The sequence below is a fragment of the Echeneis naucrates genome, chromosome 21 (genome assembly GCF_900963305.1).
Source record: "Echeneis naucrates chromosome 21, fEcheNa1.1, whole genome shotgun sequence".
NCBI lineage: Eukaryota > Metazoa > Chordata > Actinopteri > Carangiformes > Echeneidae > Echeneis > Echeneis naucrates.
This window is the reverse complement of record NC_042531.1, coordinates 1192690-1478059: the sequence shown is the minus strand read 5'-3', so window position 1 is coordinate 1478059 and position 285370 is coordinate 1192690. Positions and strand designations below refer to the sequence as shown.

At 45.6% G+C, this 285370-nt stretch overlaps 12 protein-coding genes across 22 annotated transcripts in view; 4 read left to right on the top strand and 8 right to left on the bottom strand.

The window, feature by feature from the left end:
- Nucleotides 1-33724, bottom strand: part of kcnh3 (potassium voltage-gated channel, subfamily H (eag-related), member 3) — a 64171-nt gene extending 30447 nt beyond the window's left edge. Inside the window, exon 1 of the mRNA XM_029530110.1 lies at nucleotides 33476-33724. Coding sequence (XP_029385970.1) covers nucleotides 33476-33551 — 76 coding nt within the window. The 5' untranslated portion in view covers nucleotides 33552-33724. The remainder of the gene's footprint in view (nucleotides 1-33475) is intronic.
- A 3337-nt stretch (nucleotides 33725-37061) lies between these two features.
- On the top strand, nucleotides 37062-43880 carry idh1 (isocitrate dehydrogenase (NADP(+)) 1). Its single transcript, XM_029530142.1, has 9 exons — nucleotides 37062-37214; nucleotides 37973-38102; nucleotides 40378-40669; nucleotides 41307-41409; nucleotides 41791-41968; nucleotides 42064-42215; nucleotides 42298-42438; nucleotides 42598-42760; nucleotides 43267-43880. Exons 2-9 carry the CDS (start codon nucleotides 37981-37983, stop codon nucleotides 43358-43360), a joined length of 1245 nt encoding a protein of 414 aa, XP_029386002.1. The 5' UTR covers nucleotides 37062-37214; nucleotides 37973-37980; the 3' UTR covers nucleotides 43361-43880.
- Nucleotides 43881-44334: 454 nt separating this feature from the next.
- Nucleotides 44335-55159, top strand: epsti1 (epithelial stromal interaction 1). 2 transcript variants are annotated; one of them, XM_029530472.1, is made up of 10 exons: nucleotides 44335-44531; nucleotides 45131-45189; nucleotides 45287-45370; nucleotides 45454-45527; nucleotides 45677-45760; nucleotides 47536-47609; nucleotides 49081-49165; nucleotides 52145-52206; nucleotides 52550-52746; nucleotides 54175-55159. In XM_029530472.1, the coding sequence occupies exons 1-10, from the start codon at nucleotides 44413-44415 to the stop codon at nucleotides 54312-54314; spliced, it is 978 nt and encodes a 325-aa protein (XP_029386332.1). In that variant the 5' UTR covers nucleotides 44335-44412; the 3' UTR covers nucleotides 54315-55159. The 2 variants fall into 2 exon arrangements, with proteins under 2 accessions (XP_029386332.1, XP_029386331.1); XM_029530471.1 differs by having other exon boundaries at nucleotides 44335-44534.
- Nucleotides 55160-79590: 24431 nt separating this feature from the next.
- tnfsf11 (TNF superfamily member 11) lies at nucleotides 79591-87047 on the bottom strand. 2 transcript variants are annotated; one of them, XM_029531023.1, is made up of 4 exons: nucleotides 86610-87047; nucleotides 85590-85625; nucleotides 82563-82689; nucleotides 79591-81902 (listed from the first exon to the last, which is right to left on the bottom strand). In XM_029531023.1, the coding sequence occupies exons 1-4, from the start codon at nucleotides 86808-86810 to the stop codon at nucleotides 81469-81471; spliced, it is 798 nt and encodes a 265-aa protein (XP_029386883.1). In that variant the 5' UTR covers nucleotides 86811-87047; the 3' UTR covers nucleotides 79591-81468. The 2 variants fall into 2 exon arrangements, with proteins under 2 accessions (XP_029386883.1, XP_029386882.1); XM_029531022.1 differs by having other exon boundaries at nucleotides 79591-81905; nucleotides 86610-87044.
- A 2841-nt stretch (nucleotides 87048-89888) lies between these two features.
- On the bottom strand, nucleotides 89889-90923 carry LOC115035198 (uncharacterized). Its single transcript, XM_029492917.1, has 3 exons — nucleotides 90740-90923; nucleotides 90431-90589; nucleotides 89889-90345 (listed from the first exon to the last, which is right to left on the bottom strand). The coding sequence occupies exons 1-3, from the start codon at nucleotides 90762-90764 to the stop codon at nucleotides 89918-89920; spliced, it is 612 nt and encodes a 203-aa protein (XP_029348777.1). The 5' UTR covers nucleotides 90765-90923; the 3' UTR covers nucleotides 89889-89917.
- A 7713-nt stretch (nucleotides 90924-98636) lies between these two features.
- Nucleotides 98637-116341, bottom strand: akap11 (A kinase (PRKA) anchor protein 11). Of its 3 annotated transcripts, none has more exons than XM_029530549.1 (12): nucleotides 116233-116341; nucleotides 113231-113328; nucleotides 112762-112872; nucleotides 112627-112680; nucleotides 112002-112139; nucleotides 111031-111295; nucleotides 106275-110646; nucleotides 106037-106177; nucleotides 104019-104105; nucleotides 102111-102157; nucleotides 101448-101647; nucleotides 98637-101319 (listed from the first exon to the last, which is right to left on the bottom strand). In XM_029530549.1, the coding sequence occupies exons 1-12, from the start codon at nucleotides 116333-116335 to the stop codon at nucleotides 101149-101151; spliced, it is 5787 nt and encodes a 1928-aa protein (XP_029386409.1). In that variant the 5' UTR covers nucleotides 116336-116341; the 3' UTR covers nucleotides 98637-101148. The 3 variants fall into 3 exon arrangements, with proteins under 3 accessions (XP_029386409.1, XP_029386410.1, XP_029386411.1); XM_029530550.1 differs by having other exon boundaries at nucleotides 104019-104102; XM_029530551.1 differs by lacking the exon at nucleotides 104019-104105.
- Nucleotides 116342-118337: 1996 nt separating this feature from the next.
- On the bottom strand, nucleotides 118338-157734 carry dgkh (diacylglycerol kinase, eta). Of its 3 annotated transcripts, XM_029530173.1 has the most exons (30): nucleotides 157447-157734; nucleotides 156288-156452; nucleotides 147530-147640; nucleotides 144534-144614; nucleotides 138371-138475; nucleotides 137056-137188; nucleotides 134468-134574; nucleotides 133633-133758; nucleotides 133040-133142; nucleotides 131553-131715; nucleotides 131178-131286; nucleotides 130837-131058; nucleotides 130582-130673; nucleotides 129962-130061; nucleotides 129529-129877; nucleotides 129304-129435; nucleotides 128009-128143; nucleotides 127755-127872; nucleotides 127562-127672; nucleotides 127343-127439; nucleotides 127139-127246; nucleotides 126028-126141; nucleotides 125802-125936; nucleotides 125561-125721; nucleotides 125373-125478; nucleotides 124973-125065; nucleotides 124718-124837; nucleotides 123941-124046; nucleotides 122827-122957; nucleotides 118338-121110 (listed from the first exon to the last, which is right to left on the bottom strand). In XM_029530173.1, the coding sequence occupies exons 1-30, from the start codon at nucleotides 157492-157494 to the stop codon at nucleotides 121024-121026; spliced, it is 3768 nt and encodes a 1255-aa protein (XP_029386033.1). In that variant the 5' UTR covers nucleotides 157495-157734; the 3' UTR covers nucleotides 118338-121023. The 3 variants fall into 3 exon arrangements, with proteins under 3 accessions (XP_029386033.1, XP_029386035.1, XP_029386034.1); XM_029530175.1 differs by lacking the exon at nucleotides 122827-122957 and having other exon boundaries at nucleotides 123941-124068; XM_029530174.1 differs by lacking the exon at nucleotides 122827-122957.
- A 778-nt stretch (nucleotides 157735-158512) lies between these two features.
- vwa8 (von Willebrand factor A domain containing 8) lies at nucleotides 158513-204637 on the top strand. Of its 2 annotated transcripts, none has more exons than XM_029530235.1 (45): nucleotides 158513-158779; nucleotides 159698-159778; nucleotides 160056-160186; nucleotides 160482-160592; nucleotides 165816-165983; nucleotides 166119-166283; nucleotides 167112-167161; nucleotides 167478-167586; nucleotides 167699-167803; nucleotides 167880-168008; nucleotides 168526-168660; nucleotides 168742-168819; nucleotides 170900-171060; nucleotides 171136-171249; nucleotides 172611-172794; nucleotides 173406-173483; nucleotides 173569-173684; nucleotides 173780-173880; nucleotides 174380-174486; nucleotides 175864-175935; nucleotides 176496-176572; nucleotides 178455-178530; nucleotides 179243-179378; nucleotides 179887-180006; nucleotides 180326-180531; nucleotides 182597-182748; nucleotides 184523-184631; nucleotides 185101-185239; nucleotides 186010-186197; nucleotides 188384-188503; nucleotides 188844-188911; nucleotides 188990-189115; nucleotides 189196-189305; nucleotides 189710-189861; nucleotides 190170-190374; nucleotides 190471-190552; nucleotides 190929-191133; nucleotides 194799-194907; nucleotides 195003-195159; nucleotides 198472-198580; nucleotides 200350-200475; nucleotides 201041-201199; nucleotides 201912-202010; nucleotides 202118-202356; nucleotides 203044-204637. In XM_029530235.1, the coding sequence occupies exons 1-45, from the start codon at nucleotides 158641-158643 to the stop codon at nucleotides 203150-203152; spliced, it is 5712 nt and encodes a 1903-aa protein (XP_029386095.1). In that variant the 5' UTR covers nucleotides 158513-158640; the 3' UTR covers nucleotides 203153-204637. The 2 variants fall into 2 exon arrangements, with proteins under 2 accessions (XP_029386095.1, XP_029386094.1); XM_029530234.1 differs by having other exon boundaries at nucleotides 185101-185284; nucleotides 186016-186197; nucleotides 188847-188911.
- A 9010-nt stretch (nucleotides 204638-213647) lies between these two features.
- Nucleotides 213648-217862, bottom strand: rgcc (regulator of cell cycle). Of its 2 annotated transcripts, XM_029530392.1 has the most exons (5): nucleotides 217739-217862; nucleotides 217473-217646; nucleotides 215328-215435; nucleotides 215174-215236; nucleotides 213648-214331 (listed from the first exon to the last, which is right to left on the bottom strand). In XM_029530392.1, exons 1-5 carry the CDS (start codon nucleotides 217767-217769, stop codon nucleotides 214324-214326), a joined length of 384 nt encoding a protein of 127 aa, XP_029386252.1. In that variant the 5' UTR covers nucleotides 217770-217862; the 3' UTR covers nucleotides 213648-214323. The 2 variants fall into 2 exon arrangements, with proteins under 2 accessions (XP_029386252.1, XP_029386251.1); XM_029530391.1 differs by lacking the exon at nucleotides 213648-214331 and having other exon boundaries at nucleotides 215163-215236.
- Nucleotides 217863-219514: 1652 nt separating this feature from the next.
- On the bottom strand, nucleotides 219515-230008 carry f5 (coagulation factor V). The gene is made up of 25 exons (XM_029530278.1): nucleotides 229762-230008; nucleotides 229422-229504; nucleotides 228642-228764; nucleotides 228101-228313; nucleotides 227854-228015; nucleotides 227529-227750; nucleotides 227288-227453; nucleotides 226911-227091; nucleotides 226275-226371; nucleotides 225982-226187; nucleotides 225445-225592; nucleotides 225147-225359; nucleotides 223086-224991; nucleotides 222837-223005; nucleotides 222443-222679; nucleotides 221990-222200; nucleotides 221613-221792; nucleotides 221418-221534; nucleotides 221258-221329; nucleotides 221093-221178; nucleotides 220858-221013; nucleotides 220629-220773; nucleotides 220381-220532; nucleotides 220131-220313; nucleotides 219515-220062 (listed from the first exon to the last, which is right to left on the bottom strand). The coding sequence occupies exons 1-25, from the start codon at nucleotides 229920-229922 to the stop codon at nucleotides 219916-219918; spliced, it is 5736 nt and encodes a 1911-aa protein (XP_029386138.1). The 5' UTR covers nucleotides 229923-230008; the 3' UTR covers nucleotides 219515-219915.
- A 1740-nt stretch (nucleotides 230009-231748) lies between these two features.
- On the top strand, nucleotides 231749-237300 carry slc35a5 (solute carrier family 35 member A5). 2 transcript variants are annotated; one of them, XM_029530359.1, is made up of 10 exons: nucleotides 231749-231941; nucleotides 233361-233540; nucleotides 233669-233767; nucleotides 233862-233995; nucleotides 234116-234183; nucleotides 234624-234812; nucleotides 235082-235282; nucleotides 235368-235495; nucleotides 235762-236030; nucleotides 236633-237300. In XM_029530359.1, exons 2-10 carry the CDS (start codon nucleotides 233414-233416, stop codon nucleotides 236696-236698), a joined length of 1281 nt encoding a protein of 426 aa, XP_029386219.1. In that variant the 5' UTR covers nucleotides 231749-231941; nucleotides 233361-233413; the 3' UTR covers nucleotides 236699-237300. The 2 variants fall into 2 exon arrangements, with proteins under 2 accessions (XP_029386219.1, XP_029386218.1); XM_029530358.1 differs by having other exon boundaries at nucleotides 231751-231941; nucleotides 233358-233540.
- A 259-nt stretch (nucleotides 237301-237559) lies between these two features.
- Nucleotides 237560-251156, bottom strand: ccdc80 (coiled-coil domain containing 80). Of its 2 annotated transcripts, none has more exons than XM_029530356.1 (10): nucleotides 249785-251156; nucleotides 249510-249707; nucleotides 247557-248035; nucleotides 246787-247131; nucleotides 245773-245929; nucleotides 244135-244271; nucleotides 242986-243137; nucleotides 241872-241975; nucleotides 239692-239775; nucleotides 237560-238754 (listed from the first exon to the last, which is right to left on the bottom strand). In XM_029530356.1, exons 1-10 carry the CDS (start codon nucleotides 250392-250394, stop codon nucleotides 238432-238434), a joined length of 2589 nt encoding a protein of 862 aa, XP_029386216.1. In that variant the 5' UTR covers nucleotides 250395-251156; the 3' UTR covers nucleotides 237560-238431. The 2 variants fall into 2 exon arrangements, with proteins under 2 accessions (XP_029386216.1, XP_029386217.1); XM_029530357.1 differs by having other exon boundaries at nucleotides 247557-248032.
- Between the last annotated feature and the right edge of the window lie 34214 nt (nucleotides 251157-285370).

Below are 285370 nucleotides of genomic sequence, written 5' to 3'. Positions count from 1 at the left end.
TGAAGGGACCCTGGTGGAAAGTGTCGGGGGGTGTTTGTGTGGGTGTGCACGTACTTCTGCACCCTCTGATGCTAATCCTGCACACTTCGCACGTCGACGCAGATTAAGGAGACATGACGAGCGCCTTGGCTGTTTTTAAAGAATCGCACAGCAAACACGAGGCGGGGTTAATAGCAGGTGTTGGCATTTTAAACTGCAGGTAATGTAACTGTAACAGGAAGAGAGAGGAGCCGTGCATTCTGGGAGAAATATGAGACATGAAGTGATGGATGAAGAGGAGGTGGTGACAAAACAGTAAAGTGAAGCTGATGGCAGGAGATAAAACAGACGAGGCCACTGAAAGTAATTATTAATAATAATAATTTAAGTGTGTCTCATTACATCTGATCCCTGAGCAGAAGGTCGAGACTGAATAACAACAAAACTCAGTTTCCCTCAACAGTCATTCATGTCCATTTGTTGGGACATATTGCTGATTGTAGTTTTCACCAGAGCTTGTTGACAGGAAATGATGAGAAGGAAAGTGAAAAAATGAAAGTGAATATAAAGATAAATACAGAATATTTGATGGTGCCATTTAGAATGACAGGAAATGATGATGAGGGTTTGATTGACAGTCTGCAATAAAAACACGGCAATTTATTTTTACAGCTGTTATAAAAATAACACAAATTGCAGGAAATTGTTGACTGTGTGTCTGAGGTTAAATCACATGACAGCAACAGCAGCACGACCTGCCACCTGAGTGACGATTTCCAAAATAAAGCTATAAAAATGACCAAAATAAATCTGAATGAGTCTGCCTTTTTCAAACCGACTCCAAATAATATGGATGTCAGGGATGCTTTACCAGGCGTCTTGGCCAACATTGTTCCACTGGCATCTTTTCATCTGACTGATAGATGATCTCAGTGGGAGAAAAAAATCCAACTGCAGCACGCAATCCTCGTCCGTAGTCACAAAGGTTTACATCCGTACTTATATCATTCCATCACAAGAACCGCTGACATCCGCTGAGCCTCCTTTCCGTTTGAACAACAAGTCAACGAGATAATAAAGTAAATATCCACTTGTGTTCTGATGCTTCACATTTTCCAGCAACTCAGAGGTGGGCTTTTATTGTGAAAGTGTAACTTTTAAACCCGAAGCAGGGCCACTACAGTGCAGACCAGTGGACCTCCTCGCTGTGTGTTAGAGTCTTTAGTCCCCCTCTGACTGAACTTCAGGTGTTCAAAAAGAGAGAGAGAGAGTGATTTCATCAGATAAGATCAGGTGGTGAACGATAAATTACTCCATCATTTGCTCTGCTGCAGCTTCACCCAGCCGTGTGATTGAGGGGTCGACAGATCAACGCTCTGCATCTGTGTGTGTGTTACTGTGTGTAGCTGGGAGGAGCCGACACCAAAATGAACTCTTTGACCTCCAGCTGAACTCTTCCTAAGGCTCATGGTTGATCTGTGTGCGTGTGAGAGTCATGAATCATGTGCACACACGGCACGTTAAAGCTCTGAGGCCTCCAGGGAGTTAGTCCTCAGAGCTTTAGCACACTGAATCATATTCACCTTTAATTGGCACTTTCTAATTTAAAAATCATCATTTGATGTGGACTCGTCCATGCTGTGGACCGGGATGAGAAACAGCTAGCAGGCTGAAGCTCTCCGGTTTGCTCCCGTCCTCTTCAGTTTTGTCATCATTTCCTAATTATCTGGTGTTTTGCTCTAAATTACACGCGTATTTCCATTAGAGGCAACAGCACTTAAGTGCTCGTTATAAGGGAAGTGGATAAGTGGAGTTTTAATTGCTGCAGTCGTTAGATTTATATATTTATACATAAACAGGAGATCACGTAGCTCACAAAACGACATCATCATCCATGAAAACTTGCCACAGTTGACCGATTCTATTACAGGAAAGAATTCAGCTCAAAGCGTTTCATCTGATAATGGACAATCAGGTCTTAATGATTTGATTGGGGCCACGACTGATACTGATAACTATATCAATGTAAACCTAGATCTGTTTTATAATCAAGAAACAAATGGGATCTACCTTCAGACCAGATGGACCTTTAACAGCCGCCTTTAGACCGTCTAAAGAAATGTGATAAGAAGTAGGATCTTCATAACTAAACCAGTTAAACCAATTTCCTTCATAATGAGCACCAAAGCCTTCTGGGAAGGATCCCAGCACAATAGAGGAAATTAGAAGGAAACCTTCCAAGAAATGAGCTGAATCTGAGAATTCATTTTGTGTAAAGCTGCACACGACCTCGTGGATACGAGTCTGCATGAACACAGTATTCATAAAGTCCACAGAGAGACACATGCATGAGAAGACGGTCCGCTGAGGCCAGAGGCCGTCACAGGAGCTGAAATAGAATCCTGAATATGCTGCTGTCGGAGCCCAGCGTGTGTGTGTGACCGGCTGCAGAAAGTTATTATTCTGTTCATTTAACAGAACATGACACAAAGCTGAGAGTCGCTTCAGCCATAATCGTCCAATCAGCGTGGACCTTCAGGGCGTCTCATCAGCAGCCTCTTTGTGTGCAGAACTAAAACTCACACTGAGGCGACAACACGGGCCCCCAAAAAGTTCAGAAAACAGCACAACCAAACACACAAACTTCTAGGGAGAAAGTGATGAAAAAGGCTGAAGGAAGAGCACAAAAAGCTGAAATGACTTTTTCTCCTTTGTGTTCAGCAGCCCTAAATCTGTGTGCTGTGACGTTGTTTGTGTGGAGCCCTCAGTCTCCAGCCGATGAAACGCTGTTATATTCTGTTCAGTTAATCTGAAAACCGGCTCTTTTAGTTGTTTTTTGCGTTTATGTTCAGTTAAAAGCTGGAAAACGTGAAATATGTTTTCTCCACCAGAGAACTAACTATGAAATAAATGTACAGCCCAACAACGCCGAGCCTGAATATTACCTACACTGTATTATTTTTAGGCTTCGTGAGGAGAAATGGAGCTCTGGGAATGATTGTGGGAATTCTCCGGCTCCGGCTGACAGCTCGGCCACTTGATGTGGCGTTTAATGTTCTGAGGTTCATCTGAGCGTCCGGCATGAGAACACACAAACCAACGGCACTGATGAGAAACACATCAGTTTTGTCAACGCATCGTCAACCCACGTGAGAGTTCCCCGCGGTACACACACAGTGTGTGTGTGTGTGTGTGCGCTCTCTCTGTCAGCAGCTCAGTGTCCCAAAGACACCAGGCAATGTTGCCAGGCGACAGGTACCAATTGTGTTGCGTTTCCGTGGAGACAGTAGGGAGGGTGGGGCTCTGATGAGAAGAACATAGCGTTTTGTAACTCCCACACACACACACACACACACACACACACAGAGAACTACATTACGGTGTTTGAAGTCGTGGAGCCGACTGGTGGCCAATATCTTCTGATATTGTACAGGCTGCCCACGTGAGTGCTCACTGCTGGTATAAGGTGGGGAGGGACACAAACAGACACACAAACACACACACACACACACAGCAAGGATGACTTTAATCTGTAATACATTCTGTGCGTTCACAACTTTTCAGTGGAGACAAACAAGTTTCAAAACAAACTGAGATGCTTCAATCGACCCTCCAGTGAACTCAGCAGAGAGCTGTAACGGGCCGCGTCCCCTTTAAGAGGTAACCTGGATCAATAACTTTACAGAGTGGTTTAGTCCCCGAGGAGCTGGAGGAGACCAAATGCAGAGCTAGACATTACATTTGCGTCATGCAACTCCTGAATAAAACATTTCAGCGCTGTAAAAACATGAAGCGGAGTTGCCATGGTGATGATGTAGGACTAAAAACGTCAACGATTAAAACTGACATCAAAATTGATTTTCACCCATTCATTGACTAATTTAAACTGAAACTACACGGACGTGCGCCTTTAATTTGATTCCTGGAGCTGTCGTGCTGTTTGTGTTATTATTTTGTGGATATTTTGGCACCTCGTTAGCTGCAGAGGAGGAGCCTGAAGTCACTTTGAGCTTTTTCTTCTGGGGTTTATTGCAGCAATAAAATCTGCCTTTTCATCAGTAAACATGGTGACGTAAAAATGGGATCATTTCAAACAAGTTCCATGAACACACTGCAGGAGTCACCATTGATCTTGTTTTTCCAGACGACGGACTAAAGGCCACAGATACAGCAACATGTTAGTGATCACACACAGTCTGCTTTGTGTTCCAGTCCCTCCTTCCTTTTCCACGGCTGAACACAAAATTCAGCCTCACAAAGCTCCTCTCCCGTCTCAGCTCAGGTCCCGGTCCAGGTCTGACCCTCATTAGGAACCTTCACGGGCAGACTTACACAAAAGGTGCAGCCAGGTCAGCGCAGTCTCTTCTGGTCATGCATGAATTTAAACTTCCCGTCAGCGGCTGCATGTTAATGTGGAACAGATCTGAAGTCCGCCTCTACGTTGAAATGTCACTGGATGTCATGCCGCGAAATTAAAACTAAATCCGCCGCGAATGATGCAGGCGCAAAGCTTTTCAGTTCCAACCACAACAGAATGAGAAGGTGGATCATCTTAGTCTCCTTCAAATACAGAAAAACACAGAAAGCAGTTTTCACAATGTTGAAAAAGTCCTGAGCTGGTTTCACCTGAACTGGATTTCTAATCAAAGACCACATGGAGGTCTACCTTCAACCTTTAGACCGGTCTTTAGTACGGTCCTTGAAAATTCAACAGGTTTTATGATGCACAATAAAGTTAACAAATAAAATCATTTGTGATCGCTCTGGTCAGCAGTGACAGTTCAGCTTTACTCAAAGATCCGTACGACACCTCTGTAACCGCCGCCCACCTTCTCGCTGTGGCGATGAAGCCGCCATGAGCGACAATTAGCAGAAGGAGATACATTAGAAAATGCTGCTAATGACTTCAGTCTGGCACTGACGTCCTGCAGCAAAGAGAGATTCTGGTTTCCAAGTTCACCTCCAGACCTGCAGCAGCTGATTAAAGTGACTGTCTCCCTAACAGACACACACACACAGACACACACACACACAGACACACACAGACACACACAGAGACACACACAGAGACACACACAGACACACACACAGAGACACACACACACACACACACACACACACACACACACACACACACACACACACACACACACACACACACACACACAGTCTTGCCAAAATTTTTAATCATGAATCTTGGAATAGAACAAAAAATTGAGCTCTCTTCCCTCAGATGGCCAAGACACTGCCTGTTAGTGACTGGGTGTTTGCTGTGTGTGTGTGTGTGTGTGTGTGTCTACACAAACACATGCTCGCTCAGATACAGGGCAGTTGGGGTGTGATAAGAACACTTCTCCCTCCACGTGTCTCGGCTTTGACCCAGCCGCAGCATTAATGGATCATTAGGAAATAGTTGAGCTGTAAAGGAAGTTGATCATTAACCCTCGGCCGCCAACGCCAGCACTACCAACGCCACCGCCGCCACCATCATCGCCACCTGAATACATTTTGCCATTGCCATAGTAACCTGACTACGGAGCCTGAGTGGTGGCAAAGGTGAAACACAGAATATTACGTCAGTTCATTCAAATGTGGTTAGAGCTAAACTTTTCTGAGAGCCACTTCTGTCACACACACACACACACACACACACACACCCTAATCTCCTTTAAACGCACAGTAACACACACACATCATCATCCAGTTCATAAATCATAATCACTTCACACACACCGCCCGACTGCCATAAAAGCAGCAGCAACACCAACAACACGTTGAACTGATTTTACAAAGCAGGATGAAACAATCGACTGAAGAATCAGCTGATCTCCATCCTGAGCAGAGAATAAATAAAAATAAATAAATAAAAATGTAATAATCACATCGTTCATTCACTGAAATATAACTGCAAAGAAAAGATAAATAAAATCAGACGTCTGAGTTTATTCCATAATCTGAAATCTGTCATTTATACTTTCAACTTGAGACAAATGTCGAATATGTTACAGATCAAACAAAAAGTCGATTACTGTAAAAAAACAAATCAACGCGCGTTATAAACAATTCAAAAATGGATCTTCTGTGTTCGTACGGAGCCGCTGCTCAGTGCAGCAGACAAAGGTTCAACTTAACTCACCTCTTCATACACCTGACTGAGAGAGAGGAGACTAATGTGCTAAATATACTGATGGAGGCAGAAACACACACAGCTGAACAAAAAACTAAGCAATCAGACAGCCTGTCTGGAATGTATCTCTCTTATTTCTGCCTTTCGTAACATCACCGTGAGCCTTTTTGGGCGTTGAAAGGAGCTTTGTGCTCAGGAACCAGTCAGGCTGCTCTGACATCACCGCTACAGGACTGAAATTTAGCCGAGGCTGTGATGTATAAACGCTGCAAGTTCAAAAAGTTCTAGTTACATGACTGCTGGTTGTGTGTTTCAGCTTGGCTGAAGGAAATTTCAGACGTACGATTCTCAGACACTCTGTGCCAACCTTGAACTTTTATTTTTTATTTTTTGTGCCCTGGTGACTGTAGGGAGGTGTGCGTTAAAGATGGAGAACTATAAAGCCTTCAGCTTTGATGGTGCACGTTCAAAGAAAGGTCGCACAATGACAGAGGAAGAAAAAAACCTCTGACCTTTGTGTCAGCGTGTGTGTGGATGGTTGTGATCCACTGAGGCTGAGATACGCTGTGTTCGAGGAACACTTTATGTCTCATCCTGAGTGGAGACGTATGAATACATACACATTTATATCGTGATGCGGACAGGTCAGGAACAAAATGACCGGCTGGAACCGAGATGGCGTTGGATGGAGGGGGGAGGGGACATGCCTGTCTTTGGACTGCACAGCAAAGAGGACAGAAAGACGGAAAGCTTCCTGCTGTGAGGACGCAGAACACCTCGGTCCAGTCCACTGGGGCTCTGTTAAGGTTAGAACTCCTCTTCTGAGCTGTCCGACGTCGGCATAGTTTCATTAGAGAAACACAAAGCCCAACGACCAAGAGCTAAAGTGCTGCTGTCACTGAAATCAAACACACAACTGCCTGACATCTTTTGTTGTGTTGTTGTTGGAGCACACGCAGAACTCTCAGAGAAGTCCCAGACCCCCTCCAGTGGACGTGAGCTCCCCAGAATGATTTTCTCGACCCGCCGCTGTGATCACCGTCACGCCCTCCAGACTCTACTTCCTTCTCCATGATGTTCTCCTCATCTACCTTTACTGACCTCAGAATAATTTCTGTTTAATATAAGACAGCTCTGATAGACAGTCTCACTTTTTTAACTCAAGCTGGAAGCTCTTTCATCATCCCCCTCCAGACTCAGCATGTATCTGCCCACAGAAAGGTCCAGCCCCGAAAGGTAAACGCACTGTATTCATACATTTTAATCACACTGTACACCCAAACAGGGTGTTTTAACAATGACCTCCCACTGGAGGTGGAGACCAAAAGCAGAGCTGAAAGAGACAGGCCTTATCTTCACGTAGACATGAGCGCACCACAGGAATTATAATAAAGTACGACAGAGATGTAGATAAAGCTCTGTGATTGAAACACCTCAGTGAAGATGACTGTGGCGAGGCGTCCGCAGGTAAAGAGGTAGTTTTGAATTTTTATCTTTATTCAGACTGTGGACAGCGAATCATGCAGACTTAGTATTTCATTTCCTTGTCTGCATATTTTGCTCCTGCACTGTAGCTGCTGAATGAAACTGGTACCTGACTGAAATTTCCCCACAGACCTAAAGCATGAGTGGGAAAGAAAAAAAAAAATCTCAGTTCAGTCATCCAGGAAACAGGAAGTCAGCAAGAGACAGAAGAATATAACAGTAAAATATTCACTTTGGACAGAATGTACTGTGCTGTTCCACGTTACAGAGGTTTACAGCTTTAGTCCATCTACTTCATTTTGATATTCTGCTCATCTACAATGAGATAAAATGATTAAACGTCTCCCCAAACATGTCGTTTTAAATGCACTAAAAGCAATTTGGGTGGCTCCAGAGTCTCACTCAGACGACATCCACATTTGAACAGCTACGTAATTCAAAAATAGTTTTCTGCACAACTGATGCAGCCGAAGTGCTCCTGCTTGTTGTGGATGTGGATGTGGGGGTCAAAAGGGAGAGGAAAATACGTTCACTGCACCAAGTCTGCACATCCCCTAACTCCAGCTTACCGTTCCTAACAAGAGGAATGAAACCATAAAGGCCAGAAAGGATATGAGCTGCACTGGGCAGAGGAGGGAGACGGAGGAAGGGACGGTTTTAGGCTTTCATGCTGCTGTGAACGGATCAGCATGATCCCTGCACGACGGCTAATTCAATTACAGAGCAAGAGAGGAGGCAGAGTCGGAGGAACGAGACTTCTGAGAAGAAAGAGACGACAGGAACGAAAGTAGCGGAGGAATGACGGCGGGGGAAGGTGGAGGAAGTGGAACAAAACAAGATTAGGGAGGAAAAGTGCAAAAGGGGGAAGAATCAAAAAACAGGAAGTTTTTGAATGAAACAGAAACACTCCATCTCTCTCTCTGTTTCTACAATCACACAAACAGTCCATAATTGTGTTGTAACTGCTAAAAATGGACATACTGAGCGTTAATGCTTGTTGGATTTGGACGGAGGTCTTTAATTTGTGATGTGCAGGAAGAAAAACATCAACATCCTGTTTGTATCTTCGGTGTTAGGAGACGGGACTTGACCACACAGGAGCTGCCGCACGACGACGCATCATCCAGTGGCAGAAAGCCTCCGTGCCGCACCAGGTGATAAAACACCAGGCAGCTCATTATGGAAATCACCCCACTCATCATTCCTAGAGGATTCATCATGGCGGCGGGTGGCGGGAGGCCAGGCACGGCTGACAGACCGCCGTTACTGCACCGGCTGCTCTGAAACATCTCCCACATCGCTTTTTAATTCATCCTCTCTCACTCACACTTCAATAACCGTCACGCAAAGCTCCATCTATCCCCACGTGGCGACTGGACACTGAGCCCTTTGTGTTCATCTCCAATCCCGATGGAGCTTTTTTTTTTTTTCCTCCTCGGATTGGACTGAAGTTGAGCCCGAATACATGAACAGCAGTCCGATCGAAGTTACAGTAATATTAGATAATAAGACAACAAGGGTTCTCTGTGAACACACGCTTGTTCACTAAAATGATCACTGATTGGGTTCTTTGTGATATTGATGCTGTGGTAGTCTGTGTTTTTGTTGTACCAACACAACAAAAACACAAAGAATCGGCAAAGCTGGCTCTTAAAAGGAGAAGCACAGACAGCTCGGCCCATCTGTCACTCCAGCTGATATATTGATATTATTATTACTGAGACGTCCTGTTGAGATTGAAGTCCGGAGACGACCAGTTTTACGTCCCGCATTTTAACTACAGGAAGAGATTTTTGGAAATTTTAAGAACAAAAGAAAATCGTCTCAGTGGAGTTTTCCATCTCGTCTCTGGCTTCTCTTTGGTGACAATAACAATAGTACAAATTAAACACCTCCTTCTTACACAAAACAGTGTAAAAGCATTCACTCTGTGTTGTATCAGCGCCAGACACCATATTTACTGAATATAATGAGAGTGAGGAAGGTGTTAAGCGGGGAAGCAGCTGAAGATTGCACTTGCACTGCTGTGGTCACAGTTGCTGGATAAGAAGTGCAGAAGTGTGTTGGATGGAAGTGGCCGTTCGACATTTCTGCTCCGGGGAGTTCAGTCTCTTCTGTAAAGGTCCTCTGTCTCCTGAAGGGACCCCAAATAATCAATATATCAACATCTGGCAGCTGCACAGAGATTCAATCAAAGACTGCAGCATGGAGGATACTAAATGTAGTTCATCATTTATTTTTACTTTTCTTTAACACAAAGTAACCAGAAAATTACAATCCAATAACGAGATGGAAGCAAATTAAATGAAACCAAACCGACAGTTTCAGTTAGGACGGGATATTCAGGACCAGAGACGTCCAGCGTCCACGAAGACCAGACGGAGCTACAGTCTCGTTCTCCAGCACAGACCATCGACAGTCTATAAACCTGGAACCTTCATGCTGTCCGAAGACAGCCAGAGATCAGAAAGACTCACCTCCGTCTGCGTCCGACCACGAACAAGCTTTTCTACAAATGAAACTGAATATTTTTACCGAATCTCTAGAAAATTCCAACCACCTGGCAAATGGACTTTTCCCCCTACGACCATCAGGGAGACGCTGTGGACAGCTGAGGGCCAACACGGACAGGATGAGGCCCTCCACATAACAAACACACACACACCTTCGGACAATGTCGCCTCCCCCTTACTGACTCACTCCACATACACATATATATTTACTTAGAAGTAAACCTTTTTTTTCTTGCGCTTAATCTTTTATAAATTGTTATGTTATGTTTTTGTATGCGATCAGAGGGACACATGGTACAAATGAATTTCACGATGACCACTTGTAATTATGTGACAAATAAAGTGAACTTGAACTTGAAAATGCTCCAAAGGAAAAGTGAATTATCGAGCTGAGCAGAAGAACCAGGACTCCAGTCTTATTAAAGGGGCATCCACCCGACTTTCATGCTTCAGTAACGTCTCAGTGTGTCAGTGTTTCTGTGAGAGTTTTGTTTTGCTTATAATGAGCACAGACTCAAAGTGTGACAGTCCAGGCAGGAGGTCCAGGGAGTGAGAACAGATTCATCTGAGAAAAGGACTGCGTGCTCTATCAAAACCAAAACATCCTCCCTGATGCTTTAACCACATCAGTTTCACTATCACTTTCACTAGCAGCATTTGCAAATTGCAGCACCTTCAGAGTAATTGGTGAGGCGGATGCAGAGACCTGAAGAACAAAAGCGGCGGTCATGGAGATGAATGATTATGAGCAGTCCTGGAACGTACCAGCATAAATGAAGGCTGCTAATTGGAATTTGACAAAAGAGTCAGTACAAGGTACGGCTTTCCAAGAGAGAGGGACAGAGAAAGGAAGAGACAGCAGGAGGGGAGACTGAGGAAAGAGAGGAAGATGGAATGATGGAGGAGAATCGTAACCAGGCCAACTGGGGAGAATCCAGATGGACGACGGAGGATAAATGTCGAGAAGGAAGGAGAGTAAAAAGAGCAGTCATTTATTTGACAAACAATCGGACGCAGGTAGACGCATGAAGCTCAGCAGAGCAGAAGTTGAGCAGTTGTGGCTCATCGGTGCCAAAATGAATTCCCAGGAGGCCGCAGTGCAGAAGCCCGGTTCATTATGAGAACAGGTTGGCTGACGAGAGTCAAACACGACCTGATGAAGTCCACGAGGACTGAAAACGCCTCAGTCAGAGGACAAAAGATTTCCTGTCCAGTTTGACTTCAGAGAGAGAGAGAAAAACAAAATCACTCCAAGACTTTGAGTCACAAATCAACATTTATTTTGAATTATTTGACACAAATATGAACAAAACGTCAAGAACAGCAGACCATTTAAAGGTTCTGTAGCACAGAAAGCAGATCCTGGAAAGTGAAGGACGGCTCATTGTGCTGTCACATCACCTCCTGGTTACACAAGTCAATGACCCACCCTGCTGACAGACGCACACAGTCCAACACAACGAGTCCAGATGCTGCTTGTCCTTTTGTGCGACTGCAGCTGTGCAGGAAAAACTAGAACAATAGATTTTAGTTCTCTTCCATCACAGCAGCTGTGACGGCCGGTTTTAGGACTCAGTTTCTGAATTCAGACTGCGACTCTGTGGGAGACTTTCACTGGATTGATACAGAACTTCGGTCCTTTAATGTCCAGCTGGAACTCATGAAGGAGAATTACATTTCTGCCATCACTGAATCACACTGGCACCCTCCTGCCTTTGTTCAGTTTGAGCTGTTTCATGGATGATTGTTGAAACCTGACATTTACATACATTATGTTACCATCCGGTTCGGCGTCCCTGCGACTCCTAACGTTCTCTTTGGCTGTGATTGCAGGAGAGGGGTGCTGATTAAACTCCAGGTTTTTGAGTCCTTAGTTTAAATGACAGACTTGAGCTAAATGGCAAATCCAGTGTAAATGGAGTAAATAATAGGAACTCCCGGGGAAACTGCAGCTCTTAAAAGTTTCCCAGAGATGGTTGGAACTGTCAGTTTGAAAGCAAAAACTGAACAGAAGAAGGAATCTCGGCTCTGCTGTCGGCTCGATATGCACGAGGCCTCGATTGACCCCAATTGAGAAGGTCTCACTCGCAATCATCCAAATCTCTGAAATCTTATTCGACGGCTCCGCCGTGACCAAGAGCCAGTGAAATCGGAAGAAAATGAAGCATTTTCTCCGTCACACCTCCAAAGAAAGGAAATCCGGCACACTGCTCCAGGTCAGCATCGCAGCTCCTGTTTATTTATTCAACATTTCAGTCTCTGAACAGATGCTGAGGAGAAACACAAAAAAACTGACCATCAAACTCAGCTTCAGCAGACTGAACAGCTTCTTCGTGGCTCAGCAGAGACCCTCTGCAGCCAGCTAGTAAACAAGCCAAGTTCAAGTCTTATATTTTGATACATTATTAGGCGCTTTTTGTTGGGATGCTCGGCCAATGGAGCCTGGCTTTAAATTTCAGTTTGGCGTGTGCTGCACAGGAAGCCAGCAGCGCCTCCTCTGAAAACTTTACTTTATTGCTGCACTTTTTGCTGAAAGGAGCAGGAAACTAGTTATTTGTTCATACTAAAGTGAGAAACTAAGTGTGCAGCTGATCGTCCAATCTTCCAGGTAACAGTGGTGTTTTTAAACTAAACAGGACTAAAGGAGACAGTCTGTTAGAGGTTCAGCCATTAATTGCCTCATTAAGCTGAATGAAGGAAGCAGCTTTTCTCTCTTCATCTTCAGAAACACAAGCACGTCGTTGTGTCTGAGGAGCAGCTGGTTTCTCTCTAAAAGACGACATCGATTACAACTCAGATGCTGTGAAGAAGACCTTTGAACGCAGCTACAGCTCCTTCACGCCACCTACTTAAAATCCATTAAAAGGTTTCGAGCAAAGATTTTGCAGCCTTAATTGTGGATTATGAAAAACCTGAACATGCACATTCAAGTATCAATATCAAGCAAACATAGAACTCAAATTCTCTCACACTCCGGAAATAAAAGAGATTCAGACAGGAAAATGACAAAAGAACATACATCTGCCGTCCCTCTGTGTCCTTCCGTGACTTCCTGGCTATGACAAAAACCAAATCAATGAGTGACCCCCCACGCAGAAGCATCTGGATGCACACAACCAAATACAGTGAGTCCAAATGCTGCTTGTCCTTGTGTGCCATAGATCAATAGTCATTTCTTTTAGCACCTACATTTCTGTGTTATCCACAGCTCCCAGAATGCCCCAGGAGGAAATCAAACGTACTGTTGCGTGGACAGACCCTCCATTTGTCCCAGTGACAGAAGTTCAACAGGGAGCTCCGATCGCCTCGGTTTAAAGTCGGGGCTGCTGAAAACACGGCGGCTAAAACGGTATTGATGTAAGAAACCATTACCCGTGTAACATGCTCCAGGCAGGAGGAAGTGAACAAAGACACTTCTGCTGCTGCGTCAGCAACACCAAGCCGAGCGGAAAAGGCAGCGCTGCTTTACAATCCTGTCGGCTGAAAAAGGTGAAAACTGCATCAACCTGAGGATGTAACACTCCTGAACCGAAGGACCTGTGACCGCTGTAAGGCTGACCTCCTTTATTTTTTTATACATGACATCCAGGGTCTGTTTATTTCTTTAACTCATCATTTCCAGCTTGTGGTTTTTAATTCTTGGCTTGCTGTTTTGGCCTAATTCCCGTTTCAGTTTTTTCCTGAACAATAAAATCTGAACTGAGACAAAGAAGCTTTCCATCTGTCTCCATATTCTGAGACAAGCAGCTCCTAAAATCAGACGTGAAATCGATTCAGATGACTGAATGAATGCCGGCAGTGCGACATGTGCCAACTTGAATTCTCTTCAAAATGCCACGAAGTGAGTCTCAGTGGAAGCAAAAGCATCGATCAATAGTTACTGTACAGCTGCGACTCCGGAGGGGGGGCTGGATAGGAGCCTTCAACAAAACCCCAAAAAAACACAGAGGAGCAGGAACGTTTGGAAAAGAAGCTCGATGAGTTCACTGAAAAGAGGTTTTACTTGTAAAAATTGTAAAACTAAAGGAATATTTCTTCATTTCATGCTGAAGGTTTGGTGATCTTTTTTAGGAGAGCTAAACCTGCCCGGTGTAAAGAGGAAAGGAACTCCCATCATCCTTCGCTCAAATCCGTCACAACCCCGACTGAAACCTCTGTTACATTTACAAATCTGTCCCTTAAGCACTTTCAAAATCTTGTAGTAAACGCATAAAAATGCTTTCCTTGTTTCGGCTCCACTGACTTGTTGCTGTGGAAACCCGTCTCTTTCTTTTCAGGGTGAAGATCGTCATGTCAAAAGGTGTCAAACACTCCAACAGCAATTCAGCTGCCACAGAGGAACACAGGAAAAAAGGCCAGGAGGCAGAATGAGTGCAGCTGTGGGAGTTAGACAGAATAAACCTGGGGGGGGCGGTGACGGGGAGTGACAGGGATAAAAAGGAAGACGAGAAACAGCTGAAAGGATTCACAGGTACGACCTCTGCAGAGGAGGGATGCTGGATATTTTCAAACAGCGGCTGTGAACAGAGAATAATCCTTCTCATACGAGACACCGTACACACACACTCAGTTGGCTTCATATCAATGGCCAATATCAATATCGATTCATAAAAATTGTGGAATCCATCTTTTGACGGCTTCGTGCTGTTTATATTCTCCTGAGTATATCTGAAGCTGAACTCTCTCATCTCACACAGATCTGGTCACGTCTGAGAGGAGATGAAAAGGTCTGAGGGCAGATGTGCTGCTACATGACAGATTTAAAACATCGGATCCATATCCAGGCTGAGCATGAAGCGGCCGACAGAGGAAGAACAGTGTGGGTAACGTGGATGTGACAGTTTCAGTTAGCACCAAAGAACCCAAATTTTAACGATCTGTTACCGATCTCAACCTGCTCTTCCTCCTGAGAGTCCGGCCTCAGAAAACCTCTCCCTCCTTCCTGAAGAAGAAGCGTTTCTGAAGCCCAACCGTGAAAGAGGCTCAGTTTCAGCCGACACATCAGTCAAAACGCTTCAAAGCAATCTGTGCCCTCGTCTCCGTCCTCCTCCAATCCCCGAGGAAGTGTCGAGGGTAATATTTCAGATTACCGGAGCGTGACCCACCGCCAGGAGCTTTTTCTACATTCAATTATAGCCAGTCAATAAATTGATCGATCCAAAAGGTTACGAGAAACTGATTTATCAACCTGGAATCTACATAAATATGTATTTTTCATTTTGGCATTCATTTAAATAAATATGTGCCCTTTACCATTTGTGGAATCTTTCTTTGCAGCGCATTTCTGAACAAAGTCCTAAAAATCTTCACAGAAAAATAAAACCAGATAAAAGAGAGGGAGATAAGAGAAAACAATAAAATAAATGCAAAATCTGACAACAAGCACGGAAAGAAGAAAGCCAAAAATAAAGTTGTGTGTTCATACATGAACAGATCAGACAGATCGAGTGCAGATCACACAAACTGTACGACGTCTTCCTGTTGACAGTTATTTTTATTTGGTTTTAATAAAACCTGTTTGACTCTGTAGCTGTGTAATAATAGTGCAGCACAGAAAACATGTGCCATTTATCTTATGAGTGATTAGTTTAAAATGCTAATTTCATTAATTTCACTAATACCAATACATCATGATTAGAATTAGTTTTTAATTACTTTTTGCTGTTTGGATTGTTTCAGCAAAAATGTCAGCGGCGTCTTGGGAGGAGCGCTCAGCTCTTGACAAACTTACATCAGGTTGTCTCCACATCGATCCATACAAACCCTGCAAATGCACACAAAGACACACACCGACTGTTTGATCGTGCTCTCACACCATCCACCCACAACAATCTGTAACATCAGAGCGGGGCAGAGAGAAGGCGGACGAACAGGTAGAATCAACACCAAACACAGCCGGCTCACGTCAGTCTAAACCAACGCGCACCATTTCTCATTGTGAAAGTTGTTTACACTGGCTACACCCATGTGTGTGTTTGCTTTACGCCGGTCAGAGCAACAAACAACAAGCATCTCCAGCAGGGAGGCTGTATCTGATCAGGGACTGAGGGAAAAACGACGATAAACGTTTGGTTGTTGTTTGTCGGTATCTATGAACAGTTACTGGACAATTAATTTAATGAAGGAGATTACAGGACTTTGACTGATGGTGCTGCAGAAATGGATTAGTGTGAACCAGCAGAGTCCTAATTGGAACTGCAACACGATGATTAATCCACCGAGCCCACAACAGAAATCCAGAGGGATTCACTGGAAGACCAGCAGGTCTTCTCCAGACCAGCTGGGCTGGACACTTTTCATATCTCATCCACGTTCAGCATCACGCGTCGTCTTCCCACTTCTTTCCTCTTCACCGGGGCACTTATTCTTCTAAAAGCATCCTTATCTCTGAGACCCTGGTTACCGTGGCGACAGAGGACAGCAGTCATAATTGGCGTTAAGCAGAACATTAGCTGACCGCTCCATTAGGTCATTATGACCTGAACTGTTACAGCATGACTGCGAGCGTAGGAGATGAAAATGGACACACGTGGGAGAGAAATTCCTTCACAGTGTCCGTCCACAAAGAGGCCGAGGCCTTCAAGTTGATGCAGTCTGACTTAAAAAATAAGAAGCAAAACTGTGCGTTCAATTTCAGTTTCATTTCCAGGTCAGAGGATGGAGGACAGCAGTTGGTGATGTGTCATAATTTTACACACACCCACTAAAACAGACCTCATGTTTCTGTTTTTGATAAATTTAAATCACACACCTTTAGCACTACTTTGTTTATCTTAGCTTAACATAGCTTAACTTAGTTCAACAGCAGAAAAACACAACTTAACTTAAACCTTCACGTGGCCCTGACCTCAAAAACCGAGTGAAGAAGAGCGGAGATTAGCCAGCTTTGACTTAAAGACGCAGTGACACCCCGGACCGATGCCGGTCACATGATGTCGTCGGGCATCATGTGACCGTTTTCATTTGTTTTTCTGTGATTTTAGAATCGGTGCAACAGCTGAGATGGACGAGTGTCTCCTTCATGTTTACCGGTGTTCCCTCACAGACCTGAGGACCGTGTGTGACAGGAGGAGGGGCAGCACAAACAATACTGTCTCCATGACAGCAAACCACCACAGGGATGAATTATCCGGGACACAACTGACACACACACCACACGTGAAACGGAACGTGGAGCTCCGGAGCTTGATTAGAGGATAAAGTGTTTGAGAATCAGAATTTTGGGAATCAGTTGTAGTTTGAAGCAGATGAATTTGCTTTTCTGTGTCCTACAAATCTGAACTTCAAACTTGAATTAATCTAAATTTCAAATAGACCCCCGCCAAAAAAAATAAAGAAAGAAAGAAAAATAAAAGAAATCAACAAAAAACACCAATTTCACCTCAGGCAGGTGGAAGTAAATATTTATTGTGTTAGTGAGAATTGTAAATGTTTCAGCTGTGTAGTTTGGAGGTTCGAACCCCGGGCCTGGGACCTGCATGTTCTCCTGGGTGCTCTGAAAACACACACAGGATGATTAGTGATTCAATCGCTCAGAAGTGTGAAAGTGAGAGTGAATTATTGTTTGTTTCTCGCCGACTCTGGACTGATGAATGCTTCATACAGTTAAAAGCAGCTTCTGGGTCTGTGAAGTGAAGCCAAAGCTTAAGTCTTAAACCTGCAGAAGGTTTCAATTCAACATGACGCTCACTTTTAGACCTTCTTCTCTAAACAACAACAAGAAGATGACAAAAAGACAAACCACAAACTGAAGTCTTCAAAATGGCCGCTCACAAACTAACAGGTGACGTCATGTTGGGAGTCCATTAACTATCTGATACATCAGCTCCCAAAAGCTCAAAAGCTCCCTGACAATTAGATTCATGTGTGAATTTAAAATGTGTTTAAAGAGGTGGAAGGCCACACGAGCTCACACACACACACACACACACAGCATGATTCATGAGTGTCCCTGCTGTGTTCGTCCCCTGATGGTGGCGTCAAGCAGCACCACAGTTAAATGATGACTACACGTCTCCAAACAGCGGAGCGACGGGGGCCGAGGAGGGATAATAACGCAGGGAGGTGCTGTAAGTGCAGAGGAGAGGAAATCTGCACAACGGTGGGAAGAAGAAAAGAGAAGGTGGCGGGGAGCGTTACATTCCCATCATGTGTGGGCGGCGTGCGGCGGGTACGTCACAATTTTCACTTTGGATCAGCTTCAAAGCGTCGACTATCTCGGCTCATACATGAGCGCGGTCCTCCTGTTGCTCCGAGGTGAACACATCATATTTACAGAATTCATTCTGTACGTACTGTTCTACTGCTGCAGGCCGACAGCTGTTTAAAGAAACTGAGAAAACATCAGCAGCACATACTGACACACACACTGATGCGTTCTCCAAAGTCATGTTATGATTACAGATTCTCTCTTAGTGACGACACCGAACACAACTGTTGTTTGTTGGATGTTTCGAGGAAATGTCAGCTGTTCCCATTCGGACAGACGCGGTGGAGATAAAATGGCGGTCAGGTGGCCCTTTGTTTTCTTATCTTCAGCCCACGTCACATGCATGTTCTGCTCTGATAAATTTGGACTCAGTAGGTGAATGTGTGCGAGTGTGGTTTTGTGCGTTGTGTGTGTGTGTGTCAGAGAAAATACCGAACAGAGGTCACCTTTAAAATCTCCATTTCAGTCATCTATGATTCTATGATTTCTTCATCCATCCTCTTCGTCCCGCTGGAGCCTCCAGCTTCAATAATGCCACAGTCACCATTGACACCAGGCCTGGCCTCTCCATGAGGAGTTAACTAAAAATATCAGGCCCAACAATTCATTTGGGTAAACAATCCGTCCACATAAAGCTTCAGCAGAGGCTGCAGCTGCTGTAGGCATCACGGCCGACAGGTTAGAGGTCACCTGGTTTCAGCAGCTGGTCGCACAGCTCATGACTTCCCTGGTTAACTGGTTTTATTGGTGATTACAGTCCATTCAAAATGACCACTTTTTATCCAAGGACAACGATCATTTAATCTCAGCTTTACAAATATTTAAAAGTGTGGCTTCCTCTATCACTGCAGCTGCAGAGCTGCCATTTTAAATGAGAATATAGAGTTTGTTTCTTCATATTTCAGGTTTTTTACGCTACAAATGAAACATGAAGACTTCAGGCGCACAGTTTGGCTCAGATCTGTTTGTGTTTGTATTAATGCAGCCAAAGCTCAGACTTTTCAGCACATTAATCTTTGCACAGAGCAGCGACACTGGACACCAATTAATTACTGCAAAACAAACGCACAATGACCCAGTGAGGTCAATCAGACCAATCCAGACGTAACAAATCTCATTTGCAATGAAGTTAAGTGAAAGTTAAAACACGGCATGGATCGGTTCCAGACCTGGGCGGTGTCTTCATGGCCAAAAACACTGGCTGCAACCGACAGCACAAAAAACTCCTGACTGACCTCAAACGCATCACAAAACCATGTAAATATTAATCACCAACAATGAAACTAATTTTAAACTACCTCAGCCACATTTTTGTTGTGATGACAGTGAAATTATCACCACATGATAACAGAGCTTCAGTCATTCAGTCCGATGATTCCTGGAAGCTGTCTGAAGGGTTTTAATAATCTCCTCTTGCCCCGCTTTGTCCCCATCAGTGAATCCATTATGACACAATGCAGTTAAAAAAAAAACCATCAATGATGACTGAAGTCAAAATCCCAAATCTCATTGTGTGGCGGCTAAATGAAGCTCCTGACAGGACAAATCTGCCGCCTCCATTCTGCCGTCCTGGAGGTGAAAATGAGCAGTGACTTCCATCTCTCGCAGGTTTTACAGCATGAAATACAAGTTGCATTCACCTCTGCAGCCCGGCCTTCTCACCATTATCCTCCATTCTCTGCCTCACAATGTCTGCCCACTTCTATCTCTTTTGACTTACATCTGCTGTACGCTGAGCCAGCAGCGCTTCAGACCCGTTCTTGGCTCCTATTTTTTACACATTAAGCAGATAAAAGCTGCAGTTCTCCTCTCGGCCACAGAAGCTGAAACCTTGTTTAGAGGAGCGGAGTCACCAGGAGGACCGGCCTGCCATGCTCCTCCTCATCAGACACCAAATGTTCCCACACCTGACGATTTCTCAGCAGAATGAAAGAAAAGCAGCAGAACAGTCCGGATGAAGCTTTCATCATCCTGCCGGAGAGGAAAAGAAAATTATTGTGGATTGTTTGAACTTCTTTGAGCCAATTGTGGACGGCGTTGATGAAGCAGCGGGATGGTTTAAAAAAAAAACAACAAAAAAAACAAACTGCAAAGACAACCAACCTGAGCTTCTTAAACCTTTGACCATATTAATCACTGACATTTCGGCTGTATGGACCTTCATTGGGGAAAAAGAAGCTCTGAAGAGTCTCCGCCACTGCAGAGAAATCAATGTCTGTCATGTCTGTCTGTCTCCTTCGTGCACGTGTTTTTGTGTGCCGCCATGTGTTAAACGGCCTGTATTGTCGTATTGACCCAGCGGATCATTAGCTGTCCATACGGCCTATTCATTACTCTCACCATTGATCTAGAAAATTCCTTTAACCAGCAGAAGCTTCCAGCTCTGAGTGGGAGAAGGTAGCAGCCAACAGCTTTCCAATGATGCTCTGCTCAAAGCTCAGCGTGTGTGTCTGTGTGCGTCTGTGTGCGTCTGTGTGTGTCGTTACTTAAGAGGGTGTGGTGTAATTGTGGGGTAAAAACTGTTGAGAGGAGAGAGGAGGCGACACCGTGTTCATCGATCCGCTGCTACTTTTCAATAAATCTGGAGTGCACACAAAAACACACACACATATAAACACAACCACACAGCAGCTGTGAACCAATCCTCAGTTTTTTTTGTCAACTGTCCAGACCTCATCGTTATGTTTTGTTGCTAGGCGACATCTAGCGGCCGTAGTGATGGTGGGTAACGTAGCTTATAGACTCCATATCAGAAGGAGGTCAAACCGCAACGGACGGATGTGACACCGGTCAGCTGTGTTCGATTCCCATGACAACAAAGATCATCTAATGCTGGGGAAGGACTTACTTTAACCGGAGTCTTTTCCTAAACCTAACACAGTTGTGACTGTTATTATGGTAACCATGGTGACCAGAGTCGCCAAGGTGCCTGTGATAATTACTGTCACCATGACAACCATGCACAACGGCTGTGGGACAAACAAAAGCATCATGGGGAAACGTTTGGTGTTTGATTTTAAAACTCATCCAGGTTAGTTCTCAGCTGATGAATCGACTGAAGTCACCATACGAACAGCCGCCGTTACTACGGCTGAGACAGGCAGGCGGACAGATTAGCAGATGGACGAGGAGAGACGGGGACAGACAGACATAAACAGACACACAGACTCTGATTTGAATGTTGTTCCTCCACAGTGCGTGTCTGTGTGTTTGTGTAATCGGAGATGATGTATCTGAAGGCTGCTGAAACGAGCTTGGACTCTCCAACAACACAAAGTGCTGCAGATGTTGAAGGTTCAGACTTCTGTGACTAAATAAAAACCTTCTGACTGTAATCGGGCTTCCTCCTGTGTGCGATCACTTATCTGATCAACCTGTGGCCTTGTTGCTTTCCTTGTTGACTCCTCCCTTTCAGAGCCGAGGATCAGATGAAGTGCTGCTGCTGGCTCTGTCTGAAGGTGAGCGGGGTGTTTGTAGCTTCTAATGCAGTGTCACCTTTTCCTTTTTGGGCGTGAGGACCGGACTGTGACGAACTGATTCCCTTTCAGGAGGAAGTGTGGAAGCCAGCAGTCGCTGCACTGAATGGTTTTCATTATTAACATTTGTAGTTCTTTTGAAGTGAAGCAGTGAGGTCGGCTGCTTTTAACGTGCATGACAGTAAACTTTCTCCTTCTATCTGCGGCTCATTTACTCATCCTTTTACCGGGACTGAACTGAGGGTCTGCTGTCACCGGGGGGGGGGTCAGGGAACAGCCACAGTATGACAGAAATGGTAGAAATTCTTATCTGATGATCTGTTTTATTTGTGAGCTTCAGTTCTGTTTTCAGTTCTGAGGCTTGCAGAGTTTCTACAGTCAGCAGGACAAAGATATTTGTAAGCAATGTGCGTGTAGTTATTCAAAGATCCAGCCATGACTCTTCCTCCCTGCAGGTTTCTAGAACACTGAAGTTTCCTCCCCAGACCGTTAGAGTCTGGCTCCAACAGTGAGTCAGTCCACAAAGACTCCAGTTAAAAAGAACAGTCTGGTATAAAAACTGTTTCTGTTACTGTATGTGGCTGAGTCAGTACATAGCTCAACAATTTCTATTATATGAAGGACTAAAGATGAGTATACTGCTGCCTGATGCCAACCAGAAGACAAACAGTGGAGACACGAGACGAGTCGAATGACGATGATTCTCACACACACACACACACACACACACACACACAGTCCATCACACGAGGCAGAAAGTGACCTTGGTCTCCTCAAACACTGACCCACTTCACTGGCCTTTCGATGTTTGCACATATTAAACACATGATGGATGACCACGTCTGCTTCACGGTGCAGGACGAGGACGTCCATCACAAGTCGAAGGAGTGAACACCCACAGAGGAGGGGGGGGGGCATTTCAGAGACGTACAGGAACCAGAAGAGGAACAAAGGGAGGAGTGTTGTGGCAAACAGAAGGAGCGAGCCAGCGACACTTAATATTAATGAATGCAAATGAAAACAGTGAACGACAGTCCAGGCCTGACAGAATGCTACCTGCTGCCTCCTCCTCCATTTACTGCTGCTAAATATTTCACGTTCCCATCCAGACCTATCCGTCAACTCTGTGCACACTGGTTTGTCTGGGCCATCTGTCTGCTCTGCAAAGACTGAGCAAAGTCTGCTTCACCCATTTCTCCTTGGAATCCCAGTTTCTGCCTGAACAAATGACATCGCTGTTTCCTGTTTGGTCTCGTTCCTTCTCCAAACTACGACTATACGAGCAATGCCGATAATGTTCCTCCACATACTGGCTCTGAAATAGATGAAATCAATGCGTGAATTGGCTGCCACGGTGCAGAACTACACAATTTATTATTCCATAACACAACCTGTCGACAATCAGCCAAGATGTCTGGAATCAAAACAAAACTTCGGCTTCAGACGAGTCCATTCTTCACCTTTAGCGAGTTTAATTAGAAAGTTTTGAGAGAGACCAAATCTTTTGGGGCGTGGCTGCGACTGCTCTGTTGTGACATCACAAAGTCGCAGAAGTCTGGTTTTAGGGCTCAGTCTCCGATGAACAGCAGATACATTTGAGAAGAGAAGCTAATTTTTCGCCTCGATGCACGAACACAATGCAGAATCATTCACATTCACAAAACGAAGAGCTGAATCTGTCCTTAATGCACACTGATGCACATGCATACACACAAACACACACCTGAAGGCAGCTGCAACCTTGTGTAGCCTTCTTATGCATTATACACGTATAATGCACAACGTTTAAGAGCAGCATCTCCTCCGAGTCGATGGAAACGCCAGCCAAATGATTTTTTTTATATATTTATTCATCAAATAAAAACATGCTGCTCAAAACAAACCAAATTTAGTGAGCTCTCTAAGTGTAGCCTTCACACTAGAGTCTCAACACACAAGGTCAGCGAACACACACACACACAGACAATCTGATGTCTGTGCTTCGAATTGTTGATGAGTTTGGAGGCGCAGCAGCGAACATGTTGTTACAAACACGCATCATGGAGAAACACTGCTGATAAAAGTCTAAAACATCCAGGAGGACATTTAGACATTTACAGCACGGTGGATATGATTTATTCCCACACAGATTAAAGGTTCAAACTAAACTAAACAAAAAACGAATCAGCCAATCAAAAGAGAGGCTCAGATCATAAAAACATACCTGACAAAAAAAAAATACAATAATGTGATTTTACATTGAACAAACAGAAAATGAAATAATGCTAAAAAGACAAAAATACAATACTGAGACTATCCTATGAAGCAAAAACTCGTATTTGGACTGGGCTGTGCTGACATGTGAAATGACATGGTGGTGCACATGGTGTCTAAAGCGACGCGGCCTTCACATGACCCGGTGAACAAAAGAAACCACGACACCAACAGGGTGTTGAGGCCTGTTGGAGGGAGATAAGCAGCAAGACGCTCGGTGAATAATCTCACGCTCAGATCTGAGATGGAGGCAGAAAAATTCACACGATGATTCAGGAAAAGAAAATACTCACACGAAGAGACAAAGAGGAGACTGTGGGCAGAGATGGAGGTTTTACAGTTTAGGAGCTCAAACGGCTGCTGAGCCAACAGGTTGTAAATCAGATCATACAGCTTTTCAAATCTCCTCCTGAACTGCAAACATCACTTTGTTGTGCAGTTATGAAGACATGTGCAGAGTTAAATGTCAGTCCCTCTGTCTCCCGCAGAGCCTTCAAAGCTCAGTTGAACTGAATTTGGTGCTGAAAGTGAACAATGGGACAATTTAAACACTTTACACAAACCACCTTCAGTGTTTGACTAACAATGAAACGCCATCAAACAGACGCTGGAGGCCGAGGGTCAGTCAACAGTCTGCCTCATCCTTCGGACACACTGCCATTACTGCATAATCTTATGACTCTGTCTACATTAAGAAAGGCGGTAATAATGCAAACAGCTCAGGGCCACAAAGGCAATGGGTGAAAATCACCACACACACAGACACAGGTGGCCTCACACATACAGCCAATTAGCTTGACAGCAGAGAGCCGCGGATTTGAGAGCTCGAGTCAGTGACTATTGTTTGTTGCTGTGAGGAGCTGGCAGGTCGGAGTAGGATAATGAAGGTGAAGCCTCAGTCTGCAGCAGAATCTGTGTGTGAATGCATTTCGTCCTCCTTTCGGGCTCCTACATGTCAAAGCTGAGGGATTAAATACATTGGACCAGTAAAGTCTGCGTGCATTCACTTTTAGCTGCCAATTAAAGTTTCAATCTTCAACATTTCCACATTAGTGAGTTCAGGAGCTCCTTTGGAGTCAAAACACGACTGTGTTTTTACTGCTCAGAATCAGCTGCTCTGTTTCTGTTGGACCTCTGTGGAGAATCCAGCTCCAGGTGAAATCCTCCAAAGCAATCAGACCGGAAGACACAGACTACTACAAATCCCATGATTCCATGCTCTTTCACTACATCACCCATCGTTTTGGTCAATCAGTCAAGCAAATCTTTGTTCATGCTGAAATCTCATAGCAACACGTTGAACTGCGTTCGCTGCAAAACCACTAACAGCTCAGAGAGACTGAAAGTAGAAGATAACTGAATGTTTGATCTGGCCTTCGGGCTGTAAAGCCGCTCCGTCTTGTCCAGTAACCGGTGTGTCCAGTGTTTTATTCACAGTCCACTCCCAGAAACACGAAAAACAGCGTTGTCTTTGTTTATTGGAATATTGCTTAGTCACTGGCCTTTTGATAGAGAGACAGAGAGAAAGAGTCCTGCTGCCGTCTACAAAGTCAATATTTGCTCCAATAACACAAAAGCAGGAAGCGATGACAAACTAGTGAGGAGTGGCCGAGCTAATGATGCCATATAATGGTCATCTACCAATCCAAAGACAAACAAGTGGATACGAAGACACGTTCAAACACAAGCAGAGACAGTCGGACTGGAAGCTGGAGGTTTCAGCTCCACCGTCCTCGGCGAGCAGGTTGGCGGTGGAGCGGCGGCCCCCGAGCGCTCGCTGCCAAATCCTGTTTGGATCACTTTGACTGAAGAGACTCCAGCCGCCCCGTGCCACCTTCGCCTCTTCATACAGCCATATGTCACATTTCCTCCCCAAACAACGTCACGGTGACTTCAACAGGTCCTCAGTTAGCCAGGATGAGAGAGGAGGCAGAAGAAGACAATCAGAGGACGCTGAAGGTTTGACTGCTTCAACAGTGAACTCCTCTCACTTGATGGCCTGTTCTGACCATCATGGCACCATGTTGCAGTCGACACTGTGGCGTCGCACAAACTGCACCTTTATTTTCAGGGACCGTGAAATTCCATTGATAGACTCAAGATTTAGATTTAACCAGCTGGTAAAGAAATATTTTGATGAATACTGCAGGTTTGAAATGAGACATCGGTTCATCAGTGGCGGACACTCCGGCCGTCCTTACAGGACAATGGCGTCCTCTCTTTCTAAATTCAAAGGCCTCCGGGACTTTGTGTCCTTGTGCCTCTATTCTGCCCATATTTGCATCTCTGACAGAAGAAAATCCTTTGGCTATAGAAGAGCTGCACATCTATATGTAGACTTCATTTGCCTTCTGGACTGTTTTTTTTTTTTTTTTTTATCTTAAACCAATGGGGACAGGAAGCCCCCGGGGAAATCACGCTCCATCTGCTGAGCATCCCACGTCAGTCCTGTATGTCTCCGATGGCTGTAACCGTCAGCATCAACTCCAGCAGGAGGCGGAGAAACAATCACATCGAGGATCCGCTTCCCTGTTTCCAGAGGTAGAAGTGTCGGTCGGAGCCAGCTACATGAGCTGCAGGCCTCAACAGGATAAAAACGCCCTCTGATCTGCGGTGGCTGGTGGCACGGTGACTCACCGAATCATCGAATTCAAAGCAACCGAGTGCATCTACTCCTCTGACTCAGAGGCTGAATGATCACAATATGGATGTGAACCAGCTTAATGCATACCTGACCCACGGAGCCTTAAAGATGTCAGGTCGGATAAAGAGAGTGCAGAGAGGTCAACGCTTCAGACATCTGGATGTAGAAACAAAACTCAAAATAGAAGCAGGAATCTCACATTTATCTGCGCAAACAAACTTTTCATTTAAAACTCCTCCCTGATTTATCAGCTCAGTAAATGAGCTGATACGTTGAAATACAACATGATGTTCATTAGAGGAGAGGGCTTAGGGGGCGGGGCTACGGTGTGACTGACAGACTGCACCACCCAGCAGAACAACATTCAGTCTTTCTTCTCTGCTGTCTGGTCAGTTGGTGGTTTGGTGGGACTTTGTTAGAAATTAGCAGTCATAAAGTGCCTGAGCTTAATCTGAGAAAACAATATAAGCATCTGCAGCTGGCCTGACGACGTTCAGCTGTCTTTGAGTGACCACAGACAGTAAACCAACAGTTTTAATCATGGACTTATTCGTTTCATTTGTCTTTAAGGCAGGAACACTCAGGAACTAATACACATAATTGAGCCGCCGCTGAAATTGGTAATATGAGAAAAATGAAAAAGTTTTAGGAGAATCTAAGAGCCGCTCTATGGTGGTGAGTCGGCGGTTTAATAAGCAGGAGCACGGATTCGGCTGCTTCCTATTTGAACATATTATTTCAGAGCTGCTAATGTACCTGCTGTCGCTGCGGCTTCGCCACTTTCATTTACAGCGATTAGAGCCGCAGGCTCGGCCTTCTCATCTTTTTCTTACGCACATGCTGCCTGCCGTCTATTCCTCCTCTGTCAGCTTCTGCCATCTCTCTGATGAAGTAAATTAAATTAAATCTATCTGTTGACCATCAGGGGAGCAACTCCATTGGTTCTAAAAACATTGCGTTGAAGTGTACAGGGAAACGTCCCTCCTCCTCCTCCTGATGAGTTTATGGTCTCAGCCTCTAGTTTACAGTCTTCAGTAGAAAATGATAGCAATGGATGACATCACAGCAGGCTGACGCTTGACCTACACTATTTAAATCACCTTTGCAACCAACATAACCCATAATCCATAAGCCTCCTGCAGCGTCACAGGCAGGTGGGAGGTGAAAACAACTACGCTGATTATTTTAGAGACAGCCGCTGTTAATAATAAATGAGTGTTTGGGTAGCCATTGATTGAAACAGGCCCACTGAGTGCAGAAATGCTGCCTACAGTGTGTGTGTTGATAGAGTCGATGTGTCTGTTAGCACTACGGGCCCTTTAGGCCTTCTGATTACGGCGCCTCGAGGTTTTCAGTGCCAGAACGGTTCAAATGATCCATTCATTAAAGACCTAATTCAGCGAGAGAGCAGAGTTCCCTCATCATTGTTTATCAACTTCATAATGTGGCTGCAGGCACAGTGCAGGCGTAAATCAGACGCTGCTAAATTCAGAAGTAATGAAGTGAGCGCTCAGCGAAGCCGAGCTCTTGATTATAAATGAGCTAAACAGAGAGTCTAATTGAAGGTTTCATTAATTCTCCTCTTCAGTTACAGTCTGTGCATCTAATAGAGCAGAATTCTTGGAGAGCTTTATCAAACAGGCTGCAGGTCTGAAGTGGCCTCCTGCAGGTGAGACTGTGTCAGAGGTCGCTCAGCGTCAGCTTCCATCTCTCCACTGAAGGTGACCCGGCTCCAGCTGAGAAGTTAGAGCAGCCAGAGTCAGCCTCCTATTTGATAATCCATCCGCCAAACATCTCCTCTTAAATATTCACTGTCATCACTAACATTACATTTACTCACGTTTTCAGCTTCAACTTCCAGCTTCCATCCCCAGACAAAAAAAAAGACAATCTGGGATTTTTATATAAACAAAGACGTGTCTGAATTTCAGATTTTTCGGTGTATCCATGAAGAGCTGTATTTCTATTTATTTTTTGCTTTGTTTGATGCGCCATCTAAAGTTTAATATGAATAAAAGTTAAGGCTCAGATCCTCTCTTCTGATTGGCTGACTGATCTGACCTACACGATTGTTTTTGGATCAGATGTATCTTCTGATGGATATCTGAACCTTAACCGCTCAAAAGAAAAAAAAAAAAAAGGGTAAATTTCCTTTTTTCTTGACTCGTCTCGCCTTCATGCTGCATTTAGATCACCACCCTCTCATTACTTTGAACAATTATCCGCCCATCCCAATTTATTCCTCTCTTCCTTTTCCCCATCAACCTTTCCTCCAACACGAGGCTGAGCTGCAACACAAACGCACAACATTAGGTAACTGCATTAGCTGTAGTAATTCACTTCTCATGAATGCTGATGTCATCTGGTTAAACGGAAGATCTAATCATTTTAATCATCTATCAGGAATAAAACACGTTTTATGCTTTTTCTCATTTTTTCCAGTTCCACGTTGTGACTGCTCACCCGACAGGAAATATGAGAGTCAGTATCTCTGCCAATGGACATACATTTACATAAGTGACAACATGTGGTCACTCTTTCCACATGATGACTGAGATGAAGCTGCCGCTAAGAGATTTATCAGCATGTTCATCACATTATGAAGCTTTGGGCAGACCTTCAATAATCTTTTCCCGCCCCTTTCTACCTCTGTTACTGTCGCGATTTCACGTCTTTCTCTTTTCTTCGCTTCATCACTTCCCACGACGCCGCCCAAGCTCCCTGCTGACCAATGATGGCTCTGAGCCAATCAGGTCTCAGCCTCCACATGAACCACCTCGTCCCCACAGGTGGATCCAGGTGTCCGAGCTGAACCACCCGCTAAACGCTCCCTATTGATCTCTGTTGGTGTAACTATTGACTGTGAGACTCCCATCAATTATTTAGGAGCAGCTCATAAATGAGTCAGAGCAGTTTCTGTTCATGTTGAGTCGATGTTTGTCTTGTTTTTCCAAACAGATTCAACCTTTTTTTTTTTTTTTCCAATAAAATATGGTTTTGGTTTCAGAACAAGGAGGCAGAAGAAGAACATCTTGATGACTTCAGCAGATATCCACCTTAAAATTAAACCTGCAGATCTCGAGTAGGTTCATGTTTTGAGGATGTTGCCATAGTGACATTAGCATTGTGTTTAAATCGCTGGCGTTCTTCTTCTGTGGTGTAAAACATAAAGGCCATAGCGCACTGATCCCATAAAGAGACGGAGCCATTATTAAGCTTATCATTATATCTGTTCCAGCAGCCAGCAGCAGCTTTAAACACAAAGCGCCACGAGGGAAACACACACCTGAGACATGACAACGCTCCGCTGCTAATCTGTGCTGTCAAACATACACAGGGGCAGACACACACAGATACACAAACACAGGGCCCGGGGAAGTGAAGACTGTCCTCGTCCCTGCAGCTCTGTGCACTCATTTTCTCATTTACCCATACGCACAAACACACACACAAAATGATGTGAATAACGAGAAGAGAGGGTGGGAGCCAGCTAATGACGGAGCGGAGGAAACGGCACAGAGGGATGAAGGGAGGAGAACAGAGGGATGTTGTGTAATTTGACAGTTATTGCAGCTGTTAGAGAAACTGTCATACAACTTATTTCTCTGTGACAAAGTGAGCAACACGTGTGAACTGACTGAAAGACGACGCGTACAAACCATCTCAGTTATTGATTTGCCACAGATCCATTGACTGCTGTTCAAGGTTTCTTCAATAATTCTCTGAGGTTTGTGCTCTAGCGGCTGAATTCATTGAAAGATGATGAGCTGTGATTCTTTTTTGAAAACAGAAAGGCTGTCGATGGAGCGTCTGCCTTGGCCAGGCCAGATAATCCTCCACACGTCTGTACGACACTCTCCACAAACTATGTTCTCGACATCGTCAGTGATGCTCTACAACGAGAGTCAACTTGTTCAAAAAGGCACCTTCACTTTTTGAAACCAGTAGAAAGGTGGACCTGACCTGCTCTGTCCTCTACCCTGATTGAATGGTGCAGTCTGTCAGTCACATGGTAGCCCCGCCCCCTAATCCATAAGAACATGGACTGTTTTCCACCAAATGGAGCATCGTTTAAAAAAATGGAGACCATGAAAACGTTTACTGAGCTGATAAATCAGTGAGGAGGAAGGGCATTTTCCCATAGAGTTCAACACAATCTGACTTCTTTCAACAACTTGACGGCCAGAACACAGACTGAAGGTGTAAAGCTCTTCAGCTTTGGCTCCATCTCACAGACCCAGAGTCCAGGTCCAGGATCACTGACGGGTCTGACAGACTCAGTGTGACGGAACGGACTTTTGCAACAAGAATAAAATGGGAGCATGCAGGTTTGCCCCCCCCCCCATGACTACACAGTTAAACCTCAGCGTCCTTTAACAGGCTGGTGGCAGCTTATGCCGACAGCCGGTCCACGTGAGGAGCAGGACTCAGGCCTTCTAACCTGATTAGGACCGAGCCAAGACCCACTCAATTAATAGGACCGATTGACTGGTGCAGTCCCACACAGCTGCTGCCTTTTGTAGGAGCACTGATTGAACGATACACGAGGTTTACGATGAGCCTTCAGACGACTTCAGTCTGCTGCTTTCATGATCTCACTCAGTCCACAGCTTCCTCTTCACTGCTATTTGTACATATATTAAAAAAATGTTATTTCTTCATAGTGATTTTTAATGAGCACTCAGCACGACACTACTGATTACAAAATGAAAAGGAATAAACACAAATTCACAGGGTGCTTAGTCATTTGACAAATGTCCGTGCATGTGTGTGTGTCTGTGTTCATGTTCTTCTTCTGAGGCTGCTCTGGGAGGTGTTGGCAATGTCTTCATAATGAGAAGGCTCTATAAATAATAACCTTCCTCCAACTGTATGATTCAGAAGCTGCGATGTCTGACTGCAGTGTGATGCAGCAGGTCCATGCTAAGGTGTGTGTGTGTGTGTGTGTGTGCGTGAGACACACCTGCAGTTACCTGAGCTCAACCAGCTAACCTGTGCTGACGCATCTCGTCCACACATACAATAAAAGGAGTCCAGCTGTGAGTCCAGCTGTGGTCCTGGATCAGAGCTGATCCTCCTTTCTGATTGGCTGATTGTTTCCTGAGCGCTCCAATAAATACATGGCAGGTAAACAAAGAAACCAGATGCTGTAAAGTCTGGATGATGGTCCAAGTCCAAGGCTCAGTTTGTGGACTGAGACCTTTGATGCCTTCACTGTATTAATACAGAACCTACAGCTGGTTTAGAATCAGACCCTGTGGAGGTCTACCTGTAGACCGGATGGACTTTAAACAGCACACAAAACAACCCTTTTCCTGATCAAACAACAAAAATTAAATAAATCTAATAAGATGCTTCATTAAGATGTTTCACTCCAGCTTCTCCTGCTCTTAGACCTTCTGAGACATCTTAAAGTGTGATGGCTGAAACAAAGGAGGAGCAGCCGATCACTTCTGTTGTTGCCTTTGGATTCACAGAGGAACAAAAGCCTTTTCACAGAAACTCACACATGTATCAGGACACAAAACGTCACACAACTGTCCTCCAAGTGTCTGACCGAATGAGCAAATAATGTCACATCTAAAAGAAACACGGAGCAGCCCTGTGATCCGTTTATATTTAGACGCCCACCTCCTCCTCCTCCTCCCACCGAGGTGGGGGGGGGGGGTATACTCTCCATCCCATCCTTCACACACTCTGGCCGTCCCCACCCCCACAGCCACTCATCTCACCCCCCGACAGGCAGAAAGGCCACAATGAGTTCTTGACATCCAAGCGGGTTAATTACAATGACTGCACATGTGCTGTTGAAGACTTGTAATTATCAGCACCTCTGTTTCAGCCCCCCCCTGCCCAGAGATTCACATGGTGTGAGGGGGGGGTGGCTATCTGCAGGACGACAGAGAGAGTGCTACTTGATTTAGTGCACGTTTCCTCTGAATAATGCAGAATAACAGCGTAACAGCAGAGCAGATAAAGAGCTAAACTGAACACTCACTTTGCCTTTCAAAGTAAGAGCATCCTCTGATGGAGGGAGAGGGAAGGAAAGGAAAGGAAAGGAAAGGAAATGAGAGGGAAGGAAAGGAGAGGAAAGAAAGGAAAGAAAGGAAATGAGAGGGAAGGAAAGGAGAGGAAAGGAAAGGAAATGAGAGGGAAGGAAAGGAGAGGAAAGGAAAGGAAATGAGAGGGAAGGAAAGGAGAGGAAAGAAAGGAAAGGAAAGGAAATGAGAGGGAAGGAAAGGAGAGGAAAGAAAGGAAAGGAGAGGAAAGGAAGGAAAAGATGCCGTCACACTTTAGGGGCTCTTTTGGGGGGGGGGTTGGGAGACTCCCACCTCCCTGGACTGTCAGCACAGAAAGAGAGACAAACAACCGGAACACCAGATCAGCCCCCCCAGCATGACACCAAACACACATGGGCTGCTCAGTGCATCCTCTCTCCATCCAACAGCCAGTTTTTACTCTGAGCTGAATAAAAACTGGATCTGTATCCGAGCAGGAAGCAGGCTGCTCCCTTTAAACTTTAAACTTTCAAACTTACTGAGAAACAATTAGAAATAAATGTATGAACATTTACACACAGCTCAGACACGAATTTAAATTCCAGTTTTCCCATTCAGATGGGACGTTGGCTCCATTTGAGGCTCTTTGTGTTTGGACCTAAATCAGCTTTGTGTGTTTGTGTTTTCTGATAAGAGCAGAACAGTGAACGGATTCAATATGGAAATAACTTTATGGATGTGGTCATTAAAGGAGGGACCCCCCCAGGGACCCCCCCCGCTCGGTACTCACGGGTGCCATCGAAGCGGGTGGCGATGGTGTCCAGGAAGGTGTTCTGGGGGGCCAGCAGCCCTCTCATCACCGGCATCCTGCTCCGGGTCGACTGGCTCCTCCTGCCGCGGCGGCCCGCGGCGGATCCGGACTCCTGCTCGGACCCGAAACTAGGCAGGAAGCGGGAGGTGCCCGGTGCGCATCCCAGCCCCTGGAGGAGCGCACCGATCCGAGAGACGCGCGGTGGCTCCACCTTGGCACCGCGGGGGTTCTGACCATAATCACCTGTGCACCTTCCAACGGGAGGAGGGGGCCGGGGGGGAGGGGAGGAGGAGGAGGGTGGGGGTGGGGGCGGGGGGCAAAGATGAAACCCGAGGTGTGTGTGTTGGCAAAGAGCAAGAGCGCAGCAGGAGGGAGAGAGCGAGAGAGAGAGAGAGAGAGAGAGAGAGAGAGAGAGAGAGATGGGGATGGAGAGGCGGCAAGTTTTGGTGCTGACGGCGCACTGAGTCTTATAGCGGGAAGCTCCTCCTCATCCTCTCTCTCTCTCCCCTTCTCTCTCTCTCTCTCTCTCTCTCGCTCCCCTCCTCTTTATCCTGTCTCTCTCTCCCCCTCTCCCTTCCTCCTCTCTCTCTCTCCTCCTTCTCTCTCTCTCTCTCTCTCTCCTCCCCTTCCCCTCCTTCTCCTCTTCATCCTCCTCTCTCACCTCCTCCTCCTCCTCTTCCTCTCTCACCTCCACCTCCCCCTCCTCTCTCTCCTCCTCCTCCTTCTCTCTCACCTCCCCCTCCTCCTCCTCTCTCGCTCTCCTCCCTCTCTCTCTCTCTCTCTCTCTCTCTCTCTCTCCTCCCCTTCCCCTTCTTCTCCTCTTCATCCTCCTCTCTCACTTCCACCTCCACCTCCTCCTCCCCTTCCCCTCCTTCTTCTCTTCATCCTCCTCTCTCTCCTCCTCCTCCTCCTCTCTCACCTCCGCCTCCCCCTCCTCCCTCTCTCCTCCTCCTCCTCCCCCTCCTTCTTCTCTTCATCCTCCTCTCTCTCCTCCTCCTCTCTCACCTCCGCCTCCACCCTCCTCCCTCTCTCCTCTTCCTCCTCCCCCTCCTCCCCCTCCTCCTCTCTCTCTCCTCCTCCTCCTCCTCCTCCTCCTCCTCCTCCTCCTCCCCCTCCTCCTCCTCCTCCTCTCTCTCTCTCCTCCTCCCCCTCCTCCTCCCTCTCTCACCTCCTCCTCCCCTTCCCCTCCTTCTTCTCTTCATCCTCCTCTCTCTCCTCCTCCTCATCCTCTCTTACCTCCACCTCCACCTCCTCCCTCTCTCTCCTCCTCCTCCTCCTCTCTCTCTCTCCTCCTCCTCTCTCTCTCTCCTCCTCTCTCTCTCCTCCTCCTCCTCCTCTCTCTCTCTCCTCCTCCTCTCTCTCTCTCTCCGTGGTTTTCTTTCCACAGCAGATGTTCCAGGAGCCGTGGAGCTGGTGGTGTTCCGGTGGTGATCCGGATCGTGCTGTGTGAACACAAAGTCATCTTCAGCAGCTGGTAGTTGTTAAATTGCAGCTTTAACTCAAACTGTCTGTAAGTCACACTCATTAATTCTGTTAAAATGCTCAATATTAAATGTAATGAACGGCCTGAGGAGTTTTAAGTTTAGAACAATTGAGCCCTTGAATCCAGGCTGGACCGGAGCAGCTCAGTCTTTTCACAGGGACAGTCCGCCATCTTCTGGTTCTACAGGGTTACTTTCCATCTTCCACATCTATCACTTAAATGTTTCTGCTAATGTGTGTTTATTTTTTTTATCTTAAATTATAGAAATATGAAGAAAAAAAAATTAACTACAACAGCAGGTTCATCACAACTGGACAACAAAACAAAAACTCTTGTTTCTTGTTTCTGGACGTCATCAATCCTCAAAAAACTGGTGAATCTGGAAAACCTGAAGAAAAGCTGTTTTTATTCATTGAACTTTTCTTGTGATCAAAAAAAGTTGCATTATTTTATTCAGTAACGTATCAGTTTAAAGCAGTTGAAACTTAGACTTTTAGTTTAATTTGGGATATTTCAATATTTTGTTTGCAATTCAAAAAAAGCTTGATAGCATCAGCTGCTTATTCAGTAAGCAAAAAATCATCAAAATCACAACGTAGACCATGTTGTTGAAGAATAAATATAATAAACATGAGCATAAACGCCACCATCTCCCCCGGAGGAATGTTTAACTCACCATCAGATAACCCAGACATGTTGCTCAATACTCTCATTGTAAACCATGTGCTGGATTTAATAGCCACCCTGAATACAGAAGAGCGGAAGATGTTCTGTGATCCTGCACGTCTACGATTTGGAGGTCAGTGTTCTTTTTCCATCGAGGCAAATCTGAAACTTTACTGCAGTTCACTAAGTGAAAGGCTTTACAGGCCTTTAATTCTGCTTAAGACCTCTTTTGAAGTGGGTGCTCACATAGTTCATTTTCTTAATGGACACTCAGAGGAGCCCAGGTCAGCTAGTTGGCTGTTATTCCAGTAAAACGGCTCTGCATGGTCGACGGATAATGAGGCTGCACTACACTGATGGGAACTTGGAGATGAAATGGCACATATAGAGCGAGCAGGACATACAGGACAAGTTCCATTTCTCACTATCCCACAATATAAAATGAAACTTATTTAAAAAAATTATGTGGAAATAAAATGGACTAAAAACAGGAATGAATAATCTAAATAAATTGGGAATTGCTTTAATATCCATATCAATGATTATGCTTTGATTGTGTTAAAAAAAAAAAACTGGAAGACTTTAAATTGCCTGTTGTGACATTACAACGGGATTTTTGACATGCCATTTCAACGACAGATTAAAACAAAACACCTTCTGTATCATCGACAATAGTGGCTTCATAACGGGTTACACACAAGAGTCTTTGTTCACATCAGAGTATGATGCAGGTCTCAAAGGCAGGCGGCTCAACTCTCAGCAGAAAACACAACAAAACTGGCAAATCTCAGCACAAATTACACCCACATCAAGTGTTTCAGCCGTATGTCTGTGTGTGTCTGTGTGTGACACTGCTCTTGTATGACTTGTGCTCTGTTGTGTAATGTTGTTGCAGCAGGTTTCTGTTAATTTAGTCTGTTGAAATACAACAAGGATGAGCCGTGTTGTGTTCAGGGTCTGCAGGACCTTTGACCTGAGCACTGGACTCACCTGTGTTGGAGTTAACACCACAGGAGGCCAGTCTAAGGTCAATGCTGCCAGCTGTATTTGGATCAGCCAAAGGTGAGATCTTCTCCTTCTTGCTCGGTGACTTTTTCTGTGTCCATACTGGGGGGGGGGGGGTAATAAATCCACACAAATATCAGAGTTTTCAATGAATAAAATGAAGAAAACAAAGGGGGCGTTAACAGGAACGTTTTAATGCTTTGATTGACAGCTGGCTGTCTGTCTTTTAAAAGCACAAACTCCATTTTTCCCGCGGCGGCTGCTGAAACACTTCCGGACAACGGGGCGTTTTTGTAGGCGACACCCATCCTAGCCACGCCCCATCACGCAATTTGGGCGCCTCCTATTGGCTTTCCGGGGGTGTCCTCTGTCCTCTGATTGGCCGCTGTGTCGCGGAGCGGCCCCTGGAGGTGGACGCCGGCCGGGTCGCCTCCAGTCCGGCCGTCCTCCTCCGACAGTCCCGGCTCGGCCAACCCGTCTGTCGGTGCTCCTCCTCGGTCATCTCCTTCGTCCTGCTGTCGCTGTTTTTTGTTTGTTTTCATCGTGGACGGTTGAATTTAACAGGTAGGACTCTAAACTTGTGTCGTGACTGCGGCGGTGACGTACCCGGAAGTGTTAGCTTAATAGCTCCCAGCTGTCATCGAGCTAATCCTGAAATTAAAGCTCCCGTTTTTTTTTGTTTTTTTTTGTTTTTTTTAAATGTCATTGTTTTTGTTGTTGGTCTCCTTTTTACGGCTGTTCTGACGTCATCCGATCCGTCACAGCCGCTTCCTGTTTTCACGGTCCAAACCTGGATCCAGGTGGACCTCCAGCTGTCACAGCTGTCATCAAATTTAATGTCACTTGATGAATGCATTAAAAAAGAGGGGGCTGGTTGTGTAGCTGACGTGGTGGAGGAGTGTGTATTTAATGCTGAGTCACTGGTCTGGCTGCTCCCAGTCTACTTTAGAATGAATGGATTCATGCAGTTTGTTTTTAACTCTGTGGTTTCAGAGTTAAAGCTGCAGCTGATGATTATTCCGCCTGACATCTTCTCAATCGTTCAGCTGTTTTATTCACAGTGGAACATTATTAGAGCCGGCAGTCACATGTTGTGTTATCGCAGTACAGGGCTTCCACATCTGGACTGATTCTGGCTGCTCTCCTCTGGTCCCAGAAAAAGCCAGATTCATTTGCTTGTCAATTTATACTGATAGTCTCTCATTTGAATCTCTGATGGGGAGAAAGGTTACAGGTCATTGTTCTCATTTTTACCATTTACTCGTTATGTGTCTCTGATTTATTCCTGTCATTGCTTGGCCTCTGTGTGTTTTTACCATCAGGCTCTAAGATGTCTCAGAAGATCAAGGCCGGTTCTGTGGTGGAGATGCAGGGAGACGAGATGACTCGGGTCATCTGGGAGCTCATTAAGGAGAAGCTCATCTTCCCCTACCTGGAGCTCGACCTGCACAGGTGAGGAGCTCCGAGCTCTCGCGGTGTGAAGCTTTTTGAAGAGTGCAGACTTTCAGACACCGGCTGTTTGTGTAGTATGTAGTATAGTTTCATGCAGCCAGTTGGGTGTCGGGACAGTGAGAGCCTCTGTGGTCCTGGGATTTCTGGTTTGACCTGTTTCCACTGGATTGCCCTAAACAGAGAAGACACTGATGAGACAGTGTGATAGTGAAACGGCTGATGTTGGATGAGTTTAATTATTATAGGTCTCTGACAGACAGGCTCCTCTAAGGGTGGCGTCATCTGTGTAGGTGGTGCAACTAAGGACTCATATTATCGTCCATAATTTTTTTGTTTAGATAAAGCATCCATTTCAGTTTGTCCAACAGTTTAAAAGACATTAATTTTATAAAGATACAAAAAAGTTTGAGTCATCAGCTGATTTTTTTTTTTTAGCTTTAGTTTGGATCTGTCCGACATCCCCAAAGTGTGTAAATAGTCAAAGCACCTTGTAATGACTCATTTTCAGCAACACCGACGTTGGAATCAGTTAACAGGAAAATGTTTTGACCAAAGATATTCAGTTTATTATGACATGAAGCAGACAGAGAAAAAACACCAGAGAAGCTGGAATCAGAAGATTTTCCAGTTTACTTAAAGAATGATCAATTGTCAGACTATTGTTACTTTTCTGTAATTGATTATGATTATGGATTTAAAATCACTCATAATTGACTGATTGTTGTTGTTTTGTTTGCTTTTTTAGAGAATAATTATCTAATAAACATGGAACCTTTACAGACTCAAAGGAGACTCATCTCTCGAACTTTGTTCGTGGTTGTCTTTCATTTTCACGAACCCTGCTTCAGATCTGTGATGTGTCCTGTCCTAAATTATAAATCACACCTTTCCTCTGAAGTCTGGCGAGAAGCACACTTCAAAACATCGATATTTTGTGTGCTTTCGTCATCATTTCATGCATCCTATCGTTAAAGTTAATTATTTATTTTGCAACAGGTCTCTGAGGAGCATGTTTGATGACATATGGTGTAATAATCCGTCTGTGGAAGCAACAGTTTCTCAGTTAAGGGGAGTTGGGGTCACAGATCAGGCCACTTGGAAATCAAAGTCATTCAGGTGCTCCAGTTTAAACTTGAAAACACTTGGAGGTTATTTGCAGCTTAAAGAGTAATAAGACGTGTGTGTTTATTTTTTAAAAAATGAATGAAAATATTGAATGTGTGATACAAGATGATCTCAGTCAACCAGAGAAGAAAAATTAAAGGTTTGGTCACAGCTCCATTGTCTGTGTTTGTGCACCTCGTTGTTGATCAGTTGTCGAGCATCTCATCGTTGTGGCCCAACGTTGTTCTTTGTCGAAGTGGGAGGTTATGTGGAAACTGGGTGAAAGGTCGTGGCTGCCTTGAAACAGAGCCAACGGATTCATGATGAAGCTGCTTTAAGCCTTCGCTGGCAGGCAGCCCATTGTTACACAACTCCTTCCTTGTTTCCTTTGTGTTGCTTATCCAGAGTGTTCAAAGTTTCAGTGCTCCGAATAAAGTGGGGAAGAGGTTAATGGGTACTCTTTAGGCGAAAACAGTTTCAGGGCTCGGTGGGAATTAATTAATCCTAGATGTGGGGGGGTTCTTCCCCACACTGTCTGAGGACTTGTTGTTGGTGTCCTTTGACGGATGGATTATGGTTCACATCACGGCCCTTTACCTTCCTGCTGCAGGCCAATTTAGAAAATGTGTCGTTAGTTTGTCTTTTGGAGCTGCTGAGCTGATGAACACTGAAGTGCAAATAATCAGATCTCCCCCTGAAACAGAGAGCAGTTGTTTATGGTGCCTCGTTCCTCCGCTGTCCAGATTTCAAATGTTTGTTGTTGTTGCTCACTTTCTTCCACATTTATCTCTGTCCTGTCCTACACACCACACAAACACACACAGCTGTGCATGTCAAGGTTTTATTGATTATTTAATATTTTCATATTAAAATTAGGACACTTTTTAACCTTTAACAGTATTTTACCAGTTTAAATTTAATTATTAACCCTGGTTTGGTACAGAAGGTCATGGGAGGCCAAGACCACTTTTTTCTGTATAAATTACAGTTAGTTTTTTTTTTTCTTTTTTTTGCCACAATAATTTAAAATCATTTTTTAAGTTTATTTAAACATGTATATAATAAAAAGAAACTTCTGACATGATACCACCAATAAATCCTACATATCCTATATAATATATACTATCTTTGGTCCAACTCATCCAAACTCTCCTTCCTCTCTCTTGGAAAGCTATGACCTCGGCATGGAGAACAGAGACGCCACGGACGACCGGGTGACGGTTGAGGCGGCGGAGGCGGTGCGTCGCTACAACGTAGGCATCAAGTGCGCTACCATCACGCCAGATGAGAAGAGAGTGGAAGAGTTCAAGCTGAAGCAGATGTGGCGCTCGCCCAATGGGACCATCCGGAACATCCTGGGAGGCACAGTGTTCAGAGAGGCCATCATCTGTAAGAACATCCCCCGCCTGGTGCCCGGCTGGGTCAAACCCATCATCATCGGCAGGCACGCCCATGGAGACCAGGTATTATACAGCCTAGATCTGATTTATATTTAATATATATTACCTTTAAACTATCCGGTGCAGCACATTAGTAATAGCATCGTGTGAGAAGTGCTGAAACCTTCTAATGGATGTGTCACTGTATAAACACTGAAACTAGAAAACAGGACCTACAGTTTAATTACCCTTCAAACTGTCTGTTCTGAGTGTCAGCCTGACATGAGGTGGAACATAAAGTGGAGGCGGCTAAATGGACCAACTCCAACAGTAGAGAAATGATGAGAACTCCCTCATTATGTGGAGACTTCAGCAGGCTGAGAGGTGTCATTTCAACAAACGTCTCTGTCAGCAAAGACTGTGTCAATAATTATGTTCCCGCGGCCGTACTTTGGACGAGTTGGAGCAATGTGAATCACAGAGAAATCCAGGTGAAGTGTGAGGAGGCTGGTAGTTACATAACACCCCGGTGAGAGTCGGTGCTGAGGGCAGTATAGACCCTGCAGAGGTGGCTCGGGGTTAGTAACTCTTCTCGCCATTGTCATTTGAACTGTGGCCCAACAGCGTTTTGCAGGACGGGGGCCGTGTCAAAACAGCTGACTTGTATTAACTGGTATTGACTGGTATTAACCCTTTGTCTCCATGTTTGTGCTCCCTGCAGTACAAAGCCACTGACTTCGTGGTGCCCGGGCCCGGCAAGGTGGAGATGACCTACACGCCCGCCAGCGGAGAGCCTGTTAAATTTGTTGTTCATGAGTTTGAGGGTAAGAACCGGGTCTGGGTTCACAGAGGACCAATAATGAGGAAAAGACAAAAGTAATTAAAATAAGTGAAGCACGGGACGTCACGGTGGTGCAGCGGTTTACACTGTGAACTCTCAGAAAGAAGGATCTTATTAGGATGTTAGGATTAGGAAAATACACCAATACATCTCCACCCAGTGTCAGACTGGACAGGAGGGACAAGCAGTTAAAATAATTTTTCAAGAAACATATGAATGTACAGAAGGAGATGGATATAATATTTCATGGAGTCAAATTTAGGTTTGGACTCGCACAATAAAAAGTTGAGTAATAACAACCAGAAAAACAAAAACAGGATGGGCATGTTCTTTATGACACTAATGTGTGTGTGTGTCTGTCCAGGCACAGGGGGCGTGGCCTTGGGGATGTACAACACAGATAAGTCCATCAGGGACTTTGCTCACAGCTCATTCCAGATGGCTCTGTCTAAAGCCTGGCCTCTCTACCTCAGCACCAAGAACACCATCCTGAAGAAGTACGACGGCCGCTTCAAAGACATCTTCCAGGAGATCTACGAGAAGTGAGGACCAACGCCCGCCATCACACAACACGCACACTGTGCCAAATGTAGATCACAACTTGACAAGTTGTTGTCCGCCATCTTGTGTGTCCCAGGGAGTACCGTGCTCAGTTTGAGGCCAAAGGCATCTGGTATGAGCACCGTCTGATCGACGACATGGTGGCTCAGGCCATGAAGTCTGACGGTGGCTTCATTTGGGCCTGCAAGAACTACGATGGAGACGTCCAGTCTGACTCTGTAGCACAAGGTTGGCCGCATTCAGAGCTCAGGTCCTTTACAAGCTGTAGATTTCCTGATGTCAAAGGTGACTTTTGAGTCTCTTCAATCAGGCTACGGCTCCCTGGGTATGATGACCAGTGTGCTGATCTGCCCTGATGGACGCACCGTGGAGTCGGAGGCCGCCCACGGCACAGTGACCCGCCACTACAGACAACACCAGCAGGGCAAAGAGACGTCCACCAACCCCATCGGTAGGAGAGCAGTCCGTATAGCTAAGCAATCTTCTCTGCAATCAACTCAGTGCAGCTTCTTTAAAACCTCAAAAGTTCTTTTGTTTACCACATCATGTTTGACATTAATAAATGTGAGTGCACTGAAGCAGGTCCTTACTCTGCTTGTATTGGCTGCAGCCTCCATCTTTGCGTGGACGAGGGGCCTGCTGCACCGGGCGAAGCTGGACAACAACACAGAGCTGCGAGTCTTCTCTGAGGCGCTGGAGGCCGTCTGCATCGAGACCATCGAGGCCGGTTTCATGACCAAGGACTTGGCCATCTGCATCAAAGGACTGCCAAAGTTAGTCTCCTCACTTCTTCTTTGTGTGTCCCTTTCCTGCAGCAAAAGAAGTTTTTCAGATCTGATGACACACATGCTTTAATGAACCAAAACCCAAAGAGAACTTCAAACTTGAAGAGAGAATGAATGTTATTTATCCGCGAATGGCTGAGTGTGCTCATGTTTCCGTGCTTTTATCCTCTGTGATACAGAGCAGACACCAGGTTTGTTCTGGAATGGATGGAATAGATCTGTGTTGGTGAAAAGACCAAACAGCTTCAGTTCTACTGATCCAGCTGCGGCTCAACATCAGCGTTAGCAGCAGTAAAAATATTAACAGATAAAAGACGCACTGCAGTTCAGTCCACAGATTCAACATTTGAATGTCAATCTCTAATGAATTATAATCATAAAAAAAACAAAAAAAAAAAGGACGTTCAGCCCAATGTCTTATTAAAATTACCCAGAATTCCCTGTTTTCTCTCAGGTCTTCTTCTTGTCCTTAAGTCTCCTCTCTCTGTCCACAGTGTGACTCGTGCCGACTACCTGAACACCTTTGAGTTCCTGGACAAGCTGGCAGAGAACCTGAAGCTCAAGCTGACCAAACAGCCCAAGCTGTGACCTCACACCTCACACAGACACACAAACATACACACACAATCAAAACACAGGCCTCAGACTCACAAACACACACACACGTCAACACCGGAGCCCCGTCGCCTGTTGTTGCACCACCAAGCCTGTGACAGTGACAACGCAAACAAACACACGTCCAGGAGCGTCACTGCAGCAGCAGCCTGGTGGCCTGGTGACCTTTGACCCTCGATGCCCTCAGCCCCTGAAGTCAGCATGATGTGTTGTCAGAATTTGATGGGGGACAGATTTGTTCCGAGGAAGAGACTCCAGACTCTCACTGCCTTATTCCTTTTGTCTCTGTAACGTTTTGATACCTCAGACAGAATCATGTTGCAGACAGACTTCACACTGAATGGTTTCAGTTCAAAACCTTCTTGTTGGCTTTTTAAACTCTCTAAAGAAGCATTCTGTAAAGAAGTGTATATTTCAACCTCGTCCTCGTCAGACTGTAGCAGATTTTCATTCTTCATTCTTCCTGTGATGACTCATAATAAATGAGTTTTTGAAGAAATGTGGGTGTCGTTCTTTCAGCAGAGCTGTTGTCCAGTTAGGACTCATCCCATAATAACATCCACGACATGAACATTTTGTTTTATCACAAAATCAGGTTTCTGATTTACTGGTGATTCCCATCAAATGTAATATTCTTCATAATATTGAACATATACACAAATCAGCCATAACATTATAACTTCTTACCTGGTTACCATGGATACCGGTCAGTGGCATCGATCAGGCAGCAGGTGAATCTTTAGTTTGACTGTGACGGAGACGAGCCAGATGTTCTCCAGCTCTGCAGCTCTGAGGCGCCGACCAGAAGTGGTCCAAGGAAGGAAGCCTACTGGTCCACGGGGTCAGGGGTCAAGGGTCACTGACGGACCTGTGCCATGGGAGAAGGTGGTCCGGACTGATGGATCAGTCCAGCAGGTGGTGCTGCTGGATTAGAAGACCCCTCTGTGATGGAGCAGGACTGACAGATCGCTCGGCGTCGTCGCTCCAGCAGCTCCATTCAGTAACGAGGAGGACCTGGATCGGTCATGGATCCGTATCAGCACCCCAGAGACCAGTTGAGCCCCAGGAGAAACACAAAAACCGGGTCTGGAGAGGATCCTAATGATCCAGACGATAACACCCCGGCCCCGGACCGACAGCCCCGGTAGTGAGTATAAAACTGTTTTATCCGAGTCCCCGTGAATCGGACTCCACGTTCATTGTGTTTAAATTGTTGGTATTGTTGTTGTTGTTTGTCTCCATGCTGTATGTTGTGTTTTCTGCATAAACTCAGTTTCCTTTCACTTTCGTTTCATGGAATCAGAGAGAGAAACGATGCCTTCACTGTTTCCAGGAAATCCCAACTCCAATGGTCTCAAACACAAATTACCTTAAAAACGTTTAACAGTTAGATTTAGTCTATTTAGGTTTTGTTCACCAAAATTTAAAAAGACATTTGTAAAATGAATAGTATACTTAGCTACTTATAAACATAATTGCATTATATAATTTATTTTAGATGAATGCATTTTCTTTATTTTTTTATTAATTCTTTTACTGATTTACTGAATTTATTTATTCTGCAGCCCAAAGTAGATAAAGAGCTGGTTTTTACAAACTTCAGGAGGAGTTGATAAACTTCTTGTTTCACTTCAGTCTGCCTCAGTCCAAATACACTGAAAAATCTGAAGCTATTAGATCTTCAAACTAAAGTCTTTCTGCTCTCGTGATGCACTGATGACTCTGTCTTTGTTTTTGTCTCAGCTCAAGCGGATTCACCGTGATCCCGCCAAATGAATCTCGGAGGAACGAGATGCAAACGGGTAGGCCGAAGCTGCTCATCGTTTATCCTCATAGGTGTTTAAAATTTGTTTAATTTCCAAGAGGAAGAGGAAAGATTTGTGTTGTCGTGGTTTGCAGTGGCTCAGAGAGGAGAGGAGAAGCTTCAGAGGTGGAAGGAAACTCACAGAGTTTCCTCCGTTCACCACGATCCAGAGAGGCTCGGTAACACACAGTTCCTCACAGATCCTCAACCATCAGTCTTTATTGCTCTGACTTCACTGTCCTGATGTCATCTGCTGTTGAAGGTGGCAGCGGAACGTTAGCTGAAGCCAGGCAGAGGCAGTACAGAGACTCGCGTTGCTCCAAATTGCAGAAGAAGGTACGCCAACATTTGGTCGAATCTGAGTGGATTTGAATATATTGAATGATATAATAATATATTGAACTGCTTCCTTCTGTCTGCTGTGCTCTTCACATTATAGCAGGAGTTTGCACTTGAATTTACTTGATGTGAATTGTTGTTTGAAGCTGAAACAGGAGGAGCTGGACCGCAGGAGGAGAGAGGATGAGGAGGCCGAGCTGCAGAGGATGAAGGCCAAGCAGAGGCAGAAGGTGAGAGCGAGATTAAAACAACAGGAACATGTACTTTGGCCTTTTTACGTATTTAGTTAAACATAAAAAAATTCCACGATATCACTCGTCACCCTTCACGTTTCCACTTTAATTATCTTTGAAAACATCTCAGGAAAGTCACGTTTCTCCTGGAGAGCGGTTATTTTACGATGAAGTGATAATTGGCTGGTTTGGCGCCTCTTCTCATCTGCTTCTATTTCAGTCAGCACATTGATTTCCTGTGTATGCCAGAGCGCTGTCTGAGAAAACCCAGAGTCCAAAGTCAGGAATGTACTGCGCTCGGCCACGGCCGGAGAGTGTAGGCGGCAAAGAGCAACAGCAATCATAGAAGTAAAAGCAGGAGAGTTTTCCAGGAAAGAGTTGAGCCAGCTGCTCAGCGCATCCACATGTGTGTCGGCTGCAGTGCATTATGGGCCGCAAGGTCCGCCATAGAACAGCAAAGAGCTTTAAACCTTGTGTTACTGACCATCACTCCTGAAGCCAGATTGTATTGAAGTCTATGGGAAAAATGTCCTCCCTTCTCCCTCATCTTTTAGCTCAGTAAATCAGAACCGGTGCTCAATAAGGAGTTGTTGTTTTTAAAGGGTAGAGCATTGATTTTCTGTCCGGGGGGGACAGTTCCAGTTTCCACAGACAACCTGTGACTTAATACTGTCAGAAAGGTTTAAATTCAATCATGCATTTCTAACTGAGGCCGTGGTTGGACAGGATGTTAGAGATACCTGTTCATTAGGACACTTTTCACTAAAACACCTTCGCTGTCTGAGAGCTCAATGCTAAAAGATCATTCATTTAATTAAGATTTGAGCATTACAGGCATCATAGAACTTCGGGGCAGCTCGGATCGTGTTGTGCGTTATGTTGCATTGAACAGGTGTACCTAATGGACTAATGAAGGTGGCTGTGTGCAGATACACAGCCATCACCGACTTCAGTAACGAACAGTCCCGTGTTTGGCCTCTAGATGTCAGTGGAATCCACCTGAGCTGCAGAATCTTCCCTCAAACACCCAAAAACATGAGAGCAGCAGCAGCTACCTGACCGCTCCTCCTGGTCGGGCCTGCAGTCTAACGGCCGTCATGGCCTGCTGCAGTAGATGTGATGGGGTGACTGAGGCTGGAGACCAGCGCGGTACTCCACAGGCCTTTTCCTGTTGTGCCATGACCTCTGCAAAGCCAGAGGAATGTCCTGGTAATCCAGAAAACAAACAGATGTATGTGAAACATGCCTCTTTGTGATCCAACCAGCAGCCCTTCCTGACCCACTTTGGTCAGCTGGAGGATTATGAGATGCTCCTGAACTCAGCCACCTTCATCCTGTCAGCAGACACTGTAGGACCTCTAACCTGCAGCTTCAAAACACAAACATGTGAATGATAAAAATATTATTTTACAAACTGAGGAACTGTTTCCTTATCTGGGCTCTCTGAGTCCGTCCTCATGGCTCCATGTTCAAAATAACATCTTCATACTGTCACGTGCTTTGACTTGTACGTTCTGCATTATCTTCTGCATCAGCAGGTGCATGTGACATCAACATGCATCAAAATACTGATAACTATTCCACCCATATCCTTAATCCTTCGTCAGGGGGCGCCCTAAAAGCGTATCAGGCCTACATTTTATTTTATCCATCCTGAGCTGCAACTTCATGACTCGCAGTTATCTGTGAAGATAAATATCGCTCGTGCATGTTGCTGAAATGAAGCTGGCCTTGTGCACTGTAGTGTGACTGCCAACTGTAATGTTTTGCAGACTGAACGCCTGGAGGAGAAAGAGCGCCGGGAGCAGCAGAGGAGGGAGGAGCAGTTCATGCAGGATCAGCCCAGGTCAGCCCTGGATCAGGTTCACTCCGATCTCATCACTGTCACTGTGTCGTATTGTGTTGTTGGGTTTTTTGTTGGGTTTTTTTTTTGTGCCGCGTTGTGTTCTTTCTTGTTCTGCAATAGATCTCAGTTCTAGATGTAGCATCAGATGACACAATCTCCAAACTTTTACAAAGGCAGCGCCCAAAGTCTGAGCCTCTGCTGACCTGTAATTCACTGGAGTTTTATCAAGATTTCATGTTGGCAGGAAAATGATAAACAGGGTGTTAGTTATAAATGTGAGCTTCACCTCTAGGTTACCTATTCAGCAGCTGTAGTGTCTGTTTTGGATTTTTTTTTTTTGTCAGCGTTTTTAGGAAAAAATTATTCCTTGGAAAGACATTATAGGGAGGTTGTATATTTCTATTAAGTCAGACAATTTGTAAGACACTAAATAAGCAAGATGGAGACATGAAGAGAAAATCGTGTTGACAATTCCCTGACAATGAATACCACTGTCAGCATGATCACAACAGCAAAGCTGACAGGAAGGAATCACTGCAGTCTTTACGCATGTTGATCCTCTTAACCCAAAGTGATCCGATGAGCTTCATGAAAAGTCCAGACAGGAATAATCCAAAGTCATTACAGTGCATCATGAAAGGCGAGCGTACAGAGGAAGCTTTACAGAAGTTCACCCGCCAGTTGTGGAGATATTTTAGTCTGGGCTGACGTTGCCAACTTTGCCTTAAAACACGGTGGTCAAAATCAATGCAACATGAGCCATGATCGAAAAACCTCAGGGGCTTAACAATGAAGTCAACAAGGAAGTGCAGTTCCTGTACACACCACTGGAGTCAGCCCAGAGCAGAAAAAAAGCTGATTTCCTCCTTCATGAGGTGAGACCATGTAAAATGAAGGCGTTGCCTCTTAAAATGAAAGGTGGGTGAGCGCCTGTTTCCTAAAGATCAACACACGTGACGCACCTCTTTATCTATTCTAGGATTAGTCAGTATAAAGGGGGCGGAGTCAGATGTTGCCAAGATGGCAGCAGTGGAGAAGCTCACAGGTTGTGGCCAAGAGTATTCCCACATTTAGTGTTAATCTGGGTTCAGGTGCAAAACTTTGGATTCCAAACTTCCCATAATGAATTCTGCACTGGACACTTCTCATGTTCTGTCTGAATATTATGCATGGCTGACTCTGAGGCAGATTGTTTGTTAAGTTGCATGTCTGGCCTCCTGTCAAGATCAACACACGAAGGAGACAGCAGACCAGATTGTGAACCTGAAGAAACAATGAAGACATTTAGATGTGGGACAATAGAAGTGGAGCGGGACAACACAGCACATCAGATACTTGTGAACAGGGGGAAACAAAACTTGGTCAACCTCGCAGGGCTGTCAGCGTCCCAGATCTGCAGAGTGTCTGTGGAGGAAACAAAGACTTCCCCATCGATTCTGTGTGTTTTTATGTTGTTTCAATATTTCTGCAGGGTCATGGAGACTTTTCTGCAGAGATTTGAGAGGAGCGCGCCGGGTCCACTGGCATCCAGCAGTGCCACACACACGTCATCCAGGGTGAGCCAGCAACCGCACGCCTCAGTGTGTGTGTGTGTGTGTGTGTGTGTGTTCGTATTTGCTGTCACATGTTTTGTTTGTACACACTGTGTGCACATGCAGACGCACACGCAGGGTTCAGCACTGAGTCTCCTGTCTGTGGCTGTGGGGTCGGAGACTGAAGCTCTGCGGTAATTCTCACTGATACATCTGCCTTTGTGAGCTGTTTTTTCAGTAAATACTCTGGGTGTGTGGAGTTCTCATCATCTCCCCGTTCAGCTGGGTGGGTTTGAGGGGTCCGATCCCCCCCCCGGTCAGAACCAGGGCACACAGCAGTGACAGAGAAAGGGAAGTCCAAACCCACAGAGGAGTAGGCCTCTGCCTTTTCCTCCGTCTTGCCTCTTTCTGTCGTCTGTCTGTCCACTCCTTCTCACTCTCCTTTGTTTTCCCTGCTTCCTTTTCTCTCTCCTCAGCCTCTCTTCCTCTGTCTGTTTGCCTTTCCTGGGAGGGATTGAGTGGAAGGCTAGCAGAGTTCAAGGGACTTCCCAGAGTTCACCCTGAGACAACATGACATGACTGTGAGGAGAGAGAGAGAACAGTGGAATAACCTGTACAAGTAAAAGTACCTGGAGGAAACCCAGCTCCTCATCAAGCAGCCCCATGCCCTTAGTGTAAATACTTTTCTTTTTTTGGGGGGGTGAGGGGGGTAATTGTTGCCATTAATTTCCAAATCAATACGTATTAAATGGAAAGAGATCAGAGCTCATGTCAGTGCAGAAAACGTTTATTGGAGAGCGCTGACAGCTCCTGTCGGCAAGTCAGAGCTGTCGGTGACGGCGTCTCCCCTCCTCCACCCAGCACGTCGGTGACGTTACAGCAGAGCGGGGAAGCGGCTACGTATTCCTCTGTTGTGTTGTGTTTTGTGTTACTGTGTGTGGTGACTGACAGCGCTGGTAAAAGTGCTCACACAGCTCTCTCGGTGGACAGAGGAAATGTTTTCTTTCGGGGCTTTTCTCATTGTCCTGCAGTTCTTCTCTTTCTCTCACAAAGACTTGATGCAAATCTCTCAGCAGGCAAGACAGTGGTGGAGAGAGAGGGGGAGAGAGACCTTGGGTCAGGCTGTGGTGCAGGGAGAGAGAGAAGGCAGGCGGTTACAGTAATAAAGAAGTCTCTGTTTTATGGCGGGACACACAGGAACACAGACGGGCTAAACGGACGTCAGAGGTCGGAGGTCAGCTGATGAGCCAGGGTGACAGACAGAACAAAGATTCACCCCTTATGTTTTCCCGCCTTCTCATTTAACTTTGTCTCGCCTCCTCACCACTTACGTCTTGTCCTCGGTCACCTTTTGCCTCCCTCTGTCTTCCTTCCTTCCTTCCTCTCCTCGTTCCTTGCCTTCTCCTGACGTTCTCTCTCTTCTTCTTTCATGATTTCATGACCTCTCATTGTGTCACCTCTCCTTTACACTCCTCTTTTCCTTTTCTTTCTCCTCTCCCCTCCAGTCATTTCCTTTTTTCATCTTCCCTCTCCTCCCCTCTCTCCTCAAGCGTCCTCCCATCTCCTTTCCTCGTCTATCTCCCTTCCCGTTCTTCCTCTCCTATCTCTTCTCCTCTCTCCTCTCCCAGACTGCAGCTCTCACAGATGGACGTCACAGATCAGCAGATAAAAGCTTGCGGCTGCGAAGCAGCAAAAGTCAGACGTCTTGATGTGGTTCTGACCGGGACCCTGGGATCTGTTGTTCTTTCAGCAGTGGCTCCATAAGACAGATTGATCTCTCCTTCATATCCTCTATTTGTGGGCGTGTGTGTGCGGTGTGTTTACATGTGCGATGTGTGTGCGAGTGGGAGATTTTGTGCAGAGCTTTGATGGGAGCAGAGAGCTGTACAGATGGGCTGTGTTCCTTCTTCCACCGGTGCCATTCTAAATAACCACCTCCCTGACCCATTGGCTCTCCTGGGGCAGGAAAACACTGAGGGTGGAGGCTGATGGAGGGGGAAGGTGCATGCAGATATAGTTCTTCTAAGAGCAGAATAAGTCTGTTTAGTTCTCAGCTGCAGGCTGATCGCCGATGTTAAACCTTGTAAAACTGTTTTCTGTCTGCCAATATTAAAACTCTTAGACAGCAAGACCAATAAATCACAGAGCGAGTAGCGAGTCGCTTTTTTTCAGCAGCTCACACCCTGAGGCTCCTTGAGCACGTTCTATCGCTTCTCTGCGTTCATACTTGAGTGCAAGTGACAAATCATATTGTTGTAGCAGCTCCAAATACCACACACCAAGCGAGGCAGTCATCGTGACATTGCAGATAGGCATTAAATCTTTTGTTTTCATAGGAAAGATTTGCAAAGCTGATTTTTAGAGGACCTGGTTTCATACAGCTCATGAGAAACACAAAGTGAGTGGAAAACTTTGGAAAGCTTCGGACCAAATGATGAACTGATTTCCAAACACACATCTGAGCTGTGTTGTGTGTGCAGCCAGTGAAAAGAAACACAACTGAGGTGTGACAATCTTCTGACACTTCTCAGGCTTAATGCCAACACAATCAGCAGACACTGTTAGAGAGCCACAGCGATTTCCTTTTAAAGCAACCAACAGTTGTGTCACCACAGTGAAGACAATACAGACAACATGCTCTGCAGAGGCACAAAAACATTCAAGCAGTATCCACATACAATATCCACATGATCATTTGCACAACGTAAAACTAATGTCAATATAGACATACCGTTGGGAAATAAGTAACTTTCAGTGACGTCATGTGTGAATATCAAACAGATTTATTGCAAACTATAGTTCTAGTAGCGTCTTTATCAGAGTGCAGCGGGGCAGTTGTGTATTTATTACAGCCTCTGATAACTTTTACAGTTAATACCGATAACATACTATTTTTTGGCTCTCTTTTGGTTCCCAAGGTAGAATTACAATGTGAGCTTTGTATTGTTCTTTTGTGCATTATGTGACCAAGCTTTTGTTTGATTAATCTTTTGTTTTTGTCAGATTGAGGTGGCGGAGATTAAGCAGGAGAGAAGTGAGAGGGACGTGGAGCTGGATCGAAGGAGGTATATACATTTAAATATATGTCGTTTTTTATCCTGTTCTCAATCCAACTTTGCACCATAAATGTAGTTTTATTTAAAAACAAACAAAAAAAACTGCACAGGAAAAATAGTTCTCAATGAGAAGTATTCCATTCTGCTTTCTCCTTCCTTTGGAATAAAACCACAAGAGCTGGGCTGCAGAACGTTAAGCAGTTTACTGACCTCACTATTGTTTAGTGGGTATAGAAGTTTAAAAAACTGTCAAACATCCTGCTGCCATTTGGATCCTGTAAGTCCAACATGTTATATAGAACATCAGCAGCTTTTATGTGAACCATTTCTCTGATTCATTATATTTGGACAGGGTGAACTCAGCCTTCCTGGACAAACTGGAGGGTCGAGGCAGGGGGGGCCAGAAGGAGACGAGGAATGAAGGAGGCGTTCAGGAGCCAGAGCGTTCCCATCCAGCTTTTGAGGATTCACAGCACCAGCCGTCAGCCACAGCAACACACCTGAAACCAGATCCAGAACAGGGCTTCTCCAGCTGGAGGGAGGAAGTCGGTGAGCTGAGAATGGACGCGTGAATATTCCTCTGTCTGCTGTTTCTCACTCCCTTTTTTAGTCTGGCTCAATGCTGGTTAACCGAACCTAAAATCAGACATGTGACAGGAGTTGCCCACCTCGTCGTCTCTCAGAGGACTGTGATTGTCTGTTTAGTCTGAGTTAAATCAAAGACTCTACATGCTTCAGAAATGCCAACAGGAAGTTATGCGTGGTACGCCGTGATACTGTCGCTTTGAGCGTTTAAATCCTGCTGATACATGTAGTTTGTTGGAAGTATGCGTGTGAGTAAGAAAGTATTTTGCCTTCTTGGGAACAAACTATCACCAGGTACGAAGTGAGCTTTAAGTCAAGTGTGAGTTTGCAGACTGGAAGTAGATAATAAAAGACACTTACATACACACGCACGCACACACGCCGTGTGTGTCAGTCTAAGCAGTAAATTCACTAGAGGTGATGAACCCAGGCTCCTCTGGCAGACTCTCGGCCTGCAGCCAGGCACATGGGCCAAGAAGAACAGTCACACCCGATCATAATCGGCTGGCATCGACAGCGAGTGTGTGACAGGCTACCGCCAAATTAAAACCTGCATCCATTCAGCTTCTGATCACAGGGCGAGGGCCGGGGTCTGCAGACAGACCTACGGATGTCTGTGGAGGCCGCAGCTAACCTGCACATAACAATTCATTTCATGATAAAACGTTCTCTTTTCTTCTGTTGATTGGTCGATTTATTTATTTCTTTGATTTTTTTTATCAAAAAACATTGAAAAAAACAAAGTAATTTAGATTTTTTAGAGCTCACAGTGAGATCATTCAATGTCGTTTTAAGACAAAAAGACATAATTGAGTCTCTCCAACCACACTCAGGTGAGCACCTCACATCTGGAAGAAAAGAGCTCCACTCTGACGGAGAAGATGAGATATGAGCCCAGTCTGAGTATCGGTCAGTGAGCCATCCTCTCGCTTTGGTCCGGCCTCTCTGAGGCTTTTCATTCTTGACTAACTGCCCATCTGAACAGCAGGCAGAGCAGCCGGTTTCAAAAGTTGAAGGCTAAAGCTGAAATACCAGAGAACGTTTCAGACTTTGGGTTCTGGTGCTGATGTGGGCACATTTCTGCTTGTCAGAATCCTTCAACATCCTCAATCCATGTTTTTCTAAACGTTGTTAACGCCTCAGTCCGTCTTGTTGTCTCGTCACCTCCTGTCTGTTGTTTGGGCCTGCATTTTTGATTTCGTGCCCCCAGAACTGGACCCACTCACGGGTCTGATCCCGGAACCTTGTGGGGGGAAGCAGGCCTGAGAGTCAGACGGTTTTCAGCTCCTCACCAGAAAACAAAAGGCTCTGCCTGCTCCAGGAGGTGGTAAGACCTGCATGAGAAGAAGCTGCTGAGCTCTGAGGAGTTCTTGTTTCCTGTATGTTTTTCAGAGCCTGACTATGACTGGTCCTTGATGAAACTGATGAACAACTTCCCAGACTACAGCAAAGTCTTCCTGGAGGACATCCTGGACCAGTGCAACGGCGACTACGAGCAGGCCTACACACTCCTCATCTGCCTACTCAGCTGAATTTCACAGCGCTGTGTTGGGCCAAATAAAATGATCAGCGTTGAGATGATGAAGAATAGTTATAAATCAGATGCATACTTTGGTGGAGGATGAAAGCAGCTTCTTTGCATGTATACGTATGCAGCAGGATGTGCTCTTAATTTGGTTTTGATTATGTTATTAATCGTCGAGTGTTTGGAGTCCGGTACTGCCTGCGTGCAGCAGTGACTCATTTTGGGGTTTTGCCCTGACGTTGAATTGAATTGATGCTTGTTTTCTTGCCAGTCAAGTTGAAGGTCATAGTCTTCAGATCATTTGTGGGGATCATTATTCAATCAGTGTGTGCAGATGGAAGAAGGCTCATCCCAAATACATGATGCTTTTTGTTTGTTTCAAAGTCAAAGTCATGCAACGCTTCTATAGCTGGATTCTTTGGCACGTCATCAGATGCAAAATCCAAATAGGATTTTCTGTGGAGAGGCCTTTTATGAAGGTCTCAGTAGCTTCAGAGGATTTAAATAGAGGCACCTTTTTGTTTTAAGTTTGGGTGTTGCAGCCGTAGAGACTGGGCGAGGTTTCCAGGTGGGCAGAGGGCACGGGACTGCAGCTGGAGCTGGAAACGGCAGCTTCATCATGTCAGAGAGCTGGACGGCCGCGCCAACAAAGAACAAAGGGTGGTTCTGTCAACACGGGGGACTAAAAGAAATCCCCCTCCGTCAGGAGCATTTCACTGCTGATGTCTTCACCATGGAGCTCAGAAAGGAACTGTAAATACTAAAAAAGGTAGAGTGATCTGGGTGGTTTCCTGAAGAGAACTGTCATGAGGTACTGACAGGAAAATGTTCATTTCTTTTAATAAACCACTCCATTTAAACCAAAACTGGAAATGTAATTCTTCATATTAAATAGTTTATTTTTTTCTGTAGATGAGTTTCCCATCATTTTTTTGTTCAGCTGGTCTGCTGTGCTCATTCGCTGGTAAATAATAGTGAAGTAGTAAAATAGTATAAATTGAATATTCGTGTGGTGTGCCACAATCCCTGTGCTCCCTATGATTAGCACCACATTACAGAAATCACATTTCTATGAAACTCCAGGAAAATTATTAGAAAAAGACTGACCTGTAAAGAGAAGCATCTTTTCTTCATTATTGTTCAATAGAAAAACAATGATCCAGCATTCATGGTAATAGGAATAATGTAATATATATATGTGGAAACTGCTTTTTCATTTTTCCCCGGCAGACACAGATATCAGGATTTGACAGTTCTGCCATGTCTGTGTGTTCAGCCGGAGCTGAGCTGAAAGCTGATGTGTTAATCAGGGAGTAATGAAGGAATTGCTGATCACACTGCTGAACTTTGGAGACCCCTCCGCTGCCAGTGTTTATGCTAAGCTAATCAGCTCCTGGCTCTGACTGCAGGCAGAGATATGAGAGATATAAATCTTCAACCGTCAGGGAGGACATATATTTCACATTTCAGGAAACAAATCAGATTTTTTTTTTTTTTTTTGCTTTAATTACAATACCATGTTCAAATAAAGAACTTAATTCAACATAACATCAAATTATGACATTACATTCTGTCACTGCTATGTGGTATAACCTCACAAGCTCCGACTTAATGTGATAATGAAATGTTATTATAATGTGCAGCATTTTCAGAGGGACAGATTTATCTGTGTCTGAGTCAAAATTAAAATTGGGAGCAAGTTAGAGTTGGGTTGAGACTGGGCATGGAGCGATGAAGTTGGGTCATAATAGGCAGTCAGTTGGATGTCGAAGTTTGTGAGTTGTGTGCAAAATGTGTGTGTCACTCGCCGGTGAAGAGGGAAAAACCTCCAAATGAACTGGCTGCGTTTCTGTGTGTGACTGTACAGCGAGCACTCTGATAGGTGGGAAGGCGCCGCCGCCTAATCAATACAGTTGATGAGACTCCTGCGTAGGAAGGTATCACATGATGAGGACTTCATCATGTGATACATCAGCTCTAAGAGCCAGTGAGGCTCCAAGAAGCAGGTTTACATGAATGAAAACATGAGAGCTCCTTGAATATGTTACAAGGACCAATGTCGACAGACTTGTTTTACTTTGTGAAGAATACCACATGACTCAGTCAAAATGAGTGCTGGAAAAAGCCCCAGATCTCTGAGTGTGAGCTGCAGGCGGGATGTGCAGGCTTGATACTGAACACGGAGTTTAGAAGAACATTGGACAGCTTCATCTGTTGCAGTGAACTGGTGTGTGTGTGTGTGTTTAATATCATCCTCTTCACAAAAACAACAGTATTAGTCATTTTCTCAGACAGCTGAAAACAACTATGGCTACAATCAGTGCCAAGGCAGAAGGTAGCGTGACTTTTATATGAGGGAGGGGACGAGAATGGATGAATGGTCAACATTATCCATGACCACACGCACCACGTTAAAAAAACGCACATTTCACAAACATCACGAGAGCAACGCCGTCACACAGCAGATGGTAATTAGGGGGAAAATTTCACGCAGCTGTTCGGACCTCAGGCTTTCTCAAACCGTGTGATAACTGGCAAATGTTTCCTACGTCTTTTCACAAGAGAGCCAAAGTTCATGTTAGCAGGTAAGACTGCCAACCAGAGAGGGCTACCTCACCTCCTTTCTGATTTCATGAAGCTAATACGAAAATATATAAGACCTTACTGTACATCCTGTCGTTCACTCGTCCACTTACAGAGACCATCAAACTGCCTTCGCGTTCATCCCTCCGTTTCCATGTTTTTGCTTAATCAAAGTGTTTGTTCTGCCTGGTTTCCTGAGTTAGTCAGCGCTGCGGACGGAGGGAAAAATCCCAAAAAAAAATAAAATCTCGTTCAAAGGTCAGATATTTAACAGCAGACTTCTTTGTCAAACTTACTGGTTGTACCGACGCTCTCGTCATGACCAGTTCCCGGTATGAGCGCTGATCAGCTCACAGAGTTTGGGCCGTTGATCCATTTAGAAAAACAGGTGACGGAGAAGTCAGATCTCCTGCTGTCATTTTCACAAGAGGAAAAAAAACATTCCTGACCAGATGTTTTTTTCATGCAGTGTTGATATTCACATCTGGCAGAGGAGAGCATCAAGGTGTCCATAAGCATCGTGCTATTTGTAATAGAAGACTTGCAAAGCTGTTTTTTTTTACATCCATGTGTGTATGAATGGCAGAAACAGGCACTGTGACCACCTGCACACCTTTTTCATTCTCACCAACTGATGCTCTGATCATGAGATAAAAAACTACCAGGCTCTTGTGCAACCCGTTATGTTTTTGTCTGTGTGGCTACAGAAGGACATCCAACCCTGCAATTAAAGCAATTCTAATTACCTTTTTCAAAATAACAATGTATGACAACGGTATCAAAAGGTTTGAGGGATTGTTTGAACCTGAGAACTGATCTGCCGCTCCCACTGAGCTCGACTTCACCGTGTCAGTTCACCCTCTGCACGTTCAGATCATCGCAGCAGAGAGACTTCTGGAAACACAACCGTCCGCTACCTGCTCAGCAGCAAGCAACAGTCAGAATCAATGCTGTCTCTTAGAAATAACGCTCATAAAATGCTAAACTGGTTTCCCCCATTATTATGTTGTGGCAACTAAACAAACAAACAAGGCTTTAATGGTTGATTGGCTCTACCATCTAAGCTGCAGCTGTCCTTAATTGTAGCGCTCTGACCAGGTTCCTGCAGCTTGAATAAAAATGACTGCGTCTCCTTCAATCAGTCAAACTTTCCTTCAACCATGAGAGCGATCTTTAAACTTGGGAGTTTAAGTCAACCCGTACCTCACCACCACAGGCCTGGCAGAAAAAAAAGCTCATGAGTCATTTTGGAAGGCCCTCACAGATGACCTACTATAGCCTGTAGGTATGAGTGTACGTTTCTGCTCCCTCCATGGGAGAGAACGGGGTTAGCACACAGAATCAGGAGGCCGAGGGATCAGGAGAGGGAAAAGCAGGGGCGGTTTGGTCCAGCTGGAGGGAAGGAAGACGAGGGCAGGTGCAGGAGAAGCCACATTTTTTCCCAGAGCTTCAAAGGAGGGAGTTTTCTGCCCACATAACACCCAACCTGCATAAAACAAACATGTTTGACACACATGTTCTGCACTGACACGCTGGGGTAAACACAGCAAACACCCACATGACTACCAGAAGAGCGAGGGATACTGATCCTTTCCTGTCTGGTCACCAGCGCTGGTCTTCTGTTACTCTTGAACAGAGATGAGTCACACCGTACAGGAAAGCCATGCTGACTTTCCGTTTCCTTCTGATATCAACTAGGTGTGTGCCGCATGTGTGTGTGTGTGATAAATGGACTCCAGTGAGATCAAATGAAAGTGGAATTTATTTTTATTTGAATAAAGTCAAAGGCTTGAACTCGCATTTGTTACCCACATACATTAGCGCCAGGTCACCCAGCTGTGAAAACCATCGCAGCGCGGCAAAGCGCGAAAACAAACATTTAGTCTGTTTGATGGATGATTATGGGAAAATGAGCACAGGCAGGTTAGAGCCCCCCCCCCCCCCGATACAAAATGATGCAACGTTAATTTTGTACAGTGGTTTTGTGTTGTGTTGTGTCTTTGTGGTCGTTTGGTGTGTGTTTCCAGTGCTGTCCATTTCTGACAGCCTTATCTCTTCTACAGTCTCCTCGTGGATGTTGCATCATCATGCGTCTTTTGTATAAATCTGTGATTGTCTTAAGTCACTTTTTGTCCATTTTGTCTGTTTCTGTGCATGTTTTCTGTCCCTATAGAGCTTGTGTGTCTCTGTTTGGTCATTTAGCTTGTCTTTATGACTATCGTGTGTCCTTTAACTGAGCCCTGTGACTCTACGAGCTGAGGCAGTGGTCCACGGACCCCTGATGTCTCTGTAATCCACCCATGACTTCATGCATTGCTCTCCAACTGCAGCAGCAGGTTTTATTTCTTAGCTCTTTTGTACCCTTTATTCAAACACTTGTCACCGTTTACGTCACAGGACCACCCAGTGCCTTTTTTCCTGAGGATGAGCTGTCCCCTTGAGGACAGCCATTACCTCAGCATATGGCAGAGCTGCACACACTGACATACACATGTGTGGATGCAGAGCCCTACAAACAGTTTTGAGTTAGGGGATTCCCGAGGGTGGTTCGTAGTCAGAATGAGGTCACCTCATACTGTTGTGTTACATACACACACCCCAAAACTTATGGGTAAAAAATACAATAAAATATATCCACTCCAGATACACCCCAACAGTCACACAGCCACGAAGCTCTGGAGAATATTAAATATCGGTTTGAAAAGCATAAAGCATCCTGATATGTCGGAAATCACCTCCATTTGTTTTTATAGCTCTGGAGATTGCTTACTTGAAAAGCAAATCCCCTTCAACTTACAATGTGAGCTCATGTGTGACCGATATAAAAGTTTAAAGTCACATGACCAGAGAAATGCCCTGTGTGAACTGCAGCAAAGCTGTCATGGCAATGGAGGGCAAATTAGGCAGGAATCTCAAACAAGAAGTAAGTAAGAAGTAGAAGAAGACATAAATAAACACAGTGGGCCATTATAATAACTTTAATTTACTTCGTTTTACATATATTTGCCGTTAAGATGAATAAATGAAGCAGTCTGTATGAACAATAGTATCTTCAGCTGTCTCACCCCAGAGGAGGCTCTTTGTTCAATCTGCTGTCAAATCTGGCCGTGCAGATACATTTCTAAGTGCTGAGAATTTCTTCACTTCTGCTCCGACATGACAAGCGTGATTATAATTTATTTTTGGTCCCCACAGAAAAAAGAAAAGCAAGCAGCCATGCTTCTTCCCAATATAAAAGACTTCCTAGAAATCTTGTAGCTCCACTGGTTAATCCACAGACCTCACTGGGCAGCCTGCACTGGGACGATTTCTCCAGGAGAGTTCCAATGAAAACTGTTCAGAGAAGTCTGTGTACTATCCAGAGCGACCGAGGCATTCCTGCTCGAAATAGAAGTTTGTCAATTGTAATTTTTCATCACTTTGAACACCACAAGCACAATTCCAGTCACCTTCCATTGTGTCAGCAGGGGGTGGTGACAGAAATCTGAAAGACAGTTATTTCAAAACTTCAGCACGCGAAACCAAAACTATCTGCACTGCTAGCGAGAAAAATGTTTTTCCGTGATTTGAGTGTCCTGACCTTTTCAATTATTTCTAACATGTGAAGACTGCAGTTGCAACTGGCTGACTTTGGCCTGACACGTGTACAACATACAGGCTATTTCCGCAAACCAGGAGAAAATTCATACACTGTGTCGCCTGGGTGCGTTTCTTTCAACGCTCCTCTTAGACTTCACATATGATGTCTGCACCAAACTGTCATAAAACATTTCCTGCTGTGAGAAGTAAGATGTATATTTTAGAACACCAGACCTGAGAAAAAATTGCCACTCCTGGAACCCAATCATGTAATCACCTAAAAACGCTCCAACACACATTCTGGATGCCACACTAACTTTTATCCGCGCGCACACACACACACACACATCAACCATAAGCACTCACAAACAATGTCAAACCATAACTGAGTCACTTTGCTTCCTGAGGGGAAAATTGTCTCCACAAGGAGAGCAGAGAAGGCGCTGCTTGCCTGTTGGGTGAGAGCGCAGACAGCAGCACATGTCGTGAGCGTTCCCACACACTGATCTGCTGGCACAAATTCACACACTTCCTACTCATTAAAAAAGAAATCCAGAAATCGTCTGCGGACGGAACATAACCTGGAAAACATTCAAAAGCACGGCTGATGAGACACTTAAAAGGACATATGTTGGCTGTAAACACACATGTAGCAGACGAAGAGGTCATATTTGGAGTCAGCACAGACACTGTACGAGCAATCGTTCTGCGAAGGTATGCAGAGTGTTTGGCTCCTGATCCTGAATAGTTTCCTGTGTGGTCCACACTTTGCCTCTTGTGTTACACAGGCCTCGTTTCATCCAGCATCTATTACACAGACAAAGCCGGGGTCAGACAAGCAGACATTACTCCATAATGATGATTTATGAGCTAATTCATAACTCTGTGACATCCTAGAAAATGCCAAGCAGTAAGATAATATACACTTGTCTGTTTTCGCTGAATCTCTTTTGGCTTTTCGATGTAGCTCTCACACTCTCTCCATGTCACAGTTTTACAGCTTGACTGCATTTCACCCACGCTACAAATCCACAGGAAATAAAAATGTGACCAAAGGAAATAAAACAGGGATGTCTGCTCTGGCTGTAATGTAATCAAAGCCAGAGGCACATCAGTCAAATTTAGCCAAATACCCGCAAACAGTAGATGATGGCGAACCGTTCATCAAGAATAACAATCGGCCTGTCAGTGAGTTCTGTTTCTTTCCCCATCAGCGATGACCCGACCTCGGAGTGATCTGTACATCCTTCCACCTCTAATGAACATGAGTCACTGTGTTTATGATGGTCGACTCCAGTCTAATCTTTTGTGTTACGACAGGTCACAAGTTCAGTCGCTTAAAAAGATGCAGATACAGAGGTGAGGCTGAGGTGAAAGGCATCTGGGTTCAGAGCAAACAACAGCACGACACAGACACACACACACACACACACACACACACAGAAACATGTTGCGACAAAGCTTCAAACACACACACACACAGGTTGAAATGTTCTGATATTGGAGTAACACGTGTTCTGGTAATTTATCCCTCATGCAAAAAGCCAAAATAGCAGTTTCCAGCTTAGCAACTGTCAACAGCACGACCAAAGGCAATGTCATCATTGGATTGGTTCTAAGTTTCCTCCGCCCACAGGATGGTCTGCCCGGTGCCCCGTTTCCATTTTATTGCTTATACTTGGGCACAAACAAACACACATGAAGTGGGATGAAAATGACTGGAACCACTAATTATTTCAGGGCCACTGTGTCCAATCCCACTCGTCTTTACACTGACAGAACAGAACAAAAAAAAAGACAGAAAGAAAGAGGGAGAGTTGTTTGTTTCAGATTCATATCCTTAGCCCAGACCCCCAGACCCAAACACATTCACTTCAGTGTTTCCACAGTCATATCATCAGACGGGGGCTGATCTGAGGCCATGGAAAGGAGGAGTTAGCCCGTGGATGTGGACCTACACTGCAGTGTGGCTGGTTAGCGCAGCGTACAGTATGTGGTCCAGTGGGAGTTGACTGGGAGTATAATTAGAGGCTTGTTTCAAGTGGAACAGACCTTACAGTAACAAGACTGTGACGGTGACAGATTGATGGCGTGTAATGGGAGGTTAGGACAACACTGGAGGTCCTCCTCATGAATGGATGGCCATTTTACCTACTGTGCTGTGAAGCCGGTGATGCACACGAGCTGTCCCTGAGTCTGGGAAAGATCTCCGGGAAAATCCCACGGGGCTGCAAATGTGCACATGAAGCATACAGCTGGTTGTCGCAAAGACCCATTGTATATTTACTGAGATAACAATGCTCAACATTTGTCAGTAGAAATGATGTAATACGAGTTAAATGTGAGTACAAAATGTAGCTAAAAAGCTCAATTAAAACAAGGCAAACGATGAATACCTTTCCCATCATCTCCCGTGTTGAAACACGACACATTTCTCCCTGTAACAGTGGTGTGGCACAGCAGAGACGTTCCACACAGAGCTGCACATTAAGGAGGATTAATGGACGCGCAAAAACAACTGTGGGAAAACAATTTGCCCAGTTTCTGTGGTAAAACAGAAATGATTCAGAAAGATTTAGAACTGCGCTAACACTCTTGTACAGAAGCCTGATAACATTTCCAAACAATCCGTAGCTGCTCACGTTGAAATCAAAATGATTTGTGAGCGACTGCAGGGAGTCCAGAAAAGGCTTAATTCAGGAACAAGGGAAAGAATAACACAAACAACTTACAGTACAATGAACCCAAAAACACGGGTCAGCTCCTTTCCTTAAAAACATTCCCTGAAACAAACTCAGTGACTTAATATAGCCATTCCCTTCGGACCCTGCCCTGACCCAAGCTTGACCATGTCCTGACCAAGCCTGTGGTCGCTCGCTGTCTCACTAGGATCCTCACTGATGACTCTGAACTCTCAGTGGCGCTCTGGCTCAGAGGACCCGCTTCATCAAGTCAGGGGATTGCAGGACAAAGCTCGCACACATACACACACGGGCACAGTCTGCATGCATGTACAGAAACACCCAAATGCAGAAATACACACACATTTGCACACTATAATGCTTTCTCAGCATACTCTAGCAGGCTACATTTGCGCAAGAGCCAATTCAAAGCAATTATGGTCTTCCTACCAAAACAGGTCTCCTAAGACTTTGTCCGTCCAACTGCTCTGCACAAAGAGCTTTATTCCACTGGACCCATCTCATACAATAAATCATGGACGTTACACTATAATTGTGATGTATATTTTCTTGTGGTCATATCTTACCATAGTAGATTGGATACATTATGCAAATACTTTCTGTCAGGAATGTTGATGAGCATTGAGATTGTGTTCACTGTCCGCGCTCCCCAGTGTCTTTGTTGTGTTTACGGTGTGGTTGTCGTCTTTGTAAAGCAGATATTTTAGGGTAACAGACAGTTGTCTCGCTGTTTGTGTAGGGGGGGGACACTCGTGCAGACTCTTGAGCGTATGGCTACGGAATATTTTCCATTATCTTTCAAACAAACCCTTCCCTCAGGATTTGTTTTTGGTTTTCGAGCACGTTGCCCCAGATATCCCGCCAGTTTAAGACGACTGTTCTGTGTCAGGATGGTCTTCAAATATTTACCAGAGAAATTTTTATAAGACAGCCTAGAACGTTCTCTTCCAAAAGGAACATTATGTAATCTGTGTTGTTGAACGTTACGGCCGTCATGATCTACCAAGCAGATTCATTCACTTTGTGGGAACATGTTCTGTTTGCTTACACACGGGGCATCTCTTCTACAGTTGTAAATGCTCATCGAGTGAGTATAGTTACATTTTCCACAAACATTTCTGTGTAACGAAAACACAGGGAAAGCCCTTTGCAGGTCCCTCTGTGCATTGCTTGTGCAGTATTTGTGATTTCTATCTCAGTCTGACTCAGTGACACCTTAGCTAGGGTTCTTTTCACTCTGCAAAAAATGCAATATAACACTTTATTTCAAAAGCAAAGAGGATTTCTATCTCAATGAAAAGTGATTTGATGCATTTGGCCAGGTTTATTTTTTAACACTTTACACCGATGATTCAGTGTCCTTATGGAAATAAAGGCAACATGAAGAGGAGAGAACAGTAAAGATGATGTTTGACTTTAACAACATGGCTCCTCCTGAAAGGGAGCCAGTTAGGGTTGGGAGGAAATGTCAATCAGGCACATTCAAGCAAAGAGAGTTGCTTAAAAAAGGGTGCTCTGAGGGAAAAGCAAAAATAGACAGAGGACATGCTGCTACAGGTTCTGCGATCCACCTTGGAGTAAGCACTGGACTGTGTACAACGTACATTATAGTTCTGTCACGTTTTAATTAAAAGTCTATGTGGGTGATGAATCAGAGATATTGACGTTCTGTTTAGGCCACACCTCGGAAAAGTAAAGCTGCAGAATGTGCAGTCGATGCTTGGGGGTGTTTTTCTACCATTTCCCCAAATATCGCTCGTCTGTCTTGCACATGTATGTGAATATAGAACAACAGGCAGAGAAATGGGAAAAAAATGTGACACCATCAGCTGAGATTAATGGCCAGTGTTGTTCTCAGAAATGAGATCTATACCACAACCACACTGCCAAACCCTGTAACATACACACACACACAAATACACAGACGCAGACAAATGACGAGTGTATGAGCGAGTGTTTCCTGGATTTATGCTCCTCTGTAACAGAGTCTTACCAGAAGCGTGTCTATCCAAGATCCACCAAATCTGTCTGAGGTCTGAGACGTAACACCTAGGTCGCCTCCGCCATCATTCCAGCAGTGAAAACCTCGTCCTCCCCCGGCTGTCTGCAGTCCCACCAAAAGTCAGACATGAGCAGAGATGGGTGGACAGCCTAAACTAATGCTATGTAATTGTCCCAATTACTGGAAAGACAAATCAAATCGCAAAGACTTAGCGCGTTCTGAAATGCCAGATATGTGGGTACCAGTCTGCTGCCCGTTGACATGTTTAGTTGTGACGACCAAGACTGTGACAACCACTTGCGCAAGGCTCGTTAGGGCCTGAGTTGAGAAATAGAATTTGACTCTTCCAGTTGATTTGCCTTTGGGGTTTTTGGGGTCTTTATCCAGTTGCCTGAATGGAGGCAGTTGATGAGGACAGGAAAAATGTTTGGAGAACAGATTAGTGCAAAACAGATTTCAAAACCGCTTTTTTTTTTTCAGCTAATTGTTGATTTTATCTTAATGGTGAAGCAACCCATGAATGATAAGATAAAATAAATAGGATAAGGCAGGCTGTCAAAAGATTAACTTGTCAAGTTTCTTCTGCTTTTTTCTTTTGGTGTGACCATTTTCACTTTGTCTTCAGCATTTTCAAGTGTGACTTTTGACAAGTTTAAAACTGCAGATACAAACTTGTAACCCTCTGAAAGTGCAGCAGCAGTGTTGACAGAGAGATTCAGTCTCTTGGTTTTGAAATGTTTTGTGGTTGCATTGCATTCTGGTCTGCTGAGGCAACTGTCAGTAAGAGATTTGCTTCTTAAAATGAATTCCTCCCTGTGTGAATATTATTGCTTTTGCATAATGGTGGCAGTGGACACCAAAACCACATCTACAATTTTCCTATTGTTCTCTGCAAATAATTTCCTACTTTCTCTCCCTTAGATGCATCTCAAAATGACATCACTTTTTATGCTAAGCCAATAATCCAAATAGGAAAAAGGCAAATGCGACAAAATTTCACGACAGAGATCAAAAAAATCTGATGAGAAGTAAATGCAAGTTTTGATCAAGTCTGAAAAATGCAGGTTTTTCTTTTAAGGATTTTTTTTTTTTTTTTTTTACATGCATCTTGGCCAAAAATCAAGATAGTTCGCTCTGTTGCAGAACAATCTGTCAGCTGTGGTTAAATTCTGTGACATTTTTAGGTCAGACTCAGATTCACAGTAATTTCATGCATCTGGAAATGCACAGTAGCTCTTCTCTCACTTTCATTCAGTGTCAAAGCCACATCTTGACACAGGAAGCACAAGAGGAAAAGCTAGGACACTACTGAGTTATCCGTGGGTGGTTTATGACCTTTCTGAGCTGCAGATGTGAGGTTTCACTTTCACACATTGTTTATCTCTGACACAGATTTTTATCACTGCATTCTAAACTGCAGAGAAACTACACACCAACGACAATTTTCTGGGTTAAGATGTCAAGCTCCTGGAGCCTGGATTGCATGCAACTTTTCTTTTTCAGTAACAAGAGCAATGAAGTCACCTTAAAGGTCAGTTACGTCTGAACCTGCATTCCAGCTCAAGTGGTGCTGTCGTAACACAGAGTCCTCACGGTGGTTTCTTTGATTGAATTCAGCCTTTTCACTTTGCGGTGAGTAACAAAACTAATGTACCCTGCTGTGGGAAATGTCAAGCCCGCAAACGATGTTCAATAAACATCAGGTCGGTCTGGAAGGGCGTCTGGTCAGTGTCAAAGGCCCAAGCTGACAGCAGTGACACACACCATGACCGGCATGTGTGAACTTTTGCCCTGCTGGCAGTATTAATCTACATGTTGTTTAACCTAATTGAGATGGAGATAAATCTGTCAGTTGCCTGCCTGTGGTCAGCGAGGCGAGGTGGGACTGTAAATGTCACTGCAGACTGCCAGCTGAGGATTCCTTTAAATTCACAGTTAGGAGGATTAGCATTTGTGTGGCACAGGGGTGTGTGTGTGTGTGTGTATTGGCTGGAGGGAATACAGTGACTATGAAACCCAAAGAGCCCAACCCACTCCCACAGTGGAAAGAATGATGCGCTGTTCTGTAAATGACACTATTGACCAAACAGATGCTTGCCTGAGGTGAGACACTGGACATCGTGTGTGTGTGTGTGTCCACGTGTGACAGCAAGAGAATGCATGTGTGAATCACCTCACGTGCAAAAATGCTATTTAAATTCTTCAGCTGTGTGTGTGTTCATGAATTAGTGCAGATAACACTGGACACCACCAGCGTGGCCTCTGTTCGAGTGTTTGGTCTCCAAACCCTCCATCGTCTGTTGTGGTTCCAGTGTGTGTGACTCCAGTGAGGGGGCCGGGCCCCTTGTTATACTATCTCAAGGTGCTTTCTAATCAAATCCACCGCAGAGGAAGTTGTTTATGGTGCGTAGGTGTGTGTCCATGTGAGCAGCCGGTAGGTCTCTATCGTGAGACTGCAGGTGCGGATGCATGCCATTGTTTTGGTTTATGAGCGTGTAAGTGAGTGAGTAAGTATAAGTTGTGTGAGAGTGCCTGAGCGAGTGTTTTGCGTGAGAGTGCATCGCCCTTCATGTGGTCAACGGATCTTGCCGCAGTTAGCATAATTGTGTTTACAGTAAAGCTACTGCCTACTTCAGATTGGCTGAGGAACAAACACTTACTGGATCAGAATCAAACCTGAGGCCAAGTGCTGAAGTGTGGGATTTAAATACAGTGTTCTTCAGTTATCAGGAAAACACAAAAGAATACTTCAGCATTTATCCATTTTATGTTGTCAAGGGCAAATTGCTTTTGAGAAACTCTGCCCTGACAAGTCGTGCTTTTTAGGTCTTCCATTTTAGTCCAAGTAATCAGCTGAATGTGTTTAAAAAGAGTTTGATCGTGATGCAAACCACTTTTGAGTCTTTTCCTGATAAAAAAAAAATAAAATTCTGAGAAAACATGGGGCCAGGACATACAGAACACAAATTGGTCGACTGTACAAGGCCAAGTTCTGTGGTGCGTCTCGACAAAGCTCCAGACTGCCGTGTAAAAACACACTACTCCCTCTGTGTTTAACAGATCTTGATGGTCCTCCAGCCATCTGTTTATCTTGGACTATGACGGTTTATGTTCCTACCAGTTCAGGGTTAGTTGAGAGATTGCCCATTCAAATACCTGACCTAGCAGGACTCTCAGTGGTTCTATGGCACATAAATAACATTCATCTCATTTGTATTTAAGCGGCCATTTTTATGCAGATGGCACAATCCTATACAACCACACCTCCATCCTACCCATCTGAGAACGGACCTCATCCTCCAAAGGTTGGAGGTCATGGCAGCTGAGTGAGCAGTGAGAGCAGTGATCCAAGAACAAGCAGAGATGGTTGAGAGTGACAACAATTCAACGAATTATCTCAGCGTCCTTTTCAGTAGCGCACGTCTAGAAAAGCTCAACATGTCGTGCTCGAGTGATGAACACTTTGATTCAGAACTTCTAGTTATCTATTTAATAACAAAAGAAGTTTAATAGGTGACGCAGGAGATATCACTTCAGTCCAGAAGTAAGTGGCTGGTTCACATGAACTAATAATTAAAAACTGTAAACACACCGTTTTTTCTAAGTGGTCTGTTAAAGCAAAACAAGATTCTCAACATGATTGAAAATCACATGCCAGAAAGCGACTGACTAACAAATATTTCCCTTCACTTTTAAGTGTAATTTAAAACTTACAAAATAAGTCCTGCATTTTGAGATTGATTTACTGCTAAACAGCCTTCGTAAACCTCTTTCAGACGCAGGGGACTTATTGCATCAGCCCTGAAGAACAACCTAAAACACTTCCACACGTCACCTCTCAGATGATTTGACTGCACTTTTATAGAAAGTACTTTTAATTACAAACACGCCATTGGAGCTGGAATATTTTATCTTTTCCCCCCTTATTCAGAATAACATTTTGAGTAAGTGGTGCACATATTGAATAAGTGGTGATAAAAACTCTTATGCAGTCTCAAACCAGTTCTGAGGAACTGCAACAAATAAAACACCCCCCCAGACCTGAAACTCTTCATTCCAATCTAGTCATACATAATCCTCTATATAATTAAAAGATATTTTCCAGTTGAAAATTCTCTGCCATCTCTTCCCAGCTCAACCACAAAGAACGTATTCTTCGTGCTTGTATCCTTTTCTATCCGTCTTCTATCTATAAAGTCCCTACAGGTTCTATTCTTCGTCACTGTAACCGCGGCTCATTCTTGCGAGGTCTTAATGGCATCTATTCAATTTTGACTGCCCAAAATCTAAACACACCCTCCTTCAGTTTCACGTGACCAACCTGGCCTCAGAGCTGCCGTCCACTCCTGTCTCTCTGAAGCAGGTTTTTCTCTCACCGAATCCACAGAATAGATATTGTGTGATATGAAATGATCGTTAATATTCCCCGTTTGGTGAAATGTTCAGAACATAAGCTTCACAGCAGAAGGTGTTGAGCCTGAACAATCCAGGAATCCAAGAAAATCTGAAGGTTCTAATGACGAATGCAACAGTGATTGAGATTGATCGATACCTCAAACCACATTCCCCGCTGAGATGAAATTTTCCTGAAAACTGCCATAATTTTTGTTGATTTTGTAACTTTAGGAATGCCCTCGGGGCAGGTCCAGGGAAACCGATACCTGTTTGTTAGATTATGGTCTTAATAGTGTGCCAGCAGTCAACATTGCACATACAGACATCACAAAGAAAGGACATGGAATCTATGAATATTATGTGTTTTCCCACGTCCTCGTCTGTGTTTGAATGTTACTTGAGTCGCTGCTCTGACAGTGAGTTCATCACCCCGGCACTGTAATTCCAAACAGCTGTTTGTGTTGTGTGTTTAAATGGGTCTATGCATGTATGTGATCCTATGTGTGTCTCTCCCAGACCAATGGTAAACCCAGATCACCACACCACACAGACCGACGGTTGTTGATTCCTGTATTCCTCTCTCTAATCTGCTGCCGCTGCCGTGGTTTACAGCAGACAAACTGACGGATGGCTGCAGGGAAACAGCTCTGCATGACATATTTGTTTCCAATCAGTGCGAGGATCAACTAAGAATAAATAAGGTCCTCCTTCTCAGGTGATACAGCTCATCTTTCTGTGGACCATAAATGTGGTCTTGCTGCTGCTTAATCCAGGAATAAGCACAGTGTTTGAGTTTGATCCTGTCCCAAGGTTGACTGGATTCTGGTAAAAGGGATGTTTGGCAGACACAGACATGTCAATAACCCTGTGGGAGGAGGTTTTTACTAGCTCTCTGTGTGCATCCTGTTGTATAAATTTGTGTGTGAGTGTGTCTTTGTGCACATAGTTGTGTTTCCTTCTTTGAACATATTGCCTTTTTGTACAAATGTCATGGAGAGCTATTTATTTCTCGGTAGAGTTTCACAAACACTTAAGTCATTGACAGGGATCTTAAGAGCAGAGTGGAGAAACCAGTGATGACACGCAGTCTGGGAAGAGAAACAAAGCAAGAGCCAGCAAGAGAGACGGGAGCATGAAAAGGTGAATAAGGAATGATGAGGGTGGTATTGTGACGTGTTCAGGAGATCATATCATGCCACGCTGATCAAAGCGACAAACCACAAATGTCTCCTTTATGGCATTAGGCAATTCTTAACCGCTACACCTAATCATCTGCAAACAACTGCAGCCATGATTGTAAATCTCATAAATGACATTTGAGACGCCGAAGGAAATCAGATAATTGTGATCTAAAGGAAAGACGAAGGAAAATGTGCAGTAATGAAAGTGACTGACTGCATTCTGTCAATTTCAAGAGGCCAATGGATGAACGATAGCTTTGCTTATAGAGGGCAGTTTTGTTTGATTGTTTCTGACAAACTGGAATGATCTGCCGTGGGTTGTGAGCCTGGTTTGTGAAAATGGATGACAGCCGCTCTTCAACAGGATGTTTTCACAGGAAGTGAAAGGGGTCGTCCGGGCTAATGAGGTTTACTTAGTCCAAATCGTTGGGGAAGCTCTTTCATCATCTATTCCTTGTCTTTGCCTTTTTTCTTATAAACTAAGAACTGTTAAAATAAACAAGTAGCCTATAGGAGTGTGTTTTTATGTCCATCTTTTTGCCATCCGTGAACATGACAACTTTCTGCCTCAGACTTTCAGATTTTTCTCAGTAGAGCCATCAAGTGTGTTGTAATTTACGTAACCTGAGTGTAGGCTATTGACCTGGGTACTGACAAGTCTGAAAAACAAAACAATAACACTACAAAGCTCTGAGTGGAAGACCGAGTTTCACTATGTAATCCGTTGCTTTCTTATATTTTCTGCAGAAGAAAGAAAGACCTCCTTGCATTTGTTTTAAACATTATTTTTGTGGCCTTTTAAAAGAGGCCACAAACCCACAATGTTGTATTTACAAGCAGCACAGGAGTTGACCTTTAAGAGGGTCTTGGTCGGGCATTGCTTTGTTTTTCCATGTATCTGTAGGAGACGAAAGGACTGAGAAGTAACAGACGTGAGCAGACTTTCCCACTGTGATTTTAGAGCTACAGATTCAACAGTGACACATGTAGTACATGTCTTTTTCATTTGGTTCCTCAGCTCTTTGATAACATGCCATCCCCTAAATGTTATCATCATGTGAAATAATGTGACATCATCACGGTCCTTTTGTATGTGAGGGGAAGATGCACCACAGTTTAAAAATAAAAAAATCAAAAAAGGCAGCCATCTTAACTTACCACAGAAGTAAATGAATACCATCTGCATCTAATCTGGTGGTTTTAGTTTACAAAGTGCCTGAGTGTGTTTCCAGGAACAAGACCTGAAGTAACAACACAGCACCGTGTGTGTTTCCTGCCTGTCTCAGCAGTCCAGCTCCCTCTTTAACTTAGACTTCAGGCTTATGTGATCAGGCTAACTATAAAATCTCTGGCCAGTCTCTCTTTGAGATTCACACGGTCGTTTTAGTTAGTAGTAACTGACTTGTTGGTACAGCCAGTGAAAAATTCGATTCGCCCTCAGAGAGGCTTTAATTCATCTGCATGGTCATTCAGGAGGAAGCACCTTGTGTTGGCAGGTGCTTCCATGTTTGTATCAGTGACGGTGGAAAAAATGATTCTGTCGAATGTGACTCACTTCAACAGCAGCACAAAGTAGGCCCTATGACAGTGACAATGAGACCGAATCAAAATGAAAAACTGCACACACAAACTGAATTAAACAGAATTTTACGACAGGACTGATGGATCTGATGGCCTTGTTCGAAGTACCTTTATAATAACAACCTGTGCATGCGTGACATGCATGAATTGTCATAGTACCTGGTTATTTTCAACAACAAAGGCATTACATAAAAATTGTACATGTACTCAATGAACTGGCTTCATCTTCATTTGTTGCCCAATGGCTCATCAGCCATGCTCCTGTTCCAACTTTTTCTTTATAAACCTGATCAACCTGTTATGTTCCCTGCGCCTTGAAGAAAATCTAATTATATGCCAAACGTTTCAACTCACTCAGGCAGTTAAGTGTTTACTTTGCAAGTCTTTTACCCATATTTCCATTCTCTCTTATTTACATAGATGTTCTGGTCTTTTTTCCCACCATCACACTTTGTTTCTGTTGTCTCTGTTAAGAAGGCGCCGACAAGGTGCCAAACATATCTCTGACTGACTGTTCCCTCTCAATGTCCACACTGTAACACAAGATTTCATCTTCTGATGAATCAACACATCCCAAAAGAAAACCTGTGGGAGATGTTTTAGTGACAGATAAAAAGTGCTGTGGATGGATGTGGATGGCAGGCAGAGAGAAAATGGCTGAGCTGGGTTAAAATGTTCTCGCTGGTTATGAGAAGGCTGGCTGAAGAGAAAACTGCTGCTCTAATCACAATGCGCATTCTGACACCAAGATGAAGATAACAATCTGATACAATGAACTGCAACTAATCTTGGCCTAGTTTAGCAAAGAGTCACACAGATGAGCAACTACAACACTGATTTGTGTTTGAATGTAAAGGGGAAATTTGATCATTTCAGCTATGCAAAGTAAAACCTCTTCCTTGTGGTTACCGATAAATAGACAGTCACTTTTTTTGCTCGTCATTGCAGACTGAGACAGTAAATGAGCCTCCTCTTCATCATTTGGCTGCTCATTCTTTTAAACACAGTCTGAAAGAGGGCATGAAGTGTGCAACTACTGAAATCTACATTATGACCAACAATTATATTGTCTCTATAATTTTTTACACAACGCAAAGGCTGTCAGGATTAGAATATTTATAATCTCTACCAACAGCCAGTTGGGGGAAAGCCATGACTGTTTCACCACAACCAGATGGGCAATCAAACAATCAGCAAAGCATGAAAATAAGACCAAACAACCAACAAATCAAAAAAACTGACCGACAGACCCATAAGGAGGTCAGCAGGAACAGAAAATTGTGATCATACATCTCAGTATTGAAGTGTTGTGGCACCTTGGAACCAAAAACTGAAGTTTCAAACAATCTATGGATTTATTACAGCTGTTAAATTAATAAGGAAAATCGAACAAGGGAAAAAGAAGGTGGCTTAAAGATGCAAGAAGCCATCAAAGTAAGGACTTATTTCAAATAGTCGGCTGTCTTTGCCATTAGAAAGCTAATGTAATGTTTATATTAATGCCACTGACAGCTTACTTCAAGATTTATTATCTACCAGTATCATAGCAGTTTTAAATGTGACCTGGTGATGAGACAGTAAATTCATCTCACAGTGACAGTTAGTGTCACCTTCCCAGAGCACAATGGGACATTCTCACCATCCAACCGCTCCAAACATTCGTCATTTCCAATGGCACTAAGCAAAGAAAATATCTAACATTCATAATCATAGCTGGAAACTGATCAGACGAGGAACAACAAGGCAACAAGTCACTGCAGCACAGTTTCACCAATGAAAAGTCAAAACAATAGTACACGTCTACACCATTGATGCAGCGCTTGTGATACTGTGGAGACAAACACGTCACCTAATAATCCATCAACACTTCAGCAATAACAATGGCTTACATGCCACACATGGACTAAGTATTATTCTTATTATGTTTGTACTAAGTTGTTAATTTACAGAAGTTGCATGTAAAAAGCACGTAAAACATCCTGTAAGAAGTTCAACAGCATTAGTTGGAATACATCAGAAACCCACAAAAGGCTCTTTTTCTGCACGACTGACTTCAATTAGCAATTTTTTTTTTCTAGTCAGTTACGTTAAGTCAACTTGTTAGTACCACCATCTCAGTAAGAGGTGACCAAATATCTTTTGAGAGATAGTCAAGAAAAGCAGAACATTACAGAATTATGTAAAAGACATGAACAATGACACAAAAACAACCTCGACACTGTTTCAAAAATCGTAAATATTGATGGACTTACTTTAGTAATTGTTACAACAATCTATAGAACTTACTGTCTCTTATATTTTGATGCTAAGAAAATATTAAACAACAGCAGCCAACAACAACTGACACAGGCTTCCTGACCTTAAGACAAGACAACCAACAGCTAAGAACTAGTCATTGAACAAATCATCGGGTCAACAAGTCAGCCAACCAAAAAACCAAACAGCCAATCCATCCCCTAAACATGGGATGGAAAAAATACGTGGGGAAGGGAGAGAGGGATAAAATCAGGACCATATGAATGACATTCCAGCGAGTCTCAGTTCTGGGTGTGTTGCTTGTTGTTGCTGGTGGTTTGGGAAGTCTGGGAGCCTCTGCTGATTTAGGTCTCATATGTTGACATTGTCCTGGCTCAACCCCTTTGTCTGAGTCATCCCTTGTCGTCACTGCATCACAGATGAGACTAACCGACTGACTGTGAGGCTACATTGAAAAATTGAAGATAAACATAATTCATTTTAAGATTATTCAAAGAACGGCTATATCCCATTCTTAGTGTGTTAATACTACTGAAGGCTTTGAATTGATCAGGTGGAGAGGTCTGAGCTGCAGGTGTCCTTGAGAGGATTAGTGCGTTAGCCTGGGATACTTATCAGTCGGTTCAGGTGTCACCACATCTTAGTTGAAGCCACCTGATCCATCTGAGACGTTTCATCCAGGGATTACACTGAGGATTGCTGCTGAATCACTCAAGTGGGAATTCCCTCTGTACGTGCATGTGTGTTTCATTGTGTATTTGTGTTTGCATGCTTAAATATACTTAAATGTGGTTGCATGGATGCATGCATCTGTGTGTCTGTCAAAGTCCATACTGTCTGTGTTGATGAGCCACATTCAGCCCAAGTATTTCCTGTTTTTAACTGTATTAAAGTTCCCCTTTCCTTTGGGTCAGATTTTTCTGAATTAAGAAAAGAAAACGCTGCGATAGATGAAACTGTATAATACCTGTAAAGGAGAAGTAATGAGGGATTACAGACTTTGAATGTGTGTGGCAGTTTGTGGGGGACAAAAATGGACAGAATTTCTAGGAATATGAAAGATTTGCATTTGCAGAAATAAACTGTACATTAGATATAGTCTGTCATTTATAGTCATTTATGCCACATTGCGGTTGTTGTTTATGGTCAGTTTGCGTGTCTTGGTGATTGTTTTTCTCCACAATGGTAACAGTCACTTCATACAGTTCTGATATTTACAAGCCAACGACTCTGACTGTGGTAGGGCAGGCATCTCCGGCGCCCCCTCTTTGAATAGTTAGAGGAGAAAATGGAAAATGTTGCTCATTAAACAGAAATAAACAGAACACTGACTAAAACCCATCCTCCTGCCTTTTTGTTCGTCACTAATTCTCATATGAACACACACATCTGAGCATCGAGACCTCGTCGGATAAAATACTGATATTTCCATGAAACACAACACAGTACACGCCGTCATGGATGGAGTCCCATCTCTGTTTTTCACGTGCATTCTTCTTACATTATTCCTGTTAATCCATCATGGACTGCGATGCACTCTCTTTTCATGTTATAATACAACAACCTGCAACAGATTGACACTAACAATCAGCAGGAAAGAAAAATTTTGATATACAATTAGCTTAAGTTACACAGAATTAACATGTTTTAGTACAGCAGGTTTTTCTAACTGTGTGCAGTGGTCAAAACATTAAACAAGTAAATAATACAAGTCTATCCATTCATCTTTTCACACATCTTTAAGGCCGAGTCTCCTTCATCAAGATCCATGTGATTCATTTTTAGTGTGAATGTTACTCAGATATTCCTGAAAAGGGAGCTCATATTCAAACATGTTGCTTCTGCTTCAGAACTGATGGCCAGCTGTTGGCTCAGAGCTTCAGAGCCTCGGCTGACTATCGTGCCAACAGCAGAGTAACTACTGGGTATTTCTTAACATCATGATGAATTTGTTTATGACAAGCAGTGTAATCATACGCCTTTTTTATGCTTAGGGTCAATAAAATTGTACCGGCTAATGATGGCTCTTATGGAGACACTTCCTGTGAGCCACAAACAGACAGAAGGCTCCGATACAAATATTCACAACTGGAAGATGCCCAGCGTGACCACAATCCGAACTGCTGGCCTCTACGGCAGCTGGAGGTTTGGTTCCTTGCTCAGGGGCACCTCAGCTGTGGTAACATGCCTGTTCCAGTCCACAAAGAGCCCAACAAAAATGTAAGCACTCTACAGGGCATTGGTGGAGTGGTTGGAAATAGCCTGCGCATAATCACAAACAGGAAAACACAACTTCACCCAGCCGTTATCAACCAGGAGCCTGTGTGAATGGGTGGAAGTGATTTTTATAGAGTTTGTCAAAGGCCAGCGTCGTACCTGCTCGGTGTCTCTGTGACTCTGTGACGTCAGCTTTCGGTTCGTGAAGGTGGGACAGACGCCATCTTGGTGGTGGCTGACCCCGCCTGCTCCGGTCGGTGTACGTTAGCATCGTTAGCCTCTATAGCAAATCCATGTCGAGGCTAATGAGCTAGCTAACAAGCTAAGCTAAACTAAACGCATTAGCGATAAAATAGTTATCCCCAGGATTTCAGTTACCAAAAAAAAATTCAAAAATGAAAAATCAGGAGCACAGACATCTCGTTCTTTCAGATTAACGGTGAATACATCTGATAGTGACAGTAACATCAATCTATATATTTTTTTGCTCATAAAATAAACAAACTTTTATTTTGAGAGCTGTTTGTTTATGGCAGATTCTCATAATAATAACGGTATTAAAAAAGAAATTTGAAATTAGAATTGGAAATGGTCAAATCTAAATTTAAAAGCAATGTTGAGGCCAGGTCAAAGGGCACAAGTCTTCCCAGACCTTCACATTTCTTGGTCCAAACCTTTAAAATAACTAAGTTTCCTTCATTTTCCTTCACTTCAAATTAAATAGGAAACAACACAGCATAAAATCAAAAGTGGACAATAGTAAGCAAAAACAGCTACACACTAACGAGCAGTTGGTGTCGCGGTGTTGTAGATAATTCTGTTTGTGTACATCGATTTCATTTGTGTTTGAGAAAAAAAAAATAGAGATTTGAGTTTAACTGTCGTCATGTTTTTGAGATTATCCATCAGCCTTTCAGATGAGTTATTGATTTACTAATAGGTGTCCTGACAACCCACACACACACAGTTGATGCTGACAGCTCTTACAGAAGATGACAGGGCCTGGTTACGGTAATAACCCTCCTGCTATCTGCAGGATAGCCTGTAAATCTGTCTGTTATTGTTTTAATAACACTAACGTTAGCATTAGCCAAGAGGTAACAACGTCAGACATCAAACGGCAGAAAGGTATGAGCTATATTGGGGTGAAGACAAAGGGCGAGGGCCCAGCTTGTGAAAATAGCTGGTTGTGCTGACTCAGAGGAATTGTGCCTGTATGTGTGTCTGTTGGTGTGTGTGGGCACAAATTCACACAGATAGTGGAACTATGTAAGTGGATTTAAAATAGTGTGAGCAACCTGACTGCACATAACAAAGCCCTGCAGCTGCTCGGCTAAAACTCACTTCCTTGTTTCCCCCAAACCACAGTCTTGTAAAGCTAAGCACCCACAGTAAGCTTAATGCCATGAACATTTATACTGATGCCCGCGGCTCTTCTTATTGGGGGTGGGGCGCACACTGATGTGTTTTCCAACACATGACTTTTGTTTTTGTGAATCAACAGCTCCACCTCTTCGCTGAGCCACAGGGAGAGGACTCTGAAATAACGTCTGATGGAGACGCAGCATCATGAAACCGTGAAAGACGTGAATTAAGTCCCACGTACACTTTCCACTGGAGCTCGTCTGCAACGGGCCGTCATGGAATCTCTAAAGCCCTGTAGTCAGGAGAGAAAACGTGAAGTCAGCAGTCCATGTTATACCCTGTAGTGTGAGTTAAAACCGTACCTGCGCTTTTCATTGCCATTGTGTTTTTACATATGTGAGTAATAAAATAAACCCGTATGCCCTCAATTTCTGCCAAATGGGCCCAGTTTATGAAGCAAGTGAAACCTCTTTGTCCCTGTGTGTGTATGTGTGTGCCTGTTGAGGGTGGGCGTCCAAGCTCTCCATAATGTTTACTGACACAACACATTTTAATGGTTTCTGTGCAGTGCCAAGAATTGAGAAACCGAGTCACTTCAAAACGGTGCCACACTATATTGTTTACACTCACGGTTTCGGCTGTTTAAATCTGAACCAGAGAGGCCCTATGGACGCCGCAGCTCAACTGCACTGTTGTTGCAACACTATGTGCAAGAAATGTTGAAAAGAAACGTCTCCGCAAACATAATTTTAAGCACAGTTTACAAATTGATACTTAAATATTACACCTTCACAGTCAGGGGTGCACGCTCCAGTGAGCATGCCAACGAAAACCATGTTAAAACCTGAAAACTAATCAGCTCCTTACACACCTCAGCCAAGATCAGATTTGGTTTCACACTCAGTAACATTTCAACAATGAGCTGGAAGGCGTGTGAGGTCCCGGCGTACGGTGAAAACGAGTGAAGCTGGTGAACGCCTGAGTGGAGACAAAGGAGGACTTGTTTGGCACACGAGTCCGGCATTAAGAGCGTTTATCTTTCCCTCTCTCATCATTACTCCTCATGTGTGTCTTTTTCCTGATTCTGCAGGTCGTCCTGAGCAGCTCCAAACGTCTGCTGTGAGTTAGCGGGCGGTTTCTCTAAGCGACCTATCTCTATAACGAGCTGGTGGGGCCGCTGAGCTCCAACCGGGATAAAAGAACAGCGTGACTTCACTTTTTCTGGCCGCAGGGGTGTCAGAAGTTCCAAAGATTGTGGAGATTATCGAATTTCACGTCACAATAATATTACAGCTGGGGTGGCCCGTTTCATCGGGTTAGTGCGAAGGGACTGTGATCCAGCTGAGTTTGATTGTCCTCGCCACAGACAGACAGCGCCAGTCTGGACTGGATCATGTGAATACACATAAAACACCGTTACAAAAGTACTTTTTTTTTTTATTAAATCATAGACAAACATAAATAAAAAGAACACTGAATTAAATCATATGAAGGTTTTTACAGATATGCTACAATCTCGAAGAAAACAATGGTCACACTTCACCGGGACAGTCAGCCTACAGAGAGATTACAGAGTATTAATGAGATTTCAACGGATTGTTGGTCGAGCTGATTCTGACTGTTAAATACTTCAATAATTGTTTGGTTAAACATTTGTACACAAGGACGGGGATGAAATAAAAAGGAAAAAGAAAATCGGTTGTAATGCTCCTGACCATTGAAGGGAAGTTTCTGTTCTACTGGAGCGGCGAAGCATGAAGACGTGATGAGGGTGGAAGAAGGCGCTTCCAACCTCCTATTGGAATAAGACTGTGAAGATCACAGTATACGATTCACATCATTTTGATCCTCCAACTGTTCAGTGACCTTTTGTGCATCTGTACGTTGTTGTTGTTGAACATTGGTGAAATGTTACCAATACTCAGTGAACTCGCTGGAGGCGGACAATCCAAACAAAGTGTAACCAAAACAATATATCCATATTGCTTTTGGCTAGGCAAGTGCACACAGAATTGTCAAAAAAAAAAAAAAAAAAAAAAGAAAAGAGATACATAAATATGGAATTTAAAATGAAGCCCCTGTGTTTTAATAAGGAAAAAAAAGCGTGTCTACTGTTTCCTCTAAGTGCTGCATAATGAATGTCATACAGACATAAAATATAAATGATTTTTTACAGCCGAAAGGTCACTGTAACAATGACCTGTCTCGGTTTATTCTATTGCTAATAAATAAATATTTAGTGCATATTCCCATTTACCTCAGTGAAGAGCCAAATGAAAAAACAGAATTTAAGTTAAAAGATGAACCAAACTCAATTTGGTTCCTCTAGTTAAAGAAGACAAAGAGTCTATTCGTATCATTCGTGGTCAGACAGTCCAGCTATCTGCAATCGCTTGTTGATCGTCATAAACATAACAGCTTTCCTCCTTAGTTTGAAGTGACATTGTCGCATGGCTGCCTTCAACGAAGCAGGCCGCTCGTTAGGTTTCATCAGAGACAAGAAACTGAAGAAGAAATGAGTTTCTGGAGCAAACACACACACACGGCCCTGATCTCTCTCTCTTTTTCTTTTTTCTTCAAAGAGAATTTTGTTTCAATGGCGCCTTGGAGCTTTTGGGATCCGTCATAAATCACCCTCTAACTGGTTATTTCAGATGATGCTGTTGAGTTACTTACTGTGCGGATGCCTCATTGCCTGCCGTGTTCACACTTACAAAAACCTTTCAGGAAAACATTTGTGCATTCACTGCTACGGGTCAGATACAGGCCGGGAAGTCTTGTTATTTTTATCCGGTGATAATCTGCTAAGTACAAGCAGATGCTCCATCAGCTACAGTGCTCTATTTGGACACAACTCCCCCCCCAAACAATAAACATTGATCCTTTCTCGCTGCACTTCTTGCCAACAAACTTACTTCCTCAGTTGCTCCCTGGTGGTTTGTTTAATTAGTGCACAAACACATGTTGGAACCTCAGCTGAAATGTATTGAAATTGCTCAATACAGCCAGAGTTTAGAAAAAAGAAAAAGTCCAGTGCTGTTTTGGATGCAGTTGAGTGCTGTGTGTCTCGCTTTTATAGGGGGAGTGAGTTTTTAAAAGGTGACCACCTTTATCATTTTTCTCATGAAGGACTCCGAGGCTAATTCATGAAGAGCAATGTAAAAAAAACAAAACATTAACACATGTACATTATAAAAAAAAAACAGACTCTTTTGGCAGACCAACATTGTAAATCACTAACAGTGGTTCTTTGGCATATCAAATGTTCAGTAGCATGTCCGCTCCCCACGTGTCTCGCTCTCAGTTACCCAACTTTATGGCCCCGAAGTACGTCCCTTCTCCCTCCAGGTCCAGCATCCAAGCATTGGACACGTTGACAAACAAGGCGTCTCCCTCATCCAGCCGGACTCCCCGGCCCTGCTGGGCGCAGTACATGTTATAGCTGGTGTCGTTCCAGCGCATGGTGCTGCCCGTCTTCATCAGTATCACGGCCTTGCTGTTCCACTTGATGCTCTCGTGGAAGACGTACTGGATGAGCTGGGTGTTGCTGATGTCCACCGACGGGATCTCGGGCTGACTGCTGTCCTCCGGTATGCGGTAGTAGCGGAAGCAGGTCTTGGCGTACACATAGTAGAAGCCCGACTCCAGCACCATCAGTTTGCCCTTCTGGTAGCCCATTCTGTGGTGGTATCCGTGCTTCTCCTCCCAGTCGATGGTGATGGCCTGTGGCACGTCTTCTGTACGGATACAGGAGACATGCAGTCAGTTCAGGCAATCATCATTTCTATTTGTTTCTGATGAAACAAGCCAACGGCAGCACCAACTTTTCTGTTGTCCTACATTATAACCCCACCCTCACCCAACGTCAGCTGAATCCATCAGCAGCCCAGATAAAGGACAGCTGGATGGACTGACTAAATCAGGCTGCAGATGCGGTAAGTATGTAATTAAAATGTGTAAACGTAAAAATATAAGCAGGACTCGGTCCTCTTCCTGACAAACAGCATTTAGCAGCTGAAGAACCAAAAAGTTCAGTGACCTCGCTCTAACAACATGAGCACTCGTAAAAACAGCTGATAAGCCTTCACTATTCTCACTCATCAATTGTCCCTTCACTCCCTTTTGTCTGAACAAAGGATGAAATCAAAATAAGATCAAAGTTCAAAGACTAATTTATGACCATGAAAAGAAACGGAGATAAGTGATCTCTTGCTCTGCTCCACACCTTCACACAAACAAGGCTCCACTCTGAACTGGCACTGATCTCGACCAAAATCCAAAACAGATCGGCTCCAGATCTGCATCCTAACCTGAGGTTTGGTCGGTCATGCAACAGCTTCTTCAGAACTAATATGTTAACACAGCAGCTCTGCAGGGATAATAACTGGACTCACTCTTGGAATACTCCTGCGGCCTTCTGATTGGTAGATGAGCTGATGGCAGACTCTCTTTGGGAGTTTTGCAGCGTCTGTTTTTCCGCGTGTCTCTCAGTGCGTTCAGCACCGGCTCCGTCTGCACCTCCTGCAGAAAACATGAGAATCTCATTTATTTAGCAAACACAGAGTTTATCTTCCTCTTTGTGTGTGTGTGTGTGTGTGTTCTGCCCGATTTGAAATGTTTATTTATTCTAAACTCATCTTCTGGCTGCAGTGAGGGAGACTGAAAATCGGTGGGGAGGGGGAGAGCCTCAGGCCGGATTCGAACACAGTTCACTGTGGTAAGGGCCGAGCCGCCGGGGCGCCCCCTTGTTGAAACTTACACCAGCCTCAGTAAACCCGCGCTGCCTCCATATTGCACACACTGTTCAGCTCTCGTTGAGAAACTGTCATCTTGTCTGAAGTTGACCGCAGGCCGACGAGCGTGTGGCGTCGGCTCAGTCCATTACAGTCGCGGTTGTAGTCGGGGCCCCGGCTGCGACAGCGTGGCCTCCTACCGAGTCTAACTTCTCAACTTGATTAAGACTGAACTGCTTGTGGACTGGGAAGAATAATATGTGGCCCAAATTCAGCTTTTGAGTGCTGAGGGTGATGAAGATGATGCTGCCTTCCACAGCCTGAGCTGGGATTGTCGTCCTCAAACAATACAGAGCGCACACACTCAAGGAAAACATGGTTTCCAAGTAAACAGTTACCGCTGCGGAGCTGCCAACTCGCTCACACATCTGGCACAGATGCACTATCATCGCACATCTGTTATTTATGCATCTGTCCATTTCATGGCTGCGCCTGTTATTTATCCGTTTCATCTTTTTCTTTAGTATTCTCACCAATGAGTCTTGAAAAAGGTTTTTGTTTTTGTTTGGATCTAGTGGCAACGAAATTTCATCCCATTTTGTACCTGTCTGGTTTAAATAGGGAGTGACGATAAAGAAATCTTGAAACGAACATCTTCACGGCTGAAGTTAGTTGTATGAAACATTTCACTGAGTTTCAGCACGCTGACAGTGTTTGCAGCAGGTTTTTGTTGTACCCTGAAGCTGCTTTAACGTTCCCACCTTCACTCTGAGCCAAAGGCTCCGAAAACAAAAACATTTGTGTGGAAATGGAAAACGTTTTTAAACACACAAGGAGTACACACATTGCTACACAATCCAAATAAACTGCATTAACGTGGTTGTGCAAAACAGCACCTGTTCTGTGCTAATATTACTGTCAAGTATTTATTCACAGCCTGAGTCCAGACAATTTTGCACGACTTTCAAACTAAGATTAGCACCGTCTGTCCTCCGAAAACAATCTGCTGCGCAAACATGTTTACAGCGCAGTGTCTTGGAATGAGACAGGGGTAAACAACGTCCTGCCAAGGCTACAGAAGTAATTGTGAGCGTGCTCCCAATTGGCCCCACAATGTGGGATCTATCTTGATTTGTGGTGAGACCACGTCATCCCACTTTCACCAAGGAGAACAGATTATTTAAACAAAGTAGCAGCAGCTTGGCAGCTTCCTGATCTACGCCGTGATCTGGAAATAAAGCGCGGCGCGGCGACAGAGGCTCTGCACCAGCTGACATGCTTGGTCCTGCAGCACCGCAGTGAGTGCATGCAGGCCTCAGAGATCCTGATTGATGTGTGTGGTGTGCAGTTAAAGGGCTGAACTATTATGTTGATGTGAGGTTTCTGAGATGCTACCTCCCACCCACAGCTCGGCCACCAAAGTGCATTGTCTCCTTGTATTTCATGCTGCATCACGGATCTCTGCAGACTCTGTGTCTGATTCATGGTCCTGTGTTCCCACCACTCCCTGCGATCGGGCCGACCACAGCCCCGGGCCGGTGCTGAGCCGGGCTTGCACATCCTGTCTCACACATCAAAGAGCTGACAGCCGTCCACTGAGGCCCCCTCCACCGTTCTCAGGCCCGACCCAAACACTACACAGTGTGGGCCAAGTGGACCTGTCACCCTGACACCTCATAAAGCTCCCAGCACGTCTCCCCCCGGGCTCCATGGGAAACAGAGGAGGACCGACAGCACAATGAGCCGCTCAGTCCAAACAGGCTGGGTGGTTTGTGTAAGTACTCCACCGGGGATGCCAAGGGCAAACACAAATACACGATTTCAAAGGAAATTAAAGCATTATGGGAAACTAAACACTAGTTAAGGAAGGCGGGCCTTTTATCCCGTGTTATTTTACTTCCTGGATACATTCTGGAGATTTGCAGCAAAAAAAATAAAATAAATAAATAAATAAATAAAAAAAAAAGGCAGCGACTTCCAAAGAAAGGTTTAAAAAAAATTATCTAGACAATTAAGAATAGCTCTTCTACAACTCCCTCATGCCACTGCAGATCATATCTGTTTCCAGAGTGACTCATTAATGGCTGATGCAGGAAACTAGTTTGACCATTTTTAATCAAATTTGTGGTGGAAAACGCCGCAAGACAAGCGAATAGATGTTCTATGGAAGGGGAGGCAGGTGTTAGTCCTGCTGTGGTCGACCTCTGGGTGACCACCTGGGGTTGTGGCATTCACTGAAAACACACCCATGAGAAAGTGGCAGCTTCTCTCAGTGATCTCATTTATTTAGAGACACAGGAGGAAATACCTGAGTCTGCAGGTCTCTCTCATTTTCTGAGGTCTGTGTCAGACGCCACGAAGGCTGCTGATGTTGCAATAACATTAATCAGTCCTGTTAATGAATCAAAGCGCCGTACGGTCATGTGGTCTGATTGTAAATCAGGTCCAGGTTCTATACTAATCCAGTTAAAGTCTCAGCGGTCTCAGCCTGGATTCAGACACTGAGCCATAAAACCAGCCGTCAGGACTTCTGGGACTTTGTGATGTCACAACAAAACAGAGCAGAACAGAGAAGATGTAAAACTAAACTTCCTCGTCATTTAAATATGGCCCCTTTAATGTTTTACAAATACACCTTTGCAGCAGTTCATTGTGTGACATTTTGTGTTGTTGGAAGGTCAAACTCACCTCGATGGGCCGCTGAGGAGCTGCGGACAGATCTACCTGGGGACAGAAACAAAAGGAGGCCATGGTTAGAGAGGCCTGCGTCAAAAAAGCAACACAAACAGTGTTACATCATCTGAAACAAACACTATCTGCTCTGCAGGTGTGGGTGGGAGGAAAATTTCACAAAACTTACAGGAAGAAAGGCAACAACTAAGTTTGGATGTTTATATATATGTGTGTGTGTGTGTGTGTGTGTCGGTCTGTGTGGGAGTGGGAGGTTGAGTTATTTTCCACACGTCACTCTGCACGCCACAGGCTCTGCAGGAGAAAGTGATTTGGAGGCTGAGGTTGATACATGAAGGAGGAATTGGCCCAGAGCTTCTCACACATGTGCAGTTTGATGCACAAAGACACACAACAATAACAACAATAATAATAAAAAACCAACAACAACAACAACCCACAAACACACGAGGTGTTTTTAAACCTGCTCTGCTCAGGCAGCTTACAGGTGTGAGGCTCATCCTCACCTCCACCCCACAGCCATCCATCAGATCAGACCATCCTCTCCCTCCCTCATTCCTCTGGATCACGGCCAGCTCACATCTACCAACCATCCACCCTGTGTGTGTTTACCACAAAGAAATCTAGCCAGGTCTCCAGGTGAACGTTCAGCATCTTCTCACAATCCACAAACAGCAGCAGCAGCAGCAGCAGCAGCTCATCCAGACTTTGCTGACAGCAGCACAGCTTCAGCTCAGAGCGCCACAGCTCGAGTGAAAACCGTATTTTACAAACACGACGTCAAACAGAGAGTCTGTGGAACGTTTCAGCGGACCTGGCTGAGATGCTGCTTGTTTTTTTGGGTTTTTTTAAATCGGGATGGCGGAGGAGAAGCGTTTAAAGCTGCAGTTTAAGGCTGCAGCGGAGCCTCACGGAGACTTTGTGACGCCGGAAAAAGTCGCTGCCTTGCAGAGCGCGCAGTGAAACGTTTACGCACGGCGCCGAAGCTCGACGCGCGCGCACACACACGGAGCCTACCTCTTGCAGGTAACCTGTCAGGTGTAATAAGATGGCCACGCTGGACGCCACCTGAAGCAATCCCATAACAGCCAGGGTCCCGAACAGGAGCGGCCGGTACGTGGGCTCCGAGCTCTGCACCGGGTGGAAGCGGTGCTGTCCGGCCTCCATGTGGGCGGTGTTCCGCAGGTAGCCTCGGTACTCGTTGTGGGTAGCTGCCATGATGCGCTCCGTGTGAGTGTGTGCTGCTGCTGCTCAGCCCCCGGGCCAGGTCCAGACTCTACGCAAGTTAGAAAGGAGGAAGGAGGCGGCCTCGGTCCCTATAATCGGCGGTGGGTGGGCTGAACGCGGCGGCTTCTCCGCCGCAGCCAATCAGAGGGGCCGCTCCGGCGCGCAGCTCAGACAGACAGGAGGACTCGGAGCGGACCGGCAGCCGGATCGACCTGAGGTGAGACAGGTAAAGCGGGCTCTTTATGGCGACTCACACACACACGGACACGTAATCCACCCCCTCTGCGCGTCCACACCGCGCGTGACACCGGGGCCGCGGCGCGCGCAGCGAGATGCAGCAGGAGAAACACACACACACACACACACACACACACACACACACACACACACACACACGACTTTAACCCTTTAGTCATCAGATGACACTCCTACAAGCACCAAATGACTTCATACTGAGAAAAACATAGACCAAGAAGAGAAATCTGGAAATACACGAACAAATCATCAATTATCAGAATCATTAGAATTCAATCAACTAAATTCTCAAAACTAACACAAAAGGGAAGAAAGTTTCCTCTGAGGTTTCTCTTGAAATCAATAAAATACTAAATAAATAAATGCATTCAGTTACAGAAATAATTCATTTTACCAACGAAGACATTTTTAATATCGTGGCTTTTGAGAAACACGCCACAGTACGACTCATTTCACTTGTTTATACACTTTGATTAAGCTTTAGTCACCTCAGACAGAATTCTCATGAAATTCGGGAGATCGGGAGAAGAACTGGGAGCCTTGAGGTTGTTTTGACACAGAACTTTCCAACAACCAACATGAATGATTCGACTCGGTCACTGATGCAATCATAAATTTCTCAGTAACTGGAATTAAGAAATGCTGGGATTTTTGGCAGATTTTGAATTTAAGCCTGAAGATGCATTCAAGGACCCTCTTATATCCTCACAGGCCCATTTGCTGCCATTTTCATGTGATGAAAATTTCGTGCTTCACAATTAAACTGCAACTTGTTTCACAACTAAAAGACAAAATGGCACCTTTAAAAAGAACATGAGTTTGACAGGTCGGATAACTTCCTCTCTGGTGCATGTCCATTAAAGATGGAGCCTGAAATGGAGAAAACTGCCTGCCTGCCTGCCAACACCTCCACAGCTCACTCATTTGATCATCCTTCGTTTAAATCCTCACAAAACTGAGACATACAAAAAGGACAAGTTGTGACAGGTGGGCAAAAGAGCAGAGACTGTAAAGTCTCCGCGGCATTTATATTCATCTAAACAGATTCAGGAGCGAACGTCCATCTGGACTGTGGCCTTTCTTCATCTTCTCAGCAGCAGCTGCCACCAGGAGGGGCCCATGAGTCCGCAGTCCGGAGTCCTAACAAACAGACTTTAGTTATATTTACAATAACAATGTGATCACAGTCAGTTGTGCGACAGATGTAAAGTCTGTACAGAGCCGTGCTAGCTGTATATCTTTAATGCTAAGCGAAGCTAAGCTAAGTATCTGCAGGCTTCAGAAAACAGTTCCTTAATTCGGCTCCTTAAATCTTTATTTCCACTTTTAAAAGCTGCAGTTTTTCTGCGCTGTCTTTTTGATTGAAGTGTTTACATCTTCCTCAGGTGAACATGAGATGACAACATAAGCCACCACTTCCAGTTTTGCAACATGAAACCACTTGTTCAGTCCCAGTGACCGTCGATCTGATATTTCAGGTTATGCTCTCATGGACTGAATCACGATTCAGCAGGAAGTGAAGGCACTCCCTACCAGAAAAAAAAAAAAAAAAAAAAAAATCCAAGACGGGTATTCCCTTAAAATCAATGACGTTTAATTTTTCTGTTTACAAAAAATAACTGTAGAACTCAGACGGCACATTTCTCTTCCTCAGAGGGCAGATACAGAAAACCTGCGAAGACAAAAACAACAAATCTGAAAACACATCGTCGCTTTAATGCACGTTACACCTTTTAGTTGCATCATAACAACCAAAATTACATGAAGAGTTCATCAAAGTGAAGATGTCAGTTTTTAAATTAAACTCAAACTAAACAATATCCTTTTTTCCCATTCATCATTATTTTGCTCTCACCTTCTTTGGAGAGGCTGATTCTTTTATTGCTCAGAGAAATGGGTTGATCAGCGCTCCATTCTCGTGTCCGCACACACAGACGGGAAACAGGAAAGGAAGCTGCTTCATTAGCCAAGTAGAGGCTGCAGATGACAGAAATGCCTAGCTAGCCTTAAACCTGCAACCTCTAGGGGGCGAAAGAAAAGCCAAATTGTATTGAAGTCTATGGGAAAATGCCCCTCCTTCTCCCTGTTTTATTAGCTCAGTTAACATTTTCCTGATGAGTTTATGGTGAAAAGGTCAGATAGTTGCAGTTGAACATGAGGCTGATAAGAGCAGCGGTGGATCTGATGAACTAAAACAGAGCTCATTGTTGTTGTTGTGTTGTGTTTTGTTGTGTCAGCTTTAGGTGACACAGAGAACAGTCTAAGTTTTACCTGTTGAGTCACCAGGACCTAAAATCTGTCACAGCCTCAAAAAAACAAACAAACAAACAAACAAACGAGACGATACTATTAATTCTCATCTCCTATTATTATAATCTGCTTACTTCTACATTCTCTAAAAAAAGTGCACAACAAGGTTTTGTCGTGTGGCGCAGCTGGACCACCTCATTAAGGCCGAGCGTCCACAGACGGTCCGGCGGTCTCACATCGCGGCTCTCGCAGCATCTAAACATGGCAGCGGCTCCTGTTGGCCCGGAGAGTGACCTCCCTGAGCTCTCCTGTTTTCCCACTGCCAGCAGAACAACAGCGTAGTATTTGAAAACCCAGCAGAAAACGGAGCTCTTTTAGGAAGGGGAGTTATTTTAGGCAGGAGCAGTGACAATGGGAGGGAGGGGTGGCTGTAGTAGGTTGGGTGAGTTTGCGAAATCCAAGCGAATTTCTGGGTGCCAGAGCAGTTCATGGGAGAAAGCTGGCTTTTTATATGTGCCCCTCGTCCCCCCACACCCCCTCCTCCCCCCAGCCCTTAAAACCTCATGGCGCTACAATCATTTAATACTCCATCATTATGGGCTGTCTAACTTCATAAAACCACACACATGATTTCGGTTATGTTGTAGTACGACCACATTCCCCTTCTTACTATTGCGCCCGTTTTTACAACGTTTGCACGGAGCCGCCTCTGTTGATGTTTTGCCTCTGAAACTGAAGCACAAAGACGGGAGTCTGAAGTTCCTCTTGACGCTGCTGCAGAGCGAACATGGCGACGGCGCAGACCTTATCTGTCCCCGGAGACCTTTTGAACTCCCGTCACGGCTCCGGCGCCCCCCCTGCTCTTGGCTGGCCGTGGCCTGATCTTGGCACGGGCCTTGGATGTGGTACCGTGAAGTGCTCTTCTCACAGCCGGGGGTCGTTAATGCACCGTGAGAACATGTGTTTAGCTGTGGCTTCCTCGTGCCCTCAGCAATTTCCGCCAGCAGCCGGGAGCTCGGAGCTGCAGCGGAGAAGAGCAGAGGAAAAATCTGGGCGGTGTTCAGCTTACCGTCCGTTTGTTTGGGTGGTATTGCATTTTTATTCACATCGGGCTGATCTGGGAGCGTCCATGTACGTGCACCGATATCTGCGTGTGGGGGAGAAGGAGTTTTGGACGCGCTCCATGCCCCTGTGTTTTGCTGTGCGCAGCCTGCCAGAGAGTGGAACCTGATGCTCCTTCAGATGATGACAGGCAGCCAAAAGCCCTGCAGCCGAAGACAGAGAGGAAGAAGAAGGAGAAAAAAGAGATGAAAGCATGAATGAGAGAGGAAGAGAAGGAGAGAGAGACAGAGGAGGGAACACAAAAGTGCCTATATAGCTGCATGCAATGATAAAACTTGAGACTGGGTGTTTACCTTTGCCACTGGCCAACTCTGGCATTGTTCTGAGCGTCTGATTATCTCCGGTTTTTAGGAGAATTCCGAGTTAACCATGCCCTCGCAGTCACCCCGACATTAAACTCAGCAACCTCACGCTAATCCACGAACCCTGACGTCTGTGAGGTATGGGGGTCAGGGGTGAAGGGTCGGGGTTCACAGACAGACTGTGGAGTCACAGTGAGGCAGGTCCGGTCGGTCTGGTTCTGCCCGTGGCTATTTCAGCTTCAAAGCGACCAGCAGGATTCCACTGGATTCAGCCTGTTTTCAAACCAGAACAGAATGAATTAGAAGCCAAATATGAGGAAATGGTCGAGCTGTTGCCTGGCACAAATATTTAATGGCACGGATCCCGGGCACAGCTGGGGTATTAGTGTTTGATTGACCCAGTGCTTTGAAACGATAACATTCTTCCTCCAGAATCCTTGTGCATGAGAAGGAGACGGACGGCAGAACAAACCAGATTTTTCCACTGTTTATTATTGGTCTCTTTTATCTGCTTTTAAGACTCACGGCATGAAGAGCAGAGAATTGTCTTTCTCCCCAAACTCCCACATCCTCTGTGGTACGAAGGTCACTCCAAGTCTGCTGTAAAGCGCACACGTGCGCACACACAAAGGCACAGGCACGTGCACGCTCCTGCCTTCCTAACGGCCTGCTGCTTCGCTCAAAGCTTCTTTCACTGCCGCCTCCATAGCAACCCCAATGTTTACACCCCCACTCCCTTCCACTTCCTCCACCCCTCCAGTCACATCACACCGGCCTGCGGTTTTATCAAAACTACACATTTAAAAAGAAAATTGGAGTGATGATCAGCCCAAACAGGGGTATTCCAGACCATTAGGCAGATCCTGTTTCAGCTGATGTGTGTGTGGGTTGGACAGTGTGGGAGCGTCGGGGTGAACACGGCCGGCGAGCAAAGCTCCTTCTGGACTGTGTGGAGGGAAACAGTGAAATGACAACTGACACCGCCAGAGCTGCCTGCTCTTATTTTCCTTTTTAAGTAATTATCTGACTGTTTTGGTATTAATGCTGCTCCTTGGATTTCCTCTGGAGCGGCAGCACGTGGGAACAAAGCAGTGGGGGCAGGAAGAGGAAGAGGAAGAGGATGTCCTATGGGCAGTAGACCACTTTCCTGATCACAGTGTCAAAGGAAACATGAATGAATGATCTGATGGGGGTATTTCATTTTCAGGATCATCTTTAAAGTTAATTAAATCCAAAGCAAAAAATGGCTCGGAAAGAAAAAAAAGTTGGCTCATAAAGATCAAGAGAGACTTTGACCTCTTTCGCTGTGTCTGCCCAAATAAAGCAGAAATCCAATAAGATAAACAAAAGTAAGCTGCTGCAGCCAAAACCTCTGTGAGGTTGCATGCTAACATTTAGTTTGCTCTGTTTGCTCTATTTGCTCTTATTTATTAGTTTATTAGTTAGGACTCAATCCCAGACCGCTGAGATCAGGACTCAGGATCAGGCCTCAGTGGGACGAGTTATAAACACACCGAGCTGAATTTAATGTCATTGTCATCACACATATTAGATCATAAACTCCTTTTCCATCCTGTCGATGGAATGATTCAAAAGGTTCAGTTCCAGTTCATCCGGAGGGAAACTTGATTATTGAATGATGCGTTTGTGCAAAATTTGGGGCCAACAGTTTTGGAGGGAGCTATTTAACAGAACACAGGAAGGGTCAGAGGTCCACTAATGAGATTAAGGTTCATCCTCCGGGAACCAAGACATCTTTACCAAACTTCAACATCCACCCATCTCATAGTTTTTGAGCTATTTCAGTCTGGACGGTCGTTGGCCTCGTGTCGCTGGCACAGCTAAAAATATGCAGCTGAAGACTCACACAACCGCTCAGCTGCATAGAAAAACATGCCTGAGTGTGTGCTGTGCTGTACACACCCATGTGGGCACACACAGCTGCAAAACACAACAACTACGCACTTTTACTAAATTAGTGGGAGCCGAGTGTTGTTGTTGAACGCACCAGTCGTTCCCACACTTGGAGGCCAACGCGCTCTCCAAAAGGTGAAACAATCGATCTGTCAGCGCTTCACGCCCGGTGCGTCCTCTCCCCCTCTGCTGCTTCCTCTTCACTCCCTGTCTTCCTCTCGTCTCTCCATCTTACATTACGTGTCGAACTGTTCTGCTTCCAAACAACAGCGGGAATGCTGACTGCAGCAATCCCACGTTGTATTTGTGTCAGATATGCCAGCCTGGGAAGGGCTTCATTAGACTTTTTAATGACGTCTTGGGCGACCTCCTGTTTCTTATTCTCCTCCAAACCACATCTCTCCTGCTGAGCGTTCATTCATACAATAAAAAAAAAATCAGTTGGCGATGACGGCCGTTATGAACGATGAGGAGGAGGATGATGAGCGCTGGGACTAAGGAAAAGGAAAAAACACCAGGTCAGGACCGACCATGACATCAGCACGAGACGTCACTCATTCAGGGTCACCCAGACTTGACCTCTGCTTCCTCTCTGCGGCCGCATCAGGACAGCTTGGCCTGCAGCCTGGATTATCATCTTCAAGGTGGGCGGGTGTGGAAGAAGCACCCTGAGGTCACACTGATGTTTCCTCATTAATATGCCGTCTATCAAACACGAACTTACTCAACCACCTGAGTCAACACATCAGTGGGTGTGAGCAGAGACACAACAGCAGATGAAGAAACCCATCTTGAATTAAAGCAAAGAAGCCTGCGCCTGGTGTTTTCTCTTCCTCCGGGGTGGGAATGATGAGCGCCCGCTGAGGGACGCTTGTTGTTTTTGTGAGTCAGACCTGCTCACTACTCGTGTTCACAGATAATACCTAATACTATTTACCACATTTCCAGGTCCACACCGAGCCGCGACTGCTGTTTTCAATCACCAGAGAGTCAAAACAGAGCGTGTCAGCTTGGGAAACACCAGCTGCCCCTCTTGACTCTGACATTTCCTCTCCACCCAAGGTCCGCTCTTCCTGCTCTCTTCCAATCACTTTCAGATAAACACTCATAATTTCAGAGTGACTCAGCTGTTCCCTCTCACATAAACTCTTATCTGCCCCCCCGTTTCATCACTCTCTCCGTCGCTTCGCTCCCACGCCGATCCATTTCACCGTGCCAGGGTCAGATGAGTTGCCCTGGGAGCTGAGACGTCGGACTTATTGTCCCTGCCTCTTGCTTGGTTTTCACAAGCGCTCCAAGTTACAGCATCGCTCTGTGGTCTCTCCTGGAAACAGGCAGACAATAGCAAGGAAATGTCACGGGGATTACTGCGCTCACGGTTACACCATGATACACGGGCACTGTGTGGGATCGTCTCATCAGCTCCGGCCTCCAACAAGACGTCCGCTCAACTTCTGTTATCTCAACGTCAGCAGAAACATCGCAGAAAGATATTAAATCTGTTTTTATATCCAACAGGGAGTTCTTCACTTGGGAAAGATAATAGAGAGTCGATCTAATGTAAAAAAAAAAGGAAATTACAGTCTGATTCAAAAGTATATAGAAGTCTAAACAGACAGTAACCCGGTTAAAGGTTAAAATAGATTCTGGAGCCACGTCCTCCATTAGAAAACCGTTGTGTCGATTCATTGTGCGCCCAGAGGATTGTGTGTCAGCTAAGCTGACATTGCTATTGCTACCAACAAAGGCCGTAAAATGTCAAGCTTTTGTGCAGAAAGTGATGTGATGGCGAGGTTGCCCGGCGACACGGGCGGGTACAGCCGGTGATGCATAATCAAAAAATCCCACGTTGGTGTTCACGGTCTGTGACTGCGCTGAAAGGCCACACCTTCATGGCTTCCCATGAATTAAGCTATTTATACAGATGGCTAACAATAATGATGCACAAGAAAAGGTTAGCCTAAGGGGGAAATCAAAGGTTAAGTCAGTTAATTAAAGCTAATGTAGTTAGTGAAATGTAAAAACTGAGTGAAATAAACGTCTGAAACTGTTTAAATCATTATTGTGAATGAACAGCTCGGGCTAATGGGGAATTATTGATCAGCTAAAATCAATAAGACAGTTTAACTAGTTTAAACTAACCATCCAAACAGTCAGATAAATAGTTAGTTAAAGGTCTTTTATGAACATGTTCAGCTAAAAGTAACTGATAAACTGCTAATGCTAATTGATAAATGTAGGCAGCTGTTTTAAAAAAAATGTTGGGGAGTAAATAACTACAAGCTACAAGCAAGAAGACTATTGAATGAGACTAAAAGGAAACAGGTGAAGGAGCGCTAGCAAAACAAGTATGATGGACGGCCAAACGCAAAACAATAAATGGTTAATAAATAACAAAAATAATAATCAGGCTAAAGGCTAGTGCCTCAACGGCTGATGTATTCTTTCTCTTTTGGCAGGAAGAAGAAAGTGATTGAAATTATTGAATTACTTTTTTCTATGATTGGTGTGAAATAAAATGCACTTTAATATAAAATGAACACATTTGGGAATGTTTAATGGGCAGTGTTTGCAATTCACATGATATAAAGGTTGGAGAGCGTCATCGTCGTAACTGGATGAAGCAACAATTAGCTCATGAAGAAGCAGAAACAAAGACTTGAACAATGGCAATATGTTTTAAATCCTCCCGGGGTGCAGGTGGTGGGCTTGCGTAATGTAAAATGACTCAAGTATTCCCCTCTTTCATAAATCTAAAAGAGGGAGAAAAAAGGAAAACTTTGGTTTTTCAATTTGTGAAAATATTTTAACGATTGGATTTTCTCGACTCCGTAAACGTTTCGAGAATTACAGTTGGACTGCGAGCATTTTTGGACTGCAGGACTGAAACCTCCGCCTATAAACAAAAAAAAAATAAATAAAGAAAGAAAAATTAATTTCTGAATTAACTTTTATGTCAGAAACTGTGTAAGTGCCTCGGCGCTCTGCATGCTACAGTACAGTCGGTCATCCAGCATGACCTCAGACCACCTCCATGATTCAGCCCATTAAGTGCTCACCTATTAGTTCATGGTGATGAAAGGAGCGAGCAGAAGCATCAGGAAGAGACGAACACAAAGGAAAAGAAAACAAAGGAGAGGTTCTTCGGGCCCAAGTAAACAAAAGCCGCGTAGGGATGATGTAGCTGGTTTTCCCCTTCCAGCACAAAGACCAGTACAGTATATCATGGATTCCATGAGCCTGACTCAAACAGCCCCCCCCCGCCTCATCCAGTGGACTCTCCCAACAACCCGGCCGTTTGTTGCTGTTGGGAGGGAAGTGATGTCAGCGGATCACAGAACGACACAGCGGGGTGGGGGGCGCAGGAGGGGGAGGGGGACCCAGCCTATCTGATGTCAGAGGCTGTATGTGTGGCAGACATCAGCCCACAGCAGAGGGGTGGTATGCTATTGGGCTCCTGTCTGTCTCACTGTACTGCTGACTGCTGATTTTCTGCACAATAACTGCTATGCATTGCCTGTTGTACTCACTAAAATGTGTGTGTGTGTGTGTGTGTGTGTGTGCTCCTTCTGCCGGAGCAGTCTGAGGAAAGCATGTAAACCGGTGTTGTGTCTGAGTGACGTTCCTGCGGCTGAGTGTCCTGCTGGACCGGACTTCATCCTGGAGACTCACTCTGCTGACGTCCTCCAGATGATGGTTAGTGTGTGTCACTTAACCACTTGACCAGGGCAGCGCTTTCTCACAATATCCAGGACGTTGGGTGATAACACACTGGTGGTGTATCTGCTGCTGCCGTCGGCAAGAAGAGGAGTCAGTAACATTTTAAATGTGATAATCACCGTCATGGTGAGGCGGTGGGATGTTTGCTTGGATGCAGGAATCTGAATTAAATCAGTGTTTTATTTTCCCTCCACAGTAAATAGATGAATTGGTTTATTTTAAAGTTGTCATTTCGCAATTTTTTCTTTTACATCCATATTGTTGAAAGCTCCGGAACAAGTAAGGGAGCCTGGAGCTGGAAACAGCGACTGGATTTCTAAGTGGACTCTGAGTCTGTCATTCTATCTCCTGACCTGACTATATTGAAGTCTATGGGAAAATGTCCCTCCTCCCTGATGAGTTTATGGTCTCAGTTTGAAACACAACATGATGTTCGTTTTTTAAATGATGCTCCATTTAGAGGGAGAGGGGAGGGGTTAGGAGGCGGGGCTACTGTGTGACTGACAGACTGGACCATCCAATCAGGACAGAGAACAAAGCAGGTCAGATCCAACTCCTCCGGTCAAAGACAAGATGACTGATGGCCTTGGCAGCATTTCATGTAACTTTTGCACCAACATGGTAAAGGAGAAAAATTGTGCAGCACGGGCAGCCATATTGATCACCATCAATAATCTAATCACAGTTGCCACCCCTTTTATTTTGAAAGCTTCTGCTTGATTCAGTAAACATTTAAAGTGCTCAAGCGGAAATGTTTATGGTTTGGACCACAACAGTCACTAACGGGACTTTCCCCATTTATTTTTACTTCCTCTTCTCTGATCCTTCAAAGTAACGCCCAGTGTGAATTTAAGACATAAATTGTCTCGCAAGATGAAGATATTAATGCTAAAGAAATGTAGCTTAATTTAAGGTGTATTGCAGAACAGGATCTTCTCAGGCCTGTGTGGTCAAAACTCTGAGGTGGCCTGAAGTTCTAGGAATCTCCCTGACTCAGTGTTGGATCAACATTTGTCATGTTGCTGTAGAAGAGGAAGCAGGAAATCCCAATCTTGCAAATTTAAGTAATTTATATGTTGAAACCTCCAAACGCACACAGACAGACACACAAACACACCTTTCGCATTACGCTGAATGGACGCTTCCTCAGGTCAGGTGAGGTCAGATCTGGTCCAGACCAATGGCTGCTCGGGAAACCTCGGCAGGTTCTCAGCTGCTCTGAAGATCAGAGATGTGCGAGTCAGACACATTCCTCACCTCCTGTATCACTACACAGCCTGCAATTACACATTCCCAGCACCCCCCCTCCTCCCATATCAGACAGACACCTCCATTCATCCGGGGAGCTGCCTGCCAACAGGTACCAGCCGTTGTCACCATGGTTCCCTAATTATATCTGTGTGTCTGCGTGGGATTGGCTTAATCACACAGCAACAATGGCTGTTTTGTGCAGCTATCCAAACATGATCAAGGAGCTGCTGCGCTGCTACTGAGACCAGCTTTAGTGGATACACATCCCCTCTGTTTCCTTTGGCACCTGCAGCACAGGTAACAGCAGGCGGGGGGGCCTCCTCGGCTCATGAGCCAAGCCTCTGTTACTCACTTACTGTTAGCACAAGTCGGAGATCGCCGTCATCTCAGATTTACAGGCATCAGAAGTATTTAAGAGACAAATCCTCCGGGGACCTCACTGACAGTAAGACTGACTCTGATGTGGTCTAGTTCCTGGTCCTCGGGCTCATTCCTGATAAAGTGATTCTTCTTTTTTTTTTTTTTGGATGAATTAACTCTTAGTCACCACCTCTGTCAGAGAGAACTGCATTAAAGTCACATAACAATCAGCACAGTATAATTCATTAAAATAAATAGTTTCTACAGAATTTAGAGAAACACAAGAAACTTGTGCGACAAAAAAATGGACCAGACTCAGTGAACACTGATATTATAATCAAGGTGTAACTGTTCATACTGAAGCTTTCATTTGTTAAATAAAATATTGAAGCTCATTTCAGCATTACGATTACTGAGAGGTTCTACCTAATTTATCGAGCAGTTCAATATGAAGAAGGTTCAGAATAATAAGAACTACTAATGTTTTATTTCACCAATTAGAAACATGCTGAAATGAATTATGTCTAAAATCTATTCAGAAAATTTCTGTTTATCTTCACATATGTTCATTCTTGAGGAAGCTCACTTCATTTCTGTTTGTGAAATGATGAAACCAAACATCTGCAAAGGAGACAAGAAGAAATAAGAGCACATGAAAAAGCTTTATTATCACACCGAGCGTCAACATAAACAAATTTAGAGTTTCTGACTTCAAGCTGAGAATGTGTAAACTATCCAGCAATGCCACGAGGGAGAACATGAAGTGAATTCACTGTTATATAACTTACATAATATATTAAATATCTTCATTTGGCAGGATTTTACAAGGAAGCAGGAGAAATACAGAAATGAGTGAGTGAGTGGAGAGAACAAACATCATTCGCTCTTCTTTGTTGTGTCAGCGAGAGGCCGGACACAACACTGAGAACAACGGCAGCGAAAAACAAGATTTACAGTATCTACGTTGAAGAGCAGGAACAGTCAGCTGTTACAAACACAACGGTATAGATGGTGTGCTCAGGAATGTAACATGGAATCAGAAATAAAACTGTTGGGGAGGGAGGCTGCAGGAAAAAACCTGGGAAAATCCTACATGAACGGTTAAACATTCACAGAGATGCTCTCTCGCTCTCTCTCTCTCTCTTCATGACTCTTAATACATTGCTTTATTGTAAACTCACTTCTCAGGTAAATACTTTACTAAGTTTCCTTTCATTCTATTATATCAATAGATATAACTTGGATATCACTTCATTTTTTTTAAATAGTGAATTTTGTGATTAATTCATCTTTGCATGTAAACAAATCAAACAGGACAAAAACCTTAAAGATTAAATGACCATTTGGCAGCAGAGAGACAAAGCAGGAACAGACGAGGCGTCTGCAGGAGCCCAACGAGCTTCGATACATCAAGAAGAAGAAGGGGGGGGGGGGGTGAGCTTTGAAAGTCAATGATGGTTCAGCCATGCAGGGGGGGGGAGTGTAATGGTTGTGAGGCGGTGGCTCGTTTACAGTGTACAGCTCAAGGGAAAAAAAAAAAGTCCTGATAGGAATCTGAGGAACTGCAGCTCCTCCTGAGGTCCCTCAAACAAACACAAAACAAAAGAACCAAACACAATATGCATCCCAATAATCTTTCTTTTAGGGAGGGGGGGGGGCTCTGAAGGCTGGAGAGGTCTGGAAATGCCCAGTCTCATCTTTCCTGGGCCCAAAAGTGCATCTCAGCAAATAGCTGGTAGTGCTGTGCGTGTGAGTAACAAGTGTGTGTTGTGTTGTTCAGAGTCCTTCAGAGGTGACTGTGGAGCGGGGGCGACACGACCACTCAGCTGTGGACATGCTTTTCATTTGTGGTTTTTGGAAGTGCACACCGGATCACCATCTGCGTCACTGGATCTTCCCTCCTCTGGAGCATCACACATCTCCTCCTGACTGGGGGGTATGTCATCAGCAGCTACATTTGGCAACAGGAAGCCACAATGATGACTTCTTTCACAGCTTTGAGCAGCAGATCAGCTTTGATTAGGTTCTCTACATTCAAAAAAACAGAATAGATTTTTTTTTTTTCTTTTTTTTAAATACTGGCTCAGTAAATTTAAGTTTTACTAAGTTCGACAACCACAAAGGTAGTTAAAGATAAAACAGGAATAAAGATAAATCAAGTGCTTTATCTGCTGCTGTTTAAATGGCCTTCATAAAGAACATTGTGCAAATTTAAACTGAGTCTAATCAATCGGTATTGGTGCTTATGGGTCCAACATGCTTAGAACTTCTGTTAAAAAACTAAGTTTTATTTGCTGCTGCTGCACCAAAAAGAAAACTGAGATAAAAATAATATCTTTTAACATTTTAATACTTGTGACTTTGAAAAATGTTGTAAATAGTTAAATTGAAGTATTTTTTCTGACAGGTCTTGGTTATACTGGACTTCAGACCTGGTCCAGCTCGGGTCCAACCTGCAGTTGGCTGGACACGAGAAACAGTGATATACTGAAGAGGAAACTGTCAGATCATGATGAGTGTATCTTGGATTCCTTCTGATAATACATGGGTGTGGTAGTGCTGCAGGGTGTGTGTTTGTGTGTGTGAGACCAAAAGTGGTCTCATAGCATGTGAAAACAGCACCATGGAGGTGAGCTGTGGGTGTGTTGACATCATCGGGCCCGGCAGCGATGGGGATTCCCTAAAACACAAAACACATTTTCTTCCTCTCAACTCACTGCAGCTCTGTCTGTCTGGAACACACATGGGGGGGAAGGGGGAAAGGGGGAGGGCTCTCTCTCTGCAGTCTTTTCGTTCCATATTTCCAGTATGGCGGCGGGGGCAGCAGCAGCAAGGTGCGAGGGCTTCAAATCAAAGTGTGGGGGGGAAGGAGGGAAGGAGGGAAGGACGGCTCACGAATTCAACACGTGATAAATGCAGTTCGATTAATCGTGAAACTGCAACGACAAAACGACAGAATACTGACTGCGTCACAGCATGCAATGTGCAGCACGCTGCTCACATTCATGAGTTAATTGGATCAGCTGTTTCGTATGGCGCCCTCTAGGGGCCGTGGGAGATCGCAAAGCCCTGTTTGGAAAGGAGGGAAGGAGAGGAGAGGAGAGAAGTGAGGAATGGAGGAAAGTAGGAGAGGAGGAAAGGAAGGGTCCGAGGCCCTAGGTGTTCTCCAGGAGCCACTGGAAGAGGGGGACATGGTGCAGGTCCTCCTCTCTGGGCTGGGCCTGGCTGGGCGGGGCTTGGCTCTCCTCGCAGTAGCGCAGCAGAGTGTGCATCAGCTCGCCCACCCTCCACTTCCTGTCCCGGAGCCTCTGGACCACAGCTGGGAGCTGAGGAGACAAACAGTGATCGATGACCTGAGAGGAGCAGAGATGAAGCTTCCCGTCACCACGACAACCTAAATACTGAGTCTGCTGTTTCTATGGAAACCAGGACAGGAAGAACAGACGTCAGTCACCTGCTGCAGCTCCCTGTCCGGGCTCAGCTGGACCTGGGGGACGTCGGCCATGGAGGCAGCCGCCCACTGCAGCAGGCTCCTGAGCTGGGGGTCGGAGGTCACGTGCTGAGGGCCGTGGCCGAGCTCCGTGACGTCCGAGTTCACGATCAGCAGTGCCGTCCTGGGGGGCTGCGGCTGAATCCGGTCCACGCAGAGTGTCCCTGCAGCACAGAGACACGTGTTCGATTCCTCACAGACTGTACATCTGTGTGCGTCTCTGCCGACGCACCAAGGGAACATGGAACAGTCCCTGCCTGTTCAGTTTGGGTTCCCACGCTCCCACAGCAGAACGGAGGGACCCCCCCCAAACTGGAGGGGATGAATGAGTGCTTAAAGACGGGGGCGGTAAAATCCCCGACTACAACACACTCAGACAGGCAGACGGACGCACACAGCTATTTGAAACGAAGGCCAAATGTTCTCAATCTCAATGAGTGGAAAGAGCAAGACCTCAAATTAGGAGAGGGGCCCCTCTTTCTCTCTGCCCCACCCCCCCGAACCCCCTCCTCTGCTGTCCAAAAGTCTTCTTTGTTGAACAGCTTTTGGGCCAAACTGCTTATTGGGAAAGTTTTTATTGAATTAGACAAATTGAAGGTAAAACTGAGGGCAGTAAAACATCCTTACCACTGGATTCCTCCTTCACCTCAGTCTCCTTGTCCTCTGTGTTGTCGCTGCAGGAAGAGAAATGCCACAGATTAGTGAGACGTCCAAAATGACAGCAAGCGAACTTCAGATAACTGACGCCGACTGAAGCACAGCAGGTCATCGGGAGCCAATCGAACAATGCCTCAGACGTGCTGAGGGAGCCGCGCTTTGCATTTAAACTCCGTGTTTAAAGTTGAATTTACTTCCCGCTTTGGTGTCTTTTGTCAGCTGGGACAGTAAGGACAGATTTAAGCTGAAAATCTTAACTTGACGTCCATTGTGTCAGACACACAAATATTTGCTGTGCGTCGTGCCAACAAGTAAACAGTCATTTCTGCACTTTATAAGATTCTTAATCACTGTTGTTGACACAGCCCACAGCTACAGACACCCAGACTCTGATGCAGAGCTTCACTGCTTCATGGACAGTAACAGACCAGCCTGAAGAGCAGAAACCCACCGAGGTTCAGCACCGACTGTCTTTGTTTTCATTTTCATGTTGAGAAGTAATTTTAAGCACAAAGCAGAGTCTGTGAGAGACCTGCCCCCTAATGGCAGCACTGAACTGACCAGACAGTGTTACACAATATACAACACACTGTTGTTGTTGTTGTCACTTAATAACTGCACGTATCTATTGTAAATACTCTGAAAATCTGTTTATGAATAATGTCAACAAGCAGAAATGTGTTTTCCTAGTCCAGTGTCTATTTTATAGACTCCCCCCCCCCAGCCAAGGACCTGGCGACATCACATTTTGGGGCGTCTAGACTGCAATATTACATTTTTCTGTACTGGGTCATTATACAGCTTAGTGGTGGCAGAAGAGTATAATACATTTCAGCTTCCATTCAAGATGACCAACATCACACCTGAAAGAGAAATTAAAAATACATGCCATGCCAGCGTTCGGGTTTTAGGAGGTTAAGAGGTTAAGAGAACAGTCAGCCAATCAGAAATCAGAGATTTCAGAACTCAAAACTATGAAAAAAAGTTTCACCTGCTGCCGCCATACTTTTGTGTTTAGGTTATAACAGAAGTGTTTTATAAATGTGCTGCTCTGTAGAATTTAGGAGGCCACTGGTGCCACTTGTCAGTCAGACTGGTATCAACATGCACCAGCTCTGTGTAGACTCCCTATTTATCCTGCCAACACTTTGTCCTCTAAATGATTTTGTCAGCACTGATCAGTTGTGAGACGACGATCTCCTTGTTGTTGCATTCGGATGTCTGTGGGGAAACTCAGACATCTGAGACCTGGTGAGTTGTGAACCCGCGTACTGTGATGATGGAAAATAAAACATGGGTGTTGTTGGAAAAAAAAAAAAGTAAATGTGGCAGCGTAGAGGAGGAACTGACTCTGAAGCTAAGATGATACGGGTGTGTGTTGATGAGCGTGGTGATTGATTGAATGGCGCTGAAATGTGTCTGCTGGGTGGAAAGATGAGAACAGCTTCATCAGCCTGAGAAAACAATGAGTTTCTGAACTTCAGTCAGGATTAAGTCTTACAGACCCGCAGCACGTCAGTCAGTCAGTCAGTCTGAAGCCCTCGGTGGGTTTATATTCATCAATGGAATTAAATCAAAGGGCCTGCAAATGAGCCTAAGAAAACGCATGCAGGTCACATTGAAACAGCAAATACATCACAAGCTAACAGGAACATCAACTAGGAGGTCTAGTTCTACTTGGAGCTTTAGTGAGGTCATGCGGGGGGGGGGGGGGGTCCTAGCATGAGACAAAGAACAAATGGAAATGCTGCCGTTCAGTGATGTACGTCATTTTTCATTTCATCATTGATCTTTGTCTCATTTTAGGTGAAATCACGTGGTGTGTGTTTGGGGGGTGGGGGTGGGGGGGTTATCCATGCCATCCAGTTGCAAACCAACCTGTCGGAGGGGGAGAATGACATAGGCTCCTCACACGCCTCCCCCTCCAGGCCCAGGCTGCTCCAGCTACTGCTGTTCCCATTGCTGCTGGAGAGAGAGAAGGCAGTGCTGTCACACTGACGGGGCCTGGTCGAGAACAACTACAGAGATCAGGACGTAATGAGCAGTTTCATCTCATTCTGCTGTCAGCTAATCCTTAAAATGCCAGGTGAGGTTAGAAAACACTGAGAGATTCTTCGCCATGGTGTCGACTTTTCCATCCTGTACCTGGCTGATTCAGGGGTGATGTTGACAGAAACAATTTGTTACTAAATGCCTGAGATGTGCGATCATTCTTGTCCTCATGTAATCCATGTTAATCCTCCAAGACAACCAGCTGGCAACAGAAAACAACACCACACACTCTCTCTGTAATTAGTCCACGATTAGCCTGCTGGCTGGGACCTGCACACTGTGGCGTGCGGCGCTCTCACTGAGGCTGATGGGAGGAACATTTCTGATATCTAAAAATACCTCCATTAATCTGCGTTACCTCAGCTATGGCTTTCTCGCTGTCATTTAGTCAATCATCATTCTCTGCTGTATTTTTCATCTGCTCAGTGGGAATGTTTCCTGGCGGCACTAATGAATTGCGCATGCTGGACTATGTTCATGGAGGGAATAAGTTCCTGAAGAGGAGAGAGCGCTCACAGACACACCTTTAGAAAATATTATGATACATTAAGTTGGGTCCTGGTAGCCAAAGGAGCTGCTAACACAATGATTTCTTTCACTATCATGGGAAAGAATCTTAAATGTTGTCAGTTTTACTTCTATGGAGATAGAAACTTCTGCCAGAAATGTCAACATCCTTGGTCCCAGAGCACAGAGCCTTGAATGCGACCCTGTTACTGAGAGGGCACGCCCCCCTCCCTCTGCAGCCAAGGCCAATTCTGTCACAACTACTACTTGCTCCTCGTCCGTGTGGTGTGTTTCACAAACTTGGCTGCACTGACAGCTGCATAAATCTTTAACAACATATCCGTTACAGGGCTCACATATAATGCAACATTTGCACAAATCAGAGAAAATTGCATTTTGGCAAAGAGGCTTCAAACCAAACGCCGTGCCCTGTGCTGACCTTGGGAAACCTCCAATCTAGACCCGACCACAGGAGACTCCTGCTAAAACTGGTCCAACACTAGCAATGAAGGAGCGTTTCTGTGTTGCTCTGGAGTCTGATGGACAACACAAATATACTCAGCACGGCCTAAAGAGGGGAGCTCGCTGTTACATCCTGATCACACAAATATATTCATCTGCCTGGAAAGGAAATGAATTAAACCCAAATCAGCTTTGTTGATCATTCAACAAGTGCCGGTCCACGAGATCCTCTGTGCCACTTCTTAATTTTCTATCTTGCCTATATTTAAATTTTCAATTTCCTATGTAGTCCAGCCATGAATCACAGCAGGATGTGTTTTGATATTCTCTTTTATTATTTTTTGTGTTTTCTTCTTCTTCTCTGCATGTTTTTGTTGATGTGATTTCATTTATTCTGTCTGGTTTTATTGTTTTTAATCAACTAGTTTCCTGTAAAGTGTCAGTGAGCTTTTCAAAAGTGCTTTATAAATAAAAACGTTATTATTATTAGTACATGTGGCTCACACACACACATAATTTTTCATTTTAAAATAAAGTCAATACTCTCACTCACACCTACAGGAAACACACATGTCACTGGACTGTGGGAGGAAGACTGAGGGGTGAATTTGTTTACAAAGGTCTTTCTGGCCGTCCAGACCACGATACAAAGCCGGCGTGTTCAAAATAAAACAGGTCCAGCAGCGTTTTTCTGAACATCTCAGGAATACTGAGTGAAAAGAGCTGCCTCAGTGGACCTGACCTGAGACCAAATTCAGCTTCTAAATGTAAATATAAAACAGAGAACATTTTAAATCAGGATCGTTCATATCGTTCGATAATGACCATATCAGAGCACAAAGTGACCCACAACAACAAACCCAGTGGTTGTGTACCTGTCGCTCAGGTGGAGGAAGCTGCTGTTGTCGTCTGGGTGTTCATCCTCAAAGCTCAGGTTGGACCAACTGCCCAGACTGTCGTCACCAACACTCAGCTGCTGGGACACAGTTGACTCTGCGGTTTCTCTCCCTGGAGAGCTACATGGAGACAGAAACAGAAACTAAATTAAAAATAATTGATTCCTAATTGGGGTTAAATGGTGACGTGAATGTGAAATAGTTGTGTGAGACGGACCTGATGTTGGCAGCCTGGCAGATGTTGGTCAGGGCGGAGGTCATGATCTCGGCGGTCAGGCTCTCTGCGTAGCTGGTTCCATCATGGCCGATGCCGCTGTCTGCGTTAAGGCTGGTGTTGCTCAGCTCACGTTTAGCTGTCTCCATCGCCATGGATACCATCTCCTCGGCGAACGCCGCCCTGTGGTCCAGGTCAATATGGATTTTGGGAATGTCCATGCCCGACAGCCGCTCAGCCCTCCCCTGACATTCTGCCCCCCTCTTCCTCCTCTCCATCAGGGACTGGTGGTGCCTGTTGTGTTTGGTGCAGAACGGACACTCCTGGACCTGACAGTAACGGCACGTCCTCTCCCCCAGAGCTTGGCCCGCCACCGCTGCCCCAGACAGCCTCTGGGCATGGGAGTGTCTCTCCTGGCCTTGGGTCCTCTGATGTCCAACTGAAGCCAGACTCATCTTCAAAGTGTCATCAACTATTTTTCCGGCGTAGTGCTCGATGACCTGCATCACTCTGCTGCTGTACCCTCCATCATACAGGCTGCCCGTGCTGTGGTAATGCTTGCTCTTCCCCTCCTTGGACAACAGGGGGCAGGAAAAGGAGTTCCTGATCAGATTCTCTGCCATGTCCTCGAGTTTGGACTTCTTGTACAGACAGGAGTCAGTGAGAGACTTGGGCAGTCGTACAGAGGAAAGCTGCAGCTTGCGAGTGACGTCGCAGGTGATGTTGTAAGCTAAAGACTCTGCGAAGTTGACCAGATCCATGTACTCCCGCTGGCTTTGCTCTTCCAAGTCCCTGCAGCAGCACCCACCGTCCTCGCCCAAGGACTCTGCTCCATCCTTATTGGACAAGGCATCACTCACAGAAGCTCTCCATTCATCTGGCAGTGACTTGGAGGGGTGAAAGCGGCTGCTGGAGGATCTTTGCTTGATCTTACGACTGGCGTGAGCCAGGCCTAGTTTTATGGAGCGGTAGGCCAGACGGCTGGCGTACTGGTCTAGGACCAGCTCCCTGCTGCCCCCCTCCTTCTTCAGCACCCTGATGAGGTAGCCAGCATATTCATCCGTCACACTCTCACAGCTCGGATACTCCGAGGACAGTCCGGAGCTGGAGCTTGAAGCGAAGGTGGGAGATCGGAAGACGGAGGCTATCAAGTCATTGGACCACTGCTCAGCCAGCCTTCCCACCCTCCAGTCCCTGTTCTGGTCTGTCAGGGGTCCAAACCTGTGGTGGGGTTGATGCAAGCATTCAGATCCAGATCTGTCCAGGCTTCTTCTCCTGAGGGCTCTGTGATACGGACACTGCTGTCCAGAGCTCACCATCCTCTTCACATCGTTGATCACTTCTCCAGCCACCTCCCCTGCGTACACCCACAGGGTGTTGAGTGTCTGCTCTGAGAACTGAGCCACGCTGTGTCTCCTCCTTTCCCTCCCTTTGTTCATCCCTCCCTCCTCATCCTCCTCCTCTGCCACTCCCAGAGTGTCCATCTCTGTTGCCATGGAGACAATGTGACAGGCCAAACGCTCGGCATAGTGGAGAGCTTCTTTGTTAGACATCCTGCGAGCGGATATCTGGTTCAGCTCACGCCTGCCCGAGCCCATCTCTAAACATCTGGTAGACGCCACGCTGCACTCTTCTGCAAGTTCTTCCTCCTCTTCCTCATCGTTGCTTTCGGCCTCTTCAGAAAGAGACCTCATCAGTTTGAGCATGAACTCGGCCTTGTCGGCCTCGGGCGTCGTGTCTTTGGGTCCTGGGCCTGGCTCAGGCTGATAGTGAGGCGTGGGAGGGGGTGTGGCGGGAGAGAACTCCTTGGCCAACTTGCTTTTCAGCTTCTTGGAGAATTGTTTTATCTGTTTCTCCTTGGAGACTTCGCTGGGCTGCTGGGGAGTAGAAGGGGGGGTACCAGGAGTCCCGCCAGACTTTTGTCCAGAGTTTGGACTTGAGTCATCGACAGGAACAGGTGTCCTCCTTTGTCCACCCATCTCAGTTCCTGGCACGTCAAGAGTCTGCATCATTACAGGATGTTTTTCAGCCACACCTCTGGTCTTTTGATCTGACTCTCTGCTGGCACCGCCTTGGCTCCGAGAGTCCGACTGGAAGGAAATGTGAGGTATGGTAAAGTCCGTCATTGGCTCAACAGGTCCGCCCTTCCTCACACTCCCAGAATCTCTACAATCAAACCTGAAACAGTCGCTGCCAGCTCCCAGCCTCGACGGGGAGTCTGGCGTCTCCTGCCTGGACGAAGAGTCCCGTCGGCTTCCCACCGTCTTTGTAAAGAAATCGGCACAGTCACCAAAACTCTTCTTCATCTTAGAGGCAGTTATAAGCTCACAGGCCTCAGTCACTATCATGTCCACCATATTGCCAGAGAAGTTTTGGAAAGGGGACTTTCCTTGAGAAGGGCCTCCTCCGGGTGTGGGGGTCTGTGTCCCATGGCTGTAGAGATGAGTTTGTGTGGCTGTGGTGCTGTCAGAGGAGGTGACGGCTGCTCTTCTGGGGCTGGCCTGGGGGGTTTCAGAGGAGCTGGACTTAGACTGACAGGTCTCCTCAGCATCTTGGAGGTGGGAGAGGGCTTGACCCGCCTGGGGAACAGGAATACAGCTGGCCATGCCTGACACAGTGAACAGGGCTTTCTTCACCGTGCACGGTGCGTCCTCTAGTGAAGGTCCTGGAGTCGGCACAGCCGAGCTGGAGCTTAAAACCTGCTGGTTAGTGAAGGTGCTGCAGGTGCTGGTGCTGGTGTTCTCTGCGCTGACGTAACAAATGTTGTCCAGGGACACACTAATGGCCGCTTGGCTGGTGAAAGCAACATCAGCCTGGGAGAGCTCAATGAAGGCCTCCTGGATAACAGACTCGGACAAGTCCGAAGCATAAGAGGAAACCACCTCCTCCTCTTCCTCTTCCTCTTGCCTTTGGCCAAAGGACCAGTCACTGGAGGTGAGAGGGGTTGAGGGGTGGGAGAACTGACACACTTCCATAATGCCTTCAAACACAAGTTCCTCGGCAAGATCAGCAGCAAAACGCGTCACCGTACTGTGGAAAATCTGTTTTTTCACCGTCAGGAACTCCTTCAGCGCCCCTGACATGGCCTCTCCAACCAGGAAACCGGCTAATCCGTTGATTGCTCGCTCCTTCAACACGTAGGCGTGGCGCATGCCGATCTCATGGAAAGCCATCTGAAACACTGATGAGGTTAGCCTTGCAGCTAAGTGACACAAGGTGGTGGTGCAGGAGGACACACCTTTCTGGAGGTCCCGCAGAGCACTGCCCAGGCTCATTTCCACCAAGTCAGTGGCAAACCTCTGGATGCCATCCTTCAGGGACTGGGACCTCTTCTGCAGCTTGTCCACTGTCACAGTCTCTTGTATTTCTGACAGCTTCATCAGGTAACCAGACTGGTTTGTGAATTCCTTGTGGCAGACGCAGCTCAGGTTCTTGTTGTCACTGATGTCGACAGCAGACTGGTATCCGCACACAGAACCCAGGATTTCTTTGGACAGGCTGCTGGCAAAGTCTGAGTAGGTCTTATACAGAGAGCAGAGATCCTGTGGTTTTCGGAGCTCTGAGCTGTTGCATCCATCATCATCTGTCTTCCAAAAGTATTCCAGAGGGCCACTGGAGTCCACCAGAGGGCTGAAGGCTGAGGAGCTCACGGGACTGAAGAGGGGCCCACCATTTTCATCAGACGGGGTCTGCACTGGCCGAGGGGAGTCGGGCACCTCTGAGTGGAGTGAGTAGGGAGATCCTGGTTTCAGGGGAGTTGGCTTCTTCACATTGGCTGGGAGAACGGGCTGGTCGAAGCGGTGAGGATTCATACCCTTGGTTGAGCAGCCTCTAGACACATATTTGGACGTGGACCCACCGGTGGTCGACTCAGACTTCTTCTGTGTGGTCGTGGCACTGATGGTGTCTAGAGGAAGTGCCAGAGTGCAGCTCTCCGAGCTCAGCTCCTCCAGGTCATCAAACTGGTCAAAACTGTCGAAAAACTCACTGACTTCAGAGTCAGAGTCTTCCACTCGCTCTCTGGGCCCCCCTGGCACCTGAGGGATGTCCAGCTTGGCCAACAGGCTCTTCTGGTAGCTCACCTCGTCGAGGAAAATGATCGGACTGGGGCTGGAGCAGTCCGACTCTTCTGAATCACTGACATGAATCAAGGGTGAGGGAAGTCGAGCTCCAGGGCTGCAGTAAGTCCACTGAGATTCCACACTGGATGACCTCTGCACTGTGACGGACACATCTGGGCCTGATCGGTGTTTGGCTGAGCCTTTCTTTGAAGATGAGCTCATGATGACGCGGGATCCCAACAGTTCTTTTCTTCTCTTGTGGGCTGGGACCGTCTGTGACGCCACGTCGCGCTTTTTGAAATGACGATAGGTCACTGCATGTGTGAGGGTGGACAAGAAGGAGAGATGGAACAAAAACAGTTAAATACAACAGATAACATAAAAACATAAGACCATAAGAACATAAAACATCACACAGAGTTAAAAGACCAATGGGCGAAAACAAACATCTGATGCCTTATTCACAAAAAAGAACTAAAAAGAACTAACTGGTGCCATCTAGCTGTGAACTGCCACTATCAATTTAAATTCCTGCCATTTTGACACTGTGATGGTACCAGAAACAAAGGGTTTCAAATTTTTAGTCCCCCTTTTGGATTTTTCACTAGTATCTATATTCAGTTGATGAGATTACAGGATGCTCGACATTAGAGACCAGCTGCGACTAAATGTCACTGAGCATCAGTGGTCAAACCTACAGGAATGTTCTCCCACATCGTCTTCCTCCAGATGTTCCAGGGCAGTGACAAAGTCGTCCTCGATTGATGAGACTGACTGGTTGGTGTCGTCTTCCTCAGGCTGACTGGGTTCGGACGTTCTCCTCTGCAAGGCCTGAAGCTCCAGGGCGTAACGGACGCCTGCCATGTAGCACCCCAGCAGGCCTAACAGAGATGCCACGCTGGCCTGAGGGTAGACACCCGTGCTGGGATTGTTCCTCAGCACACACACAGCCTTCAGCCAACACTGGAGGTGGAGGGAAATGGCAGAGTAAGAAATAAAGAGGGGAAGACAAAAGAAAACTCAGTCCAGAATCTGCCTGATTAAACAGAAACAGAGATTCTTTTCAATCCTAATTTTAGGATTTAGGGCTGAGAGGGCTGGAAACATTCTGTTATGGCTGTGTCCTGATTGCCAGTTGATATGTTACATGTGCAGAACACACATTTCACATTAGAAGGTCCAACTGTCTGACATGGGCGACAAAACCACAGTGACTTTTGGGGCCTGTGTAAACCCAAACACCACACATGGGATCAGGGAGGACAAGCCTGCAACCACGGTCTGAAAAAACAATATTTTTTCTGTCTGTTTTGTTTTTCGACCTGCGTCTCTTCAGAACCGTGAGAAACACTGGGGGTGCGTGTGTTTATGAGGAGGGGAGGCAGGAATTACCATACGGTGGGAAAACTATTTAATGAAAAACTGCAGGAGTTATTTCGTTGTTTCGCTGAGAAGTTATTTCATCAGCCAATATAAATAAACTTGTTTTGAAAGTTTCAAAAATACCTATTTTTCCTGTCTCAGTAAACATTCAGCACTGCATGGTTTCCCATTACTAACTCACTAACTTCCCCTTACCCCCCCCACTTCCCTGCCATCATCTCACTTCTGCTTCATTCAGCATGCTAACTGAGCACATTCCTTCAACACCAACATGTCTGCGGCCCACCTGAGGCTGAAGCCCGGCGTCTCTGTGCTCGGCCAGCCTGCGCAAGTCTTTGAGCAGCAGAACCTCGTCGTTCTTGAGACTGTTGACGTGAAGCGACCTGAGCAGCTCACACAGCCCCCCAGGCAGAGATGATAGAGCCTGGGGCAAGAAGGAAACATACAACACACATATTAGTCTGGAGGTCAAACTCCATGACCAGTGCAACTTCTAAAGCAAAGATTCCATCTCCATCCATGAAGGAGCCACCAGCATAGAAAGGGCTAAATTATTTTAGCTATAATTTTTTCATTAATAATAGAAGCAGAAGAGTGTATGGCTACTGAGTCCTTGATATAAAAAAAACCCCTGGAGATCCACTGGATCAAATGGATTACAAGACCTCAGAAGGAGCCTTAAGGTGCAAGGAGCAAAATGGAGCTGGAGTGGAAGAGATTTGTTCATGCATCCCCCCGGCACCAGATTGCGACTTGCCCCCAATCGATTCTTCTGTCTGGGAGTGACACATGAGCCTGGCTGTTTCAGAGACGCTCCACCCCTGTAACCCCGCCTGTCACCAGTCATTATGTTACGACTCCATCACTGCCACTTTGGGATCAGGCTGGAATTCCTATTCATGAACACTCACCTTCTGGGTGGCATCCTCCCCTTCACATTGGCCTGGTAGACACACGAAATTAATCTGAAAGAGCACAGTTGTCAATCAGTATTAATGTACCTGATGCTTCATATGTGTTTGCATGGCGGTTTGTGTGCAGCAAACCTCTGTCAGTCTTGCGGTCTCTCTGGTCGACGGCTCCAGGCCAACGCTGCACAGCACTTTTTTACTCCTGAAGAGTTTCTTCACACACTGTGCTCCTCCGTCACGCACGGTCTGCAAACACACAAACAGGTTTCACACTACAAACAACCGAGACACTGAATGTGTTATGAGGACCAAACTAAATGTGATTTGGATTTGTCCTGCTCAAAACCTTCAGATGCAAATGTCCAGCTACAAAGTCAGCAATGTAATTCCTTAAGACCTCCAATCACAACCCAACACACCCCTCAGACTTCCCTCTCCTCCCTCTGACACCGGCACAGATGACCAGCACCTTATAAACTATATATTTCTTTAATATAATATATAATGAGGCTTCAGGACTGATTATTTTAAGTATTTGAGCTTTGACTGTTTGCCTGTTGGACAATATTTGAATAAAAAAAAAGCAGGCTTCCAGCAGACAGACCTCTTTGCGGACTGAGGCCCTGCACTTCATGGGGACTCCTCTAATACGAGCGCAGGCATCCATAGCAACAGAGAGCTCCACGGCTGCTGGCTGCTCACCTGTAAACAGAGAGGTGAAGGGGGAACAGGGAAGAGGGGGAAAGGACAGAGTGAGTGACATGACAAACTGCTGAAATGAGGAGGATCAGTTTGGGATCTGAGCTTGGTCCCTCCATTAACGACATTCAGAAACTTAAAAAGGACACCAGGATGGTTCAGTGCGAGGTTTCTCTTGGCTGTTTCAGCCTTAGCCACAAGAACACCACATGACTGTACAACAAACATATAGCACAGCATATTTCTATCTACTGCTGCACATCTATAAAAAGACAAAACAGGAACAGGTGCCTGGAAGAAGCCCGACCTGGGCCGTCAGACACTGACAGACTCCAGTCTGTCAAACTGATCAGAAATGTTTCATCACCAGAGAACATTCAGTCAGCTGAATTTTCCAGATTGTATGGCCAACCGAGCTATTTGTTAAACCCGTGTGAAAATACCACGAGGCGAGCTCTTGAACGTAGGCCTAGACTTGTCCTGCTGGACTGGATAAGCTAAGGCAGGCAACGCTGCTTTGATATTCTCCTAACAGACAGGCCTGCATCAAAGATCAAACAGCGAGGCGAGAGAGCAGGGGTGTGTGCTCTGAGCAGGGGAAACACACTCGGTAAGCAGCATGAGAGAGCGGGTAAAGGAGGCAAAATATTTACAGTGCACAAGGAGGAAAAGTTTCCCAAGAAATCCAAGACTCCCCTTTGAGGTACAGTCCAAAGCAGCTAGTTGAGTCTAGACGCAGGCAGGCGGTCCTATTGATCAGCCCGAGCTGCATCCTGAGAACCAGAGGGGCAGAGCGCATGGCACCGGCTCCCTGCGGTGTCCCAGGACCTCCTGGCTTCTCACGGGTGTGTTGGTGGCCTGCACAAAAAAACAACAGCACAGCTAGCCACTTCTGCCTAACCTCAACCATGCAGTGCATTCCAGTGCACTCACGAGGGGAAACTGGCACAATGACGTCTATTATGACTGTGAACAGAGATGAACATCATAAAGGAGTTGGCAAATCTCTTTTATTTAAGCCTGGGATGATTCATGTTTAGTTCAAAGCCTTGTAGTTTATGAGAATGCACTTAATTGGCCAACATCATCACCATATGTCACTAATGCAGTCACATAATGCTGTACGTATTTAGAAATAGAAAAACTGCAATTAAGTTTAATCAAGTTTAGACTTAGACAAATCCACAAGGGCTGATTCATGAGACTAATCATCAGTGTTGGCACAAGAATGATCAGCAGATTCAGCAAAAAGGGGATTGAAGAGTGTGCTTGTGATCATCTTAGAAAGAAGACAGCAAAAACAACCTGTCAAGGCCAGAAACTGTGTAGTCTGAATTCCTGTTTGATTGGGGGATCGTTCTGGGCCAGATTCTGAGCATGAGTGTGGGTGGCCGGAGGGATGGATAAACAAAGACGGAGATAGAAAAGCACAGACTCTGGAGGACATGAGAAAAGAATTCACAGCTCATTGTGAGACCAAACACCAGACTGTCTCGGCCTCTAAATGAGGCAGAGGTGACAGTGTTGGTCAGGTGGTGTCAGTGTCGAGGACAAGTGGATATAAGATGAAATATAAAACTTCCTTTTATAGGAATCTGAGCTGGTCTTTGTTTTAGGCAAAGGCAGACAAGAGTGTGGAGTTGCTCTGTGGTTGTGGTTCCAGGAGACATTTGGCTTGCCATTGTAAGAAAAGCACAGGTGTGTGTCAGCGTCACAATGTCATCCAGAACAAAAGCCTACTGTGAGGATATTTCTTCCTGTTTGTATGTGATATCTGGAGGTGTCTGACTCTGGAACAGAAAAAACAAGCAGTTCAGTTACGTGTGACTGAGCTGCAGGAAACTGTGACATTTTGCAAACCGGGTAGATCTTGTCAAAACGGTACGTCCATTCACGTCTGCACGTTTGGTTCTTTTGGTGGAGAAACTGACGCCATCTGGTATCAAGACTATTAAAGTCCTGCTTTGAGTAAGAACACAAGCATCGATAAGATCTGCAGCGTTTAACATCATTTCTTATGACCATAAAAAACATGCTGGTGATTAAATAACGGAGATGCAGGAACATCAGCTGGGCAGTGGCCTTATTATTGATAGGATGAACAGGCCAACACAGTTTGATGATCTGCACCTCTGTGGGCACACACAACAAGCTGATGTGACATCCTTCTTCTACATGTTGTGACAAACATCCCGCAGCTCCAGGTATGTTCGTTCTGGGACAGGCCACCGAGCAGCCTGCCGGTCTGGATGTTGATGTTGGCGGCCGGGCTCCGGGCATCAGGAGGCAGGGTCGGCTAACACTGAGCTGACTGAACCGTCCCCGCTTGTGGTTCTCCTTCGTTATTATCATTATTAATATCATTATTCAGGGATGTGGGGCCCAGCGGACGGCGGTCACCCACCACCGACAGGCTGCCAATCACCGGGCTAACGGCAGAGCCAGGCCGCCGTGATGGCACCTGACGACCGTTTGCTAGCTGCTGCTAGCCGCTAGCAGTTAGCGGCTAACGCGGACAGCGGGGTGTCGCCGAACCGACAACAAAACGTGGCCTGACGGTCCTGTTCGTCTCCACCACGACATTTTTTACTTTCTGCTTTCTAAATCTATCGCTGTGATTCTTATCATTTTACCTCGGCTCAGTGTCGGACTCGATCCGTCTGTCCGAGCCCCATCTTCCTCCCCCTCCCGTCCGGCCCGGTGAGGACAAACACACCCGGACCGACCGGATTCCTTCAGCTTCACGGCCAAAAGCCAGCATCGGCTCAAAACCTCAAAGATTACACCGTTTATCATAAAATGACGAGTACAACACCGGCTGACCCAGTCTCTGCTGCCCGGAACCTTTCAAGAGAAGGGAACAGATAAGAGTTCCACCCAGGAGGAGGAGGCGGGGGTGCACTTTACCGTGTTGGGTCGATTTCACCGAATCCCCAGAAGAACCGAGCCCTCCGGTTCCGTCCGTTACCGATCTACCGACCTCCCCGTGAAAACAACACGGCTCAGGCATCGCCAATAGCACGCAGAGAGAACGATCCGTGCCGCACTCACGCTGTCGAACACAGAGGAATCGATGAACGTAAACATGACGACAGAATGAGATGGACTGTTTACTCGGGTTTTGTTCCATTATAGCTCATGTTTCCTCTTCTTACAGAGCTGGAAATGTCCGAGAGGTTTGTATGCATGTAAATAACTTTAGCAGACAGGCTGGTCCATTTTAACTGTTTAAATTTAGTGCACAAGGTGATGCAACTCACTTAATATCACTCACAATCAAAGTTTAACTTCAGTCTTTTCTCCTTTTCCTTTCTGCAGAGGAACAGCTGAAACAGTAAGACAGCGGCTGATCACATGTGAACAATCCACCATTAATCAGTCAGCGTTTACTTTGTGCAGGATTAATCCTTCATTAATCAGTATCAATTGGTTTTGTTTTAGAAAAACTTTCAAGAAGCTCCAAAAGGCCAATTCAGTTTCAAAATGACCAACCGTTAAAATGCCACAGTCATTTCTACTGTAGTTCAATATGAGGAAAAAGAGCTAAGTCATCTTTGTCAATTCATTCCAACAATTATAATGAACAAAAATATTTATGGAAGTGGCGTCCAACTATAGCTGGGGGAAAAAAGAAGTACAGATAAATGAACAGCCAATTATGAATTGGAAAGAGGACTCTAGAATCAAAGTCCCCAAAATTTGGAGCAGAATAAATGGACTCAGTTATATTCCAACCCTCAAGAAAAACCAGAGAGAGTAAATAATAGTCTCATCAGAAAACAGAAGGATGAATGCTCAGGGTAGAAAATGTTCCAACATAACTTCAAATGTCACACATGACCCACAGTCCCAAGTCACAAAGTAGTTATTCAACTCAGTTTTTATGTTTTGAAATGTCAGTTATTTTGTCTTGATTTATCCTATGGCACTGAAGAGATACGGCACAGAAAATGTCCTTCATTGAAAGGAGGGATGGCTGATTTTTCCTGTTTTATAACTAAAAGTCTCAGTGAATGAGACTTTTAGTTATAAAACAGCAGCAACCAACTATTTTCTCTAAAAAGATATAAGCTGTGTCCTTCGGAGGACATGCTCTACAACAACAGTCTGGTCTAATGAGGACTTTTGATTTGTGTGATCAGCTGCTGGTTTGTGTAGTGCAGCTCCTGCTAACAACACACACACACAGTTTGTTGTAAACAGTTAGCTGTTGACTGAGCTGAAAGACAATACTGACATTTAAAAGTGGATTTTAAATTTAATTTTGCTGCCATATTGTTTTCATTACTGGTCATCTCTGCTGGCCTGACAGCATTACCTGTTGGTGTACACATGAGATGAGTGCAGTTTTACCTTAACTGACAACAAACAAACAAGACATGAGACAAAGGAGACAACCTCCATCAGTGTCATTCATATGTCCAGCTCCTGGAGGTGAAATCAAGAGAGGCGGAGACACGCTGCATATGTATTTGGTTTTATTGAAGAAGAGAGATATGAATAGGTAGCCTGTTTTTAAGGCGCCTTAAAAATGTACAACAAAAGCTGAACCATTTATTTATTTAGAATACAAAAATACACATCTCAGTGACTCCAAATTGTAATAAATAGTTAACCATGCATTCTAACCATAAAAAGGCACAGAAAACAGTCACTTAGTAGTCATAAAAATGATCAACTACTTTACCAAAATCATCCAGATAGTAATACAGGTGACAACTGTAACATTATATTCCAAATGTGAAAACACAATACACATCATATCATTTAACCTTAGGCAATAAATATGCAAATATTGTTTATACCTACATATATATTCTTAAAAATTAAAACTGTGCCATTGTAAACGTAATGTAAACAAATGAAATTCACTTTTCTCCCACCACTTTAGGAACCACATGAAAGACTACGTGTGAATTTGTCTTTTAGAGATCCTTGCATGGGTTCATTGGTTTTTGAAAACCAGGCAGTTTGCAGCATTATTTACAGACTACTGGAAAACACAGCGAAGGGGAGAAAAGGTGTCAACTTCCACTTTTTTTTTTTTTTTGTGGAAAATTCAGTCACTATCTCATCTGGAGTCAGGAGCCAAAAACACTTTAGATTTACAGAATCCGGCAGCAGACACTCTGGAGAACTTAGACGCCACAAACACAGCAGGGCCCGTCTGGTGATTGGTGTGATGGAGATGAAATGAATGTGAAGCCGAAAGGGATGAACCTGAAGCAGAGGATGGCCTGTCCTGCTACACGGAAGCACAAATACCAGCCCGGTTCAAACCTACATCCTGTTTTCCTTTCTGGTTTGGAAAAAACCAAATAGTTCATCCAGTAAATAATTAAAGGCATAGTTCTGTCTGGGAAAATGAGAAAATCTAGTGATTTATAGTCACTCACATCGATCTTTGGCTGAGTTGCAGGGTGAACAATAGTGCATATGACAAAGACGGTCACCTTAAACATGAATTAGAATGGCATGTTTAAGGAAACCACACTAGAAATAACAGGAATGACTCAACTGATTGTCGGCATAAAGCAACTGTGAAATAATTCGCCTGAGGGACAGCAGATATTACAGGCTGCCCTCCAGTGGCATTTTAGGGGCAACGCACAACAAATGTTATCTGCATTACTGAGTGATGAATGGCGGAAACCTGTGCGTCTTGGTAAATTTATCATAAAAAGGGATGAATAAGTTATTGGAGTTGAAATCAAATGGGGAAGATTTGTTGGCAATGTTAACTATATAAATGGAGTCAATGTAAAACACACACACACTGTGAGAACAGAATCACAAATGAACACAACACGTCATGTCTGCCCATTCTACTCGCTCACTGACACAGTCCCACTTTACAGTTTCATCCTGGAAGCACAAAGGAGCAAAAACTACAAACTAGAGAACCGCTGGAAGAAATTTGGAGTCGGTAAGCAGTCTGTCTGTCTACGGGTGTAATGTTTTAAGATCTAATCCTCATACCACGAGGAAGGAGAAATAGGAGGAGGAGGAGGAGGAGGAGGGGTACATGTACAAAAACTCTCTCATGGTGTCCCCCCCCCCCCCACCCCGCCCACTGAGAAACATATCAGAAAGCTGCAGAGACAGTATCAAAACAAGATCAAATATTGCACCATCATTAGAATACAACAGCATTATCATGTACAAGAGATTAGAACAAAGTCAACTATACACAATTGTTAGGGTGTAATATACACAATCAAGTGTGTAAGCTGTTGACAGTGCATGCCATGTCAGCAATCTACAAATGCAGTAGAGTACAATGCTTACAAACATTGTCTGTATACACTGGTATACTGTATTTACAGTGCATATATATATATACACACACACATACATATATATGCAAATATACCACCTTAGCATCACATATAGAAATATACCCTGTAATGCCACCTGTCTTAAAAGAAACTAAAAGTCAGAGTAGCGTCCTGACAGCGTGTCACTCGTGAGTCGATGGGAAGAAGCTGCACTTGAGCGATGCTATGCAGGCTGCAGATCAACGCCTCTATCATATATTCAAAACCAATATCTAACGCTTAATCTAGTGTTAAATACTGTGTTAAACTGCCCAAAGGTTTAAAAAGTTGAGGTGAACCGTTAAATCTATGTAATGATATGAGGATTCTGCACTTGCATGAAGCAAGAAGTAAAAAGTGCCTTTTAAGTATTCCTTAAAAAAAAAAAAAAAAAAAAGTCGACCTTACAGTATAGCAGGTTGGCTTTAGACCAACTGTTTCACTTCCTTCCTCACTTATACTTATCTTTTTCCCATTTTAAATAGAACTAAGAGCTAAGACCTACTGGCCTATTCAATAAAGAGTTGGTGATCATGTTTTCTTAGACATTCACTTTGGTACTGAATTTCACATCCACAGAGCACGTTTCAACTTACGGATATTAATTCCATATATTCATACCGCATCAACAGCTTAAAAAAAAAAAAACTCAACGAAAATCCTTATGATGTCCACCAATAAAGCACATTTTACACAAATGACTGAAAATATGGCACTTGACATCATTATCATGCAAACAAAATAAGTTAGAGCTCGGAAAAAAAAGTTGGATTTGGATTCCCAAAAAAAGATGCTTTCAGTAGTAACAAATGGCATCATAATAGTTAAGTCATGTAAAACTTGTTCAAGTGTTATTCTTGCACACAAGAAAAATAAAAAATAATCAAGACACTGATCATGCACTTAAACATATTAAGAGTTGAGCAAGCATAGCATGCGACACACCGTTTTGGGAAACCATCAGGTTATCGTCTTTGCTTGAATTCACCCGCAGCAAACATCACTAACCCCCCACATTCATGGAAGTCCGGGTTTTGCTACTAGGTTGTCGCCACGACTCAGACGACATGCCGCCCGTCACCAGCGTGGTCAGTTGCATACCTGATTGTGTGCTAGGGATGGTTGTTAACTTAGAAATGGCTTTGTTGTTGTTGTTGTGAAGATCCATGACTTCTTTTCAAACCTCCCTCCAGCTGTCATTTTGGCACCAAAGCACAAACACACCCATGTTTCTCGTTCACTTCATCACAGAGTTCGTCTCAGCAGAATTACAGAATACCTGTGATCTCCTTCCTGCCTTCGGTGCTCCCAAACATCCACTGATGTGGGGGGAGGCGGTGTTTGCCCCCCCCACTCCCGAGCAGCAGCGCCCGCTCCTGGGTTAGAGGTCAACCATGGAGATCTTGGCCAGGTCTTTAGTTCCCTGGAGAATTCTCTTCATATGACCCACTTTCGATATCCCCAGATCCTGAAGAGGAAAAAGACCACGACGTCAGAGACGCACAGAGGAAGGTGGACCTGAACTTAATCAGGTGGAAATAGTTTTAAGGTCACACCAACTTCTAAAATCTGACAGCATCAATATTTTTCTACCAGAAAAATGAAAAAAAGATTCTTCATCAAGCCCTTTTCAGATCATCTCCCTGCTGGCTGTTTTAAATGTTGGATGGATGAACACACATATGGTGTTAAAGGATGAATTCAAGTGACTGATGCTGCCACAAAGTTCACATTTTCTGGGACTTTCATCACTTTGATGGCACCTTCACTTTCTTCGTAATCTTAATTTCCTACGTTATTGAAGGTAATCCAGCTGCAGGAGTCCCAGAACCACGTCGACCCCTCCGGCTCCGACTCAAATTCAGGATTCACGTGAAGACACGTCTCCTAGCCTGCAAACCTCACCTGTCTATTCTCCATCACTATGCTCCACCGATGACCAGCTACTCCTCCCTCCCCCTGCAGACTGCACACGATGGTTCCTGCTGCTTTGTAGTTTTATATACGTGTGTAATTTAACGATGCAATAAAATGAAGTGCAATTATGTTTTAATCTTCTTCATATTTCTGAATATTTTATTTTTTGGGTATTTAAGTGTCTTGAGTTGTGCATAATAACATGTAATGTCATTAATATTATTATATTATATTATATTATATATAATAACCCTAACCCTAACTATATGTTTATTATGTAACATCATGTATTGAATTCTTTTTGCTGCACCGTTTGATGCAATTCTAATTTTTACTGCAGACAGTTTCAGACGTTCCTGGTCCTGATAAATGAAGTATAACAGAATAAATCAGTTGGATTTACAGATGGAGTTATCGTCCTAAAATTACTGACCAGCTCAGTTTGCAACTCCAACAACAATCAGTAAATTTGTGTTTGCTTTTTGTCGTTCTTGCAAACGGATGATTATAGAAGTGTGTTCAAATAACAAAACACAACGAACGCTTCACATTATTGGCTGTAAAAGGGCGAACTGTTATTTCTCACTGATGTGAATGATGGGGGCAAAATAATAGAAACTTCTTTAATACAATATGATCCAACAACACAGCCTGCCGTCGTCAGCATGAGCCTGGAGTTAGAGTTGAATATCTTTTGTAGGACTGTATCAGAGGTTTAGGTGGTTATGTGTGTTCTATCTGTCATTTCTATGAAAACTAAATCCACCGACGCTTCAGAATACTGATGGAAAAGTCAAATGTGTGTAGTTTGCCTCTTAGTCCACTCCAGGTTATCAAATCAGCAGCTAAATCAGTTCCTGAGATGAGCTCTGTTTTCCTTCGGGGGGCGGACGTCAGACGTATTGATTTCCAACGTCGGTTCACACCTACACTTTGATGAGGAAGTTGTCACTCAAACGTCCCACAAATCTGAGCAAAGTGACTGGTCACCTGTTGATTTCTCTAGAATTCCTGACCTGAGCCCCCCCACCTCCCCAGCAGAGACAGTGTTAGTGGGTCTCTTTCACAAAGCCACGGTCAGACAGAAGAAGCCAAGCAGAGCAATGCAGCGCAGCACAACAGGTGGCGAGAACGGGGAGACATCCAACAGGTCAAAGAGCATCAGAAACAGACCGAGAGGAGACAGAGAGGAAGAGCTGACTGTGGGGTGGAGGAGAGGGTCCACACAGATCCACTGGGGTGTGTGTGTGTGTGTGTGTGTGTGTACCTTCAGGTCCCTCCTCTCCAGGTGCAGCAGCTCCGAGCCTCGGATGTCGTGTCGGATGAAAGTGTCTCTGTATTCCCCCAGACTCAGCTGTTCCAGCCAGACGCCCACCTCCTCTGTGCCCCACCTCTCCACTGCACGCGCACACACACACACACACACACACACACACAGAGCAGAGCAGAGAGAGGCTCACACACTGTCGCTCTCCCACGTCCATTTGTTCTCACACAATCACACACACGGCACCCGGAGGTGAGCACGCCGTCACGCTCGACCTCACTCATGAGTTTGTGGTAGATTGGAATTGAAGAGATGGAAAGACAAAATAAAAGGGAAGGAGGAGAAGAAGAAGAGGGAGAGCAGTGGCAGCAGCGGAGGAGAATGGCTGAGGTTGGTCAGAACAAGGAAATGAGGAGGGTCGGTGGGGGGGGGGCATGCAGACGGTACTGTTCAGCAGACCAGATGGGAAACACTCAGCAGTAGCAGGAAGAGGTAAAAGGAGGAGATGCAGCCCGACAACGAGAGGAGGAAGGGCTTTCTGTTTGACCTCTGACCTCACTGCTCAACGTGTCAAAGTCACATCAGACTCTTCATATGTGACACTTCCTCAGAGGGATTTCATATCCAGCTCGGCCCCCCAGGAGCAGCCTCTGGGCCTTCTGGGGCCACATGAACAGGTGGATGAGAGCATGAATGGGGTGGGACAGGGAGGGTGGGGGGGTGCATGTTGATGTGTTGATGGTTAGGGTCAGACTGTGGGATGTCACACCCATTCTTTGTGTTTCCGCAGCACAATGATGCCTTCAGGCGTCGGCCGTGACGGACACAGTGAGAGGCAGCTGGTGACGACTGAGTGTGTTTGTTTTGTGTGTCTGTGTGTGTACATTATCGATGAATGCCTAAAGGATGGTAGCACCTCCAGTCTTCAATAATTTGATTACATGATGATGTGCAGCTTCAAATTAAACTTCCTGACTTCATTTGATTGAGTGCTACCATCCTTTCAGATTAAAAGCACTGAAGTGGCAGTGTAAATGATGCTGTGCAGCAGAGGGGACAGACTGACTGACGTCCGTTCCCTCTGCTGAGGAGGGGAACGCAGACGCAGCCCTACCTGACTGAGGACTGCTCTTCTTGGCGGCCTTCTCCTTCTTGAACTTGGGGACTATGCGGAACATGCTGCTGCGACTGTTCCTCTTGCCGTAACCCAGAGAGGGGTCCTGGTACATAAGCACAGTCAACCTATAGCCTTTCATTTAGCTACTCAGCTCTCCGGTCACCTGGAGCCACATCACATCAAACACACACACAACTGTGTACGTGTGGACACTCAGAGTAGGTGATGCCATGTGTTTTATAGAAATCTCACACAACCTGAGGCCAGAGGCACAAATGATGCGTACACGCCAAAGCCATCTGCACGCCACTCCCTGTGGATGAATTATTATTTAGTGTTCAGTATTGTGAGTGGAAATGAGGCTTGTGCAGTTGTGCCCAGTTTCCCAGTGAGTGAGTTTATGAACGCACGCTTGACTTGCTTCAATTTGTTGAAAATAATATGCCGGCATGTTGGTGGGTTTTGTGCATTCACACAGTTTAAGTCATAATTCTGCATAGTTTTATGCGTCTGGCCCCGGGTGTGTGTGTGTGTGTGTGTGTGTGTGTGTGGGTCGCACTACAAAGGCCTGCTCTTCACTTTACTTCTGCTCTCCAAAAACCGTTGGTACAACGGCAGCAGCTGAAACTGTCGACTGAAGATAGTAATGACTTTAAATGAAGGTGGGTGAACAGTGATGTTTTTTAGCTGCAGGTTTGTTGTGCTCCTGAGAAAAGGTGAAGTGACTTCTGTTTGCCTGCGCTGTGGGTCTGCAGTGTGTGTGCTTGTGCTCACCTCCTCGTCGTTGGGCTGCAGGATGTGGTAGAGCCAGGGGATCTCTCCCAGTTTGCCCAGTTCCAGCTCCACACTCTGCAGAGCGCTGGACAGCTGCTCCTCCTCTGGGGGGTCCAGCTGCTGCAGAGGGGGAGAAAACAAAGTGAGGTCAACCACAGCCAGCTTCCTGAAAGGACAAGCACGGAAACGACCTTTAATGGCACCAAAGGCTGCCTAATGCGGAACAAAAGAAAGAAGCACGCCGCCATGACTCACCAGAGAGACTCGGCCCAGAAGGAGAGACTCGGTCTCGTTGTACAGAGCCTTGACGGTGCTGGCCACCTCTATCGCTGTGTTCCTGGTCAGACTCTGGAAGCAGGAAGCAGCAGCTCTTCAGAAAAACCTCACAAACTGCACCGTTCGCACAACAACTCTGGAAGCAGCATGAACAGCTTCACTTTGTAACGGAGCCTCCATGACAGCTCTGGGTGAATATTCATTAATGCTGATAGATACCCAGTTCTCCTACAGAGTCATTCGATTGGAGCCTCTCCTCTTGCTGAAAAAAGCCAGATGTTCTGTTCTCTGGTGTCTGACTACTGAAAAAGAGCTGAACTTAAATCTGAGATACACCGACAGTGGTAAGACTGGAGGAGAGTTCCTTCAGTAAACTCACCTCAGGAAACTTGGGGTGTGTTTTGTTGATGGCGTGAGATGCTGCGTTGACAGCGTGAGCCAGCTCCTGCTCCAAAAGCCCGTTGGTCTTGGCAGCCTCACATATCCTGCGATTAGACAGGACACTCGTCAGAAGACACGTGTGGAAGTCCAGAGCCAGACCGGACGTTTGTGGCGGAAGATGTTTACCTGGTGATGAGCTCCTCTGCAGCTCGGGCACACATCTGCAGCAGGGCGGCCTCCTCCTCCGTGGCCAAATCCACAGACTGCTGCGGGTAGAGGTGCGGCCGCAGAGGAGGCTTATCGTACTTCAGCTTGTCCTCCCACGACTTCAGCGTGTTTTCAAACGCCTGCAGATAAAATCAAAGCATCAGGTCAAACAGCTGTCCTCTCAGCTCCCCCTCCCCTCCCCTCCCTCTCCGTGTCTCACCCGATCTCTGGTGAGCATCTGGGCTCTGTTCTTGTGCTGGATCTTGATGACTCCAGGCGGTTGGATCCAGGCCTCCCCGTCCACCTGGATGGGAACCCCCTCATCACCCAGGATGGTTATCTTCACGGTACGACACTAGTTTGGCCAAAGGAACAGCAGATTAGATGCAGATGTTCCAAAATACATTTTTTCCCACCGATGTATTGTTCCCGGTGTGCGTTGTCACCTGAGCTATGCGGTGGTGTTGCAGTTTGATGACTCTGGACACGGCCATCTGCATGCTCCCGAACACGGCCACAACTTCCAGGATCTTATCATCAAATGACGGGGCACAAAAGATCTGCACAACACAACGATGACAACAAGGAGCCATCAGTCTCTACCTCCTTTAAAGGTCCATGTGGTGTAAAGGTAAAATAAGGAAAAGTGAGTTGTGAAATTGAGTGATAGCAAATGTGTGATATGAATATTTGAGCTGATTCGAGCTAAACTGGGAAATTCCAAACTAAGAAATGGTCATATTGGTTTAATGAGACTGTCCTGATTCGACACTTCAGACTTCTTCAGCGAAATCTTCAGTTTGAGTTTGACAATTAGGAAAATACAAAGCACCACTGATGTTTTCCTTGAATGGAAATGTGACAGGGAGGATTTGTAGATCTGTATCTCTGTGCTCCAGAGGAGACAACACCCTCCTGTGCTCCTCCCTGTCAGCTCATTTCTGAGAGAAAAGGCTTTCCCAACAGGTCCAGTATTGATCTCCGTCCAGATAACTGCACATGAAAAGGTCACAGCAGCGAGGAGTGAATGTCTGCCGACAGGAAAATAAAACTGCCATGAAATAATGGGATGTGTCGTCATGTAGGCCGGAATAAATCATAAATCAGGATGTTCCTGGCAACATATTCTTCATTTTCAGGCTGTGGAGTTTATCAGTATTTCAAAATGAATTCAATCTGTGAATTATAGCAAAAAGGATAGAGGTGTAATGTGACTGTGTGTGTGTAGACGATTAACTTTAAATAAATGTTATGTAACACTAAATGTGTGTGTCCAAGGCTAACTGATGGGTGTGTGTGTGTAAAGTGACACTCTAATCCTTCAGCAGTCCTTGTGCTCAGAGCGTTAAACAAACAAGCACAAACATCTCTAACCGTCCCTCCCCCTCCACCTCCCCCTCCAGGCTGCCAGGGTCACGTTAAATCAGGATCCGGGTCAGTTTTGGAGCCTCGATGTGGGAACCTGGCCAGCTCCAGGAGGAGAACTTCCCCTTTCCTTCTGAGCGTCCAGCCGAGACAGCTCGGCGTCAGTGTCCTGGATTATGTAAATGAACTCACATCATCCTCCTTGGTTCCGCCCCAGAAGTTGGTCCCACCCGCGTAGCTGGGAATGTTCAACACGGCGATTCCCTGGAGGCTCGGCAGGGGGATGTACTGGCCGTCACACTGGGAGCGACAAGAAATAACCGAACTGAGCTCAGCGGGACCGGAGAGGATGAGGAGCAGCTACGCCTCAGCGTCAGTGACAACTTCCTGTCTCACCTCCAGCTGGACCTTCTGCTCCAGATTCTTATAGGTTCTCTGCAGCAGCTCCTTCGTGCCCAGAACGCCGTACCACATCATGTTCTTAGTGCGACTCCTGAGAGAGAGGGGAACGAAAGGGGCCCCCAAGGGCCACTGTGGTCAGAACCGAAGCGAACGTCGGAATTTGTGAATTTTTATGCATTACAAAATAATCAAATCCCGGGAAATGAGTCTCACCTGCATTTCTCTGGATGCTCCTCTCGCTTGTTGTTGAACTCCAGGGAGATCTTGGCGTCCAGGCCGATGCCGAAGTAGTTGTTCATGACACATTTCTCCATGTAGCCCTCTCTGGGTGGAGGACAGACAGAAAGACAGGGACATGTAGAGACGGACAGACTGACGAGGAGCTCAGAGAAAAACAGCCTCTTACAGTGAATCCAGGTCGGGGTCGATGAAGGACGTGGCTCCGAAGGGGTCGATGTTCGCCAGCAGCATCTTACTAATGATGGAGCTGCCAGCGATGGAGGCAGCCAGACCTGCCCGCAAGCCTACACACACACAAAGACACAACGAGTTGAGTTGACATGTCCAAGTTGTCCTGTCCTTGTGTGCTTTGTGAAGCCCGGTAACTATATTAATGTATCGTAAAGTAAAACGTCCCGTTGTCTGTGTGTGTGTGTTTACCTGGGCAGATGATGCGTGTGTTGAGCACTGGGAGGTTTTCTTTGCTGGTGGTGAACGGGGTGATGGTGAAGGAGCCGTAGGACTGAGTGCTGCGACTCACCCTCCGCTCTGTTGGAGAGCAGGGACTCTTTGCCGCTGCGCACACAAACGCACACAGAGAACATGACCTACTATTGTGCAGTTCTGTTGCTTTATTTTGTAAAATTGAAGCTTTTAATTTGAAGTGTCCAAAGTGTGGTTGTTGTTGCGACTGTTTGCTTATCAAAATGTAAATGTGTCTTCTGTTCAGTGATTTTTTTAAATGGTTCCCAGCTCAGGAAGGAATGAGGAAACAAGGAGATGGAACAAGGAGAGGACACAGAAGAGGGTTCGACTGATGCATTGGTCCTCCAATGCACCGAAAGTGTGTGGAAGGAAGGAAGGAAGCAGACCCGTGATAAACAGGAAGAACTTCCGCCCCCAAGACAATGACACATCCTGTGGCCGATGCACACACACACACACACACACACTCCCATAGAGGCACATTTAAACACAAACACACATGTGCATCTGCATACTAAGCTGCCACACATGCAGGCTGAACGCACACTTTATTGTGGCTCCTGCTGCCACAGTTTCCACAGGTACAACAATCATCTATTATTAAAGAAGTTTTCTGTTGCCACAGAGCTCGGCCTGGTGTGAGAGGTGGAACATCACTGAGCTCCTCCATGCACTTCTACCACTAATCCTTGAGTTTATTTATGACAGGAAACATGATTTGCGTCAGCAGCACTTTTTTTTCCATTAGCTGTGTGTCTGGTTCTGTGTGCCACAGAGAGGGAACGATCCACAAGGTGGCGATATTTAATCCATTTTGTCTTGACTCCCATTTTTCAAGAGATAAAATATAAAAACCTATTTTTTTCTGACCTCAAAAGATTTTCAATTTGTGTCAGTCAATATTTCTGCTTAACGAAGATCGCAGTCTGCCAGGTAAGACACATGCTGATAACTGTGGGGTTTTATTTTGAAAAACCTGGTGACCTGGATTTGTCTACACAACGATGGCACCTCGGGTCTCTTCTCCGTCTGTTTCAGTGTTTCCAACATCAAACGTTTTTATTTTAATTCTTGGAAAATGGGAGCAAAAAGTAAAAACAGACATTTATGAACTGTGAGACCTGGATTAAGCATCCAGGCCGTTTTCTTACAGTTATTTCAGAGTAAAAATGCTTCACTCTCAGCAGAGAAAAGTGAAGTTATACCTTGGAGGCGCGGGGTGAACGGCCGATCAGGGGTCGTAAACTTACAGGTCACCGCTTCCAGCTCTTTGGTGTCCTCGTCCTTCTCGCTGTCTCTGTTCTCCTCCTCGCTGTCCTTCCTGAACTCCAGGGGCGACGGGAGCTCGGTGTCGTAGGTGTGTGCGTTCTGCTCGTCCACCACTGCATGGAGGGAACACAGGAGGGATGAGGACAGTCGGGTTCAGGCGGGGGAGGAGGCGGTCTACCTGCGTCGGCCATGTTGGGCGCCCTCACCTCTCTCCGCCTGCTCGATGATCTGTCGCACGGCCTTCTTCAGACTGTTGGCCCTGAGCATCAGCTGCTCCCTGCTCTTGAACAGCTGGTGCGGAGACCCTCCTCCTCCTCTTCTTCTTCCTCCCTTCTCCGTCTCCTCCTCCTCCAGCTTCCCCTTCAGCTCCGGCAGACTCTCCTCGCTGGCCTCCTCCTCCTCATCCCCTTCATCGTCTTCCTCCTCCTCCTCCTCCTCCTCCTCCTGCTCCTCCTCCACGATGGGAGGGGTGGAGTGGGGTATTGGAGGCAGAGCCTGGCACTCGGTGTTGAGCGTCTGTAGGAGGGAGTCCAGCTTCTCATTCAGGATGGCACACTGTGGGGGGGGGCACCAAAACGGCCTGGATGAAGTTTACGTCATTTAAAGTGATTTGTGGACGACGATGTTTCTGAAACTTACTTTGAGAGACATGGTGTCACACTCCTCTGCGTTCTCTGTGCTCTTCTCGTAGGCTTTTCCCACTTTGGCAACAAAATCCTTCACCGTCTCACAAAGGATCCTAAAAAACAGGCAAAATGTTCGAGTGATGCAGCCTCCGATTTATTTCATACATCGAATTTAGGTTTTTTTCTGTGTGAGCATCTTTTTCTCCTCAGTCAGAGTGGAGGTCACCTTTTCTATGCACTCTGACTAAATCCACATTTCAGCGGATGTTGTTTGAACAAATTACAAATAATTCATAGAAAAAAAGTGATAAAGGAACAAACCTGAAGTTGATGCTGGAAGAAAAATAAGTTTACAGGAATAAACACAAAATTGCTGTGATGTCATGATGATTTCAGATCTGAGCTGTTATTCGTAGTTTGTTTTTTAATTTCAGCCTTTGAAAACTTCTGATTTTGATTTGTATTATTTAAAGAAGCTTCATTGTTATTAATGTGATTATTTATTTTGTTGCAGCTCTAATTTGAAATGTTTTTTCCCCAATCAGAGCTGTGGCCCTTTAAATAAGCTCACAGGTGGAGCACACCTGGATATTTTGTTGTCTGGGGTGAAGCTGCTGAGTTGTATTGACTCACTTGGCGGAGGAGATGACCACAGAGTGCTGCTCCGAGTTCAGGATCTTTGTCAGGTGAGCAGCGACCGAGTCTTCATAGGCCGAAATATGAAACTGTGGAGAAGTTAGACGATAGAAAATATAAAAACATTCACTCCACACAGACATGAAATGAATGAAATGAAAGGAAGATGTAGAAATGCACTGAAAATGTCAGACACTATTTCCAGCCCCCCCCCGTCTACTGAAGAATGTGAATATCAGCTCCTGAGACTACCTGGCAGTCGTCGGCTCCCTCGGGCGTGGTGGGACAGCTGTGCTTGGACGGGATCTTGATCTCGTAGGTCATGATGCTCCAGCGGTCCAACATCTTGGTGCTGGCCCTCTCCAGCTTCTCCAGGATCTGGGGCAGCTGGGTGTCGTCGTCGCACGACGGGCCCCAGCCCAGCACCCGCGCCAGGTCGTTGCCCGTGCCCAGCGGCAGCACGCCCAGCTGGCACTGAAGGACGTGCAGGGGGTTAAAATTAAGGCCTGTGTGTGTGTGTGATCGCTGTTTGTGTAACGGATGTGTGTCTTAATGTGAGCTCCACTGGCACAGTGACCTTCAGCGTGCGTTACCTGTTTGTGTAGATTGAGTTTGTCGATCTCTGAGAGGACCCAGCCCACGCTACCATCGCCGCCACACACAAGAATCCGGAAGTTGTCGAACTTTTGAAACAGGCGGAGACTGACAACGACACAAAAACACACAGTCAGTAAACAATATATAAAGATATAAGATATATGTTAATATAGATAATATAAGATATGATGGTGACCGGCTGGTCTAACTCTGAACATGTGAGATGTTAGGAGGAGACTTTTTGGTGAAACTGAATATGAAAGAAATAAAAATTCATCAATCATGAAGAGTGTCTTCCGTTCTGTTGTTATTCTCTTATTATAATGAATGATCTTTGTTGAGACGTTTGTGTGTCAGGTGAGTTTCCTCACCCGAGGTGCGGCCCGCCGTTGACCAGGTCAAAGACCTGAGCCGGGTTGAGGAGCTGCTTGAAGCGCCGCAGGAACTTGACCCCCTGGTTGTCGCCACTCTTTGAGTTGACAAAAACCAGGAGGGGGCTGGCACAGGATGGGGGGCAGGTGGCCTTCCAGAAACCTGCAGAGACACAACCAACAGCAGGAAACCACCCGCTTTTAAAAACACGTGTGACCAGACGGAAAGAAAACAACTCCATCGTTAAAACACCTCATCAAAGTCTGAGTGACACGTTTGAGAATCAACGCACCCCCTCTTCATCCTCATCCACTTCTCCCCCCTTCACTCTTTTTATTTCCTTTCCTCCCTCGCTGTGTGTGTGTGATGTTGTCAGGAAAGGATGGATCAAGGGAGAGGAGAGGGAAGGAGGGAAGGGAAGCACGTGTTACAGTCAGCCCCCCAGCCAATGACAAGCCAACTCCCCCTCTTTTCCCAGCCTGCAGTTGGGTGGGAGGGGGTGGGGAGGGGGCGTCTGGCACGTGAGGGAGATGGTGAGATAGAGAGAGGTGGGGGTATCCTCTTCTCTATTTCCCTTTTTGTCTCCTCCTCCATTTATCAGGATTTCCCTCCCTCTGATCCATCTATCATCCAATTAGCTGATGCCAGTTTTTCACAGACTCACTGGCCTGTGTGTGTTTGTGTGTGTTTGTGTGTGTCTTCTGCAGCAGTAATCCAATCACACATGCTTATCTGAGGCTGTCTTGCAGGTGCTGATCTCCATCTAGAATGAGTTTAATGTCGGGTCTGGCACACACACACACACACACACACACACACACACACACACACACACACACAAACAACGAAGCCTGGAGGAAGCGTCTGGATTTTTGCAGCCTTCTGCAGAGCTCTATTTTTTCTTCTTCTGTGGTGTCTGTGTGCAGTCATCAAACAATGATTATGTGTGTACACTTTCACTACAACTCAGGAGGCGTCTCATTATAATTTCCCTCACACACACACTTCTTGAGTCAGCTCTGTTTCAGGTGCTCACAGAGGTGTGTACCTGCCAGATGAGGCTATTTTTAGCCTCATCGCTTTACAAGAAACGGACAATTTCCTGGAGCGCATACCAGCGCTGCGTCTTTATGACGAGCAGGAAGCTAATAAGAAGCTATGGATTTGATGTTGAGTTCAATTATCCCCAGGGGGAATAATGGTGGTGTCTCTCTCCGTCCGTTTCCCAGCACATGACGTGGTGCTTTGTGAGAAAGGGCAGAGTGGTTCGAGACTCCTGGACCCGATGGTGGATCTGGATTATCACCCTGCCCTCCACGGGGGGGAGCAGAATGTCACATCAGCCGACCCGAATGGGCCGAAATCTCATTTATTCACAACTGAAATTGCTCACAGGTGCCGTCTGGCATCGACCTCTGACCCTCAGAGTGAGGCGGCCTGATGCACAGGTGTGTGATCGTGTGTGTGTGTGTGTGTGTGCGCCTACCGTCCGAGTCGATGCTGTTGAGCGCCGTTGGGGGAATGATGGAGACTTTGCACTGACCCAGAGGACACTTGCGGGGGTAAATGTCCATGCAGGCTGTGTGCACCTGGAGGAGCAGACAGAAAAGAAGCATTTATCTGTTCACAGATCTTTACAGAAGTCAGATTTAATTCCTGCCTGAGCAGGAATCAAACGTTCTCTCCGTCTCTGTGTCCGGTTCATTGTTATCATTTTTTCTGGTTATCTGCACTGGCATCACATTCCTTCATCATAATTATCCCAAAAATATGGAAGTGATTGGCGACATCTTTCCCAGACGTTATATTTCATCCTGTTCCTGATGTCACCACATCATTTTTCTCACACTCATGCTGGGGTTGTGGATATACACACACTTCTACACTCCTAAACAACACAAAACATTAGGATGATTAGGTCGTCTCCTTCGGACAGTCAGACTCCTGTGACTGCTACGAGTTTATAAACCATGATATTAACAGCGTTGGTGGGCGACACCGTGAGGTTGAGTTGGGAAAAGCTCGAACCATCGGCATCTTGCATGATTTGAACCGCGTTGTCAGTGACAGATGTCTCACCATAGCTTTGCACCAGAGGCATCGCCAGTCCTGCAGCCTCAGCACGCTGCCACATGTCTTATCGCACACAGCACACTTGGCACTGACGGGCAGGTTGCCTTCCAACCACTGGTGAGGCATCGCAATCTGTAGATTCAACACACACACAGACACACACACAGTTCAAGAAATGGGAAACACTCCACGCTGTCTTGTCCTTCAGGGAACTCTGATGGTGACTGGAAGGTGGATCAGGTGGATCAACAGTCAGTAAAATGACGACAAAACAAGTCACACGCTTCTTTATTCTCCAGAGAATCTTTGAGAGTAGAACCTCAACCCTCAATGACCCAAAGTATGAACGGACACTTGTAAATTTCATAGAAATTGTGATAAATTTGAGTGTAATATTCAAATTCCAGCAGCTACAACTTCTGATAAAAGTAAAATGCGAAGAATGAACTGAAACAGAGTGGAAGTTGTGTTACAACGGAGACAAACCTGGCTGGCAAGAACATGTTTTTTTTTTGTGAATATTAAAATAAAACAACAACCACTCCACCTGAAATCACAATATCTGCCAAAGTGGTTGCAATATTATTATTTTATATGTATATATCATATCACAACATTTCACTCGGCGTTGTGGTGTTACAGATACATGTTTGGCACAAAACCAACAAAAAGCACACTATCATCATCATCATCATCATCATCCTCCTTATCTTAAATTTTTTGTTGTGAAAATACAACACACAATCAATCATTACAACTGAAATTACAATGGCAATATCTGCCAAAATAATTGCAAAATATATTTCCCTAAATCAATAAAGGAACCACCGTCCGAACTCACCCCGTCCTCGTCCTCGATGATGTCCTTCCCTATGGAAGCCAGGGTGGTCCATTTGCAGTTGTTGGTGGCTCTGACAGCACAGCGTTTGTGGGCTTTGAATTTGCACACTGAAAAACACACAACGTCAATCTGACACACCTCAATTTAAAGAAGGTTGACAAAATAATTGTAGAGAATATGCACAGAAAAATACCTGACCCTGATGAAGGATTCAGAAACAGACACGCCGCTCTGAACACAGCGTTTTAATGAATCGAGCCCTAATGACACAGTCAGCGTGTGTAATTACTGACTTCCCTAATCCTGTGTTGTGTTTATGTATCTGACAGCAGCCAGGACTTTGTCCCCACAACGCAGATCTCAATCCACTAATCTGTCACCAGCAACAGGAGGACTAAAGAAGACCTAATCCTGGAGCACCTGGAGGTGTCTGATCCAGATCCATGTCAAATGATTCCTACTTTACAGAGCTACACCCGCACGCCACACGTGATGTGAACGAGAATAATAATATTGTGTGGCTGTTAAAGCCTTAAAGGTTTGTGATGCAACATCCAGAGTGGGAGCAGCAAAACATTCAGACAGCTCCTTTAACTTTAATGTGCTTAATGCAGGTCGCTGTGAGTAAGAAATTTAAATGTGAATATTTCCAGAAGACGTACAGACTGATGGAGGACGCTCTCGCCTTTTTGCCCATTAGACACGAGGCACTTAGTGAGCTCATGAATAACGTCTGTACTCTGGGGAACTTTGCTTCTAGGCAGCCAACCCTGGCCTATACATAACTCTGAAACACACACACACACTTATCATTAGGCAATTTACACAAGATATACAAATCAAGTCAAATGTCATATCCGGGAGCAACAATCGATGTTTCAATCTAGCCCACCACTAAATGCTGTTAGAGAGCATTAGCAGAACATTAAGAGAATCCAGAGGACATGATACCACTGTCTGTTGATGGTGCCAGACTGGAAGGGAACATTGTGTGTGTGTGTAGACTTTTGAGTGGTTGTGTGATGGTGAAACAGAGATAGAAAGGCAGAGGAGTTTGTGTGTGTTTTTGTGGCTAGGTAGCGCAAATCAATCCCCACCGACCGTCCTGCGCAGGAAATCGAAGGGAAATTTAAGCCGTGTTGATTGCTGAGACTGTTTGGCTGGCTGCTCTCCACGTTTAATAGAGACGCGCTGCCTCTCCGCTCCGTCCCCACATACTGTTCCCACTGTCTCTTTTAGCACAAGGAGGCTGCGATTGGATTGTTCTCAACAACTCCTGCGCTCACCGTCGATCCGTAGCTGCTTTGTATCCAGAGTAAACAAAACAGCTGTGTGTTGAAGTTCCTGCAGGTGTGTTTGAAATGATGATGTTAAAAAGTAATAATAATAATGATAATAATAATCTGCTGGTGCGCCTCCCACCACTGCTGGAGCTGGATTTATGCTGTTTATGAGCTTGTAACCAGCAGCGGCTGACACAGTGTTAGTGGTTCTAATGCCAACTCTTTCTCCCCTGATGGGTCGAGGAGGAAACTCAGTCAGACACGAGAAATAATTCTATGTATTGGTGGTCTGGTCTTGTTAATGAACCAGAAGTCTCAGAAAGTCATGTAGCAAATATAACAGAATCAGGATTACGGGGTTGGTGGTTTGTTAGCCTGAAACTGGCCGCGGCTGACACAGTGTAGAGGAGGAAACATCAGAGCCGGCTCAGATGACTCATCGTGTTTGTATTATATAAAAACATCACGAGGACCTTAACGAGGTTAAACACTGGACCTTCATCAAAGCCTCTTTAACGAGTCTTTATTTCTTTATTATACCCAGTATCCTCTGTAAGCCTTAACCTGTGTGTGTCTGTCTCAGCGCTCGGCTCGACGCGGTCTTTCTCTTTCCATGTTTATCTCTTTTGCCTTCTGCTGTGGATATGAGAGGGGCTCACTGTGGACACACATTAGCAAAATTAGAAGGAGGGGATATGCAGATGGTGCTCATTAAGGTCTGCTGCCTGTCACTGAGACATCACATCAGCTAAAAGAAAGCAGAAAAACAAGCCAAAAAAAATGGCGTCGGCCTCCGTTCGCATCAACACCCCGACTTCACTGCTCTTTCACAGATGAGGTGAGATGTGTTGTCATTCTCAGTTTCCCCAACCCATCGGGCCCGTTCTGGGCAAAGTAAGAAATGCTAAAATAACATCCAAAAGCGACATTCATCACGTCTGTCTGTGTGCGCGGCGTTAATGGCGCCTCGCCACCAGCTTTTTTTCCCTCCCCCCACTTCAAGCTAACAGCTCGCTGGGCACCGCACTCCACAACTGAGAGTGTTTCAGACTCACGCTGGCTCCGGCGTATCCAGTCTGTTCCACTTGGACAAACGTTTGGACAAAGAATTTTTCTCACTTTCATGACTCATAAAGCAGCTTGGTTATATATACACACCATCGAAAAAGTAAAAGAACCAAAGAACCAAATGATCTTTAAACATCCATCAGACCGAACAGTGTGTTCACTTCACAGGTCTGACAGTAGGTGATAGTGTGTGTGTGTGTGTGTGTGTGTGTGTGTGTGCGTTTGGGTTTTACTTACCTTCACAGGAGAGGCCATGAGACGTGACCCCAGACAAGCTATCTTTACAGACGTTGCAAAAAGTGGGCCGTGCGTGGGAGCAGGCGTACCAGTTGTGCATCCCTGAGAAATGTTCCACATTAAACTGTGCCGTCTAGCAAAGGAGAGGTTAAAACAGGGTTGGCAGCACAGAAACACAACACCGTGATAAATACAGGTACAATAAAAACACATCTGCTGGAGCTTTCTTTTACAAATGTCTGCACGACCAACTAGAACAGCTGTTTTAATGGGAAAAATGAGAACAAAAAAAAATTTCCTCGCCGTCTCACTCTCACTGATTCACTTATTTCAACCCTTCAGTTCTAAAGGCCCAGACGGTGGAAGAGGAGAGATGGTTTTTAGTTCCTAAAACCACAAACACATCTCCTTCCCTTCACTGCCGTGGAAACTTCCTGGCAGAGGGGGAGGCCTCCCCGACTTGACGGGTACCTGACGGCCCTCAGCGTGCGATGAAGTGACAACTGGTCAGGAGAGCTGGCAGGGTACGGAGCGTTGGACTGAAGGCGTGTGGGCGTTGCGTCTGCAGTAGTTGGTGCAGCCCCGGCACAGTTTCATAAGTACAAATCTAACAAGTGTTCCCAAAGTAGGACATGAGGCTTGGGAAGGTGCTAATTAAATGATGCTGTTTTGGCATCTTCAACACATGTATACATGTGTGTACTCGGTGGTGTGTGAGCGTGGCGGTGCTGCTGCATTGCAGTGCAATAAGGCGGAGGGGGGTAAGGGACGGGGTCTTATATAAGAATTCCCTCCCAAATCGAAGCCATTAAAATGCAGTACTGCCTTCTTCCTGCGCTCGCCACCACCCGTCACTGTCAACACACACACACTGAACTGCTACAGGAGCTGTTGTGTTAAAATGGACATAACGAGGACGTAGAAATGGACCCACAGGCAAGAGGAATCACACACAGCTTTGTGTGCGTGTGTGTGGCTCTGGTGCTGACTGTAGTGTTGTGTACCCGTCACTGTACACTGTGCATGCATGTGTTCTCCAGTTCCTTCAGGGCTCCGGATCTAAACACAAGTGTGTTGCCTCCTGCGTGCACAACTTGTTGTTGCTGGTTTGAAGCGACACAACATGCAGCTCCCTCTCCGGCTACACTTCTCATCCCTGTGTGCACTTTTATTATGTTTAGGAACACTGATGAAATCTCCACAACAGGAAACGCCTAAAAAGCTGCTCGATCATCCCTGCAGCACTGTGCCCATCACTCTCATACACTGAAAACACAAACATCAGTCTCACGTGTTGATTTGGGGGGGGTCTTACCTCGTAATGCTCTCTGGACTGGACGGACTTCAGAGAACTGATCCAGTCCTCCATCTCTTTCCTGTTCTCAGCACAGAGGATGAGCCTACGGAACGGAGTGATCACCTGGAAGGAGAGCAGAGAGAGAGATAAATGTTTCCAGCGCCTTCCTCCTCCTCCTCCTCCTCCTCAGCCTGTGGTGCCACTGAGAAGAGGAGGCGATCGGCTCTGTCTTTATGGGAGAGAGAGGATGAGAAGCTCCCTCCCTCTCTCCCTCTCTCTCTCTCATTAACTCTAGCTCACTTATCCTCTAACACCTTCTTGAGTTAGTCTTTCCTCCGCTCCTCTCGGCCGTCTCTTTCTCTCGCTCTTAGCTCTTCATGCATTGAGGCAGATTCATGCTGACAGGTGAAGAGCCTCAGTAAAGGCTAAGAGCCCCCCCTCTCCTGTGTGTGTGTGTTTAAAGGACAGCGTCCCTGTAGATAACCCTACAGACACACACCACCCTTTCAGCGCTCCATCATTTATTCATGCTGCCTCCTCTCCTCTTTCTCTCTTGTAACTGGTTGGGTACTCGTGTTGTCTGGTCATCTTAGTGGGAGAACACACAGATATGGATGATAACTATCATCTCTGGCGTCCTCTTGATTGGACTGAACCAATTCCAGAAGCAGAGATGGCTGATGGTAACAGACTGGCCTTCAGTTTAGTTCTGGACTCAGTTCGGGTTCGTCTCTTCTGATAATTTTCCTCCAATAGCTGTGTGAACAGACGTCATCCAACAGTCGGCAGATTCACTCCGTCCCTGCTGCTGTTGATTAAAAGCAGATCTCACATCTGCTTCTACCTGATACATCTTATCTTCTGCCAAAATAAACAAACTGCATCAGCCAAAATATAAAGTTTTACGCTTCTGGTTTCATTTACAGCCACAAAACCTCAGTAAACTGACAAAACTGGTAATGAGGATCAGTTTGTTCTATTCCAGTGACTTACTGGTGAAAATTTCTCGCTCTGTCATGTGTTTGTTGTCAGCGGGGCTGAGGATTTTTTTTTGACGGAACACTTCGCCAAGTTTTCATCTTCTTCTTCTCTACTGTTTATTCTTTTTCTGACATCAACTGGGTGAATGTGCAGCCGTTCAGATCAAAAGTCCTGCAGATTCAACAAGCTGCCGAATCCAAGAAACACGGAGCGACAAAATAAATGATATGTGGGGAAAATAACACTGCAGCACCTGAGACTCTAACAGCGTGCACATCTGCACTGTGTGTGCGGTGTAATATTCTTTCTGCTGCCTGCTAACCATCTGCTCCACAGAAACTTGTTGCTTGAGGCAGCGAGGCGAGAGGCTACGCCCAGCGACACATGAGATGGACCGCCAATCGGAACGTGCAAAACAACCAGCTCAAAACAAAACGAAACCAAAATGAACTCCTGAGCCCTCCAAGAGTTCAAAGGTCAAAGACAGTTCCCAGGTGGCTCAAGAGATCAGATATTAAAGGTCGACGCTTCAGTCTCATGAACTTTTAAAAATGATTCAAAACGGATTAAAACACAGTGATAACAAGGAAGGAAGGAAGGTTTTAAATTAGTGAAGTTATCATGGTGGCTGTGTTTAGATGGTCTTTTTAATGGGCCAATTCTTCAGCCCTTTATTTGTTCATCTGTCATTTATCTCCAGGAAATAACTATCTAATTATGAACTATTTCATTTATAGCAATTTCCATATCTTCCAAAACTTACTGGGTTGATCAGATAATTAGGAAAAAAATCTGAATATTTTATCTTTAATACAAATTACAGTTTCAAGAGTTTCTATTGTTATTATTATATTCTTATCAAAGGAAGGTCAATCAGATTGTTGATTTATTTATTCTCAGAAATTACTATTTAAGAATTTTATTAGAGATTAGAAGATTATTATATCACAGGAAAAAGTAAAAATGTTTTTATTTTAAATCTGAAATCAAAGAACCAGATGAAGGTAGAAAAGACTCATAGATAAAGAAGATAAAGCTGCTGCTCTGGATGAGACAGGAGCTTCTGTCCATCGCCATCATCATCACCACCACCATCATCACCATCATCATCATCACCATCATCATCACCACCATCATCACCACCACCATCATCATCACCACCATCATCACCATCATCATCACAACCATCATCACCACCACCATCATCATCACCATCATCATCACCACCACCATCACCACCATCATCATCACCACCACCACCATCATCACCACCACCACCATCATCATCACCATCATCATCACCACCACCACCATCACCATCATCATCACCATCACCACCACCATCACCACCACCATCATCACCATCATCATCATCATCATCATCATCACCACCACCATCATCACCACCATCATCACCATCATCATCATCACCACCACCATCACCATCATCATCACCACCACCATCATCACCACCATCATCACCACCATCATCATCATCATCGTCACCATCACTATCACCATCATCATCATCATCATCATCATCACCACCACCATCATCACCATCACCATCATCATCATCATCACCACCACCATCATCACCACCATCATCACCACCATCATCATCATCATCGTCACCATCACTATCACCATCACCACCACCACCATCACCGTCACCACCACCATCATCATCACCATCATCATCGTCACCATCACCACCACCATCACCATCATCATCACCATCATCATCACCATCATCATCGTCACCATCACCACCACCATCACCATCATCATCACCACCACCATCACCACCACCATCATCACCATCATCATCACCACCATCATCACCACCACCATCATCACCACCATCACCATCACCATCACCACCACCATCATCACCACCATCATCACCATCATCATCACCATCACCACCACCACCATCACCGTCACCACCATCATCATCATCGTCACCATCACCATCACCATCGTCACCATCATCATCATCGTCACCATCACCGCCACCACCACCACCATCACCACCACCACCATCATCACCATCATCATCGTCACCATCACCATCACCGTCATCATCATCATCGTCACCATCACCATCACCGTCATCACCATCATCATCACCACCACCATCATCATCATCATCACCATCATCATCATCACCATCATCATCATCGTCACCACCACCACCACCATCACCATCACCACCACCATCACCATCACCACCACCACCATCATCATCATCATCACCATCACCACCATCACCACCACCATCATCATCATCATCACCATCATCATCATCATCGTCACCACCACCACCACCATCACCATCACCACCACCATCATCATCATCATCATCATCATCATCATCATCATCATCACCATCACTCATCTTTCATTCAGTAAGATGAACTCTGTCTCTCATTCCCTTTTTCTGCCATTTATAACTAAAGATTTTTCCACAAGGAACTCAAAGGATTAGTGTGTGTGTGTGTGCACTTGGCAAATTGATCCCTTTGGAGATGGATCAGTCTGTCTCTCTACTGGTGTACTGTATCCATATGTGTGTGTGTTTCTGAAGCAGGGTGGTGATAGTGCAGATTGGTTGCCAGGAGAAACAGGAACAGCTGTAGGCATCCCTAAAACGTGGAAAACCTTCAGCACTGAAAATATCAGGTGTGTGTTTGTTTGTAATGACAAGTGATAATGATAGGAACATACAATCACATGCCCCGTTTGTTATTCCGTTTGGAATAGAGTTCCTTACAGCTGCTCACTCTCTACAAAACACACATACGCACACTGTGATGCAAACAATTAACGTTAAGCACACAACAAATCAGAGTATTGCTGCGAGCGCACAACTTAAAGCCCATGTGAGATTCTTTGCGACTGGCCTCATGGATATAAAGTGGATGAGAATCAGGCCGTGCATGCCTGCAGATTCTAGAAGGAGTTTAGGGGGAGGGTTGGGCTGAGCCCCCCCCCCTCCCCCGTCACCACCTCCTCACGTGGACTTCAAGGTGCTGCCTCATCAGATATTCACAGGAGCTCCTCCTCACACACTGACACACACAGACACACACACGTCATCTGATTTACTCACGTTTGTTTGGCAGCTTTAGCTTCAATTATGAACAAATCGAAAAAGCTCCTGAAATGAATGCTGGACAAAGCTGCTGTGGAGACTTTGAACTATGTGACAGAGAAAAAGAAGCGAGACTCAAATCAATCCCCGCGATATTCTACTGTCAGGTCCTCCAGGGGGAGGGGGAGGAGGTGGAGGTGGAGCCCCCCCCCCACACTGAGCAGACGTCTGCAGACAGACAGGAGTCAGCATGAATCTCTCAGCATCCGTGGAGCCGATCGTTCGTTCAAAACCAACACTGAGGATCACCTGCCTGCATGTGAGACACCATCAGCATCACTCAGACAGACAGAAGACAGCAGGAGGCCAGACGGATGGACAGTCAGAGCAGAGCCCTGCAGCGGTCGCTCTCTCTCTGACGCTGAAGCCCGGACTCCCCCTGTCGGCGTGCTCAGAGCGTGTGAGCCTCCCCGCCTGTCCCGTCTTCATCCTTTCCTCTGCGTCTGTCCTTCCTCTCTAAACCTGGTTTGTACCTCGATCTCGCTCTGCCCCCCCCCCCTTCTCTCCCCAGGGAGAATGTGTGTGAGTGGTATGACATCACTCCAGGATTTCCTCGCCATCTTAAAGTGCTCTGTAGACGCCCCCCCACCATGCACTCTGCTTTTGTCTTCTTCCAGACACTTCATTATTATCTCCCCATCCTTCTGCTCCTCCTTCACCGTCACCTCCACCCCTCCTCACCATCTCATTAGGATGCTGATGCTCATCAAAGCTGCAAACCAGCATGTTTATTAACCTGCAACAAACACATAAGTCACAACTGCGTGCACACACACACACACACACACAGCAGCCTCACATAATCTTATTTCTGAATACAGCAGACATTAAGCCATCGCAGGCACTCAGAAAAGGGTTTGAAGCAGCATCTAAAAATAGCTCAGTGCTCTCCTCTGAGCGCTGTTCTCCTGCCTTCCTCCTCCTCCTCCTCCTCTTCCCTGCTTCTTATTATAGCAACACTCGGGGAGAGGGGAGACAGATATAGAAAGGACAGATCACTACGAGCTCGTTCACTGTCTGTTACTCGTAATATAAATCTTCATTTTCCCTCCACCGCCCCCTCACACAGACACACACACAGAGCTGGTTGTTTTCCTGAATGATCGTCAGCTCACAGCAACGTCTCCTGTTTCCCGTGCCTTGATGAGCAGCGTGTGACTAAATGCACAGAAACGTATTCAAATATCACCTAAATATAAACAGGTCTGACATTTTAGGTGCTCTGAAATGAATCATTGTCCTTTAAGGGCAAATCTGGTTTCCTCGTGAAGTCGTGACGGAGCTCCAGCTGAACACACGACGCCTGTGAGTCCGGTCCAATCCAATGTTTGCTTTCATACTTAGTGATTGATGTCCAACACTTCCTTCATTTTATTACCTATTATCTATTATCTATTACTTCTATTATCTTATTATCTTATGCAAAGCACTTTGTAACACTATTTTGAAAAGTGCTATGTATATATATATATAAAATAATAATAATAAATTAACGCAACTCAACTTGGTCCAATCGTTGGAACTGAGAGAAAACAAAGTGTCAGCTCACCAGATTGGTGCTGTAAACTAGAGACTGAGACCATAAAGGAAAACATTTACTGAGGAGGAGGGACATTTTCCCATAGACTTCAACACAGTGTGACTTCTTTATAACCAATGATTTCGCCCCCTGATGGTCAGTGGATAGAGTGAAGGATGAAGACAGAGAGATAAAGGACCTTTACAAACCGAAGAAAATGAAATTTCTTATATATTATCTTCTCAATAAGACTAATGAACTTTTACTGATTTTCTTGTAAAAGCAAACTCAGCATGATTCATTTTTATGAACTAAACCAGAATTTTAGTGAAAAAAATAATTAAATTGATGGATTATAAAAATAATCATGAGTCAGTCGGCTCTGTGACGTTCACTCAGCCATAAATCCACGATCGCAGGTTCACGCTGCGACACTCACAGTCTCACTGCTTGATACGGGGCTCCGTCTCTGATCTCCCCTGTAACCTAGCGTGTGTGTGTCTGTGTGCGTGTGATGCACTCACTGTGAAGCTGTTGTTGACATTCTTTGTGCTGGATTCTGCCACACTGGCGTCCGATAGGTCCACCTCGTCAAAGATAAGGGACTGAAGAGGGAACAAGAGAATCTGTTTTATTCGTCATCTTAACTTAAAGCTGCTGCTTCTGTTGTACAGTCTACGGCGTGGAGAGGACGGTGATTGGCTGTCAGAGAAATGAGCCGTTACGGCCGCAGCAAAGCAGAAACAGACAAACGGGTGAGACCATCAGAGTGAAATGGAATCTACTGCAAGAGAAAGACATGAGCGCATCATCTGATCGTTTTACTAACACAACACACACACTGCTCTGCTCTCACGTCTATTTCAGATAGCTTCTGCAGCATGATGGATCAGCGAGCCTCCTGGACGCAGGGCCACAAAAATGACGACAAAGAAACACAAAACAGCCAAAACTCTGTGATGAGACACATAAGAACCAAAGAGGGACGCAAAAAACCGCAGAGATCCAAAACTACCGGAAACAGAAACAAAACCACTTTAAACTTCCACACAACACATTAAAGTGACTCCACAAACGACACACAACACAGGCACGCCAAAGAGCAGCAAAAAAAATACAGACACACAAAAACTACAAAGCAACAAAAAACCGCCAATTATTAATACAAATGTATGACAAAGATACACAAAAGCAATAAACTGAATCATACAAAAATGAGGGATATACAACAAAAAGACACAAAAGAACTAATTCAGACACACAAAAAACTACAAGTGCATAAAAAAGCAGTAGGGAGATTTAAGAGTCACACAAGCTGATAACAAAAGGACAAACAACAACGACTAAGAGAAAGCAGTGTGTTTGTGTGTGTGCAACACAAAGAGACATAAAATGCAAAAATGGAGATCCGTATTAACTATGAACGCAACACAAAGGAACACAAGAGAACTACGAAACTGAAGCTGAATGCCCACAAAGCGACACAAAAACCAAACAATCTGTTCTTCTCAGATTGTGACCCGGACGCGTCACAAAGACGCCATGACACCATCTGACCCTGGAACAGGAGGGGAAAAGACAGCCATTCATCGACCGGCCGCTCAGACATCTTCCCCGAAAATAAAATCATCTTCTGTCTGCAATCCATAAAAAAAAGGCATAAAATAAAAAAAGTGTTTTTGAGAAAAAATAAAAGTTGATCCTACATTCAATCGAACATCTTAACGAACATCTTAACGAGAGCTGCGTTCTCATTGGGTGAAATCAGCGGATCTCTGTCTTTAAATCTGTGTGATGATCGTGACAGTGATCCTGAATGCGCCTCATGTGGAAACAGGAACCGTCTAACAGGGCTGTGACGCAGCTGAGGCCTGAAAACGCTCCGGGCCAAAACTGATGCCGTCAAAGGAATGCCCTCCGAGTGTGTGTGTGTGTGTGTGTGTGTGTGTGCAGCTGTCAGAGGGAATGCCCAGTTAACGACACACAGGGACACCAGCCAACACTTACTCTGTGTGTGTTTGTGTGGCAGAAGCATTTCTACATATGCCTATAAGTGTTTGTGTGTGTGTGTGTGTGTGTGTGAGAGAATGTGTGCGTCAAGTGTCAGCCAAGAGGGTCCAAGTATGACTGGCATGCCAACACAAACACTGCCCCCCCCTCCAGTTCCAGCGCTCTTGGCTCATACACCACTGTGTCACGTGTGTGTGCTGCATGTGTGCAATTACTTTCAGTTCTTTTGACACAATCCTCTCCTGCTCTCACAACACCACTATTCCAACACACACACACGCACACGCACACACATGAATGTGTGGGCACACACACTCGGCTGTCTTGAGGGAAGCTGTAATGAAAGCTGACAGTGAATGGTGGACAAAGGCAAAGAGTGCAGAGCCTCCGTTAGTCAGAGATCCAGAGCTGCATCCAGCCTCCTTTCCTGCCTCCTTCAGATCTGTTTCTTTATTCCAATCAGAAATCAGGAGAGAGGAGAGGAGAGGAGAGGAGAGGAGGAGGAGAGGAGACACCGAGATGCATCCTTGGTGGAGGATCAATGAGGAGGTCGGGGCAGCACAGCCAGCCAGGAGACACCAGACTGAATGGACACATCAGGAATGAGGACTTATCTACGGAAGCATCGCTGTCCGGCCATGACAGCAACAGCTCGCTCACTTATTCTGCCCGGTCGGGTCATAAAGGAATGACCTTCACCACAACACACAAGAAAACACACAACACAGTCTTGTGTGTTTTTCTCATGGCCATCGAGCGACTTAACTCTGCAGGGCTAGACCAACAACACACACGTTTGCTGCATTCATGTCATGTGGAAATAAATAGTTGGAAACTAAATTTGTCTGATTTATAACACGAGTCACCATATTTCCACATTAAGACAACAAACTCATCTCCATGTGTCATGAAAGCAGCAGTGTGGTGCTAAAGTAGGAAAACCCTGGTGTGGCCCCTGGCCCCTGGCAGCTCTGTGCTGACCCGGATTCTCACTAGGCCTTCCTCAGATCCGCTGGCACCCAGAGGTGGGGGGGAGCGCCGTGCGCCCGTCCAGCACACGGACAGAACTCGCCAGCACACACGACTCCTGGACACCCTGCGCAGCGCTCGCTCCTGCCAGTGTGCCAAAGCACTGCCGGACTGGTGTGTACACATACAGACACACAAACACACACATGTTCCAGACCAGGAAGGTTAGATCACACACAGAGACGGGGGAGAGAGGTCAAAGGTTAAGAGCAAAAATGTATTTAAAGAGAGGAAGAACATTAAGATGATCAGAAATCTGTGAATGTGATTAAGAAAGAGAAATAAAAAAATATGAGCAGGAAATGATTCGTACCAGGCTGCAGGAACATTGATTATGTATATGTCACATTACAGCATCGTACAAAACCTGGAAGCACTGTCTTACCTTCGGACAGAAGCTAAGCTAACAGGCTGCAGGAAAAAATGTCAAACTTCAGTCTGCTGGTCTCTGAAGCCTTTAAGCTGCTCATGTGAGGCCTACCTTGGCGTCTTTGGCGTAGTAGAGAGTTCGGCCTCTCAGTTTGAAGTAGCGTTTTTTCCACCTCTGGAACGAGCTGGTCTGCTTCAGCAACAATCCCTCCTTTATACTCGTCTGGATGGAGAAAGTAACACACACGTGTAAACGGTAAATACTCAGTTTTTACTGGGCCTCATATTAGTGAGAGGCTCAATCAGAAAATTACACACAGTGCGTCATGCTCCCATATTTCACCCGCTCGTAACTGGCTGGAAACTGATGAGATAAAATTGTGTAGCCTACATTGTGTATTTGTGTATGAATCCAGGCAGCAATTTTATGCATGGGAGGCAAAGGATTGGCCAAGAAGTGAAGAAGAAAGGAAACTCATTACACACACATGGAAACCGTAAACACACATCACTCACAGTCAGAGGGAAAAAAAAGATGGACAAAAAGAAAGATGGCATCCTCAAGACTCTGTGAGCTAAACACAAAAATGTCTTTCAGCACAACAATGACATTTTAACCAAGAAAAATGCACCATGGGAGGAGACGCTTTTAATAAGGGTACATTTTTGAACTTCTTCAGTGTTTTATTTTGAAGGCTTGGGATCCATAAAAAGATGCAATTGTGGTTTTCAGAAGCATAAAAACATCTCAGTAAAGTTTCCTCTCTCAGGAAGGAGCAACAGGCCAATCAGAAGAGGGGATCCGAGGCGTCCTTCTGATTGGCTGACTGCTTTCTGAATGATCCAATAAAATGACAGCAGTTTTCAGGTAAAACACTCCAGGCTGGCTTCGCTGTGACATCACAAAGTCCCAGGAGTCCTGACGGCTGCTTTTAAGGTTCCGGTGCAAACTTTGATACTCTCACACGGACCTGATTTAGAACCAAAGACCACATGGAGGTCCTCCTTTAGACCGCCTGGACCTTTACATAAACCTAAATAATGATAGGAAGACAAGGACTTCCTGCCTCTGATACCTGTGTGTGTGTGTCACATCAAGTTAGACACACTCAGCATTACAACCACCATCATCTTGTACGCATTAACACACACACACACACACACACACACACACACAGGACATACAGCGCAAATACAGTGAGACATGGAACAGTGGACATGGAAAAGATAAAATACACACACAGATGGAAATGCTGTGTGGGGGGAACATCAATCTCTCTGGGCACACAGAGGAGAGGTGGGACACACACACACACACACACACACACGTCGAGGCTATATATAGCAAAGGAAGGCTGCTCTCCAAGGGGAGAATTACAAACAGACACAGAGGCCTGAAGCTGACATCCTGCCCACCAGCTGTGTCAACTTAAACACAGAAAACACTGCAGCAGAATACAGTCTCATTGTGGAAACACACACACACACTGACATGTCACACTGGGCGAAACACACACATGTACAGAAGCAGAAAAAGAGCTTGGATTATTACCAACAACGAGAAAAGATGAACTCTTTCAGAAAATGAAGGATTCTTAAAGGGCCAGTTCGCCCTAATTATAAGAAAAGGCTATTTTCTCCACCAACCATGGAGGAGTTGGAGCACGTCGACACTCTGAACACACAACAACAACCACAACACACTGTCTCTGCCCTGGAGCACTTCTGCTGACATTCGAAAGAAGCTGCCAACAGTTTTCTTAACAGCTGACTCATAATTCATTTATTCATTGATTGATTCGTTTTTTTCATCTAGTCTTCTGACCTTCCTTGTGATATATAACAGAAAAAGCATTTTTGGGATCAATTAAAGGATATTAAGATGATATGTGATATTTTTAAAACTGAAACAAAAACAACCTAAATGGAGCAGCATTTAAAAAAATGGACATCATGTTGTATTTCAGACTGAGACCAGAAACTCATCAAGAAAACATTTACTGAGGAGAAGGAGGGACATTTTCCCATAGACTTCAATATATAGGAGGAGGAGGGACATTTTCCCATAGACTTCAATCATGGTCATTATACAGAATGCAGGTTTAAGGTTGTTCAGCATTAGCTTCACTTTACAGACTGATGTTTCCTTCCTGTAAAGGGCAGCAGGCCTCAGTTTAACACTCAGATTTAATCCAAATAATTTTGTTCACAATCTGACAAAAAATAGAAATCAGATTTAGTGTGAAAAAGTGAAAACAGAGTCCAAGGCTGGTCTAAAAAGAGGTCACTACCTGCCGACGTTACACTTCCAGTTCTCATTGTTGATGTGACAGTGATGATGACTGAGAGGAAACAGCACAACAGGAAGTGGACACATTGGGAGTTTTGTGAGACAGCGGTCTACCAACGTTAATTCCATGCTTCCCTTTCCGTGGGTATGGCCCGAGAACCACATTCCTGCCATGGATTAACGTGAAATACCTCAGCGATGACTACCCTATAAGGCCTGAAACTAAAATGAAAGTGGGCCCGATGAAGTCACCTCCTCGTGCAGAGGCGTTCCCCTTCAGTTTGGACAGAACTGTAGTTTTGAAGAAACCCAAGGTGGAGTTTTTCTGATGGCGTTTCTGTGCGATACGACCGCTGACATGGGGGAGGTGGAGTCGATTCAGGACCGACTGGGACAAACGCGGTGGTGGTAACTGCTGGGGAAATGAGTCATTACACAGCAGCATGAGCTCCACAAGTGTTGACAACAGCACGCACACTCAGTATACTCCTCCTCATTCATACAATCATCCAACTGTGAGGCAGCACATGAAGCAGGTCCACAGAGTCTAAAGGTGGATGTTAAAGGTCAAGTTCTACATTGATATAACTAATAATATAATCAGAATATTATACATATCTCATAATTGTAATATTGTGAAAGTTCGAGAGCATTTTCAGAAAAGTCAGAGCCTTAAAACGCTCCATCAGGACTTCTTGAACTTCATTTGTTTGGTGGCAGATTAAACAGCTGCAGCCTTAATGAGTGCAAACTGTAAAGAAACTTTACGTCTCTTCAGCCAGAACAGAAGAAGGGACTTTGCTCCAGTTGAATATTCTATTTTCTATTTTGTCCCTCCTTGGCCTCCATAGTTCCTTTCCTTGTCTTCATCTCCTTCCTGTTGCCAAGTAGGCCAGAAGTGATCTATAAATAGTCCCAGTGCTCGCCTCTGTGCTGCTGCTGCTGCTGCTGCCGCTAAACTGTGAGACAAGAGAGCGAGTCCTGTGCCAGAGTAGGAATCAGTAACCTGAGCAGCACATACACCCACACCGAGCCTGGCTACTGACAGGGCGACACACACACACACACGCAATGGACAAAGGCCGAGGGGATTCAAATGAGTCCAGCAGCTGTGGTTGGTGGATCAGAGCGCAGCAGGACCAAACCTCAGTCCTGTCTTTGACGATAGGCAGACAGAACTGAAACCACGGCAGTCTTCTTCATCATCATGGTATCGTCTCTCTCTCTCACATTAAGCTCTCTGTCCTAAACCAATTACAGTCCCTTCTGGGCCTCACTGAGAGTTCTGTCTAATTAATCTGATGAAAATGCTTGACTTTCCACCTCCTCCTCTGGTTTGCTTAAATGTTTTATAACTGCTTTCATCCAAAAGGCAAAGGTGTTTGTTTGGTTGTTTTTTTGTTTTCTTCTTAGGCCTCAGAGAGGAACGAGGCTTTTAACTGTCTTAATATATTTGGGGCTGTCAACTTTGTTCAGATCAAATGAAACCATCCATAAAGTCCTCAAACCCAGACGTTCGTTAACATTTTAGCACCTCCTGTTGGGTTTTTAGTTAGATGGCTAAAATAAGGTCTGAACATTTTCAGCTTTTATACTGAGCTGTAAAAAAAAACACGGTCCTGATTTCAGTTTCAGATTTTTAGCCTCCCAATGAGACTATTTTCTAAATGATCTCAGAAAAACAAAGCAGGCTTCAGTTTAAACACCAAAATGGCAGGATGGTGAGTCCATGCTTCGTTGTGACATCACCAAGTCCAAGAAGTCCTGGCGGCTGATTTTAAGCCTCACTTCCTGAATCCAGACTGTCTTTAGACCACCTGGACCTTTAACAGGAGTAACTTTTCACAATAATTACTGATTAACAACCAGTTAATGTGTGATGTACCAGAACCTTGGCATCTCTAGCAGTCTGGTACATTTCTTGTCCTGTTCTGAAGAGCCAGTTTTGCAGCTTCTTCTTAGGACCTGCTGATATCACATACATACATGCACGTTACTGTATGCTGTGCACATGCATCCAAAAACACACACACACTGCAGCTCGCCAAGAGAAAAGCCACCTCAGTCTCTGCGATTTCACTTCAGGACTGAGTGGCCTCTCTGTAAGGCCGTTTCCTCGTGTGTCCTCGGGTTTGTTTGCTGCGGAGAGAAGCTCGCTGTCTCAGGGATCATTCCACACACTGAGAGTCTGTTATGCCTCCATTAGCAACTCATTTGTCACTCTTGAGTAAGACTGGAGCATCTGTGGAGCCCAAACAAACAAGTCTTTTACAATCTCCCAATTTCTGAATTTCCTCCCCTCTTGCCCACCGCCTCCTCCTTCCTCCTTTTGCCGTCTTGGCATATTGTCCTCTCTGTTAGGTGTAATTGTAACTCTGCACCCTTCCTCCTCCAACTCCCACCACATGCTAAAATGTCACCATGGTGATGGGAAAATTACTATCCAGGCGTTGGGAAGGGGCAATTCCTCTGTCTGTGATCACTTCTGTGCAACTGGACCGCATATGGGTAGTTATACATGTGTCAAATGAGGTACAGGGGATGGTAAGTGATGTTGTTGAGGCCAGCAATTTACACACAATTACTTCATTTAGATCCAGCTCCAGCTCTGTACAGACAGGAGCTCAACTTTGCATTGTTTCAACACCGCAGTTAGGATTCGTGGCGAGTGAGGCCGAGACACAAAGCAAATACTGCAACATCTTAAAGCTGAGATTCCCTAATTCGAGGCCTTGGGACTCTTTTACAACCCCTCATCATCACATCGTGCAAAATGAAAAGGAAATCTTGAATGCAAAAGCAAGTGGCAAATTTCCTGTTTAAGTAAAATCCTCCAGAAGAGGGGAGAAAAAAAGAGGAGTGTTTGCCTACGCTTTCTCAACAGGAAGTACAAGACATCTGAGTGGGCAAAACCCACAGCACTCCGAGGAAGGCGTGCTCCTCCTTCTAATCCTCACCTATTCAAGTGTCTTCAACATGGAAACGCCATCAAAAGATCAAAGTCAATTCAATAAGCAGAACCACCACCTGAAAGACTCAGTCCCAGCGTTATTATCCAGAAATAAACCATCAGCCTTACTTCACACAACTGCCCTGCCTCTTCCAGCGTGCAGGAAACATGAGCCGAAGATGACCTCCTCATCCCCGACCCCTGCCAGCTCCACATCTATCTGGGTTGTTCAGGGTCAGACCTGCAGAGTTATCCCCACGCCGCCGCCGTCGTCTGTGCAGCAGCAGCAAGCTCTGGCGTTCCATTAGCTCTGCTTTCAATCACACAGCTACCAGTATTAGTCACAAGTTTATAATCTCTGTTCAGCTGCAACAGCACTCTGCACAAAAGACGAAGGGGGCTGAAAGCGGAGATAACAGCTGATGAAAACACCGTTATTCAACCTGCAGCCCGATTCCGATCCTGCTGGATCCTTTTGTGCCGATTTAATTAACTAGTTAAATAGAGAAAATCCACTTCCACCAATCTGAGTTCCTCTGTTCACTTCGTGTTCAACGCTCATAAGAGGGAGTATCAAATTCCCTCCATTACTCCCTGGCTGACATCTCATCTCTCCATGAGTCATCCATCCATCCAATAAAAACAATTCATGGTTGTCAATATATTGATCTGCCATTAAGTGGCCATCAACAATCAAGGACATCAAACTGAAATGGCAGCAGTTCGCTTGTAACATGTGAAGAGTCAGTCAATAGGTGTTAAAATCGGATTTCTCTCCCACCTTTCCTCTGTTTTTGTGAAGCAGATTTCACAAAATGTTACTAAAGCTTATTGATTTTCATGAAATAACTCACCTACTATTCACCTTTGCTTTCTCTAATGTCTCAGAGACAGTAACAGTAACAGGAGGAGGTGAAGGATAGCACTTAATAAATCTAGATTTGGACAATTAGCTCCACTGGAACACATCTACTGAAATCAAATCAACTCCACATAGAAATTCCTTCACAACAAAAGATGAAGTTCTGCTGAAAACAAACCAGAGTTGCACCTGACTCACCAGGTATCATGAATTGTGTTTGTGTGACCGCTAGTTTGTTTGTTGTGCTGTTTTCATCTATTTTTAAACTGTATGTTTGCACACTTTAATCACATGATATTCTCAAACTCCAAATCACAATCCATGCATTAATGATTTTTTGATAATGCCTAAATAAAGACTTCAAAAATACAGAAATTGCATTTTGCATATAGTATGAATTTATTTGTTCTACTGTTCTGAAGTAGAACTCGACTTGGTGGAAGAATTTAAATTAGTTTCATCCGTTTCATGCTTTGCATTGAAGCTATGTTAAATTGCTTTTAACATAACTAAAAAACCCTGAAATAACTTCGGTCCAGTTTCACCATGAACAACATTTCATTTCTTCTGCTTTTCAAAGTAACCACGTTGTGACAGATGAGCTGTCATGTCGGACATTTCTCCAGATTTTCTGGCATCTCCTTCTCTTTCCTTGTCTGTTTTGACTGAGCACGACTGAGAAGTTTTACAGATGAGACGTACTGTGCGGCATCTGCGGCCCTTCGACCAAACCGGCCATCTTCACACACAGCGGTGAAATGGTTTCGGTCGATCGGGGACGAAAAATGTGGTTGCCCATGGCAACCAAAGTAGCAGCGAAATAGTGGACAGAGGAGGGATGGACTTAGACAGTGTGATAGGACATGCATGTCCACAGAGACACAAACACACAAAGTCCAGACCTGAGCAAACAACCCAGTGGAACAACACTCAGTGAGTCAGTGCCTGCATGATCCATTAGTAACCCTCAGCATACACACACACACACACACACAGAACAAACCCACTGACCTACACAACAACAACTCAGAGACCTCTGTTAATGTCAACATGCTAAGCACACTGATACACTGACAGCAGAAATGGTCCGTACTGTGGTGAGAGCACATGAGGTCTGTCTGAGCCCTCTGAACATCCCATCGGCACACATCGACATATCTGCAGTCATAATATCATCCACGTTTAAAACTCCAGAGGCCACAGGTGAGTAAAAAGTCGGAGCGTGGATGGAAAAATCTACTGACAATAAAACCTTCTTCAGGAAATTTCAACAATGTTTACACTCACACTTACATCAGCCTCTTGATTGGGGATAATATAATAAGGCTGTAAAGCTGGCAGCAAATCGATCAATTACAATTGTTATAATCTAATATTTGTTATCTGTCGTCTTAAATGACCAAAACATCTGCTGTTAACATGTTTTAAAGTGTCTTTTGCACAAAGTGAAAAGCTTTGACTTTAGGTTTTCACATCCGAAGATTTTGGTGTATTTCTCATCATTTTGTCATTTTGCAGAGAGACCTGAAGGGATTCACTGAAAATGTATTGCAGCCCTGCTGCACAACATTGGAAGGGGAATTTGCATAAGAAAGGTTTGACCAGCCGTCCTTCTGCCCCCAATCTCTAAATATTCCCCCATGCTGAATAATGCAGGTGGGGTGGAGTGCAGCAGTCAATAATTAAGTGGATCCATTGGAGCGGGAGGATGACACTCGTTTACGGTGTAAAAGATAAGTGGGCCAAGAGAGCTTAGGTGTCGGAGGTGAGAAGAAGCGCAGCATCCTCTTACTTAGCTCGACACACCAAAGACGAAAGGCCTTCAGCTGCTTCTGACCGCCCTCACATATACAGCACAATCTTTAAGTTTACTCGTTTAAAACGTAACTTTTAGGCTATAAAAAGAAAAGCATAGTGTTTTCTTTAGAGGTCCATCCGGTCTACAGGTCTAAAGCTAGACCTCCATGTGTTCTTTGATTATAAATCAGGTCCTGGTTCTATGGTAGTACAGTGAAAACCCAGAGAAATACTCACAGCCTGGATTCAGACACTGAGCCGGAAAACCAGCAGTCAGGACTTCTGGAACTTTGTGATGTCATAACAAACAAAGCAGCCACACCCAGAAGGCCAGCCCTGATTGGCTGCCTGACCTGTTGTTCATAGAGCTCCAGAGAGAAGCCTTAGAGAGGAGATGTAAAACTTCACTGAGATGGTTTTTAGTTCTTAAAACCACAAATAAATCTTCTTATGGATGCCAACCCTTCAAAACAAAACAGAAGTTAAAACATGGATTTTTAAATCTATTTTAAATTAAAAAGTCCCACATTTTTACAATATTGATCAGTAGATTATTTTCTCCTGATAAACAATTCAATCATTTAGTCTATAAATGAGAAAGGACAGAAAAAAAAACAGGCTCCATTTCTGAATGCTCAGAATCCGGAAGCCTCCATGTGCAAATATATAAAACATATAAAATTCACTTCATGACAGAAAAACCAACAGTCCTCACAGTCCTGGAGCTGAAACTGGTTTTAAAATAAATGAGGAAAGTGCTTTTCATGAATTACTGGTGAAACTAATAAACGGAGGCTGCAGATCACAGCAACAGGTTTGAGTGTTTGGTGTAAATAAATGGATGCAGGACGGCCCAGCCAGCAGGGGGTCAGATCAATGAGGGACCCCCCAGCTGTGGGGACCCCCAACAACAACGAGCCACCCATTACATCCATGCAGGTACAGACAGACAGAGCCCCCGGGGGTCTCACCTTGCTCCTGATCTGTCCTGAGGTGGACACTTTCCGGATCAGTTTCTGGGGGCCTTCCTGCTCCGCCTCGCTGTCGGAGGACTCGTCTGCGGCTCCGGAGCCGGCGACAGCGCCCACCACATGGGCATGGATCCCCGCCGAGGACGCCGGCCCTTTCTCCGGCTCCTGTCGGGGGGAAGGATAGAACCAGTCGGGGTTAGCCTTGGCCCGGCCCGCCGCTCCTTTCCTCTCCCGGAGTCGAGAGCTGCTGAGCGGCTGAGACGCGTCTCTCCTCGCCGTCATCGCTGCGTGTCTCCGCGGCGAAGGCGGCCGTGTTTTCCGGAGTGTGTGTGGGCTGGTGAAGGCTCAGGGGATGATAGCATGTCGCGGATAAACCCACCTCCCCACCCCCCCTCCCGGGTCCCTGCTTGGCTGAGGGGTTTTTGGCTCCAGCCTACACAGCCAGTCCGGGCGACGGAGAGACCGCCTCAACCGCTCCGTCAGCCGGGGGACTCTGAAGCTGCACCCCCGGACCAGGAGGCTTCAGCTGCCCTGCTCTCATCAGACAGTAACCATTAAAAATTTAAATCACAAATAAAAGTCTGGACGATTTTATGAATCACAGTAAAGTTACACCAAGTTATTTCTAAGGAAACCTCAGCGTGTGGGAATAAACTGCACTGAGACCGAAGTCGTTGCGTTTGTTTAAAAAAATCATTAAAAAGGAAGATTTCTTAAAGATCTTAATCCAGACTTGTTGAGTGTCTCCTGGTCTGGATGTGAGTGAAACATCTGAGTTGGGTTTGACTTCCATTTAGCAGGAATGGACGTGTTAGGACTTGGATTTTTCTGAGGAAATGAACACAACCAGCCACGGACCATTAAATCCGAGGAAATCCAATTACTCAGAAATCTGGAGTCATTTTTGTCCCCAGAATCCAAAGACTTCTTATTAATAATTATTTTAATAATGATAAAGAAGATAGGATTTTATAAAACCGGATTTAAAAGCAACACAAATCACAAGAGGAAGAAACAGAGAGGATGGAGGTCCAAAGTGAGAGAACTGCAGCAGACTCAGAGGAAACTCAGGTCCGACTCTAATCTGTCTTTAAAAAAATAGGAAATGAAAAATGAAAAATGAAAAAGAAAAGGTCTCCAGAGCTGAATCGGTACTAACCAGTTCCTCCCAAGCCGGGCTGCGGGTGTAATGGTAGACATCCTCCATAGTCCCGGACCTCTGAGTCCGCTCCCCGGGAGAAAACCACCGAAATCAGGGAAGAAAGGTGGAGGAATTCACGACCTGCCGCTCCGCCTCCCTCCGCTCATGTGTAAGGATGGGGTTTAATTCGCCTTGTCCCCCCCCGCTCCGCACAACAACTACAACTCCAATTCAAATTAAAACTCCAGCTCCAACTCCGACCACCTCCACCTCCAGCAGCGGCTCGGCGGGTCCTGCTGCCCGCTCCGGCTCCTTCTAGGGCCGAGCCCGACGGCGCTCCACGTGATAAATGTCAAACCCGCTCAACGCGCTCGTGCACGCGCATTTTGAAGCGTGAGCGCGCGCGCGTGGTGGGGGGCACTGGAGTTTGGGCATATAGATGCGCGTGCGTGTGGCTTTAATGGGAATATGAGTTTAAATGACGTCATGGATTTATTCACCGTCCTTTGTCTGAATCTGACTAACGACATCAGAGATTTTTCCTTCGTCCTCTCTGATTCTTCACACTCGCTTAGATCCCCCAACAAACAGCCTATTGATTTATCTATTTCACATTACATTTAATTTCCTGCTACGGCCACTCCAGTGCTGCAATGTTAATCTAAATTTCCTCTCTCAATAAACACCTTATCCAATCTTGTTTTTTCAGTTGTGTTATTTAATAGAAGGGTGTACTGGTGATTATGTTGAGTTTCCTCTTTTGTATTGGAACTGAACATAATAATAATAATAATACATAAATGTTGATTATATTGACATCACAGACAGTAAAATAAAATCAATGAAGCGAAAGCACAATAGCTAACAAACATACTACTGTTTAAAGGATGTGAGCTTCATGAAAAACCCCAAAACATTTTAATATGATTATTCTGTTCATTTTATCCAATAAATATTGTACATTTCCAATGTATTCATGTGAATACCAAGTCGGAACCAAGAGACGCTCGTCCACGGAACCCTACGGAAGACTTGTGTTCCGGACCACGCTGTCCCTCTTTTATTATCTTCCCCCTCCGGTCAAAATGAGCTGACAGTGGTTCTGACATGGAGCAGAAGGCCGGTCCGGACACAGCTGGATAAAAACATTCATCCTGGATGAGACTTTATTCCCCTTTTCTCTGTTAAATGTGGGTAAAGGAAAAGTGAAAAATGCGGAGTCACGGTTTGTATCGCGGCGCAGCTGCGGCCGTCGCTGCCCGGAGGATGCGGAACATTTTGGGCTGTGTGTTGGGGAGAGAAGGCTGGATGTGGAGGAACCATGAGGTCAAACTCCTCAACACGTCCTCAGGTAGGTTTCCACACTCAGTCAGAAGCAGGAAACACCCGGGCTGGGCTCATTTCAGCTCCGTTTTCATCCGGAGACTGTACGTTTTATCAAAACTAGCATGCTAAATGGTTATAGTTAGCTCTCAGTTTGGGGCAAATTAACTTATCAGGTGAATGAAATTTAGTTTTTAAAAATCTAAACACAATGAGATCGTAAGTGTGTGATTCACATATAAAGTAGCACTGAACTGGGAATGTGGACAACACGTTTACTGAGGTAATGGGGTGAAAGGTTAAACTCAGCTGTTCAAACACGACAAGTCATTTCATTTCCATTTTGGAGTTGTTTTCAGTCAGTTAAGATGGATCCAGAGACCGTATTTATCCTCTACATAAAGACACATTATCATCATCTCCAATGGACTGTTGGAGCACTGATGATAAGAAAAGGTGCTGCAGGACATCAGCTCCAAAACTCATCTTATTAAAATGTACTGTCCATTTCTGTCTTTCTTCTTCTTCTTTTTTTTTTTTTTTTTGAAGATTTGAAGACTTCTCCAATTTGTGATTTAGTCATATTTATTCATATTGTTATTTGTCTGACATTTGTGTTGCTCCAAAAAATGGAAGAAACTTAAGACGCATCACAGGGTTTATTTATTAACATAAATTATTATCTATTCAAGTGTTATATTGAAGCAGATCTATTGTATGAAATCTAAAAGGTTATGAAAGAGTGTTATAAGATGATTCAAACCAGCAGTTAATAAATGCTCTGAGGGGTTTTCACAATATGAATCCCAACCGAATCATCAGCCATCTGTGTTCAATGTTGTCACTGCGTCATCAGTGACAGCTAAGAAAGGAAAACGCCAGTTAAAGGGAAGTTATCAGTCTGATAGTGGAATTATCTGTGTGTTTGTTACCTCATTTTTTGCAGGTGGTGACACAGTAAAGATCGGCGATGTCACCTACAAACTCAAAACCCCCCGGAACCCAGAACTTGTTCCTGTCAAACACCGTACGTACTTTTGTTCGTCCGTGAGTTACTTGAAAAGGTCATCTGGCTCACACATGGGCAAATCTTTGAAGTGAAAAAATAGACCCAAATACAGGAAATGGCAGAGAAAACTGACACAGTGTAAATATTTTTGTTTATTTTCACTTATTTCCATAGAGGAACTTCAGGATTTATAATGAATTCTTTTAAGATTGTTTTTCACTAAAAAGGATGTGTCTGATCTGGGATTCAATAAAATGATTTGCTCCTTTGTGATATTGTTGTTTGGGTTTGCCAGTTTCAGACTCACTCCCTCAGATGATGGCTCAGCACCTACGGTGGATTATGCAGAAAGACCTTTTGGGCCAGGATGTGTTTCTCATTGGTCCCCCAGGACCCCTGAGACGATCCATTGCGATGCAGTACCTTGTGAGCACACACAAAATGCACCCATACAGACAACACAATACTAAAGAGGCAATACATGAAACTCGTGCATTGGAAATATACAGCCACGTTAAAATTGCGACAAAATCTTTAATATTTACTGAATACTCTGAAGTCACTGTATAAACTTATGAGGCAACAGGCCTCATAGCTTTTTAAACATTGTTTAGTTCATCCAATGTGTGTACTGTTTTTTCATAATAATTTAAGTCCCCAGTTTTATCTGTGGTTCCTGAAACAATGTGTGAACCCAAATTGTTTTCTTGTCATTGACCAGGAGTTGACCAAGCGTGAGGTGGAGTATGTGGCTCTTTCCAGGGACACCACAGAGACGGACCTCAAGCAGAGGAGAGAGATCCGATCAGGGACGGCCTTCTACATAGACCAGGTAAATCCCCTGAGTTTATTGTCTTTCTTGAGATTGATGCACTGTCCAACATGACAGGTGGGGGAGGGGTAAGCTCAAACACCGAGGTGATGGTGTTTGCAGAGACTTCTAATGTGAAATACTATCAGATTGTCTCCTTCAAAGTCTCCGGATCAGTCCTGAGTTACTATCCCTGATTACAGAGAACAGCTGTCGTGTGGCTCTGACAGGGTTAATATCCTGGGATTTGGCTCTGTCACTGTGTGTTTCCTTCAGATATGTTTTCTATAGACAAACATTCAAAAATAGACTCATCTTCACTCCTCTGTCCTCAGTAACAGAAGGATTTGGACTGTGTTGTAATGTCTGTGCAGTCAAATGAGTGTGGGCAGCATCACACACACGGGATCAGGAGAAAATGAATCCAAACACAACGTTTGTGTTTGTTCGCTTCACCGCAAACTCAGCTGGTTTTACTACACCTGACAATGGAGCTGCACAGGCCTGAGCACACATCATTTCATTATTCATAAGACTTCAGATTTAATACCATCAAAATATCAAATTGATGTGTGTCTGATGTGACCAATAATAAACAGAACACGTTACTTTGTTGTTCCCATCCCTGCCGTTTTCTGATCGATCAAGCTTTATGCAAACATATTCCCCCGCACTCTGGTGGCTTCGTATGTCAGGTAACCATGGAGACCAGCAGCTTCCTGGTTATCTGGGCTGGTTTCTTTAAGGAGAACTTCATCTTCTATATTCATTTCTCAGGGGGAGAGAAAAACAATTATACGTAAAAACAACAACACCCCCCCCCCCCCCCAAAATCCCAACTAAATCCACATCAGACCATTAAACTCTGTCACTGAGCTTCAGGGAGCCAGCTGTGAGAAATGAGGATAACCTGTGATAATGAATATTTTCTCAGTCGTGTCATTAGCCACAGCTAATTAGCATGGGCCTTCATCTGTGTTAAAAAAGAAAATCGGTTATGTAACAGTTCAAATAACAACTCCATGGAAACTGGGCAAAGTTTTTATTTTTTTTCCCCCTGTTTTATTCTGGGCACATTCATCGTGTGGACCTCACTCAAACGTGGTCTTCTGGAACAGGAAAAAACCCTCAAGGCTAATTAGTTTGAGCTTCTTATAATTAGACTGAATCTGGAGTTCAGTTACTGTCGAGCATCACTCCAGTTTCCTCAGTGGGCGTAGTTGGAACTGAGGTTTTCTATGAATTTGTACAGATTGAGCTGCTCTGGTGATTTAATAAAAAGTAAGGGACTTATTTATGTGTGTGCACGTATGCTACTGGATTTTAAAGGATAATGGTGCAGCGGTTAGCACTGTCATCTCACAGCGAGAATGTTCAGGGCTCAAAACCTGGCCTGGGGCCTTTCTGCATGAAGATTGCATGTTCTCCCTGAGTTCCCTCCTGCTTTCCTCCCACACCGGTTTCCAAAGACCTGCATGCTTTGGTTAATTAGTGACTCTAAATTGGTTATTGTCTCTGTATATGTGACAGACTGCTGGCCTGTCCAGAGTCTACCCCTCCCAAACCCAGACCAAATGTCTGCTGGGATTGGCTCCAGCCCTCCCCTGTGACCCTGGACAGTATAAATAATGGATGTGTGGATGAGTGATGAAGGGAAATGGGCTGGTTGTCCTGAGCAGAGAGTGGGAAGCTTCGAGTCCAGAGGGGGCTCAGGGGATTAGCTGAGCTGAGCAGGGTCCAGGGCAGGGGAGCAGGGTTGACGGGACCATGGGCTGGAGACTAGGGGCTGGGTCAGGGCAGATGGGTCTGCAGGGACAGCTCAGATGAAGCTTAGACGCAACAAGCAAAACTGGATCCAGACCAATTTGATTTGAGGAACCATGAGCCAACAGTAGTCTTGATTTCAGGATAGGATTGAGCATTCTGACCGCAGCACACCTGCACTCCACAATCAGAGAGAGAGACACAAGGAATGAGTGGGGGCTGTGACAACATCTCCAGTCTCCATACATGCATACTTCCATGTTGAATGTACGTGCCTGTATTATAATTGTATACATGTTTGTAAGTGAAGACACCATCACATTTTGCACACCTCTTGTTTTTGTAGCCAAGTTCTTTTTTTATGTATTAGATTCAAACCCTGCAGTCAGGACGAAGCCTTAATCATCCACGCTCCACCAGGTGAACCATATTTTCACTTCAGGAAATGGACATAGTTGTTTTCAACATTTCAAAATCCAAAAATGTTTTCTGACACCGATTAATCAAGTCCTAATCTGAATCATTTTACAGACTCAGTGTGTGCGTTGCAATGTGGTGTCATTTTCTGCAAAGTTAGCCACACTGCCTGTGATGTGAACCCTGTGAACGGCTGCTGTGTGTTTGAAAGACAACACTGACAGCCTCAGAGTGAGAGCACCATGTTTCATTTTACCATGTGAATCATCTGCTGTTTGTGAAACATATACAGGGCCTATTATTAGCAGGAATGTCTTCTGGCCCCAAAATGTGAAAATCTTTGAAAAAGTCTGTCAACACATCAAAGAAGTCTGGAAGTTGTGAAATTTGATTCTGCTTTTTGACAGGTGTGACCTTCAGGTGTCAGACACACACATTAAAGGTCCCAGACGTAGGGACCATTTCTCCATAGTTTTCAATACAATCTGACCTTTTTTTAAAAAAACTAAAAACACTGGCGTGGCCCACAGGAAGCAGGTTTAAGGCTTCGTGGTTAGTTCCTGATCTGAAGCATCAAACTGTTTCCTTATTCGCTGATGACGGCGGCGTTATGAATCCAGCCGACATACATCGCCTGCTTTGTTAATTGCAGCAGGGAAGACTATCCAAACCCCCTCCGAGTCCCCGAGGCTCACCCCCCACCGTCAGTTTCCATCATTGCCATGGCAACAGGTCCTGAATAGATTCAGCATTATTGACGGTTATGAATGGGTGTGAAGATGCTGCTTATTTCTGGTCGTCCTCAAATCTCTGGAAATGTGGTGCTAGCTTGTTATCTCATAAAATGTGGGCAGGAGGTGTGTGCTGTGTGTTGTGTGTCTCTCAATGTGTGGTGGATCAAACTTGGTGTTAACTTTTTATTTTCTGTGTTGCTACGCGCCTGTGGGTGCGATTAGTCTGTTTGTGCAGAGTCCAGTATCTGACACTTTTTTTTTTTTTTTTGGTGAGGCGGACTGAAGACGTGTGGATGCAAATATGAAAGTCTTTACTTGTGGAGAGTATTTTTGTGTTGTGGGAGGTGTGTGTCTGTATTTCTGTGTTAACTAGAACATCCAAGTATTCCTCAGGGCCTTGTGCTGATTCGGAGCCCTATATTCAGACTTAACATGTCGGTGCCTGAGCTCGCTCCTTTCCTCCCCTCCCCTCCTCATCCCTCCACTTTACTTTCTCTCTCTGTCTCCTCCTCCCTCAGTCAGTCACATGGATGTAACTGCACGCATGTTGTATTTTTGACATCTGCAGTAGTCACCTCTCCAATTAACAGGTTCTTATGTAAGGCAGCAACCTAAGGCTCAAACCTATACTGCACATAAGTTTGTTTTAGACAAAGAGAACAGCTCGGCCTCCTCCAGGAGGGCTGAATGTAAACCAAACCACTGTCTTTGCAATGTGTTCTTTGTTTTTCTGAAAAACTCAAATAAATGTTTTTGGCCCCAAAGGATAAAGATTAGAAGTCAGTAATGTTGAAACCACAAAACAAAAATCTGCCAATCAAAACAGCCATATAGAGCCAAATACAAAATAAGCTGGCTGTTTAACTTATTCATATGTTTATGTTGAGCTGACTGGACCATACTGCACCGCAACACTTGTGGTGCAGTATCATTACAATAAGAGAGACTTGAGCTGTTAGATGTAATCTTAATGGTTGAGGTTCTGTTCTGAGGCTTCTCCAGTCAAACAGTTTTTCATTCCACCAGTTTGACCGTGAAATGGGTATTAAATGATGCCCTGGGTGTAATTAAAAGGGCCGTGAAAAGCCTTAAATCTCATGTGGTGGACTCTGCAGAAACGCTGCAGGCATGAGGCTCAGCGATGTGAGATCTTAGACTAGATCTGAATATTTCATTCTTTAAGAGACAGTTCTCAGTTTCATTTGCTATTTCGCGGCTCTGAACTACCCTCTAGGCGTTCCGTTGTAATGAGTTCTGTATAAGTGGCCCACTTGATCACTTGCACAGTTGGGATTCTTACCTTCAAACACTTTGGAGGGAAACCCTGGAAGTGATCCATCTGATTTTATTTTCACTTTTGGCTTCCAAAGAGCCTGAAAACAAGATAATCAAGATTAAACAATTACTGTGCCGCATTCTGTTTCACAACAAATTTTATCCCCTGCAGACCGCATGCCTTCACACAGGGCTTTTTAAAGTTTATTCTATGTATTGTGATTTAATTAAACAAGTCAAATCGAAGTGTCCTTAAATGAAAGGGAATGGCTGTGATCTTCTGCACACACAGAGGATATGGAAGATGTACTCCACATTTTCCATCCACCTTTCTGTTAAATGCTGCTCAGTATGCGACGGGATGTTCTTTGCTCTGCTGTTGGTGTCAGGCTAAACACAGGGCCCGTCTGTGCTTCCCCGTCTCCCTCGCCATCCTGCGTCACTTGCATTTCTGACAATTATCTGATTACAACGTTGGTGCTGAAAATGGATCAGGAGTTAAATATAGAACATCTGGTCCCCACTATAGTTTTATGGCTCAGCTTCCCACACAACCTGCCACGTATTTACATGTAAACCTAATTATATGGCCGCTCGCTCTGCGGTCCACCCAGACTGCTAAAGTTTCCTGCCTCTTGACGTCAGATGTGCTTTTTGATTTCTGCAGAAATGTGCCTCCGCACACACACATGCTTGTTATGAACACACATGCTGTATGTGCAAGTACAAGAAAGTTTGATCCCATTCTGCGGTAGAAAATAGGCCTTCCTAAAACAGCTGAGTTGTGAAGTTGGGTTTGGAGCAGATTGAGGACAGGCTGAGCACAAAAAGCTGAGGCCATCCTCAAGATAGGGTTTTATGCCGAGCACTGGTTGCACTGATTGCTCTCTGCCTAAATGCTTTTAGTTTTGCACCATTTGCAGTTGGTCAATGGTCATGCTGGACAATAGAGAGGCAGATTTGACCCTGGGTTGACCCCATCAAAGCGGGGAGAGTTTTTTAGCCTTAAAATTATATGAGCATCTTTGCCCTCCCCACCCCCCAAATCCTCCAGTGTGCTGTGAGGGCCGCAACACAAGGTCGAGTCCTGGTCCTGGAGGGACTGGAGAAGGCAGAGAGAAATGTTCTGCCTGTCCTGAACAACCTTCTGGAGAACAGAGAGATGCAGCTGGAGGATGGACGCTTCCTCATGGCGGCCGAGCGTTATGACAAGCTGCTGCAGGTCAGTGTGGATGTCAAACACACTTGTCCTGTAATTTTAACCAGATTTTTATATGCCGCTACATACCTATAAGAATTTAAGATGAAACAACATGGAAAGCATGTGAACAGTGGTAAAGACCTTGATGATTTGCAGGAACACACCAAAGAGGAGCTGGACAGCTGGAAGATCGTCCGGGTGAGCGAGGACTTCCGCGTCATCGCTCTTGGTCTTCCTGTTCCTAAGTACAAGGGGAATCCGCTCGATCCTCCCCTCCGCTCCCGTTTCCAGGCCAGAGACATCTACTACCTACCGTTCAAGGTCAGTCCTGGAATTTACAGAAACCTTTAATGCCAAACTTTTCCCACCAACCAAAAAGTGTTGATGATGACAGAAGGGAACTTGGCAGGAAGGGCAGACAGTGTAACTTGTTCCACCCATGATCCTGTTTTCATTACCCCGAAAAATCCACATTACAAAACCATGAGCACATTTCAATGGAACTACTTTCTGTCTTAAAAAAATTGTCCTTTTAAAAATGTCCACTGGAAGATCAGAGGAAAGCAGGCATGATACAGATAGCACATGTCTTATTCCCTCGTCATGGTTGAGACACATATTGTGAACATGTGAAGGAAACCTCCATTAAGGAAATCTTAAAGATCTTGGCCTGATTACAGGCCGAACTCCTCTGTAAACTTTAGTTCAGCAAGTCCAACTGTAAAGTCCTGTTTTACTCAGGATCATAGACGTCTCCTTCAGGCTACAGAGGCTCTGGAACTGGGATTAATGGACATTAAAGTACTATCAAACAAACACACTATTAAACAACTGCAAAGGAAAACACTGGGTTCATAAACACAGTTATTTGTGTTTGTGAACTGACCTTCCTCTTCATGTCGACAGGTCGAAGGAGTGTGTGAGGAGCCACAGTTTCACATTCTGTTTTCAAACATAACACTCTGTGAAGGGGAATTGTGTACACGTGGGTTTTGTGTGTTCTCATCATCTGTGTGTCTGGATTGTACAGTTGATAAGACGAGAAACTATAGAACTTCAGTCTGTCTTTTTTTTTTAATTTACATCTGACCCCTGGACAGATCTCAGTGTGTAGCCCTGCAGCCCATTGTAATGTTATTTTCATTTCAGGACCAGCTGGAGCTGTTATACACAGCAGGACCAAACATTCCTGCAGAAAGGTAAATTAAAAGGAAACACTGAAAAATTTTAAACCACTAACTTGACCAGTTAAAGCTGTGTTTATGGCTTAAAAAACATGGGGAATAAGTGCATTTAGGGCATGTCTGAATCAGAGCTGTACTTCAGACTGCTTGGTCACCTGGTAGACTGCTAAATTTAAGGTTAATCCACAATGGCCAAACCTGTGGTCCTTTCTCAAAGGTGGAAAAATTACTTAAAAAAGATTATACTTAGTCTCTTCATTAATGAAAGAAAGACTGCGATCCTAAAGCCCTTGGTCCTTCTTCATGTGTCCTGTTGTCTCCTGTATGTCAGGGTGTCCCAGCTGCTGTCACTTGCCACCACACTGTGCTCCCAGGAGTCCTCCAGCCTGGGCCTGCCTGACTTCCCCATGGACAATCTGCTCCCTGTGCTCCACGTGCTGGTAAGAATCCATAACACCGCAGCATGAATCCTCCTAAACTCCTCTGAATGACCTCTGTTGGTCCATGGATACCGGTCTCCACTGCTTGTCTTTCACTTGTGTGTTTTTGTAGAACACCTTCCCCATGCTGTCCTCCCAGCAGTTAGTCCAGAGACTTTACCCTTACAACAGTATCTTGGGTAAGGAAGGACGCAGCGCCGTTGAGGGTGTACTCAGTGTAAGTCCACCAATGAAAACCTTCATTATATCTACATGCTGAACCAGAGAAACATGATTCATTCTGTGTCTCACAGAGATTTGAGCTCTTGGACGGTCGTCGTCAGGCAGCACCTGCGACCGTGACCAGCGTCTCCATGACGAAGGATCTCGAGGGCCGTGCTAATGTCACATTATCTGTAGCAGACAGAAACGTCAGCTTTCAGGTACGACAGCCGGGAGGTTCACAGAATAAGGCCAAAGCCCCACTCTGATCTGTGGATTGTGGATTTGTGTCTATTTTAAATAAAATTCCACACAACTGGTCATGTTAACCTTTGAGGCAGAAATCATAAGACAATTTGAACGATTACAGTTAATATTTGAAATCACATGGCTGTCATCTTCACATCAGTTGCATCACATCACCTGCTAAATGTGACGGTAAAACTGTCCCTGTTTGGCTTCCTCTTTACCGACAACTCATGTGCAAACCTTCAACCAAAATGACAATGCAGCCAGAGCACTGAGCCCTCCAGGCCGCTGTATTCACCAAAGCATCAACTAAAAACAACGTTTTCAGTCAGTCAGGGGTCTAGCTTGTCTCAAGGACTGCTTTATGACGCCAGGTTGTTGTATTTGGTATTATATGTTATTCCCAGAATGACGTTGATGAGTGAGAGTCACAGGTTAGGGTTCGTTTTAGGGTATGATTGTTCTCTACATCATTTTTTCCCTCTGCAGGTCCCAGCAGGGACGAAGGAGCCTCGTCCTCCCAACAGCAGCCCCTCGTTCATCAGCACACCGAGCCACTCCCAGCTGCTGTCGGAGATGATGCAGTCACACATGGTGAAGGACATCTGTCTGATTGGAGCCAAGGTGACCAACACACACACACACAGGTACACACATACAGAGTGTGACCTCGGGTGTTAACCACTGTCGCTCTGTGTTTTCCAGGGTTGTGGAAAGTCTGTGCTTGCCAGAGAATTTGGCGAGATGCTGGGTTACAGCATAGAGCCGGTCATGCTCTACCAGGTAAATAAAATCTATCCTTCAAAGGTCAAAGTATGTTGACACCTTCTGTCTTATTATCAATGGAATAACAAGCATGTGATATCGTCCTCTTGCTGTTTGACCGTTAGTCCACCTGATGGCCTTTGTGATAGAAAATAAACCTTAATGTGTCGGTGCTGACACCAGACTCCAGGTTGGTGGTTGGAGAAGAGTGAGGATGGAGGGCTTGAGGGTCTAGTCTACCAGAAGAGGAGGCAACAGGGCTGGACTTCTCAGAGGGAACTTGTCAGTGGCACACAGCCTGCTCTGAGCTCCAAAACGACTCTTGACAAACCTGTCAAGCCTGCGTCCTTTATTTAAAGTTCTTTCATAATTCATTCTTTTCATAATGTTTCAACTTCTAGCAGTTGATGAGAGGATTTCTGCTGCCCTGGGGGAGGGGGGTGGCTGAAAAGGTCCATGTGTAGATTACTTGGTCCACAGGTCAGGTTAGAATCTGGCACTGACTGGAATCAGAGAGCAGAGAACGGCCACAACAATATATAAGAGTATATATGTTGCTGTGTGAGTGTTTGTGTGAGTGAGAGATGCTATGGAATGCAGCCCGCCATGTGATGACCATCCAGGAAGCGAGTGTGCTGAAGCTTTATGTATTAGTGCATCACGCTGCAGCTATTCTTAGCTGGCTGGGGTCAAGGGTCACCTCTGCTGCGGGAATTGCGGAATCTTTCGCCGGGCAGTTCATCTCGTCCGCTCTGAAAATCCCATTTTTGGAGAAACGAAATGGCATGAAAGGCCAAGAGCATGACATAAATATGAAACTGGTAATCCCAAAAATCCACTTCTGTTCAGAGTATTTACCTTCCTAACTGAACACAGGTGGCTGGAAGGAATGTAAACCCCAACAGCGATAATCAGAGTGTTCTGTTTGACACCCAGCAAAGTTTTGTAACGTGAGGATCAGTCTTAGTTCAGCCAACTCAAAGTCATTCCCTTAGAAACGTTCTAGAGCCGCCAGCAAAATTAGATCCTTGTTAGATTTTTGATTGAGTCAATTTTATATTGTTCCCTTTAAAAGCATCTCAGATGTATTGACATGGTATCTGCCAAAGCGTTGCTTTATCCCTGATACTGATGCTGCAGCTCATTAACTTCCCTTAAATGATGTTTCTTTACCTCTGATTCACTTACTGTCAGACCCTTTAGCATAAAGTTTGTGATACGATTTGTTTCTTTATTGATACAGTTATCTGGTTGTACTTTTCTGTGAGACAGGGTTAGGGTTAGGGTTAGGTTAGGCTTAGCTCTGAGTTGTGCCCCTGTTGTTACAGCTGATGTACACACATCCATCAGAGGATGCTGCACTTTATACAGCATTAATCTCAGGTCGTACCTGTGGTGGAAAAAGTGGGGAAAAACAAAAAATCTTATTTATGGTAAAGATGCAAAACCATACTTTACCTGAGCAAAACCCCTCATTATTTATTTTAATGTTTTGTATGTAAAGCCTAAATAAGTGAAGTGGATGGTTTGTTCGAACAAGCGGGGGAGAGCAATTAACTCGTTAGTCCAATCATTTAATCATTGACTAATAAAAAAAAGAACTGAACTCTCCAAAAGAAGCAATGGTAAACCAATACAGAGCTGGACCTGGACTGGACTTTTAAACCTGGATTCTCCACTGGCTCTTAGAAAGCATCAGATTGAAGCATCTCCCTCTTAGTCTGATCTCACTGTTGAGTCTAAAGAAGCAGAGACTCCTCCTCTTCCTCCTGAGGTTTGTCCCAGCTCATGGCAGCAGCACATGTGAAACACTGGGCCTGTGGAGCAGCTCAGTAAATCACTGTCTGGAACAAATTGTGCAACTCCGTTTGTCTTCCCTCGTCCACCCCCCGTCTCTGCTGGTAGTGTGACGGCAAGAATGACAGACTAACCCCCCCAAACAGAAATGTGGCTTTAACTATCAGCGAGGCAGAAACATGGATTGAGCAGCAGAGCTGATGGAAGTCCAGTTTCACACTGACCCACCTCTGCTCCACCTCTGCTCCACCTCCTTTGTCACTTCGTCATCCCCCCACCCTCCTACTTCTGTCACATCCAGGACATGACAGCCAGGGACCTTCTCCAGCAGAGGTACACCCTCCCTAACGGAGACACCGCCTGGAGGCTGTCCCCCCTGGTCACGGCTGCCATCGAGGGCAAGCTGCTGCTACTGGACGGGATTCACAGGGTCAACCTGGGAACCCTGGCTGTGCTGTCCAGGTAAATCCTGTGACGTTGCTGCTCACACATCGTCTCCTGTGTTCTGGGCTCATCCCGCTGTGTTTTCCCTCCCAGGTTACTCCACGACAGGGAGCTGGATCTGTACGATGGGACCAGGCTGCTGAGGTGGGACAGATACCAGACAATTAAGGAAGAACTGCAGTTCAGTGATGAGCAACTGCAAGAGAGGTGCGTGCACACTCTCACACACACAGGTCAGTGCACAAAGGATTCTGGGGCAGAGCAGAGAGTAAAGACCTAAACAGTACTCCAGGTTAATCAAGATGTGGAGTCAAAGGTCTTTCCTCATTCGTCAGCTCTCAGACTGTTGGGATCTCCAGGTACGGTGTGAGAGATGAAGAAGAGGACTGTGTTTGTGTTAAAACATCTGGATCAGCATCCTCAGCTGCACTGTGAGCTCCCTGTCATGGACGGTGCCTGAACAGACCAGTTAGACCAGTCTGAAGGGCTGAGGAGGAAAAGCTGATCTGGAAACTATGAGACAGCATTTTGGACTGCTGTTAGTTTTGACCTTAACCGCTCCCTGCATCAGAGGTGTGTGTGAGTGTGTATGTGCATGCACGTTTGTGTGCTTTAAAAACCCACCTTAGCTGGCAGGAAGGATGTTTGTGGTAGGGCGTCTGGGCTGAAATAAGCCCACTTCCTCTTCCTCCTCTCCTGTGGCTCAGACAAAATGGGATTGTGTGTGTGTGTGTGTGTGTGTGTGTGTGTGTGTCCATGAGGATTTTATTGTGCATTACAATGGAACACTAAGCACTTTATTAGGAACACTAATGCGGGCAGAGCTTTTCCTTGTTCCTTGCAGCAACACTTCTTGATGTGATGAATTCAAAGATGTTGGAAATTTTCTCCGCTCCAGGTTACATCACAGCATCTCTGCTGATTTGTCAGCTGCACAGTTGATCTTAATGATTATTCTCATAGCAGCGAATAGAAACCACCTGTCCCAGTGAAACTGATAGTGTCCATAAGTCTTCACAAGAGTTTAATCTGAAAACATATCAAGCAGAGAGAGAGCGAATCAGGGAATCTGAAACTTTTGAGATGGAAAGTGGAAAAGAGTGTGTGGTGAAGGCCAAAAATACCAGCCTCTGATATGAAATGTCTTCCCACACAGTCAGCCGATGATGATGATGATGATGATGATGTTGATGATGATGATGATGGTCTTCGCCTTCTTCCGCCCACAGTAGAGTAAATATAGACCTGTTGCGGTGTGGGTGTCTCTGTGGGGTGATCGAAATGGACTTTGCTGTCCTCTTGAATCAAAGATTTATACAGCCAGCTGTCAAAAGTCATATTTCTGGTGCTGACATAGATTAGGTGGGACAGACAGACAGACAGATACACACACACACACGCACACACACACACAAACACACACACACACGCACACACACAATAAAGACTCTATGACAAACAAACAACATGTGCACCTGTGTGCTATATCTACATGAACACAGCTGAACAGCTGTTCCCCCATTTCGGAGTTGCAACTGTTGTGTGTGTGTGTGTGTGTGTATTTTCAGGTCAATCTTCCCCATCCACCCGTCGTTTAGGGTGCTGGCCCTGGCGGAGCCCCCAGTAGTGGGGGCCGGCAGCAGCAGCAGTAGAGGCCAGCAGTGGTTGGGCCCCGAGCTGCTCACCATGTTCCTGTACCACACTGTCAGTCCACTGGGCAAAGCAGAGGAGATGGACCTTCTACAGGGACTGGTGAGAGACACACACACACACGGAGACAACACCTTCATATGAAACTGTCTGTGTTGTAGTGTTAGCACCATATGTAGCTCAGTAGATGGGTGAGAAACCACAGGCTTGACTGTGACATAAGGATCTGTAGCACCGTAGCACTGTTGCCACTTTTCATCTTGAGCGTCCACGTCCACGTTTTCATGAACGGGGCCATTGATGAAAAAAAGCTCCTGCTCCACAGTGTTAGGACAGAAACTCCAGAGGGAACCTTCAGTCAGAAATGAAAAGAGACTGACTGAGAACAACCTGTGGACAGAAACACAGATGTTATTTTTTCCTTCAGTAACAGGTGTTTGTGTTTTTTATACCAGTGAAGAGCTCCCTGTTTAATCCAATACAACTGAATCAGCTGTAACAGCAGTAATTCAATCAGCAGCAACTCTCAGAAACTGAACATTACAACCTACATGGAGGAGGATTCACATCAGGCCTGCGTTATAGAGGCAATTCAGTTGGGGGGTTGGTTATAGAAAAAGACTCCCAGATTATCTAGTTTGGGGTTAAACCCACTTCCGTCTTCATCATCCTCTTCATCAATCCTCCTCACCTTCCATTCTCTTTTGTTTTAGACTCCTAACGTCCCGCAGGAAGCAGCGGAGCAGCTACTGCACCTCACACACAGTCTCCGCAACACAAATGACCCCACGGTAAGAGTGTGTCTGCCCTTTTACCGTGTTGTTTACATGTGTGTGATGCAAATAATTTATTTATGTGCATGGTGTGTGTCTCCAGGCGCAGTCTCTGGCCTCCTCTCTCTCCACCAGACAGCTGTTGAGGATCTGTCGCCGTCTCTCTCTGTACCCGGAGGAGAGCGTCGCCCACGCTGTCAATAAAGCTTGTCTCTCTAGGTACTAATACATCTGGGCAGTGATTCATTGTGAAAGCACACTGTAAACAAAGTGTTTTTTAAAACTGTGTGTGTGTGTGTGTGTGTGTGTTGTAGGTTCCTGCCCAGCCTAGCTCGAGCCTGTCTTGAAAAAAGCCTTTCAAACTGCTCCATCCAGGAAGCACCAGAGCCGACGGAGAACACTCAGGATTACAGCTGTAAGGTTCACACAGCTCCGTGTGTTTTAGCAGCCTGTCTGACTGATATTTCCACCTCTTGTCAGCAGCGCCTCCTCGCTGGGTTGTAGTTTGTTCCATCAGCAGGGTTAGCTGGCTCAGCTCATTGCCTCTAGATTGACAGACTGAATGTAAGCCTGGTCCAGGTCTGGGATATGTACGGATCTTGGCCTCGTGTCATAGGCAGCCTGCCAAGCTGTTCTAAGATAATCAGTTCAAGGACTGCAGGGAGACGGAGCAGAGCTGAGCCTCACCTGCATTACAACAAATAAACTACTTTATTACTACTACTGTACAAAACTGTCATAAATGGTTTTGAGAGAGTCTTGATCACACTTTATTGGTGGAGTAAGGAACAGTCGGTCTCATTTGTAGCTTCCACTAAGAAAGCTCTTTCCTTTGGTGGAGTTGTTCAGTTAAAAGATAAACGTCCTTCAACGCCAACACGCTCACAGTGTCTTCTCCTGCTTTATCTCTCCAGGCACGGTGAAGGACGGCGTGTTGACTATCGGCAGCGTGTCCGCTCCCGTCTACAACCCCAGTGAGAAAATGAAGGTTCCAGACGTGCTTTTTTATGACAACCCCCAGGTAAATACACTCACTCACCCACACACACATACACGTCTGCCCAAACCAAACACTTTACAGGGCGTCTGTTGGGCCATACAAGGGCCCAGAAAGGCATTTCTTTCCGGGACATGACCTATATTTCTTCACAAAAGGGCAAAAGCAGGATTAGAAACAATAAAAAATAATCCATAGCGTTTTTCCCCTCCATAACTAAAGATCCCTTTGTGTATTTATTTCCACACAATATTCACAGCAGTGTTCAGTCAAATAAGATTATACAGCAGTGAAAAGCCAACTCTGATCCCACTTTTTTTTTTTTTTTTTACTTGTTATTATTAATATTGCTCCGTCCTTGATGCAATGTGTGGCGGTATTTCACTATGAAGGATTCTGCTTTTAGTTCTGGTATTAGCTGATGTTTCCCAATGACACGCTCTTTGTTGTTCCTGCCTTGACCTGGTCTGCTGTAACTGACTGTAGCTGTAATTCTGCACAATGTTGCATCCAGCCCAGAAACACTTAAATGGTTTTGGCAGCTTGGTTTCTGTAGTTAATTATATTTTTATTTATTTTTTTATTACTATTATCTCACCTGTTTAAAGGTAGTGGATCCCTGTCGTAAACTCAAATGCATCAAAATCAATTCAAGCGAGGAGTCAGAAGGGGCGGAGTCAGGCAGTGCCACGATAGCAATGGCGGAGCAGATTACGTCTAGACAGTGCTTCAGAAACCTGTGGAAACCAGGCCCTTTTTAAATTTACACTTTTTGGCTGCGACTCTAGAAATACAACAATCAGCCGACAGTGTGGATATTAAAATCTAGACATCCTTCTCCTGCATGTTTACAACACTGACAATGTTAAACACACATCAGGAAACGCAGCCACCTGCTCCTACAATGCCAGTGCAATATACTGGTTTCACCCGTTTATTGGCACAAGCAGATTTTAGATTTTATGAGGTGAAACATCGTTTGTTGTTTACCGATCAGTGGATCTGATTGGCCACCGTGGCCTGGTGTGACTGAGCTGCGGTGTGTCCAGGGAGGTAAATGACACTCCTGACATCTTTTGGCAACACAGATGAAGCCACGTGACCCAGATTCATCTCTTCCTCTTATTTCATTCTGCCCTTTTTTCTCTTCAGACTGAAATAAGTGTGTGGATTAGGCTGAGATGAGACGAGAGGAGGAGGATGCCCCAGTTTTCAAATGACCTGCTTTCTGTCTTTAGAGTAGAAGTAGAGGAAAAAGGAAGGAAAGCAAATGCCGCCTGTTTTTTTTTTTTTCTCTCTCTTTAAACACAATTTTATCTTAAAACCTTTAGTGAATGTATCTAAAAACGCACGTGGGTTCAAACACAGTCACATTGAGTGTTTGTTTGAACGTCTCTGCAGCACATGATGGTGATGGAGAACATGCTGAAAGACTTCCTGTTAGGAGAACACCTCCTCTTGATGGGAAACCAGGTAAGTGACACATCAGCCCAACTCCAATGTGGATCCAGTTGTAGTCACACTCACCGTGGACCAGTTAGAAAACAGACCCCGATGGCTTGATGCCCCCCTCCCAACTCTTCCTGCTCACTGTGGCAATTAGGGAGTATATATAACTGTGGGACAAGCTGTCCCACCCCACACCTGGTCCTAACGGGTAACAGAGAAGGGGCGCAGGGAGTGGAAAGGGACATGATATCCTGCCAGGTCAGACCAGTGTGGGTGTTCAAGAGCGGAGTGGGAGAAGCGATTAGCAAATGTTAAGTGCACAAGTGAGACATTATGAGCTGTCAGAGCTGCTTACTGGGCGTCTGACTAACCGGCTGAGAGACTCGGCATCAAACATGGAGAGGCGGACTCCGTAGGAGGCCAGTGGGAGTCCCAGAGAACAAACACAGGGACAGTCAGGGCCTTCCCTGTCAGCAGAGGGAATACACACCATCCACTCTCTTTACAGACACAATTGGTAGATAAAGATTCATTTATTAACTTAGCTTGGTTGATAAACGTTCTCCTCTTCCGTCCCTCCACAGGGTGTGGGTAAGAACAAAATAGTGGATCGGTTCCTACACCTTCTGAACAGGCCCAGAGAATACCTGCAGCTTCACAGGTGAGGACCTCTTCACCTCAAACTTCAGTCCTGCTTCAGCCTTTTGAGCATTTTCTCCAGATGCCGCATAAGCGAGTCAGAGTCCTGCGAAACACAAATTCTTCAGACTTTTCCATTTTCCGTCGAAAATTTTCTCTGAGCATCTCTCTCTAATTAATTTTCACCAGACAGCTTCTGTTAGTCTAATCTGTTTATATATATCAGTTGGGAGTCACCAGCTGCAGAATAGTTCATAATCATAGAAAAAACATACCTTCACTGTTAATTGTTTATCGTCATAATAAACATATATCTCATGAATTTTATAACAAAGAGGAACAAAGTAACTCTATTTAAGGGAAATGTGAGCAGCCACATTTTCTCTTACCCCCCTGCCAGTCTAATCCTTCCCATCTAAGGGTATGAAAAACTATTTTGGTCCTCAGTAAAGTAGGCCTTCCTCCACCAGAACAAGGACTTCACATGCCCATATTAAAGAGGGAGCATTTTGAAGAAGTCCTTGTTAAGTCGGGTTCACTGTTTCTAAAAATACTCCCACAATCACACCTCAAAAAAAAAAAAAAAAATAGGCTGGAGTTACTCGTTCACAGAGCTGTATGCAATGAGGCGTGAAATCAACCTCCGTGTTGAACGCAGCTCAGCTCAATCAGAGGCGGAGAAAGGCCTCCTATTGATCATGACACATATAAGATAGCAATCTTTTCAGTGCAAATGACTCTGATGGGAGATCAGCAGCAAACAGAACGGCAATAAAAGCCATCACTTGTTCGAACCCGAAGAAGTGATGTAAAAAAAAAAAAAAATTAAGCTCAATCTCATCATTTGAATCTGCAGCGCGACCACATGCAGACACAACCTGTTTCTTCTCTCAGGTCTGTGCGTCTGCATAGTTTGTCAAAGTCCTGTGAAAGTCGAAGAGGAGCTGGGCCTGGATGTGGCCTGGTTCGCCGCTGTAGCTGCAGCTAATATTAGACCGGGGCAGCGGCGGGAGGATCTGTGCATGTGGCTTCTGGGAGCCCGTGACTGAAAGCCTACAGAGATGTGGCTCAGAAAAAGCAAGAGAGACGCAGCCAGGCAGGAAGGAAACTAGGACAGATCCTGGGTCACGCTGGGAGACATCGAGGAGAGGGGGGTGGGGGGGTGGGAGATGTTCTGAGGTGATGGGGAGGAGTTTATGTTTATTTTCTGGCCTGCTGGACTCAGGTACTCTGTGTCTCTGTTGTCTTTGTCATTGGTGATCTGAGAGTAGAGAGTAGCTCAGTGGAAACCTTTCAGCCTCTGTGAGAACAGAGGATAAGAAGAGTTGGACCAGTTCAGACCAGTTCAGAGTTTGTGTTAAAATCCAACTTCAGTGACCTGATCCCGAGAGCTTGGCTCTGAGGCCCTCAGTTCTCAGTTCAAACCCGGTTTAAAGTCTTTACTGGCCAGTTTTGATGGGCTCTCACATCCCTCTTTAATATGTAAATAAACACATATGTGTTGTTGTTTTTATTCAATCAGACACAGATAAGAATGTGTTTGTGTGGGAGAGAAAGAGAGAGACTGATAAAACAGTCTCAGTTTACATTTTGAATTTGATCTGAATGTTTGATAAACCAAAAACAGTGAGCATAAAATCAGCCTTGGCCTCGCTGTCTCTATATTCTATTCACTCCACACAACCCGGAGAGTTCCAGTATCAGCTGGGAAAAGAGAAGTAAGATTTGAGATTTTATTAGAAAGAAATCTATTTCTAAGAAATGCTTAATAAAGTCTTTTTACCTTGAGCTACAAAGGCCAGTCTCATGATGTCTGACCTAATCGCTTCATTCTGATAGTCTGAACTCTTTAAAATGGAAAAAAATGAAATTTGATTTAATGCAACTGACTCCTACCCCCCCAGGGACACAACTGTCCAGACTCTGACCCTGCAGCCCTCAGTCCGAGATGGAATCATCACATATGAGGACTCACCTCTGGTCAGTTTGTAAGACACACACACACACACACACAATCCTTGTTGTATCTTTGGTCTGAGGACATTCATTACCCTAAAACCAAGTCTTCACCCTCACAAAGCCCATTGAAGCTGTGTGATTATCTGCCAAAATGTCGAAGGTCTCAAACCAAATATTTGTACTCACAACAATAGAAAGACATGAATCTGTGTCCTGTTAGACAGTGCTGAGGTTTTCCTGCCCTGTAACTACAGGAAAAAACGGTTAAATATAGTATTTGTGGCTTTCTCCTCATATATCAGGCCCCAGTAGCAGTTCAACTGTGTCACACTGACACTGCAGGCTGATAAACTGGGAGCTCCACGTTGGAGCATGGCGTCCATTCCTGAGCTCTCATGACTCAAGTGAAAACACCTGTGAGGGTGGACGGTGGGTATGAAGGGCCATTAAAGGGAAACTCCACTTTGATAGAGCTGGAATTCATCAGCGATAAAGATAGATTGATTATTAATCCTGAAGGAAATTTGAGAAATTAATATTATCATTACTATTGTTTTTAGATAGAAAGATCAGTTATAATTACAGTTCTCACCGTCCACTGACCTGCTGAGATCTGAGAGAATGGTGTGTTTACGAAGGTTTGCATCAGATATAAAATCTGATTCATAGCAAACTCATTTTGCATTTTGTTCACGCTTTTCAGTTTAAGCAGATGATATATGTGTGTGTGCAGGTGAAGGCAGTGAAAATGGGACACATCCTGGTAATCGACGAGGCCGACAAAGCTCCCACAAATGTCACATGCATCCTCAAAACCCTGGTGGAGAGCAGAGAAATGATCCTGGCCGACGGACGCCGGATAGTCTCAGGTACACACACACACACACACACACACACACACACACACACACACACACACACACACACACACCAAGGGTTTTTACGCCCTGACAGGAGACATGTCCCAGATGCAGGCAGCAGATAGATGCCGGCCATTAACTGGACCAGATGGACATAAGTAAAATATCAGATGCAGGACACTAAAGGAGGCTTAGGATAAAAGCCTTTATGGACAGGTACCAGTAGATTCTGGATCCTGCTGAACTGTAAACGTGTAGCTTTTCCACATTGTCCCACGTAATCAGACCAGCTGCTGAGAGCGGCTCCATCCCTGAGAGGCTCTTCCTCCTGCGGAAATGCAAACACAACCTCAAGACTTCATAAACACAAACTGGAGATATCCTGATGCAATCGGGGCAGTGATGATGTGAGAGACTCGAATCAAATCAAAACACTGAGGGTGAAAAAGGGTGGAAATGGGCCGAAACAGGAAGTTTAATGTGCCGGTTGTTAACTCGGGGTGTCTCTCCTCCAAAGATCCCCGTGAGGCGAAGGACAGGCCCAACGCCATCGTCATGCATCCAGACTTCAGGATGCTCGTCCTGGCTAACAGACCTGGTTTTCCTTTCCTGGGGAATGACTTTTTTGGGTCACTAGGTATGCACACACACACACACTTATACAACACCCATCTTCTTAATTGAATCCTGAACTCTGTTGTTTGGACTTTATGAATGAGATGGTTTCTGTCAGATGATCTGATGTAATATTTTAATTAAAAAGAGAAAAAAAAAATTTGAAGATTGAGAGTAAAGGCCAGTCTGACACGATCTGCTGTAGGTCCTCTAACTTTACATTTCTACAAGTAGAGTTGGGTAATTGTGGTTTAGTTAGAAAACGTCTCAAAAACAGAAGAATAGTTTTCTTTACGCTAACAAGAGAGGCAGACGATAAAGAATATTTGTCCTCTGAGCAGGCGACATCTTCAGCTGCCATGCTGTGGACAACCCGAAGCCCCAGGCAGAGCTGGCGATGCTGAAACAATACGGCCCCGATGTCCCCGACGCCACTCTGCAGAAACTGGTGGCTGCCTTCGGGGAGCTGCGGTCCATGGCCGACCAGGGCACCATCACCTACCCCTACTCCACCCGAGAGGTGGTCAACATCGTCAAACACCTTCAGGTCAGACAGACACCTGCGATGTTCACTCCTTATCTCTGCAACAGTAAATAAACAGGCTCAGTCCGAGTTTATTGTGTTGACAGAATAAAGACAATCAGATACTTAGAGCATCAGGTTTCTGCTTTACTGTTTTTTCCTGAGCTGCTATCCCAGATTACTGAGATTTACTGAGATTAGCTGAAGTTGAGCTGATTTCTGAATATTTGGAGTGTGGAGGCTGAATGAAGGGGGTAACACATTATCTGACACACATCACTATATCTGGCTCTCACAGACTGAAAGCTCCCCCCATCATTCATAGAAAACATCCCTCCAGCTCAGCAGATGGCTCAGAGTGGTCGTGGTCACGCGATCATCAAAGCAGCATATTTCATCCTGAATGGGATTTTGGTTCGGTCTGGATGAAATCACATAACAGACTCCAATGAGAAACCTTGTTGTTATTATAACACATCATTTATTCAAGAGTTCTTTGAAAGAATAACACTCCCCTGACGCAGAAGGAACATGGATGCTCAGTCTGCTGTTGTCTCCATGGTTACCACATCATGCCATTGTGGTTTTTCTGGGTAGAAGACAGATTGTTTATTCGTTTTTCCCTCCTCAGTGGAGCCAGTGGGCGTAGCATCTTCACCACTTCCCCCTTCCTTACCTTTCCTCCCATCATCATCATCATCATCATTGATTGTGTGCCTTTTAGCTGCCTGTCTGTAAATATTCAAATATCAGAATTTTCACATTTTCTGACCTCCTAATTCTGTAGAAACATTCACGGTGTTGAAAAATATTCAGAGAGACAAAAAAACAGGAGGCCAGAATAACGGAGCTCGGAGCAGAGAGGAATTACAAACAGAGCTGCAACACTTGTAGATCAATAACCTGGAGCACAGGGACGAGCCCTTGTGTTTGATTTCCCCACTGGCCACCCAGTCCTGCCATTAATCACCAGCACTATTGACATGTAGAGGAGCGGGACACATACAGGATCATTTAGGCGAGGTCTAAACTGCTCCATTCGAGGTTAATTACCTTTTCACATTTGGTCATAAATGCACCTCTGTGGTAACTGGGAACCTGGATCGATACCAGCTGGGATGTGGCTGTAGTTGATGTTTGTATCAATTTACGGGACCAGCGGTGTGTAACGATAATATTTAGGCCTGAAAATACAATCATAGAGCTAATGATGCCCCTGAATCCAGGACTGTTAAATCATCCTGAGCATCGTGTCCTTTTAGAAACCGTTAATTAAAGCCTGAATCAGGACTGCAGACACAGTGCCGATTTTTATTTCAGCCAGGATATTAAACCTCTGCTGATTTTTGGTCCTTAATGTTTTCAGCAGAGGGTTGATAATCACCAAACACCAAATGTCCAATCGGATTTGTAATGCAGTTCACCTCCTCCATCGTTTAGTTTGAACCACTTTTTTAAGTTTGTTGCTGTTATTTTTCGTTGATGTTGTTTTATATAATTTAATATAATTTAACCCCGGCCTGTAAACCAAAGTCTTTGATTTAGACCAGTAGCTCCTGTGGGATTGTGAGTGGGATGATGAACACTTCAATTGTATAAATTTGATTATACAAAGGATAAAAACTTAAGTTAAGGTTTTGTCATCCCACCATGACGCCACCCATCCATTTGTGAGCTGCCATTTTGTAGCCAGTTTGAAATTTGTCCATCAGCCGTCTATTAAGTTTTACAAACTTTCTACCAACTTCTCCTCCAACAAAGTTTCTCCTTCGCCTGTGTTTATCAGCGAATCACCATAGTTCAGATACAATTCAGGAAAATTTATTGAGGCAATTAAACTAGTATCTCTCTAATTATATCGCAGTAACAAATACTGAGTGTAAAGACGAGTTACCGTCAGATATCATGTCTTCGATGAGACTCTGTCCCTGCACTGACCCCAGCTGAAGAACTGTACATCGTATTAATCATATTAATGTTTATTCCTTCTCTTGGTTTTTTTTTTTTAATTTATTTTCCCTTTTCTTCCTTCCGCCCCCTCTGTTTGGTTATCCTCCCTTCTTATCCATCACTCTCCCCTTCCACACAGAAATTCCCCGGAGAGGGTTTAGCCAACGTGGTGCGAAATGTCTTCGACTTTGACTCGTACAACAAAGACATGAGGGAGGTGCTGATCGAAGCGCTGCACAAGCACGGGATTCCCATCGGAGCCAAGACCAGCTCTGTCAAACTGGCTAAGGAGTAAGGCTGCAGGAGCACGAGACGCTGGGGAGACACACACACACACACACACACACACTGCCTGACTAACACAACCTGAGTTAGAGGTTGGATAACAGATTAGCTGAACATGAGCTGTGATTTGAATCTAATCTAAATGAAACTATTTCTCATCCCAGTTTCACATATGAACTGAACTTTAGTGTTAGGGCAGCTCAGAGTTTGTCTCTGCTGGACGGTGGACACTAATTGGACCACCAGAGAGGGCGGCAGTGACCGATGACCAATCTGAGAAATCAAATACGGTTTGGAGAGCCATTTTTCTCTGTTCATTTATCTGATTCTAATCAATTTCCTTAAAGCAGCACAGCCCACTTTGTCGTAGAGCTGCACAATTATTTCAGATCACAAATAGACCAGCACAGACCAACAATATAAATATATATATGATATTATAGAAAAACAAAAGTAACATTTTTTCCACAACACACTGGCAGAATGATAAAGATTGATTTCATGTTGCTGTTCTAAAATTATATTTAGGCAAAAATTTACAGAAACAGCAATCTGTGTTTCCATTATGAACTGATAAGAAAACAGAGATTAATTAATTTTTTTTGTCTTTGTCTCCTGAACTGGCCTCTTTGCATGAATTCTGTTAAAATCGTTAAAGATGCTTTTAAAGCAGATCATGAACTTCAGGAAGTGGCTCCTGTGGTCATCAGATCCGGACGGAGCTTTGACCTTCCTGAACTTTTACCTCAGTACTTATAGATTGTTGAGCAAGAAATGAAATGAAATCTTGACACGCTTGAAATAGGTTGATGCGGACTGGTTTCACTCTGGACTGAACTTCAATCAGGCCTCCATGAAGTCTCCTGACTGCTTCCTGTTAAATTTTAAATTATTGTCTGTCCACATAGCCTGCAGTCCCTCACCTGTCCTGTAGGGACAGATAAAACTATAATACTACATTGTCTCATTATGTCCAGCTTTGGCTTCTGAATAAAGGAAAATATTTGTTTCTTCTGTCTCCTGTGGTTTTATTTTTACTTACCGCATTTATTAATTCGGTTTCATTAATATCTCAAGTTAAGCCTTGAGAACCAAGCAGGGCAGAAACAAGTATTTTCCTTGAACAGTTGTGTAACTGATTGTGTGCATGATCTCTTCCGTTATGTGCGCTTGCCTCATCCAAGCTTGCTGGGTCTTTGTATTTTTCAGTGATTTAAAGCCCATCTTGAACTGTTTATACTCAACTAGCTGCATTGCCCGCAACATCTTGTATACATAAAAGCAAATATTTTGCCTCTTGATTTCCAATTTTGGACATGGGAAACAAGAAACGGTTCCTCTTCTGTGTGTTGTTGTCTTTCCATTCATAGAAATATTTACGGTTGGAGGATGATCCGTCGTCCAACCATGTTATCCTCCTGGAATTTTTCTGTCTTGTGGTTGTGATGCATCTTTCACTCCCACCTGCAGCCAATAAGGCTGTGGCTATAATCCAGCTATGATTCATGGGAAGACCACTAAACATCTGGACATGCACACAACAAGCTGAGCGGGGACTCACACAGTACACACACACACAACACACGTGTTGATTTTAACATATATGGAGACATTAGACTGAAGTTTTTTAGGAAATCTGACTGAAAACACATCAAAGCAGCCATCTTGTCCCTGATTTTAATTTAACTCAAACACGCAAAAGTGTGACAGTGAAACTCTAAGATGTTTTAGCAGACTGCGGGTTGCAAGGCGGTTCTCAGCATTTGACCTTTAACCTTAGGTTGCCGCTGCCGGAGGTTAAGATGACGGGATACTGGACGACAAACCAAAGCGGCAACGCCAGGCGCAAACTGCTCTGCCCCACTGAGACGCACACCATAGACATCAAGGTAAACGCACAAAGGACACACTCCCCAGCACTGCAGATACAACAGAGTTAAACCCCACAGCGACTCTAAAGATCTATTTAAAATATGCTTCACTGCCTGTAATTTTAACAGCCACCTTTAGACGGAATGGACCTTAAGGAGAGATGCAGACGTCGCATTAATAATATTATTGTTCTGCTTGAAGCACAGAAACTGTATTAATTTGTTCTGTTATTGTAGAAAACACTGACCTGAGTTTAAACTGACCACAGCTGCTGTGCCTCATTGAGCAGCTCTCTCTCCAGATCAGGGGCAGATTCAGTCTCACCACAAAACCATTTTAGGACTTTCATCTGCTGTGTCACCTTTTCTGCACTTTCAGTAGTAGGCAGAGAAAATGAAAACATCAACAAGGAATCTTGTGATCTCAGTCCGTCTACTACAACACAGTCACAGCCTGTGCGTGTGTTTGTGTGTCTGGTGTTTTCAGGGCCCGGTGTTTCTGCGTGTTCAGAGCTACCCCTGCAACAGGCAGGAGAGCCGAGCTTTGAGCTTCAGCGAAGAGAAAGCCCACTGGCAGATTCCCATGAATGAAGTCAACATCATCTGTGATGTCACCACCAAAGATGGTACACAGACAACCAACACAATCATACAAAACTCTCAGGTTACTGGTTTTGTGTTTTAAATTTGTATTAGTGGAGGTAAAAAAAAGGACCTTTCATTCAGGAAAAGAAAAAGGAATTAGAGGAGTGCTCACAAAACAAGGTGGGCTTACCCTGCTATAATATGAGTCTTATACAAATGGTTTGTCGTCTCTCTGTCCTGCTGCTGATGGACGCTCACTAATTGGACCTCCAGAGAGGACGAGTCCTCCCTACAGGGACGGATGATGATGTACAAGCTCAGGAAACAAATGCTAATTCGATTTCTCTGGGTTCACGTCTGCAACATAAATCTGTCAGCCAAACCCAAACCCAAACCCTAACCAGCAGATTCTGGTTAATTGTGTTAAAGCACCACAACCTACTTTTTTCGAGCAGCAATCATCTTTTATTAAATATTTTAAGTGTATCAGAAGCGAAGTGAGCGTAAGATGTTCATACAGAATGAAACCTGATTTATTATCAGACCACATGGACATCGACCTTTAAACGTTATTTAACATCACAAAAACCGACTGACGGCTTCATTTTATGTTCATTTCACTCACAGATGCTTATTTATGTTTCCATTCTAACTATGATACTATTAAAAACCTTTTGAATATGAATGAATTCACTAACATACAAAACCGGACTCAGAGAATATAACTTTTCAGAGATCTACCCGTTGTGCTTTGGCAGACACACGTCTGAATTCATGACAGTCAAACTCTGGTTGTGTTTTTGTTTTGCAGATGTAGTTTATGTGGCGACATGTAACCCCGTGTCCCTGTTCTCAATGAAGGAGCACGGGGAGACAATCCAGGTCATGGAGCTTTACGATGTCTTCCCCAGGACCATCAGCGGCGTCTGGCAGCCCTTCGTCACCGTCGCTCCGCTCGGCAGTCCTCTGGATGGACAGGTGGTGCTGCACGAGGAGCAGGTCGGCACACAGACACACACAAACGCACAAAGACAAGTGTACGACTAAACAATCGCACTCATTGGGTTACACTTTTCTTCCTCACGGGAAGCGTTTGCTGTCACAGAGCAGTCAGGGAACAGGATGTTGATGATATCAGAGGCCCCTTGTGGAGTTTTCATTGTAAATAAATGTACATTTTTAACCAAAACTTCAGATGCTGTGTGAATCTGTCCATACTGCCTACTAGCTTGAATTTGATGGAAAACAAAACTTCAAACCTCCAAAACCTGCTTTGTTCAGATCACCCTTCTTCCTTTTTTACTGGGACATTGCTTCTTTTTACAGTCCATCTGCAGGACATAAATATATATGCTGCTCTACAAGGAAACCAGGAATTGCTCCAAACTTGGTAGAGCATCTTTCTCCTATTTTGTGCTTTGAAAACTCTACAGCTTCCTACAGCTTCCCAACTTTATTTTAACTTTCCACTTCCTTTTTTTTATTATGAAAGCAGACATAAACGTCTACCTTTACATCCTATGGACCTTATTTAGTTCAATAAGTCATTTCTGTCATTTCTATAACCTTGTTAATGTGTGTTATCAGAAAATACATTTTAATCTTCAGAGACTCTTTCCATTTATAGACATCCATGTGTTTATGGACCTTTAATGTTGTAGACAGACAGAAAAGGTTGGGGTTTTGTGTTTCATACTTGGTGTCATCACCTTATCTTAAAGGGGAACACATAAATAGTGAAAATGTCAGAGTTATGTGGGACACCACAGAAGAACAACATGGAGCGTCTTTGCTTTTGGACTAGTATAACACGTAACACGACACTTCCACAACACTGGTATTTCTATTTTTTATTTTTTATTCTGAGGACAACCGCAGATTTAAATTATCCCTCCATAAGTTTAGTGAGCGCTTCTTAAAATGGTTGGTGGTTAGATGTTGTTTTGCTCCCAGGTCTCTCTGATCCCGTCGGAACCTCGGCCCGCAACAGAAGAGCGTCAGACAAGAATAATGCACGTTACCATCCGTTTCTCCGAGCAGAACACTTTACAGCTGGGGAGCATTAGGCAAGAGGAGCCCGTCTAAAAATACCACGCTGATAGATCGAGTTACGTCTGTTTAAAAATGAAGAGATCCAGACAACATCGAGTTCAGTCACAGGTCAACTGGTCTTCCAGGGAAATCGGGGAAACCATAACACAAACAAATATATGCACAAATGTACACAAATGTATGTGCTGATGTGGATCGACATGCTTGTAAAAACCACACTCAAATATAGCAATGCTGCGTTCAGGGGCATGCAGATATAGATACAGTGCAAACACAGAAAACCTGAGTGACCGTCAAAGCACACGCTGGGTTTAAACGTGTGCCTTCACTTGGACTCTCTCCCTCCCGAAACGTGTACATGTTTAGGATGAGGAAATAGGGTTCGTCCTCGGCACAGTTGTGTGTATGTCAGGAATGGGAGGCCATAAGGAAAGCATTAGCGTGAAGCAGGGCGGCCGGGGCCGGGGCCAGCTCCCCCGTGGCTCCTTCTCATAAAACTCAATTGAAGATGAAGCCTTGTGCGTCACAAACGCAAAGCCTTCTGTTTAGCCAACACACACACTCTGACATCCTACTGCTCATCTCAAACTCACAACACATACAGAAGCACGTTCGGACAATAAGTCCATCTAAATTGAATTGAATGAACTTGCTGTGAAGTGGTCACATCAGTTGGAGCTCATCTGGTCAGGAGCTCCCTCTGTTGGCAAAAAGTCAGTCAGAAATCTGTTGCTGAGTTCAGCTCCAGTCCTGGTGGAAGTAGAGTAGAAGTAGTTTTTTTGTTTATTCATATTCAGAACAGAAACGAACCAGACTAAAATCCTCTATCTGGTTCGAATACACAGCTGGAAGCCACCGAGGCAGAAGAAGTAGATCTTAAACATGTTGTAAAAACAATGACATATAGAAAACAGACACTTGTAATTACAGGGTAGAAGTTATTCAATTCTGAGTTGGGCAGCAATTAATTGAAGCAACAAATATTGAGTAATAAACAAATTGAACAAATCACATTTCCCGTCTGTCTGTGCAAATATGTTTTCTATAGGTGAAGGAGGAGCATGTGAATCAACACAGTATATGTGTGTGTCATGTCCAGTCTCTTCATCCCTCCCTCTGTGTTTGTCTGTCAGAGTAACACTGTGCTCCATCTGGACTTGGTAACCGGCGCCGTGCGTCGGCTCACGTTGTCTCCGGACTCAGATCAGCCAACAACAGGAACATCCAACTGGTGGCGCAGCAAAGAGCAGCAGGTCAGAGGCTTTGTGGATCATCTCCACCAATCAAACTTGTATTTGTGGAGCAAATAATCAAAATTCAAGTTAGTTTACAGTAGAACAGATTTGATGGAATAAAATATTTCAATAAGATAAAAGATAAAAACTGAGTAAAAATAGTACAGTAAAATAAAGTGACTAATGACTAAAATCCAAAGCCAGGCTGTATTTTGAGTGTGCATTTAAAAATGTCAACTCCTGCTGCTCTCCAGTTTCTGAGGAAACTGTTTCAAAACCTAAAAGCCGCCTCATCAACAGCTTAGAAGAATCCCCAAACAAACTGAAGTTAATTTGAGGTGTGTCCTGTGTGTTTCAGCAGGGGGCCCATAAAATGTGCCGGGACTTTGCTCATAAGAACTGGCTCCTCTTCTATAAGGAGGACAGGTGAGATTCTCCTCAACACGGAACAGTCTCAGCCGTACGGTTCTGTCCATCATCTGCCTCGTCTGCTTGTGTTTGCAGCAACCAACTGGAGGTGCTGGACGTGCTGGAGGGCCGGGTTCACTCCATCTCCCTCCCCATCAACCTGAAGTCTGTCTTCCTGGTGGCAGAAGACCGCTGGCTGCTGCTGGAGAGCAACACCAACAGGTCAGTGACGGCTCTCCAGTCCCCATCACCGTCTCTGTAAAGTGAGTTACAATGACACCGGCTGTGATGTCACTAAACAGGAAGTTCCTGCTGACCAAGCCCATGCACATGGCGGCCGAAAACACGGGAGTGTGTCAGCTCCACAGCATCAGCGAGGACCCGGTCAGCTCTGGCCACGGAGCCGGCTCAGGTATGTCACAAGGACCCGCAGCCCTAAGTAAAGGCTAACAGGCTCTTATGTAGCACATAGTGACGACATGATGTCAGCCCTGTGAACAAAAGAAGGCAGATGGACGTAGAGGCGCCGAGCGAGGCCCCCGGCTGCCATATGTCAGCCCCAACAACCTCTGAGCAGATCTGTCAGCTGGCCAAGTGAACTGTTCATGTTCCAATCAATATTAAACATTCATGTCGCTCTCTGTCACAGTTATTGAGAACAAAATGTGACTGAGTCAGTAGGTCAGAGGTCAGAGGTCACAGTAATCACTACGTGGCTGTGCCTGGTGGCGAAGAAACAACGTCTGAAGTGGCTTTATGTTTCATCTCTATTTTTATCTGTTTCATTATGTTCTGTTTGCCCCCCCCCTCCTCCAGTTGAAGTGTCTGTGCCGCAGATGTTGTCATCCGAGCAGCTGCCTAATGAAAACCTGAGCGCCGCCTTGGACCAGAGGATCGTTTCACCCAATCGTGTGCTGGCCGACACCGCCTCCTTTGCGAGGGTCGTTGTGGGTTTCCCAGACCTCATGGTGAGATTAAAGGACCAGGTTCAGCTTTTGAGAGGCGTGTAAAGATAAAATTAACAGAAGCTGTCTGGTGTGATCGGAGATCAGGTCAAATATCACACATCATCATTGGAGACGGTTTTACTTTCGCTACCCAAACCGCATCACAGTTTAAAATAAATCACAGGATAAGGGTCAAAAAGACAGTTTGATAGAAAATGGGAGAGAAAGTCACCTTTTAGTTTTCCTTTTCTTTTTCTCTTCCTTAACTTTATAATTCGTTTATTTTCCTACATTTTTTATATTTTCCTCTGGTTTTTATTTTTCCTCAGTCTCCTAATGAGGTTTACAGCTTCCAGAGGCCTGTCGACCTGTCGGACATGAAGAGCAGCAGGACTGGGGCTCAAATGTTCCTCAAGGGGGGGCTTCATTCCAGCGCCGTCAAACAGCAGAACTGCGTTAGTCTCCTCTCGGCCAATCAGATGGTCCGAGCCCTCCCGCCCAACAAGGTGCCCCTGAAGGAGATCTACCCCAAAGGTCAGAGTTCAGATCCTGCCGTGTTTATGACACAGCAGATGAATTCAAAACGTGTCTGTTGGGAGACTCATCTTGTTTTTTTTCCTCGTCACGCAGACATCACGCCTCCGATGACGGCGGCGTACCTGGAGGTGACGGATCTCAACTCCAAAAAGGTCAAATACATTCCTGTTCCAAGGTAAACACAGCATTTAGCATCCTCTAGCACCAGCTAATCATCAAAGACTTCATCACCTTGAAGGAATAATTTCAGCCCCAAGGTGCTGTTGTCAAATCAGGAAACCACAAAAGTATAAATTTTGCATAAAGCAGCGTCGACTTTTATCAAATACAGAATAATCCTTCAGAGAGCCTCTCTGTTGTTTGCTGACAATCCAAATCATTGAAAACATTAAATAACTCTTCCCATAAGTTTAGAGACCTTCGTGTTGAGACAGAACACACGCTGTCAAAAAAACAAAAACAGTTTCGATTTTCACATTAGAGGAAATTGGTAGATTGAGTGAAAGAAAAGTGACTGTGTCTTGGTTTAGCTGCCTTATTGTTATTGGCAGGTCGATGAGCGTGTCGCCTTACACCAACTGGGTGTCCAAGGTGTCCGAGTCCGACGTGCTGATGGCCCCCCTCAGGTCTGGAGGCGTGGTCACGGTGGACATGGGCGGCTACGTGCGGCTCTGGGAGACGGGACTGGACACCCTGCAGCGGTCACTGATGGAATGGAGAAACATGATTGGGTCAGAGGATGGGAGGCCCCTCCAGGTAAGAAATATCACCCAGTCAAACTGCAGTTCCTCTCCTCACCACTCAGGGGCAGCACTGCTTTAAAAACAAACAGGGTTTGGAAAACTGGATGCTACTCTGCACGCTCGCCTCGGAAACGCCGCTGATTTTATGTGAAGCAGAATCTGTTAGGCCACAGAATTTATGATCCTGCTGTACCCGGGGTGTGGGTTTTTATGAATGGGTGGGCATTGTGCTGATGATGCAATAGGATTGACCCCTCGGAGGGGTCAGAACGCTGAGATCAGCACACTGAGGCAGCATTGTCCAGGTGCCCACATTCACACACAGACACGTGCATTGTTAGGAAGTGGCTGCTCAGATGTTCAGATTTAGGCTCCATTATCTGCACATCTGGAGTCTGTGCAGAAAGAGAAAGAAGACTCAACATGGACTGGAAAGACAAGATCAACAAAACTGGTCTGAGAAACGCACAATATATGTCCTGATTATGAAGTGTGTATTTGTTAAAGGTCCATACAGTCTCATTCGCCTGCACACATCCACAGCTTCCCTCCCTCTGACCTGGATTCCTCAGCAGTCAGGTCCGCTGCAGGTCAGACCCACACAGTGTCCCTGTTGGCTCAGAGTACGCTTCTGTGTCCAAACATGGCTGTTCACAAGGCTGAGATGTGCTGCTCCAGCAGGCCGTTTACTCAGCTCACCTCTGTGCCAGCTCACCTGTTTGCTTGTGGTTTACACACACTGCTCGTCACATATTTAGCATTTTTATGAGGCTTTTGAGGGAAGAGGAGGAAATAAATAAGATTTCACACTCACCTCTGAAGTCACAGGTTTCAGAGGTAAATAACGTCCTGCAGAGACACGACAGTTCATCCCTTTTATTATTCACCCTGTGCACACAACGAGCTGTCTGTGTGTGATTGATGATTACTTCACACAGACACAAGTCATCTACCTGCACACACAGGTCTGCAGGTGTGACGTGATGATGTCATCACATTCGCAGCCGTCACTCAACCTCAGACTTAATTGGACCAATCGGTGTGTAGCTCTGGTTGGCCTCCTGCCATCCAGCCATCACTAGCTTATGTGTTAGGCTCACACACAAACACACACACGCAGAGTTGCCATCGCTCCTAAATCACTCTTTTCTGTCTTTGGGCGTATAAAAGGAGAATGAGAAATTTATGTGGCTGTTAATCCTACAAGATAAGGCAGATGCAGGAAAAGGAGAAGATGTTGAATGAAGGAACGAGAGAGAGACACTGAATCCCACAGTCATAAAAAATAAAGTTGTCTTCAATGCTCCACACTCTGAAGCAATAACTGTAACTCACATTAGATGGAAAGTTAGACATTTGCATCATATATTTTCAACCTAAACACCCTCCTGAGCATTACAGTTATGAATTATTTCCTCTGAGAGTGTGTCTTTAGTCTTAGTAATGTCTTTTGTATGCTCGGTCCAAACAGCTGGAGGTCCAGGAGAGATACTGCTCCAATCAGGTGCTGTGGGAACAGGATGGGACACCTCTGAACATAGTTGAGAATTATTTAATAAAGCACAAGGGTGAAATGAAGAGTGAGCGCTCAGACCGAAGGTGAAAACCTGAGGAGACGACTTAAAAAACCTCCCAGCAGGTGCTGTCGTATAAACTCCTCCTGCTGAAAACACACAGAGCTTCAAACTGTGGCTGCTGATGCTGAAGGATCAAACATCAGTCTTCTCCTGCCTTCATGAAGTTGCCTGTTCAGATCCCTGCTGGACCTCAGTAATGTGACTGGCTGTGGAAGTAGTGGTCAAGTGACTCATGAGTCTTTCACAACTTCATGAGGAACTCAGAGCCCAAAATAGACACAAGTTTTAAAGCATCTCTCATCATTTTTCTAAACCTGAAAATGGAGCATTAGTCACACCGTTACTGGCTGTGAGTCGGAGACCAGGAAGAGGTCACATTCAGGAGTTATGTTATTTTCTATATTCAGCCTGATGACTGTTCAGGAAGCTAGAATCCTCTTTGATGGGCAGATTCACTGACCTGATGGGGTGTGTGTGTTTACAGGGAGGCAACCACAGATGCACACTGTCGCTTCCCAGCACGAGGTGACTCGTGTTCTTGTTGCTGTTTTTTTGCCATTGTGCGTCGTGCAGTGTGACTTACATGCATAGACACACGTGTAGTGGCAGGTAATGACAGTGCGTCACAAGGCGGAGGTGAGCTGCTGAAGGTGATCTGGTGGCCCTGACCTCTGACCCTTTATCTCAGCGCAGCACTATGGCTGGGCCGCTCTCTGGTTCCTGAGGAGACTGACAGCTCTGTGGAGATGCTGATGCTTCACAGCTGAATGGGACATTGAGGATGTTTGGCGTTTTGAATGGCACGTTTCCCCCCTCCGGTCTCCGTGGTGACTGCCCTGCCAAACATTTTCCAGTGTCCGTTGTTAATGTCAGCAGCCAACACAGCTGGGCTTTAGCAACACTGTGAGACTCTGTGTGAGGAACTCTACCTTTTCATGTTAGGTGGTAAACATTTTTATTGATTTTTTATTTTTTTTTATGATTATTATTTAATGCAAATCTTCTGCAGCAAACATGTTATGATAAATGATGACAGCTCCATTGTCCCCACTGTATCATCATCTTATCCCCATAATCTGACCAGGTGCCAACTGACCCTCCTCCTAATCTGCACTAAACCCAGAGAGAGCTGACTCAGCAACTTGGTGGGTGTGTGTGTTTGTGTGTCAGTTTGAGGTGTGCACTGTTGGTGTGTAGGAAGAGGAGGAGCTCCTCTTCAGCTGCTCTCACCAGATAAGTCTCCGTTCAACCGCTCAGACCAGCAGCCAAGATACCAGAGCCCTCCGCAGTTAGCAGTTAAAACCTCGTCCTCCACAGGTGCCATTCAGATATTTTGCAGGATGTAAGAATGTGGCTGAGCTGCAGGGGAGACACTTAGTCAGCCCCTGATCCCCCCCGCCCTCCCTCGGCCTCTCTCCTCGGCCTCTCTCCTCGCTCCCTCATGCGTGCCAGACTCTGGCCGGCCGCCCTGTCTCATTGTGAGAGCCGGCCTGCTGGTTTTGGCAGTGGTGATGACATCGAGATGGACCAAAAAATAAAATACAAAGCTCTTTCCTCCCTGTTTCCACTCCTCCTCTTCATCTTCTTCCACCTCCTGTCTGCATCACTGTCCTGCTGGGACAGACAGAGCCTGTTCTGTCCATCCCGCCGAGACCTCAGCCCTCCGAGATATAAAGTCCGTTCTCCTCATCGGCGGCTTTTCTCACACTTATTCAATACGAGAGGACAAAGATGAGGTTTCAAGAGGAAGTGTGTGAAAAAAGCACACTCTTTTATATCAGTTGTAACTCAATCTGTTTTCTTCGCCTTTCCCAGGGAGCATTTTAAAGGCCCAGTCCTTTATTTTGAAGGGTTGTTATCCGTCAGAAGATAAATCTGTGTTTTTAGGAACCAAAAACCTTCTCAGTGTAGTTTTACATCTCGTCTCTCAGGCTTCTCTCTGGAGCTCTATGACCAACAGGTTGCATTACTTTCATTATTGGTCATGCCTTTAGAACGTGTGGGCCTTTAAACTCATACAGGCTTAGCTCCCTCCTGAGGTAAAGAACAACTTTTTGTTTTCTAAATGTTTAAACTCACCTCCTTCTCCCCGTCCGGACAGATAACCATAGAGAGGGAGAGCAACCTGGATGTCACAGCCCCGAAACACGGAAAGATCGACCCCAACAACGCCCCTCATGTTGGGGGAAACCAGTGGGCAGGAGGCACAGGTGAGCAGAGCTCCAAATGCTGATGTGAGTCTGTGTCGAGGTGACTGATGGAGTGGTGTGCTCCTCCTTGTCCCTAACAAGATGTTTCTCTGCAGGCGGCAGAGACACGGCGGGCCTGGGGGGGAAAGGGGGGCCCTACCGTCTAGATGCAGGACACAAGGTCTACCAGGTCTCCCAGGCCGAGAAGGACGCAGTGCCTGAAGACGTCCGCAGGGCGGCCCGCGAAATGGCTGAAAAGGCCTTCAAAGAGAGGTGGGTGAAAGGCAGCTGGGCGAGTCGGGGGGGGGGGGGCCTAACCCCTAAAGGTCAAAAACCCAAGTCCAAACTGAGTCTGATCCAGAGACAACAAGCTTTCTGGAGGTGTAAAGATGTTTAAGACTGACAGTCTTTTTCCGCCTTGGAAACCAACCAGAGAGAGAGAGAGTGTGTGTTTGTGTGTTCATGTTCGTGTTTGTGTTTGTGTGTGTGTTCGTGTTCGTTCAGGGATGGGGGATTTTGTTATGGCCGTTTGCTGTGTTTCCTGATCAGGGAGCTGTCCAGGTACGCTGCTCCATCCTGGACAAACAACCACCAGCTGGATGATAGATCCACTGTGGGCAGTGTGTCACAGACACACACTCACCTCGGTGTGTAGCGCTGAGAGGACGCCCCTTTCACCAGCTCCACCATGAAGGCCGTCTCTGTTCGTGCTCACTTCAATCAGAGTCGTTCTCTTCACCCCCCCCGGACCCCCCCAGTCCCCTCATACACTGGCTGCTTTCACACCAACAGGACAACCTCTCTGGCTGTCCTAATCTGCTCCTCTCTTCATCTTCTCTGTCTTAACCCATGTCACCCCAGCTGCTTGAAATTTCTTCATTGACACCCCCTCACCCGACCCTCCCCACCCCCAGTCTCCGCCTCTCTCCATTCCTGTCTATCAGATTTGAACCAAGCCCAGGCAAAATCTTGTAGCTACACGCTGATACTCTGCTTCCAAGTATATGTCACGTATTTGACTGTTCTTTAACACCTACAGGTGATCACACACACACGCACATGCACGCACACACACACACACACACACGCACGCACATATATCAGAGGCCAGTTCTGTCAGGCTTTTTTCCATCCTTCATGTGTGTCTGCAGTCCTTTGTTGATGTAGCTTTAGGTTAAGCATCAATCTTTCCATAAAGCCCTGAGTACCTAACACACACACACACACACACACACACACACACACACACACACACACACACACACACACACACACACACACAAGCAAAAACAAGCTGAGGTATGTCCACACTCACGTGAGCCTCTTTCCCCTCAGACACACACTTCTCGTCACTGGTTTGTTTCCTCGACTGTCTACAGATCAGGAAATCTTTTTTGTGATAGTGAGAAAAATGTAAAGCATTTAAGCTCATTCTCGTATATTAAACATGACATACTGCAGTATCCAAGATATTATTGTTGGTGTCACTAATTGCTTTTTAGGCTACACACTATAAATGATGTTTTCCAAATGTAAAGGAATTGTTTAGTTTGGACACAACTGAAATCCCGGCTCAGCCTCACTATCTGCCCAAATACCCCAGCCTGATTTTCCTGTTCATGGAGTTCAGCTCTGGTCGACGCACAAAATAAAAACAAAACTCCATCATCTGTGGATTCAAAGGTTTCATTGTTAAGTGCTGGCCGTGTTTTATAATCACAAGACACAGAAATACAAAGCTAGAAGCTCATAGCAGTTTTGTTCACCAGTAATTACCATGGTAATCATGGCGGGGGGCGGCCATGACCTGGGAGAGGGAACTCATCCGGGGGCCGGTGGGCTGAAAGCTGCTGTTTGTACTTTGTGTTCAGTTGTTAGGAGTGTCGCTGTAACTCCTTGTTTTTGTGGTTGTTTTGTGTGTTTTCAGTTTTCTGTCTCCACCTCCAGCCAAAACAGACTCTCACTCCCTCCCTCTCTCTCTCTGTTTATGTCAATGGTCAGGAATTTAAAGGAAATAGCTCCGGCCGCTGGTCAGAGTGTCTGCTGACCACACACACACACACACACACACACACACACAGGAATGTGTGCGGAGAAGCCACTCTGTCGTGTGTGTTAACATACAGCGACAAACAGAGTCTGCAGGTCCAGAATAACTGGACTTTGATGTGTGTACAGTCAGTTACTGAAGCTACTAATTACATCATAAATTTGATAACTTATTTGTTTGTATCTGTTTTTAGAGCCATTAGGTCTTAAGTCCTGACACCCAGCTGTCAGTGAGGAGGCTCTCACAGTCCAAAGACAGGCAGCACCCGTCTGAACAGAATTTTCCATGTGTATTAATCTGCTGTCCTTTGTTCCAGGCCCCTACGGCTTTGCACAAGATCGTTGGGATTATATAATGAAAGGATGGATGGAAAAACTAAGAACAGGTCATTTACAGCCCTCTAAAATAAAAATAAACTCTTCCTGAATCTTTTCATATGTGTTGCAGGCTGTTTAGAGTGTGAGTCTCCGACAGATTTCCAAATAAACATGTTTACATATGAGCAGTTTCAGAAGAGAACGCAGAAGGAAATGGTGTGGAAAGGCCATTATGTTTCCACAAATAACCAAGTTAACAGAACAATGAGAAATACGCTTCCACTCCATCCGTCTCTACCACCGAGTACAAGAAGGTCCATAACCCTAAACGTAGTCAGAGTGTTTTCACTTTTGGTGTTGTGTGTGTGTGTTGTTTTGTTGATTGTCTCCTGGCTCTGACTGATCTACATGTGCGATTTTTAAATCCAGACTCCAGATCGTCGGTGCTGACAGAGTTCTGTGGAGACGTCATGCTCAGTGACTGTGACAGCGTGTGATATAATTAGAGTCAACGGTTGATGCCGGCATGAAACCACACACACACACACACACACACACACACACACACTCAGCTTGTTGTTTCTCCTCCCTCCTTCAGTCTCTTTATCTCTGTGGTCTCGCTCTGGTTGTCACCAAAAGTATCAAACACCTGGCAGAGATACTGAAGAACCTGCAGCTGGTGGGACTGACCTGATAAATTCTGCTCGGGTTGAGTTGGGGGGGGGGGCAGGGTGGTAACAGCCCACCTGTCTCGTCATGGCCTCAGGTGGTCCCCGTTTTAACAAGGCCGACCTCAGTGTCAGTGTTTCTGCAGGTGTCCTCAGCTCGTGGAAACATGACTCTGCCTCAAAAGTTTCAGGCCACAGACACAGACAGGAAGTCTGGGGCAGCTTCAATTCCCGCCAAAACAAAATGCACTCATTGTTCTGCTCCACTCACTCCGATAGCTCGGTGGTTAAACGTTTCAGTGGAATATTGGAACAGCCCTGAGACATTAAGGACTGCGGTTGGATGAGAAAATCCTGTTTATGCCGAAGAAAAGAGCAGAACCTGGAAGAGATCATCTGTTTGAGATGTTTCATCTAATCTGCTCTGTTTTCACAGTGAACAGTTGATGCCGGTTAATCTGTTTGTCCCCCCGTCTGTCCGACTGAAATGGGCACTTTGTCTAAAACTGATGAGGTGAAGTCATCCTCTTCCTGTCTCCTTCCATCTCAGGCTGAAGGAGATCGACATGAGCGAATACGACGCCGCCACCTACGAGCGATTCTCCACCGCCGTCAGGAGGCAGGTCCAGTCTCTGAGGATCATCCTGGACAGTTTACAGGTCAGCAAGAACCCCCCCCACACACACACACACCTCAGAGCTGTCATCAGGGAGCTGCGGGACAATGGTTGACCCCATAACATGTGATGCTCGGGGCAGGAAGGAGAGGGCGCTGTCCCCCAGGAGCTCTCTGATTGGTTAGATGAACAAAGCGCCGCAGCATTGGGAGTGGTGGCTACAAACACAGGAAGTGATATTGTCTCCATTTCATTATTTTGGCTTTAACTTCCCTCCCTGTGGTGATTACAGAGCAACAACTCTCAGCCTTGCTCTATTATTCTCCGGCTCCAGGTGTGAAGTTCTATTTGTATATGCAGGGCGGTGTTTGTGTGTGTTTGTGTTTTTGATCCAGGTGTTTGCAGCCTTGTCAGCGCCACCTTTGAGGGAGAACGTTGGTTATTGTTTGTTTGTTTTCGTAGCCTCTGGGCCTTTTCACGCTGTAAAGACGATGGAGATTATACCAATCCCAGCAGGCGTGTTATTTTATCATACCTGAGGAGTGATTTAAGGCGCGCACACACACACACACACACACCTAGCTGGCAAGTTTATAGTCAAGCCTCATCAATTTCTGAGCCGTGAAACGGAGTAGTGACTTGTTCTGTTTTCAAACTGAATGTGTGTGATCATTTTTATTTCTGATCTGTCAAATTTCCTTTCAATTTAAAAACCTCAATGCTGAGCTGCAATAATAATAATGCAATTATTTTCCTTACAGATTAATCTGCAGTTTCCTAAAGCCAGATGTGATGATGCCATGTTGCTTCATTGTCACGTTAAACACACAAAGGCAGCTCATCCTCAGGATGACTCTTTTCATTCTTTTGTCCATCCTCTACCTCTGATCTGTTTCCGGGTCATGGGGGGTTCTGGAGCCAACCCCAGCTCACTGTGGGTGAGGGGCGGGGTCAGCCTGGACGGACCAACAACCACTCAGACCTACGGACAGTTTAGAGTCACCAATGAAGCCAAACAGGACGTCTGTGGAGGCCCCGGGGGCCCAAACAGGACCTTCACTAACCACTCTGACTCCGTGCTGCCCTGAAGTGCCCTAATATTTAAAGATTCATGCCCAGAATTAGACAGAATGTTTTAAGTGGTGGTAATTTTAAACATGGCTAACATACAGTACAAATCCGATTGTATTGAATCTATGGGAAAATGTCCCTACTGATTGTAGACTGATGGGTGGCGTCATGGAGGGTCTGGTTACTGAACACCATTTCTTTGTGTGTGTTGTGTTGACCTCACACACCCGTCTGTCTGTCTGTCTGTCGTTGCACATGTCATTGTTTACCTGTGACGTCACTAGCGCCGGCTGGATTTGTGCGCCTTTGTGTGTCTCAGCTCACGCTGGGTGAGGGCGGGTTGTGTTCTTTCTTTACTCAGACATTGCTGCTTCATCCTCAGAGAGCAAATTGACGACCGGAGAAAGTGATGTTGTTCTTTCTCTATGACCCCCCCCACCCCCCTCTTCCTCGCCTCACCATCCTCCCACCCTCCTCCTTTGTTCAGTGGGTGTGTGTGGGAGGAAACGTGGTCGTTGGGGTTGACAAATGTGTGTGTTTGCAGTTGGCTGTGAGCGACTTTCAGTCTGCTCGTACTGTAAATCTTCCTTGTTGTCTGAAACATGTCAACTTCTGGATTTCTCTTTTCCCGTGAACGCCCCACCAAGATGAAATCATCTTCCCTGGACGGATGTTAAATGTGCTTATTTATTCGGTTGACTGGTGCATGACTTTGTGTGTGTGTGTGTGTGTGTGTTTCAGGCGAAAGGGAAGGAGCGACAGTGGCTGAAGAACCAGGCTCTGGGAGAACTGGATGATGCTAAAATCATCGATGGACTGGCTGGAGAGAAGGCCATTTATAAACGCAGAGGGGAGCACGACCCAGAGGTAGGTGTGTGTGTGTGTGTGTGTGTGTGTGTGTGTCTCTCTCTCTCTCTCTGCTTCCATGTATTCAAACCCAGCTGAAACTTTGCCACCCCTCCAAACACACACTCCAAGAATCACACACATAATTTTGACCTTTATCTGTCAGATGCTACATTCCAGCGGTGTGTGTGAGATTATTATTACACCCTGTTTCAACTCAGGCTCACACTCACTCCAGTCGTTTCTCCTGTACACACACTCACACACAGACACACACAAGGCTCTGAGATTGTTCCCACACTAATCATACAAACACACACTAACCATAATACGCATACCGTGTTTTTCTATGCTTGCAAGCTCCGAGTGTTGCATATTTTTGGTCTGGCCTGAAGGTCTGTGCTGAAATAATTGCACCCAGTTTTGAAATACAGCCTTTAGTTTGACTGTTATTTTAAGTGAGCTACACTAAATTTAACACAATCCTCTCCAGAGTCAGTGTCGTCTTTAATTCAGACATCAGCTCCTGCTGATTTTGACTGAAAATGTCTTCTTTGTGTGCGTCCCTCGCTGTGTGTGTTCACAGCCGGGCAGTCCTCAGCAGAAGCCCAAACGTCTGCGGGTTTTGGCCGACGTGTCGGGCAGCATGTACCGCTTCAACGGTGTGGACAGCAGGCTGGAGCGCTCCATGGAGGCGGTGTGTATGGTCATGGAGGCTCTGGAGAGCTACGAGGACAAGTTCAAGGTGAGAGCGAGCGACACGTAGCAGAACCACCGACCTGATCAGGTGATGGTTGTGTGTCCAAACTTCAGTATGTTAATAAGCTGTAATAACGCCTGTAACCACTGATCTTCCTTTTTCTTATGGAGGTCTCAGGGTTTGGGGGTTTTTGCTCCTCATGTGACAGATTATTTGATTTTTGACATCCACAGTTTTGTTCTAGCTTCACTTGCACACAAAGTCCAGGTTCAGGTTCAGGTTCATTCTGGTCTGGACTGCAGGACAGATAGAGAGGGGGAAGGGCCAGGGGAGAGTGTCAAAGGGAGACAGACTTCCTGGCCCCTCAGGGGTAAGAAAACCAGATACTAATCACATATCCAGTGTCACACACACATACTTCAGATGTCATAATACAATTGTATTTATTTTAATCATATTTCTATTTTAACCAAAGTCCTGGGACTGTTAATGCCAAACAGTCTGATCTGCAAACATCATATTTGAAAAATGTTATTTTGAACCCAGCAACAGTGACGTGGCTGGTCACATGTCTCTGACAGCCCCCCCGCAGTGACCCATAAGTGTGACTTACATAAGCCAGCTGTGATGGATGGTGTTAACGTACCATAGCGGCACCTGTCACGACTCTGCGTCTCCTCGAAAGTTGGAGTTGTGTAACCATTAAAATGTGTTTGTGCGGCCTCTCAGATCGGTTTCCTCTCCCTCCTCTTTGCAGTACGACATCGTTGGCCACTCGGGCGACGGCTACGACATCGAGCTGGTCCGAGCTGACAAAGTCCCCAAGAACAACAAGCAGAGACTCAAAGTCCTCAAGGTGAAGACTCATTGTGTTTTTAATTTGGACGAGCTGATATAATAATTAAGCATTATTTATTTATTTATTTATTTATTGGCCTTTTTAATTTTACCCTCACCCTGCAGACCATGCACGCCCACGCTCAGTTCTGTATGAGCGGTGACTACACCCTGGAGGGCACGGCGGCCAGCATCAAGGAGCTGGCACAGGAGGAGGCCGACGAGCACTTCGTGGTGGTGCTCAGCGACGCCAACCTGGAGCGCTACGGCATCCGGCCCGAGCGCTTCGCCCAGGTCCTGACCTCGGACCCGCAGGTCAACGCCTTCGCCATCTTCATTGGGTCTCTTGGCGATCAGGCCGAAAGGTAAAGATGGAGTTGGGGAGGGGGGCTGAAGGGGAATATGAAGAGCTCCAGTTGATCTGGATTGGAGCTGAACCCGCAAAGACCAATAAAGAACGAGACTTCAAAATTAAATAGAACAGTGGCTGAGGCCGACTCATGTCACGTCCTCTGCAGAAAGCTCCTTCCTCCTACTGGAGCTCCTGGCCCTCTGTGCTGAGGCTCACAGGCCTCGCACGAACCTTCGTGGTTAGAAGGCAGCTGTAAGATTAAAGGCCTTTCAGAACGACAATGACCTGTTTTGCTCTCCGCTCATGACTGAAGAGTAAAGAAGCTCAGAGAGTGACACATGAAAGGAGCTGAAAGGAATTACTCTTTAACTCCAGACGTTGATGTCAGGGAGAAATAAACTCCAGTCAGAATGTGGAAAAGAGGAGGGAGCATAATAAATTCATATGTCATGGAGGCATTCATGAACGGGAACATGGAATGGGAGGACACTGGGAACAAGGTCTAAAGGGGGATGTTAAAGGTCCACGTGCTCGCTCTCATACAGCTCATACTGTTATGTTCTGGAGACGTCTCGGTCCAGTTCGCACAGCAGACCAGCTGCTCCGTGTCTCCTTTTAATTTTCAGGAAATAATTCTTTTCTGTTTTTAAAGTTCAGTCTGCAGTTTGTCTCCAAACTTCTTCTTCTTTGTTTGTTTCAGGCTCCAAAAGACCCTTCCAGCAGGGAGATCCTTCGTTGCCATGGATACGAAGCACATCCCCCAAATACTGCAGCAGATCTTCACATCCACAATGCTGTCCAGTGCCTGAGGCTGACCCACACACAGACACACACAGACGACTCTCACTCGCTCCTTATCATCGGTTCATCTCGTGTTCTGGCCCAGCAGCTGATCACGACGTGTCCGTAACTTTAACCTACTTTCTGCCTTAAAGAGTGTCTGAGCGGTGTCTGGCCCTGGGGCGGTGGGGCAGCAGGTTGTGTTTGTTGTCAAACAGAGAACCTGCCTGCGTGCGTTAGCGTGACAGTGAATGTTTTGCTGCCTTGTTGTGTCAGTAACAGGCCAGAGTCCTGGGTCCTGGAGTCTCAGACCCGTGTGGGGATCAAATTCAGCCCAACCTGTTGTTGTCTTTGTGCTGACGCACACAGCTCTGTCCTGTTTTGAAGGGGGGGGGGTCATGAACTTGAGATAGCCTGGCTTTTTTTGGACTTCCTGCTCTTTTACTGTCACACAGAGAAAACGCACAGGAAGTTGAAACACTAGCTCGCCACCTGACCGACACTCGGAGGTGGCGAGGGGGCAACAGCTCGGCTCCTCTGGAATGCTGCGACTGTAACAGGGATTTTCCCTCCTGACTGCACACGCTCTTTAAAGGCAGCCGCCATTGCACAACCGCCTGTCTGTGTGTGTGTGTGTGTGTGTGTGTGTGTGTGTGTGTGTGTGTGTGTGTGTGTGTGTCACATCTCCTGCTCCTCTTCCTCTCTCAAACACAAACACCCCTGTCGCTACACAACAAAAGGCTAATTAGCAGCATGATCTATGAGTGAATGTGTCATTGTGCGTTCTGTGTGTCCTCGGATGTTGACTGCACACTGACGTGCGTGTGTGTGTATGATATGAGTAACACTTTTAATTGTACGGCTCTTGTGTTTCACAAACAGATTTCTGAAAGTCTGCTTCATAGTTTTTTAAATATTTGGAGTTTAGCTTCATTTCTCAGATGTTTCCAGTGTGATTAAAAAAGGGAGCTGAAGACGCTGTCAGTTTCTATAGTTACCACTTGTTATAGTTGAGTTTTAAGACAAAAATGGGAAATTGTTTCTACAAGATGTAAAACGTGAGTCTCTTTATTTCTGTGGGAATATTTCACATTTCATCATTAATTTTTTGTTGTGGAAGCTTAAATACGACGACCTGAAGCTTTGTGACAGTCAACAAACCAGTCAGCTGCTAAATATGGGGCATGTAAATTGGATCATTAACATCATTTGTGTGTCACTATTTGATTAAATGTCAGCCAGAAGCCTTTCTGCTCAGTCCGGCTGGGCTGATTGGATCAATGATTATAATCAGTTTGTATTGATCCCTCATCATTTTAATTCTTCTGTCCTCTCTGACCTCTCGAACGAGGAAACGTGACTCCTGTTGATGCAAAACTTTGTGAGTTTGTCAACATCTCGAGAATTTTAGGATTAATATTATTTTAAAATGTATTTCATCTCCTGTAATTGTACATTGTTGTGACATAAACTAACCAGAATGTACAAAATTTAAATAAATGATCTGAAGTTTGTTTGCTTTAGCTTTTCTATCGATGTGTGCTTCAAAATGAAAGACTGGGGAAGTTAAAGTGGACTTAACTCTAATGTGGTTATAAGCAGAACATTTTAAATTTCATTCCTCGTTATCTGTTTATGTAACGGCCTCCAAATACAAATTCATTATTATCTGCTGGTAAATGTCACACAGGGCCTAAATGTGTATACAGTGTTCTTCGATCTTTAAACCCTGCAGTGTGTTATGGTTGTGTTATTGTGTTGTTGGAAGTTCCTGGTTCTTAGAAAGCGAAGGATTTCTTAGAACCGCAGTCCGCTCGGCTTCCCTCTCTTTTCCTCCGTGGTCACTTTTTCCATGTGTTGTAATGATCCCTTCCCTCGACCACAATCACCCAGAGTCCCCTCCTTCCTCTGACCAGCCAACACAACACAACACAACACAAACTACACAACCCTGCATGAGTGAAATTCCAAACGGTCCATATTATGTCTGTGAACTGACCAGAGTCCAAAGCTGCTGCACCAGCTGCTGATCATCTGTGAATCTGATCTTTTTCCTCTGAGATTTTCTGCTGCCAGTTTTTTTCCCCCCCTTTTTAATTCCAAAAAATTACAGAGCCATTGATGATATCAACCAGCACTGAGAGCTCAGAATTAACAATGAAAGGGACAAATTTAGACATGTTCACAGACACACACCTGACCTTCTCCACACGGAGATAAGGCCTGGACTCAGACATGAGTCGGTGTTTGGTGAACACAACGATGAGTCAGAATGTGTGAGGTCTTTTTGGCCACTTGAGGTTGATGTCATCAGATTTGAGTCTGGAGTTTGTTTGACCACGCAGATAACAAACGCACAAAAGCACACACACGTGAATAACTGTAACATTGATCCCACAGAGTGTGTCTACACTGATCTGTCAGGAGTTGTGTGTTCACTTGGTGATTGTTGTCAGTCTGTTATAAATGCGTTCACAGTCCAGGAATGTTACATCCTATGGCATATTTCCCTTAATGATGTGGTCAGCAGTGGGCGGGGGTGTGTGTGTGTCTGAATTGTGGCTTCATGACTATGTGCGTTGCCTCACATGTGTGTGTCTGTTTGTATTTTCAGTTGATGAGCAACGTTGTGATTCAGGAAACTCAAACAGGCTCGAGCTGAAGATACAACACACACACAAAGAAAAGCATCACCAAAGTTGCATTTGAAGGTAACTACAAACACAAACACAAGGGCAGTGTTGGCCCGAGGTTGTGTAGACACACACCTGGCAGGCGTCCCAGAGCTTTGTGGCAGATTCATTAGGCAATAATAACAGGCTGGAGTCAATAGTGCCGGCTAATCACCATGTGGTTTGTGTGTCTGTGTGTGTGTAGCAGCGACTGTCAGTCCCTCTCTGAGTCTGCGGAGAGAAAATTTGTGTGGCTGAAAAGGAGGACTGAAAGTGATCCCTTGTGGGCCTGGCAGACAACCACACCTTGGCTTGGACCCGCACAGATACACACGGACACACACTGACACACACACAGTGACCTAGTTCTAATTGAGCTGCGGTGCTGACAGACTGAAGACAGAGCGGCGAAACACCTGACACACAGAAATGCTGATCTGCTGATGAACGGGCGGCAGGTCGGGTGATGAAACACAAACTGCTGTAAAGAGAGAGATTACAAGACAGCGTTTCATCACATCGCACAACTTACACCTAAAAAAAAAAAAACATAAATCCAGACCTCCAACAACTCTGAATTTTAAAGTCAGCCTGGTCCAGCTCAGATGTTCTGTTAAATCCTGCACCAAACCTGGACCTTGGTGGATGTAGTCTAAAGAGACTCTTGGGTAGTCAATATGGGAAGAACCAATTAGATTTCCCGGGCTCACTGTTTGGACGGGAAGAATCAGCATCTGCTCATTGTGCCTCACTTTGTTGGAGCTGTTGAGGTTCTGCAGTGGGTGGGAAACTAAACCAGCCGCTCGCTGTTTGTACAGATTTTTATTTGGGCATCTTCTGGCAGCAGAGTGGCGGAAACATGTGCTGAAAGAGGAGGAACGCCAGAGTCTGATGAAGAAGGACCTGAACCTGAAGATCCATCAAGTCCGTCCGCTCATCCGTTTCCTGTCACCTATCAGGGTCTAAATGGGAGCAGGCTGAGGACGGTAGCCCAGATGGACAAACCCAGAGGACCCTGTACCTTCACCCTCACTGAAGAACCAAAGGCCGACCCGTCAGGTCCCGATCACAGAACCTCCCTCTGTGTTCCCGCCTGTTGTCGTCAGCCAGTTAACGTTTCAGCAGATTAACACTTCGAGCCGCTCTGGAAAAGTCATTCTGTCAGCCGACACCGCGGTCTGGCTGCTGAATAACTCAGGTGAATGAATCAGCAACGATAAGAGCCAGACGGCTGCAGTTAATGTGTGTGTTTCATATCTGGAGGGAACTTCCCACCTGATTCCCACCACAGACCGTCCGTCCGTTACGACTTCTGTTCTTCCACTAAACCACAACACCAAAAGGCCATTTTATTTTTCACACTCTCGCTTCCCAGTCAGATGGTGTGATGAGTCCGTCATCACAATGCGGTCAGCTCTCTCGGCCGTTACTAGGATGTGTCATCCTTGACAACTGCTAAACAATATTTTGTTTATGTGACTGTAGAGTTGTTATTTTTTATTATTCTCTGTTTCTACTCAAACTCACTGAAGAGCACAGAGAAAATGTGGCTTCAGTCACCAACGCTGAAACTCGTGTGTCTAATTTGAGGGTTTGCTGCATTTTTGGAGTGTGTGTGCGACACTTCCAGCACTGTGCGTGTCTGTATGTGTGTCTTTTCCCACTTGTTGATTTATGGGACAGGCAGGGAGACTTCCCCTCTGAATGGGCCAAGTATTCACTGGGGGGGTGAGCCTGGAGATTTTCTTTGCTGGCGTTGTCGTTTTTTCTCCATCACTGCTGTTGAACCAGAGTCAGATCGACTCCGTTCTTATAATTTAAATTAGTGAGGAAATCTGTTCAGTGTAATCTGTAAAAAGGGGGAGTGTTGAAGTTGTGTAACGTTACAAAACTCAAATAATCGGCTGCAGTTCAAGTGGCTCAGTCACAGCAGGAGCAGCTGATTTGGTTATTTATTCGCAGAAAATTTTGTGTGGTGGAAAATCTCCACAGAGCTTAATGATCGACTTTCCCAACTTTTCCACCTGCCCTCAAATGCAACATGAATTTGAAGCCTTGACCTTTCACACTTTTACATCCGCAGCAGTTTTTTACAGCAGCTGCTGCAGACGACCTCAGATTATTCTGTGCTGCGTTTTAACCAGCTCAGTGTCGTTTAATTCATCTCTCAGACTTCATCTGGGAACAACAGGTCAGGCAGCCAATCAGGAGAGAGGATCTGGACCAATCAGATTGGAGGATAGGAGCCTCTGTTTTATTGACCTGACTGATAAACCTGTTGCCATGGCTACAGGCCACGACTGACAGCACAAAGTTATGATTGTTGTCATCGTTGTGTGGAAGTGAGTGTGTGTGTGCCGCAGATGTGGTCTTGATTTGTTCAGCAGGTTTCCGCGTCGTCTTCTCTCATTCTTTCCTTCCTGCCTCCTTTTTTTTTCTCCACCACGTCAGACTCAGCTGCACCTTAAACTATGTCTCTCTCTCTCTCTCTCTCTGTCTCTCTGTCTCTCTCTCACTCTCTTTGTCTCTCTCTCTCTCTCTCTGTCTCTCTCTCTCTCTCTCTCACTCTGTCTCTCTCTCTCTCTCTCTCTCACTCTGTCTCTCTGTCTCTCTCTGTCTCTCTCTCTGTCTCTCTGTCTCTCTGTCTCTCTCTCTCTCTCTCTCTCTCTCTGTCTCACTCTCTTTGTCTCTGTCTGTCTCTCTCTCTCTCTCTCTCTCTCTCTCTGTCTCACTCTCTTTGTCTCTGTCTCTCTCTCTCTCTGTCTCTCTGTCTCTGTCTCTCTGTCTCTCTGTCTCTCTGTCTCTCTCTCTCTCTCTCTCTCACTCTGTTTCTCTGTCTCTCTCTGTCTCTCTGTCTCTCTGTCTCTCTCTCTCTCTCTCTGTCTCTCTGTCTCTCTGTCTCTCTGTCTCTCTCTCTCTCTCTCTCTCTCTCTCTCTCTCTCTCTCTCTATCTGTCTCACTCTCTTTGTCTCTGTCTCTCTGTCTCTCTGTCTCTGTCTCTCTGTCTCTGTCTCTCTCTCTCTCTCTCTCTGTCTCTCTGTCTCTCTGTCTCTGTCTCTCTGTCTCTCTCTCTCTCTCTCTCTCTCTCTCTCTCTCTCTCTCTCTCTCTCTCTCTCTCTCGGCTGCACTCCAGTTACTGTCAGAGATAAAAATTTGTCTCCTTTCTGAGTTGATGCCACGATAAAAGACACATGTGCCTTTTCTTTGTGTGTCTCTAATTGTGTTTGTGCGTACATTCACACCTCCTCCAAATCCACACGCACATTCCTTCAGGCCAGACACTGAGTCAGAGCTGTTCTGGATGATGTTTTCTCCCTTCATTCATTTCCCCTCCTCTAATAATAATTATTTGGCGGCCTTGTGGACAAACGCTGGAGTAACACTAACATGGTCATGCTCAAAGAAGCAGGAAAGAAAAGATCGCTGACGGATCTCATTAGAGCCGCCGAGTGTCTGAGGCCTGATGAGCCTAATCACCCCGACCGGCAGGAAATTCCTTCGCCTGCCTCTTATGGATGCCAGTTGTCTCCCCAGGACGAGGTGATCGCGCCACAGACTCACACATGTTGTGCGTTTTGTCAGGAAATTGACGAGGACAGTCTGCAGGAAATTCCACCGGTGCTGCTGCATGCATTGGTTCTGCTTTTCCAAAATAAAGTCTCAGCATTTTTAAATGATGCTCTCATTCAGAGGAACAAAGATGGATTAGGGGGCGGGGCTACTGTGTGATTGGCACATTTCTTCTGGTCTCAAAGAAGTCAAGATGGCCGAAGGGCAGATCACAAACTGGAGGCTTCAAATCTTTTAAAAGTTCTAATTTCAAAAAGCGATTGTTGAAGGTCTGACAGCTTCTGCTTTGGTTTCACTGTTCGTGATGAAGATGTGAAACGTGCAGCGTCTTGTTGCGTCTCCTTCTGATCTCAGTTGAAGGGCGTCAACGTTCTGTAGATTTGAATTTCTCATTTTGCAGGATTCAGATCATCAAATCCATTTTTGGGACCAAATGAATGATCTTATAGGACACACACACACACACACACGAGGCTGTTTCACTGATGCCCTGAGGGCTCCTCTGAAGATGACCCCCCCAACCTCTTCAGGTTTAGGTGCAGTTTAGGATAAAAAGGGAGCGTTTGCCCCTGAGGGGGGGCAGCTGGGGCAGTAACTCTGCAGATAGAGTGATGAGGCTGACCTCACCGCTGTCAGTCACATCAGGCTTCAGTTCATAAACTTTGACTGTTAGGAAGCTTTTGATTGGCCATTTTCAGCGACTCACTTTGTTCCATTGATCCCATCGGGTCGTACAAAATAATGGGAACACTTGTCAGAAACAACACAGCCTTAATGACAGGCCACTGTCTCTAAACCTTGACCCACCTTTCTAACCTGGCCAAGGGGCAGGTAGCATGCGAGGGGGGGGGCGTCACCAACGGGGTAGAGATGAGTGTTAAAAGGAAAACACACTCTCTTTAGAAAAGGCCTGAGGTGATGCAGACGAGGTCTGACAGACAATAGACGAGCAGACGACACTGATAAGAGTGTGGGGGGGCCTTAATGAGGGGGGAGGGTGGGGGGAGGGTGAGGGGAGAGGAGAAAGCTCTAAATTACTAACATTCGTGATGCATACGAGACGATCAGATGATTGTGTTCGGATTCATTTCATATTTTTCTGTGCTCACTTATCACACTTGCTGCTTTTTGTGCTTTTTTATGCCACCAAAGATTCTCTGTATCTTCTCATGTCAGTGAAGTGAATTTAATCCCCGTTGACTATAACAAGTCCAAGTCCAGATCCAGTTTACAACTTCCAGGACTTAAAGGCTCTGCAGCAGATTCCAGAGCTGGAGAGGAGTCCAGACCTCCGGAGTCGCACACGTGTCCCTTTATCATCACATCATCATTTATTGCATTAACCACACTCATCACTTTTTCATGTTTATGTCAGAAACCTTCATGGTTGATGCTCAGAGACAAAATGAGCGCAGCCACCATATTTTCCTTCTCACTTCCGTCTACAGTGAGTCATCTGCTGAACTCTGACTCACTCAGCTGCGCCGGTCACTCGGCCACGTAGACGTCGGGCGTGATTCATATCTGGTTTTGATCTGTCACGTTCTGGCTTTAAGAGCTTTCTCCTGCACATGTTTCTCTTCCCACTGATCAGCTGTCCAACACTGCGCAGAGGCCCAGACGCTTTATTACAGATGTTGTGTTGTTAGAGCGGCCAATCGAGGCAGCTGTGTCTGGACACCGTCGTGGGACGGAGCAGCCGCCATCATGGCCACGTAGAAAAAAACCTGCGACGCTGCTCAAACTGACAAAAAGAATCAGTTGTCCTCCCACTGAGGTCCTTCCTTCATGTGCGACGTGATTGGCCCCTTTTTTTCTGAAGCATATTTAATAATCACTCAACAGCAGCTCAACCCCCCCGATCTGAAAGAGGAACATCCGACTGATGAACTGTTACACAATTTTTGTTCTCTTCTGTTCGTCCAGTTTTTTTTTGTTTTTTTTTATGTCAGCGTCCACATTTATCTTATTTCTTAGATACAAAACCTCTCAGGAAGTCACATGACCCATTTTCTCATCTTTCCGGGTGAAGTCCATTCAGCATCAGGAGCGTCAGCAGCAGTAAATTCAGCGCTCTGTCAGCGTCAGCACACCCACACATTGTTAAGTCCTCTGACAGCAGTGTGTGTGTGTGTGTGTGTGGGAAGCTCCAGAAAGTCGACTGGCTTGATCTCTTGTGGAGGGTCAAGGTGAAGCGGCTGCTTCAGGCCACAGATCAGTCAGAGTGATAGTGAGGATGGATGGTGGACTGATTCTGGACTCTGTCACGGTCCTGGACCTCGGTCAGAGTTCAGGCTGCTGTCTGTGAATGTGGTCAGCATCGTGTGATTAACTCCTCAAAATCCAACTTAAAGGTCCAAGTTTGTCTTTTACTCTCAGGCTTCACTCACTCATCAGAGGAAAGGATCTGAGCGTCTGTCTCAGGTGACATCACAAAGTTCAGGAAGTCCTGACAGCTGGCTTTGAGGTTCAGTGAGTGAATCCAGACTGGATCAATACAGAACCTGGACCAGATGGAGGTCCACCTTTAGGGGGAAGTCAGAGCGCCAAACTCACCTTCTGCTGGGACATCTGGACACCAGTGATGTGAAGACGTGTTGGAAAGCTGAACCTGACATTTGGCTCCATGTCTTTCTGTGTGTTTGTGATGTGGACGCACATCTGTGTGTGTCTACCCGGCCAATTCATCGAGCGACCGCTATGGTGGCCCTGAGGGGCCTCCTGTAGCGGACTGACACATGAGGGGGGGCCAAGATCTGGTCTGAGGGTCCAGCCTGTCCTGGCTGGAGTCCTTCGCTTTCCATCCGTCACGGTGTTGTGCTGCCGGACTCCAACGTTCCCACACTTCCATCATGACGCAGTCCGCCTGCCAACACCAACTCTTCCACCGAGCTGCCGCCTGGTGCCAAAAAGATGCCCGCCAGAGGGGGAGGCGGTTGTTTTGGAAGAAAGGTCACCCCCCCCCTCCTCCCTCTGTCCTCAGGGGATCATGTGTTGTGTCAACATGGCGTCTCAGATCAGTGCCAGCTGCCCGACTGGAGGGGGGGCAGAAACCCTCCCAAACACTGGCCCCATGGTGCAGAAGGGGGCAGATAGGTGGACCCGCCTCCTTCTGCCAACTGTGGTGAAGAAACAACACGAAGACTGAACCTCCGCCAGCTTCCTGCCATCAGATTAGTGCCCTGGCACCCGGCGACTGTGCCGACCGGAGCTACAGCTGAGAACGAACACGAGGCCTCGTGAGACGGTCAGCGGCCGAAAGGAGGGGGGCTGAGCCTAATCTTTTAGAACATGGCGTCTTTTGCACTGATTCTTTTTTCCATCTTTCAAATAATCAAACTTTATGTGTGACACTTAAACTGAACAGAACAGAGCAGGACTGCACCTGCTGCACTGCCAACACACAACTCACAGTCCGTGACCTTTGACCCCTCTGGTGGTCAGCAGACAGAGGGGGGGGGCCTTCCTCTGACATAAGACAACTTCAGCTACACCTGCTGCCGGGCCAGGAAGGGGTCACACCCCCGTCTCCCTCCACCTCTGCAAATAGAACCATGTTGCTACAGAAGTTACATAAGTGGCTGCTTTGTTGAGTGGTTGATAAACGAGCACAGAAGGTAACAGACACGTTACATCTATTTCAGTGTGTGTGTATTCGTGCTTGTGTGATCGTGTTGTTTCATGCGTGAGTTTACATTCTCGGCAGGAAGGGCATGTCCAGCCTCTTCCTGAATTTTCCTGCCGTCTATTTTGGTCCCTCTCTTTCTCCGCTTTGTCCACATGCCGTGAAAATAAGCAATCATTAAATTGGCAGTTTGATTGAGGTTTGGTTGGCGGCCCCAGCGTGACGACAGGAGGGAGATCAGAGCGGAGGGCTCCTGCTGCTGTTGCTGGGTTGATAAAGTGGTGGTGGAGCCAGCTGTCCTTCATTCACAGATCCACTGAGGCTGCTTTAAAGGTCCCCTATAGTCCAGCTGTAGCTGTAACATTGTGATGTCATAACAAAGCAGGTAACGCCTCAAAGCTGGCCTTTTAGCACCTGCCATCCAACCTTCATTACCTGAGAAGGATCACTCAGTCAACAGTCAGCCAATCAGAAGACAGGATCGGACCCTGTTTTTGGTCCTGAAAACCACAAATATATCTTCTGATGGAGATGAACCCTTCAAAATAAAAGCCATTAGCTTTATTGATTTGGATTCATACTGAACTGAATGTTTGTTTGTTCACTGAAGCAGCCTGATCGACAGAAATGAAGAAATAAAGAGAGTAGACAAGTTACTAAAAGAACAATTCATATTTTAATATTGTCTCTGGCAGGCATTGGCTGTATTAAATACACACGCTGCTTTCCAGTTTCGTTTTTTTTTTCCAAGTGGATTGAAGTCTTCAGTTCACATTTAAACATGTAACCAACGAGCGTCAAACCTGAATCAGACTTTCCTGTTAATTCCAAAGCAAATAGAATTATTTACAGAAGATACAAAAATATATTTAACCAAAAAAAAAAAAAAAAAGAGAGAGAGATGGATAAATTTACAATAAGAAGCTCTATAAAATTACAAATATATCTCTATTATAAAAAGGCATTTTTAAATACTCTTCCAGCTCCAGTTCTGGCTGAGGGAGTGTGGTTTGTTCCAGTGACTCTTTAGGATGATCCATGTTGTCATTCCTCACGTTTAATGGAGTCCACAACAACCTGGGGGGGGGCGATGGTGGCTGACTGTTTGTGTCCTCAATTTCCCTGCAAAGCTAATTTTGACCCTTGTTGCAATCCTTGCAGGCTGGAGTCAGTAGAGCGCTGCCAGATTAACTTGAGCGCGTTGGCCAGACCTGATGCCGCGGTGGAGCCGAGCGGTCCAGCTGTAACCTGTGTGTGTGTGGGGGGCTTATTCAGGGGGAGTCCAGGCGTCCACTCCCTCCCTCTCTCATGGCTGCACTCCAAGATGACTGTGTCACATGCCTAAGGACAGACAGAGACAGGCAGACCTGATTAGACCTGGACTCCCTGGCTCCCGGGTCGCCGGTTCTATTCTCAGCGCGGCAGACGTTCAGTTGCACAGCCGGGCCGTCGTAAACACCGGAGGCCCTAATAAACATTCTAAACAGATACTAGGACAGAGCGGCGGCCAGGCTGACCGTCCAGCTCCTCTGCAGGGACGCCTGCGAGCCGTGAAAGACGCATTCAGTGGCCTGAACACAGAACAGAGCCGGCGGAGCAGAAAAAACAAGAAAAAACCAACAAACATGGAAATAAGGGAAGTGCTGTGACTCCCACTGCGCTCTCATTCCATTCCTGACATTTCCAGTCGGAACCTCCGCTCCGTTTTGCACCAGCACACATTCCTCCTGCTCTGATGCAAGTTCCAACACCCACAAGCCTCCGTCGCACAGACGAGGTCCAACACACATGAAGTGTTTGTCTACACTACCCACAATGCCTGGCTTCTCAGGTTACACATACATGTTGTGTGTCTCTGATGTGCTAAATCTACTCCTGCAGAGGGATAAAGGGGAGATGGAGGGAATAGAGACCCCAATCTGGACGTTGGAAGAAGCACTTTTTGTTTTTTTGGACTAAAAAGCGATAAGCTGCCTCTCTCTCCAGTTTAACCTCCGAGGCCTCGCGGTTCTCGGCCTTCACATCCCTGACACGTCATTGTTTCCCACAAAACCCAGACCGGAGGGACTATTCCCGCCTCGCTCTCCGTCAGCGGTTGTTAACAAAGCGTGCCTGCTAATCCTGAGTCTTGGGCGACGCCAGTTCATCACAGGTTCTGACAGCTAGGTTGGATTAGCACTTACTCTCTAATGTCCTGTCAAGGTCGGCGATGAAGTCCTCCAGTTCCTTCGTGTCGCCCAGTTTGGCTACAACAGGAGGGGGGGGGGGTCAGAGTCAAGGTGTGTTTCAGGGTTAGACAGAGAAAGTCAGAAGTGTGTGTTTGAGGGTGAGGCTCACGTTTTGGTGACATAAGAGGGGGGGGGCTGGTGGGTGGGGGGAGTGCAGTGGGCGAGTTCAGTCGCTCGTCGCTGAAGCTGAAGCTGTTTCTGTTGAGAGACTCTGCACCTGTCGGAGAGAGAGAGACAGAAGGAGGACAAAGTGCAGACAGATTAGATCAGTGTGTGTTGGGGGGGCGCTCCACAGATCTGATCGGTGTCAGTGGGGCAGGTTCAGGCTGTAATCGATGCCCTCCCCTCCAATGACACCTTTCCTCCGCCCAGCTTCGCTCTGCTTCACCTGCAGAGAAAATGTGACTAACTCAGCAGCTAAACCTCAACTTTGTTAATCAGTGACAGCAGAAAGAACAGCCAGGACGGTGATTTTTTCCCCTCATGCAGGTTTATATTTCCAGACAGGGGGAGAAAGTGTTCATGGGGGGTCGGGGGTCAGGGGTCAACTCAGTTCACATTGACTTCAGCCTTAACAGGTCAAAGCTAAAAAGGAAGAAGAAAAAATTTTGTCGCCTGGAAAAAATAAGGAGAAGTATCCGGATGAATTCATAAAAGTGATTTACAAAAATTATTTAAAGGGTGTGTGTGTGTGTGTGTGTGTGTGTGTGTGTGTGTGTGTGTGTGTGTGTGTGTGTGTGTGTGTGTGGCACTTGGAGCTGTCCATTTCTATCTCTCTCCTCAACAGAACTCAGATGTCAACCACTAACTAACTCTCCCCCCTCTGACCTCGGCCACTCCCCCCTGTGGACACACAGCGTGAGACAGGAGGCGCCACACACAACGGGAAACCACCCAGGACAGACACACACACACACACACACACTCAGGCTTGGACCTGACACCCTCTAATTTCTCAGTTTTCATCTCTCTCTTGGTGACGGCGGTTCAGCCTCCTCTCCCTCCCTCACACTTTTCAGTCTTGGCCATTTATCTGAGCCGTCGACAGTCCGTCCATCCATCACGCCGCAGCACAAAAGGTCGACAGGCTGCTCTTCAGTCAGCCGCCATGGCGAGGACGGAGCTGACGCAGGAATCCGATCCCCAGACTCAGGTCCCAACACCTGCCCCAGACCTCTTTAGATCTGGACTCTGAGGGCCGGTTGGCTCTGTGGAGCCGGTCTCCTCAGAAATCCCAGCTCACCCACCGTTGTTTGCCTCTGAGGGCCTCAAACCTCCCGTCCGGGGGCCCTCGCTGCCTCGGGGGGGGGGGCGGCCCTGCAGCTTGTAGGGGGAGCTGGATCTTTTAAAGCTCTGTACTGTAAGCGTAATAAGCGTAATGAATGCCAGCAACGTTTTAGAGTGGTAGCCATAATATGGGGGCAGGTGTGCCAAAATATGCAGCGGCAGCTTAATCTGACCCAAAATCTCATTCTTCTCGCTCTTTATCTGACTGCGAGCTCCCAGACAGGCATGTGCAACAGTTCTCCTGATGGAGAGCCTGATAAGTTACCGCAGAGCAGGATCAGGTTCCTAAATATCACATCTGATTCTCCCCCTCCATCTCTGACCTTTAGAGCTGCAGCTGAGCTGGACAATCAGAATATTCATCATTCCTGCTCCAAAGAATGAGCAGAACTGGATCAGATAAAGACAGAAGCTCCTGATGAGCTCCTGATGAGCTTCAGATCAGCTTCAGTTCGGCTTCAGATCGGCTTCAGATCGGCTTCAGATCGGCTTCAGATCTGTTCCTGATCAGCTTCAGATCAGCTTCAGATCTGTTCCTGATCAGCTCCTGATGAGCTTCAGATCAGCTTCAGTTCGGCTTCAGATCGGCTTCAGATCTGTTCCTGATCAGCTTCAGATCGGCTTCAGATCTGTTCCTGATCAGCTTCAGATCAGCTTCAGTTCGGCTTCAGATCGGCTTCAGATCTGTTCCTGATCAGCTTCAGATCGCCTTCAGATCAGCTTCAGTTCTGTTCCTGATCAGCTTCAGTTCTGTTCCTGATCAGCTTCAGATCTGTTCCTGATCAGCTCCTGATCAGCTCCTGATCGACCCAAACATGTCAGAGGAACTTTTCTTTGGTTGTTCTGCTTTGACACAGTTTCAGGAAGGTTCCCTGTTTTTTTTCTGGAGTCACATGTGGCTGGATCTGACTGATGGAGCCTGGACCCCCCCCCCCCCCCACCAACACCACCCTGAGGAGGATCTTACTCTCTGAGTCGCTGATGCCGCTGTCGCTGACGCTCGCGCTGCTCCTCCTCTTCATCGTCTTCAGGTGCTCTTCGTACCGGAAGTGACGTTTCTCCACCGGCGACGTGAAATCCTCGATCACGGCGTCGAACTCGCAAAGGGCGTCGGTCAGGTCCTCCTCATGGACGAGCTTAGCTGCCACGCGCACACACACACACACACATTAATTTTTATTTCTAGGAGTCAGCAGAGCTTGTGGATATTAAATCAGCAGCTGGATCACTCACCGTGAGCTTTAAGTTTTGGGGACTTCATCATTCCGGACTCAGTGTGTGTGTCTGTAGGTCCGGCTCGGTCCTCCTGCAGGTCTGGATCTGAACCCGCCTCAGTCCGGGAGTTTTTAAAGGAGCCGGCTCCCCCGATGTGGGCGGGGCCACAGAGAGGAGGAGTGTGTGTGTGAGAGAGAGACCAATAAAGCTGAAGCTGCAGTGTGTTTGTAAACAAGCTGTGTGTGTGTGTGTGTGTGTGAGAGAACCAGGCCTCCCTGTGATTGACAGGTGACGTCACATGGGCTGGTGGCGGTGTTTCAGAGGGCAGGTGATCATTTACAGGTGAATGTTAACTATTAAAATCTAAAGTCACATGTGGTTTATATGAATCCAGTCAGAGTCTCAGAGGCCTCGCAGCTCACCTGGACCGGGGAGGATCCAGTTTCTCTGTTTCCATTTTTATTGGCTCACTCACAAAAGAATCAGCCAAATGTGGGACCTTTAACATTCAACCTGCTGAGTTCATCAGTCAGCTTTTTTCCCATGATGCCTTCAGGGACTCCCGGGTTTGAAGAAAAAAAAACACTGAAAGTCGATTTAGTTTTATTCTCTCTGTTTGCAGGTGATGATGGTCCGAGGAGAACCTCAGTCTGAAGATGTTTGGATCCACAGGTCTGATCCTGAGCAGGACGTGAGGTCGCAGCGCCACCTGGTGGTTTAACATCACAGTTCCATCTGAGGTTTGAAAACAGGAGCATCACTGTTTGTTCACAAGTCATCTGCTGCTTTCCGGCCTGTTAAGTCATATCTAAGAAATTCAAAGCACTTCCTGTATTATTATCCCTCCTTTTTCTTTATCCAGGGTTCCAATTACTCAGTGGACCTATTTTACGGTGTGCACCACGACTTGCCAACCATGTGCACATGCACATATCGATGTCCAAGTGCTGCCAATATGTTCTGCTGATGCCATCTTTTTTTAGGTTTTTATGGCCAAGTTACAAAGGGTGACGTTACAGAAGCAGCTGCCGGTCGCCATAGTTACCTTCATCTCAGGTACGAGTGCGTGAGGCGTGCACCTGATGCCTAAAATGGTCATTACTGGATTTAGTCAAGTTACTCTGGGCTGCTACACCTTCCAAACAGTAAGTGACTGGTTACTGTTTGGAAGGTGCCTACAATAAGAATAAAGTCACTAAATGATCACCATGCAGCCACAGCAGTGAGCCTGAAGGGACCTGAGATGTGCTTTCAAAGCTGTAAAGCTTTTTGTCTAATGATGTTTTCAAAAATCCATGAAGAAGAGCATCGACAGTACAAAACAATAAAAAATCCCTTTCATTGTCATCGTTATTATTATTATGAGGTGGAGTTGTTGCTGAAGTCTTTTTTAGCTTCAATCAGAGGTCATTTTCATTCACCCCTCTGAGAATCCCACTGTCTCTCCTTCTCCTTCAGCTGGTTCTCATCCGGACTGCCAAAGTCCTGGAAAGCCACTGGTCCAACAAAGGGATCTGGATTGGTCTTCACAGACTTTCACACCTCCAGCGTCTGATTTGACAGCAGGCAGCAGATGGATAAACAGGCCGTGTGTTTGCAGCTGCTGCTAAATGACGGGCAGAGGTGCTAAAAGTGACACCTTCGAAATGCCCCGAAAAGAAACCAGCGTTCACACGCTCGTACTCTGGGACACCGAAACTGTCCGAGCACGTCCAGCCACTCATGGGACATCACTGAGAAAGTAAGAATGCTGATCGTATTTATTTCAAAATAAATTACTTCGTCTCTACTTACATATTTACATTCATTCCTTTTCATTTCTGCTGAACGGAATACGGCACATGAGCTTAAAAATCAGGAAAGCTATAGACCTGTGTTTCAGAAGCCATTATTCAGCTTCTGTGTGCTACAGGGGTCGATATGGGCGACATATCTGGGAGATGTGGAGTTGGAAAAGGTCAGGGGGCTTTAAAAAAAATAGAAAATACATCCAACAATGTTCATAAAAAACACTTTGCACTGCATTCATTTATTAATTACTTTTTTTTCTTTGCATCCAACTTGATCTCTCTAAGTCCTGGTTTATGCAGCGGTTGACTTCCACAGGCTGTAAAGTCTTTCCTCTACATAAGTGAGCTGAACGCGTCTGTTAACCTGCAAGGTTGTCATAAGTCAGTACGTATTTGTGTGTGTTGTCACTCGAAGTCACAGCCCAGCAGCTCTATTCTCATGGTGATGGAGCTGGTCCAGTTCCTGGGGATGATCCGGATGAAGCGTGAGAAGATGGGAGGGTAGATGTAGTTCTTCACGTGGTCATTGTTGTTTGTGTTTCCACTGAAGGTCTGGAGAGAGAACAGCTCTTGTTAATGATCAGATTTGGACCCAGGTGGAGGGTTTTGCTGCAGCTCACCTTGTAGAGAGAATCCTCATCGTCTGTGTAGTCGATCCAGCGTATCCCGTCGTTACTGTACTGCAGAGAGTAGGAGTCCACAAACATCTCCTTCCCCAGAGACTTGGCCCCCTGCGTGATTATGCCTGTGATCTTCTTAACTTGGGGAAGCTCCACCTGAAGCCACTGGTTCATGTTGTTATTCTGTGGAAGGGATAAGAGTTTATTACCTTAAATAATACAATTCAGAGCTGTGAGCGTTAGGTTGTACCTTCGCCTGCCACGCGTTGATGTTGCCCCGTCTGTTGAGGCGTGCCAGCGAAGGTGTCCAGGGTCCGGAGTACCAGCTGGAGGCTGTGGAGCTGGCAGTGATACGATGGTCTTCTATGGCTCCGCTCTCCATTCCCAGAGGCAGTGAGCAGCCTGAGGCAGGACACAGGAAACAGGGATTAAAATTCCCAAATTGATGCAACTTGCCGGTGAACAGCGTGACAAAGCTGACGTGCAGAAACGTCTCACCGTCCAGCTCACAGCCGTAGAACTCCATGCGAAGTGTGGGCCTGTTGTACCACTGGAGTGGGTGGAGCCTGATGTAGCGTCCAACCACAGGAGGAAAGAAGACGTTTGTCTTTGTCCCGTAGGCTTCCTGGTTCCCAGCGAACAGCTGAGGGACACGGACAGAAAGGAATGAAGACGTGGTGGCACGTTTTGATCTCAGTTTGCAGCTCAGTGGTCAAACTGCCCCCACCTTCCTGAGGTCCACACTGTCGCCTTTGTAGTAGGTCCACCGCCGCCGGTCGGTGCTGTAGGAGATGGTGTAGCTGACCACATACTGAGACTGGAACATCTGCTTGGCCCCCTGAGTGGCCACGTGGCCAATCACAACCGGCCGCTGGAAGTCCACCTGAGCAGGTAGAAGTCATCAGGTAGGAGGAAGGTCCACAGGAATCCCAGAGAAACCCAGAGTCGCCTGCGGCACTCACCTGAATGAAGCTGTTGCTGGTATCTGTGCTCCAGGCGTTGTACTGACCCTGATTGTTCAGTCTGGCCAGATGGGGCATCCAGGATCCTTCAACATTGGAAAGACCGTCATTACAATCACTGTGTCTCCACACCGCTGTTGTGTAGACAGTGTGGTGTGCGGATACCTCTGGTGTTTGATGCTGTGATCTGGCTGTTCTTCACACTCCCAGATTCAAGGCCCAGTGGACGGTCACAGTCTTATTAAAGCAGACACATACATTAATTCTTCAGCATCAAAGCACAACAACAGTGTAGGTGGAGGATGGATCTCTAAACTGCAGGTACCGTTATCCAGAACCAGGAAGAGGGTCTGCATGCCCTCCTGCTGGTTCATACCAACTTCAGTCTCCAGCTGCCACAGACCAGGTCTGGACGGATACATCTCCAGAGTGGCAAAGTCCCCTGAAAAGATGGTTTGGTAAAGAAAATAAGTTAAAGCATCATCCAACATAAACAGGAGCCAGAGTCAACGGAGCTAACCAGGCAGCAGCGGGTAGACAGCCTGTCTGTAGCTGCTGGTCTTCTTGTTGAGGAACGTCTGGCCGTGGAAGTGGATGCTCTGAACGTCTTTGGGAGAACCCATGTTGATCAGGTGCCAGCGGGCCAGCTGGTTGGTGTACATCCTCAGACCCTTTAGGTTGAATATAATGCCGTTGATGGCTGGAAAACCACATGAAGACATTTTTATTAAGATTATGTGGCTACAGTTTTGACACAACAGCAGATGTGTTTAAAGGTCCCATGTAGTCTGAAGGTAAATGTTTGGGTGAGTAAATATATATTGGTAAATATCAGCAATAGATGTTAAATAAGTCAGCTGGATCGTTGATGAGTCGTTTGGGATTTTAGTGCATTACAGTGGAACTTGAAGTGCTCGTTGGTGCCCAGAAGTTTTCGTCGGGTTTTCCTCTGGATTATCTCGCGGTTCCTCTCATAGTACCAGCTCTGCGACTCATCAAAGGTCATGAAAAGCAGCATGAACTCCCTGACATCTGTGGGGCTTTTGGTCAGGGTGCCTTTTCGGCACACCAGCAAAGGCCCAATCAACCCCGAGTGGATATCTTTCTCCTGAGAGACGGACACAAAGCAGAGTTCAGCTTAGTCTCTGGGTGTCTTATAGAAAACTGCCATTTGCACGAGCACAAAAGCAGAGCGGCAGTTTCAGTCAAGAGAAGCTTTATACATCATACATTATAAGAATAAAAAAAATACACCCTATAAAAAAGGAGGGAGAGCACTTTGTATAAAAATATGTTTGAGCATTTTTAAACGTCTCTCATACCAAACGTATGTTTTGCCAACAAACTCACAGGATTAACTCCTGAGTAGTAGGTCCAGGTCCGACAGGCGGATTCGTGCTCTGACGGCCCAACGTTGGAATTGACCTTCCACATATACGTGAAGGTTGAGTTCGGTTGGACTTCGTTGTCATATTTGAACCAATACTTGGATTCATCGTCGTAGGACAGACCTTCTGTCAGCTTGGTGTAGGAAACCCCGTTAGGGTGGATTGAGTACGGCCGGTTGCCGTTGTTCTTGAACACCACCTGCAGGTCAAAGAGACACAGGTCGGGGATTTGGACACAAAGGTGGACAACCATTTAATATAAAGCAGCCACCAGCAGTTGGTCAGTTCAGTTTAATTTAGCAGAGGACAACTGGAAGCTTCTCTTATTTTAGATCAGATCCATGTCAGTGTCTTACCACGATGCTCTGTCCAACCTCCGCCTTGATCAGAGGTCCCAGGATTCCCAGATGCTCGTCTAACTCTCCGCGGATGTCGGGTATGTTGAAGGTGGAATCCAGGTATCTCCGGAAAATCACCTTGGTGAAGATGGTTTCTCTGCTCTCTTGAAGCACCTTGTCTTGCCTCCTACAGTATGACAACAACACAACCTCATTTTAGCCTTAAATCCAAGTGTTTACTCCAGATGTCACATGTGCAGAGGTTACCTCTGTCCGTAGCCTCCATAGTCCCACTGAAACTCCTCTGCTGCAATGAAATATGTCTTGATGTTGGGGTCTGTGGACTTTAAATAGTATTTGGCTGCATCGTCCAGGTTGAGGTTCTTGGTATCATAGTCGCTGTAGGGGTCTTTGTAGGTCACATACTCATAATCATTTTCATCCAACTTCTGCTCCTCCACAGTTTGGTAGTCCCGATCCTCCCCTGGAATATACAGCTCATAGTCACTGAAATCCGGCCGGGGCACACCGATGACCACCGGCATGTTAATGAGTTCGTCTTCATTGGAGAAGACCTGCGGTACCATAGGTCGTGCCCCGCGAGGAGTCATGCCTGGGTTGAATCCACGAGGAGAGAATGGTAGACCGCTCCGGGCCAGAGGCTTGTATTCCTTCCTCCTCTTTGTCTTCATGCCTTTGCCACTCTGGGGTTTGTGTCGGCGGGTCACTTTCATCGTCTGCTTCTTTGGCACTGCTGTCGTTTGAGGCATCTCGTTCTCAAAGTATTTCTCCATGTGGTCAGGAATCTCATTCGGCACCATTTGGTGTGTTCCTTCATAAGTCCAGTTGTGGCCTTGCGTTTTAACAGACGTGGTTTTGATCACCAGTGTGTTGTTTTCCATCAGGTAGATAAGAACTTCTTCACTGCTGTCTGAGGTGGCCAACTCTTCAGCGCCTTCCGTTCCCAGCGTCCCGTTGGAGGGGGGCAGATCAGCTGAAACCACGGTCTCATTGGAGGAATATTCTACAGAAGATGTTTGGTTCATCTCAGCCATCTCAGCCGTGATGTTCCCCCTGACCTCTGACCTCACCTCCTCTGATGCATTAGACCTCCATATATCTGGATCTTCGGTGGGCACTGTGCCATTCTGAAAGGACTCAATGGTCAAGTTGTATCCATCTGAGCTGCTGACGTTAAACTGCTCAGCATCATCTTCTGTATCTGCTGGCACGTGACCTGTGTTGTTCTCTTCGCTCTGTGAGAGAGTGATAACAGACACGTCGCTCTCTGCTGAACTGTGGTCCCTGCTGGAAGGTGGCAGAGGCACAGAGTAAGAGAACACGTCCCCTTTGGTGAGTGTCTCCACCGCAGTCTGGTTGTCACCTGTCTGGGTTAGGTTAGTTCTTTCAGTTTCCAAAGGGGAACTTACATTCCCGGGGAATGTTAAAGTCAGATTGGTAGTTTCCTCTAATGTCGCTGTAATGTTGTTAACCTCCATAGATACATTTCCAGCAACCGATGATGATGTAACGTTGTGAATGGATGAGTTCGTTGTGTCGGACACAGTATTGTTATCAAGATTTGAGCCCACTAGAAGAACGCTGGTATTCGCACTACTGTCGTTCTTTGGTAACACTTCGGCGAGGGTTGTGTTTTCTGTTTTCACAGTGGAGTTGTCCAAACTTGACGCAGCACTTCTGTTGTCTACATGTGTTGTATTCTCATTGACGTCTATCCAATTTGACATTAATGTCTCATTTTGCGTGTTTCGCTCCAGAATGGCGGTCTTATTTTTGTTTATGTGTACGCCCTCCACATCCACAGCATCATAGTCGAGGACAGAGAGGTCAAGCTGTTCGACATCCAAGTCTATAGTTCGGTTCCTCTGAGACCTGAGACCTAATTCTGCTGCAAAGAGATCTGTGTAATAATCTATCTCTACTTTGTCTGTTTTTACAGGATCGATCTTCTCCTCCTCCAACTTCTTCTCCTCCTCCAACTTCTCCTCCTTTTCCATATCTTCAAAAGTATCAGGCTGCCACATATTAAACTCCAGCAGTGCCGTTTCTTCGTACTCGTACAGATAGTCACGATAACACTCGACATCCCGAAACTTCACGCGTACTCCTTTGGTGGTCCCGTGGGTATTCAGGGAGGCCAAGAGCCAGACGCCTGGTTCAAGAGAGACACACAAAAGTCCTCCATTAGTACTCTTTATCTGCTCATTATTATCATTATCATTATTATAGATTCAGTATAACAGAAACTGTGGAGGTACTGCTGTTACTAAATGATATGTTGATAATATAGATCCTTTTTTGGCTGACCAATGTTGTCCATGTCCATCATGATGGTTTCCCCGGTCATGGGGTAGAGGCTGAGGAAGTCCTCCGTCCGCTCATTCAGCTTGAATGGGTGTCCATAGAATGTGGCGGTCTGGATGTAGTCCTGCGCTCCGATGCTCGACACGTGCCACGTTACAACCTCACCATTGCAGAAACCCAAAATCGGGCCGCCCTCGAAGACGTAACCATTGATGGCTGTGGGGACGTGGACACGAGTGTAAGTCGTCTGTCTGCTGTGCAGTGTAAGCTGGAGCTCAGTCACATCGAATTTCAAACTTACTGTGCATGATGTTGGATCTGTAAAAGTCAACGTCGGCCCTGTTGACTTTGGTCTGGTCAGTATACAGGCGGATGTTGTCCTCCAGGTACCAGCTCTTGTTTTCGTCAAACGCGGCAAACATGGCGTGCTGCTCCTTGTCTGCTTTAAACTGCAGAAGAGCATTTATTCCTCCACTGTTATAGAACATTTCTGATTATTAAATTTGAATCTGACTGTTTTGTCATTCAGCATACTGACTTAAGTGTAACACACAATCAGCATAGTTAGCTAACCTGCAGACTACAGCCGATCAGATATTAAAATAATAATAAAGACGCTGTGAGATAGAATAACAAAGAGAAACCAAAGTTATGGTTTTTCCTGAGGAGAGCATGAATGTCTGTATTCAATTTCATTGGACTTTATGTCGTAGATGTTGAGACATTTCACTCCAAACTACACATCATCCCCCTGCTGCTAAAAGTGTGTCATCAGGGGAACATGAAGGTCATTGATTCATCCATGGAAGTTAAACATATAATTACTCTACTCGTTCACCTGGACGTTCTTGACGTTGAGGGACTTGCTCTTGCAGATGAGGATCGGTCCGATCAGCCCTGAGGCAATGTCTCGTGGCGTGTTCACGGCGCTGTGGTACATCCGGGTCAGACACCGGGAGTCCCCATCCAAAGGTTCAGTCTCTTCTGACACTTTCCACACGTAGGTGTGCGTCTGACCTGGCTGAACACCGTGAGACTGGTTTCCTGGCAACCACATCACAGAGGAGCTCATCAGATATACGGCGGCTGTTTGAAGTAGTTAAAGCAGAGAGGAATCAGTCGGATCTGTACCTCCCTCTGGGTAGTTCACTCCTTCATTGGACTTCGACATGATCAGTCCATGAGGATAGATGCTGTAGGGCCGGGACGCCATGTTCTTAAAAACCACCTGTGAGGGGACAGGAGGACGAGTGAGGGGACATAGAAACCAAACACCAACACCCTACAGCTCCTCTACAGACCAACAGAGTCTGGCTCCAGCAGCGGGCCAGTCCTCACAGACTCCATTATTAAGAATATCCAAATGAAATTAGAAATAAACAGCCTGGTTGGTCTCGACAGTTAATGTCCTCCAACAGAACTGAGTTTTAATACAACTTCCCTGTTTATAATTTTGGTTAAGGATTAAAGTTGTGGATGTAGTCGGCCTCCCACTAACAGCCTCAGGCCAACACACACACATAGACCCAACTCTTATATTCATCTTACAGCTTAAATTTTAGTTTAGTTTCTTTAAAGGTTGCTGTTTTCCTTTTTTTTAATAATTCATTAATCTGAATAGAAGCTTAAATATTTGACTGTCTTCCCCTCCAAACACTTTTCTCTCAGCCAAAATTAAGACTCAGCATGAAGATGAAGCAGACTGTCTCTCCTGCTGTGTTCACGTTCTATGAACATGATGAATCATGATTTCATGTGTCATCTCACCTTGATAACGTCTCTGGTTTGGGCTCTGATCACTGGGCCTAAGATACCGAGCTCATTTTTCCGTTGCTTGTTCTCCGCCCGCTCAGTGAACGACTCGTTGTTGTACAATGTGTACACCACCTTCTTGTATTTCTGTCCAATGCGTGTTGGTGATTGTTTCAAGTACTGGAAGTTGAAGTCCCTACACAAAAAGATAAGAGGTTTTATTTTGGTTTGCCACGTAGATAGAACTCGACCAAGACACAATATACTTTTCAGTGAAGTGTGAAAGTGAAAAGAGTTCATGGGGGGATTAAACAGCAGTGTGACAGTCAGCAGCATCAAACAGGATAGAAGTGTACAAAAGGCTTTAAAATGCATCAGTAAATGCTGCTTACGCATCAACATGTTGGTGCACAGTGGGGAAGTAGTCCCAGATGACCTCCTCAGCAGCTATGAAGTATTTCCACTCCCTGCTTTGTCGCTTTTGCTCAATAGTCATTCGTCTCTGTGGTGCTTCGAAGCCTTCGCACTTCTCCACGTTCACGAAGCCGTGCATGCCGGCTGCAATGGCAGTACGTTTATTCAGTCACATGGTAAAAGCGAGCGTGGCGGGTGATGGAGCGGAGGAAAGCTCACCTTCTATGTGCTTGGTGGTGTATGAGGAGAGCAGCCAGCGGCCCGTGTAGAGGGCCACCATGCTGGCGGTGGCGGTGGAGCCGCTGATCAGCCCCACCGATGACACTTGATGGCCGTTCTGTTGCAGCACCTGCCCGTTCATGTGCACCGAAAACACCTCGGCCTCGGAGCTCATGCCCACCAGGTGCAGGCTGACGGAGACGTGAGCACACATCTGGACATCTGTACCGAGGGGAGGGAATGTTACAGCACTGACAGAGGCGTCTGTCCGTCACCGTATGTCTGCACATACAGGCAGGAATGGAAGGAACATAAGTGGACTGACCAGGCAGAGATCCCTTTGTGTATCCGTTGATTGTGTATTTGACGTGGTCGTCTGAGGCCGGGCTGTTCGGTTTGTACCTGCTCTTGTTCTCATCAAAAACCCCAAAGAGGAACACGTACTCATGATGGACACGACGCTGCTGCCCTGATTCATCCAGACTGCCTAGAAGATTAAAAAAACAGGGATATATTTACAATCTGCCCTTTTTCCCACTGAAGAAAAGCGAATTTACACTTTTACTGCTCACCAGGCTTGCAGATGAGCAAAGCCCCGATGAGTCCAGAATTGTAATCCCCCACCACGTTCTGGTGGGAGATGTAGGTGTAGGTGAGACAGGTGGGGTCGTCGCTCTGTGGAGAAACCTCCGGTGTCACCTCCCAGTAGTAAACGTGCTCCCTGTTCTGCAGCACGATGTCGTCCTCTTTCTCTTTCTGTGATGTGTTGTCAAAGTAGTAAGCTCCTGGAGGCAAAGGAGGGAAAATCTTAAGTGTATTCGTGCCACAACATTCAGCTTGAACCGTAAAAAGTAATGAAGACTTAATAGAAAGCTTCCTGTTTCCTCTGAGCTGTTCTTTCGTTTTAAGGACGCAGCTTACTGTTGAACCCTGTTGGACTTCAGTACTGTCTGCTCTCATAATCTGCCTGTCCTGGTTAATATTTCAGAAGAGGACAAACAAACTTGTTTGTTGTGTTGGCCAATCTTGTGCAATTACTGGAATGAGTAACATCCTGAGCGCTCACTATGACTGCAACAGACAGTCACAGCAGCTGGGCTGACAGGCACCCACCCTCCGACTGCTTGCCATAGGCGATGCCGTGTGGGTGAATGCTGTACGCTCCGTACGCCATGTTCCTGAAAGTGACCACGATGGTCTCCCCCTGCTCGGCCCTCAGCGTGGGCCCGAGCAGACCTGCAGAGGGAAAACAAGATGATGCACCTGAACAAGCAAACGCAATCCACAATGACTCATCACTGTCTTTCTGTGTTACTGCTGATTCACCGGCAAGCATTGACCAGGAAATATCAATACAGCACTGAAATGTCCCTCACACACATTTAGGCCTGGATTTTATCACTTTAGAATGATATTGATAGTCGTCCCTTAGTTGGTCTGCTTTTGTACTTCGCTGCTGTTCAGGAGGTGAAAAACAACTGACGAAGACCTCAAAATGAAAAGAGGACACTGAGCTGAATAAATATAAAAAAAAAGAAATATCTTTGATAAGGTCCAAATTGGTGAAAGGAGGGTTGGGTTGTGTCACACTAAGCTGCTAATGTTAAAAGACATCGAATACAGCAGGAAATACACTAATATTTGATATTATATCGGCCTGAAAAAATCTCCTCTGCTGAACTGATGGCGAAGACCTCATTCAGAATGTTTTCATCCTCCTCAAACTTTTTAGGTTGTTTTATTTGTCACAAATCCTCCAGGTAAAAATCTTACTTCCTATAATTAGCAGCAAATGACAGAGTTCATTTTAACACACTGATCACTTTCTGCTGAATGACATAAATCTTGAAATCAAAGACACGATTTCCACATGAATGGAACCAGACTGATTACCTAACCAGGAGGGACGAGCCTTAGCCTGTCTGAAGTCTTTGTCATACTCCCGAAACACCACTTTCTTATAGGTAGCACCAGACCTACGAAAAGGTGGAAAAACATGAGTCAACGCACAAGAAAAAGAGAACACTTGGACCGCAACACATGTCCACGTCAACAGAAAATCATCTTTGACACTGAAATATATATGAGTGTGTCAAATAAACAAAAACTGGACTCAATTTGAGAGATTTCTTCTAAATAAATAAATTAGAATGAAAGAGAAATACAATATAAAACGTAAAATAATTGACAAATGGTCTTTTCTGCAACTTGTTGTGTATCTAATTGTTCTCACCTTTGCGTGTCATTGCCAGAGTATTTCCAGTCTATCTCAACAGCGGCGATGTAGTAGTGTCTCTCCTTTGGTTGGGGCTGGGTGGCGTGGACATGGAGTGCGCTCAGGAGGAGCAGGAAGGGCAGGAGACCCCGAGCTCCAGCCCAGACACAGAGCCTCATGTCTGGGATCGGTTCTGCCGCTCAACCTGGTCCGCTCGGAGAGTCAGCAAGCTGTGATCTGACAGGGAGGTCGGCTCTGTGCTTTATCTCTGACTGACACACACACACTTTAAAACATCATGTCCCAGGGCAATGAACCCCCCACCCCCCCGCCTTCCCCGCCCCTTGTAATCAAAACCTCCTGTGTTTTGCTGGGAATCATCTGAAGGGTGTGCTCTGCTGGTCCATCATCTCTGACGACACTCAGTGACTCTTTTAAAACATTTTCTCTGACCTCAGAATGTTCCGCGACCAGATTCCATAAAAACCTGAAAACAAAATAAACCTCACAGCTAAAGAGCTGAACGAGTCTGCGTGTTGAACAGATGGAGGCAACGCCCGTCCTGATGCTTATGGTGTAGAAAAATATATAAATGTAAAATGTCAAACTGTCAATATAACATTTACATTTTGGTTAAAATTCACAAAACTGCTCACACAAAGAAACACACATGTAAAAGGAAGAAGACCAGTGCTTTATCTTTTTAATTTTGTGGCTCTTTTAAATCTCCTTCTGCTTATTCTGTGTCTCTTGGTGTCTATGTTTTTTTGGATAATTTTGTGGTCGTTTGAAATTTCCATGTCATTATTTTTAGTCTGTGTTTGTTTGTTTGTTTTTTTTATTTTGTGAATGCTATGACTTTCTTTGCAGATAAATTGTCTTTTTGAAATTGTTATTGTTTCTTTGTGGTAATTTTATTCTCCTTTTCAATTGTATTGACTTTTGTTGTGGACTGTGGTTTTGTTGTTGCTTTGTGTTAATTTAATGTTTGTGTTTATTTTCTGTTTATTTGTTGTTGTTTTGTGTTAATTTGATGTTGTTTGTGTTTATTTTCTGTTATTTTGTGTTGTTTTGTGTTCATTTAATGTTGTTTGTGTATATTTTCTGTTTATTTGTTGTTGTTTTGTGTTCATTTAATGTTGTTTGTGTTTATTTTCTGTTTATTTGTTGTTGTTTTGTGTTAATTTAATGTTTGTGTATATTTTCTGTTTATTTGTTGTTGTTTTGTGTTCATTTAATGTTGTTTGTGTATATTTTCTGTTTATTTGTTGTTGTTTTGTGTTCATTTAATGTTGTTTGTGTATATTTTCTGTTTATTTGTTGTTGTTTTGTGTTAATTTAATGTTTGTGTTTATTTTCTGTTATTTTGTGTTGTTTTGTGTTCATTTAATGTTGTTTGTGTTTATTTTCTGTTTATTTGTTGTTGTTTTGTGTTCATTTAATGTTGTTTGTGTATATTTTCTGTTTATTTGTTGTTGCTTTGTGTTAATTTAATGTTGTTTGTGTTTATTTTCTATTTATTTGTTGTTGCTTTGTGTTAATTTAATGTTGTTTGTGTTTATTTTCTGTTATTTTGTGTTGTTTTGTGTTAATTTAATGTTTGTGTTTATTTTCTGGTTATTTGTTGTTTTGTGTTAATTTAATGTTGTTTGTGTTTATTTTCTGTTATTTTGTGTTGTTTTGTGTTAATTTAATGTTGTTTGTGTTTATTTTCTGGTTATTTGTTGTTTTGTGTTAATTTAATGTTGTTTGTGTTTATTTTCTGGTTATTTGTTGTTTTGTGTTAATTTAATGTTGTTTGTGTTTATTTTCTATTTATTTGTTGTTGCTTTGTGTTAATTTAATGTTGTTTGTGTTTATTTTCTGTTTATTTGTTGTTGCTTTGTGTTAATTTAATGTTGTTTGTGTTTATTTTCTGGTTATTTGTTGTTTTGTGTTAATTTAATGTTGTTTGTGTTTATTTTCTGGTTATTTGTTGTTTTGTGTTAATTTAATGTTGTTTGTGTTTATTTTCTGGTTCTTCTCGATCAGGTTTCGCGAGCATGACGTCATCACTACACCTGCGTCAGTGCGTCAGTGCGTCAGCGCGCCTGCGCGGATGGATCAGGAAGTGTTGCTGTGAGGACGATGCTGCAGCCCCTGGAGGTTCGGAGCAGAAATGAGTTGGAAAAGAGCAGAATAAGAACCGAGCTGACCCAGTAAGTCCGAGTCGGTGTGACGTTTAGACCGAACATTTCACCAAAGAAGAAGAAGAGCCTTGCCGCTGTCCGGTTGGTCGGTTGGTCGGTGTGAACAGACTCGGTTCTGTCGGTTGGTCGGTGTGAACAGACTCGGTTCTGTCCGGTTGGTCGGTGTGAACAGACTCGGTTGGTCGGTGTGAACAGACTCGGTTCTGTCGGTTGGTCGGTGTGAACAGACTCGGTTTTGTCCGGTTGGTCGGTGTGAACAGACTCGGTTGGTCGGTGTGAACAGACTCGGTTCTGTCCGGTTGGTCGGTGTGAACAGACTCGGTTCTGTCCGGTTGGTCGGTGTGAACAGACTCGGTTCTGTCGGTTGGTCGGTGTGAACAGACTCGGTTGGTCGGTGTGAACAGACTCGGTTCTGTCGGTTGTCCGGTGTGAACAGACTCGGTTCTGTCGGTTGGTCGGTGTGAACAGACTCGGTTCTGTCCGGTTGGTCGGTGTGAACAGACTCGGTTCTGTCGGTTGTCCGGTGTGAACAGACTCGGTTCTGTCGGTTGGTCGGTGTGAACAGACTCGGTTCTGTCCGGTTGGTCGGTGTGAACAGACTCGGTTCTGTCGGTTGGTCGGTGTGAACAGACTCGGTTCTGTCCGGTTGGTCGGTGTGAACAGACTCGGTTGGTCGGTGTGAACAGACTCGGTTCTGTCCGGTTGGTCGGTGTGAACAGACTCGGTTCTGTCCGGTTGGTCGGTGTGAACAGACTCGGTTGGTCGGTGTGAACAGACTCGGTTGGTCGGTGTGAACAGACTCGGTTCTGTCCGGTTGGTCGGTGTGAACAGACTCGGTTCTGTCCGGTTGGTCGGTGTGAACAGACTCGGTTCTGTCCGGTTGGTCGGTGTGAACAGACTCGGTTCTGTCCGGTTGGTCGGTGTGAACAGACTCGGTTCTGTCCAGTTGGTCGGTGTGAACAGACTCGGTTCTGTCGGTTGGTCGGTGTGAACAGACTCGGTTCTGTCGGTTGGTCGGTGTGAACAGACTCGGTTCGGTTCCGTTTCTCTTGAACTTGGACAGAAAACAGTGAGTCGATCACAGAGCGGTAAACTGATCTGTGATGTTTGTGTAAAGCCTTTAAATGTATTTCTGCTGTATTTGCAGTGGTGCTTTATTCCAGATGCTGCTGTTTCTGTTTCTGTTTCTGTCCACAGGTGTAGTTCGTTTTGTCAGCTGAAGGTAAAGTTCATAATAACGTCCTTTAAAATGCAGTGAACAGTGAAAGTGTTTGCTTCGTTTCCTCCTCTGCCCTCCAAACGTCCCTCAGACCTCATGATCAGGAGGAGGTCCAGTTTAGGAGTGTGTGTGTCAACACGTTAATCCTCTAATTCTGCGTTTGTTTTTATCTTCATGCTGAGTCTGTGTTTTTCAATGTGCTCCAGCAGGTTTGACTACCTCCAGTTCCAGCTCCGGTCCCGGTCCCGGTCCGGTCCCAGACATGGCTTGCTGCCGCTCCTGCCCCAGACTGTGCTCCCGCTCGTCGGCTTACACTCTGGCCCTCGGTCTGGGCTTTGTAATGCTGGGGACCAGTCGCGTCCTGCTGCTCAAATTCTCTTCAAATGCTGGTGACTGACAGATTACAGTTTATTGACAGCAACAAATAATATTTAAATATTTAAAAAAGCAAGTCAAACAGTTTAGTCATTGCCCGGAGCTGCTGGCAGATCTTGAACGGTACCTCTTTGTTTTGCAGAGAACAAGTATGACTTCCTCCCTGCGTCAGTCAATCTGCTCGCTGAGGCACTCAAACTGCTCTTCTGCCTGGTAATGTCAGTCCGGGTCATAGTCCGAGGTAAACAGCTCCTGTCCCAATTATATCTGTCCATCCGTCCGTCTGTCTGTTTGTTTGTTTGTTTAGTCTTTTTGTCTGTTGTTGGTTCCTTCAGATGGCCGATCCTGCAGAGAGCTGGGCTGCTCCTCCAGCTCGTCCTTCCTCCGTTCCCTCAAGTGGGCCGTCCCTGCTTTCCTCTACTTCCTCGACAACCTGATCATCTTCTACGTGATGACCTACCTTCAGCCTGTCAGTCCAATTTCAAATATACTCCTGAAGCCCTCCTCATTCAAACACTTCATCTGTTATCTATAATCACAAGACGCCAGCTTTGATTGATGTTTTGTTTCGTCCTCCTCTGGTCTCCAGGCCATGGCGGTGTTGTTCTCCAACTTCGTCATCCTGACCACGGCCGTTCTCTTCAGGGTGGTTTTAAAGTAAGAGTCTCATTTAACAGCTGTAATGTTCTGCTCGTCAGTGAATGTGACAAAGAGGAGGTTCTACCACAAGACAGTAATTTATTAGCAGTGGCTTAACTTTTTCAGCTCCAGGGCCCTTAATGAAACATGTGGGAACATGATCCTCCCATATGTGTTTCATTTATTTATGGAAGTAGTTTGAAACTTTTGTGTATAAGTCAGTGGTTATCAGACTTTCTCTGACCAAAGCCACAAAAATAAAACTCCCAAATATCTTCAAATCCAACATGGCCGTTATTTCAGGAGTGTTCTGGTTCAGATGTCAGTTTTAGATCTACTGCACTAACGCAGACAGAAATTTCAAAATGCAAAGATGTCGTAATGTCACTGTCTTTGTTGTGGGACTTGAGATTTCCACAGATGAATCCTTACTTCCTGTTTCTCTCCTCTTCCTTCAGGAGGCGCCTTTCCTGGGTTCAGTGGGCAGCATTGGTCATCCTCTTTCTGTCCATCGTTTCCTTGACGACAGGATCGGGAAGCAAACAGAATTCCATGGCTGTGGCGGGTCTCCACGCCAACCCTCTCTCCGCCCCCTCCAACACCTGTCTGCTCTACACCCAGCTGCTGGAGCAGATGAGGAACAGCAGGTGACGCAGATAAATGAAGCCTGTCAGCAAATGAAAGGAGGAATGTGTGAAGATGGGACAGAAGCAGCAGTCAGGGTCACGGCGGTTTGAAATATGTAGCTGGGAAATTAGGTCTAGAGGTCAAAGATTATTCATCTTAAACTGATATAGTGGTTCTCGCATCTGAAATGTGTCATTTACAGTATTTAAACAGCTCATTTATTCTTAAAAAACACAGGAGAAGCCTTCCTGCTGATGCTGAGATGTGTTTGTTATTGCTCCCATGGCAGTGCCACTGAGTCGTGGGCATCGTCGCTGCCCGGCCAGGCCTGGAGAGACAAGGTGGTGGAGAAGCTCAGATCTTTTGGTGTGGGTCACGTCCTGCTCCTTGTTCAATGCTTCATCTCTGCCATGGCCAACATCTACAACGAGAAAATCCTCAAAGAAGGGGACCAGATCACTGAGAGCATCTTCATCCAGAACAGTAAACTGTGAGAGGCAGCCTGTTAAAAAAATCAGAGGCCGACTCTCAGTGGTTGTGTTCTAATCCTCTCCCTCTCCTGGGCGGGGCTGCAGATACGCCTTTGGGGTGGTGTTTAACGGTCTGACGCTCGGGCTCGGCAGCGAGGCACGAGGCCTCACCGTTCACTGTGGCCTCCTGCATGGACACAACTTCTACTCCCTGGGTCTGGTGCTGGTCACCGGTGAGTAATGGTGGAGAAATGATGAGATTTGAGCCTTCTCAGAACTGTTGCCTCCACAGTCACATTTAAACTGAACCAAAACCAGAAACTTCATGTCTCAAATCAGGATGCTTCTGATTTTGCTACTGAATGTTAACTGGGGCTAATGGAACAGGAGCAGTGCTGTGGAAGAGTTCAGAATCTGAACACTGAGCAAATATCCGACGCTGCCCCTGGAAATCTGTCTGTGATAAATGAACATTAAAGGCACCCGTCTGTCTCCCCAGCTGCCCTGGGTCTCTCTGTGGCTTTCATCTTGAAATTCAGAGACAACATGTTCCACGTGCTGACAGGCCAGATCACCACTGTTCTGGTTACCACCCTCTCCCTCTTCCTCTTTGACTTCCGGCCCTCGCTGGACTTCTTCCTTCAGGCTCCCGTCGTCCTGCTGGCCATCTTTATCTACAACGCCAGCCGGCCCAAGGACCTGGAGTACACCCTGCAGCAGGAAAAGCTGCGGGTCATCAACGGAGAGGTGTTCGAGAGGTCCAGAGGGGTAAGAAGCAAAGCACAGATCTGCAGTAGTCACACAAAGGCCCAATGACCCCCCCATCACTCACCTCACCCCCACGTAAAGCTCCTTCCTCTCCTCCCACGCACATACCACAGCCCCTGTAGGAAACTTGGCTCTCATTTCTCTATAATGTGATTTCTTCCATGTGGGAGGAAACCTGAGTCCGAGCTCTGAAAACAGCTCTCAGGCTCACACTGGGGCCAAATCCACCTAATTTCATTTGGACAATTTGGTCTATTGGATTTTGAAAGAGGAAGTTATTAAACAGAAGAGCTCCCCTTTGGGGGGGGGGGGGGGGGTGAGGACACTGTCCTGGATGTAGTTTCTGAAATAACAGTCAGTTCAGATGTATTCCGTGATTTCAAAAATAAATGTTGACTTGAAAATGCAAAGTATTTCCTCCTCTGTTTCCGAGGCAGTAAATCCTCCCCTCCCCCATGCTGCCTTAACAACAACCTGGAAACTTGTAGTTTGGCGACGATACTGAGACAGAGATGAGAAATACCTTACGTCTGCAGGTTCAGCCGCCATGTTCTGCCACCTCTTCTTCCTCCTGATTGGCTCTCTGTGTTTTTCTGTTGCAGGATGGCGAGGAGCTGGAGCTCCTGACGAAGCCCAACACGGACAGCGAGTCCGAGGACTCTTTGTAGTGTCACCTCTCTGAGGGATGGGAGACCCCCCCACCCCCCCCTTCCCCGGAAGCAGCATGGTCACACTTTCTATCGAAGTATTTAATTCAACAACTGCAGATAAATGGAAAATTAGATTTATTGTGGGATAAGATCTGTTTACATCCACACACACAGAAACAGCATTTTTTATGTCCAGTGTCTCCTGATGTTTGAGCAGCTTTGGAACTGATTGATTTTTGCCATTTGTATGATTGTAACTAAGCTTTACACTGTTGTTGTCAACGCTGTAAAAAGTGTTTCTTATTTGACCACAACATCAGAAGACACACACTGATAAACTGATTCCATTTCCCTTTTGTTTTCTTATACCAGCACACACACCCAGACCGAACCTCTGACGTGTACATTTCTAAAAGCACAACTCCACTGGCTCTTGGTTCTTTTACTCGGCCTTAAATGTATGGTTGGTTTTTTGTCTTGCACCGGAGTGTATGCATATCGCACTGTGAAATACGATGAAATGTTATTTTTCTTAAGATTCTTCTTTGTGCCATTACATTTTAACATGCGTGAATGAAATTTGTTCTGAATTTAAGTGAAACTAAACTGTAAGGAACTCAGTTGGTCTTATAACTATCGCTTTTATTGGTTGTCTTGTAATAGACATATATTTTAAAAATTCAACAGAAAACTGATCTAAAGACCACACAATTACCATTAAATTAAAAATAAAGCAGTTTTCCCTCAATTAAATAATTACATCATTTATAGTTGCACCCTGTTGTTCTCCCATTTAGCCACAAGAGGGAGGTGTAGCTCTAAAGATTCTTCGCTTTGGGTTCTGATTCTCTGGATAGAAAACAATTCACATCAAGCATCAAAGGTCATAAACAAATGTTTATTTTTCATATAGGACAATAGAGTATAAATAAGAACACCGCATAGAAACAGAAACTTTACAAAAAGAGAAATAACGTTTCAGATTCTTTTCATTAAAGAGTCGATAACTTGCACCTCAAATGCAACAGATGTCCAATAAATACACATATGTCTTTGCCCATTATCTACAAAATAAAGGTCTGTGCTGGTACTGAACGTGATTATGGAAATTTTAGCCGGAAGGCAAGTGAAGGAAACGTAAAGGAAAAACGTGCAAAACAGAATGAAGTCAGCAACAATAAACAAAAACTAAAGAACACAACAGATCCCTGAACCTCCAGACTCAAGACACGTTGACTGCCTGACCAGCTCTGATTAAAGGGCCCATCTGTAAGGTTTCTTCCTGGGGGGGCCTTTGTCTTTGTCATCTGTAAAGGTAACACCCTGTCGGAGCAGCGCCACATCTTATTGGATGCTACAGTGACGAGAACATCCGTGGCTAGCTGGCTAGCAGGCTAGCATTGTTGTAAAGATAAACAAAAATGATTTGATACTGAACTGGCAATGCTAATGCTAATGCTAGCTATGTAGCAATAGTGACATTTACAAGTAGCTTTTTTTTTTTTTTTTTTTTTAACTTACTCGCAGGGTGCTACTCTATATACTGTATATCAAAGAACCGTGATTGGTGGAAGCGACAGTTTTGGCGGTTTCCACTAAGTGCTATGAAACATTCAAGGACCCCTCCCTCTGTGACATCAGCCTGGCGAAGGATGGGTCGGAAAAATTAGAGAAGGTCAAATGAAGTGGAGTGAAAGTGCCAAGCACCAGCTGGGAGGCAGGTTGAAGAGGTGAACCGGTTCGCACACCGGTTAGTAACCGTAACCCTGGTGATAGCCGTCCTGGTAGCCGTGTTCATATCCGTGTTGGTGGTAGCCGTAGCCGCCGTACTCGTCCTCAGGGCAGCGCATACCGAGCGACTGCTGGATGGCCATTTCCTGTCTGCGCAGCTGCATGGAATCCACCAGGTCATAGATGATGGCCATGGACCACATCGGCGAAGGGTACCAGGACTTGACGTTGCCGTCCTTCCCCACCAGTAGCATGGAGAAGTACTCCGGGCTGACCTGGAAGTAGTTCCTCATGTCCTTCACCAGCGTGGCCGACAGCCCTTCGCGCTCCACTATGGCGCTGCCTGGATGGAGCAGAGGTCGGAGTTAGGACTGAAGTATTTCACACTCAAGTTTAGGTTTCCTCCACAGACCTGTTTGACATTTACTGTATCTCATCACGCTGAGCTTAAATGCCAAAAAGCAGAATAACCTCAGACCCCCAACAGCAGCTCTGCTTTCTGCAGTCTCACACAAGCCTGCCTCCAATTTCTTCTACTCTTTTCTCTCCCCGTTTGTCGCTGTAATACCCACCAGGTCACGTTACACCGTCTTTGTTAGGAAAGATATTTCTGGTTCCTCTGGAATGAAGATTTGTTGGGCTGAATTCCTGATCAAAGGTGGGATTCAGACACAGCGGCCTTATGGGGGACTGGACTCATAATGAGCAGCTTCCTGTCAGAGGATCCCATTGGTGGTCTGACAGCAGCATATAGTGGTCTTAGTGATTAGACACAGTGTTGTTTATATGCAGAGTCCTCGTTGGGGAGGGCTGAGGTTGAGCTGCGGGTCATCAAGGGTATAACAGGAATGTGACACAGGAGAGCGTGTGACATTCCATACCGTTTCTATTATCTAAGTCCTCTGTGTTGGTTTATCATCTATTTTAACCCAAAACACCAAGTTTCACTCACCTGAACCATTTTTATACAATTACTTATCTGTCAAACACTTTTATCTCCTCACAGTCAGGGACGGCAGTGCAGTCAAGTATTAAATAACACATCTATTAAATAAGTGCCAGTTAGTCATGTTGAGGTTCCAGGAGAGATGTGGGAGGATTTCTCAAAAACAGAGAAGGCCCCCCTTCTGATGGAATTTGGGAGCTTGTGCCACCATCTGGGAGCTACAGACGAGAGCCAGCCACGTTGGCAGCGATGGTGACGCCAGACGAGCGGCCGTGCGGTTGTTCGGGTCGTCACCTGTCGTCGGCCTAAATGAAGCTACTGTGTTTGTTCTTACCATTGATCGGATACAGCTCCAAGACTCCGCCCATATCAGGCGGCTCCGTGCCGACCAACTTCAGGATGGCGATGTGCCTCAGACCTACGTCGCCATGGCAACGACAGACACATGAAAGAGAGAGAGAGAAGCAGATATCGTAGTGAAAAACTGAAGAACATTGTGTCTGTAACATGCTGACCAACTGTTCTCTATCAGTCCGTCCATCTGCTGATCCGTTTGTTTATTATCGGAGGTAAAGGGAGGAGACCGTCCTGCCAAAAGGCCCGTTTCCTCTGAAGCGAGAAAAGCCACATTGCACACAGGAGAAGGCTTTATGTTATCAGAGCCAAATCCTGAATACCAGGATCAGACCCCTCAGGCCTTTGTCTGGGCCGAGGGGTGGGGGGGTGCAGCCCTGAGTGCCAACCGGCCCAAGAGCAACACATGAGGGGTAAAAAAGTCCTCATGGACCCTCAGGACCACAAACCTCCCCAAAGGCAGCTGACCCGTCTGGAAAAGCTGTCTGCAGGCTGAAGAAAGCCAGGTTTCATGGTCAGACCTCACATTTACATTACACACCAGCTATTTGCCAAGGACAAGTCTGAGAACACAACAACAACAACTCCCATGTTCCACCTGACACAAAGGCCACAGGGCTAAAAGTCACCTTCAAGCCTTCGTAAATATATTTATATTTTAGGACCTTATTTTCTCATATTTATTAGAGAAGGAGCAAGTCATTTGGGTAATATTTTACAGCTTGTCAAAGCAACAGTTTGTGGTCAAAGGTTATTAATAATCTTTAAAGAATTGGCTGTCAATGATTATTAGTGTTAAGAAAGCCAGACTCTCTATCTGAAAGCCAGATCAGAGTGCAGCTGTAGGATAAGTGGAAATAAATAAAGTCTGAATGTCTCTTTCATTTCTTCTTGAGCTGTTTCTCATAAGAAAACTACAAAAAGCCGTCTAATAAATGTGACAAATATATTTAACGAAGGCATTTTGAGAGAGCAGTCAGAGCCAGAGAGAAATTGCAGAGAGGTTGAATTCGTATAAACAAGCCAAGAACACAAGGCCGAAGCCGGAGGAGAGTCCAGACGACGGCATTTATTTGGTCTGACTGAGAAGTGAAGAGCTCTTTAACGCTAACACTCTTAGTTTTACACAAGCCTGTCAGACACGCCAGGATGTTGAGTTTTTGCATGGTTTAGATAAACATGTCTCTTTTGAAATGCACAGTAATAACATTTAAGTAAGTGTGGAAAAGTTGAGGAACAGGCCGCCGCCAGGGAGCGAAAAGGGCTCGTGAGGGAACCGAACAGCTCTCTGCCAATTCAGTCATCTGGCATCTCTCTGCACACACACACACACACACACACACACACACACGCACACACGCTGATCATATTGGGAGCGTTTCAGTAAACAAAAACAGCTAAGACTTCGGTCGGCAGCTGACAGGACGGACACGTGTCTGGGTAAAGTTAAGGTCGCAGCGGGATATCAGGAATCTGGTTGAGGAGCACTGAGAAAACATCATGAGGAAGGATTTGATTTATTTCAGACACATTCCTGCAAAATGGGAGTCATCTGCTAAAATGATTGAAGACTTTTTCAGTGGGCTGAACATCTCCTTTCAGATTCTGCAGGTCTTTCCTGTTTGTTTGTTTCGGGCTGCAGGAACAGGAGAGACCGAGGCCAGACTCTGCACATTTATCGGCACCGTTCACTCAAATTCAACAAAAACATTTTGAAATTCAGCTTCACTGTCCAACCATCAGTGTCGATTAAAGCAGTGAATTCTCCAAACAGCCAATCAGAAGAGAGGATCTGCTCTCCCTTTGTGATCTATAAAATATTTCATGATAAAAAGTCATATTTCATTTTTACGGTGATTGATTACGAATTGAATTGTGTTTTTTTTCCACTCTGTAGCTTCACTGTTTGTTCACGGCTCGTGACTGCTGCACCGTCAGACTCAGCTGATGGTCGCTAGCAGCCAAAGAGCTGGTGGAGACCAAACACAGAGCTAAAAGAGAGTCGAACATAACTCGAAATAAGAGCTGGTGTTGCTCTGCATCAACTGTTTGCCTGACAATAAAGGAACATGCCCCTTTAAAGTCCCTTTTCTGAGCTGAGGGAGGACAGTTGGTTATCTTCAGAGCGACTCAGTTTGTGTTTGATTTCTGCTGACTCACCCAGGTTGCAGGCCTGGCTGGTCAGAGCGTAGAGCTGCTGCTGATAGGCCCACTCCTCGTCATTGGGGGCGGAGATGATGAACAGGCGACGTCTCCATCGGAACCTGGAATCACAGAACATTTTGTCCTGAATGTAAATGCCACTTTGGCACAGCGGCGCTAAAACAAGGAGTTAGTTTGTTTTATTGCCACCATACTATTACGCTGAGCGGGCTCACAGTCCCGCGCTACGGTCCAAAACCTGCCAGATCTGGAGCTGGAAAACAGGTTTCCATGGAAACAAAAGACATCTCAGAAAAATATGTGACTGCAATGATTCAGCCTTGAGGAATGGAAGGGTTTTGTGTTACTTATAATATCCTTGGAGCACACACAAACAAGGCGGCTGCAATCTGCCGAACGCTGCTCATAACGGCCATAAATTGTGGTCCGGGTGATTACTGGGCAGAGCTGCAGATGTTTGATGGAAGCAGGAACAGTCTGTCAGGACCACCCAATAATTCTGACAAGCAGTACAGCAGAAAAAAATGGAATATCTGTAATTCAAAGCCCTGCAGTTTTTCAGTCCAGCAGCTTTATTAAACAGCTATATTGTGGTTTTAAGAACTAAAAAAACCTCAGCGTAGTTTTTCGTCTCCTCTCTCATGGTCGAGCTGCACAATGTGCAAAAAAAAGATATTGTGATGATGATGGCAGATACTGCAGCTGCGATGTGCCATTCTAATTTTAGTTGGAATAATTAAAAGATTCTTGTTAATGTTGGGCGAATCGGATTTAGAGATGAGGATCCCAATTGTTATGGAGCTGGGATATCCAAATTGCAGCTCCATCAGTTTGGATAATGTTTGTGATTATTTTTCCATTAATAGTGAAAACTTATTATATGAGACCTTTTAAAAGAGGCTTTTGAAAAGCGCCTTAAGCTTTCAGGATGTCATCAGGTCAAATTTTGGTCTTTTGTGTTCGGTGTGTGTTCAGTGTTCGGCTCATGCCTGAAGCCCCGCAGGATCTCTGAGATGAGGTGGAACACGAACCAAACAGGATTAAACGCCTGCAGGGGTGAAACATGTTGGTGTCCGCACACTTTTGGCCACAGAGCGTGTTTGATTCTAACCTGGAGAGGAAATTCTCCAACGATCTGGGCTTGTCCTCCTTCTTACAGGCGACCCCGTCTCTCTTCTGCTGCTCCATCTCTCGGATGCGGGAGGAGAAGGTGTCGATGTAGTCAAACACGGCTTTCATGGCGATCGGCACCTCGTAGGATTGCTGCCAAAAGAGAACCAACAAGAACCGACTGCTGATTGAACATCTGGTGAAGCTGCAGAATAAACAGCTCGAAACAACGAGGAAGCTGTGTCCAACCAAGCGATGTGTTGGATGGTGTCTGTGGGTGTGGTGCCACGTTTGATTCGTCTGTAATAACTTCTGGGAAGATGCAGCACAGCGGCGTCCTGTTTCAATTTAGGAATTGCAAAAGAAATCTCAGCATGAATGTCGAACAAATGCAAGAAAATGTACCACAGCCACATACACACTCTCACACCTTCCTCGGGGTTTGCTGAATCTGCTGCTCAGCCTTTTCACACCTCCCTCCGCTGCCCTTTTCTGTCTCGTACCCACACCCACATCCTCGTACGCTCACAGACTACCCTGTCTCTGCCTCTGTCAGCAGAGAGGCGAACACTGGCCTCTTTGATGAATCTGTCCAAAAACAGCCTGCCGATTTACCCTGCCAAGCACACACACACACAGGTGTCGGGCGAATGTCATGTCAAGTGAATTAAAACAGTGTTTTAGTGAAGCAGCATGTTTGCAGAATGAGGACAGGTCAGTTCACCTTCAAAGAGAAAGAGCATGAAAGTGTTGGGCAGAAAAACAGCAGCAGGAGGAAAATATGTTTGAAAGCCTGCAAAAACATCCAACCACCATTAGACGTCTTTCACAACCTGTATCCATGAAATGTGTTGAAAGGTGGGAAGGAAGGAAGGAAGGAAGAGGGGGAGGGAGAAGGAAGTTGGCCTTTTGGCTGCATGTTGGTGCTTCGAGCCTAAAGCTGTCGGGGCAGCAGTTTCAGAACAGGTTTTTTATCTGGTGCTGATGATTTCATGTTATATTCATTTATTCATATATATGAAAGACTCCAGAAAGTCCCGTGTAAAGAGTCATACTGGGCTAATGTGGCTAAGAATGAGCTGGTCACCTAAAACTTGCTGAACACTTCATTGTTGTGAAGTGGAGTCTGTCCAAGCCTCTCGGTCTTTACCTTGACTCTCATGTCGGTGTCGGTGAGGATCATGTAGAAGTCGTCGTGCGTCATGCTGAACTCCTTCCTCAGCTCTGTGATCAGATCCTGGTTCACCAGGTCCTCCTGACGAAGACCCTTCATGGGTTTGTCGTTCTCTGCAGAGAGACAGGACACAGTCTGTTAGATAGTGGCTGTTCATTCAGACCTGGACTGCCCCCCCTCTGCTTCTGCTTAGAAGGAATCTGTCGTTCATGCTAACAAATAAAAGCTGTTACAGAAACTTTAAGAAACACAACTGGCAGACAGCCTGGTGTCAAATTATGTACAATTCTGGCGAAACGTTTTCCCATCGAACCAACCCACAACAACACAAACACACAGTGAGTGTCGGGCTCAGACACATTAGCAGTAAAATGCACTTTTCCACTACAAAACCCAGAACAATGTTCCTTTGAGAAGTGTTTGAGGAGACGCTGAGGCAGAATGAAGGACAGGTCGACAAAGAGCAGCTTTTATTCTCTGAGATCTGGCAGCGTCGGATAACTTAGAAATTTACTGTAGCTGGCTTTTTTTCAGTCCGGAGCGAAAGCCTTTAATCAGCACGCCCTCCGTCCGTGCATCTGTGCAGCAGACACACAGACCGCAGGGTTGTGTGTTTTGGTGGCTGCTTCACCTCCTCTGTGATGAGTAACGTGAATGAGCAATCAGATCAGGAAAACCCCAGCAGCTTTGTGCACACAAGAAATACACAACAAACACACATATCCCCCAAACACTGCATGTTGCTGATCAAGCAGCCAATGAGGTCACAGTAAACTGAGGGAGGGGCAACACTGAAAGGGCCAGTTGTTTGTGTGCAGGATGTACACACACACACTGAACATTTGGCCGTTCAGTGGAAGAAAAGTGTAAGGAAGGTGGAGGCGGGCGACGTCACCTCGGCACTTTTTCCAGCATTCCATCTGGATAAAACGTCGCTGTCATGCGGACACACAAAGTTTTCACACGTCCCGACGTTAACAGACAAACCGAAGGCCATAAAACGTCCAGCACAGATGACACAGCAGCTCCTAAAAAAAACAGCCCGCTTCATTTCCTCCATCGACGCTGTGAAAAGGGAGATTTTCAAACACTTAAGTCATAACTGTGTGTGTGTGTGTGTGTGTGATGACGTAACTGTCCAGATAAGAGGCAGCAGATTTGCTCCCTGAGGAGGGCAGTTATATGTGACAAAGGTTAAGTTTTGGGGCAGATGTGGTGAGTGTGGAACAGCAGAGCAACGAGGGAAGGAAGGCTTCACGACTTGTTCCCTTGTTCAGGAGGTTTGTTTCTCATGATGAACTCGTCAGATTTCTTTCTGGAACAAACCGAACTCTGCTCTAAAACAGCACCTTCCCGACAGATGAGTGTTGGCAGACAAACACGCTCACACAATACGAACGCAGCTCAGACGGAGCAGAATGAGCTCCAGGTTTAATATCTAAAGCCGTTCCCAGACCAAACAACAGCTCTCTTCTTCCCGGGGAGATTAAAATGGGGAAAACTTTGTGTTCTCATAAACAATCATTCACAGAAGGAGCACGAGTCAGCAGCCCGACTGGGGAAAACGGCGGTCACTGACCCGGTGAACCTGACGGAGGAGGAGGAGTTACTCACCCAGCTGGTAGTGGTCGATTTTCATGGTGGAGTTGGTGAGGGAGCCAAAGATGGTGATGATGGAGACTTTCCTGATGGCCATCTCACACACAGACTCCAGGTACTCGTCCCTCTGCTGCACGTACATGCTGTTCTCCTCGCTGGGGGAGGTGATCATCTGAGGAGGGCGGTCATAAGGTGAGACTGCTGCGATCAGTCAGTGAAACACATGCTAACGATGCTGGCGTCGCCATCAAATAATATAAAACAGGACAGCCAGAGAAGGATTTGCTGTCTCACTGTTTTCTGGCTTTTTCTAAATGAATCAAAAATTTCCAGATGTTAAAATGTTTGGCTTCCAAAAAAAGAAAAAAGAAAACTTCCTGTGATTGGAGCATTTCCTGTTAAATGATCCAGGATGGCGACTACACATCCAGAAGTTCATCACTCTGATATTTGTTGCTTTCATTTCTGATTTATTTCAGTGGCTCAGCGTCTTATTGTGAAAAATTATTTAGTGGGACAAAGGAGACTTCTGCTGGAGCTCTTAACTTTTTAAAAAGACTGCTGGGACATTTTAGGAAATATATTGTTCGTATTCTTGCTCACATCTGCAGCTAGTTATCTTAGCTTAGCATTAAGGGCTTGAAAACACAGAGGAACAGCTAGCCTGACACATAAAAATGCTAAATCTCGCTAATTAGCATGTTGTAGTTCAGGGCTATGTGCTGTACTGTTTTGGACACCAACATCTTCATGAATGAACTTCAGATGCTGGTGTGCACACATTGTTCTCTTCAGGCTAGTTTTTCATGCTAAGCTAGGCTAACCAGCTTCTAGTCTTCTATGAAAAAGACAGACAACTCTCATCTTGCCTAGAAAGCGGAGCAGACACTGAAAGGTGGGGAGTGTGTGAACTGGGAGCTTTAATAATTCTTCTGTATCTGAGGACAAATATTTCCCTGAAACAGGACATCTGCCAGGCAGCGGAGTCAGAGGGCCTTTTATGAGCTGAGTGTTATGTCATGCTCTCACCAGCAGCCGCCTCCTGTTCTCAAAGTAGTCCAGGAAGGAGGCCAGAGATCCCCTCTGAGGGGCCGCGGGCTTCTTGGTGGGCTTCGGGTAGTCCTCTTTCTCTGGGTACTTTAACAGCTTCTTTCCGTTTTTCTTTCCCCCGATTTTGCCCTCCTTCCCCGCCTTTCCTCTCCTCTCTGCCTTCTTGGCTGCTTTGTTGTTCTTCTTCTGCTTCTTGTCGTGCTTGTTGTGCTTTCCCTTCGCCCTCTTGGTGGGACTGCTGTCGGTGAAGGTTTCCGCCTCCTCGGGATCGCCCACCGTCGGCCTGCTGGGTTCATACTTCTCCTCATATTCGTTAGTCAACACCTGCACAGATTCAGCAAGATGACTTATTAAAGGCCCCGTAAAGGTAGACCTCCATGTGGATCAGTACAGAACCTGGACCTGATTTAGAATCAAAGTCTCACAGAAAAATCCTGTGGATTCAGAAACTGAGCCTTAGAACCAGCCATCAGGACTTCCTGAACTTTGTGATGTCACATCACATAAGCAGCCATTCCCCAAGCCCCGCCCTCCTGGACAGGATATGGTTTCTTTAAGCGTTTATCTGAAACAGTCAGCCAGTCAGAAGATCCTCTCTTCTGATTGGCTGACTGAGAGAGGAGGCGGAGAACTGGACTGAGACGGTTTTTGGTTCTTAAAACAACAGAAAGCGTAAAATATGGGACCTTTAATGTAAATGCTAAACAACAGCTGTGGTGCTATAAAACAGAAATATGACATGCCGTCACCTTCTCGGCGCCGTTCTTCTTCTTGCTGGGTTTGATCTTGGAGGGTTTGTGCGTTACAGGCACCATCTTGCGGCTGTGTGGGTCTCTGCTGTCCTTGTCGGTGCGGTTGTCTCCGGCCGGGGTGGTTTTGGCCTGGTAGCGCTCCCTCTCTCTGCGGTTGTCGTAGTAACCATCGGCGGTGGTTCTGGGGGCCGGGAGCCACAGGGCCGTGGTGGGGGCTCTGGTTGGTCTCTGGGTGGTGGTGGTGGGTCTTCGTGTGGTGGTGGTGGTGGTGGTTCTCCTGGTAGTGGTTGTAGGTCTGGTTGTTGTTGTTGTGGGTCGGGTTGTAGTTGAGGTTGTCGTCGTGGTTGGCCGTGTAGTTGTTGTAGTCGTGGTTGTTGTTGTTGTTGTTGTTGTTGTTGCTGTTGTTGTTGTTGTTGTGTGTACGGGTTTCCTCAGGATCTTCTTCACTGGTTTTCTGTCTGTGGGAGTGTCCACTGCTTCACACACACAAAAGACCAACACATTTTTACACTGCTGTGTCTTCAACCTGCACTTCGTTTAATGCCCATCAGGGGGCGACTACTGGTCAGGTTGTGTTGAAGTCTATGGGAAAACGCTCTCAGTCTTCAACACAACATGATGTTCATTTTTTAAATAGTGCTCCATTTGGAGGAAAAGGGGAGGGGCTAGGGGCGGGGCTACGTTGTGATTGACAGACAATCTGGACTGAGTACAGAGCAGGTCAGATCCACCTTTTCCTCCAAATATGGTTTCTTCTGCTTTATTAAAAAAAAATTAAGATTTCTGACAAACAAATTGAGTTAACACGGAGATCAGGTTTGAGCTGCTCTGAAAAAAAAAAGGTTTGTCCAGAAATCAGGTTTCTTTAAGTTTGGACTGAAAACTCTGTTCTGTTCTGATCCATTCCAGTCTGTTCTGATGTGATCTGATGTGATCTGTTCTGTTCTGTTCTGTTCTATTCTGATCCGATCTGATCTGATCTGTTCTGATCCGATCTGATCTGATCTGATCCGATCTGATCTGTTCTGATCTGTTCTGTTCTGTTCTGATCTGATCTGTTCTGTTCTGATCCATTCTGTTCTGTTCTGTGCTGTTCTGTTCTGATCTGATCTGATCTGTTCTGTTCTGATCCGATCTGATCTGATCTGATCCGATCTGATCTGTTCTGTTCTGATCCGATCTGATCTGATCTGTTCTGTTCTGATCTGTTCTGTTCTTTTCTGATCTGATCTGTTCTGATCCATTCTGTTCTGATCCATTCTGTTCTGTTCTGTGCTGTTCTGTTCTGATCTGATCTGATCTGTTTTGATCTGTTCTGTTCTGTTCTGATCTGATCTGTTCTGTTCTGATCTGTTCTGTTCTGTTCTGATCTGTTTTGATCTGTTCTGTTCTGATCTGATCTGATCTGATCTGATCTGATCTGTTCTGATCTGTTCTGTTCTGATCTGTTCTGATCTGTTCTGTTCTGATCTGATCTGTTCTGATCTGATCTGTTCTGTTCTGTTCTGACCTGTTCTGTTCTGTTCTGATCTGATCTGTTCTGATCTGTTCTGTTCTGATCTGATCTGATCTGATCTGTTCTGTTCTGTTCTGATCTGTTTTGATCTGTTCTGTTCCGATCTGATCTGTTCTGATCTGTTCTGATCTGTTCTGTTCTGATCTGATCTGTTCTGATCTGATCTGTTCTGTTCTGATCTGTTCTGTTCTGTTCTGATCTGATCTGTTCTGTTTTGATCTGTTCTGATCTGATCCGATCTGTTCTGTTCTGTTCTGATCTGTTCTGATCTGTTCTGTTCTGTTCTGATCTGATCTGTTCTGATCTGTTCTGTTCTGATCTGATCTGATCTGATCTGTTCTGATCTGATCTGTTTTGATCTGTTCTGTTCTGATCCGATCTGTGGAGGAAACTCTGTCTCTCTGTCTCTGTGAAAAGATGTCCCCCCCTCTCACCTGTGAAGGTGCCCTCCTCCACCTGACCCTCCACCCCTGCTCCTTTACACTTCTGGACGAAGCCCTTCTGCCGGAGCTTCTCCAGCCTCCTCATGGGGGACTGGTCGATCACCTCGTAGACGGCCTCCAGCCGGACCGGGTAGGGGTACCTCTCCTCCACCTGCAGGGTCTTCTTCAGCAGCACCATCCCAAACTTCCCTGGGGGGGATCACAGCACCGATCAGGTTAGGACATGAGTGCCCCCCACCCCCATCTCACCAGCAGCCCCCCCTCACCTTTCTCCAGCTTGAGGAAGCTCATGAGTCTGGGGATGAGAGCTGTGTCCAGCGGCTCCTCCATCACCTTCCCCTCGGGGGTGATCCTCCTCACCTTGCCCCCCATCTCCCCCTCCTGGTGGAACATGACGATCTGGTGGACGTGTCTCTCGGCCAGCTCGCAGTACACGTCCGGTTTGAGGAGGGACATCATCAGTCGGTAGTAGCCGTCCGAGTCGTGAGGGGCCGAGATCACCAGGACCCGGTTCTTCCCCGCAAAGCTGGCCAGCAGGTTGGGGGACCCGGAGCTGCTGGGCATCCTGGCGACCCGGGCTCTGGCCCCCGGAGCGCCCTCATCCCGCTGCACGTCCGACACGCCCCTCCCGGCCCTGGCTGCAGCTGGAGCCCCCTCATCGGCCTGGAAGTTCCTCTTCTTATTCGGACCGAGCACCGAGATGGCCGAACCGAACCCGGGGCGCAGACGTCCCTGCTGTCTCTCCTTTCCCGGATGGACGCGCAGCGGTCGGATGCGCCGCTGCGGCTGCGCCCGCCGGACAGGAGTGTGTCTGTCGGCGTGTACCGTCCAGGTCAGCAGACATATGAGAGCAACACTGAGAACAAAAGCCCTCATCCTGGCCAGCAGTCAGATAAAACAGGGTGAACGCTGGCTGGGAGGGGGGCGGGTGGGGGGGCAGATCCAGATCCTGACGCGTCTTTAGCGCATCGGAGTCTCCAATCAATGAATTCCAGATGAGAGCGGCGCGGCGGGCTGGACTGACTGACAGGAGCCTTATTTATCTGTTTGTTTGTGTGTTTGTTTCAGAGCATGCTCCTCACTGGCTGATCTTTATTTCGCAGGCGAAGAAGAGAAGAAGTTCTAAATCCAGACCGAATCCGAGGAGATCAGGAGCGGAGATCATCTCTGACCGAAAAACTTTTCCTCAAACTCCGACAAAAATAAAAATTAAATAAAAAATAAAAAAAATCTAAAAACTCAAGCTCTTTGGCTCACCGACTGACTCTCCGGCATCGTTTTTATTCCTCGGACTCTGAAGGTCGAGCTTCTGGGAGCAGGAAGCAGAAACCCTCCCGACCGGACCAGGCCTGCGTCTGCGCAGAGAGCCGCGGCGGTGCCTCCTCTTCCCGGGTCTTCCTTGGCAGATCTGAACCTTTGGAGGCTTTCCCAGAAAGCAGTCCACACAAACCTCAGCCTCCGGACTCTTGGCGACGCGGTGGCAGTCCAGAAAGTCCCAGACCTGCGAGTTCTGGTCGGGGTTTTCCTTTTCCCCCCTCTCTCTCTCTCTCTCTCTTCACCGGAGTGCAGGAATTGAAGTTTGTGGAGAAAAAGTACGTGCACAGAAAGTTAAGCAGTTCGCCCCCCTGCTGGCCAGAACACCGGGAAGAGAAGGCACCATAATCAGCCTCAGTGTCAAGTTCCTCCTTTAAAGCCCGGAGAGAAACGCCCCCAAGCCGCCCCCTCCCCTCCATGACCTCTCCCTCAGAACATCCACTCTCAGTCCTCCTGAATGTTTATGGTGACAAAAAGCATCTTTATTGCCAAAATAAGATAATTACAGCGACAGTCTTCGGCCTTTTAAGCCAAAATCAGCGTCTTTCCATTTCCTTTTAAGAGAGTTTCCCAGTTTGTCTTGTAATTAAAGCCTAAGTAAAGAAAAGTAAACGGCTCGGTCTGAGCCACATCCACTCTGCCTGCGGAGGGAAAACCAGCAAAGCTCCTGCAGCAGAACGCCGTGAAACAAATCAACCTGTCGGCGCTGTAACGTTAAGTCCTCCAAATCAAAGCACCTGGTCCCCACGCCGTCGTGTAGGTCATGTAGGTCATCAGATCCGGCAGCATTGTGTTTATTTGTTTGAGTAGGTTTTCTTTTCCAGGCCTCCTGACCCGACGCTCACCACGATGGCCCAGCTTTTGGGATCTGAACCTCCTTCACAGTGACGTCTGTTGGACGGAGCTGGAGCTGAATGGAAATAAGATAAAGTTACTCTCACCGGCCAAGAGCAAACTGTCAACAGGAGAGGATTTGTTGGAAACATAGATGGAGGATGTTGATAGCCGGACGCTCTGCAGGGAATCTTTCAACGGTGAGCCATCGGAGTCCTGAGAGAGCGGGAAGGAAAACAGGAAAGCTGAATATTGGAGGGAAAGAGTGACGGGTTCGGTCTGCTGGAAGAAGAAATCTGTAAAGATGCTAAAACAGTTCCGTCATTTTGAACTTCAGTTTTCTATTTTAAGGGAGAACGACAAACAGCAGCTAACAAAAGGATTCTGTGAGACGGTGCTCACTGAATACATCTTTTCTTTTCTTTTCTTTTTTTTTGAGGATGGGGGGAACGGCCTGGATCGTCCTGTGAACTTCCTGATGTTAGCAGAAGAGAGCAGCTGCAGGACAGACAGCGAACGCTCATGTGAGCTGGGTTAAAGTCCAACGGTCGCTGATGGACCGTGTGGTCTGATCCAACAGAAGAACCGAAGCTCGTGAAATGATATCAGCTGTTGTGTGAATTGGACCACACAACCATCAGGCCCGATGCACACAGATGAAGATCTAGTTCAAACATTATGGCTCATGTGGTTTTCACATGCGGAGCTGAGGCCGAGCCTCCAGACCTCAGAGTCCAACCTCCAGCTGATCCAATCAGCGACAGACTCCTTCGTCTTCTGACATTTTCGATGCGAGCTCGGTGGTTCAGCAGGTGGCGGTGCGTGCTTTGGCTTCAAACCGAGTTTTGAGTGTGTATTAACGCTGGAAAAGTGACAACCGAAGTGTATTTTTGGGCGGGCAGCAGCGAAGGAAACGGCAGAGCGACCTCACAGCTGGAAGGAATCAACAGAAACTGTAAACGCTGACCAGACAGCTGCAGAGAAGGAGGGAAGTGTTAACGCTTTAAGTTTAAATCCGTCCATCAGCACATATTTAACACCGTTGGCGTGTGGCTTTGGAGGAGCTGGACTTCAGGAAAACCTCGGGACGCTTTGATTTTCCTGTTAACCCAACTCCTCAGAGTCTGCAGCCATCTGCGTCTCACATGTCGCGTTCAAAGGCCTTTCATGGGCAGTGTAACGCGTCTGAAGCTGAAATGGCTTCAGTGATGTGGCACCATTTTGACTCAAGATGTCACCAACTTGACGCCGTTTCCTGTTCAGCTCCGTCTCTGCTGTTTTGGGAGACGCTGCGTCCCTCCGCTGGGACATCCTGACCTCAACGAGTTTCTGCTGACGCGGCACGTTGGACACATCGACCTTTGACCTCTGAACTCTCCTTCTGTTTTATCAGCCTGCTGACAGATCAGTGGGAGGGAAACATTCTCACATGTGACACACATTCATGTCGACACCACGTACGTCAGTCTACATGTTTATAGGACACAACATGGACCGACCACACGAAGGTCTGTCTTTAGACCGTGTGGACCTTTAATGTCCACTTTTAGACGTTAAAGACAACAACACTATTCTCTTCATATGCAAGTCTTTGTGTTTCGTGTGTTTCAGCGGCCGTCAGCTCTGAAACTGTTGAAGCTGTAATTGCTTTTCCTGACAATATATTCAAATTATTCTCCGAAATTTCCGTCTTTAGGCTGCGCTATCTGTTTCTCAGGATGATGTTTGTGAAAAATAAATGGATTTGTTCTGTGTCTAACCTCCTGAAGCTGATTTTGAAGCTCAGTTTCTGAATGCAGAGATCAGGAAGTGTCCTTGAATGGATGTCTGCTGTCGTCCTCGACCACACCCGCCCACAAACCTTTGAGCCTCAGAGAGGGACGACCTGCTCAGAAATTAAAGGCCGGTTCTTACACGCGACCAAAATAACCTAATGACTCTCATATGTCCTGTTTCACCGGAGCTCAGCACAGCTGGAGCATGGAAGCTGTGTGACTAAGGAGGCTGATAGACGTCAGACACCAACTCTGGAGCGGAACGGCTCATATTCCTGATCCTTTGTCTCGTGCCGTCACTCGCCGTGTCCCTCCGTTGTTCTTTTCACTTCTGTTTCCTCCGTTTTAATGAGTACAATGTTTTCTTTAGCTGAGTTCACGGGTAAAAACACTGGGCAGCTTTCAGACTGCTGGGTGTGGAGCCTGATCCAGACCACAAGTGTTTTTGCTGAGACCAGAGACCCCACGCTCGTCCGCCGCTGTTGTGCACACCTTGTGCAAACAGTACAGAGGAGAGCAAAGGACTGATTTATTGTATTGCGCCTCCCCCCACTTTTTTTTTTTAACACTTTATGTTGTACAACTCCAGAGGGAGGAGGAGAAATGAGGCTGAAGGCAGAGGAATGTCTGAGTGTAAAAGAGAGAAATGTTACGTATCAGGTAAAAACCCACTCAGACTGTTGCTCACGGCCGTTTGGTTTCACTGCATATTTAAAAAAATCGAAATGGGACCACGCCTCGGATGTTCTGCAGCTCTCCGTCGGATTAAATCCTCTTCTTTAGCATCTGGATCCACATGATGTGGACAACCAGCTCAACCTGAACTATGCACACTGCTAAACTCATCAGACCTCGTTTGTTGTGGTTGCAGTGACAGTCTGGTTATATATCTTCATTTAAAAAATGAACATCATGTTGTATTTCAGACTGAGACCATAAACTCATCAGGAAAACGTTTACTGAGGAGGAGGAGGAGGGACATTTTCCCATAGACTTCAACACAAATAAATCCTTTTGCAGACCCAGATGACTGATGGCTTCATTTTTTTTGTTTAAAATGAACAAAGAAAAATGGAGTAAACCCGTTCTGGGTCTCAGTTCTCAGGTACTTTATCTTCATCAGTCGTTTAACCTTCAGTTAGATGACCCCCCCCCGTCCTGTGAGACATGTGGATGGAGTCTTTAAAGGTTTGCTCAGCTCAGTAGCCTGTAAGTGTGTCGGCCCGCTGATGTGAGCGGGTCCATATTAGGATGATTACAGTCACATGTAAACCGGAGTCAGACCGAGAGGTTGTGACTCGATTTGCCCAAAGGGCAGCTGCAGCGTGAGGTGGGGGGGTGGGGGGGCGTTCATCATGTCAATAGGGAGCCTTTCATGGGGTTGAGACATCATAGAGGACCTGTGGTGTATGAGTCAGTCCCCACATGGAGCAGTTTCCCACCTAATGACCCAAACATGTGGGACTCTCAGATCCTGCTTGTTCTGCAGAGCACAGAAATATATCATGGAAAAGCTTGTTTAGGAGCGAAGCTGAGACCTGAAGGTCCAGGAGGGGGGGGGGGGGGGGGGGTTATCTGGATGGATGAGACGGCTGTAGGCTTAGTGTGATGTCTTGCTCACATGTATAATTTCCAAATTCAATTCAGATATTCAGACTTTTCAGCATCAAATAAAGGAAATACTAAAATGACTTGTCGGGTCATTTCCATTGACTGCAGACAGAAAATATATTAGATAGACCTGAAATGTTACTCATTCATTTTGTTCAATAAGACAAGTGAAAGAATACAGATTGTGTTCTCTCTAACGCTCACAGATTAGATTTATGAGGAAACCTGTAATCCTCCTTCGCAGCTTTGGGTGGACCAAACAGAAGAGCAGCAGGTAAAGATGTTTAAACATCTTTAGGGAGGAGTCTGTGAATGTGTCCTGTTGAAAACACACATGTAGTCTTTTAATTTTTGAAATCAGCACAGTTTAGCGATGTCGAAGTGTGAAGAAGCACAAAGATAAAAATGAAACTGGGATTGTGGTAGAAGCTCTGAAGGTCTCATCAGCCTTCAGACTGGAGGATGTGATTACACAAAAATTCAGCCGTTTGCCAAATGATAGCATCAGACAGCCCAGAGCTTTATGCCAAAGTCCAGCCGGAGGGAAACGCTGATATAACAGCAGAAACAGCGTGAGTCAGTCCAGCTGCTGTGCGAGGAGGGCGGAGTCAAGGCTGCAACGAGCTGCATCCCCAAACTCAGCAGGACAAAGCACATTCCTGCATCGCATTAGTTTGGAATAAAGGCCGAAAAGGCCGAGACTGCTGCCTGATTTATCTCCAAGGAGTGTAGTAAGTCCACACTGACCTCCCCCGAAATCAGACCCATGTGAAGGTTAGTGGCTGCTCCGCTGAGGAGCCGTGGCAGTGTGGAACAGGAACGGGGATATTCACAATATATGTATCAGTTGCACCACAAGCTGAAAGTTCCTCTGATCTGTCATCACAGAGATTACTGTGATAGAAAATGCAGATTTTCACATGAATTGAAACTTTAATGGTTCCCACGTGGACAGTGAGTCACCCGAGCAGGCCGCAGCACCAGGACCGGGAGAGAAAATAGAATAAAAGGTCACACAGCCACACGTAGCCACAGGCGCCGACAGAGGTGAAGAAAAACAAATGCAGAGGCTGGACGGGGAGAAAAATGAAATGAATGCAGCATTAAATATGTGCAAATCATCCATAGGTTGCTGTTTCTGCACTCAGGAGGCTTTTTGCTGGCCGTTCTGCTGCAGAGAGCTGATAATGACTTACAGGCTTCCACAACAGGAGAGCGCTGGGACTATTAACCTTGAATATAAGACACACAGCTCAACGTTTCTGAATCCAAACACATATCAGAACAGGAATCCCGTGCCTGGTGGAAGGAAATAGCTGATATATAATAGAGCACAGATGAGGCTGCATAATAAAACCTGGAGCCAGAGACCACGACCAGATCCCAGATTGGACAGCAGATGTTTTCTTTGGATTCAGAGGTCGATAGACATCTTTAATAGTCCTGTAAATGTGTTTGTTGAGTCTTTGGATTATTTTAATTTAGGCGGAATTATCCCGCTCCGTGAATCTGATGGAATCATTCCTGGTTGTTTGGATAAATTACTCTGTCAGCATCTCCTTCAATTTTAACCTCATTTGATTGTGTTTGTTTATTTTGATTTCCTGAGTCTCCCAGTGTTCCTGATGCACGGACACACAACTTGCCCTTTTGAATTGGTTGTTAGACAACACACGTCTTAAAAACAACAACAAAAAAAAAGAACCAACTTAAAATCTAAAGTACTTATATTAGCATGTCACGTTCAGGGCAATATTATAGACAGATCTTTATTTAGACTCTGTTATTGTTTTTATTTTTGCTGCTAAATGTCAGAAATACAGAGAGGAAACATTTTCTCTCCTGCATGGTTTCAGGAAAAACACTTCCTGAATTTATTTGACTCTCTCACCATATGTATTATTAACACTCAAATATATTATCCAGGAAAGGGGAGGTATGATTCATTGGGACTACAGATCCCATGGGGGGGCGAGCAGGAAGTAGACTGTTGCCATGGTGATCTCAGGTGATCTCCTTCTGAGGCTGCAGGTGGCGGTTTGCACCTTTTCCGCCACGATGAAGACGAAGAAGAAGTCTTATTTAAATCTGACAGAATTTGCAGCCATTTTGTAATTAGTAGCATTCAAAATAAACCGAATTATCTCCCAGCTCTTCCTGCTGCAGTTGACTTCACGCTCATGTCCGGAAAACTCAGAAAAAGAGTTTGATCCTGAAGAAAGTTTAAAAACCGGAAGATTCTCAAGCAAGTTCTGGAGAAGGAGCGTCTTTTTTCCTGCCGTCCGGACAGAAATGACAAAGTGAGTGACACTGAATCTGCAGATATTTGACTTCTTTATCCAATTGGTTTGTGTTTTAAAGTAAAAATGTCGTTTTTCTTATATGTATCAGTCAACTCTCTGCAAAGTGAGTGAAATGACATCAGAAAGAAATTATATTTCTGTATTAAATCTTTTTTAAAAATGGAAAATGAAGGACGTTAACAGCTCTTTTAAATGTATTTATTTGGCTCATTTTAAAATGTATGCTGGTCAAGATGTCGTTTGATAGCGCAGATTCCGTTTCTCATTATTTTCTTTGAAGCAAAGAAAAAAAAGAAGTTTGGTTAGATTTTTTTATTTTCCATTTGATCTACTAACCAACCCACCTGATGAAGCTCCTCAGATTACACTTTCAGAAAAACAAGATGAGTTCAAATTAGTTTTTCTTTCTTTTCCTTTAGGAACAAAACCAAAACAGCACAAAACATGATTTTCATACTGAATTTAAAAAAATATAATAAAACTACTAATGATTTCTTTATGTGAAACACAATAATGATAAAGGAATTGTCCATTTTTTATTTTTTAAATACAAATGAATAACAGATACTGACGCTCTATCAGCCGACTCATACTTAGCTGCTTGTGTAATACCAACAGACAGATAAGTTTATTCTGCTCAGTCTGCCCGATGAGTTTAAGAACAACCAAACATGAATGCTTCTGCCTGAGGAGACGGGTGGAAAAGCTGCCCTGTCAGGTCACGGACACCCGACCGGCCGAGCCGAGCTGAGCTGAGGGCAGCAGGTCTCTGAACGCACTGAGGGACTGTGAGACTGTGAATTCACTGCAAGACGCAGGAATTTTAATATTTTTGGGGAGAACTTCAGGTTGTTTGGCAGGAAAAAAAAAAGGAAAGATAAGAAACCTGGGCGTTCAAGATTATCAGACATCTGTCCTCCTCCAGCGTCCGTCCGTCCCCCCCCCACCCCCCCCCACCCACCCACACATACATAAAATACTTCACACTTTGGCCCGAAGCTGAAGGCGGCAGGTTTGAGATTTATTTGAACTTTTAAGTAAGTTCCAGGTTGTTAATATTAGAAGCTACTGACCTGTCAGATCGACCAACCCATCAGAGAAACACCTCGAGCTGTCTGATGTTGAGATCATAAAAATCTTAATCTCAGCACCCAGCAGGTTCCCCCGTCCAGTCAGACAGGAGACGTTCACCAGATGTCTCTTATTCTGGACATGATAATATTGTGTGAAGACTTCCAGTTTCCTCCTGTTATCTGAAATATATCTTTGGTCATGAAAGAAACCTCATGTCCACATACATAAAAATCCATTTTAACATCTGAGTCTGATCGTCTGCACTGAATGTTCCCCCTCCAGACTGTATCAACCTTTAACGTCCAAAACAAAAGGTCCAGCTCGTCACTAACACAAACCCTTTTTCTTTTTTGCTTGAATCTAAACAAACCAGATGAACCAGATCAGGAAGCAGTTTTCTGTGTTAATCCCGAGGCCCTAATGAGCCGTCCAGCCTGAGCTGAGCAGAGTCGGCCTCTGTGGATAAGTTTATAGGGAATTAAGGGACCTGTAGCAGTCTACGTGGTGGTGCATGAATATTGATGCTGTTTTGTTTGTTTTGTGACGTCACAGCAGATGAATGCTCCCTGACGTGGGTGATATTACTGTACAAACCGGAGTGAAATAAAACGGCCCCACAAACATGAACATAACTTTAAACCAACGCGGTCCGTGATGAGGTGACAGCAGCGTGGTACGGTGTGCGGGGAGTCTGCTGTTTGAATTGTGCATTCCACAGTCGGGCTTAGAATAACATTCCCTCCATACGACAACTACTGGTACAAATAACTCCAAGTGCCCCCCCACCCGGCTGACACACACACCTGTGACACATGGACTGTGCGGTTTATTATTTAGTTACAGACTTATTGGTCCCTCCACATAAACATTTTAAAATTAGATCATATTTGTCAAACTGCACCCAAAAAAAAAAAGTTTACTTATTTATAATGTTAACAACCTTTTCCTGAAATAAATCCAATGTCGGAGCTCAATCCAATAAATATGATGCAAAGAAAACCTGCAAACAGACCATAATTAAAGCGTTCTGTCTGCTAACCCACAGAACTGACTGTTCCGACCGAAGCCGGGACTCATTTTAAGTGCTTTTTATAAAGTGTAGTTGTGTTCCTCCTGTGCCTGCCTGTGGTGGTGCTGGATGACGCAGGAGCTGTGTTCGATTCCCACGTGAAAGCAGCAGTCTGTTGTTCTGGTATTTATATCAGGATGTTTTTCTGGCTCGTGTCAGGCAGACTGGTTGATGTTCTTATGTAGGGTCCAGTTCTCTGACGTGATTTGTTGCCCCTCTTTTACAGCTGGACGAAGGACCCGCAGGACGAAGGATGCTCTCGTCGGTTGACGCGCCTCATCTGCTCAGGTCAGTGCTGCGGCTGCTGTTGGTGAAGTCAGTTTCCCGTCGATATTCTGTCTCAGGTCCAGTCGGACTTTGGAGCGCAGAGGGGGAGTATTAGCGTCCTCTCTGCTGCACAGTGCCTCGAGGCCGGGACCAGTCTGGTGGTCAAGTTTACTTTGGGGCGGATTAAGGATGAGAATGTTTTCTCTCGCTCACTAAGCAGAGGCTTGAGTCCTTTAAGCGTCCCGTCTCGGTCTGGCCGCCGTTTCCCGGTGCCAACCCCCCCGAGGGTACCGGCTCTGACGAACACTGTGCACCCAAACAGCTCTGATGTCTGGAGACGGCTGAATAGAGTCCCAGATCTTCTAAAAGATCTGAGTCGGACTGAACCCGGCTCTCCCTCGCACCTGTGAAAACACACTTTTTCAGCTGGAGCTGAAGAGGTGAGCAGTCTAAATGAGCTGTTCAGTCTGAGCTCAGTGGAAACGCCACTTTTCGTCCCAGCTCTGAACTTGTCTCGTTTTCTGTGTTTCCTCCTCCATTCAGAGACTTCCAGAAATACTGCTGGAGGTTTTATTTTGAAAACTTGTGGTCTGGACGGCCTTTGGAGACGATGATCTGGAGAGAAAACACGGAGGACGAATTAAAGGATTTTAACGGCACTTCCTGTAAACTTCCTGTTTACTGCAGCTCAATGACCCCTGGTGAAAGGGAATGGTCCTGCGACTTTTCTGAAGTTTTACTGTCCACTCCACTGCTCTTATAGCAGTCAGATTGTGTTGAAGTCTATGGGAAAATGTGCCTCCTCCTCCTCCTGGATAGATAAACCAGAATGTGACTGCAACCACAACAAACGAGGTCTGATGAGTTAGGCAGGAGATGTGCATAGTTCAGGCTGGCCTTCTCAGTGCGATGCCGCAGGAATTGAAAACAAAATGCACAAAATCTTCAACTTGTGCCATCATCCGTCTTAGTCAAAAGAAATAAACACAGTTGTTATGAAATCTACTTTATCGAGGATGAACGTGGAAAACGTTATACGATGGTGTAGATAACGTGAGGCTTTGACTTTTCCACAGAAGGACATGCATATTCCGAAACAGAGCCAAGCTAAGCTTTCCCAAGTGTCCCGGCCTGAAACACTTTAACGCTGATACAACAGCCCCATTGTGGGGCAGAGAGGCAGACAGTCTGCGTTGTACTAATGTTGACATTTCACAGAGACAACAGCAGCGTTTCTGGTACAGTCGCAGCTCCAGCAGCCGCAGAGTCTCTTCAACACACGCTGAACAACTTTCTCACACCAACACACAAAAGACTCAGCTGATCATCTGAGATCAAAAGTGAACTCATAAATATACTCAAACAGGATGTCTGTGTCCAAGTTTACAATCCTTCGAGCACGTACATCACCGGTTGAATTGGACCTGTTATTAAAAGGTTTCACATTGGCTCGTTTTAAATCCCTTTTTTATTTTTTACTGAGAAAGTTGTGATGTTGCCAAATAAACAAAAACTGTCAGCCGTCCTCCAGTTTTTTCTTTTAGGCATGTACAAGTTCTTCTTTCCAAAACTTTTCGGTCTCCTTGTCAATCAAAATATTAAACATTAATAATCATGGTACCGATAATAGACTGTAATAAGTGCCGTGTGCTCGGACGGTCGTGAGCCAGTTTATTGAAACGATGGAAGTCAAATGTTTTTGGACTTAGCTGTCTGTCATTTGACATTCCTAACACTCTGTGCTAAGTGGTTTTGTGGTGGATCCTGGTCAGACTTCCCAGGAGATCTCACCACCTCCACACTCATTCCGCTGAGTGGGTTCTTCCCGTTCAGTCATTTCCTGCCCATCAAGAATTCAGACTGACGAGGAAGACGCAAAGTTATGATCTGTAACTTTCCCACTTTAGAAAGACTTAACTTCCAGTTTGTTTTATGAAAGTAGTTGAGTTGTGGTCAACACTATCTCTAATGATTATATCAAAAGAAATGTGATTTTTAAATTATGGTAACAGTCTGAATCTGTTGTCACCTGAAGTGCTGTCACATCCCTTGGTGAGAGTGTGGTGGTGGTGGTTGTTGTCGTTGTCGTCGTCTACTGCTCTCCTGTTGGTTTTGTAAATTGTCGGCCCTATAATCTCAGATCCTCAGGGAAGTGACCACACAGCTCCGGGTGCTGGTGGCGGTCTGGCCAGATCATGACATTGCTCAAAGAAAACTTTATGTGACAAAAAGCCCAAACAAATGCAAAAGAAGAATTTCAAAATCAGAAATTAGAAACAGATCCAAACAACTTTTTGTATTTCACATCGTAGCTCTTTGTATCGTATTTTCAGTCACCGTGTGTTGGCTGGTTTGTGAGTGTTTTATAGCTGGGCTGGATTAACCCCACATGGTTCCCAGTGCTCGACCACAGAACGATATAATCAATTACAGAAGCAACAAAAACATGCTCCACACAGAAAAACATCCAACCGCTCCTTAAAGTCTCTGTGAAAGGATGAGGACAGAGATGAACTGAAAACAGGAACCTAATCTTACTGTCATGGGAGGAAACCTTCAGAAAATGTGCTTCACCACAACAAAAGGGACAAAAATACCCGTTTTTAAACAGTAAGAAGGAAAACTGCAGGGACATCTGTGCCGGACTCAAATCTTGGTGAAGTTGTGTGCCAGCCCCACAGCTGGCTTGGCAAACGAGCGGTGTTGAGGCTGCTCGGTAACGGGCCTGTGCTTCGGGCAGCGACAGCTTGAGGGGGAGGCGGAGGAAGCTCTGGCTGAGTCTGCTGCTTTCTGCTCCATAGATGGCACAGATGGCCACGATCGCCTGCTGAAACTGAAGCAAGAGGCTGCAAAGATGGTCTGAAAATAGGCCTGAAAGCATCTAATAACTGATGGTGTCTTATCTAATCCACTTTCTTTTCAGCAAGTTAGAAAAGTGGCGCATGGAGAGTAATTTGGGACATATGGCCTCGGCCTGCTAGCAGTCTGGAGTTGGAGATGATGATGTCATGTTGGGGGCGTGAATTGATCCATCACTTTGGTCCATACGGCCTAAAGCTGGACGGTCTGACCCAGTCCAGTCTTTCAGACCTGCTTGCTTGGCTGTGGACTCTGTCCTTCCTGCAGCAGCATTTGCTTTTCTATTTGAGAATGTTTCCACCAACAGCTGAGTCCTTCGAGACCAGGAGCTCAATATACTGGTCCAGGATCAACAGGACCTGGACTGTGTGTGCGGAGCCCATAAAAACGAACCTGGACATGCTATGTGTTCACACATTTACAGCACGTGTTGAGAAGCGGGTACTCCCTGTTTGGAAGGGGTGTTTGGTTTCGTTAAGCCCTGACAGGAAATGACACCGCAGGGACGGAGTTAGTTTTCCTGGGTCTTTCTCCCCCCCAGCTGAGACGGAGCCTAATCAGTTGGCTGCAGCTTCCCTCCCAGTGTTTCCACTGACGTCACCTTAAAGACATGACTCAGACAGGCAGTCTTTGGGGTCAAAGGGGTGGGTGGTGGTAGTGGGGGGGGGGGGGGGTAACTTAACTGTTACAGCATCCCAGAGCTATGAAGTGCTACTGCACACTCACAACAGCTTTCACTTGTTTTCCTGGAATCCCGACCAAGACCTCATGTTGCAACTACAGCTGGCCAAAAACTTTCCAAGAGGCCGAATTTTAGAAATGAAAGGAGAGTTTAACCCCTCGAAGCCCGCAGAGGTGAGTGAAGTGTGCTCTGTGACGGTTTGAGCTGAAGGTGAGAAGATCTGGATCAGTCCAACTCTCTGACTCCTTCTGTGTGTTTATCCGTTCATTCTCATCCTCCATCTTTGATAGTGGAGTCTGGAGGCACGTCTCCACATCGGATGCTCCTATTGGCTCCGATGGGTGATGTCACAGCCAATCAGAGAGTCTCTGGATCAGTCCTGTATGTTTGTGAGTTTATTGTGCTTACAGAATAAAGACAATCAGATATTTGGAGCTGATTTTTCATCATTTTCTGCCTCTTAAAGGAAGTTTTTCCTGCTCATTAGGGATCTGTTGGGTCTCTTTAAATAAATTTATAAAGAGTTTGGTCCAGACCTGCTCTATATGTAAAGTGCCTTGATGTAACTTTGTTATGATTTGGCGCTATACAAATAAATCTGATTTGATTTGATTTGATCGTTACTGAGCAGAACTCCTGATCAGATAAAGATAGAAACGACCCAAACACATGAGAGGAACTTTTCTGTGGAGAAGAAGGAAACATTCAGAGTGAGTTTGTAAGCAGTCTTCAGTCAGCTGATTCTGAGTCTGTGTGCGGCGTTAAAGATGAAATCGTGTGTGTGTGTTTTTATAAAAATGAACCCATCTGATACCTGATAACTTCTCTGGCTCATTATCGGCCTCAGCCTGAAACATTATTCTGTCATTAATGTTGTCAATAAAAACCGGACTCCTCCCTCCAGCTGGCTCCGATCTAAGCGCTTAATGTGGTTTTGCCTGATGTACATTACATAAACTCTATTTAAGCACAAACAGACAGTGTTTGTTTTTATCTCAACGGGCTCTTTGTGTTTGTTTCCTTTCAGAGCCGGGAGCGGCTCTGCAGGTTAACAAACTGAGGGAGTCCTGAGAATAACTTCAGACTTCACAGTTCAAATAATGCTCTGATACTGAACTCACCACTCCGATGTCATGTCGCAGGTGAGACGCGAGGGGCCCCCAATTACTCCGAACTAAACAGGTGGATAAAACCAGCTGCAGATCCTCAGTGTTTCTGTGCCGGGCTGCCGTACAGGAGGAGCGCAGGGACAGCCTGTTGGATCCAGACTCTGCTGGACTCGGGAGGAACTGCAGCTTCTTTGGGCCCCTTAAGTTCATATTTGGTCAGAATGTAAATAAATCTAATTCCATTAAGTCCAGAAACGGACCTGCTGCACAATGAGACCTGGCATAGTGGGAGCCTTTCACGTTTGTCCACCAGAATACCTGCACCAACTGTTTGTTTTCTTGAAATAGTCGAACACGCACACACACACGCACACACACTCACACACGCAAACACCTGAACTTCAGCTGAAATGTCAGCGGCTCAGAAGATGGAGAGCAGCAGGTTTTTTTTTTTGAAGACTTGTTTTCTTTTCATGGACACAGTCGCCACAGGAATGCACCGCTGTGACGCAGAGGTCAGAGCGGGTTCAGAATAAAGCTGCAAAGAGCGACAGAGGAAAATAACTAGCACACACAAACTGAAGTGAACACACAAGTCAAAGTCCCCACACTTGTGTGCACAATCCATGCATAATAAATAATTGACACCTTTAATCCCTGCAGGTAAATTCCCACCAGTCGCTCACTGTAAGGTCACACACACGCTGCTGTGTTGTGTTAGTGTTGTGTTGTTTATTCTGCTGTCTGCATGCATGCTGCAGGAAGCAGGACACCTCTGCTTTGTATTTGCTCATGCATCTGTGTGCATCAGAGTGAGTAAAATATGCAACACCACCATCTACGGGCCACAATTAGCAAACACATAGTTGCTCCTGTTGGGGCTCTGACTCCATTAACGCCGTCGCCGTGGGGAAACTTTCGGTCCGTCATGTCCTGTGAGCAGTCCGCCGCCGCTCGGTGACACCGTGAATCAGGCTCCTGTTTGTGTGGCCACTCATGACAAAGAGCAGACAGAAGAGGGTGCTGTTGATCCAGTAATTTCTCCTTGACCTGGCGTGACCTGCTGAGGCAGACAGACCTCCCTGAATCCTAACCCGGGTATTTATCAGGGTAATTTCCGGACGTTATTTTAGCTTTATTTAACTGTATTGAGCTCTTTGACAGTTTCTCTAAAGTGATTTTTTATTTTTTTTTATTTTTTTGTAAGTTGAGCAAACGTCTTTGTTGGTGCATGTCTGCTTCAAGCTTTCTGAGCGTTCAGTATCTCCTCGGAAAGCTGCAGACCCAGGAGACGCTGTACAGTGGAGGAAATAGATTAGTCATGCCTGAAAGCTCTGTTATTCATCCGACTATGGTTTATAATTTTGCATGTCCTTCAGAGACTTCTTGAGCTGAAAGTGGAGCACCTTTTTCAGCTTCCAATAAATCTGAACTTTAAAAGCTCCACATACTTTTAATACAGAATTAAACTAAATAATTTGAGAGCATCTGTCAGATTTAGTGTTACTGTAAAATCCTAAAATAATCTCCGGGCTCTGGGCCTCAGGGTTCAGGGTTCATGTGGTCTTCACCCCTCCGCCGCTCTCTGACCATCTATTACCGTGTTCAGGAGAATGAAATGGATCCTGTCGACGTCTTCTTTTTTTTAACCTGATCCCTCTCAGATGTGTTTTGGAGACGTTTCTCCTACTGACCAACGAAAGTCTTTTTTTTTTTTTTTTTAAACAAAGTCAAACAGATTCACGTGTCCTTCGGCTCAGAGGACATTTTAGAGACAAGGAGTTAATTATCCAGCGATGTGAGGAGAGGGAAGGGAAAGTGTTCAGGATTTATTTGTGTCTCTCTTCCCCTTTTACTCCTGCATTCCCCAGCTCTCCTTTCTGTTGCCCCCCCCCCGCCCCTTTTTTCCTGAGGGGCCTGCAGTCAACTTTGACCTGCACAAAGAGCTTGTTAAATGCCTGTGTAATTTCTGCGTCTGCGTTTGAGTGGGTTTTTTTTTTGTTTTTTTTTTTTTTTTACCACAGTTTGTTTCGTTCTCTTTTTATTTATTTTTTTTTTACCTGTCAGATCAACCTGATTGATCAGACCAGCTGAAGCTTTAACTCACTCACCGACAGGCTTTTCTCTTCTCTTGAAGCCAGATCAATACTTTCACCAACAACCCCCCCCAAGGTTACCGGAAGAAACAAATTTCTGAAAGTCCTGCAGCGCTGACTGACCGCGGCTCCCTTTGAATGGAGACAGATGATCTGGGGCAGTTTGACAGTGAGTCACTGACATCCACAGACATGTCTGTCTCTTCCTCTGCTGTTCACCTCAGCGTGGAATGCAAAGGAATCTTCTTCTCGTGGGCAAAAAACAAATAAAAAAAAAAAAACCACCCCAGGATTTGAATCAACTTAGATTTACGTGTGTGTGTGTGTGTGTGTGTGTGTGTGTGTGTGTGTGTGTGTGTGTGTGTGTGGGGCGGGGGGGGGGGTCCTGGTTTGCATGAGGACGGTGTTTACAGTTGAGCTGAGGTATTTGGTGGAACTGTTAAAATAAGCCTGTTTGTGCAGGCAGACATCAGGACCTGGACCTGGACTCTATCTGTTGACCATCAGACGGCCTCTGGTTGTTCAAAGAAGTCAGATTTTATTGAAGTGTATGGGAAAATGCCCTGACTTACCCTTTGATTCATGAGCTCAGCAAACCTTGTTCCTTTTTCCATGTCGATGTTTTCCATCAGCCAACTCTTCATTTCTCCTTTGCCCGTTCTTATGTTTGAGTTTTATTCTAGCATGAGCTCAGATGTGTCCGTCGATGCTTCCTCAGTCATTTAACTCATCGTAGTAGTCTGTTTCATTGGTCGTCGTTTCCTGACTGAAGCTCTAACTGCGTTATTGCCATTCTTCAATGTTTCTGCCTCTCTGTTTGTGAAGAGGAGGAAGCTCCAGGAGGAATAGAAGCAGACGGCAGTAGCTCCCATGATCCCCTGCTCTTTCACGACGTCACCCCGTCTTTTGTTACTGCTGGATTGATGGAGGCCTGACAGCAAAAGTTACAGGCTGTGTGTTTAACTCGTGAACTTCAGCAGCTCTGTGTTTGATGGGGGTGGGTGGTCCGTCCTGACACGACGCTCAGAGTTCCCAGAGGAATTTAAGGGCCTGACGGACGGAGACTGTGCTGTAAACCGACTAGGGGCAGTTTCTGTCAGACTGTGTGGGTTTTTTTTTTTTTTTCCTTTACCCTGAGGTGGGTGTGTGTGTGTGTGTGTGTGTGTGTGTGTGTGTGTTGGTGTCTGCCAGACGAATCTTATCTAAACTCCATCAAAAAGCATTTTATTTTGAAAGATCCATCCATCCTTGTACTCACTGTATAAGGAAGGAATGCGGGGTGTTGCTGGCCCCCCCCATCGACTGGCCTACAGATCTATACAGGCTTCTATTTCTGCTTTCACCGGCCAATGTTGGTGCTTTTACTTTGACATGGGGCTTTTTCACGCACCGGCGGGCTTCCATGTGTAACAGGACGATGCAGCAAAGTGGGGGGGGGGGGGCGAATACATTGCACCAGTCCATCAGTCCATGGAGTGTGATATGGAGCCTTCATGAACTCCAACTAAGCACCCCGGGTCGAAGGTCAAGCTACTGATTTTTGGCCTTCAGTGTGGGGAGATGGGGGGGGGCTGGCCACACTTAAGAGGGAGACTGCTGAACATGACATAACAGCCCCATTCACCCCCACAGGGGTAAATACACAAGGTGCACATGAGACGACCCCCCTCCCCCACCAAACTTCTCTCTGAAGACGATCAGGAGCAAATCTTTAAATCTTTCTTTCTGCTGCCCCTTTAACCTCCTTTTCTTCCTCATCTTGTCTGCCCCCCCCCCACCCCTGTAGCTGGTGGAATCCCGGCCCCATCCACCTAAGTGTCACTGAAGAATGTTCCATCATTTAAACCGGGGGGAGAATGCTCCGCTAATATATAACCAATTACACTGGTCACATTTCCTGTGTCTCCTTTGAGCTCTCTGCAGGCTCAAAGTGCCAATCAGGCCTGGAATGCCAGAACATGGCTCTTATTTGCCAGGGGTCAGCGCACCAGTAACCTCACATTCTAAAGGACCATTGTTCCCATGGCCAGAAAGCTCAGAGAGGCACCCATACACATCCAGGGTGAAAGGCACACACACAAACCCTGGCCCCTGGAGGCCCCACATCAAGGGCCCGCTGTGTTTAAACAGCATCCGCCTGCACAGCCACCCGCCATGAAAGGGCCTGAACAAGGTGTGCGTGTGTGTGTGTGTGTGTGTGTGCAAACGCTGTAGAAGTCCATATTTAATGCAACACTGGGCGGTGACGTTTAAAAAATGTACCTCCAAGGTGACGTTGTGATGTCATTCTGCCTCCAGAGCTGTTTGATGGCGTGATGCTAACTCTGTGGTACGCTGCTGTGGGCTCGACTGTCAACGCTGGGGAGAAAAACAAAAAACAACACTGACAAATTCAAGTTGAAGTGACATTATCAGCAGAAACATCCTGTTTGTCGTCGCCTGCGTGTGTTGTGAGTGTGTCTGGCTGATTGCAGGTACTCTAACTGTCCTTGCACAAAGCACACAGCCCGAGCGAGGATGTTCTGTAAAGCACGGAGCTGTCTGTTACAGAACACACAAACCGAAGCTGACTCAGTGAACGAGCGCTCGTCATGATGGTGTGTGTCTTTGTGTGCTAAAGTTTAAAAAAAGAAAAAGCACAATGCTCCGCGCCGCTAATGCTGGCTATTCCTCCACTTACCGGCGTCTCTTTGTGTAGCAGCGAGGTGTGACCTAAATGGGATGCTTTTTACTGCAGGCGTGGACGCTGCTGCGACGCCGACCACTCTTAGACCAGATGAAGGCGAGTTGAGTGTTCTCAGGTGTAATTTCAGGATTCATTAGTGGTATCTTTCATTTTATTTATGTATAAATCTGGGCCAATCCCAGCTCACATTAGGCAGGGGGGCGGGTCCATCCTGGACAGGTCGCCGGCCCATAGTGACGCTCACTCAGGTGGGAAATTTAGAATTAGATTGTGTGTGTTTTGGGCCAAGAGGGGGAACCCAGCAGACGTCGTTTTCTCTGAGGGGGGGCTCACTGAGGACTTGTAGACTTCTATATGTGCTGAATCTGGGAAAAATGCAGAAATCTGATTGGCTGCCAACTTCGGTTTGCTGTCTGGGCTGGCCATATCAAGAATGATTGGATTCCTTACCTCCTTTTTCCTTTCCTTTTTCTTTTTCTGAGGCGTCTCAATACAAGCATGCAAATGCATGCACACACATGCGGACACGCACAATAACACATACACACAGTTTCACACAGGTATGCAGTCATGTTAAGAGAAACCTGACCTACCTGATGGATCGAAACTACTCCTACGCCGCTCTGTTAACCCCTCGATGTTCGGCGTGGGAAACAATGCTTTGGCATTACCAGCTAATTCCTGCTCAAATACCTCAGGAGGATGGATGGCTGGACGGATAATGGATGGAAACACTGATAAACGTTGACACGACCTCGAAATGTGAAGGAGCACGAAGAGATAGAGGTTCCATATTAGGAAGAAAAGTTTAGATGTAGAAAAAAAAAGAGGAGCTGAGGAAAAGGTTGTTAATATGCTTTTATTTGTTCCCTGCTTCCCTTCCCTTTCTTGCCTATGAGAGATATCTGAGGTCAAAGGCCAGACAGCCTTTTCAGAGAGACATGATTGAAGCCTTGTTGCAAAAGGCCTTTCATTTAGAAATATGTGACTTTCTTTTAAAGGAGAAAGCTGAAGCGTTCCCTCTCCCATCGCTGCTTTTCTGCACGACACAAAACCGTTCGCAGAGAGAGACCTTGTGCCTCAGAAAAAGGCCTTTCAAGACACTCATGTTTTCAAGGTCCTGCCTTGAAAGGCAGCAGGTTTGAAGACATAAAAAAATTACCACCCAGATAAAGCTGGAGCTAAAATTTCATCTTTTTTTTTTTTATTGCTGTAATTCCTCTTATCATGCTGTGGTTTCTCTCTCTATATATATTATATATACAATACATATTTGCTGTAGTTAATGGTTTTAGGCGAAGGAGCAGCGAAGAGAAATCTCATGCATGTTTCATTATCCGACTCCAGAATATTGTGTCATACTTTGGCCTCAGTCATGCTCAGAACAGGCTGCTCTGTTATTTTGGCCTCAAGTGCTCGGAGGTTATGTAGCTTAGGTCAATACCATCTGCGTGTGACCGGTGTACCGCCGGGTGATGTCACATGGCCTCAGTCTACTTTGATGTCAGCAATTAGACGGTCAAACTTTTTAGCTATGCGAGCCTCAAATCCTCGGCCCTACTGTTCCCGGTTGCTAAGTAACTGCGTCACGTCTCGATCCTTATCGGAGACGTGACGGGGTGCCATGCAGCGAGTGAGGGCAGAATAAAAAGGTTACATAAAAGTGCCTTTCACATGATCCATTCATGTGGAGGCGGGAGGAGGGAACAGGTTATAACAGTTTCAGTTATGTGGAGCTACATCGGTGGAATACATAAACATCTCATTCACAGACTCGGATCCACCCCGAACAAGTACGTGCCTCGAAAAGCCGGTCTGCTCTTCCACATACATCGTCAGGCTGTATACGTGTGTGTTTTTATGTTTTATTCCTTTTAAGTGTCATGCATGGGCTTGTTCACACAGTACATGACCTCAAAGCTGCCTGATGTAGGCCACGCTGATAAGGTGGGGGGGGCGAGAAGACTGTGAGGGGAGGAACTTTGCCGCCTTTATCGCCTGTGTGTCCTTTGATACAGTTTCAGCCGTGGCGGATCAAAGGCGGCCACCCGCTCCGGGGACGGCGCTGCTACTGTAGCGGCCCGGCGCTGACGGTGGACTTCAGCCAGGAGCTGACACTTCTGCCTTGTCACACACTTGGAATGACTTGCAACGATTGGCTAATGACTGTAAGTCACACACACTGGGCAGACTGAGTGTGTGTGTGTGCGTGCGCTCCCTTTGGAAACATGACTGTATTCAGCTCCGTCCCTGAGACTTTCTGGCTCAGGTGTCAGGTTTCCATATTAGGGATTTCCCTCGTTCTTGTTTCAAAACCAGGTCAGGTTCCTCCTGCTGTCAGGCAAACTCCTGCAAATGCGGCTGCGCCGATTGTTGAATCTGGATCGGGGTTAGAAACAGAATCCATGTCTGTTTCAGTGGGAACCCCCTCAAACAGAATTTAAGATCGTTTCCAGGAAGTCGGTGATAGATTTCATTCCACCTCAGGTCCTCGGTGCGTCTCTGTGCAGTTGGACTCACAGGAAAAGTGAGAGGTTCAGTCAGGGGGATCCAGAATCACCATAATCCGCCTTAAACCTCGGTGTCATTGTGTGTCTGGGACAAACATCAACATGCTTTGCATAGCAGACTCTTTGAGTTGTGTGTTTCACAGCATCACAAACAGACACAATATCCAGCTCACCTGTCTCAAATCCCAGAGACGAGGGACGGACGATGACGAGAGCCAGTTTTCCTTTAATGCTCCAAACTTCAGGCCTGTGAGCCGAATTACAGTCGTCAGTTTGAATGTGTTTAATTGGTCGTGCTGAACAGTAATGTATGCAAAGTGTCGGTCTGCTCAGTTTCTGACAGACAGACCGGCGGCGTGGCATCAGCTGCTCTGACATTTTTCAGAACATTTGTTCTTAAAGAACGAACAACTTTTCTTTGGGGATAATTATCCTCATAGGCAGAAAAGTCTGAAGTGTAGAAATTAGCAAAATATCGCTTCAGTAATAATATTCCATCATATAATATCTATAATCTTACAGCTTTTCGAACACTCTGCTGATAATCCTGCTGTATTTGAACAGAGAGCTGCTCTTGCTTTTATTAACGTTTCTATACATTTAAAATGAATCCAAATAATTGAAAGAAAACTGCACGGTTTGATCGTATAGCTACAGCAGAAGACACGAAGACGAGTTGGCGCCAACTGAAGACAACCTGAACAGACGCAGGAGATCAGAATTCATCCGTTGGCCATGTTGTTTCGATTATTTTTTTTCTGAAAGCAGCAGAAACAGTATTTGGAGGGTAAGGCAGCACCGAATAGGAGGAAGGTGGAGTCCATAAACTGATGGGTGACATCACAGCGAGCTCCATCGGGCGGCTACTGTGAGCAGGTCCAGGTTGTCGGCTCTTTGGCGGTTCAGCTGCCAGGTCGCGTGGCGAGCCCGTTTCATCTCTGCATGGAACCGCCATCGTGTCCTTTATGAGCTGACACAAACGGATCGAGAATGTTTGAAAGCAGCTCATCCTTCGCTCACATTGAAGAACGTGTCTGAGCTGCTGTCTGTCTGATATTTCTGTCCTCCGTCCCGACAGTGGTGGGATCACATGGCCGCCGACGCAGGACGGCGTCCTCTCTGACGGGCCGTTGTGACACACTGTGGTGACTCACAACATGTGTCTCTGTTTTTTTGCCCTTCAAGATGAAGGAAAAGGGAGGAAAAAAAAAACACACACACACAAAAGGCCTGCTGACCATTTCACTGAAAACACCAGCTGTCAAATGGCCGAGCTGTGTTTAAGAACACGTGCAGGTTCGTGCACGTGTGTGTGTGTGTGTGTGTGTGTGTGTGTGTGTATAACCAGGACGCTGTCATCATCCCGACCACAGTGAATTAAATAGTAGCTGGTGGTCAGAGAGGAGGCAGGTCACAGTAAAGACCACATGACTCATGTACAGTTCGGCCACGTGGCTCCAACAGATCTGATGAACTTTAATTAAAGTTTTCAGGCCTTTGATGCTGAAGTCCTGATGTCAGCAGATACACGACAACAAAACGTTAGTAATGCACATCACACGCAGCGGAAAACATTTCTGACAAATCACCGAACCGACATCACAGACCAGAGTAGGATGATTTAGAGGGAGAAAGATTTCCGCCACACTCGTCTGTCTGCTGGAGAAAATGACCACGTGCTGAATATAAATGTCTGTATTTTAGATTAAAGGTGCACATTTTATATTAAAGGTCCATATTATATCATTTTCCTCTCCGTGCCTTTGAAGTGTTGATCCATAATTAGACAAAAACGATCCCAGTGTAGTTTTCCATCTCATGTCTCAGGTCAGTCAGCCAAATCAGAAGAGAGAGCCCGAACTTTGAGGAGAATTTCCGTAGTTTGGAGATAAAACCAGAAGGAAGTAAAAAAAGTGGTTGGATATATTAGTCGTTCGGTTCTTTTAGCGTCACTTTAGATTCACTAAGAGTTTTGTTGTAGTTTGAAATGAAAAGACAAAATAGACGAGGAAACGTTGGACATTCAGCTCTGTATAATAAGACTGACTCCACGAAGACATGTCCAACAGGACTGTGTGTTCAGGCTCGGGTCAAGATTCACTGCAGACATGTTGTCATTGTAAGTCTATAAAAATACACTTACAACAGCAAGTTGTGTGTTTTTGTTTTTTTTTTATTGGCGAAGATTTTTTTTTTGCATTTTCTGTTTCTCCCACACAGAAAAATTCTGCTTCCATGAATATTTAAATGTTTTGTTTTCAGATTTTTAAAACTTAATTTGCTGGATGCAAGATGTTTCTTAGTGTGTGTGTGTGTGTGTGTGTGTGTGTGTGTGTGTGTGTGTATATGTGTGTGTGTAAGTTTCCACATTTCCAATTGTGAACATTTTCACATTGCACCAAAATTGGCTTCAAACTGGTTGTGAAGTCTGTTAAATCCAGATAAATTTAATTTGAGCACAGAAGAACTTTCTACCTTCAGATCTCGAGTATGTTTCCTTTTTATTTATTTATATATTTATTTATTTATTATTATTATTTTTTTAATTAAGTTTCTGGTTGCTTTCTCTCGTCACAAGATTTTGTGAATATTGGCAACCAGAACGATGTTCAGTCACTCAGGTTTTATCGAAGTCCTGAAGAATATCAAAATTGTCAGCCGAAAAAGGGATTGTTGAAATATCACATTTAGCCACGAGTGGCAGCGCCGAGAGCAAAGCTCAGACTTCAGTGAGCGAGGAAGAAAACGGCCGCCATCTTTGACTGAATGTTAGTTTTACTGTCGGTGATAGTGAACTGAAGCTGAACCTGCATTCTGTCAACTTCTAGTTGTTCAAAGGCGTCAGACTGTGTTGAATTCTATGGGAAAATGTCCCCCCTTCTCCTCGATTTATCAGCTCAGTTAACGTTTTCCTGATGAGTTTATGCTCTCCATTTAGAGGGAAACAGACAAGGAAGGAGGGGAGGGGTTAGGGGGCGGGGCTACTGTGTGACTGACAGACCTTACCACCCAATGAGGACAGAGTCCAGAGCAAATTTTTTGCTGGTTTCTTCTGGTTTAAAAAGAAAACAAGATGGCTGACAGACAAATTACAAACTGGGGGCTTCAAAGCGGCAGCTCACAGACCGATGAGTGAATCATGGGGGGGTTTGTTTGGTCACGCTGTTAGAGCCGTGATCAGGAAAACACCTCGAACATTTCAGCAGCAGACTTGTTTTTGATTTGATTTTTGCATTTGCAGATTGACAGAGAAATCTCTACGTCGACTCCTGATCCACAAACTGATGACAAGGACCAAAAGAAAGTGTCCTCGGGGGCACTTTAAAAACGTGTAGACCCCCCCACCCCCTGACCTCCTCCCCTCTTTTGTACCTGTACTTGCTGTCAGCTCCTCGGTGTGTAATTACTGACTTGAAATAAGTGTTACCACATCAGGTCCACCCACCGCCTTAATTGAACCCACCTACTGTGCTGTGGTTAACGCTGGTGATTCTTTTGGTGATGGATGATGTCTACATCTGCTCTTTCCTCTGTATCTCTCCAATCCATCCCTCGCTCTCTTTCTCTTTCTCCCTCACTGTGTGTGGCTTAAATTACAAAGCTTTTACTCAGAAGTGACTCATGTACCGAGAATGTACTTCTTTCTTTTACTTTTTTTTTCCTCTCTCTCCCTCAACTGTCTTAATGCCTCTCAATCTCGCTCGCTCCGGCTTTCTTAAGAACTCAATGTATTCTTTTCTTCTGGGTTCCCAAGGCCGAGTCTGTATCGCTCTCCTCTGCTCTTTGTGTTTGTCTCTGAGAGATTCAGGTGATGGAATAAAAACAGCCAACCTCCTGCATGTTACTGCAGCACACAACCTCCTCTGAGCTCTGCAGGACTCGGCACCTAAAAGCAGCGCAGCCCTCAAACCGAAGCCCCGGAGGGGGACAGAGTCTAGGGTCGAGGGGCGGGGGGCAAAAGGGGCAAAGATCGGGAGGGGAGGAGGAGGATAGATGGACGGGTGGATGAGAAGAGACGGAAAGAAAAGGGATTGCAATTAGTCATCGATTTCAAAGACAGCATATAATAAAACATTTCCCCCTTAGGTAAACCTGCTGAATGCAAACACGAATTAGCCGCCCACGCCTGCAGAAGTGAATAAGGCTAAAAGAATGCACGGCAGCCCACTCATCCAACGCCACAGAGCCACTCTCCCCCCCCTTCCCTCCGCCGACACATCTTATAATGGGTTTCACCTCATCCCCTCAAAAAAAAAAAAAAAACAAAACAAAGCATTCATTTGAAAGTAAAATTGAATCATTGTTTAAAAAAGGTCCACGTCGGAGAACTGACTGTCAGTTTTCAAGATTTTTTTTTCATTTATTTATTTATCTATTTATTTATTTATTTTTCTTTTCGAGCTGCAGGATTCATTGTCAAATAGCGGCACAATGACGAGGGCGTGACAACCTGGTGAAAAGGACTGTCGTTTTTCAATCCCGTGAAAAGCATCATGGTTAATGGCGATACAAGGATGTACTTAATAGGGGAGGGGGAGGAACGGGGGAGGTAAAGAAAAGATGTGTTGACAGCAAGGGCCACTAATGCTGCACTGTCATAGAAAACCATGATGAAAATAAAAAGTTGCGCGGGAGCGGCTTAACATCAGCAAGGGCAAACCGCTATTAGAGGTGTGAAAGGAGCGCGGCGCGGCGCGGCTAAAGACTCAGCAACAAATGGCGGCCGGTAACGCACCGCGTCGACCGATGGGGACGAGGTCACGACCTTCTGCGTCCACTTCATTAGGACAAATTGAGTATTTGCACAAAAGAAGATGAAAGAACATGCATGTATAGTTCGTTTTCTCTCATTTTATTTTTATTTTTATTTTTATATATATTTTTTGAATGCTCACCTGACTGTCCTTGCTGTTACCGGAGCAACGAGTGAATTTTTATTCTTTTTTCAAGGGCTTTTGTGCAGCGCGGGTAGCTGATTTATTTTATCAAACATGCACTTCTCCTCTCGGTGTCTCTCTCTCTTTAATACACAATCACAGTCACTCATAAAGTCATTGTAGTCTTTGCACAAGCTGACAATCAGTAAATAGTGACTGTTCTTGGGGGGTGGCGGCGGGAAAAGAGAACAAAAGAGAAAGAAATTCAAAGGCAAGAATTTCCCAAAAACCGCATGGGCGTTTTACAGTGTGTCAAAAACATCAAAACTCTGACAGAGGTTAAATAAATGTGGGCTTTTGTGCTGTGTGTTATTTAGTGTGTTTGTGTGTTTGTGTGTGTGTGTGTGGGCGCAAAAAGCAGAAGAAGAAGAAGAAAAAAACAACCACAAAGTCAGAAGCAAAACGAGGGAGAGATGAAGCTGTGATCTCTGCGGCGTGGAGGATGACCCAGAGTCCTAACATTTACCCCAACGTTTACGACGACAAGGCGGCTGAGTCACATCGCACAAACTGAAAATCTCACTTCTTTTTGGTCATTCTCTCTCCCGCACGCACGCGCGCACACACACACACACCCGCTGGGTTATATCTGATAGAGGGAAACCACAGTGAGTCAGTGAACTACAACCAGCTCAACCCTTTCACTGAGGGGAAACACGGTGACATCAGATGTGACCTTAAACATGCTGATGAGCCCTGCACACACACACACACGCGCACGCACACACACACGCACATCACTTTATTATAATTATGGTACACGCACACTGGCTGACAACTGAGAAAGCCCCATTTCAAATTACTGCATCTCACCCTTCACCTTTGTTTCGAATAAGTGCAGTGCAGCCGGAGAGCGACTGGAAATGTGAAAGTGCTCACTCTTTGTTTGACTACGATATTAGTTCTGAGAACATCCCCCCTCTTCCTCCACAGCCAACCAGTTCGTTTGAGATTTTTTTTTTTTTTGGGCAGCGTCGTCCTTCTGCAGAAAACTGTGAACTCACTTTCCGTTTCTCTCCAACTCTCAGTACTTTTGTATATTTTCGTGTAAGCTAATCAGCATCTCCTGCATTAGTCACCCCTTCACCCTCTCCATCCCTCTCCCTCCACGCCGCCGCCGTCTGCCTCCGGTTAGCGCTGCCACTGTTTGGCGGCGTAAGTGTCCTTTTGACTGTCGTCTTGTCTGGGCCCTCGACACACGTCTCCCTCCTCCATATCCTCTGCCTTAATGTGTCTGAGTCAGGGTCTTAAGCGCAGGTTTTACCGTGGAGAGCACTGAGGAGGGCTTTTTATGTGTCTTTGTGTGAATGTGTGTCCTTCGATGTGTGTTGTTTTTTTTGTTTTTTTTTTCTTTGCATATCCGCTAATGCCAGCAGGTACCATTATCTTCTAAGTATTTCATTAGAAGGAAATGTCAGAGCGATTACCTGCGTTGGTGACTCACCTCTCAGCCAGGTGCTCTCTCTCTGCTCCCACATGCAACGTGCACACCATGAATCCTCAGTATGCAGCTACACACACAGACACACACACTCCTGACACACGGCAGAAGAATGGGACATACCCTATGGCCAAACTGCTCGCCCGCAGATAATACCTGACATACCTCAGATGAATTTGAGATATCATCACCTCCATACAAAACGACAACAGGCGCACAAGGACTCTGCCGCCTCCAGTCTGGACTCATTTCCTCGCCCCCATCTTACTCCTTTAACCCTTCCTGCTCCATCCACCCTGAAATAAACTGACTTTGTTCTGCGTTCAGCCGAACGGAGGAGCTGAAGTCGAAGCAGTGGGAGGAGTCAGACACTTAGATGGCCGACATTTGTCTTCATGGCCCTGTAATGAGCAGAAACCTGAACACGCTTGTGAGGTTTTAAGAAGCGGATTTGTTTCTGGAGTTTGGGAGTGATGGTTCGATGCCCAGTCTGTCTCATCCTGAAATGTAGGAATTGATCTATACGTCCATAAAGGTCAGAGCTGAGACGTGTCTTCAGAGGAAACACCTGATGTCTTCCAGATTCGCTTGTCTGTTTTTAACTCATTCTGCGTTCTCTGGCTCCCAAATAAAAGCTGTGTGAATAAACACTGAGGGGTTACGCAGATAAAGTGTCTGAGCAATGTGTTGGCGCAGCATGTCCAGTTTGGACGAATGACATACGAAGCACATGTATGGACGCATTTTGAACAAAACAATCTTCAAGAGTAAAAGAGAGAAATAAAAAATTTCCTCCTCAGATCATCCCAGGACATGTGGCTTCTCTGATCTGCACACTAACCTCATCGGTGCCTTCCTGAACCGCTGACTGACGGTTACAGAATGATTCATCTGACTTCTCTCTCTCCGTCACTGATGTGGTTTGGTAAAATTTGGTTTTGGCGTTGGCACAGATACTCGGTTGAGATGAAAGAGCCGTCCAAGTTAAGGTTTACTGAAAACAGCCTTCACTGTTTCAAGCAGGAAACAGAGTATTCTTCTGCCACCTCCAACCCATCTATCCACTGTCGATTTTACAGCCTTCTGCATTTGTTCTGACACCAGAGTCACAACCTTTCCGACCTCATGGTCTGGTTCGGTGTTACGACAAAAGACAGGAGCTGCTTTTTTCTCTGCCACATTTCTGCACCTTAAAGGCCGCTGATTGAAATGATGCTCCATCAGCTCACTAAAACGAACCAAACTGAAGTCAGAAACCAGCGAACAGTTAGATACCGTAAATCAGTTCAAATAAAAAATGATCCAACATTAATGTTCATCTGAAGATGTATAACTTTGTCTCAGGAAGATTAAAGATAGCTTCTGTTGTTTTTATGGTGCAGGCCTCAATCTGGAACAGTCCGCAGACCGGGAGAGTCCACAGACAGGAACGGTCCACAGACAGGAACAGTCCACAGACAGGAACAGCCCACAGACAGGAACAGTCCACAGACAGGAACAGTCCACAGACAGGAACAGCCCACAGACAGGAACAGTCCACAGACAAGTACAGTCCACAGACAGGAACGGTCCACAGACAGGAACGGTCCGCAGACAGGAACAGCCCACAGACAGGAACAGCCCACAGACAGGAACAGCCCACAGACAGGTACAGTCCACAGACAGGAACGGTCCACAGACCAGGAGAGTCCAGAGACAGGAACAGTCCACAGACAGGAACGGTCCGCAGACAGGAACGGCCCACAGACAGGTACAGCCCACAGACAGGTACAGCCCACAGACAGGAACAGTCCACAGACAGGAACGTCCCACAGACAGGTACAGCCCACAGACAGGAACAGCCCACAGACCAGGAGAGTCCACAGACAGGAACAGCCCACAGACCAGGAGAGTCCACAGACAGGAACAGTCCACAGACCAGGAACGGCCCACAGACAGGAACGGTCCACAGACAGGAACGGTCCACAGACCAGGAGAGTCCACAGACAGGAACAGCCCACAGACAGGAACAGCCCACAGACAGGAACAGTCCACAGACCAGGAACGGCCCACAGACAGGAACGGTCCACAGACAGGAACGGTCCACAGACCAGGAGAGTCCACAGACAGGAACAGCCCACAGACAGGAACAGCCCACAGACAGGAACAGTCCACAGACAGGTACAGTCCACAGACAGGAACGGTCCACAGACCAGGAGAGTCCAGAGACAGGAACAGTCCACAGACAGGAACGGTCCGCAGACAGGAACGGTCCACAGACCAGGAGAGTCCACAGACAGGAACAGTCCACAGACAGGAACGGTCCGCAGACAGGAACGGCCCACAGACAGGTACAGCCCACAGACAGGAACAGTCCACAGACAGGAACGTCCCACAGACAGGTACAGCCCACAGACAGGAACAGCCCACAGACCAGGAGAGTCCACAGACAGGAACAGCCCACAGACCAGGAGAGTCCACAGACAGGAACGGTCCACAGACCAGGAGAGCCCACAGACAGGAACAGCCCGCAGACCAGGAACGGCCCACAGACAGGAACGGTCCACAGACCAGGAGAGTCCACAGACAGGAACAGCCCACAGACAGGAACAGTCCACAGACAGGAACGGTCCCCAGACAGGAACGGCCCACAGACAGGTACAGCCCACAGACAGGAACGTCCCACAGACAGGTACAGCCCACAGACAGGAACAGTCCACAGACAGGAACAGTCCACAGACAGGAACGGTCCAGTTCGTTTCCAAACCTTCACCTGTTTTTCTTGCGGACGTGAGTAGCTGATGGTTTAATTCACCAAATATCCTCCCCCTCCCTGTGTATTCCACCCCGTCTGCAGCAGCTCCCACTCCCCCCTCCTCCCTCCTATCAGCACCACCTATAGAGGGGATTATTATGGGATGTGAGGGGGTGGAAGGCCAAGGTGACAGAGGTAGTGATATGAAGTCGGAGGTGGACCTGTCAGTGCAGAAGTCCTGGTAATTGACGCTCTGCAGCGTTCCTGCTGTTAATCTGTCCCTCCGCTGCCTGCTGCCTCCTCCACCTACGCAGCTGTGGGGTCTGCAGGTGTCAGAGCCCCGGAGCTCACCGGTCCGCTGTTCTCCAGCTTCTCAGAAGGCCGACGTTTGTCCCGTAACGGTTTTAGTCGGGAACCTCACACCTCCAGAGATCCGGCATGTACAAACCCCCCCTCAGTACATTACCCAGGTCTGGTCTAACCCTAACCCAGACAACACTGTGCACACACACTTCTGTCTGTAAGTGATTGTTTTGGGTGTTAAGCAGCGACTGTGCATGTCGGATGTGTAGAAGATGAGAGACGCTGGGAGATCCAGAGAGCTCTGGCAGCACAAATGAGGCAGAACTGTTCCTCCATTATTAGACAACACATCATTGACTTCACATCTCTCTATATGGGGGAACGTAGCCCCCCCCTCCTTTAATAAACTGCCATCTGCAGCCTTAAGTGCCACACAGACACACATTTGTTTTGATTAGTTATGGAGTAAAGTAAAAAGGTGCTGCACTGTAAACACAGAGGTCCCTTCCTTCATAAAAGACGGGAATGATGTACAGATGACTGACTCGCTGGGCGATGAACTCTCCCCATTGGTCAGCTGAAGGCCATGTGACACCACCGGGTGAATGTTGGCGCTTCCTCATTAGCTTGGCAGCTGATGCGAGCGAGTCTTTTAACTTGTGTGTTTGGAGATTTTGTTAAACAATGTTGCTGCTTGTAAAATAACTTGTAAAATAGCTTGTAAAATAATGATCAAAATATTCAGAGCTGTCTCCAAATGAAGTCCCATTTAAAGCATATCAATATATGGGGAGTAAATTATTTAGTCATCAACACAAAAACCAAATTAAAGGTAACAAGTCCAAAAGCCAAAACACAGCACGATTAAAAGAAGATGGTTAAAGAATAAAGTGAGACAAGAATGATCATTCATGAGATACCTGTAGGACGAAAATGTTTCAACACTGAATCCTTAATTTGAACTGAATCATCACTATGTTCGTTAGTTTCCTTGTTACTTCACTGCAATTTGCATCAATGTTGATTTCAGCACTAAAAACTGCAAAGAAAGGTCTCGATGAAGACTAAAGCAAAATGAAAAATGATGAAAACCATCAACAAATAAACCACATGATAATGTGAGAGGCAAATGGACAAATATATCAGTTATTGATTAATATTCAGTGACCGGAATGCATCACACACTGTAACCCCCGATTAGTAAAATAGTTTATTTCACAGCCCAAAAATGTCTCATAAAGCTCATTACAGGAGTTGATTTATCAGTTTAATCTGTTGCACCACAGTTAATGAGGAGCATCTATCATTCAGTAATGTTCCTGTCTCCATCAGTAATAATATCTGATGCTTCGTGTTCTTGGAAGGCAGCCTTGACAAAACCTCAAGGCTGAGACTAAAAGGTAAAAGTTCGGGGAAAACACACCACTGAATCCTCTGAATCAAGTTGAGAAAAGTCCAATGAATAAAATTTGACTCAGACATTTTTCGTACGACTAAAACATATTTAAGTGTGGGAATCAATTGTTGAATTCACTGAACCTCATCAGAAAATGACAAATCTTTGACATGAACTCAAAAATGATTTGTGAGTCACAGTTATTCATAAATTCTGCCTCTGCTGATGCAACGTGAACGCAATGCTGCTGACAGATCTCATGTTTGTTTGTCTGATAAATGAAACAGGATTTGTGTTTATAAAGTATTTAAGGATCTCACCATTGAGATCTTTTTTTTGGAGGGACATATAAGATTTAATCGAAAGAAAAATCTTAAAACAATGATGAAGGGCTCATCTGTCAGAAGTATGCCAAGGTAATGATGCACGAATGAATCAAGCTGTGACAACAAATACATTTCAATCTAAAATATCAGAATCATAAAAAAACATGCTTCTCTCTTTATGATTGCCCAGATTTCAGAAAAAAATGGCCTTTAACAAAGAAAATAACTCAGATGTGAAAAGGAATGAAACTAAATACTCAAATATCATTTATTTCCTTTTCTATGTAAACAAAAATAGAATTTGTGAGATTCGTAACAGGAAATAAACGGCATAAATAAAGCTGACACACAGTTAATCTGTCGTGTCTATTAACGCACCATAACATTCAGGTTTCGAGCCGATTGTTTCATATTTGTGACCGTCTTTGTTCGACCTGCTCGAGGAGCTGATTTACACCCGTATGTCCCTTTTTATCGATTTTAATTCGCAGTGATAAATGGATCTGACGGCTGAGGCCGGACGACCCCTGGAAATCATTCTTTAAGGGGCCTTTTTTTGTGTTGGGGGGCTCGGGGGGGGTTGTGCTTCTCTTCATTCAAAGGCTTCAGCTCTTGAGTTGAGCGGCTTCGGCAGTGCTAGGTGTGATTGCTGCAGAGCTGAATAGGAGCTGGAGAATAAAACAAAAGATTCACAAATACATGCTACTGGAGGCTCTGTCAAAAAGCCACCGCACATCCTACACAGTACCGCCCACACACACACACACAATCATGTGCATGCACACTTTCAGATGGTGACACACAAAGAGAGCTAGCGTGATGCACACATACACAAACAAACACACACACATGCACGAGCGCATAGACAAACACAATGGCCCAGAGGCTTCTTTTGAAAATCAGAGATTTCTTTTTCTCCACTCTCCTTCTCTTCACCGGAGCCATATGGGGAACGGGAAGAGAGAGAGCGCAGCAGAGGTGCAGGTTATCTTCATATTTATTCATCAAGGTTCATCTCTGTCCCTGCAGACTGCGCTGCATGAGAACATCAGATGGTGGGCAGGATCTGCCTGCTATTCTCAGCTACAGGCTGCTCAGAGCCTGAAGTGCTGAGGACCCAGAGGCAGCTTCACATCCACGGTGAAATAACCCTTTTCCCCGAGACCGGAAAATGCCTCTAAAAGGTTGTGGGCCTTTGGGGGTTTGTGGAACGAGCAGCGGGCGGTCGTATCATGTACCTCACAGAGCAGAAACATTTAGCTCGCAGGTCTTCATCCACCGGCGCTTTGGAGGACGAGAGATCAGATTTCGTTTTTTTTTTTTGTTAGTTTGAGCTGCCTCTTTTTCTTTCTTCGTCCCATATCATAAATACTTCATATCACCTTGGTTTTCTCTCATGCTGCCTGCAGGATGCTGCTTTTCAAGCCCCCCTCCGGTGGGTTTTTAGACAATTATGCACATGTGTATGTAAACGATGTGTGCGTTCGTGTGGGACTGAGCCACAGAGGCTAAGGTGAAGTCTGCGTTCGCCAGGCTGAGTGGATGGATGGAGAACATCCACGTTAGTCGTGACTGCTCAGGCATCTGTAGGAGGATCTGACGAGCACTCACTGCTCCCTTATATAACACAGTGGAGCACACTGAGCACTGATTATAAGGCCACAGGTCAACTCTCTCAACACCTCTGCAATAATGTGTGTGTGTGTGTGATTTAAGGTTCTGTGATTTTAGCGTGGGTGTCTTTAGTTTTTAAGCAAACAGCTGTGAAATATGTGGACTGGCCCACAAAACTACTCGAATTAAAAAGATTCAAATGTTGACGTTTATCTTGTTTTTGTTTTTTTTTTATCCTGAAGTTTTCAGATTTTTTTAAATGGCTGCGTGCTGTGAACATCGTACCTCGGTAGGCCGGGAGGATGTTTGTGGCTCCGCTCTGAGAGGAGATCTCCCCCAGGGCGAAGGTCGCCGGGGGAGCAGCTGAGCTGAGCCTCCTCGTCGCTGTCAGTCTATCTGTCGTTTATTCACTTTCTGTGTCTGTTCTTCATAGTTGGTTAAACTTTTCAACCTTTGGACCAGCAGAGTTTGTTCCAGACTGGAATCTCTTGATCCCCACAAACACCGTGTTTGTGCTTCACTCTGGTTTTCCTGTTTAGTGCAGTTAACCATTAGAGCTCAGCAACATTTAGTTTATTTAGGAAACGCTGAAGTGGTGAGCAGCTCAGCTGATCTGATCTGACTTCTCTTTAGCGGCTAACAGCTGCGGTGTTTAGGAGGAAAACGAACTGAAGGAAGGAAAGTTTCTCTCATCCTCAGTTTTTCACCTCGTCCGCCTCACACTGTGAGACTGACAGGTTGTTTTTCTGTTTATAAAAAGGCCTGATGAGCAAAATGTCACTTTACTTTTCTGTTTCCTGTTTCAGCTGACATTTTGTTGTTGTCCTCTGAGGCTCCCACACAGCTGACGTTAGCATCGACGGCTCTCTACTCCCAGCCTCAGTCGGTAAATCAAATCTGCTGGATCGGATC

Coding starts and splice junctions, on each gene's coding strand:
- epsti1 (XM_029530471.1), top strand. CDS start 44,413: ATGGATCCGTATCAGCACCCCAGAGACCAGTTGAGCCCCAGGAGAAAC. Junction 44,535..45,130: donor CCGGACCGACAGCCCCGGTA/GTGAGTATAAAA, acceptor TTTTTGTCTCAG/CTCAAGCGGATTCACCGTGA. Junction 45,761..47,535: donor AGGCCAAGCAGAGGCAGAAG/GTGAGAGCGAGA, acceptor AATGTTTTGCAG/ACTGAACGCCTGGAGGAGAA.
- f5 (XM_029530278.1), bottom strand. CDS start 229,922: ATGAGGCTCTGTGTCTGGGCTGGAGCTCGGGGTCTCCTGCCCTTCCTG. Junction 226,372..226,910: donor AAACCAGAGACGTTATCAAG/GTGAGATGACAC, acceptor GTCCCCTCACAG/GTGGTTTTTAAGAACATGGC. Junction 220,063..220,130: donor ATGAGGATTCTCTCTACAAG/GTGAGCTGCAGC, acceptor TTCTCTCTCCAG/ACCTTCAGTGGAAACACAAA.
- LOC115035198 (XM_029492917.1), bottom strand. CDS start 90,764: ATGCCAGAGTTGGCCAGTGGCAAAG. Junction 90,590..90,739: donor AGAGTTGGCCAGTGGCAAAG/GTAAACACCCAG, acceptor CTTCGGCTGCAG/GGCTTTTGGCTGCCTGTCAT. Junction 90,346..90,430: donor CGCTCCCAGATCAGCCCGAT/GTGAATAAAAAT, acceptor TCTCCGCTGCAG/CTCCGAGCTCCCGGCTGCTG.
- rgcc (XM_029530391.1), bottom strand. CDS start 217,769: ATGATGAAGTCCCCAAAACTTAAAGCTCACG. Junction 217,647..217,738: donor CCCAAAACTTAAAGCTCACG/GTGAGTGATCCA, acceptor TGCGCGTGGCAG/CTAAGCTCGTCCATGAGGAG. Junction 215,237..215,327: donor CCCTCTTATGTCACCAAAAC/GTGAGCCTCACC, acceptor CTCCTGTTGTAG/CCAAACTGGGCGACACGAAG.
- vwa8 (XM_029530234.1), top strand. CDS start 158,641: ATGCGGAGTCACGGTTTGTATCGCGGCGCAGCTGCGGCCGTCGCTGCC. Junction 176,573..178,454: donor GAATACCTGCAGCTTCACAG/GTGAGGACCTCT, acceptor CTACCCCCCCAG/GGACACAACTGTCCAGACTC. Junction 184,632..185,100: donor CGCACACCATAGACATCAAG/GTAAACGCACAA, acceptor TGGTGTTTTCAG/GGCCCGGTGTTTCTGCGTGT.
- ccdc80 (XM_029530356.1), bottom strand. CDS start 250,394: ATGAGGGCTTTTGTTCTCAGTGTTGCTCTCATATGTCTGCTGACCTGG. Junction 248,036..249,509: donor GGAGGAGGGCACCTTCACAG/GTGAGAGGGGGG, acceptor GTGTGTGTGAAG/CAGTGGACACTCCCACAGAC. Junction 239,776..241,871: donor CAGCCAGGCCTGCAACCTGG/GTGAGTCAGCAG, acceptor ATGGCGACGTAG/GTCTGAGGCACATCGCCATC.
- slc35a5 (XM_029530359.1), top strand. CDS start 233,414: ATGGCTTGCTGCCGCTCCTGCCCCAGACTGTGCTCCCGCTCGTCGGCT. Junction 234,184..234,623: donor CTCTTCAGGGTGGTTTTAAA/GTAAGAGTCTCA, acceptor CTCTTCCTTCAG/GAGGCGCCTTTCCTGGGTTC. Junction 234,813..235,081: donor GAGCAGATGAGGAACAGCAG/GTGACGCAGATA, acceptor CTCCCATGGCAG/TGCCACTGAGTCGTGGGCAT.
- dgkh (XM_029530173.1), bottom strand. CDS start 157,494: ATGGAGGATGTCTACCATTACACCCGCAGCCCGGCTTGGGAGGAACTG. Junction 156,453..157,446: donor GCCCGGCTTGGGAGGAACTG/GTTAGTACCGAT, acceptor TCCCCCCGACAG/GAGCCGGAGAAAGGGCCGGC. Junction 133,759..134,467: donor TCATCGAGGACGAGGACGGG/GTGAGTTCGGAC, acceptor TTGAATCTACAG/ATTGCGATGCCTCACCAGTG.
- idh1 (XM_029530142.1), top strand. CDS start 37,981: ATGTCTCAGAAGATCAAGGCCGGTTCTGTGGTGGAGATGCAGGGAGAC. Junction 41,969..42,063: donor TTCCAGGAGATCTACGAGAA/GTGAGGACCAAC, acceptor TGTGTGTCCCAG/GGAGTACCGTGCTCAGTTTG. Junction 42,761..43,266: donor TGCATCAAAGGACTGCCAAA/GTTAGTCTCCTC, acceptor CTCTGTCCACAG/TGTGACTCGTGCCGACTACC.
- akap11 (XM_029530549.1), bottom strand. CDS start 116,335: ATGCCTGAGCCGTGTTGTTTTCACGGGGAGGTCGGTAGATCGGTAACG. Junction 111,296..112,001: donor ACGCCGGGCTTCAGCCTCAG/GTGGGCCGCAGA, acceptor CTCCACCTCCAG/TGTTGGCTGAAGGCTGTGTG. Junction 110,647..111,030: donor CGATGTGGGAGAACATTCCT/GTAGGTTTGACC, acceptor TCACACATGCAG/TGACCTATCGTCATTTCAAA.
- tnfsf11 (XM_029531022.1), bottom strand. CDS start 86,810: ATGGCAGCTACCCACAACGAGTACCGAGGCTACCTGCGGAACACCGCC. Junction 82,690..85,589: donor CTCCTCAGCGGCCCATCGAG/GTGAGTTTGACC, acceptor TGTTTTCTGCAG/GAGGTGCAGACGGAGCCGGT. Junction 81,906..82,562: donor GCCGCAGGAGTATTCCAAGA/GTGAGTCCAGTT, acceptor GTATCCGTACAG/AAGACGTGCCACAGGCCATC.